General features: G+C 34.6%; 31 protein-coding genes and 1 long non-coding RNA gene across 45 annotated transcripts; 17 read left to right on the plus strand and 15 right to left on the minus strand.

Annotated features, from left to right (window-relative positions):
• The first annotated feature begins 1,823 nt into the window (after window positions 1–1,823).
• LOC108210488 (uncharacterized) lies at window positions 1,824–8,166 on the plus strand. The gene is made up of 9 exons (XM_017381804.2): window positions 1,824–2,254; window positions 2,887–2,981; window positions 3,687–3,766; window positions 4,720–4,761; window positions 4,836–4,963; window positions 5,721–5,901; window positions 6,177–6,355; window positions 7,277–7,501; window positions 7,591–8,166. Exons 1-9 carry the CDS (start codon window positions 1,869–1,871, stop codon window positions 7,886–7,888), a joined length of 1,614 nt encoding a protein of 537 aa, XP_017237293.1. The 5' UTR covers window positions 1,824–1,868; the 3' UTR covers window positions 7,889–8,166.
• Window positions 8,167–8,637: 471 nt separating this feature from the next.
• LOC108215320 (protein SGT1 homolog) lies at window positions 8,638–14,118 on the plus strand. Its single transcript, XM_017387769.2, has 10 exons — window positions 8,638–8,962; window positions 10,779–10,848; window positions 11,016–11,140; window positions 11,663–11,789; window positions 11,934–12,030; window positions 12,162–12,227; window positions 12,865–13,003; window positions 13,295–13,371; window positions 13,483–13,587; window positions 13,783–14,118. Exons 1-10 carry the CDS (start codon window positions 8,797–8,799, stop codon window positions 13,888–13,890), a joined length of 1,080 nt encoding a protein of 359 aa, XP_017243258.1. The 5' UTR covers window positions 8,638–8,796; the 3' UTR covers window positions 13,891–14,118.
• A 382-nt stretch (window positions 14,119–14,500) lies between these two features.
• On the plus strand, window positions 14,501–17,057 carry LOC108215321 (reticulon-like protein B1). The gene is made up of 5 exons (XM_017387771.2): window positions 14,501–14,837; window positions 15,771–15,951; window positions 16,032–16,173; window positions 16,437–16,506; window positions 16,604–17,057. Exons 1-5 carry the CDS (start codon window positions 14,636–14,638, stop codon window positions 16,771–16,773), a joined length of 765 nt encoding a protein of 254 aa, XP_017243260.1. The 5' UTR covers window positions 14,501–14,635; the 3' UTR covers window positions 16,774–17,057.
• Window positions 17,058–17,413: 356 nt separating this feature from the next.
• On the minus strand, window positions 17,414–23,917 carry LOC108214907 (uncharacterized). Its single transcript, XM_017387147.2, has 16 exons — window positions 23,514–23,917; window positions 22,663–22,784; window positions 22,462–22,550; window positions 22,346–22,381; window positions 22,131–22,215; window positions 21,995–22,037; window positions 21,814–21,911; window positions 21,039–21,103; window positions 20,438–20,934; window positions 20,257–20,344; window positions 20,009–20,146; window positions 19,202–19,767; window positions 18,486–18,621; window positions 18,338–18,406; window positions 18,118–18,243; window positions 17,414–17,892 (listed from the first exon to the last, which is right to left on the minus strand). Exons 1-16 carry the CDS (start codon window positions 23,717–23,719, stop codon window positions 17,779–17,781), a joined length of 2,478 nt encoding a protein of 825 aa, XP_017242636.1. The 5' UTR covers window positions 23,720–23,917; the 3' UTR covers window positions 17,414–17,778.
• A 10,988-nt stretch (window positions 23,918–34,905) lies between these two features.
• LOC108210801 (S-type anion channel SLAH2) lies at window positions 34,906–47,695 on the plus strand. Of its 2 annotated transcripts, none has more exons than XM_064090611.1 (6): window positions 34,906–35,044; window positions 35,963–36,133; window positions 37,373–37,870; window positions 37,967–38,737; window positions 38,873–38,904; window positions 47,220–47,695. In XM_064090611.1, exons 2-6 carry the CDS (start codon window positions 35,978–35,980, stop codon window positions 47,614–47,616), a joined length of 1,854 nt encoding a protein of 617 aa, XP_063946681.1. In that variant the 5' UTR covers window positions 34,906–35,044; window positions 35,963–35,977; the 3' UTR covers window positions 47,617–47,695. The 2 variants fall into 2 exon arrangements, with proteins under 2 accessions (XP_063946681.1, XP_017237706.1); XM_017382217.2 differs by lacking the exon at window positions 47,220–47,695 and adding an exon at window positions 39,001–39,831.
• A 3,825-nt stretch (window positions 47,696–51,520) lies between these two features.
• LOC108212046 (probable membrane-associated kinase regulator 6) lies at window positions 51,521–51,931 on the minus strand. Its single transcript, XM_017383777.2, has one exon. It carries the CDS (start codon window positions 51,929–51,931, stop codon window positions 51,521–51,523), a length of 411 nt encoding a protein of 136 aa, XP_017239266.2.
• Window positions 51,932–74,315: 22,384 nt separating this feature from the next.
• LOC108213571 (uncharacterized) lies at window positions 74,316–77,601 on the minus strand. Of its 6 annotated transcripts, none has more exons than XR_010289710.1 (7): window positions 77,169–77,601; window positions 76,916–77,032; window positions 76,582–76,681; window positions 76,169–76,361; window positions 75,749–75,854; window positions 75,073–75,176; window positions 74,316–74,833 (listed from the first exon to the last, which is right to left on the minus strand). It is a non-coding gene; the product is annotated as an uncharacterized LOC108213571 (long non-coding RNA). The 6 variants fall into 6 exon arrangements; XR_010289709.1 differs by having other exon boundaries at window positions 76,120–76,361; XR_010289707.1 differs by having other exon boundaries at window positions 76,062–76,361.
• Window positions 77,602–93,313: 15,712 nt separating this feature from the next.
• Window positions 93,314–93,937, minus strand: LOC108212047 (probable membrane-associated kinase regulator 6). Its single transcript, XM_017383778.1, has one exon. The coding sequence runs from the start codon at window positions 93,935–93,937 to the stop codon at window positions 93,314–93,316; it is 624 nt and encodes a 207-aa protein (XP_017239267.1).
• Window positions 93,938–95,380: 1,443 nt separating this feature from the next.
• LOC108212048 (S-type anion channel SLAH3-like) lies at window positions 95,381–95,743 on the plus strand. The gene has a single exon (XM_017383779.2). The coding sequence runs from the start codon at window positions 95,381–95,383 to the stop codon at window positions 95,741–95,743; it is 363 nt and encodes a 120-aa protein (XP_017239268.2).
• A 4,062-nt stretch (window positions 95,744–99,805) lies between these two features.
• LOC108212049 (probable membrane-associated kinase regulator 6) lies at window positions 99,806–100,261 on the minus strand. Its single transcript, XM_017383780.1, has one exon. It carries the CDS (start codon window positions 100,259–100,261, stop codon window positions 99,806–99,808), a length of 456 nt encoding a protein of 151 aa, XP_017239269.1.
• A 2,009-nt stretch (window positions 100,262–102,270) lies between these two features.
• On the plus strand, window positions 102,271–110,677 carry LOC108214976 (uncharacterized). 7 transcript variants are annotated; one of them, XM_064090435.1, is made up of 17 exons: window positions 102,271–102,360; window positions 103,186–103,235; window positions 103,338–103,742; window positions 103,820–103,941; window positions 104,181–104,323; window positions 104,399–104,592; window positions 105,282–105,340; window positions 105,481–105,575; window positions 105,989–106,091; window positions 106,891–106,985; window positions 107,089–107,151; window positions 108,204–108,279; window positions 108,379–108,487; window positions 108,588–108,698; window positions 108,906–108,966; window positions 109,891–109,999; window positions 110,195–110,677. In XM_064090435.1, exons 3-17 carry the CDS (start codon window positions 103,355–103,357, stop codon window positions 110,327–110,329), a joined length of 1,863 nt encoding a protein of 620 aa, XP_063946505.1. In that variant the 5' UTR covers window positions 102,271–102,360; window positions 103,186–103,235; window positions 103,338–103,354; the 3' UTR covers window positions 110,330–110,677. The 7 variants fall into 7 exon arrangements, with proteins under 7 accessions (XP_063946505.1, XP_063946510.1, XP_063946509.1 ...); XM_064090440.1 differs by having other exon boundaries at window positions 104,402–104,592; XM_064090439.1 differs by having other exon boundaries at window positions 102,276–102,360; window positions 103,343–103,742.
• Window positions 110,678–111,822: 1,145 nt separating this feature from the next.
• On the plus strand, window positions 111,823–113,819 carry LOC108212050 (benzoate carboxyl methyltransferase-like). Its single transcript, XM_017383783.2, has 4 exons — window positions 111,823–111,897; window positions 111,991–112,383; window positions 112,468–112,725; window positions 113,322–113,819. The coding sequence occupies exons 1-4, from the start codon at window positions 111,823–111,825 to the stop codon at window positions 113,676–113,678; spliced, it is 1,083 nt and encodes a 360-aa protein (XP_017239272.1). The 3' UTR covers window positions 113,679–113,819.
• Window positions 113,820–117,713: 3,894 nt separating this feature from the next.
• Window positions 117,714–119,095, plus strand: LOC108210852 (glucan endo-1,3-beta-glucosidase-like). The gene is made up of 2 exons (XM_017382289.2): window positions 117,714–117,859; window positions 118,068–119,095. Exons 1-2 carry the CDS (start codon window positions 117,778–117,780, stop codon window positions 119,093–119,095), a joined length of 1,110 nt encoding a protein of 369 aa, XP_017237778.1. The 5' UTR covers window positions 117,714–117,777.
• Window positions 119,096–119,206: 111 nt separating this feature from the next.
• On the minus strand, window positions 119,207–121,174 carry LOC108210851 (coniferyl alcohol acyltransferase). Its single transcript, XM_017382288.2, has 2 exons — window positions 120,681–121,174; window positions 119,207–120,301 (listed from the first exon to the last, which is right to left on the minus strand). The coding sequence occupies exons 1-2, from the start codon at window positions 121,089–121,091 to the stop codon at window positions 119,330–119,332; spliced, it is 1,383 nt and encodes a 460-aa protein (XP_017237777.1). The 5' UTR covers window positions 121,092–121,174; the 3' UTR covers window positions 119,207–119,329.
• Window positions 121,175–124,872: 3,698 nt separating this feature from the next.
• Window positions 124,873–126,614, minus strand: LOC108211170 (coniferyl alcohol acyltransferase). The gene is made up of 2 exons (XM_017382693.2): window positions 126,193–126,614; window positions 124,873–125,886 (listed from the first exon to the last, which is right to left on the minus strand). The coding sequence occupies exons 1-2, from the start codon at window positions 126,601–126,603 to the stop codon at window positions 124,927–124,929; spliced, it is 1,371 nt and encodes a 456-aa protein (XP_017238182.1). The 5' UTR covers window positions 126,604–126,614; the 3' UTR covers window positions 124,873–124,926.
• An 867-nt stretch (window positions 126,615–127,481) lies between these two features.
• On the minus strand, window positions 127,482–129,357 carry LOC108212051 (coniferyl alcohol acyltransferase). The gene is given in 4 exon segments (XM_064088597.1): window positions 127,482–127,986; window positions 127,988–128,403; window positions 128,963–129,167; window positions 129,245–129,357. Coding segments are annotated over 4 exon segments (1,239 nt in total).
• Window positions 129,358–130,347: 990 nt separating this feature from the next.
• On the minus strand, window positions 130,348–131,358 carry LOC108212052 (coniferyl alcohol acyltransferase). The gene is made up of 2 exons (XM_017383785.1): window positions 131,201–131,358; window positions 130,348–131,062 (listed from the first exon to the last, which is right to left on the minus strand). Exons 1-2 carry the CDS (start codon window positions 131,356–131,358, stop codon window positions 130,348–130,350), a joined length of 873 nt encoding a protein of 290 aa, XP_017239274.1.
• Window positions 131,359–131,633: 275 nt separating this feature from the next.
• Window positions 131,634–133,788, minus strand: LOC108211727 (coniferyl alcohol acyltransferase). The gene is made up of 2 exons (XM_017383404.2): window positions 133,340–133,788; window positions 131,634–133,156 (listed from the first exon to the last, which is right to left on the minus strand). Exons 1-2 carry the CDS (start codon window positions 133,745–133,747, stop codon window positions 132,176–132,178), a joined length of 1,389 nt encoding a protein of 462 aa, XP_017238893.1. The 5' UTR covers window positions 133,748–133,788; the 3' UTR covers window positions 131,634–132,175.
• A 3,709-nt stretch (window positions 133,789–137,497) lies between these two features.
• Window positions 137,498–141,078, plus strand: LOC108215162 (ubiquitin-conjugating enzyme E2 10). 2 transcript variants are annotated; one of them, XM_017387536.2, is made up of 5 exons: window positions 137,498–137,637; window positions 137,739–137,822; window positions 139,328–139,455; window positions 140,174–140,278; window positions 140,682–141,078. In XM_017387536.2, the coding sequence occupies exons 2-5, from the start codon at window positions 137,753–137,755 to the stop codon at window positions 140,823–140,825; spliced, it is 447 nt and encodes a 148-aa protein (XP_017243025.1). In that variant the 5' UTR covers window positions 137,498–137,637; window positions 137,739–137,752; the 3' UTR covers window positions 140,826–141,078. The 2 variants fall into 2 exon arrangements, with proteins under 2 accessions (XP_017243025.1, XP_017243026.1); XM_017387537.2 differs by having other exon boundaries at window positions 137,528–137,654.
• Window positions 141,079–142,031: 953 nt separating this feature from the next.
• On the plus strand, window positions 142,032–143,300 carry LOC108213796 (ethylene-responsive transcription factor CRF4). Its single transcript, XM_017385586.2, has one exon. The coding sequence runs from the start codon at window positions 142,302–142,304 to the stop codon at window positions 143,187–143,189; it is 888 nt and encodes a 295-aa protein (XP_017241075.1). The 5' UTR covers window positions 142,032–142,301; the 3' UTR covers window positions 143,190–143,300.
• A 382-nt stretch (window positions 143,301–143,682) lies between these two features.
• LOC108212053 (low affinity inorganic phosphate transporter 4) lies at window positions 143,683–145,526 on the minus strand. Its single transcript, XM_017383786.2, has one exon. It carries the CDS (start codon window positions 145,479–145,481, stop codon window positions 143,907–143,909), a length of 1,575 nt encoding a protein of 524 aa, XP_017239275.1. The 5' UTR covers window positions 145,482–145,526; the 3' UTR covers window positions 143,683–143,906.
• Window positions 145,527–147,126: 1,600 nt separating this feature from the next.
• LOC108212054 (uncharacterized) lies at window positions 147,127–148,122 on the plus strand. The gene is made up of 2 exons (XM_064088599.1): window positions 147,127–147,676; window positions 147,875–148,122. The coding sequence occupies exons 1-2, from the start codon at window positions 147,127–147,129 to the stop codon at window positions 148,120–148,122; spliced, it is 798 nt and encodes a 265-aa protein (XP_063944669.1).
• A 3,883-nt stretch (window positions 148,123–152,005) lies between these two features.
• LOC108214857 (abscisic acid receptor PYL3) lies at window positions 152,006–155,082 on the minus strand. Its single transcript, XM_017387075.2, has 3 exons — window positions 154,732–155,082; window positions 153,464–153,679; window positions 152,006–152,677 (listed from the first exon to the last, which is right to left on the minus strand). Exons 1-3 carry the CDS (start codon window positions 154,846–154,848, stop codon window positions 152,459–152,461), a joined length of 552 nt encoding a protein of 183 aa, XP_017242564.1. The 5' UTR covers window positions 154,849–155,082; the 3' UTR covers window positions 152,006–152,458.
• A 2,446-nt stretch (window positions 155,083–157,528) lies between these two features.
• Window positions 157,529–167,146, minus strand: LOC108214856 (probable protein phosphatase 2C 76). The gene is made up of 9 exons (XM_017387074.2): window positions 166,941–167,146; window positions 164,032–164,338; window positions 162,434–162,561; window positions 161,048–161,146; window positions 160,698–160,853; window positions 159,708–159,794; window positions 159,266–159,357; window positions 158,359–158,433; window positions 157,529–158,064 (listed from the first exon to the last, which is right to left on the minus strand). Exons 2-9 carry the CDS (start codon window positions 164,289–164,291, stop codon window positions 157,915–157,917), a joined length of 1,047 nt encoding a protein of 348 aa, XP_017242563.1. The 5' UTR covers window positions 164,292–164,338; window positions 166,941–167,146; the 3' UTR covers window positions 157,529–157,914.
• Window positions 167,147–170,227: 3,081 nt separating this feature from the next.
• LOC108211730 (thaumatin-like protein 1) lies at window positions 170,228–171,519 on the minus strand. The gene is made up of 2 exons (XM_017383407.2): window positions 171,307–171,519; window positions 170,228–171,155 (listed from the first exon to the last, which is right to left on the minus strand). The coding sequence occupies exons 1-2, from the start codon at window positions 171,356–171,358 to the stop codon at window positions 170,506–170,508; spliced, it is 702 nt and encodes a 233-aa protein (XP_017238896.1). The 5' UTR covers window positions 171,359–171,519; the 3' UTR covers window positions 170,228–170,505.
• A 3,270-nt stretch (window positions 171,520–174,789) lies between these two features.
• LOC108211726 (glucan endo-1,3-beta-glucosidase) lies at window positions 174,790–176,315 on the plus strand. Its single transcript, XM_017383401.2, has 2 exons — window positions 174,790–174,960; window positions 175,217–176,315. The coding sequence occupies exons 1-2, from the start codon at window positions 174,888–174,890 to the stop codon at window positions 176,173–176,175; spliced, it is 1,032 nt and encodes a 343-aa protein (XP_017238890.1). The 5' UTR covers window positions 174,790–174,887; the 3' UTR covers window positions 176,176–176,315.
• An 867-nt stretch (window positions 176,316–177,182) lies between these two features.
• On the plus strand, window positions 177,183–178,525 carry LOC108211792 (glucan endo-1,3-beta-glucosidase-like). Its single transcript, XM_017383476.2, has 2 exons — window positions 177,183–177,319; window positions 177,457–178,525. Exons 1-2 carry the CDS (start codon window positions 177,247–177,249, stop codon window positions 178,419–178,421), a joined length of 1,038 nt encoding a protein of 345 aa, XP_017238965.1. The 5' UTR covers window positions 177,183–177,246; the 3' UTR covers window positions 178,422–178,525.
• A 6,495-nt stretch (window positions 178,526–185,020) lies between these two features.
• LOC108211578 (glucan endo-1,3-beta-glucosidase-like) lies at window positions 185,021–186,750 on the plus strand. Its single transcript, XM_017383217.2, has 2 exons — window positions 185,021–185,150; window positions 185,600–186,750. The coding sequence occupies exons 1-2, from the start codon at window positions 185,030–185,032 to the stop codon at window positions 186,562–186,564; spliced, it is 1,086 nt and encodes a 361-aa protein (XP_017238706.2). The 5' UTR covers window positions 185,021–185,029; the 3' UTR covers window positions 186,565–186,750.
• Window positions 186,751–190,003: 3,253 nt separating this feature from the next.
• Window positions 190,004–191,698, plus strand: LOC108211445 (glucan endo-1,3-beta-glucosidase-like). Its single transcript, XM_017383050.2, has 2 exons — window positions 190,004–190,152; window positions 190,518–191,698. The coding sequence occupies exons 1-2, from the start codon at window positions 190,065–190,067 to the stop codon at window positions 191,471–191,473; spliced, it is 1,044 nt and encodes a 347-aa protein (XP_017238539.1). The 5' UTR covers window positions 190,004–190,064; the 3' UTR covers window positions 191,474–191,698.
• Window positions 191,699–192,639: 941 nt separating this feature from the next.
• On the plus strand, window positions 192,640–193,940 carry LOC108211710 (glucan endo-1,3-beta-glucosidase, acidic). Its single transcript, XM_017383382.2, has 2 exons — window positions 192,640–192,789; window positions 192,880–193,940. The coding sequence occupies exons 1-2, from the start codon at window positions 192,711–192,713 to the stop codon at window positions 193,884–193,886; spliced, it is 1,086 nt and encodes a 361-aa protein (XP_017238871.1). The 5' UTR covers window positions 192,640–192,710; the 3' UTR covers window positions 193,887–193,940.
• Window positions 193,941–203,536: 9,596 nt separating this feature from the next.
• LOC108212055 (putative F-box protein At1g47790) lies at window positions 203,537–204,865 on the plus strand. The gene has a single exon (XM_017383788.1). The coding sequence runs from the start codon at window positions 203,537–203,539 to the stop codon at window positions 204,863–204,865; it is 1,329 nt and encodes a 442-aa protein (XP_017239277.1).
• Window positions 204,866–205,242: 377 nt separating this feature from the next.
• On the minus strand, window positions 205,243–217,327 carry LOC108214500 (glutamate synthase 1 [NADH], chloroplastic). The gene is made up of 22 exons (XM_017386515.2): window positions 216,654–217,327; window positions 216,402–216,521; window positions 215,704–215,817; window positions 215,337–215,489; window positions 215,140–215,240; window positions 214,943–215,039; window positions 214,366–214,475; window positions 213,985–214,088; window positions 213,622–213,801; window positions 213,190–213,533; window positions 213,002–213,072; window positions 212,458–212,927; window positions 211,508–212,377; window positions 211,056–211,210; window positions 210,695–210,856; window positions 208,937–210,538; window positions 208,251–208,466; window positions 207,826–208,094; window positions 207,101–207,406; window positions 206,699–206,966; window positions 205,976–206,233; window positions 205,243–205,843 (listed from the first exon to the last, which is right to left on the minus strand). The coding sequence occupies exons 1-22, from the start codon at window positions 217,041–217,043 to the stop codon at window positions 205,577–205,579; spliced, it is 6,627 nt and encodes a 2,208-aa protein (XP_017242004.1). The 5' UTR covers window positions 217,044–217,327; the 3' UTR covers window positions 205,243–205,576.
• Between the last annotated feature and the right edge of the window lie 430 nt (window positions 217,328–217,757).

A 217,757-nucleotide genomic window follows, 5' to 3' on the forward strand; every position in this document is an offset into this window, starting at 1 on the left:
AAAAGGAAATGTTGTACATATAATAATAATAGGCTCTATAGATATAACTTAAAATAAAATTACAAAATTTACTCCATCCTCATAATCCCCATAATTACATAAATGGATAGTGATCTTATATTTATGACTAGAGATAATTATAACCATCGCTATGCATCACCCAGTTAATTAAAATTAAATAAATTTGGCGAAAATTAATAAAATTTGAATATAATATGTCTTGTTTTAAAATTATGTGTTCGAGCAGTAATTGTATTTTAAAATTCAAAATTGCTCCTTTTGCTCTCGAATGAGGATAATGACTATGGTTATTTCAAAATTAGCATTAGTTTTACACCCAATTTTATAATGAGATAATAATTAAGCAATTCAAAAATTATATTGAAATGTAATAACCTAGCAAACCAAATATCTTGACAGTTGATAAAGTTAAAATTTCGTAACAGCAATTTTAACAAAATATACATATAAGTCTCGATTCTTGTTAAAACTTTTGAAATAAAGAATGTAAATAAGAATGACGGGCACTCATTTCAATATTCTTGATTATCCGCATAAAAAAAAATTGAGAGTGGCCATATTTTTAGTACGACTATGATGACAAAACAATGTAGGTGAAAAAAATTGAGAGTGGCCAGATTTTTAGTACGACTATGATGACAAAACAATGTAGGTGCGTATAAAAATATGAGCATGAAAAAAAATTATTTTAATTTATACCATCAAACACCCAATATCTCAATAATCAAGATAAACAAATGAATTAAAGATAAAACTCAATAACAAGATGGTGTGATATAAATCTCCTGCATAAAATTATAGTTGCTTATAAACACATAAATATAAAATTACGGGTGTTGGCCCCTTCTTATCATAACTTCAAATAATAATGTCTTTATATTTTTTTTGAAAATGTTACACGTAGCATTTATCTCATTCTCATCAAATCCTATAACAACCTATAAAGAAAACACCTAAAAACCCAAAAAAAAAATTAATGGTGAATAAAATAACATTTTATCTCACCTTTAAACCCCAGTCCAATGCAACACATCACTGAGAACGCATCGTGCCGGGCTTATAATTTAACTTATGATGTACTCCCTCCGTCCCCTTTTACATGTCCATTTTACTTTTCGAGAAGTCAAATTGACCAATTTTTGACTAAACATTACAAAGTATCTACTTATTATTGTTAAAATCTGAAAGTTGCATATTAAAGTAGACTAAATATACTTTCTAATGGTATAATTTTTATTATTTTTCTCAATTATCTGATACGTGTAAAGTTCAGTCAAAATATAGTCAATTTGATTGGTCAAAAGTCAAAATGACTCATCTTTGACTATACATAAAAAATTATTTATTTATTATTTTTAAACATAAAAAATTATATCTTAAAATAAACTAGATATATTTTCTAATGATATTTTTTGTTTATTTTTTTCAATTATATAATACATATAAATCGCAGTCAAACTATAGTCGATTTGACTAGTTAAAAGTCAAATATGACATGTATTTTGGGACGGAAGGAGTATTCGTTATCCTTATAATTTATCCCTATATGATTTAGTTTTAAAGTGATATTTAAAACCATACTCCAGAATACAATGTTCAGCACATTTTAACTCCATGATCGGATTCTAACAAAACTACCCTTCTCATTTTAAAAAAATTAACTAAAACTAACAATTTCAATACTTTTTTTCCAAGTTACATCTTTAATCAATTTCGAAAAAATAAAAAAAGTACGAAATAAAAATACAGCCCCCCAGATTCTACATAAAAAAAACCTTTGTAAACCGTACAAAAATCATAACCAAAACGAATAAATACATCTGTAGTGCATATATTTATCCAAAAAAATGGCTCCCACTCCCCCCTCCACCACCGAGAACCACCACCCAATCCACCACTTATCTACCCTCATCTCCACCACCATCACCTCTCTGCTCCCCAAACCCACCAATAACCCGACCCATAACGCCCTTTTCCGACCCGTCTCCTCCTTCTTTGACCCGGCCCACGACGACCCATTACCTTCTTCGTCTTCTTCTGTGAAGAAGAAGAAGAGCATGGATTCGGGGTCGGGGTCGGGGTTTCCGTCGACGTTGAGGATAAGCGGGCTTAATTCGAACGGTAAGGGCGGTGGGCCCGCCTTTGTGGGGCAGGTGTTTAGTATGTGTGATCTTTCTGGGACTGGGCTTATGGCTGTTTCTACTCATTTTGATATACCCTTTATCTCCAAAAGGTCCTCTCTCTCTCTCTCTCTCTCTCTCTCTCTCTCCCCCTCTTTCTCACCTCCCTTTTTCTGTGTATGTGTGTATGGTTCTTGATTTTTTGTATTCTGTGGTTCTTGATTTTTTTGTATTGTGTGTTGCCAGGCTATTGAGTGTGTGTTTTAGTTTTTGAATAGTTTATGAGCTATTTTTTAATCCGATTTTAATTGTTAACAAGTACACATTTTCTTATTTGAAGATGAAATTAGTTGAAGTAACAAAAATTAACAATCATAGTTAAGACACTTGAAATCGGAGCAAGATGATTAGTAAGTACACATCTTGTGTGAAAATGAAATTAGTTGAAGTAACAATCATGGTTTAAGTCATTTGAAACTGGAGAAAGATGATTTTTATTTTTTATTTTTCCTTTCCATGTATATGGTTCTTACACATTTGCAGATTCCGTGAACTATTTTGTTTTCCCTTGATCTTAAAGGAAGTTGATTAGTTTTGGGTAATTCCTACATGTGAAGAGACCCTTGCATCAATTATACTAAAAAATATCTTCACATTTTTTATTCTGGGCTACCAGAGTTTGACAAGATACCAAATTATAGTTGCAAATAATAAATGACATTTGTGGTCTTTCTCTGGCTAACAGAACACCAGGGTGGCTTAAGAAGATGTTCGCTGCTGTTACAAAGAGTGAAAGGAATGGCCCGGTTTTCCGATTTTTCATGGATCTAGGTGATGCAGGTATGCTTGGACATTCATTATGTTGTTATATTTGCTTTATATTGCAACAAAAAGTAAACGCAAATGTTAGAATCTGATTAGTTTAATCATACAGGCGGTTGTTTTAAATTTCCAATACCCAAATGTTCTGAACACTGTGATGACAAATTTGACTGAACTATATCAATTAATTTTTTGCTTACTATTGACCTTGTGAACAATACGCCTATTATTTAAATATATCATTCATTTTAGAAAACTTGAAGGAGTTGTACATTTAATCTTAAAGTGTTTTTAAAGACATTTTGAAAGGTTATTACTTATTTCTGAGTGAATGCACCATCAATAAGTCCAGAGATAAAACTGAATAGATAACAAACACAATAACTTTCTTCCTCCTCCGGAATAATAGTTTTTAACTTCGTCAGCAGCACACGCACTTGTTGGACTAATGTTCTTGGTAACTTTATTTTGAAAAAAAAAAATTGATGTTAGGTATTTGATTACAGTAGAACTGCGTGATATGTAAATGATTTCGGCCTTTTTATTCCTTAGATGATTGGATATATATTAGAATTTCTGTTGTATTTTTATTAAAGAATCTTAGTCTTTAATTTGTTAATTGGCAGTGTATACATGTTCCTTTTATGAATATATGTGTGTTTTCATTGTTTAATCAGTTCTATCATCCCCTTTTATTCTAATGTCTACTTTTTATGTTTCTAGTTTCTTATGTAAAACAGCTCAATATTCCAAGTGGTGTTGTTGGAGCTTGTCGTCTTGATCTAGCATATGAGCATTTCAAGGTATGTTTTCTTTTAAATTTTCGTATGCAATATTAATAAGTTTGCATTAATTTCTTATCATTTTATTTCTATAAAACTCCTGTAACACCCCCCCCCCCCCCCCCCCCCCCCCCCAAAAAAAAAAAAAAACCCAGTTTCCTCCTCTTTTTAGGTCCCCTAATTTATGTTAACCTTTAATCCATCCCCAATTCCACCTTCACCATAATTTTTCTTTTTTGTTTTTGGTTCTCTAGTAATATGTCTATTACAGATTATTGATTTTCGATCTACTTGTTAGGAATCAAAAGTAAAGAGATTTTTTGCTCTCTGTCTGAGTTTTATTGAATTGATTTTTTACTTGAGGCAGTATAGTTTAGTTGGCATGAACTGTGGTACTTCTTCGACTCAATTTTTGCTTGATGTTTAGAAAATCTGCACAGCTTGAACTTTAACAAGTAACTGGTATTCTGTTTCATGCATTAGTTTTATCAGCACTTGTCCTGTATATTCTGTAGAAAATGCTTTTTCTTTGATTCCAAGTTTATAGACTCCCATTTCTCCATTAATCCATTATTTAATAAGTATATCCCACCTTCTCATAAAAACTTTCACCCTACTATCAGTATCACATTTGTAATATTTGGTCTAGCTATGACTCCCCCTTCGGGTTCTTACACTTGCCCAGTATCAGTATCATATTAATTTGTAATATTTGGTCTTGCTGTGACTACCCCAAATCTCAATAGTTGTCTTGTCTCCGTATGGAAAATACATTTTCCTAATCTGAATGATTACGTGGTGATTTTGTCTCGAGATAAGTAATTTTGATTTAATGGGATGCATGTTGTTGTGCGTAATTTAATTACCTTTTGACATCCTCCGAAGTTGATTTGGTTTTGACAATCTCAGCCTTCCCTTTTTTCCATTAATTTCATTTTATGCGAATAGATGACATTTTTCTTATTGATGTGCAGGAAAAGCCACATCTATTCCAATTTATTCCCAATGAGAAACAGGTAGAATCCTATTCTGCTTACTATACGCTTTTTAAGTTTAGCACCGCAATTCGTAATATATGCATCTGATGCAGGTCAAGGAAGCAAATAAGCTTCTTAAAACAATGCCTCAGAACGGCCAAAAAAGCAAAGTTGAGGGCGTTCCTGTTTTTAGTGCTGAAAACTTGGATATAGCAATAGCAACCACTGACGGTATTAAGTGGTATGTTCAGTTGCTGAATTTTGTGAAGTGATGTATAGGGGACCTATCACCTAAGTGAATTGGAATTTTTTTTTAATATAATTTATCTACTGTGATCTTAAATATCATATCTACGCATATGAATGTTAAAAGCATGACAATACCACAAACAAGTGTCAAATAGATAGTGTGCCACCAGCTACAAAAAGTCAATAGTACAATGGTAATATGGAGAATATTCAAAAACATTTGTACAATAAAGGGATATATATCTCATTTCAACAAGATTTCAAAGTGCAACAAGTACTATTTATAATTTTTAAGTTTCCCAGCTGACAAATAATCCTCAACTTAACTTATATATGCATCTGTAAAGAGACCAGTTCTCTTAAAACCTCAAGGTGTTGAGAGGGTGTATTCTAATATCCCCTCCCTCGAAAGCCCATTTTTGGTTGAGAATGATCACGGATGCCCATCTTTGGGGCATAAATTTGCCTTCGTGTCCTTGATAAATAATGAGAATATTGGGGGTCGCAGGGAGTTGAACTTGAGTCTCCCACGAGTTCTTATACCAATGTTAAGTAACTAGTTCTTCTAAAACCTCAAGGTGTTAGGATGAAGGCTTACCAGAATCATATTGTTTTCTAATATCCAGGAATTTAAAAATTATTATCCAATATTAAGTATTATGATGGCACAATTATAACATTAGGCCTATGCTCTCATCTCCTTTCAGTGCATCTAATATGTCATGTGTGAAAATTTTCATGTTTTCAAGGTATACTCCCTACTTCTTTGACAAGAACATGCTGGACAAAATTCTTGAAGAATCTGTAGATCAGCATTTTCATTCTTTAATTAAGACTCGGCATTCGAACCGTCGAAGAGATATTGTTGATGACAGTATGGCATCAGAAGTGTTCGAAGAGAATGCAGAGAGCATTTGGGAACCTCCAGAGGTACACGATCAGTCTGTTATAGTTCATGTGAATTCTAAACAACATTGTATAGAATATATTGGTGGCAGGTTTTGCAGATACCGACTTGAAAAAATGCCATTAAATATTTAGAAAGTTTTTATTTGCGAAAGAAAGCCTGCTAAGTGCTTGCTTAGTGAACCAGAAATCATTAATAAGATATGGATTATAAAAGGTCCTATTGGACAGCAAATCCAACTTATGAGCTATTTGTATGCTCTTATATGGTATTTGACTGCTGCACTTCTCTTTGGCAGATTCAGGAAGTAATGGATGAGATTGGTCCTGTTGATATTCCTTTGAGTGTCATATCAAAGGCCGCTGAAATTCAGCTGCTTTATAATGTTGACAAAGTACTCCTTGGGAACAGGTGGATGCGCAAAGCGACCGGAATTCAACCGAAATTTCCTTATCTGGTTGACTCATTTGAGAGGAGGTAACCCAAACATTCTCATTATGATGCATTCATGAAGACTCTGGAATTCATCTTTTTTGATGGCTTCATGTCGAATAATTTATCAATTTCTTATGAAGGTAAACACATGATGAAAGGGACAGAGTCCTTAGGTTACCTTGTTTCAAAACAAAGTAGGATGCTTATCATATTTGTCAATAAATTTTTATGAGGAGATATCCCCCATCCACAATTTGCTCTGAATGTTAAATCTGCAAAAATCAGATTACCACTTATGACAAAAGTATTGCATCAGAAATTATATTTTTCACGTTTAAGTTATTGCAGGTTTTTTATCCAAGCTAGGTGCTTTAGCATGATCTACTTCTCAGCTTATATTTAGACCAGATAACAATTGATAGAGATCCAAATCTTGAAAAGTGTTGATTTCTGTAGTAGATAATTTTGTTCTGTTTTCTCTTTTTTCTTTTGCTCTACTCTTTGACATATTGAACATTGTTTGCCTAAGGTAACTAATGACTGGTGCACAATTTTTTTTTTTTTTTTTTAACGTGATAAGTATTATCCTTAAAATTTTGCTTGGGCCAATCACCTGAATGGTCCATCTTATGATTTTAATTACCATAGCTAATTTTATCCAATTCACTTGAATACTTGAAAGTGGCATCAAAAAACTAGACTGAGTGCTTGGCGAAACATGTTGCAGGCAGGCACATCCCCTGTTAGCTTCTGATAAATGGAAGGTTTCTGTGAATTTTTTTTCATTTTTATCGTTTTAACAATTAAAGTCTTAGAGGCTCTCTTTTTCTCTGTCCATTAGTCCCACCATTATAATTAGAACCAGTCTTTTGTCCATAAAAATCCCTAGTTTAAGGTATAATATTAATCTGCAATAGCTCATGTTTTCACTTTTCTTAGCACTTGTTTTTAATGTGGTTGCAGGACTGAAGCTTCTTTTCTAAGAGCATCTGAATCATCCACTTCTATTGCTGATGCTGAATCAGAATTGAATGACCTCGAATACCTTAGTACCTCAAAAGCTGGACAAGAAGATAACTTACAAGTTTCACGTAGACAGCAACGTGATTTTCGATTTCCTTTTGGAGATTGGCTTACAAATCCATGGTTAGAGCCCTTAACAAAGGAACATCATAATCCAGATGAAAGGTGCTCCTACTTCTTAATCTCGATATAACGCTATAGTCTATACTTGCACACTTTCTGTGTTTTAAATCTTTAATGCTTTTATTCATCAGGACACAAAGGTCTTCCCCTGAACGCGAGAAAAAAGAATCTCAATCAAACGTATTGTTACCCAAAATTACTATGGTTGGTATTTCAACCGGTGAAGCTGGACAAATGAACAAGGCCGCTATGAAAAAGACAATGGATGATCTGACAAGAGAGTTGGAAGAGAGTGATCAGGGAAGTGTTAGTAGCAGTAATGATTATAAATACGATGATAGAGATCCACTGTTTGTCGCCAATGTGGGTGATTATTATTCCGGCATGTCAAAAGCTGGTTCAGCTAAATGGGTCCGCGGAATGCGATGAGGAAACCAAAATTTGTTTGCAAGGTTTAGGTGGTGAACAGTGAACACAACAAACTGATGTATACTGGTGAGGGTAAATCATGCAGCTTGATGTTAAAACAGGCTTCTATTATATCTTTTTTTGTTTGTTTTATACCTACATGTAATTTTAGCTGATTTTTTTTTCCCTGTACTTTAGGCTAAGTATGAATTTTATAACTTGAGACTATCTCAGTAGGATCTATAATGCACATGTATATTCTCATGCTTAATTTATAATACATCAAACTAATTCATATACTTAGACTATTCATACTAGACTAATTTCTGACAATTTGTATTATATCAATTGCTCTTTGGGTCATATAGATTTAAAGATCTGATTCAAGATTCTTTTGTTCACATGGCTGAACCGCTGAACAGCTATTTTGTTGAATAAAATACAAACGCAAGTTGCATCGATTTATAATACAGGAATATACATAATAAAACCGTAGAAGTTAAATTTTGGATATTCATTCTGTTTTATTAATTAATTAAACACAAATTATATCAATTTAATTTTTTAATAAGTTATTTATAAAATTAAAAAGATGATAATATTAATGTACAAGACGTTTCTTGATTTGATAGTATTTCTTCAAAAAATTGGGAGCTCGTTTCTTGTCAATAATGATAAAATTATGATCGTTATTAAAAAAAAACTCATAAGGTATATATTTTTTAAAAAAAGTTGTTAACCTTAAATGAAATAATTAAAAAAAAAGAAATAATTAAAAATGAGTAGAATAATAGCCAAAAATTAAGAATCAAGCTCAATCTCTGGGTATATATTGACAAATTACAGAAAATTATTATAGGCATCAAGGCCGAGTCTACTCCAAGTCGTCTTCTTCTCAAGCTTTTGCTTTCTGTATCTAGAACCTTCTAATGGCGTCGTGGTCGGATCTCGAGAGCAAGGCGAAAGAGGCGTTCATTGACGATCACTTCGAACTCTCCGTCGACCTCTACACACAAGCTCTCTCTCTCAATCCTAGTCATGCCGAACTCTTCGCTGATCGTGCTCAGGCCAACATTAAACTCAACAATTTCACTGGTAATCTCTCTCTCTCTCTCTCACTCTCTCTCTCTCTCTCTCCCCCTCTCCCTCTCCCTCTCTCTCTCTCTCTCTCTCTCTCTCTCTCTCTCTCCCTCTCTCTCCCTCCGTCCCTCTCTCTCTCTCTGCCACTTACAACTCATATATTTTGTATTTGTATGGTTACTTTTTAACTGTGAAATAAACTTGACTATGAACTTTTCTATATTCTCACGTGTTTTTTTTTTTTTTGTTTTGTGATTCAGGATTGTAATTTGTAAGTTTTGATGGAGTAACTTGTTTATGATTTAAATCGTATTTTGTGTGTGTGTGTGTGTATGATTATACTGGTCTGTAAGGTCTTAAAATTGAACGCGGATAGGGAATCATGAGAGATATTGACTAGAAATGAAACTCATGGACGCTACATAATTACAGTAATTCTCTGTGCAAGCAGAATGTGTGTCACGTGACAAGCATCATGTGTGTATTTTTGCAAATTGGGCAAACTGTCCAAACATTTAGGTAGTACATTCTCTTAGTGTGTATACAATGAAACAAAATAGGACCCATGTTTTGAAATTTCTTATTTTAGGTCTGATATTCGCCAAACTTGGGGAAAATAGACTCACTTGAATTAGGATAAGAACCTTTCCCACAATTTTGGCATATGTCGGAGGTATGGGGCGCAATAATATAGATGAAAGGTAATGTAATGGCATATGTATTGCTTGCCAGGTTCATGTTTAAATGTCCGTTTGGACAAAGATATGGTCACATTGACTAAATTTTGACTGCAAATCTAATATTATATTATCAATAAAGAGTATGAAATAATATTTTGTGCACAATCTACAATTATTATAAATTGTCAAACTATAATTCTTATTGTAAAAATAAGGTCAAAGTTTGGTTAATTTGACTAGACATATGTCTAATAGGATCCGTATGTATTGGAGAGGGGGAGTTTATGTGTGAGAAACACTATTAGAAATTGTGCCATGAACCTATAGACTTCATGATAACTTGTTTTGATAAAATCATGGGTGATATAGTTAGAGGTTATGGGGGCAAGATGGCTTTTATCCTCAGCAATACAGTTTCTAGATTTTCACTGATTCAAAGACAAGAAAAACAATACATGTGCAGTAGAGGTGAACCTTGCTTTGATTATGTTAGTAGTTATTGGAAGCAGTCTTTACGGTACTTGACAATGTAACAATGTAACCCATTCACAGTGGAAGATGGAGGGTTAGTGAATTGAGATTGCTGCTTTCGGGATTTACGACTGGATTTTACAAGTACAATGGTTTGAAAATAGTGGACACCTTGTTGCATTATAATGAGAAGGTGGCCATGCAATTTACGTATGGTGCTAGTACAATTTCATAACATCATCAAAAAGGAGGAATTCACACTTTGATTAGCATTTTAAAGGGTGTAAAAAGAAAGAGTTAATAGTTTTATAATAGCAAAATAGTATTAATGTACGGAAATACATCGTCTCTAATAAATAGCTTAATGATTCCAATATTATATCTTCTGGTGGATCATGATATTAGAGTATATATCAAAACTATTTTCCAGTGTCCCTAAGCCTCACCAATCCTCGCAGAAAATGTGGTGGTTGCCCCCCCCGCTCTCTCTCTCTCTCTCTCACACACACACACACACACACACACACACTCTCTCTGTGGGCTCTGAGTTAGTGCCCGACAGCGAGGGTACTCTTATCTACCTGCAGATAATTGAAACTAGCACGCTTTCTTTTGTTGGTGTATAACTGTATATGATATATAAGTTTCTTTTGTAAATATTGATGTGATTATATGGGCAGAGGCTGTTGCTGATGCAAACAGAGCTATTGAACTGGATCCAGCAATGGCCAAGGCATATTTACGTAAAGGGTGAGGATCTTCTTAACGTAAGCTTGTATATGTATATTGATTTACCTGCCCAAGTGTCCGAGAATGAGAACAAGTGTCTGTGTACATACAAAATTACAAATAGATTTATTAGTGTGGTAGTGATTAGAGACCTGAGTACTTTTTGTTCATTATATTCTTGCCTGCAGTACTGCTTGTATCAAACTTGAAGAATATCAGACTGCTAAGGCTGCCTTGGAAAAGGGTTCTTCTTTGGCATCGGGAGATTCAAGATTCATAAATCTTATCAATGAATGTAATGACAAAATTGCAGGTAATGTCATATTTAAAAGCTTATAGGTTGAGCATGCTAAAGTATTATTGGCCAAGTAATCTCAGGTCAATTAGGTTCCCTATCCAACTAATAAGAGACCACTTAGGACGTCATTTGTTTTTGGCACATTTATTCTAATATCTGATCCCTTTGTTTCTAAGCTTTTAAGATTAGTTCTGATCTATCACTTCACCCTTTTCTGTCTGAGGTCAAATTATAAATTCATATAAATTTCTTCGAAATTGTTTTTGTCAGTATTAAAGAGCACAACTTTGATCTTCCAATTATTTGTCATGTAGCATGCATTGGGATATACTATTGTAATTGGATATATTGCTTAGTGATTTAGTTGGCAGAGGTATAGTTTGAGTATTAAATTGATTATTTGGCTTAATAGCACATCTCAATATTATTTGCCCGGTTACAATGAGCTTACCAGACAATGTAATGAATATCATGGTCTTTCTGTGGATTTTGGATATGTTCACCAATTACCCTACTGATAGGATCTTATTTATCCAGAGGAAATTAGTGAACTAACTTCAATGGATAGTGTCACACATAAGACTGATGAACCAGCAAATTCTGAAGTGGATAATAGTCTATCTGATCAGGTTCCAGCAGTTGCTTTACCTAAACCAAGTTACAGGTACTGGTCAATCATTAAATTTATTAATTCAATGGTTTTGTATGCCAGTTTGGATTAGGAGAGGAAAAGCTTGCATGTTACGATTTACAACTGATTCTTTGATCTATGTCTTGCATGATGTTCAACGCAATTACCAATGGGCAGGCATGAATTCTATCAGAAACCAGATGAAGTGGTCGTGACTGTCTTTGCAAAGGGGTTACCCGCCGATAGTGTTACAATTGAATTTGGGGAACAAATAGTAAGTTCATAATATATTTGTATATGTGCTATCCAGTTATCATCTACATGTATTACTACTAATCAAACTCTTTAGTTTAGGAAATTAAGTTCAACTATCCTAATACTTGTATTTTGTGATTGCTTTTACAGCTAAGCGTTACCATTGAGAAACCCGGTGAGGATGCATTTGTATTTCAACCTCGTTTGTTTGGAAAGGTGATGCACAACTCTAATCATTAAGCTTTGTATTTGTTTGTGGAGTTGGTCGTCTATTATTTTTAATTAAAGATGAAGCGTTGAGATGACATTGGGGGTGGTTCTATAGATAGGGCAGACGCATAAGATAAAAACCTATTTCGATGGTCCTTCAGGTATCGTTATCTTAGGTAAATGATTAGAATGATTTAAAGATAGAGAAGAAACAATCACTAGCTAGAGAGGAAGCAAGCATCATGAAAAATCTGTGACCACAAGAAGTACAACATTCCATTTTAGTAACCCATAGTCCCCTACTACTTTTGTCGGCCTCTAATAAAACGGCTTGTACATACAATGGAGTTCAGCAGTATCTGGGACGGACCACCTTCAGAAGAAGGTCTGTCTTTTCCTTTACATATGAGAAGCGTGTGGTTTTGGCGGTTACAGGAAAGTTAAAGAAAATTGGGCAAGTGGCAACATTGCTGTTCTCTCATATATCATTATTTGTTATGGCTTTTGCTATGTGCAAAGGGAGTCTCCTTGGAGTTTGCTTTTTTTAATTTTTTATTTTAATATTATTATTAGCACATTTTTGCCACTTTTTAAATGCCATGATCTCCTTAGTTTTAACTTTATTGTTTATCTATTATTACAGATAGTACCTGCAAAGTGTAAGTATCAAGTACTATCTACGAAAATTGAAATTCGACTTGTTAAGGCGGACAACATACATTGGACGTCTCTTGAGTTCAGCAAGAGCACTTCTGTTGCTCGGGTGACAAATGTCTCATCAGGTTGGGATCTGACTTTTTTCATTTATTTAAAAGAAAAAATAGAGTAGGAAATTCAATCATGTAATTCACTAAATTTTGACTTGATGTATGGTGCATAGAAGGAATATCACCCCATTTGTATTGCAATGTCATTGTTACTACTGGGTTTTAACTTTTAAAGCATTACCAAGACACATTTTTGCATTGTTTTGAAAATTTCGAACTATTAAATTTTCGATTGCTCGAAATTTTCTGGTTTCCCCAAGTATTCTAATAATTTCTGGACATGTATATTTCCCGTCAATTATCAAGGCACTCAAAGACCTGCTTACCCTTCGTCAAAGCCAAAGAAAGACTGGGACAAGCTGGAAGCTCAAGTAAAAAAAGAGGTAGGCTTCCCAAGCTGGAGCTTATGTTGCTCTTCCTTCTGCAAACCTATCTGACAGGATGGTGAAATACAAATACAACGTGAATCTGAGTGTTACCTATGTACTGTACAGGAGAAAGAGGACAAACTTGATGGGGATGCGGCTTTGAACAAATTCTTCCGTGAAATATACCAAAGTGCTGATGAGGACACGCGAAGGGCAATGAGCAAATCTTTTGTAAGACAGCTTGCCATCATTTATAGTCTCCATAAAACCTTATGGTTCAATATTTTGATTATTAAGCTCCTTTAACTCTTGTCTTGGGAAGTGCTTTACTAGTATAGATATTTTATCTTCTGGAGGGATGCATACTACTTTTTTCATGCTTTATATATCTCTTGCAGCCAATAACTGTGTGTATTTCCTGTATAGGTTGAGTCAAATGGAACAGTACTCTCTACAGACTGGAAGGATGTTGGTTCAAAGAAAATTGAAGGAAGTCCGCCTGACGGGATGGAGATGAAGAAGTGGGAATATTAGTCATCAGTTTTCAGTTCTTCCAGAAACTTTTGGGTCCAAATTTTTTAGTTGCTTGATTGTGTTTGAGGTTATGGATCAATAATCTCAAAAGACATCTATTTTTTGAACATATCTCACATATCTGAGACTGCTTTAAAATGCCCGTGTAAATGCCATTGATGTCTCGCTTTTGTATTCTAGGAGGATTGCAAGTGAAAAGAGTCTTTTGCGAGAGTTTGGCTGGTTTAAGTGACTTTGTTTTGTTTGTTTACTAAAAGAACCTGATGAAAATTCTCTGATCTGGTAGTAAACAGACCTGAGCAGAGTATTTTGTCTGTTTGGCTCGGAGCTGGCTCATTTAGTTTGGATTCAACTTGAGTTCTGCTTATACTCTTCTAAGTTTGAGTTGGATAAAATTTGAGAGAAGACGAGAACAAGTGTATGGTGTAGGTATATGATTATTATGATGGTAGTGAACCTGATGAAAATTCTCTAATAAAATTCGTTTATATGATAATTTAAAGCTTCAATTTGATTCAGTATAAATATTACTTTTTAAAAGAATATTTCAGAACTCTACTCGGTGATCGAGTTATTTATCAGTTTTAAACACAAATCCCCCCGTCAAGTGTAACGTTTTCCGTATAGATTCCAGCTCCGTATATATCTCTATTCACACACAAGCCAATACTCTGTTTTCTCCATCTCTCCATTTCAAAAACACACAGAGCCCGCGAAAAAAGCGGAGATATTTTCGGGGAACGCGATGTTGGAGCGCGACGGCGAAGTGGATCCGAAGGGGGAGTCGGTGTTGGAGAATATAACGGAGAAGTTGCATGGAGACGATTCCTGCACGTCGGAATCGGATGATGATAAAAAGGAGTCGCCCATGGCGGCGGTGAAGAATAAAGTGTATCGCATTTTAGGGAGAGATAAGACTATTCATAAGGTCCTTGGTGGCGGCAAACGTATGTAATCTCTCTCTCTCTCTCTCTTGTTTAATTTGTGTATGTTTATGTGAGTGATTGATTATGTGAAGATCTAGGTGGATATGAGATGTTATGATTACGTTTTGCTATAAATTGTGCGTTTATGAATTCGTCTATCCTGTCTTGATATATATGGGTGTCAATGCAAATAAATGTGGGAGGGGGAGAGAGAGAGAGAGCCAGGGAGGGAGGGAGGGAGGGAGGGGGGGAGGGGGGGAGAGAGAGAGGGAGGGAGGGAGGGAGGGAGAGAGAGAGAGAGAGGGAGGGAGAGAGAGAGGGGGGGGACGGAGGGAGAGAGAGCTAGGGAGGGAGAGAGCCAGGGAGGGAGGGAGGGAGGGAGGGGGAGAGAGAGAGAGAGAGAGTTTGTGTGTGTTTTGATTGTTATGATCTTTTACAGAATCTTGATGGAATCTTGAGTTGAATTGATGTCTAAATTTATATTAATATTGATAAAGAAGGAAAGTTTGTTTGCCGTTATGATCTGAAGTTGAATCATGATATCAGATACTAGGAAAGTCTATGATGTAAATGGAAGCTCATTGCATCGTCTTTATGTATCTTTTATATTGGGGGAAAGAAACTGAATGCAATAGTTAGTATGCACATGCATATTTGAGTTCATTTTTGGATGAGCATAATCGTCGATGCATGATATATATGCTAGCCTTAATGCCATATTTGATGGTCCTATTTGTGTGTTAGCTACTAAAACTACTTTGAGTTTTTTTAGAAGCCTCGCATGTGATAATATGGCTTTGAGAGTTTTTGTTTTTTTTGCTAAATATATGGCCTTGAGAGTTTTGTAGTGTGCTTGTGTGCCATTAATTTTAATTTAAGATCTTACTTGTGCTAATCCTTTTTTCTGTCACCACTCATTGAGATACCATACCTTACGAATGATCCTTGTTACAGCTGCTGATATATTCTTGTGGAGAAACAAGAAGATTTCTTCTGGGATGCTTGGTTTTGCCACTGCTATTTGGGTGCTTTTTGAAATAATGGAATACCATTTGCTCACATTAGTATGTCATGTCATTATACTAGCTTTGGCAGCCCTTTTCCTGTGGTCAAATGCATCAACCTTTATCAGCAAGTATGCTATTTAATATTTTTCTCTATTTTGCTTAAATGATGCTATCAAGTACTCTTCACTGATGATTTTAATGGTATCAGGTCTCCACCTAAATACCCAGAACTTTTTCTTCCGGAGGAAGTTGTGTTGAGGGTAGCGGGTGCTCTTAGAATTGAAATCAATAGAGCTTTTGCAATCCTCCGTGATGTTGCAGCAGGGAAAGACCTAAAGAAGTTTCTTATGGTGTGTCTTACTCTTTTTTGTTGTATCATGAAATAAGAGTATTTATGTTGCCTACATGTTATGAATTGGATATTATTTACGAATATAATTGGTAAGAATGTGACTTAACAATTTCTGTTTAGAGTACCAAGTGCTTTTGTACAGGTGGTGGTGTTGGATTATATACATATAGTGATAAAATTTTATATTTCAAGTTAAAACCATATACTTGATAATGTGCTGCTGCCTGCTGGTTGACTGATAATTATTGTTTCACATCTCAGGTGATTGCAGTTTTATGGTTCTTTTCGATTCTTGGGAGTTGCTGGAATTTCCTGACCTTGTTCTACATATGTAAGTAAATTCTTTTCAATGTTTGTCGATAGAGCTGTACTTTAATGAATGGCGTCTTATGTACGTGTCATATGTTATTTCCTGTTGTTGTAATCAGCTTTTGTGATGCTGCACACCGTTCCTGTGCTTTATGAGAAGTACGAGGACGAGGTTGATGCTTTGGCAGAGAGAGCAGAAGCTGAAGTTAAGAAACACTATGCTGAGCTCAACGCTAAGGTTTTAAACAAGCTTCCTCGATTCCAATCAAAAGATAAAAAGGCTTTATAGAGGAGGCAGGCAGGTTCGCTAGGTTTTCTTTTTTTGATCAGCGGTAGCTATGGGGCTTAGACTGTTGTTGTGACTCCTTTCATATCTGGGACTTGGGATCCTGTTTTTCGTAGTTGGCTTGGGTAAGCATGAATATGGTGTTTTATGAGGTGGTCAGTGTTAGTTATTCAGCATTCATATGCAAGCATGCGAATTTTGACAGTTACATTATTACTATTATGACAAGTTTTGTGTTTGTTACTGATATGAATACTGAAACAAGGGTTTCTTGATTTTTGGCCTGATTTCTGTGAAATTGTATGTAACTAGACTTGTAATCTGCTTGAATTTCACCCGATTCGTGAAACTTGAACTTAAATTGTTTCTCAACAAACTTGAGTTCGAACAACATTAAATGTTTGATAAGATAAATGACTAAACTCACCTTTATTAGCAAAAAGTCGGACTCTGAATATCTTTAAACGAGACTTAATATTGAGGATTTCAGCTGAAACAATATCCTAGTTTCCAGTATGTTGAGGAAATGGAGAGCCGTCGGACAAATTTTTTTCCCCACCTGGAACTCAAATTTCGTTCTAAAGTGATTTTTAGCTATTTCTAAATACAGACTATACAATCCAGAAAATCGCACGAAGCAAACTTTGCAACAGCAGAAAGATTTTACTCCAAAATTTACAATGGCGTCTAATTTACACAACCAATATACAATAGTACTCAATCAAACTACTACCCTCTCCTACATTATGCTACTACACAGGTTAAGAATAAATTTCGCAAGTTTGCATATCCCAGCTTTCCGATAACCACATAATACATAATTTACATTACAACTCATTGCCATATGGTTTGTAGAATGGCCTAATGTACAATTCTCTATCAAGACCATGCATCAGAGTCGAGTTTCCCATCAGCCCTGGTTCGCTGTATGCATCCCCGATTTCCAGGAATGCCTTTGCTTAAGAAATGTCGATGCTTTTCGTGATATCGTCAACATCTCAGGAAAATTTAAAGGAAGTAAGTTAGTTGCTCCTTCTTTCTTGAACCTCCTTCTCCATACAAATCGTTCCATTGCTTTAGCTCGTTCATGATTGATCCTTCTGAAGCAAAGCTCGCAGCAACCTGCAATGTAAGAAATGCTCTTGTAGCGTTAACGTTTAGTCTGTTTGAATATTAACATTAGGATTTTTTAGTAGTTGCGGATGCATAATATTAAAAGGATATCTCATAAATTTTATAAGGTCTCGAGTGCAGAATTTGAATGGCAGAAGAAAGAATGCTGTAATTTTTAACCAATTAAATAGCATGCTCTTTCGACTACGGTAATACTAGAAAATTTGTAATTACCTGATTTTTTGCTTGTCTCATGTCTTCCATGTTTAGAGGCCTCAGAGTTATTACTCTTTCAGCTTCTTCCTTTTCTTCTGAAGCATCCTCTGAATTCTTCTCTTGTTCCGCTCTCCGTTTCTTTTCCTATAAATGCAGATAATTGGCAATAATTAGTATAAGGAGCATCAGAGCAAGCACTTACCAGAAAGAAAGAAGATGTTGGAGATTGAATCAGTACCAAATCCTTTTCTCTTTCTTGTTTTATCAGCTCCCTCACAGGTCGATATGCGGCTGTTGTACAAAAAATCTGTATTTGATAGTTAATCCCAAGTCTCTTATTTAGGTTCTAGAAATTTACTTCAATAGCAGTAGTAAATTACACAAACCTTAAGATCACTTCCACTATATCCTTCTGTCATCATCGCAAGCTCCTTAAAATCAAGCTCGTCCACCTTTTCTTTAGCCAAAAGCGTTCTCAGTATCTTTTCTCTGCTGTCAGCAGTTGGTAGACCAACCATGATTCTGTTCACAAAAAAATAAACAGCGTAAATCTAAAGGTTTAGAAATATATTTATATATCAGCAAGACTGCAACATAATTTTTGTCTGTTGTATTTATCTCACAAGCAGAGAACAGAGAATTTTTAATATGAGAGATGAAAGTTCATCAATTCCAGAACTATGAACAGTCATAGACACGAAATAATGTACAGCCATTCTGCCTAGAATATAGATCACTGTCGGTATTCACATATTGTCAGTAAAAACATTAAATATCTACTTGATTCATTGCTGCTGAAAATAACTTTAAACAAATATCTTTTTAGCTTCAGATGAAGAACAATAAAAGAAATTGGTTGAACAGAATTAAGCAAAAAGATCAGTACTTAAATTACTAAGAGCCGGTTATGCTTAGAGTAACGTTGAGAATGTCCTGATGGTTAGTGATTCGAAGATGATACAGAGTCTGACTAGTAAATAGAAGACTGGTGAAGAGCAGTAATAAGTCGGATACTTAAAACATATATTAATTAGGTAATTCTTCTGCATATATTGAAGTTTTTCTGGGTGACGTGATTGTGGGTAAAGATTATAACTTGTACCTTCGCTCAAATCGCCTAATAATTGCTTCATCAAGGTCAAATGGCCTGTTAGTAGCAGCGAGAACAAGAATGCGTTCGTTGGCTTTTGATAGAAGCCCGTCCCAATGTGTCATGAACTCGTTTTTAATTTTTCGCATAGCCTCATGCTCGCCAACTCTTGTTCGTTGTCCAAGCATGCTGTCAACTTCATCTACAAAAATAATAGTAGGAGAAACTTTTGCTGCGAGTGTAAAGAGAGCTCTGACATTCTTTTCATCTTCCCCAAACCATTTAGAAGTGATGGTTGACATTGATACATTGATAAAACTTGCTCCTGCTTCCCTGGCAATGGCCTTTGCCATCATAGTTTTTCCAGTACCAGGAGGCCCGAAGAGTAAAATGCCTCGACAAGGTTTGAGGAGTCCCCCGGTAAATAGGTCTGGTCTTCGGAGAGGAAGCATGACCAACTCCTGCAATGATTCCTTGGTTTCTTCCAAGGAACCAATATCCTCAAATGTCACCCCAATTTCATGTGCTGGAATCACCTCTGGTCTTATACGCTTCTCGAATTCATTATCAGGAACTTCCTGGGAACACATTGTTACAGATAATGTTAGGGATATATATGTTGTCAAATTATCTATTGTAATATAAACAAAATCGTGTTTTCATGTTTTGCTACACCGCGAACCTCTGTCAGATTTAGGAATCTTAGTAAGATTACATAATCATCCAAATGCAAATGCCGATACAACGTTCTATTATTAGAAAGTATAGTATTCAGCATCCTTATGTCCCTGTTCAGTTAAAATACATAGTTTGACTCACCGGCTTTGGCGGAGCAGGATTCTCGCTTTCCTTTTTTGGTGCAGGATTTGATTTGTCTACCTCAGTTTTAGTTTCAGTTGTTACAGTTTCCGACTTTGATTCAGGCTTTGTAGCAACAATTTCTTCTGCTGGAAGTGCCTAGGGTTTAAAAAAACAAGAGACCATGTGTAAGTGTTACATCTTCTCAGAAAGTCCATATAAATATCCAATGATTGTTTAAAAGGATACATAAATAAGTAAATAAATACCTTAGAAGCTTCAGCATTCGTCTCCAGCTTGAAATTATCCTTGTCGTTATTTTTCCCCTCCTGGAAGAAACTTAATCCATGTGACAAACTGTAGGGAAGCAAGGGTAGATTCAGGGATTAGTAGAAGTTGAAATCAAATAACAATTTAATTCTTTCCCCTTAAGGAAAAAGTTGTGTGTACCTCTTTGATGATATAATAAGCCTCCCATTCCGGTATTCTGGTACTTTATTATTCATCAAATGATAAGAGATTGCTGCTACCACAATTTCTTCGATGTAATTACCAAGAACAATTGCATCTGCTTGGCAGATTGTATTTAGGTCATCACATTCAAGATCATTTGCTGCAAGTACCTCAGCAATATGGTTTTTGTTATCCTGAGCCTGAATTGTCTTCAAGTCCTCTTCTAATTGGGTTTTCCAGCTTCGAAGACGACCCTCATCTTCAGGTGGCTTTATCTCGATAGTGTAAGGAAACAAATAAGTCAGTCGTTCATCAATTTCGCTGCTATCATCATCTGACTCCAACATCCTGGAACCAAGAAGTAAAACTGGTCCTGATAACTTCTTCAACATTTTATCGAACAAGTTGTATAGCCTTGGAGATTGGAGAAGCAGCTTCTCGACATCCCTGATGTACAGTACGACGGCCCTATTATTAGAGACAGAAACCAAAACCTGTGGTATAGTGAGTGACTGTTTGTCAGCAGCTTATGGAGTCGTGAAAGTTCCAACAGTTAAACTTAATTAAGACAGGCAAACAATACATATCTGAGATGTACCTTGTAAAGCGCCTGTAAGAAGACCTTTTCATCAAAAGACAAGGTACTAATGCGCTTTGAGGCACCTAGAATAAGTAATTAGAATCAAAGATCAGCAGAAAGCAATATTATGACCACACATTATGTAACATATGCGTCAAAAATTTAGGGGCAAGACTCTACACAATGTAGCTGTTTATATTTTCTTAGGTCAGCTCCCTAAAAGTTCAGAATTGTATGAACTGCTGGTATCTTCTGAAAAGACGTCATTGCTCAAATATTGTAGGTGACTAGGAGCATGAAGTCAAAACAAAGATAAAGCTCGAACAAGGAGTGGTGTTCAAACTTCAATAAGATGGCTTCAGGTATGTAGAACAATTTATAGATTAATCTTGAAATAAAGATACATCTTTACTAATCTCACAAGAATTAACTGAGACAAACTATATACCAGTGTACATCAGATTCAACTTTAATGCAGATCATACAAATTTCAGTACAGCGAGAAAAATTGTTTCCAGAATACTACTTTTTGTGAATGTACTCCAAAGTATGAGCTTGAATGAAGTAGATTATCGGACATGTTTGTAGATATAAAATTTAATTAGGTCTGCACTCGAATTAGAAGAAATGACTTTAGTCTCAGTTGTACTTATTCTAGCACACTATGGTTTCTTTCATGACGTATCGTTATTATATAGAATAGCAAACATAAAAATGTAGGTGTTACAGTTATACTCCTCATATTATCTTATCCACCAATAAAGTTTATCAAAACAAGGCTCTGAGCAACTACCTGGATTTGCAGAGGACTGGGAACTCAAGCTACTCAGATCTGAAGATATAGAAGCATTTCTACGATGCTTTGGAGGAGCTTGACTGCCTTCCATACTCCTGAAAAGTGAAGAACTTGAGTTTGATATCTTAAAAATATTATTAATGGTTTGAATATAAAATTATATACTAATTTAACATACTTCAGTCTGGTTTCCAGGCCACTGCTTTGCCTACTCAGTGATCCTGCAACAGAATTTTATCGATCAGATTAAATAATGCTGTTGGGGAAAGTGTTACTATGATCTTAAGCAAGTATGTGAATGATAAACATAGTACCTGCCGTTGGTGAAAGTCTTGAGATGGAGCCAAACAAGCTCGACATCTGCTCCAAAGCCACATCTGAGATAGACCTCTTGAGAGGCTGCAAAAAGTATAAATGTATGACGATTCAAAATGTAATCCACTTGACACAACACATCAACCTTACTGCTCTGTAGTGGTTGATAAAAACTTTGAAATGATGCAAAAGGTAAATGCAGGTAGGGGCTTACCGCTTCTTTCTTAGAACTGCCATACTTGCTTTGCATCTGTAAATTAATCCAATTACAAGATTAGCATTCAATCACATATCAAGAACTGGAAAAAACATAAGCGCTGTCATATTCACCTTCATAGAGAAGTCGGGCACATCCAACAACAATAACTTTGCTTCAAAGTAATGTGACAGAGCCTTTGCAAGCATTTGCTGGTAGAGTTCTTCAAAAGAAGTAACCAAGCAATGACACCAAATCAGGCAAAACTAAAGAAGATCATACAAATTCTTACTTCAATTAAAGGTACAACACGAATACGGATTAGGATCGTATACCAGCAGGCCCTGTGAGCAATATAGCTCTACTAGCAGGCGACAAATTTCTCGTGTGCCTAGAAACATCCAAGTGCTTAAGATGAACATAAGCTGCACTCGTTAGCAACATCCGTGTTCTCTCACTGTCATTATCATTAACAAAACAAGATCACAACAATGCCCTAGAATCAATCTTACATAAATTCCCCACAAATCCCTACGAAAATCGGTGATCTGGACCTCCTATTAAAGCTAAAAATATACAAACAGCTCTCCATCATAACAAATATATAAATCTCAAATAAACAAAAGTACACAATTAAAACATTTTGTCCAATTATTCGAAAATAGAATGGCATAATTTTCATCTGCTAAACTCAAAACACAGAGAAAGATTAATATCCATGATTCAATTCTCCCAACGGCCAACACATATATGTTAGAATACTATATGATCCTGATAAGCAATCCTCCTAGCACCAGTCCGACTCCCTGACACGAAGGCAAAGTTATTTCCCCGAAGATGGGCGCCCTGATCCACCCTCGATCCAAAAATAGGTTTCAGTGAAAGGAACGCTAGAATACTATATGGGCAAAGTTATGCTCCAAAAATGGGCGTCCTAATCCACCCTCGACCCAAAAATGAGCTTGCAAGTGAGGGGATATTAGAATACTATATGATTCTCTTAAGCTCTCCTCCTAACATCTCATCCTAACATCTTGAGACTTTGGAAAAATTTGTCACTTAATTCAAATCAAAAATCATCCCGAGAACGTATCTGAAGACGGTAAGATGTACACAGACCTTACATCTCGTAAAAAAACGAAAAAGGCAAAGGTGGTGGTGGTGATTGTATGAAAAGTAAGCATACCTAAGATAATAGGGGAAGTCCTCAAAGGTGACCGTGCTATCTTTCCCATCCTGCACAAGCCTAAGAAGCTCCATTTCAATCTGATCACCATTAACACCAGCAATGGGAGCATTCGAAGCTCCACTCCATCTCTGCCCCGATGCATATCCAAGTCCCACGCCGACCCCTACACTCAATGCAGATAGATACAGATGCTTCTGCTCCATCTCCTCCCCTGCAACCTCTCTGTATCTCTCTCTAAAAATCTAAAAATATATGAATGCAAGTGTTTTTTCGAGAGGTGAAGAGAAGGGGTTGGATTAGAGGATGGAGAGAAGTGAAATGTGGGAATGCTCCGAGAAAAACGGACAGGTTAAGAAGATTTTTTGGAACTACAATTATTGTTGTAGTAACTCTGTTTTCATCTGTCACTCCGTCTATTTATAGCGATAGTAGTGAAGTCGGAATTCGGAACTATTTGGTGGACCTATTTAAAATTTATCTGAAATTATTGGATTTTTTAGAAAATATGAAATTTGTAGTGAAATTGAAGTGTAATCGATAAATTGAGAAATTATATTTAGAAAATATTGATTGGAAATTTTAAATAAATCGGAAATACTTCGGAACACTGATGTATGGACATGGATTTGTTGTGTGTTTGATGAGTTAAGTTTGAGATGGTTTGGGTCTACGTGTCGTGGTCTTATTGGTGGATCATTGAATGTAAGAAATTGCACCTGTGATATCCTGACATTAGAGCATCTCCAGCAGCATCTTAGCCCATTCCTTAAATATAATATAAAATATTGGATCCTAGTGGCTTAAGATAATAATAGCTATTCTCAACTCCAACAATATTCCTTATATTCATTCCTTATATACTATTTTATTATTAAAAGTTACCATTATTGCAATAGGTGAAGAGAGAGAACATGTTTGTATTCAAAATTTATTATAAAATAAGATTTAGGAGAGGAGAGAGGTTACCTAAAGATAAGGCATGGATAGTGGATCTTAGTGATTTAGGGAATCACTAAGATACTGTTGGGGTGGATTATTTTCCTATATTCCTTATATTTTGGTTTAAGACTCCAAATAGGGAAGCTGCTGGAGTTGCTCTTAGCTACCTACTGACATGCACTCTGCTGAAATTAGAAATGTCAGTTTGTACCAAACCGATTGATACCCGATTCATACCGACCCGATTGGGTTTTATCGAACCCGAATACTTCAGTTCTGAATTCGGGTTTGAGTTTAATTTTTAAAATCAAACTATTTTCGGGTGGGGTTCGGATTTATGGCATACCGCTTCAAATCCGACCCGAAAACCACGCTAAAATGATGTTTAATTTTTTATGATAAAATGTGCTCATGCTCTGATTTTGATGATAAAATGATGTTTAATTTTTGATCTGAAATTTTAATTTTTTTTATCATATATATATTTATCAATTTAAGTTAAAATTGAACTTAAACTTGACTGATTCATTTGATAATACTCCCTCTGTCCCTCTCATTTGTTTACAGTTACTATTTTGGGATGTCCCTCTCATTTCTTTACATTACCATAAATAGTAAGTTTTTCTCATCATTACACCCACTATCTTCCCCCACTATCTCATATTTAACAATAAAAACTACTATTACACCCATTACTTTCCTCCACTATCTCAAATCTATTATTAAATATTGATAGGTCCCACCACTTTACCCACTTTTCATCTAACTTTACTCATTTTTCATACATCGTCTTGGTCTCCGTGTCCCCCTCCAATGTAAACAATTGAGGGGGACGGAGGGAGTAAATTTTACGATCTTAATTCTCAAGTTTGATTTTTGTTTTTTAAAGAATTCTCAGGTTTGATTTTAGTTCACTCAGCCAGCAAGATAAATCAATATATAGTCTCACCTCTGAATAACCAAGCATTTTTCCTCACTTTTTCTAATCTTTCTTTTCAATTCTCTTTTTAAACTTGGTTGTCAAGAATAGGCTAAAGCTCCTTTACAAAGGTTGGTGACTGTTACTTTCCTAATGGTCAATTTTGGTGAAGTGTCTTGTTGGGTTAGTTTAATTATGATTCTTAATAACTAGTCCAATTTTGGACAATTAGTTAGAGAAAGAGGAATATTGCATGATTGGGAATTGATTAATAAGAAATGATTAATGTTAATGGTATTTAGTTGAGTCATCAGGTTCCATGGTCCGAGGTTATTTATATAACCGATCAATCACGTATTTTCATATTTTTCTAAAGTTCAATTTTATAATTGATTTTATTTTTTAAAAAAAAGATTAAGGTGGTGTTTGGCTGACCACTGTAAGCCGACTTCTGGGTTTATAACTCGGTTTATAAGTTATAAGCACTTATTTGTACCGTAAAAAGTCAAGAAACACTTAAAAGAAGTTAGGATTATTAGTTTTTGTTTCAGGACTTCTGCTTACCAAACAGTTTCATCACTTATAAGTCTTAACTTGTTTCTGACTTCGACGTCACATTTTTATTTTAAGCAAAAAACACTTATTTTAAACTCATCCAAACAGCCCATATATATTTTAATATCTATTTAAGAATTATTATTTTTTTAAATAATTCATAAAATCTAATATACACCTTAAAATATATGTGGAGCAATGGAAACTATATAATTTTGAGTTTTAAAAACAAAACGCAAATAAGTTTGAGTTTTGAAGAAGACCTGCTCAAACGAGAGAATCGAAGGATCTTTCGATCTCAAAATCCAAATCACCAAACAATTTCTAAATTAAGTTGTGTACATTTGACCAAACCTCGGAAATCGAAACTAGGACAGAGCTGTGCCTGTGTGACTGTTTGTGACAACTTGGATGTGTAAACTGAAACCAACTGCAGAACACAAGTGACAAATATTTTATATGATAAACTTTAATGACAGAAATTAAACTCCTGATGCAGAGTAGATATGCGGAGTATTTAACCATATCTTAAACTATATTCTATTCTTATTACATGTACTCATACAGGTATGGTGGTTTGATATTGTTTTATATCTGAGGAGCTGCCCAACTGGCCAATTTGGCAAGGGTTTCCTCAATTACAGTTGGCAATCCATGTCAATATCCAACTCTACATTCCCCCGCTTATTAGGAAAAAAACAAACAAAATTTTTTAAAAAGTTTAATTTTATAAATTATATTAGAAAAAGTTTATATGAATAAAATTCAACAGTTTAAATATTTATTTAAAGAAGGAAAATTTTGTAATTTGTAATTATATATGTGAACACTTGGAGTTTACATCTAAAGTAAAGTTTGATCTCGGATTAAGTTACTGATAATTTTATTGCAATTTGCCCCTTTAGGATGGTGCAAATCCTTCTGGGAAGTGACAGAAACCAATAAAATTTTGAAGTAGAAATAATTTCCAATTCACCAAGATGTTTGTGTATCATTTAGTGTAAATTCTTCTTGTCTTGTCCGTATCAAACTCATAATATCTTCAACGTCACGAAATAAAAATTATTAGAAACTGAAATATAAAAAACAAAGTTTTATAACTTTCTTCTAAATTATGTAAAATTTTCATCAATAAAATTTTACATCTAAATAAAAAATAATTATTAGTGTGTGTTTGTATACAAAAAAAACGAAAATGAAATACATATATGAATTTTTTAAAAAGAAAATATAACCAAAAATTAGAAATTTCATTAGTTTCATGAATCACAGAAGTCGTCAATTCAAATTAGTTTTCACTTATTCTGTATTTTTACGATAATTTAGAGTTCAAATTTCATAAAAAGTAAATTAATTGAAAAAAAAAAGTGTGGTTAGATGGGCACCTAGTGCCAGCAGCAGTAGATCTTTAGGGAGATTGAAGAATCCACTAGAAAATCAAAATCTGGCATTTCATTGTCATGAATGAGTAGAAAGGTCCAAGAGCTAGAGTTTGAGTAACCTATCACAATCATGCTGGGGAGACCCTTCCTACTTACTGCTGCAACTTGTCTCTCCCATTCTGTCGAACAATTATTTATTTATTTATAAAAAGCCCATGTGCACTCATCAATCTCACCCGACCTCTATCATGCTCTCATCCTCACTCTTCACAATTTTCACCGGTGTAATTAAACAACCGTTGAAAGTGCTCTTGCTCTTGCTCTTGGGTGTCCGTACGTGGATTCGATCATTTCCGTGACAATATTGGGACCGTTGGAACGGCTAGGATGAGTTAACATATGGTGGGGTCAATTTTTTAAAAAAATAAAATTAAGAGGGGTCAGTAAAAAATTAAGGGGTCAATTTCAATTTTACAACCTAAAAATATGTATAATATTAAAAAAAAAATGTAAGGGGGTCAGTTGCCGCCCTTGCTCCTACTAAAATCCGCCTCTGCCTACAATGGTGTGCATGAACTTGAGTTTTGATTTTAGTTGATATAAATGCTTCATGCACAAAATTTGATATAAAATTTTCATAAAATAAAATGTGTTATATTATAATTGAAATGAGCCTGCATTCAAATAAAAAACACCAATTAAAATATTACATCTCAATTACTGTATAATTTATATAAATTTTGTATCCAATTTTATGTATATAACACTACTCTTTAGTTGATTCACATTTATTTATCAAATTTTATGTATCTCAATTAAATGTATTTTACTAAATTATACACAATCGGGCAAATTTCTTAAAATATTCATCGTTTAACTAGAAAAAGTTACTCTGGGGCCGTTTGGGTGAACTTAAAATAAGTGCTTGTTGTTTAAAATAAAAAAGTGAAGTAGAAGTTAGAAGCAAGTTAAGACTTATAAGTGATAAAAGTGTTTGAGAAATAAGTAGAAACCGTGAGACAAAAGTCAGTAATCGTAGCTTTTTTTAAGTACTTCTTGAATTCTTATACAAACGGTACAAATAAGTGTTTCTAACTTATAATTCAGAAGCCGGGCTTATAAACCCGTGCCAAACACCCACTCTGTATTTTTGGCCAAAGTCGGGCATAGAACTGCAATGAACCTGGTAATAGCACAAAACAGTAAGTTTGGTGAGCATCAAGCAGAGAATGCCGATGGGTAGTTTGATGCAAGTTTTGTAGGACTGGAGGAGCCAAAAGTAAAGAGAGGTCTAGTCAAAGTAGGTCAAAAGTAAAGCACCAAACAACAACTATTCTATATATAGACAAACAACGTCCCCTTTGGGCCAAACAGCAATTTTGGTACAGTTTCATGGTTTTATAAAAGTTGCGCCTTTAGGCACATGGAAAGTGGGAACCCAACAAGGCAGCAGCAAATTACAAGGTGCTGAATTCATTTTCTTTTCTTTGTTAGCCGTGCATGCGTGCCATTTTCAATTACTCTCTCCGCGTCATTTAACTATTTTCGGTTTTTCTAGTGTGTGCTCGTGGGCACATACTAAACGCGTAATTTAAGATGTTTGAGAGCTTTTGATTGGCTCTCATATGCTAATAATGGTGGTCACACACAAGACAAACCCAACTATTTTTATATAATTACACTTTTATATAATTACACGTATTTTAAGGTGTTAAAAAATCACATCTAAATATAATTATTCTTTATAAAATTTATTTTAAATAAGAGTTTAGAATCCAAACTTTTATTTGATCTAAGAATTAAATTTTCTATTGAGTATAAATATAATTTTTTTTATCTCAATATACGTGTAAAAAAAATCAAATATAGGTAATAAATTATGTGTAATCTACCAACAGATTTCCTATAAATCCGTAAAATTTCGACAAATATAGGCATTATTGACAAGGGGAATATTGTTGAAGTGCGACATTTTAAAAAATTATCTATAATTTTTATATTTGATATGTGTAATCACTTTTTATCTAAGCATTTTTCATGGTTAAACAATCTAAAACTCATCTGCAATTAAATGTTAATCGTTGGCATTATGCTAATAATAGTTTAGAGTCTGCATGTGTCAACATGCTTAACCAATCACATTCCACTATAAAAAAAATCATATTCCACTGGGGTCATAATTTTGTGGTTGTCGACTCCTTGATAATCAGATAATTAAACCATATTCCTCTGTAATGACAGTTAAGACACACTATTTAAGTTCCTGATATTCCAAGTGATTTTTATGTTTAAAAAATTCAAATATACAGTACTTATATGTTTTTTTTATAAATGTTGGATAAATTGATATTATTATTAAGACATCAAAAACAGGTCTTATTGTGTCAATCTCATCTTTCATATAACTATTTTCAACGATTTTTTACCAACCAAATGCTCACAAATTTGAATCTATCTGTCTGGGCTCGACTTGGGCATCTCAGGGAAAACAGGTTCAAAAATATATGGGTCACTAACAGAAAGGACGAAGCTGGAAATACGGCCCAAGGTCACATTGTTTCATATTTGGGAAAATAGATTTTTTTACCACTCAACTTATAATGTTTTTAGAAACTTACCATCCAACTAATTTTTTTTATTCTTTTAGTCACTAATGTTAGGTTTGGTTTGGTTTTTAGCCACCAGCTTAGGTTTGGATTTGATTACTAGCATCATGATAATTTTTTGTATCATCATTTATACATAGTGATAGTATCTAATATTTTGATGATGTGTCGTATGTTTATATCCTTATATATATAGCAATAGTAATATAAAATGAGCCGATGAAAAATTAAAATCAGGAATAATAGTAATTAGATTCTAAAAATTCAATAAATCATGAATATGAAATCAATGACTTCAAACAATTCACCCTCTCTCATAAGATAAAGTGTAATTGAGTGATATGACGCATCATCTTTCGATATTAAACTTTCAATGGACTAGCTCAGTTTAAGATCTTTCTTAAATTTATCTTCAAAAATTTTAATAACTTTATCTTATTACAATTTTCGAGATAAATAAATAGAGGAGAAAACTTAATTTTCAATGATTGTCCTCTATATATAATGCATCATTTTATATTATTATTACTCCATCCGTCCTTCTCATTAGTTTACAAATTTTCTCTAGTGCTTAGCATGTATTTAAGATTCTTATAAAACATAGTTTCATAACTTATTTTTGTGTGTAAAAATTCAAACGCTGAATTTTCATTCGGAAGAAAAAAATAAAGTTATATATGAAACTACATCTTTTAAAGGCTATATAATGCGTGTAAAATTCTTATCATCCAAGGTAAGCGACCTTGAAGACATAAAAAGTACTACATATAAAAATACAAACATATATCAAATCATCAAAATATTACCGACTACCACTATATTTTAATAATGATACACATAAAATGTAATGCTAATAATCAAATCTTAACCTAACTTCAGTGACAAAAAAAAGAGCTAAATCTAACACTAGTGAGTAAAATAAAAAAATTATAGTTCAGTGGTTAGTTTCTAAAAATGCAATAAGTTTAGTGACAAAAAAATTATCATAATTCTGGTAATCAAATCCAAACCTAAGTTGGTGGCTAAAAATAAAACCAAACCTAACATAAGTGACTAAAAGAATAAAAAAATTAGTTGGGTGGTAAATTTCTAAAAACACTATAAGTTGAGTGGCAAAAAAATCTATTTTCCCTTCATATTTAAAGTTTCGGTGTTCAATCTGTTCTTTAAAACATTACTAAAATTATTTGTGGGTCAGGCTGACCCAGCACAATAATTCGGCCCAGTTGGCTGACATTAGTTCCCTTGTCTTTCCTTTTTTTTTTTTTTTTTTTTTTTTTTACACGAGAAAGGAGAAACCAGAAATTGGAAGTAATTGATATAAATACAGAATTTATAGGAGATTTTTCTGATAAATAGAAGATTTTAAGTCGGGTATAAAGTAAACAAATTCTAAAAATTTATCATTTTTTAATAAATGGGAGATTTTTAGAACATTGTTCTCTCATGTAAAAAATTAATTTGATTTAAAATTTTAATTATTATATTAAATTAAATATTAGGTTCAAAAAGTTTTATTTAATAATTTTTTTAGAATTATATATATATATATATATATATATATATATTTAAATATGATTTTTTAATATTTTGAATACGTGTAAAGAATTAATGATAATGAAATTGGGATAGAAAAATGTAATTTAACTTCAATATTATCACAATGAAAAAGTTAAATTTAACATGTTATAACTTCCTTCTGTTTTTTGCAAATTTCTTTCTCTTTGAAATTTTCAACTAAAACTCGCTATGAATCCGGTTCACGGATAAAAGTTATGTTTAAACTTTAAACTCATTAAAATTTATAAAATAATATTTTTTTTTTTTAAGTGAGAAGGCAGATAAAAAATCTTCGCTGCTCGATCATTACACTGCTAGGGCAAAGAACGCGCTCTTGTAAAAACGTTTTAAAGGAAGAAATCAAATTATTCTCTCGTTTTTTTCTTGAAATAAACATGGTTAGGAGAGTTTTTGCCTGCTAGAATTCAACTCAAATTTTATTTTAATTCAAAATTATTTATTATATAATAATTAGTGAGAAGCTGATTTAAAAATTTGAATTAACCTACTGACTTGTACAAGTTGATATGATGTGCTTTATAAATTAACTTATTCTATTTTTATAATTTTTTGATAAAATCAATTTCAACAATACAATAATTAAATTATCATTTTTTAATAACTCATAAATAGTTGATATAAAATTAACTAAGTCTCTGTTATCCCTAAACTATTCCAAAAATACTTTAAAGATAATATGCAAGCGAAAATTAGGTAAAATTAGGTTGTTAAAATTCATGGCATCATGTAAAGTTGCAAATCTAGTCACAACCACTCTTGTTCTCCACCTTAAGCATGCTTGTACGATTTTGTACCTCTTTTTAAGTTTTTATTGTCTTTTATCACATCATTCGCATAACTACGAGAGAACTGATATTCGGATTCCCATTTTCCCAAAATTTATTAGAATGTTAAAATCTATACCATATTATAATAAATTAATATGGGTATATTCTGTCATCCAAATTTTTAGTTATATTTTTCGATTTGGTACTCTCCCTCTCAAAGTACAAGTCTAGAATACGTGGAGATCTATTACTCTTACATCATTAAATAGTTTTAAATACTAAAAGTACTCATTATAATTCATTATCATATAAAATCTTATAAAAAAAGTGTAATGATGTTAAAATAAAATTATAAATATCAAATTTTGAACATCCTTTTTTAACAAAACCCTCATATAACTTTTTTTTAACTCTAACGTAGCTAAATTTTCGTGTGAACGTATAATTAGTTGGTTGATATAATTTTATTGAAATTCAATCCATCAATACTAAAATATTAATAAAATAATATTAAAATTTAAATAATAAATTACGAATTTTATACCCGCCCGTGCACGGGTTAAAGGCTAGTATCATAAATTTTCCATTTAGTCATTTACAGCAAATTCAAGAATATAATTCTTGAAATGAATAATCACGAAAATATTGTGACAACAATTTTCATTGTCGAACCAGACCTGGAGTTCTGGACCCTATTCAAACTATCGCTATTCAGTTGGTAAGACCTGAAGCTTCCAGCTCAAAACAGCTAACACACCGATTTTAATTTTTCATTTCGAAATTTTAAACTGAGACTCTTGTTGTTGCACGTTACATATTTGAATATGTTTGTATAGTTGTCAGCTGTCTTTCATGATATTTATACCATTAAATTATTTACTCCGACGAGTTTATTACACAAAAAGATTTTGGCCGTAAAAATTATATTATTATGTATTTTCCGGAAACGTCATTTAGTTACTTATTAAATTATTTCTAAAATAGTACACACATGTTCATTTTCGAACCATTCATTAACATGTGGCAATGGTCAATTCATATAAATTTTGTGGGCTAGTAGGAGGCTTTGACCTTTTACATTTTAAATAATTAACATCGTCATGAATGTTGAATACGACGTCTACAGCAACCAAGTTATAATATTTACTCCCTCCGTCCCCCTCAATTGTTTACATTGGAGGGGGACACGGAGACCAAGACAATATATGAAAAATGAGTAAAGTTAGATGAAAAGTGGGTAAAGTGGTGGGACCTACCAATATTTAATAATTGATTTGAGATAGTGGAGGAAAGTAATGGGTGTAATAGTAATTTTTATTGTTAAATATGAAATAGTGGAGGTAGATAGTGGGTGTAATGATGCGAAAAACTTACTATTTATAGTAATGTAAAGAAATGAGAGGGACATCCCAAAATAGTAACTGTAAAGAAATGAGAGGGACAGAGGGAGTAGTTGATAACTACTCCTGTAATCCTGTTTGGTTTAAAATTATACAGCTTTAATTGTATTTAGTAAAATATTTCATTTCATTTTAAGTGTCATTTTTTGACTTGGCACAACTATTAAGATGTGCAATTATTAAGTTATACAATCATTAATATAAGTTTTATTTTCCAATTTTGTCCATCAACTATGAATAAATTTCAATGAGAGTTTCAAAAGTAGGGGAATTGAGGTAAAAAAAATACTTCACTTGTATTGAGAACGTAAGCAATTGTCTTGAAAATATAAATGTGACACTTAATTTGGAATTCAAACCTGATCAAAATACGACACTTAAAAAGGAATGGAGGGTTGATAAGTATGACTATCACTCGGACTTAAATAATGATTAGAAACATGATAATGATAAACAATTTATTTTAAAGTTCCAAGCACACCGAACTGACAGGAATAATAAATTTCCATTCAATATATATATTTTACTAATCTTATTTGTAAAACATGTTTTTTGAAGATTATATTGTTTCGTAGTTTTTGTTAATATATTGCATTTACAAGTAGCATTTTATTTTCTTCGAATCTAAAACCTTCAACAGATCATAGTTGTTCATCAGCGCTAAGCTGATAAGATTGGGTTTGAAGGAGTCACGAATCACGATAGTCACTCATATCTCGTAAATGGAAAATTAAATTTATTGGATTAATAAGAGTATTTTGAAAAATTTTGGGTAATGAATTTAATACACATCAAATTATGAACATAATATATAATATATAATCTAATAAAATATATTTTCGTTTTCCAAAGAAGAAAATAAGATAAATTTTTCGCAATCAAAATAACTAAATTCCTTCGTAACTTTCCTTCCGAAAACAGTATCTTTAATCAAGATCTCCAAAATATAATATAGGCAAGATAATGGCTGCGGCTTTGTCGCATTGCTACCAAAATTTTCAACTCATTTGTTGTGACAGCTCAAGTAGTTTTATTTTAAACAAATTCGATTTTAACGTATGCAATATTTAATACTATTTCAAAGAGCTGTACTACAGTACTAGAATTGTGGAACTAAGTAATTATTGTTAGTCAATTAAGATTTTTTAATGTCGTAACAAAGGAACATTAAATCAATCATTCTCTATAATGCAGCTGCATTATTTATGTCCTATGAACATGCATGTTTGTTTATGTATATATACAGCTTCTAGCTCCTCTTTCATCCGCAAATTTCGGGGAAGATACAACTCTCTCTCTCTCTCTCTCTAAATAGTCTAAACTCTTGTTTTGAGTTTAACAGCTTCTTGATCATCTCTGGGTTTTTCAGAGGCTTTAAGGTACGATCTGCGCTTAGCATTTAATTCTCTCCTTCCCTTTTTTCTTGTTCATTAAATCGGTATTTGTTTTTATTCGATCATAATAAACAAGTTACGTGTTACAGAGAAATGTATTATTAGTAAATAATTGTAATGCACCTACTTCTGTTTGTTTAGCTTGTCTTTTACAAACATAGCATGTGTTTATGTATGAAAGTTTGATAATAGATCCTTTGTCAAGGAAGGGGGAGCGGAAATGAGAATTTTGCTGATACTTTTTGAGAAATCCCATTTTTTGGATTGAAGAGTGGATCACTAACGCTCATTTTTCAGATAATTAATGTGTTCGTGTCCATATTATATTATGAGTATGGGTGACAAAGAGTCCGCCAAATCAGAATCTTGACACTATGTTGAAAATCAGTCCATCGAAACCCTAAAAATGTTAGAGAAAAGCCTAAATGTATGATATGCTATATTTGAACACATTTTCGGTTGTTTTGATTTTGTATGTTTTTTGTAATGAAGCAAGTTTATTTTCTCGAAAAAGAGAAAGAGAGGAAGCAAGTTCATGGCCTGAAGATAGAGAGCCTATAATTAATAACGAAGATTAGTGATTATTATTTTGGTGAAATCAAGAAATTGTGATGCGAAGATTGATATATTACACTTGAGATTCGTATTAAAATTTCTGTGAAGTATTAAGCTGATGGATAAAAGGACAATAGGCTAAATTTTATGGATAAGTACTTTTTTTGGATACATTGCATTTTGTCCTGGCGATAACTAATTCTTGTACTTATTTGATCATTCCCTCACATTCTGTGCTTTTCAAGATCTGTGAAGTAGATCATAGCGGAACATTCTCATTAAATTTATAGTGATAACATTTTGTTTGGTTATTGCAAGTGATTAGAATGAGAACGTGTTGATCTGCAGGATTAAAGTTGCGCCATGGAAGAGATCAGGCATCTGAGTCCGGAAAAGAAGGATTCTGCTGATCCACTTCCAGCACTCATCAGTTATGTGTCTACTCATGAACTGGAAGGCTTTGATAGTGTTAACAGAGACACTGAAATGGACACTCATACAGTCCGCCCCTCACTCGATGTAAGTGAATATTTCATTATATCAAGATTTGTATTTTTCTTAACTATACTGTATCACATGCCTTTTAAGTTCAATGGTGTAGGTTTAGATATTAGTGTTGATTATCATACTTATATTGCTGCATCAAATGGTCAAGATTTTCGCTCATAATCATGTCAGCTTGCTGGTTGCTACATGAATGTTCTTCAATAGATGCATTTGTATTAGCCTCTGTTGGCAGGTTTTCATCGACATGCCTTATGAAAACTTTGTACTCTGATCTGATAGTTAAGGAAGATGGTTAATGACTTATAGATATCTCAGTCATCGTTTTTCAATTTGATGATGCGTATCATACATATAACCAACAAGCTATAATCACTTGACTATTTTGCTTGTGTTTAGCTGCTGATCAAGTGATTTCTCTCTTGTAAGTAGAACCAGATTTTATTGTCTTATTTTTGTGCTCGCTTAGCTCTGTTAGGTCGGCTTCTGCAGTAGAAAATATCACTTTGATAAAATATAAGAAGACTTCGGGAAAACACAGTGATAGGCCACTGTATTAATGGTTACAGTCATTTCCTTATAATTTTCTGGATATTTTCGAACTCTCTGTCAATCTTATACAACTGCTCCAGTAATAAGCTTGTTCAACTAGGTGATATGCATGTGAGTTAAGTTGATTAAAACTGAAGGAATTTTGTTTGCTGAAGTCTAAATATTAAAGCTGAAAGTATAGAAGTGACAAAACCAATACTAATATATTCAGAATGCAGAATTAATATATTCAGAATGCAGGATTCTTTTGAAAAGAGTTCTTTAAGTAATGTTCAAACTTCAACTGCTGGTTATGTTTTCAAGTCATATACAGTTTATATTGGCATATATGCGAGGCCACCTGTTTTTTAAACTCAGCAATATTATAAACACATAAGATATAGAACATTTTTTCAACTCTGGATTTTATATTGCAACTCTATTGTTTCAAGAGGTCTTTCCGGTGAATTATTCCTAAACCCATGTTTATTTGTTACTTTTCGTTTTCGAGTTCTTGTAGACTTGTAGTGTACATGTCATTTAGACATTTACCAGCAGTCTCACCACTTTGTAGTGTTATGTAACTGTTATATCATTCCTCTTCTATCTACTATATGTGGAGCAACTATGTGGATAATGTAATACAGTTATTTTATCAACCTTATACCACTAGGGAATCACTGTATGTTGGATTAATTTTTTTTAAAATGTTTAATGTACTAGGAAACCAAGATTGATTCAGCTGAGATACAGAACTGTGATTTTTTGTGCCACCAGAGAACGCAATCTATTTCCATCAGCATGCCACCTTCTCCAATAGAAGACCACTTGGAGGGGAAGAAAAGAGTTCTCTTTAGAGATGATTGTGAATTAATTTCCAGCAGCGGTGTTTCACATTCTCCACTTTCTACTGATATACCAAAACTCAATCAGCCAATATTTCATTCCCAACCGATACCAAAAGGTTCTGTGTTAAATGTTGCACTTGCAAGTGGAAAATCTCCTGACCGCCCCCCTAAAAATCCCATGGGCAAGACTTTAGCAGATAAAAGATACAATTCTTTTAAAACATTCTCTGGGAAATTGGAAAGGCAATTATCAAGTTTGCGTGGAAGGGTTAATGAAACGGGATCAGACTTTCCACGAACAACTGAAATGGAGAATGTACCTGTGCACCGATACTTTGATGCCTTGGAAGGACCAGAGCTGGATACTCTTAGGGTATGTACTCTGATGACCATTATATTTTTTGTACTATTCTATTAATTTTGTTCTCATTCTTAGTTACAATTATCTGTACTATCATCAAACTTACAGCCTTCAGAGGAGATACTACTTCCAGAGGATAAACAGTGGCCATTTCTTCTTCGCTATCCTATCTCTTCATTTGGTTTATGCCTTGGTGTCAGCAGCCAAGCCATAATGTGGAAAAATTTGGCCACAAGTACTACAATGGGATTCCTTCATGTAAGCCAGAAAGTGAACATTGTTCTATGGTGCTTATCCATTGTTCTTTTTACCATAGTTGCTTTCACATATATTTTGAAGATTGTATTCTACTTTGAGGCTGTTCGTCGGGAGTACTATCATCCCATACGTGTCAACTTCTTCTTCGCTCCGTGGATAGCCTTATTGTTCTTAGCTCTAGGAGTTCCACCCTCTTTAACAAAAGACCTGCATGCGGCTCTGTGGTACGTCCTTATGACACCTATCTTAATCCTTGAGCTGAAGATATATGGACAGTGGATGTCAGGAGGACAGAGAAGACTTTCAAAGGTGGCAAATCCATCAAACCATCTTTCTGTTGTTGGCAATTTTGTGGGGGCACTACTCGGTGCAACAATGGGGCTAAAAGAAGGCCCGATCTTCTTTTTTGCTGTTGGACTGGCTCACTACACCGTCCTGTTTGTTACACTATACCAGAGGCTTCCAACCAATGAAACGCTCCCAAAGGAACTCCATCCCGTGTTCTTTCTTTTTGTTGCTGCACCTAGCGTTGCTTCAATGGCATGGGCAAGAATACAAGGATCATTCGATTTCGGGGCAAGGATTGCTTACTTCATAGCTCTGTTCCTTTATTTCTCATTGGTTAGTTCTCTTGCATATTTAAACCATGAACCTACATTTCAAGTTGATTGCAATTCCCTTTCAGTTTTTCAGTTGCTCAATTTTTTGTTAAATATTTGTTAGCTAATAGTCCCTCTCTCTGTTGTAATTCTACAGGCTGTTCGAGTTAATTTCTTCCGAGGATTCAGGTATTTATCTACTATACAGATTTTGTAATTTTTGTAAAGAGTCCTTAAAAATTTATATACCAGAGGTCTGAGCTTTATTTCCGTCATCATTTTTAGGTTTTCATTGGCTTGGTGGGCTTACACTTTCCCAATGACTGGTGCTGCAATTGCAACCCTTAGGTACTCACTTGAAGTCTCAAATGTTGTAACTAAATCACTGTCCATCTTGCTTTGTACCGTTGCAACATTCACAGTAACAGCCCTGCTCGTGACAACGATTTTCCATGCTTTTGTGCGATGGGACCTTTTCCCTAATGACATTGCAATTGCTATAAGTGACAAAAGGCCAAAAACAGTCCGAAAATGGTATCATCGTAGAAATGGTAGCACGGATATTAAAGACAGCGAACAGTACCTCAAGTTTACAGACTCAAATGGCAAAGATATTGAGGCTTCTCTAAAATCTTCAGGTTCAGGTGCCACTGAAGAAAATACCCATGTTTCAGCTTTTTAGAACAATTTCTCATCGCAATCCAATGCCCGAGAAGAAGGTAGTAGTTGACGTGATGGTCAAGTGTCTCTATGTATCGGCTATGTCATGGATTCACTTCTCGGAACTATCCAACTTCATGTGTGTAAAAAAAATAAGGGTAAGGCTTGGTGATCAGGACTTCTTCCCAATACGAAAGTCTTATGCACTGTGCATGGCCTAAGAGGAACTTGATCTACATTTGTTGAAGTTCCAGTGACATTGTTCTGCACAGCGTAAAGATTGAGAAGATGAATTTTTATGGTATTGTAGCAAGTTCCATCTTTTATCTATGTAGTAGAGTATAGTTTAGAACTTAAATATCAAGCTATGTATAATTAAACAAGGAGGTTGGAATCATGTTATTCATCTGAACATCTGGTTCAAATATTATGTTAGAGCTGTATTGCAAGTTGCTACCAGTATAGCATTCCAGATAAGTTGTGAACGCATGAACCTAGGTTCCAACTACATGAGCATAGTTTGTTTTAATAGAAGTCACGTGAATTTGTGCCATAAATTACAAATGACTATTCACTTTATCACAACTTCAATAATATTTCAGTGTAACTGAAATGATATGATTTTTCATCGTCCATCTATAAGAGTTTGGAGGATACTAATTTTTTTTTATAATTTAATAAAACTTAGTTAAATATTTCTTAAATTGCTAAGTGTGGTAGATATTTTATAAATGCTGCTAGATTGTCATAGTCGGGGGTTTGTTTTATTGTTTTGCTCACACCCGTTTAACTGGTGGTTACAACGGCGGCCGTGCCGGTCAGGAAGAGAACGCACCGGAATCGGGTCTCCGACGCGTCCAACGCGTAAGGCTGCACGCACGATGCAAATAAATCACCTCATAAAAGATTTTTAAACTCTTTTCTTCTGAGTTTTTATAAATATACTAGTTGATAAGCCGCGCGTTACGACGACCTATAAAAATTATATTAATAATTTAAATATGTAGAATAAAATAATTTTGCGGCAGTTTATAAATATTATATTAATGATTCAAAATTAATATTTGTAGAATAAAATTATTTTTATATTATAAACATCTCAATGCAATATCGATATTAATATTTAAAATTGCAAAATTGAGTTGTAATTAATGAGTGAAAAAATGAAGATAAATTTCTACATGTAATTAACGATTTAAAACACGACTAATTTTAATTTTACTTATATTTTTTGAAAAGTAATCATGTTCTTCACTAACATTGTCATTATCTTTTCCAAAAATACTTCTTAGACATATACACCCCCCCTGCATATAAAATACATACGACACTTTAAGATAAATGATTGATGACATCTATCCATATACATCGATTGGTCATAAAACAGACAGTAAGCTTGCAAGAACATAGGTGTGTAAAATTCTAAACGATATTGAGATGTAACTCCGTAACAAAAAATACATGAGAGTATATCCTTGTCATTAATACGAAAAATTCTAAACGATATTGAGATGTAACTCCGTAACAAAAAATACATGAGAGTATATCCTTGTCATTAATACGAGCATTAATCATGTTAGGATGTATGAACTTACATCCATGTAGGGGTATCTTAGTGACTCCTTCCTCATATTTCTTTAGAGAAACATCAATTTAAAGTCATGAGATAGCATTCTATAACTTTCCGTGTTTGCAAAAACTTTTATTTTTTTAATAATATATAAACAGCTGTCACTTAAAAGTTGCTTGAACCGAGCAAACATATATTGTGGAAGTACTGCATGAACAATATTTTTCTGTATATGTAGTATACCATATAAAAATTAACAGCAACAACAAACATGTCCGATGAACAAAATAAATATTATAAAAAAATAAGCAACAAACATATACCACTAACAGTTAATTTATTGACCTTTTCATCTATCAATATCCTGTCAAAACTATATTCTTCTCCCAAGTTTAGATTCATCGACTCCCACATCCGACAAACTCTTACTTTTATTAGCTAATCATCTCTATCGTCATTCAAATCATCTAAGCATAGTGTAACTAATTATTGCATTAGATGGAGAAGATAAATAAGCACAAAAAAATTGTTTATATTAAATATTATGATGTCTAACCTCAATTTATAGGGGTTGATTTTAGAAAGACACCGGTTTATCGAAAATATTTTCTGTTTTTGATATATGCTTTTTCTAAAAATATGGTCATAGTCTTGGAAAAAAAAGTAAGCCTTTTTCGGTATCAAAATTGAAAAGAAGTTCTAAATTCTGATTTGATATTTATTAAGGTAGGTAGCTTTCATTTTTGATATATTGAAAAAATAGTTTTGAAACTTTATTCTAATATATCCGAAACTAAAAAAGGGATTTTTTATTTTTGATATTTTTAAAATTAAAATCATAATGTGAAACTTTCTTCCAATAATTTTGATACTAAAAAAGTTAGGTAGATTTTACTTTTGATATTTGGAAAAAGGTAGTTCTAAAACTTATTTCCAATATATTCGAAACTAAAAAAAGATAGTATATATTTTTGATATTTTCTTCTAAAAATTCAAAAAATTAGAAAAATAGAACGGAGTTATATAAGATGCGCCACCTACACAATCCTCCTTTATCCTTATGTAAGTATATTGATGATTAATGATTGATTGATAATTTGAGATATTTCTAAAAAAATGTTTAAAACAGGACGGAGGGAATCTAACATCACTTCATTTTATTTTTTTTTATTTATCATTTCAAAGTGTTGCACTTGTATATTCATACGTTTCTCATTTTCTGAAAATATGGAAATAAATCCCGTATCATCAAATTATTTTAAACATAAAATAAAGAAAATAAAAATAAAGTGAATTTGACTTGTGTGTTCGTAATTATGAGCCATGTTCAAATTATTTTTGAGAAAGCTTTACCATACATGTTTAATAACTCAAAAGACGAGGAAGAAATGAATGTGGTAGGATTACTGAAAGTTGATATACCGAAAATTAGTGATAAATCTCTAGATTGGTCGAAGAAGTGACATTTCAATACTTAATGCAAAAACACATACATTTTATTTATAAGTTGTCATAATCTTAACATCCTCGACAAGAACCCCTTTTCAAAGATCTAGCTCTTTTAAGTTTTATCTCTGTACTAAACTGAACTCTTCAGAACTCATTGAAATATTATTTTGAGCCATTACGTATGGTCATGACTCAGAAATGGCTTGTAGTGTATGTCCTTGAAGTTGTGAGTTCCATTTTATATGCTAATACTGATCTATATTACACTGAGTTTGTTCATGAGTTATAAATCACATGAGCAGAAAAATACCAATACAATTCACATGCATATGTGCACAAATTATTTATGAATATTACTTTGATATCATAACTTCAACTGCACTTAAGTTGAGGATGGGAATGCTTTTTCTTGTCTGATTTATAAGAGTTTGGAGGATGCTAAATTTTAATTACAAAATAAATTAAAGCTTATTTAAAAATATGGTAAATTTGTGAGATATGATCCTTTTGTTTTTTTGTTTTACCTTTCACCTGAAGAAAGTAGACCGAGTTAAAGTATTTAATATTAGAATGAATAAGGTTAGGGGGAGTCATGTTCCACGTATAAAGATTTGACATAGAACCCTCAGAATTCTTACCGGTATTAGTTAGGATCTTCCAGTAGAACTGCACATAAAAAAAATGTCTTATTTATCTATATATTTAGATCTTGATCGTGAAAATCTATATAAAATATAGGGTTACGCTATTCTTCTTTCCTGGTTCTAGTTTTAGTAACTAATTATTCATTCTATTCTTGTATGTTTGTTTCAGCCTCAGGCACAAGTGACTGACGATGTTCTTAGTTTCTTTTTTCTGTTGTTTGAGCTTCAACATAATCACCTATTCACCTGTTTATTAAACCAACAAGATTATAACGGAAAGTTCAACTAATAATACAAATATAACCAACAAGATTATAACGGAAAGTTCAACTAATAATACAAATATACAATGACCATCATAAATATATTAGACATTATAAAGTACTAACATACCAACTGTTCTTTTGCAATGGAGAACGGCTTCATATATAGAACTCTCGGCATCACAGGATCTCCGTCAATTATCACTTGAGTTTGCAACCCTTACTTGCGGAGATGTTGAAGCTGAACAATGCCAATTTCTTTCTCCATGCAGTCTTGCTGTAAAAGTTCCAACTCTTGAGCCAAATCTCCGCTCTCGGACTCTCTGGCAAAGTGGCTTAAGAAAATCCAAGTACTTCAAGAATATCTGCTTTGATAATTTTCGACACTTCTTTAATGATGAACCACGAGTCCTGCTACCTGAATCCGAGACTGAGTGCAACTTTTTTGAGGAATTGGAAGCGGAAGCACAAGATGGAGTTGGATCAGAAGCATCATATGCATCTGCCTTCACTTGGTTTACAAAAACAGGCACTATATATGAAGCCATTCAAAATCAGCTCATCGGCATCAACATAGGAGCCTCTGATATAGGAAAATCAAAATCCTGTGACACTTTAAAGAGTCTCTTCGAGGAAGATAACTGCGGGTCCATTTCCATGAATGAATTAGCTTCATCATATGCATCCAGTGAATCTCCGAAGGAGCATCCTGGGTTTTCATAGGAGGTATTCATGTTTGCTAAGGGAGAGAAATCAAACTATAACTATAACACATGAGAGAAAAAATCCAACTGCAAACTACAATGATTAGATCTGCACCACCAACTTATACTAGGAGATAATCGATCCACTCACAAATCTAAAAGCCGTCTGAAACCGAATAAGAATGAAAATCGAAAGTTTCGGTGATATAAATCTAAAAAACTTTGCCCAAAGAGAGAGATTTATTAGGAAAATCAATGAAACAATCAAGAACAACCAAAGAACAAGCAATTAAATGAAAGAGGAAAATCGGTGGAAGCCTGTCAGAATGAGAAAAGAGGGAGGCGATTAGAGAGAAGAAAGAAAAAAAAGGCAGTTTTATATCAATAGACTTGTTAACAATTGATACACCTCGGAAAATTTAAATTTTAACAGGATATTTCTAGGACACTTGCTGTCGCATACCGGTTTGAATTCGTAAATGTTGTAGCAATCATGTTGCACTGAGTTTGCTCATGAGTTATAAATCACATGAGCAGAAAAATACTAATACAAATCACATGCATGTGTGCACAAATTACTGATGAATATCACCTTGATATCGTAACTTCAACTGCACTTAAGTTGAAGATGGGAAACTTGTCTGATTCATTATAAGAGTTTGGAGGATGCTAAATTTTTATAAGAGTTTGGAGGATGCTAAATTTTCATTATATAAATGCTATTTTTTGTTATATTTTGTGATACAAAAAAGTAGTTTCGTTGGTTATTAGATTTATCAAGGAGTTAAATTAAGCCAACGGAAATGACATAAATAACATTGATGTATATCATGACATATCATCAAATTTAAAAGTAGACTTTATATAACAAAAAAATAAACAAGAATATGGTAAATAAAGTACGAGAACAACACTTCATCTTGCAACTCCTTTACAGTTTCTCAGAAAATAATAGAAGTGTGGCTATTTTCCCGGTTGTTTCTTCTTTCTCTTGTTTCAGCTTCTAACATAATCAATTAGTCACCTGTTTATTAAACCAGTAAAGTTATAATGGGAAAGTTAACTGATAAAACAATGACTATGATAAGTAACAATCGATCTGTAACTATTATATTAAAGGTTATAAAGTATAACATACCAATTGTTCTTTTGCAATGGAGAACGGCTTCATATATACAACTCTTGGAATCACAGGATCTTCGCCAGTTATCACTTGAGTTTGCAACCCTTACTCGCGGAGATGTTGAAGTTGAACAATCCCAGTTTCTTTCTCCATGCAGTCTTGCTGTGAAAGTTCCAACTCTAGAGCCTGATCTCCGCTCTCGGACTCTCTGGCAAAGTGGCTTAAGAAAATCCAAATACTTCAAGAATATCTGCTTGGATAATTTTTTACACTTCTTTAATGATGAACTACGAGTCCTGTTACCTGAATCCGAGACTGAGTGCAACTTTTTTGAGGAAGAGGAAGCGGAAGAGCTGGATCATCACAAGCATCTGCCTTCACTTGGTTTACAAAAACAGGCACTATGAAGCCATTCAAAATCAGCTCACCGGCAACAAGGCCCATAGGAGCCTCTGATATAGGGAAATCAAAATCCTGTGAGACTTTAAAGAGTCTCTTGGAGGAAGATAACTGTGGATCCATTTCTATGAATGAAGCTTCATCATATGCATCCAGTGAATCTCCGAAGGAGCGTCCTGGGCTTTCAAAGGAGGTATTCATGTTTGCTAACCAACTATAAGAAAAGCTCTCAATAGACAGATTTTGGTATGTTTCCATGCCTAGCTATAACTCTTATATTTAAGCACGGATTAGATAGTGAGGGCAAGAGTTTCTAAAGTTCAAAAACAGAGGTGGGTAAAAAGAACAAGGAAATGCATTTCTTTGAGATTCATATCTCTGTTTCTTATACAAGTATCAGTTGTATTATGCATTGCTATCACCATCTTCTCCTCACAATCATGCATGTGGTTGCATGAATACTGACAATTGCGATAAATAATTGACAAGAAAATAAAAAGGAAAACATAAGGGTCCTCTAATGTATTGTTACATCTTCAGACTCAGTTTCCTTTTCCTATTTGTTAAACATGAATAAGCGAAAGAAGATAGGCCCCTTCGGCCCTTCCCACTTAGATTACGATATATAATAGCAAAAGCCTGAAATAAGAGGATCAGAATAAGCTCATGCACGTTTATGAACCATCAAAACACTTTCAAGACATAAGAAGGTTGATAATCAGAATAAAGGCCTTTGTTTGAAGTACTTTTCGTCTTCTGAACTATCTAGAAGATGTTGATCCTGCTTTGTTTGCTTTTGTTGTCATCTTCTAATATTCTTTGTTCTCTATCATTCAATTTGAACGTGGAGACAAGATGTTGATTCTGCATTCTTTGCTTTCTTGTCAACTTCTGATATTCTTATGCTCTATCATTTAATTTTGATGTGAACGCGCATTTGCTTACTTACATTGCTACATGGTTGAGTACTTCTATAGTACATCTCAGGCCACTCTCAGAAGCTAAAATCTAAAACGAAATCTAACAAAGAGATATGGAACTATTGCTTGGTAAAGAGACTTCAGGCAATTACATCCACTAGCTGTGTTAGTGATGGCATTTTGAAATCTACTCAAATATATTCTGAAAGAAGGCTCATCACATTCATTCTTAAGTTAACTACTCTATCTTTTGAATCTGAAGAAGCTAAAGTCGAAGACATTGGTCCCATTGTTGTCTGAGAAAGATATGGACATCAGTGTAGGTTTCAGGAGCAGACACCATAGCCACCAAAACAGGAAAATGACTAAGAATCAAATGGTCCTTCCTGGCGTCCCCTCAAAGACAAAAACAATGATAGAGTGATTTAATTATTTTAACCCCGTATTTAAACCTCATTATAAAATACTAGCTCATATTAGTTTTTGGTTTAATTTTTTTTATACTTTTTAACATTGATTAACATCATTTGTGAGTATATTATGATATATTTAAATTACAAAAAAATATACTACACAGATTTTCTAGCTCAATTTCTGAAATATTTGCTAGCTAATAGTCCCTCTCTCTGTTGTAATTCTGCGGGCTGTTCGAGTTAATTTCTTTCGAGGATTCAGGTATTTATCTACTATACAGATTCGGTAATTTTTGTAAAGAGTCCTTAAAAATTTATACACCAGAGGTCTGAGCTTTATTTCCATCATCATTTTATAGGTTTTCATTGGCTTGGTGGGCCTACACTTTCCCAATGACTGGTGCTGCAATTGCAACCCTTAGGTACTCACTTGAAGTCTCAAATTTTGCAACTAAATCACTGTCCATCTTGCTTTGTACCGTTGCAACATTTACAGTGACAGCCCTGCTTGTGACAACAATTTTCCATGCTTTTGTGCAATGGGACCTCTTCCCTAATGACACTGCAATTGCTACAAGTGACAAAAGGCCAAAAACAGTCCGAAAATGGTATCATCGTAGAAATGGTAGCACGGATATTAAAGACAGCGAACAGTACCTCAAGTTTACAGACTCGAATGGCAAAGATATTGAGGCTTCTCTAAAATCTTCAGGTTCAGGTGCCAGTGAGGAAAATACCCATGTTTCAGCTTTTTAGAACAATTTCTCATCGCAATCCAATGCCCGAGAAGAAAGTAGTAGTTGACGTGATGGTCAAGTGTCTCTATGTATCGGCTATGTCATGGATTCACTTCTCAGAACTATCCAACTTCATGTGTGTTAAAAAAATAAGGGTAAGGCTTGGTGATCAGGACTTCTCCCCAATACGAAAGTCTTATGCACTGTGCATGGCCTAAGAGGAACTTGATCTGCATTTGTTGAAGTTCCAGTGACATTGTTCTGCACAGCGTAAAGATTGAGAAGATGGATTTTTATGCTTAGGTATTGTAGCAAGTTCCATCTTTTATCTATGTAGAAGACTATAGTTCAGAACTTAAATATCAAGCTATGTATAATTAAACAAGGAGGTTGAAATTGTTCATTTGAACATCTGGTTCAGATATCATGTTAAAGAGCTGTATTGCAAGTTGCTACCATTGTAGCATTCCACAGATAAGTTGTGAACATATCCTAGGTTCCAACTACATGAGCATAGTTTTTTTAATAGAAGTCACATGCATTTATGCCATAAATTACAAATGACTATTCATTTTATCAAAACTTCAATAATATTTCAGTGCAACTGACGTGATATGGTTTTTCATCGTCCATCTATAAGAGTTTGGAGGATACTAATTTTTTTTTATAATTTGATAAAACCATGTTAAATATTTTTTAAATTGCTTGAGTGTAGTAGATATTTTGTAAATGCTGCTGGATCACAGGTTAACGGTTAGTATCGATTTGAAGACAATCGTGAGTCTCATATTCGGGGGTTTGTTCTATTGTTTCGCTCACACCGGTTTAACTGGGGGCTCCAACCGTCGTGCCGGGCTGAGAGCACAATCCGGAATCAGGTCTAAGCGTGCGCGCATGATGCAAACGGAATGAAATATGATAATGACCTTATAAAAGATTTCTAAACGTTCTTTTCTTGTGCAAGTATTTATAAATATATACTAGCTGAGAAGCCGCGCGTTACGGCGGCATATAAAAATTATATTAATGATTTAAAATTATTATATGTAGAATAAATAATTTTGTGGCAGTTTATAAATATTATATTAATGATTCAAAATTAATATTTATAGAATAAAATTAATTTTATATTATAAACATCTCCATGCAATATCGATATTAATATTTGAAGTTGCAAAATTGAACTATAATTCATTGGTGAAAAAATGAAAATAAATTTCTGCATGTAATTAACGATTTAAAACACGACGAATCTTAATTTTATTTGTATTTTTTGAAAAGTAATCATGTTCTTCACTAACATTGTCATTAACTTTTCCAAAAATACTTTTTCGACATATACACCACCCCAGCATATAAAAAACATACGACACTTTAACAGAACTGATCGATGATAAGGTAGTTTTAAAATTTATTAATAGAACGGAACTATATGAGAGGCACCACTTACACGCCCCTCGCTTCTCCTTGTATATGGATGATTGATTGATGGGAAAATAGATTTTTTTGCCACCCAACTTATTATTTGTTTAGAAACTTATCCCTGAACTATAATTTTTTTCTTTTTTGCCACTAATGTTTGGTTCGGATTTTTTTTTGTCACTAACGTTAGATTCGGATTTGATTATTAACACTGTGTTATTCTTTTTAGATTTAATTGCATTTGGCACCCCTTTGATTTCAGCATGTTGCACATTGCACCTAATAGTTTTGGAATAAATACTATGCATTCCCTTACTTTTAACCCGTAGACACTTTGCACCCTTTCCGTTATCTTCTGCCGTTACCGTTAACTTATGAAACTATATTTATAAAAAGTGGGAACCTTAAAATACGTGACAAGTAGTGGCAAAGAACTATAAAGTCAAGTAATACTATATTTCTGTGGAGTCTTAAAATAATTTATAAAACTAAATTTTTTAGGTTCTTAAAATGCATATTAAACTCTCGTACTTCAAGGTAAACTAGCTAGGGGACATATAGATGACTGTATATAATGTTATAGACACATATCATATCACCATAATATTGCACACTACCACTATGTTTTTATATGCTAAAAAAAATAACATATTGTTAATAATCAAATTAAAACATAACGTTAGTGACAAAAAAAATCCAACATTTTTTTAAGGAAAAAAAAACCAACATTAAATTTTATTCAGAAAAAAAAAATTTGAAATTTTTTGGAGTCTCAAAATGCGTGTCCAACTCTCATCCTCCAAAGTAAACTACCTAGGACACTACATATAAAGATATAGACACATATCAGATCGTCATTATATTGCAGACGAACACTATATTTTAATAATGCTAAAAAAATTACATAGTGTTAATAATCAAGTCCGAACCTAACGTTAGTGACAAAAAAAAGTCCGAACCTAACATTAGTGACAAAAAAGAGAAAAAATATAGTTCAGTGGTAGGTTTCTAAACAAATAATAAGTTGGGTGGCAAAAAAATCTATTTTCCCTTGATTGATTGATTATATATATATATATTCCATCCCTATTTAGCCGATTATTTTGAACTAATTTGAGATTTTTCTAAAAAAAGTTTAAAACAGGACTGAGGGAATCTAACATCACTCCATTTTAATTTTTTTTTTTTTTTGATCTATCATTTCAAAGTGTTGCATTTGTATATTCATACGTTTCTCATTTTCTGAAATATGGGTATAAATCTCGGATCATCAAATTATTTTAAGCATAAAATAAAGAAAATAAAAATAAAGTGAATTTGACTTGTGTGTTCGTTACGAGCCATGTTCAAATTATTTTTGAGAAAGCTTTACCATACATGTTTAATAACTCAAAAGACGAGGAAGAATTGAATGTGGTAGGATTATTGAAAGTTAATATACGGAAAATTAGTGATAAAACTTTAGATTGGTGGAAGTTACATTTCAATACTTAATTCACTAAAACACACACAATTTATTTATAAGTTGTCATAATCTTAACATCCTCGACAAGAATCCCTTTTCAAAGATCTAGCTCTTTCAAGTTTTATATCTGTACTAAACTGAACTATTGAGAACTCATTGAAATATTATTTTGAGCATTACTGATGGTTTGGTCATGACTCAGAAATGGCTTGTAGTGTATGTCCTTGAAGTTGACTCAGAAATGGCTTGTAGTGTATGTCCTTGAAGTTGTGAGTTCCATTTTTTATATGCTAATACTGATCTATGTTACACTGAGTTTGCTCATGAGTTATAAGTCACATGAGCAGAAAAATACCAATACAAATCACATGCATATGTGCACAAATTATTAATGAATATTACTTTGATATTATAACTTAAATTGCACTTAAGTTGAGGATGGGAATGCTTTTTCTTGTCTGATTTATAAGAGTTTGGAGGATGCTAAATTTTAATTACAAAATAAATTAAAGCTTATTTAGAAATATGGTAAATTTGTGAGATATAATCTTTTTGTTTTTTTTGTACCTTTGACCGAAGAAACTAGTTAAGTTACTTCTTACATTTATTAAGCGAGTTAAAGTATTTAATATTAGAATGAATAAGGATAGGGGTATCTTACATGTGTAAACTTGTAAGTTATGCAAATTGAAATGGCTGAGAATGAAATTATGTAATGAACATACTACACCATGCCTTTTGTAACGATTTACAGTTTCTCAAAATTAAAAAGTTAAAATAATTCCACATTCCTAAATATATATATCAGAGGTTATTAGGTACTAACATACCAACTGTTCTTTTGCAATGGAGAACGGCTTCATATATAGAACTCTCGGAATCACAGGATCTCCGCCAATTATCACATGAGTTTGCAACCCTTACTTGCGGAGATGTTGAAGTTGAACAATCCCAGTTTCTTTCTCCATGCAGTCTTGCTGTAAAAGTTCCAACTCTAGAGCCTGATCTCCGCTCTCGGACTCTCTGGCAAAGTGGCTTAAGAAAATGCAAGTACCTCAAGAATATCTGCTTGGATAATTTTGGATAATTTTCGACACTTCTTTAATGATGAACCACGAGTCCTGTTACCTGATTCCGAGACTGAATGCAACTTTTTTGAGGAAGAGGAAGCGGAAGCACAAGATGGAGCTGGATCATCAGAAGCATCATATGCATCTGTCTTCACTTGGTTTACAAAAGCAGGCACTATGAAGCCATTCAAAATCAGCTCATCGGCATCAACAAGGCCCATAGGAGCCTCTGATATAGTAAAATCAAAATCCTGTGAGACTTTAAAGAGTCTCTTGGAGGAAGATAACTGTGGGTCCATTTCTATGAATGAAGCTTCATCATATGCATCAAGTGAATCTCCGAAGGAGCGTCCTGGGCTTTCATAGGATGTATTCATGTTTGCTAACCAACTATAAGAAAAGCTCTCAATAGACAGAGTTTGGTATGTTTCCATGCTAGCTATAAAGTTCAGAAGCAGAGGTGGGTAAAAAGAACAAGGAAATGCATTTTTTTGAGATTCGTATTCCTATTTCTTATACAAGTATCAGCGGTATTATGCATTGCTATCACCATCTTCTCCTCGCAATCCTGCATGTGTGCACAATGAATATTATTTTTGATATCATAACTTTCATTCATGATTCAACATTGTCTTTTTTCATGACCTATATATCCCCGGAAGCCCATGTGTTGAAATAATTGATAAATATGAATCACATGAATTAATTTAAAATCACACGTGTTTCTGCTTAAATTACAAATGAGCTAGAATTGCATCCATACTTCTATTTCAACTAAGTGAAAGATGAGATGATTTTTCTTCGATGGTCGTTATAAGGTTTTGGATGATGCTAAATTTAATATTCAAATAATGCAAAATATTGTCACAAGTCAAATGGCGAGTCGTCAATTTCTTCAAATTTTTTATATTCATTGAAACATAGAAATATTAATTACGTGTAAGGAGATACAAGTTTAATTTATATATAAACAATTAATTAATTTTTTTTCTAACTGTTATACAAATTAATCTCGGAATATATATCTATTTTACAAAAATTAATATTAACTAAGATAACAATTGATACACCTTTTTTCAAGTGAAGGAAATAATTTAATAAATAACAGCTATACGGCATTTACAAAAATAATCAAGTCGAACAAAAATATCATTGATTAACACGACTGTGTTCGGGCCCAAGATGAGATAAATAAACGATGTTGAAATTCACGATATGGTACATTTATAGATACTTACTTTGTGTTCACCATTTTTTCCAAAAAATTCGTTTGAGCTATAACCATAGATGCAATTTTTGGAAGACTTTTATCGATAAATCCAAACTGACTCTCACAAAAAAAAAAGGAGAGAAAAAACACACACTCTCACCAGGGAAAATCACCATAACTATAACACATGAGAGAAAAAATCCAACTACAAACTAAAATGATTAGATCTGCACCACGAACTTACACTAGGAGATAATCGATCCACTCACAAATCTAAAAGCCGTCTGAAAGCGAATAAGAACAAAAATCGAAAGTTTCGGTGATATAAATCTAAAAAACTTTACCTAAAGAGAGAGATTTATTAGGAAAATCATTGAAACAATCAAAAAATGAGAAAAAAGGGAGACGGCTGGAGAGAAGAAAGAAAGAAAAAACAGTTTTATATCAATAGACTTGTTAACAATTGATACACCTCGGTAAATTTTAACAGGATATTTCTAGGACACTTGCTGTCGCGTACCGGTTTGAATTCGTAACTGTTGTAGCAATCATGTTGGTCTGAGCACTTGGTTGAAATATTATGTTGGCCATATTACTACATCAATATAAGAGTCTACTGATCTATATTATTAACACTGAGTTTGCTCATGAGTTATAAATCACATGAGCAGAAAAATACTAATACAAATCACATTACTGATGAATATCACCTTGATATCGTAACTTCAACTGCACTTAGTTGAAGATGGGAAACTTGTCTGATTCATTATAAGAGTTTGGAGGATGCTAAATTTTCATTATATAAATGCTATTTTTTGTTATATTTTGTAATACAAGAAAGTAGTTTCGTTGGTTATTAAATTTACGGTTATTAAGGAGTTAAATTAAGCCAACGGAAATGACATAAATAACATTGATGTATATCATGACATATCATGAAATTTAAAAGTAGACTTTATATAACAAGAAAATAAACAAGAATATGGTAAATAAAGTAAGAGAACAAGACTTCATCTTGCAACTCCTTTACAGTTTCTCAGAAAATAATAGAAGTGTGGCTATTTTTCCGGTTGTTTCTTCTTTCTCTTGTTTCAGCTTCTAACATAATCAATTAGTCACCTGTTTATTAAACCAGTAAAGTTATAACGGGAAAGTTAACTGATAAAACCATGATAAGTAACAATCGATCTGTAACTAATTATATCAGAGGTTATAAAGTATAACATACCAATTGTTCTTTTGCAATGGAGAACGGCTTCATATATAGAACTCTCGGAATCACAGGATCTCCGCCAATTATCACTTGAGTTTGCAACCCTTACTCGCGGAGATGTTGAAGTTGAACAATCCCAGTTTCTTTCTCCATGCAGTCCTGCTGTAAAAGTTCCAACTCTAGAGCCTGATCTCCGGTCTCTGACTCTCTGGCAAAGTGGCTTAAAAAAATCCAAATACTTCAAGAATATCTGCTTGGATAATTTTTTACACTTCTTTAATGATGAACTACGAGTCCTGTTACCTGAATCCGAGACTGAGTGCAACTTTTTTGAGGAAGAGGAAGCGGAAGAGCTGGATCATCACAAGCATCTGCCTTCACTTGGTTTACAAAAACAGGCACTATGAAGCCATTCAAAATCAGCTCACCGGCATCAACAAGGACTGATGTGCTCGAAAAGAGATTTTAAAAATAATCGCAAGCGCACGATCACCGTTTTAATATTTATGATTCGATCCACAGAGATTAAAATTATTTTTCGCTACCTATTATTAACCTAGGCGAATTAGAACATTTAATTAGTGAGAATTGGTTTAAGAATTTAATCTAGAAATATTTACTACTTCTAAAAAAAAAACAATTAAACTAATTAATAATGACGTAATGATTTTACCTACTAAATTAATCTACCAATGATGACTTATCCAACAAAGTAAAAACAAAACTCGGAAAAGGGCTGCCAAACAGACTTGACTCGGCCAAATGATTATGAAACTACCAGCAGAAACTATACCCATGTACACTCAGCAGAAATCGATTTAAAATTAAAACTTAAACAAAAATAAAGCACAACTAACACATGACTACGGCAAAACGCACACCACTGCTCTGAATCAAATCAACTAAAACCAGCCTCAACAATTTAACTTAACGTAATGAATTCAACAAAACAGCAGAGAATAAACGACGCAGCCAAAACATAAGACACACCCAGCCATTAACTCGATACTCCGATAAGAAAACAGAGACAAACCAACAACGAAATTGCAGCAGCAAAACAGGGGAAAACGACGCAGCATATGACTCGACTATGGACTCAACAGCGAAAAACGACTCGGCAAAGATCAACTGACCCACTCGACAGTGGACTCGAAATAGAGAAAACCCAGCAAAAACAGAACTGAAACCGCAGCAGCAAACTCGCAGACAAAACTAACCCAACAAAAGAAAGAAATACGCAGTACTAACTACTCAGCAACACAGACTTGAATCAACCGAGTCACAAACTCGGCACAACTGACTCAGTACATACCCACGCAGCAGAGAACAGGGGAAACGCAGCAACTAATACAAAAACGATACTCAACTTCAGCCATCAGAATCTAAATCGCAAAACAAACTCAGACTCGGGCAATACTGCACAGCAACGAGACAAACTCGTCTAATCGACTCAGTAAGAAACGGAAAAAGCAATATTCATAACTCAAAACCAGAACTCGGAAAACCGGACTCGGCGACTCGTAGGTGAACAGGAAACGAAAGAACTCAGTGAAATAACTCTACTCGACAAAAGTAAAACTCGATTTAAAGATTAGTGATTGTGGGGTTTGTTAAAACGAAACAGAGGATATGAATGTTTTTAACGAAACAGGGGAATGAGTGTTTGTTTTGCTTAAAAACAAAGTTCAGCATAATTAACTAAATGGATAAAAAGAAAGTAAAATAAAAGAACTGCTGATTGTTTTATGCGAGTAATATAAACTGTCGAATTAACTTATAATTATATGGTAATCCAACCCCCCACACAAATTATCTTTTGTGCTAGAGTTTAAATTTCTTCCAAAAATTAAAACTAACAATTGAAAGATCTACACTAATCACAAGCTCAATGATTCTTCCTTTCCCAAAAGCCCTTAAGCATATATGGTGGTACTAAGAATCATGTCACTTGAAGAACATAAATTAAAAAGACAATATAAGATTAAACTAAAAGAGATTTGCATAGAAATTAAAAAGTGTATACAAGCTTGGAAAGGAAATTGGGGCTAGAAAATGTAAATCTATCTAAGATGCTAACTATAGAAATGACTAGGTAGAAAAGGTGAGTAGGTGGCTAGGTTGCTAGGTTACTAGGTAGGTTGATGATTACAAGTAAAGAGAAGGGGGTATTTATAACTAAAGAATTAGGGTTTGGGGGTAGGGTGGCTCAATCTTGACCATCCATGTGCCTTGTGTGTTGGGAAGATTGTGGCCCTCCATGTGTCCCTTACTTGCCAATTCCTTTTTTTCTTCTTTTCCTTTTCTTTTTCTTCTTTTTCTTGCATTTTCTCTTCTTTCTTTATTTATATACAATTTCCTGAAATAAAATAAATAAGCGATTAATACTACGAAAATAAACAAAAAAATAGGCACTTAAATATGCAAAAATATGGACTAATCAAACTTCCCCATACCTATCTTTTGCTCGTCCTCGAGTAAAAATCAAAAGAAAAGAAATAAACTAAGAAAACTAAATGCAATTCCTAGGCTCCTTTTCGTAGGCGTGACGGGTGATTTTAGGTTCACCAACCCGTTAAACTCGTAGACGATCTCTACAAAAACTCGTAGACGATCTCTACAAGAGGAGTTTTGTCTCTTAAGGGTTTACAGAAGATATACCCATAAAATCTGCGAGACATTCTAGCAAGTGTCTACTCGACTCTACTCTAATTTCGTTGGTGTTAACGAAAGGCGTTTTTTTAGGAAAATACGACTAAGACTCCTCTACTAATAATCAAGATACAGTTGTCTCTAATCTACTTGCATCGACACAAAAGTTTACTAGAAATCCAAGGAGTGTAAGTAATTTAAGGCCTTTGATGGATCCTAATTGTCTAAGAACACTTTCTCTTTTTCAACCAATTTTGAACTGACCCAATCTCTATCGAAACAAATATCTAGCCAAACTTCACAAACTCTTATTCTTCTTTTTTTTTTCCTTTTTTTTTTTTTTTGCATTGACTTTATTTTGTCCGTTTTCTTAGGCAAACAATGTTACCCATGTAGCGAGCTTTAGGTCAGTGACTCCCAAACCAAACGGTCTTAGGGCACTAGGTTTTGAAATCCCCCTACGGACTTAATTGCTCGAGTAACAAAGGCCACAAAACGAGACTAGCCAATCTACTTTTGCCCATTTATCTAAAGATTTTATCTATAAAGAACAATGGGTATTGAAGTAGTTATTCTTTTTCTTTTTCTATCTTTTTTTTTTCTTTTCTCTTTTTTTTTTTAATTCGCAAAGGTTCGATTCGACATTGTTTCAACATGTGGGTTCTCTCTCAGGTATCGAATAATATCACTAGACAATCTCTCCATCAAAGGTCTTGTGCAAAGTGTGTGCCATCTTGGAATTACGAGTACAAATCGGTCGATACAAGTTTTAAAAAGACAACCTTACTCAACTACGTTCAAATTATCTAAAAGACACTACATATATATACTTTTCGAAAACATGTAAAACACCAACTACTCCTAAAGTTCGAGTGAGGGAAAGACAACTTAGCTAAAAAGTATCTCTATTTTTGGAATTTTCTAATATTTTCATTTTTTAGGGTTTTTTCATTTTTTAAGAAATACACTAAAGCCCTCCCCATACCTAAATCATGCATTGTCCTCAATGTATGCAAAAGAGAGAATTGAAATGAGAGAGTAAAGAGGAAAAATACCTGAATAGGAGATGAAGGGATTTTTATTAACGAACGAAACACTAACACGACCCACACACTCACACACTTCCTTCCCCATACCTGAACTTGACGAGGGAAGGTTCGAAGAAGGAACCACTTCAACCAATTCCGGAAGGGAAGATGGGAGGAAACTTCGAGAAAGAGTCAAAATGTGTATGAAAATTTTTATGTACAAAGACTTTCTCTAGCATGTGACCATCGTTTACCCATATATGACAAGTATCACTAATGTTCTTCCTAAACCAACTTAATGCTTCTTTATTATCAAGCAAATTAGAGACTATGCAATTTTGGTCATAGGATAAATCACTAGGAACGATGTAAGAAACGGTGTCATCTTTTCCTAAGGCGCTATATGAATGATGGAACAATGAGTCAAATGTCGGTGATTCACCTACATGACTCTCTAAATCGGGCCTAGGGTTCACACTAACAATCTCGGGTGGAGTTTCCCATTTTGAACAAATGTCGTTCAATTCACCTAATAACTCCTCCGAGGTCAAATCTTTCAAAGACTCATGATACGCTCTATTATCCTCGTGGTTGACTTTGAAATCTTCACCGAGAAGAGACTCAATCTCACTATCCTCAAAGCTAGACCATGTGACAAACTTGTTGACCACATTGACCCCTATAGGTTGCTCATAAAGCTCATTGGGTTCTTTTCCTACGTTGAAAATGTTTAAATCAATGGTCATGTTTCCAAATGTGAGCTTCATAGAACCATTCCTACAATTGGTTAAGGCATTGGATGTAGCAAGAAAAGGTCGTCCTAAAATGATAGGAATTTGGTTCTTAGGATTCGAGACGGGTTGAGTCTCGAGAACAACAAAGTCAACGGGAAAGATAAAATCACCGATTTTGATCAACACGTCCTCAATAATCCCCTTTGGCATTTTTATAGAACGATCGGCAAGTTGAAGGGTCATATTGGTGGTCTTGAGATCCCCTAAACCTAGGGCTTGGTAGACCGAGAAAGGAAGAAGATTCACACTCGCTCCTAAATCAAGTAAAGCTTTGTCTACAAATTTATCGCCTATGACACAAGAAATTGTAGGACAACCGGGGTCCTTATATTTCACGGGAATTTGATTAGAGAGAATCGAGCTAACTTGTGAGGTCAAAAAGGCTTTCTTTGGAACATGCGTGGTTTTCTTATGAGTACACAAATCTTTTAGACACTTGGCATAAGAAGGAACTTGTTGAATGGCATCTAAAAGAGGAATGTTTATCTTGACTTGTTTAAAAACCTCTAGGATTTGTTCCATTTGGGCCGATTGTTTAGGAGGAATGAGTCTTTGTGGGTAAGGAACCCTTGGCTTGTAAACTTCTTCGTTGGGCCTTTGAGAGATGGGCCCAGGACTAGGTTCACTCATAGACTCACGGACTCTAGAACATTCGGTTTTGTCATGATTAGTGCTAGACAAAGAAGGATTTGTTTTAGGAATCGACTCCTCATTAACGTTATCACCAACTTTGTTATCCACTTGATTTCCCGACCTTAGAGAGATAATCGCATTAACATTCTCGTGGGGTCTTTGATTGAGAGGAAATTTCGGATTGACCTCGGGTTGACTCGGCAACTTGTTCTTTTCTCGCTCACATAACGCGCTAGCTAATTGACTCAATTGGGCCTCTAACTTAGAAACAGCTTGCACATTAGAATGCAAAATTTGCCTATCTTGGGTTAGGGTTGTCATGAAGGTTTGTTGTGATTGAGTCAAATTAGTTTGCGATTTCACTAAGGCTTCCAAACTCTTTTCTAATGAATTAAGGCTGTTAGGTCCTATAAATTCACTATATAATCTGATATAGCTATCACAATCTGTAACACAGTAAGACAATATAAGAGATTGAAAGCAGTAAACTCTTATATTCACAAAGCTTGAATGGTTACAAAAACTCTCTCAGTGATTTATATTGTATCACTAAGAGCTGCTAGGGTTCTTAACAATATACTCGATAACTCAACTCATATAGAGTAACCCTAATCTGTGTTTATATAGACACAGTTACAAAATCAATCTCTGATTTGATATCCTATAAATCAGCTAATAAATCTATCAATCAAAGATTGCTCCAGTTTTCTGTTTAGTTTCCATAGTCAGCAAATCACTCCTCAGCTTCTATCCTTCCTTGAAGTATATCCGCTTCTGAGCTCTTTCCACGTGTAAACTCTGTCGAGTCTTGACTATGTAAACTCTGATCAGACTTTATCAAACTCTGTCAGACTTTATCAAACTCTGTCAGACTTTACTAGACTCTGATCAGCTTCCATATTAAACTCTGATGATTCCTGTTCTAAAACAAACCTTAAGAACATCAGTAATCATCAATTATATCTAACAATCTCCCCCAACTTGTGCATGAATAAATTATGTGCAAGTTAACAGATAATTGATGATGTCAAAACATTTAAGTCAAATGCAACAGAGTTTAACTATATAACAGAAAACTTTTAAAACTTACAGATACTTTATTCCTTAGCTGCATAGACACCATTTGCTGTCTTTAGATACTCTCTGAGGAGTTCTTTTTCAGCATCATCAAGCACTGTAATCATTTGTCTCTTGATCTCTCTCAACTCTGGATCTGAAACTCCAGTTTGATAAATTGCAGCTCTGAGATCATAGATCTTGTTCTTCTTCAAGTCTCTATCCAGCCTGATATTGTAAGCTTTATTAGACTCTTCATTAAATGCAAGAGTTCTAATTCCACCTATTGTTTCAATTTTTGCTGAATTTTTCTTCATCTCCACCAGCTGTCCTTTATGATTGAGATATTTAGGAATGAAAGGTCCAGCATTTTTATTTCCTGTAATCCCCATCTTTCTTCTGATTTGATCTTTCAGCAGGTTGGAGATGTGTTGTCCTGACTTGTTCTTTACTTGAAATATGTATGATACATATCTCAATTCTTCCCAGTGTTTAGCATATAGATCTGCTTCAAGCACTCTAAACACTGTTCCATCAGACATGAAGTAGATAAGGATATTATCTCCTCTGTCATTCTTTACCAACTGGACTGAATCAAGTTTGTCCATTTTGTCTTGCAATACCCCAGTCTTGGGAGCACAGAGAGATGAGGGGTCATCTGGTCTTGATCCTATACTCTGATCAAATTTTTCATATTTGGATCCCAGCCCTCCTTTATCTCTTCCTGCCTTTTGATGAGAAAATGGTTTAATTGAGCCTTTTTCAAAACTTATTTCAGTCATCAGAGTAGGTTTTGCAAATCCAGCCAGTGGTGTAGTTGTTGGTTTGAACACAGCTTGAGCTTTGTCAGAGACTGTGTCTTTCTTTGCTTCTTTATTGACTTGAGCTGTGTCAGAGGTCAATCTTTCTTTTTGAGGTTCTGCAACATGAGCTCTGTCAGAGATTGCAGCTTCTGTTTTCTTTTCCTTCACAACTTGATCCTTGTCAGAGGTTGTAGATTTCTTCTTTTCCCAGCCTCTCTCCAGATGTTCATCTACTTTGCTTTTACCCTTGGAGGTGTATTCATCTTCAGAGTATACCTTCTTGATTGGTAAACTCTGATCAGCAACAGTAGCTTCTTTGATCAGTATCCCTTTTTCTTTTGGTCTGGCAGTTGATTTTGCAGGCTTTTGGATTTTTCCTGACTTTATTGCTTCAGCATGTTCTTTCTTTAGTTCTTCTTCTTCTGCAGCAATCAACTCCAAATCCAAATTTGCTTCTGGATTTTCTTTTTCAAAAACCAATCTAGCAAGCTCTTCATCAGTCATGGGTTTGTCTGATCCAGTCACTGGTCTTTGATTAGATCCAGATGTGATGTTGTGAGTTGGACCAGACTTTGTGCTTTGCTTAGATGATTTCTGACTGTCAGAGTTTGAAACTCTTCCACCAGTCCCTGCTTGAAATCTCTTGTGCTTTGTAAAATCATCAGCATCATCATCATCATCCTTTTTCTTCCTTTTCAGAGATTGAGTAGTAGACTTGCATTTGACTTGAGCTACTCTCTCCCCCTTTTTGACATCATCCTCATCAGGAATCAGAATGGATGTGATCAGAGAAAGTGAAGTTTGGATAGCTTCAAGCTGTTTGGACATCTTTTCTTGATTGGATTCAATCAAGGTCATCCTTTGGTTAAGAGATTCATTTGTAGTGACCAGCTTCTGTACACTTTCTTTCATAGGATTGAAGGTCCTTTTCTTTTCCAGGTCATTTGTCTCCTTGACCTTTGCCACCTCAGTTCTTAGACTATCTATAGATTTAGATGTCTGGTCATGAGCAGGATGAAATGTCTTCAGATATAGAATTGTGCCCTTGAGGCTTGACATAACATCAGAGTTTGTAATCTTCTTCTCTGCCATAGCTAAGAACTCTTCAGCTTTAGGTGTTTCCAAGGAGTGCTGGTGACTCAACCAGAGTTTATCCCAGACTTCATTTGGTGGATCAACCTGAAGATCCCTTGGGAGTGGCTCAGAGGCTGTATTCAGAGTTTGTAGCCTTGCATTGAACTGGCTAGTAGACTCCCATTTCTGTTGTGTCAAAGGGATTTCAGCATTGTCATCCTTGTCAGTATCTGAACTGGTATCATCCTCAGTATCAGAGTTTGCTTTTTCATCTGCAGGAACAGGATCTGCAACTTTCTCCACATTATCCTGAGCAGATTTTCCTTTATCTTCAGACTGTGACTTGATGGGCTCTTCACCAGTCTGAGCAAGAGTTTGTAAGGCTTCCACAGCTACTTTGTCAGTTTCATCAACTACATCAGACCTGTAGTTCTCTGGAGCTGTATCATGAACAATGGCATCCTCTGGAATTTTCATTGGAGATTGAGGAATTTGACCATGATCAGATAGTGGAGTTTGACAATCAGACTGAGTTGCTCCAGCTTCAGCAGTAACTGGTTCATCACACCTGATCTCTTCATCTACTGCAGATTTGCATCTCCATTCGTAATGTATGCAGGATGTTCCGGCAAGTTGAGTGCCTGACGAACAGTTGCTGGAGTAACTGCATACTCCTCCCCGTCATAGGAAAACACAATTGATGGTGATCCATCTGCACCACCATTGTCATATGTACCCGACCTCCAAAAGCTGATGATTTGGCTTCCTGAAAGTCTTGCAGGAGCGGTGAGAGCTGTACCGATGACACTCTGTGCCAAGAATCGCTGAAAGGGATGATAATCCCTTGGAGCTTCCGCAGTGTCAAGAATGGCTGCATAGTTATTTGGAACAAATTCAACACCTGCCAAGATAAAAGCTGTAGTGGCCATTAGATCAGAGATTATGAGAAGAAGATGTTTGAGGAAGTGTGTAGATGAAGATTTGAATTTGCAGAGAACAAAGTGTAAGAGTGTTGGTTAGAAAGTGAAAGTAGAGAGTAAGTGTAAAATTGAATAATAAAATCTGATCTGAAAAACTCTTCAGATTTTGTTGAACTGAGTACGCATGGGCTTTTTATTCAATTAGACACCTGTCAAAATGTAACTGGTAGATGAATGTTAGTGGGATAGAGAAACGAGCGTAATCATCATGAGTGCAGTAAAACATGCGCAGTAATAAATGCTGATTACACGTTCTCCTATTAAAAAGTTGTGCATGTAAACCCACTAATAATACATCCGTTTGAAACATATTCTCTTCACATTCTCTGAATATTTGAAATAAAAATCAAGATCAAATCTCTCGACTTTTAAACTCTGAGATTTAAGTCAAAGAAAATAAATTTCTGCAAACCTCAGAATAAAGACATAATTTTCAGAATATTCATCAATAAATCAGAGTTTGTTCTAAAATCCATAGCTCAATAATGTGCCTGTGAAATGAGTGTGTGGTCATGTTAAATCAGAGAATATAAAATTTCACAATTTCGTAATTATAAGGTAGACAAAAATAATTTATGCAAACTCTCAAAATTTAGACTGAGACATACTCTGATGATTCAGATAAAATAATATAACCCCTTTTTTTTTTTTTTTTTTTTTTTTTTTTTTTTTTTCTTCAAGGACGCTTTTCAGTGTAAGTGAGGCACGACCTTTAAATATACTATTGCATTAGTATTTCTCCAGTAATCAGAGATTGTGACTGGTCACCATAGATTATAAAATCTTAGCAATTACTTAATACCAGCAAATGTTTGGGTCTTCCCAGTCACTGTCATATTAACATCTAAGATCTCAAAGGAGTACCATGCTTATTTTTCAGGGGGGGTTTTGGCTCAGGTAACAAAAACATCAGAGTTTATAATCACTGTCTAGTATATGAGAGAAAATTTAAATTAATCAGTCTCACTTATAATTAAGATATGTGAAGTAGTAGAGTCTCAATGATATCAACATGCATAGTGAACTAATGTAGCACAACATTGAGATCAGGATTGAGGAACTTAGCTGAGATTCATGATTACTCATTCAGAACATGCTTCATGATATCTTCATAGGTGATTTGTCTCAGGGAAGATAAAAATGAGATCATTTATCAAGATTCAGAGAATGTTATCAGAGAATGTTATCAGAGTAAAACAATCAGAGTATATCATCAGAGTTTATCAATCAGAGTATATCATGGCAGATGTGTGAGTAATACATATGGTAAATTTGACAATTTAAATTTTAAAGATCTAACCAATATGTTTACTCAGTTCCTGATATCATTCCTAGCTCATTCACCAGCCTAGTAAAAGTTGCTTCACTTAATGGCTTGGTGAAGATGTCTGCTAGCTGCTGTTCAGTAGGAACAAAGTGAAGTTCAATGGTTCCTTCCTCCACATGCTCCCTTATAAAATGATATCTTATACTGATGTGCTTTGTCAGAGAATGTTGAACTGGATTTCCTGTCATAGCAATAGCACTTTGGTTATCACAATAAATAGGAATTTTAGAGAAGGATAACCCATAGTCCAACAGCTGATTCTTCATCCAAAGAATTTGAGCACAACAGCTGCCTGCAGCAATATACTCTGATTCTGCTGTTGATGTTGAGATGGACTTCTGCTTCTTACTGTACCAAGAAACTAGTCTTCCACCCAGAAATTGACAACTCCCACTTGTGCTTTTCCTGTCAATTTTGCAACCTGCAAAATCTGCATCAGAGTATCCAGTAAGACTAAAATCTGATTCTCTAGGGTACCATAGTCCCAATGATGTGGTTCCCTTGAGATATCTGAATATCCTTTTTACTGCAATCAGATGAGGTTCTCTTGGATCTGCCTGAAATCTTGCACATAGACATGTGGCATACATAATGTCTGGTCTACTTGCAGTCAGATAAAGCAATGATCCAATCATTCCTCTGTAGTTTGTGATATCTACTGATGCACCAGTATCTTTGTCTAGTTTTGTTGCTGTTGCCATGGGAGTAGTTGCAGCAGAACTGTCTTGCATACCAAATTTCTTTAAAAGATTTCTGGTATACTTGGCTTGATTTATAAAAATCCCATCTTCAGTCTGTTCAACTTGTAAACCCAGAAAATAACTGAGTTCCCCCATCATGCTCATTTGGTACCTGGACTGCATGAGCTTGGCAAATCTTTGACAGAGTTTAGCATTAGTGGAGCCAAAAATAATGTCATCAACATAGATTTGAACTAAAAGCAGATCATTGCCATGATTCAAATAAAACAGAGTTTTATCTATGGTACCTCTAGTGAATCCACTTTCAAGAAGAAATTGAGCTAGAGTTTCATACCATGCCCTTGGAGCCTGCTTTAGTCCATAAAGTGCTTTGTCCAACCTGTAGACATAGTCTGGATGTTTTGGATCCACAAAACCTGGAGGTTGTTCAACATATACCTCTTCATCCAGTTTCCCATTTAGAAAAGCACTTTTGACATCCATCTGAAATACTTTGAATTTCTTGTGTGCAGCATAGGCCAGAAAGATTCTAATTGCCTCCAGTCTTGCAACTGGAGCAAATGTCTCATCATAATCAATACCTTCCTGTTGTGAATACCCTTTTGCCACAAGCCTTGCTTTATTCCTTGTAATGACACCCTCGCTGTCAGTTTTGTTTCTAAACACCCATTTTGCACCAACTATTGATCTGTCTTTAGGTCTTGGTACTAGGGTCCAGACTTTATTTCTCTCAAATTCATTTAACTCTTCTTGCATTGCTTGAATCCAATCAGGATCTTGAAGAGCTTCCTCCACCTTTTTGGGTTCTGTTTGTGACAGAAAGCAATGATGTAAACATTCATTTGCTGTAGCTGTCCTTGTTTGCACACCTGCTTCTGGATTTCCAATTATTAAATCAGGTGTGTGAGACTTTGTCCACTTCCTTGCATGTGGAAGTTGACCATTTTCATCATTGGATCCTCCCCCTTGATCCATGCTCTCTTGATTCTGTTGATTATTCTCTGTAGCTCCCCCTGCATTTGTGCTATCAGAGTTTGAATCAGTATTCTCTGATGAGTTTGAGTCAGCATTCTCTGAGGAATCTTGGGTAGAGTCTGAAATATTCTGATGCTCCCCCTCAGCAAGTGCTTCATCATCATCAACTTGTAAATTTTCATCAGAGTTTGCTGTATCTTGTTCACAGTCAGAGTTTGACTGTTCATCAGAGTTTATCGAATCAGAGAATATTTCTTCATTTTCAAAATGCAGTTTTTCATGATCATCCATATCTGTTAAACCCATGATTTTCTTGTCATCAAATGACACATGTATGGATTCCATGATCACCTTGGTTCTTAGATTGTAGACTCTGAAGGCCTTTGTTATCAGAGGATAACCTACAAAGATGCCTTCATCAGCTTTTAAATCAAACTTGGTAAGCTGTTCTGGATGAGTCTTCAAGACAAAGCATTTGCACCCAAATATATGAAAATACTTCAGATTTGGCTTCTTTTTCTTCACCATCTCATATGGGGTCTTGCCATGCTTATTAATCAAGGTTGCATTTTGAGTGAAACAAGCTGTTTGAACAGCTTCTGCCCAGAAATAAGTAGGCAATTTAGCCTCATCAAGCATAGTTCTGGCAGCTTCTACAAGAGTTCTGTTTTTCCTTTCAACTACACCATTTTGCTGTGGTGTACCAGGTGCAGAGAACTGTTGCACTACACCTCTTTCCTTGCAGAACTCTTCCATTGTTGAATTTCTAAACTCTGTTCCATTATCACTTCTAATAATCTTCACTTTGTCTTCAGATCCATGATCCAGTTGTGTCACATGATCCATCAGATGCAAGGCTGTTTCATCTTTAGAGTGAAGAAAATATACCCAAGTGTATCTAGTATACTCATCAACAATGACAAGAGCATATTTCTTCCTTGCAATTGATGGTACATTGACTGGTCCAAATAGATCAACATGTAGAAGATGATATGGTTTGTTTATTGAGAATTCAGTCTTACTCTTGAAAGATGTCTTTCTCTGCTTGGCTTTTTGACATGAGTCACACAATCCATCAGATGTCAGTAGTGATTCAGGAAGTCCTCTCACAAGCTTTTTCTTTATAAGCTCATTTATCGAATTGAAATTTAGATGTGAAAGCTTCTTGTGCCACTTCCAACTTTCTTCTGCAGAGATCCTTGTAGACAAGCAAATTGCTTTTCCTTCAGAGTTTGTAGGCAAGTGGATTTCATAAATATTCCCATGTCTGTGAGCAATCACTGCCACTTTGCCTGTTGACTTGCTTACAATCTCACTGTGTTCTTCATAGAAATCAACATGATATCCTCTGTCACAGATTTGACTGACAGAGAGTAAATTGTGTTTTAGCCCTTGAACAAGAGCTACATTAGATATGATGACATTTCCAAGATTGATGTTGCCATATCCCAGAGTCCTTCCTATGTTGCCATCTCCATAAGAAACACTTGGGCCAGCCTTCTCCACAAACTCTGACAGCAGGGCCTTATTTCCAGTCATGTGTCCTGAACATCCACTGTCCAAGACTAGAATATTCTTCCTGTTGCCCTGCAATCACAAAGACCACTAATTGTTAGTTTTAAGGACCCAGACTTGCTTGGATCCCTTGGCCTTATTAAGTTTGTTAGCTTTTGCAGCGGTATTATTATCAGAGTTTGAGCTAACAGACTTTGCAACAGAGTTTGTACTAGAAACAGATTTTGTACTTGCAGAGCTTTTATTAAACTTCTTCAAAGAAGGTTTCAATTGATAATAATCATAATACAAACTATGATATTCTTTGCAAGTATAAATAGAATGCCATAAACTACCACAATGAAAACATGGATCTTGTGGTTTATATCTAATACTACTTTTTCTAACTCCAGACTTTGTAGGTAAAGAGTTAATGTCCTTGTTCTTCCTGCAAAAATTAGCAAGATGATTAGTATTACCACAGTTATGGCATGTCTTCCTAGGTGCATTTGGAACAGGCATGTAGTTGTTACTCTTGTCTATGCCAATTTTGCCATTTCTATTTTTCCTAGGCTCCTTGTTTCTGTCATCAGACTTTACCTCTTTAAGCTTATGTTTAAGCTGTTTCTGAGTCATCAGTCCTATGTTAACCTGTTTGGGTTTTTCAGATTTTAAATTGTTGTTAATCTCTGATTTTGGTCTACATTGTTTAGTCTTAGAGGATTCAACAACAAATTTAACAGGTTTAACCTTAGGTTTTTGAGTTTTAACAAACTCTGTTTTTGATGACTCAGCTTCTGAGTTATCAGTGTAACCTAGTCCTTTCTTCCAGTTTCCACTACCTAAGATATCCTGAGTAGTTTTGCCTGAATTAGTCCATGTTTTAATAATTTCCCTTTCCTTAGCAAGTTCTGATTGAAGAGATGCATACCTCTTTAATAATTCATCTTTGATAATGACAGCATCATCTCTTTCTTTCTGAACTTCCAACATTTGAACTAATTCTTTTTCAAGATAATCATTTCTTTTCTTTACACTTAGAGTTTCAGATTTTAATCTTTCATTTTCTAAAGTCTGATCTCTAAAGCTTGTATGCAAAGTTTTAAGAAACAATCTTAACTCAGTTATATCTTCAGTATCAAAGGCAAGAGTAGAATGAGGTACCTTAGCAGGAGATTCAGAGTTGTTGTCAGTGTTTGCCATCAGAGCATAATTGACTTCTTCTTCTGAATCAGATGTATCTGTCCAGTTTCCTTTCTTGGTGAAAAAGGCTTTTTCTTTTTCCTTCTTGGCCTTCTTGCATTCAGATGCAAAGTGTCCCTTTTCACCACAGTTGAAACAGGTATACTTGTCAGCTTTTCCAGCTTTTCCTTCTTTGCCCTCATTCTTCTTAAAGTTCTTCTTGTCATAAACTCTGTCAGAGTTTCTGTCTTTTCTTGAAAAACTTTTGCCTTTGTTGAACTTTTTGTAGGCCAACTTCTTGAAGCTTTTCACCATCAATGCTGCTAACTGCATCATCTCATCATCACTTTCTTCAGAGTCTGAGGGAACATCAGAGTTTGAGTCATCAGAGTTTGATGACTCAATGTCAGACTTTGTGATATGAGCTTTTCCTTTGCTCTTAGCAGCTTCCTCTTGAACTTTCAGAGCAACAGACTTTGATTTTCCTCCATGACGTTTGCTCCTTTGCTCCATTTCAAGTTCATGGGTCTTCAATCTTCCATAAACATCATCAAGAGACATTTCTCCAAGATCAAGATTGTCTCTAATTGTGGTGACTTTCAAATCCCATTTTTCAGGAAGAGCCAGAAGGAATTTGAGATTTGAGTCTTCAAGATCATATTCCTTGTCCACCAGAGATAAGTCATTCAGCAGTTTGACAAATCTGTCATACAGATCTGTCAGAGACTCACCAGATTTTGAGTCAAAGTGCTCATACTCCTGTGTAAGGATTGTTTTTCTGTTTTTCTTAATGGCCTGAGTTCCTTGACATCTGGTTTCCAGAGCATCCCAGATTTGTTTAGCAGTTTTGCACCCAATTACCCTATTAGACATTGCATTGTCAAGAGCACTGTGCAAAAGGTGTTTCACCTTTGAGTCTTTACTAATTGACAGGATGTCCTCAGGGGTATAATCTTTCTTTTCTTTTGGGACCATCTTCTGAGGTTCATCAGCAAGCCCAACAGAGAGCTTGGTGGGCATATGTGGTCCATCAAAGATCCTGTCAAGATATTCTGGATCAACAGAGTCTAAGAATATTATCATTCTCTCTTTCCAGACTGGATATTCAGATGCCTTAAGGATTGGAACTCTAAAGGATGAAGCTTGTGATTTTTCAGACATGATTGTGTTTAAGATCTCACTGTAGTATTCTTAACAGAGCTGGCTCTGATACCACTTGTTAGGTCCTATAAATTCACTATATAATCTGATATAGCTATCACAATCTGTAACACAGTAAGACAATATAAGAGATTGAAAGCAATAAACTCTTATATTCACAAAGCTTGAATGGTTACAAAAACTCTCTCAGTGATTTATATTGTATCACTAAGAGCTGCTAGGGTTCTTAACAATATACTCGATAACTCAACTCATATAGAGTAACCCTAATCTGTGTTTATATAGACACAGTTACAAAATCAATCTCTGATTTGATATCCTATAAATCAGCTAATAAATCTATCAATCAAAGATTGCTCCAGTTTTCTGTTTAGTTTCCATAGTCAGCAAATCACTCCTCAGCTTCTATCCTTCCTTGAAGTATATCCGCTTCTGAGCTCTTTCCACGTGTAAACTCTGTCGAGTCTTGACTATGTAAACTCTGATCAGACTTTATCAAACTCTGTCAGACTTTATCAAACTCTGTCAGACTTTACTAGACTCTGATCAGCTTCCATATTAAACTCTGATGATTCCTGTTCTAAAACAAACCTTAAGAACATCAGTAATCATCAATTATATCTAACAAAGGCGTTTATCCGAATCATTAAAACCGGGAGGATTCAAAGGTGTTTGAATTGGGTTAGAAAATGAGTTCAGACTTTGGGTTGGGCAAGAGTTTGGGTTGGGCCTTTGAAAATTTGTTTGAGGAGTTTGAAAAGAAGTTGGGCCTTGATTTTGAAAAATTTGACCTTGGGTCCATGAGAAATTTGGGTGATTTCTCCACCCGGGATTATATGCAAACGCATCATTCCTAGGATTTTGAAACATCGCATTTACTTGTTCAAGTTCATGCGAAGGTTGGGTTCCGGGATTTTGAAAATTGTAATTAGGGAGCATCGACATTTGTGGGGGAGATTTACAAGTTTCTAACGCTTCAAGTCTCCTAGTTAGGGTGGCTAGTTTGGCATCGGTTGCCACATTGTTTCCTATTGAATGCAAACCCCTAGCAATAGACGACTGAATTGACTTTTTGGGCTCCCTAGTTGACTCCCACATCATAGTCTTTTCCGCTAAATCCTCGAAAAATTCCCACCCTTGGTCCTCATCTTTTTCCATGAATTTACCTTGGCACATAGACTCTAATAACGCGGTGGTTTGACTATCTAAGGCCTCGTACACAATCTTACAAAGTCTCCATTTCTCTATTCCATGGTGAGGGCATTGTGATAAAAGATTTTTGAAACGGTCAAAGAAAATCCAAAAAGACTCATTTTCCTTTTGATGAAATTGATTTATTTCATTTGTAATTCGAGTAGTCTTATGATTTGGAAAATACTTTTTAAGAAACACCACAACGAACCCCTCCCACGTGGAAATATAATTAACGGGAAGACTATATAACCATTTTTTCGCATTCTCCTTAAGCGCAAAATTAATGAGCCTAAGTCTAATCGAATCTTCCGTTAATTGGTGGAGCTTTTGGAGGGAACAAACTTCTTCGAACTCTTGAATGAAAAGATAAGGATCCTCACCCTCACTCCCGGTAAATTTAGGTAACATGCTAATGTGGTGAGCTTTGATTTCAAAATTGTTCCCATTTACGGGAGGAAGGGTGATGCACGAAGGTTGACTTGAACGAGATGGATAACAACGATCCTTGAGTGAAAGGGCCATGTTTACTATCGGTTCTAGAACTTCTAGGGTTTCGGAATCCGAAGAGGACGAGGGAATCTCGATTATAGGTCTTACTAATCTAGATGACTCGTTCCTAACCCAAGTAGTTCGCATAAACTAGATAGTAAACACGTAGCAAGTAAGTGCGAAAAATTAAAACACACAAAAGAAAGGGTGTAAAAGAGAAAGAAAAACCTAAATCTAGGGTTCCTTAAAAAGAATTGAACTAGACCTTGCTCCTAACTTTAAGGACCACCAAAAACTCGATAAATCCAAAATTATTCGGACCGGTTTGGCCAGTTTGGAGCAGGCATTGCCAAGAGGCCAATCTCCGCGCTTAGACACCAAACCTTAATCGGCCAGGTAAGCTTTCGCTTGTCCTTAGACACCGAAAAGTCGGAATAATTAAAGATTAACTCGTTCTTTAGGTACCTTCCTAATTGAGCGCGAATTCCTAGGGGCTAACGTCTAATTCAATTTTATTAAAAGGCTAAGGAATGCAAAATGAAGAAATTAGTTGTTGTGGGCCAAGGAAAGAGTGATGAAATCCCTTCCCTTATCTTATGAGTGGTTTTGCCCTTAAGATTTATTTAAAATGATGCACCACACAACGAGATAATTAAAGCGATAAACAACTATGGATGCTCTAAACTACGTGTTTTAATCTAGAGAAAAGAAAGAAATTAACGCACCTTAGGGTCCTCCAGCGATCACCACAATTAAAGGTACGAAAATTTAAAAACAAAAATTAAAATCTAAATGATGTGCCCTAAGTGTAAAAATGCATGATGCAACACATATTTAATTCTAACTACTATTTTTGGATTTTAAATTTTAAATTTGTTTGTGTTTTTTTTAATTTTCAAATTTGTTTGTGATTTTCTAAATAAAAACGAAAAATAAGAGTGGAGAGATACGGGCTACCAAAGCAAGCTTCCAAATCCGTGCAAAATTTGTTCACTTTACTCCATTATTCCCGAATATTCCTCCTCGAAATAAAAACAAAAATAGTGAGAAACAAACTAATCCGAAAGATTAAAAATAAAGGAGCGAAAAATTAATTTTAATCCCCGGCAGCGGCGCCAAAAACTTGATGTGCTCGAAAAGAGATTTTAAAAATAATCGCAAGCGCACGATCACCGTTTTAATATTTATGATTCGATCCACAGAGATTAAAATTATTTTTCGCTACCTATTATTAACCTAGGCGAATTAGAACATTTAATTAGTGAGAATTGGTTTAAGAATTTAATCTAGAAATATTTACTACTAAAAAAAAAAACAATTAAACTAATTAATAATGACGTAATGATTTTACCTACTAAATTAATCTACCAATGATGACTTATCCAACAAAGTAAAAACAAAACTCGGAAAAGGGCTGCCAAACAGACTTGACTCGGCCAAATGATTATGAAACTACCAGCAGAAACTATACCCATGTACACTCAGCAGAAATCGATTTAAAATTAAAACTTAAACAAAAATAAAGCACAACTAACACATGACTACGGCAAAACGCACACCACTGCTCTGAATCAAATCAACTAAAACCAGCCTCAACAATTTAACTTAACGTAATGAATTCAACAAAACAGCAGAGAATAAACGACGCAGCCAAAACATAAGACACACCCAGCCATTAACTCGATACTCCGATAAGAAAACAGAGACAAACCAACAACGAAATTGCAGCAGCAAAACAGGGGAAAACGACGCAGCATATGACTCGACTATGGACTCAACAGCGAAAAACGACTCGGCAAAGATCAACTGACCCACTCGACAGTGGACTCGAAATAGAGAAAACCCAGCAAAAACAGAACTGAAACCGCAGCAGCAAACTCGCAGACAAAACTAACCCAACAAAAGAAAGAAATACGCAGTACTAACTACTCAGCAACACAGACTTGAATCAACCGAGTCACAAACTCGGCACAACTGACTCAGTACATACCCACGCAGCAGAGAACAGGGGAAACGCAGCAACTAATACAAAAACGATACTCAACTTCAGCCATCAGAATCTAAATCGCAAAACAAACTCAGACTCGGGCAATACTGCACAGCAACGAGACAAACTCGTCTAATCGACTCAGTAAGAAACGGAAAAAGCAATATTCATAACTCAAAACCAGAACTCGGAAAACCGGACTCGGCGACTCGTAGGTGAACAGGAAACGAAAGAACTCAGTGAAATAACTCTACTCGACAAAAGTAAAACTCGATTTAAAGATTAGTGATTGTGGGGTTTGTTAAAACGAAACAGAGGATATGAATGTTTTCACTAGTACAAACTGGACTTTCTGCGTCGGTCAAATAACCCCTAAGGCGTCGGTTAAGTGGCGTAGCAAATGTAGGAGACGCTATAGGTATAGGCCTATAGCGTCGGTTAAATTGATGACGCTAATGGTTGATTTTTAGCGTCGGTAGTCAGTAATGCCGACGCTATTGGTCTACCAATTGCGTCGGTTCTCAGAAACGCCGACGCTATTGGTCTGACCATTTGCGTCGGTTCTGTAAAACGCCGACGCTCTTGGTCTACCTACTGCGTCGGTTCTGGAAAACGCCGACGCTGTTGGTCTACCTATTGCGTCGGTTCTGGAAAACACCGACGCCAAATCCTGACCAATTGCGTCGGCTGTCTGAATAACCGACGCCTAAAGTATATTTTTTTTAAAAATATATATTATTTTTATTTTCGTGTGAACATCTAGCAATTCAACATCGTCATAAGAATAACCTCAAGTTACATAAGAAAAATGGACCATAAATTTGATCTCATTAATAAAAAAAAATACAAAAGTATTATGAAAGTTTAATACATAAGAATATGCATCTAGCGTAATATTTCAATACATGAAAACTTCAACTGATATATTTGATACATCAGACTAGACTAGCTGTAATATTTCAACTAAAATGAATACTTTCTGGCTTCGCAAGATAGATGTGCAAGGTCACCTTAGTCTAGTCTGATGTCTACTGCTTTGTACGTTGTACCTTTGTACCTGCAGTCCACAGTCCACACTGTAAAGCTACATTGTTAACAAGTAGCAACTATAATTTTAATAACCAAATACATAAGTTGTAACTTTAGTAGTTAGCAAGGATATATATCTGTGTACAAGTTCTGAAGACCGTGGATGCAAACCAACTGTGAAGCCTCAAACACCCGCAGTTCTTGTTTCTCGCACGGAATGGCAAGTTCAATGACAAAGACTACGTATAGAAGTAGGTATAACATATAATTAATTTGCATTACATATACACCCAAGTCCACCTGAAATTGGATAAGAGACAAACACAAGGGATTAAAACAGTTAAAAGATAAGCATGCCGGATGCCTCCCAAATTACTGGTTAGCAAAATGGGAAAAACATGTCAGCAAAATATTATATTAGATGGCTCCATATATTACTCACGTTCCAGGGAAATCATATATCAAAATATGTAATACAAGTTTTAGATATATACTGTATAAAACATTCAATGGAACCTAAAAGAAAAGCGTGAAAATACCTTCACATCAAGTACTGGAGCTAGCAAGATCGAAGTCCACGGTATAATCATATTCAATGGTCGAAATAACGGAAGCCACAAATTTCAAGAATATGAATAGGTACCTAAAAACAATACATGAAACTGATTCAAAACAATCTAAAAAGCAAGTCAACAGATACAAAACAATAAACTTAGTGGGTTTGCATAAATTTCACTCAGTGACACTGGAACAAAAATATTTAACATCTACACTATTAGTTCTGTGTTTGGATAGAAGTACAATACTTGAATATCAGCCAGTGATTTTGACTTTGTAAAAGCTGCTAGAACACTAACCTAATGTTTACTTCTTCACAGAATTCAAAAGCTCAAATCTCCGCATTCAAATTGTATATTAAATTGTCTCAAGGTCTTACTACATTGTATCTATACTGCAGGCGTTCATGTTAGCAACATAGCTTTTGCAGTCATGTTTTAAGAGCCAAAATTGGAAAATGACTTGCAAAAAAGATGTGAAAATGGAGCAAGTTTTTTCTATTTCAGTGCAACCAGTTACAGAATTCAAAACATATAAAAAAAATGTTATATGAACTAACATGTAAGATAAAAGGAATTAGGCCTTCCTAGAGTAAAAACAAGTCAGCCACCATATATAAAATTCATGATAATGCACTAGCAAGTTAAGAAGAATTACCATTTGGATCAGCATTTTCAGCTATTTGAAGGGCATCTGAGCTGGCAAGATAAGAGTTATATCAATACAAGTCCCCGCCATTTGATGTCGTACCAATTCAACACACCTGCTTTTCATTTAATAATATAAACCTCGGTTATAATGACAGGACAAGCTCCAGCAGTAGGAACAACAATCAAAATAGCTTTAGTTCCAACAGATTTAAAACCAATTTTCTCCAGGTACAACCTCTTAAAGAAGCTGTGCCATAGAAGTATACAAACTGTGAGATAAATGACCGCGTTGTGGTCCTTGAAGAAAATTTCAGCCTTACATGAGTATTAATTCTGTCCAGTTAGAGGAGGAAAAAGAAATTTTGGTATAGCGTATACCAGCACTGGTAATTGAAGCTGCTCTCTGTGAAATAAACTATTCCATTACCCTGGTCAATGTCCAAAACCTTAGCAAAATAGAACAGAACGTTTCCATGTAAGCATCTGCAATATAGAGATCTTCTATTCTTTCATTAAACCGTGAGCCCAATGGACGTCCACAAATGTGCTCTTTTTCTTCGTGATCATATAATCCTTGACAGCCATCTCTGCTAAATGCACAAGTACCTCAGCTATCAAACCTGTTTACATCTTGCAAGTCAACTAACTACTCTCATACATAGTAACTCTGAATTGTTTTGGACACAGGTTTCTCGGTGATACTTATACTAATAGGACACTATTCTACCAAGTTCTTCACTATATAAATTGCAAGTAATTTAAGTTAACATAGGCATGCTCAAGATCATAGCAGAAGAATAAGTATATTTACATCAAGCACTACCACTACAAGGAACTCACAACATCAGTGCCAATATGAAGTCAAATGATTGATCAATGGCCTTTATATGATCTTAATTTCCCCAGTCCAGCTCTGCAACGTTGATAGAACCTACAGGAACTAAAGAATACGTTTTCACTAATTGTAAACAGTGATGACACCACATATATTGATTAACTTTTTGAAACGAATCCCAGCACTATATTTAAAGTATGAATTAACACAGTTACAGTAGACATAAAAGGAAGACCTAAACAGTGAAATACAACGAAATCAGAAGTAGACTAATTTTCAAAGTCGAGCATCAGATGAATACTGAAAACTAAACTTAGATGCCAGAAACATGCATGCTACCTGTATCCGGATTTTTTTGCATAATCCGGAAAGTGTTGGGCTCAACATTTCTCATTAGCAAGGGCAAAACCTCAGTTTGATCTGTAGAAATTACATCACATCCCAACAGCGACATGCCTGTGAAGGTAGATATAAGTCAGACTAAGTACTATCCAATGCACTCAAGAAAACATAACTATAAAGTACAATATACTACTATAATCACATCACTATAAATTCCACACTGAGATGAAATATCTTGAACGGAACTCACCAAATCCAGCGGCAGCAACCGCCGTGCCGCCTCCAATTGCCAATCAACCCCACAGCTCCAACTCCGTATACAAACACCAATCAAAACGCACACACACCATCGACACCCAAATCACAGTATACAATACATACACACGCAACTCAGCCACCGCTCGACTAAATCACCACCACCTACAATCCCTCCGTCTCTCACCGACAACGGCGTCGCCGCCGATAACTCGAACTCATCAGACACAACCGACAACAATCGTATATATATACACATACATATAATTACACACATAACTCAGCTTGAATTACGGATGAATTAATCTCATAAAAATCAATGGGAAGTGTGAGAAACCCTAGCCTTTCCTTGCCCCCAAATCGCACCGCCTCTGCTGCTGCAAACCGATGTTCTGTTTTTGTGTGTTTTTCATTTATTGATTAATTTATTTTTTTTTTGAAACATCATGTTTATTAATTGTTAAAATTCTATTTATATTTATATGTAAGTAGTTGAACACACACGTAGTCACGTACCCAGAGCTGCTTTCCCATTTCTTTTTATTTAGGGGGTGTTTGAAAGTTAGAGGTTTGGAGTAAAATTAGAGGTTTTGGGTGTTTTAGAGGTTTGACTATTTCAATCCGCTAATGTTAGTGTTTGGTATTTAGCGGATTGAAATAGAGGTTTGGGATAAAAAAAGCTAATTTGAGGAGCTTTTTGGGTTAGCGGTTTGGGTATGTGACACAAAAAGCTTATCAAACAGCTATTTACCAAACAGTTTTACAAAAAACCGTTAATTCAATCCGCTATTCAAAACATTTATTTAAATCAGCTAGTCAAAACATCAAATTCAATCCGCTAACTGCTAATTACCAAACAGGGCCTAAGCCCCGATAGCAATACTACGTGTACACTACACAATTGCTACCTCTAACAGCTAACCGCTAACTGCTAATTACCAAACAGGGCATAAGCCCCGATAGCAATACTACGTGTACACTACACAATTGCTACCTCACTGCATTCTTTTAAAACTAAAAGAATAAATTTATGAAAATTTATTTATATGTAAAAATATCCACCCCAATTTAAAAATAAAAATTATTTCCATCAAAACAAAATTCGGGGTTCAAAAATCTGTTTTCAAATCTAAAAATAAACTTTCTAATATTTTCAAAAAAAAAGAAATAAATAAATCCCAAATAGCTCATATTTGCAAAAATAATATTTTATAAAAGCTTTTTTTATTTTCACAAATGAAGCTCAAAATCATTTTTTAATTGTAAATAATTAAAATAATTATAAAAATATCAAAATTTGAATAACTTAGTGATTAAAATCATATAAACTTTTAGGCTTAAATAAAATAAAATTTTTATTTGAAAATCAAAAGAATATTTTGATTTCTCAAAAAGAATATAATAAATTCAAATTCTAAACTATCCGCTCGAACAGAAAATAAATGATTAAAATTGTACAACTAACATGTAATACAATTAAATCAAATAATCATATAATAGCAGCAACTCGCGAAATTGTTTTTGAAAATCCAACAAATTGGAATAATATATAAAATTTCATTCATCTTATTTTCGAAAATTAATAATAAATAAATAAATAATCGCTGAAAATTCTGAATCGTTACATTTATATATCATAAAATTTGAATTTTAAAATTATATTATATATAATAGAATATTGAATTTATATAAAAATATATTTTTAAATTATAATATATATTTTTTTAATTAAATTTAATTATAAGATTATATATTTAATAATAAATATTTCGAATTCTTGGTTATATATTATATGATATAATTTCAAACATAATATTAAAAATATATTATACATATAATCATATCAAAGTATAGTTATAAAATTATATTATTCTATAATATAATATAATTTTAAATAAATATAACATCTAAAGCGTCGTCATTCTCTTGACCGATGCTAGAAGTGAACCTACAGCATCGGCATTCTTGTGACCGACGCTACAAGTGAACCTATAGCGTCGGCATTCTGCCGGCCGACGCTACAAGTGAACCTATAGCGTCGGCATTATCCCGACCGACGCTACAAGTGAACCTATAGCGTCGGCATTCTCCCGACCGACGCTACAAGTGAACCTATAGCGTCGGCATTCTCTTGACCGACGCTACAAGTGAACCTATAGCGTCGGCGTTTTGCCCGACCGACGCATAAAAGTATCTACAGCGTCGGTTCTGTCTTTAACCGACGCTAAAAGGGCGACGCAGAAAGTCATTTTTGTACTAGTGTTTTAACGAAACAGGGGAATGAGTGTTTGTTTTGCTTAAAAACAAAGTTCAGCATAATTAACTAAATGGATAAAAAGAAAGTAAAATAAAAGAACTGCTGATTGTTTTATGCGAGTAATATAAACTGCCGAATTAACTTATAATTATATGGTAATCCAACCCCCCACACAAATTATCTTTTGTGCTAGAGTTTAAATTTCTTCCAAAAATTAAAACTAACAATTGAAAGATCTACACTAATCACAAGCTCAATGATTCTTCCTTTCCCAAAAGCCCTTAAGCATATATGGTGGTACTAAGAATCATGTCACTTGAAGAACATAAATTAAAAAGACAATATAAGATTAAACTAAAAGAGATTTGCATAGAAATTAAAAAGTGTATACAAGCTTGGAAAGGAAATTGGGGCTAGAAAATGTAAATCTATCTAAGATGCTAACTATAGAAATGACTAGGTAGAAAAGGTGAGTAGGTGGCTAGGTTGCTAGGTTACTAGGTAGGTTGGTGATTACAAGTAAAGAGAAGGGGGTATTTATAACTAAAGAATTAGGGTTTGGGGGTAGGGTGGCTCAATCTTGACCATCCATGTGCCTTGTGTGTTGGGAAGATTGTGGCCCTCCATGTGTCCCTTACTTACCAATTCCTTTTTTTCTTCTTTTCCTTTTCTTTTTCTTCTTTTTCTTGCATTTTCTCTTCTTTCTTTATTTATATACAATTTCCTGAAATAAAATAAATAAGCGATTAATACTACGAAAATAAACAAAAAAATAGGCACTTAAATATGCAAAAATATGGACTAATCAAGGACCATAGGAGCCTCTGATATAGGGAAATCAAAATCCTGTGAGACTTTAAAGAGTCTCTTGGAGGAAGATAACTGTGGATCCATTTCTATGAATGAAGCTTCATCATATGCATCCAGTGAATCTCCGAAGGAGCGTCCTGGGCTTTCAAAGGAGGTATTCATGTTTGCTAACCAATTATAAGAAAAGCTCTCAATAGACAGATTTTGGTATGTTTCCATGCCTAGCTATAACTCTTATATTTAAGCACGGATTAGATAGTGAGGGCAAGAGTTTCTAAAGTTCAAAAACAGAGGTGGGTAAAAAGAACAAGGAAATGCATTTCTTTGAGATTCATATCTCTGTTTCTTATACAAGTATCAGTTGTATTATGCATTGCTATCACCATCTTCTCCTCACAATCATGCATGTGGTTGCATGAATACTGACAATTGCGATAAATAATTGACAAGAAAATGAAAAGGAAAACATAAGGGTCCTCTAATGTATTGTTACATCTTCAGACTCAGTTTCCTTTTCCTATTTGTTAAACATGAATAAGCGAAAGAAGATAGGCCCCTTCGGCCCTTCCCACTTAGATTACGATATATAATAGCAAAAGCCTGAAATAAGAGGATCAGAATAAGCTCATGCACGTTTATGAACCATCAAAACACTTTCAAGACATAAGAAGGTTGATAATCAGAATAAAGGCCTTTGTTTGAAGTACTTTTCGTCTTCTGAACTATCTAGAAGATGTTGATCCTGCTTTGTTTGCTTTTGTTGTCATCTTCTAATATTCTTTGTTCTCTGTCATTCAATTTGAACGTGGAGACAAGATGTTGATTCTGCATTCTTTGCTTTCTTGTCAACTTCTGATATTCTTATGCTCTATCATTTAATTTTGATGTGAACGCGCATTTGCTTACTTACATTGCTACATGGTTGAGTACTTCTATAGTACATCTCAGGCCACTCTCAGAACCTAAAATCTAAAACGAAATCTAACAAAGAGATATGGAACTATTGCTTGGTAAAGAGACTTCAGGCAATTACATCCACTAGCTGTGTTAGTGATGGCATTTTGAAATCTACTCAAATATATTCTGAAAGAAGGCTCATCACATTCATTCTTAAGTTAACTACTATATCTTTTGAATCTGAAGAAGCTAAAGTCGAAGACATTGGTCCCATTGTTGTCTGAGAAAGATATGGACATCAGTGTAGGTTTCAGGAGCAGACACCATAGCCACCAAAACAGGAAAATGACTAAGAATCAAATGGTCCTTCCTGGCGTCCCCACAAAGACAAAAACAATGATAGAGTGATTTAATTATTTTAACCCCGTATTTAAGCCTCATTATAAAATACTAGCTCATATTAGTTTTTGGTTTAATTTTTTTTATACTTTTTAACATTGATTAACATCATTTGTGAGTATATTATGATATATTTAAATTACAAAAAAATATACTACTGTTATAAAATAATATATGCAGAGAGATAGTTGAGAGAGCTAGACAAGAGATAAAGAAGTAGATATTATTGTGTGTGTTTTCTATATGGTTACACAAATATCCTTTATATAGGATTACAAAATGTGAGTTACATGTAAACCAATGGACTAGCTAGTGAAAAGCCAAAAGTCTAGCTAGTGAAAAGCCAAAGGACATCCACATAATTATATTATTTATAACACTCCCCCTTGGATGTCCGTCAAATGAAATAATGTCTTGTTATAGCCTTCCTGAAAAACCCCTTGGGAGAAAAACCAAGTGAAGGAACAAAAACATTAGTTTCATAATGTGCACGTGATGCTGCCTCGTTAAAACCTTTCCAGGAAAACCCAGTGGGAAAAACCATGGATAAGGGAAAAAGAGTGCAGCGTGCATTTGCTCCCCCTCATGATTATATAAAATAATATCTCTGAGTTGATGAGTTCCTTTGTTCTAGAACATCTCAAATATAAATGTTAAAAGTGCCTTCATTGAGTTGTGTAGCTATCATCATAAGCAGTTAGTGGAGCTTTCATATATATTGTTGGTGGAGTTCCCATCGTAATCTTGTCATGCTACACTGTTTTTCCAGCTTTGGCCATCTTAGATTGCCCAAGTCAAAATAGTGTGATAAGAAGTTCCTGCAACAACTCATTTTATACCAAAAGAAAAAAATCTAATATAATTTATTCAATATTGATCCACAGTTGAAATGAGGACTTTGCTCCTGCAAAATAAACTTAAAAACCTTATGAGATAGATTTGTGGAGATTGAATAAACTTTCAGAATTCACACGCCTTTAGAGCGAGCAATTACTACTTATGTACGGTACTCCAGGACCGAGATTTTTTTTTCCTTTCAAATGTCCACAAAGTTCACTGTACTACATTTATAATCCTTCTGGGATTCACATATAACAAAATACATTCAGGAGTATATTCTTCTTTCAGTAGATATAACACGAAATATTTTATCACAAAAAGTAACATTGATCTAATTTAATTATGAGGTGCAACTCATTTCAATGTCAACTAGAAACACATTCTAGTTTCCATTTGCTCTGGCCAGAGACTTTATAAGTTGTCACCTATATTTTGATATACAATGATAACATGTCTGCTAGTCCAAATCCATTTTTCATTCTGAGGAGGATATCTCGAGAGCTTGTTATACTGCTTCTGGCAGTTAAGTTTCTTTCAGGACAATCATGGTCAAGTGGGCATATAAGACTTAAATCAAGTCATCACATATAATGAGATTATTTGGCAATCAAATAATAGTATCCACCACAAGATACTTTTTCTCTTCATGACCAATACAAGGTCATCATACAATTATCTGAGTTTCACATTCATAACTATTTGTTGAAACTTCATTTCGTTTTCACACAAAAATCATTCATATCCCACTGACTTGACACCTTTAGGTGTGTTAACTGCAGTTTCAAATATTTCTCCATTTTTAAGAGATAATGATTCATAGGGTGCACTACTTTCACAACTTCAGGTGTGAGAGGACTACTGGTCCAAATAATTTTTCTTTATAATTGCCTCAATTATATCCTTTCGCCAATTTTGTCAATATTTTCTAACAGATCCTGCTTCATGATCCTCATTATTATCAATAACCTCAAGTTCTATAAATATCATCGACGTCGATTCGATTTATGGTTCCACTTCATTCTGGACAAGGCATAATATATCAAGATCTCTAAATTTTTCATTACTTTTATTTTCTCTAATTTGTCATGTCTATAATCTCTTCTGGAGATCCTTCAATGCCATGTCTATAATCTCTTCTGGAGATCCTTCAAAAATTATTGATTCTCAATCTAGCCATCATCAATTATTGCTCCTTTTCAATTTTTTTTCTTTTCTGTATAAGATATATCGAACCAACTTGCCTATCACGCTTCAGGCGTTCTTTAGACATAGTAGTATCTTCTGCGACATTTATATCATAGGAGCATATGTAGCCGGTGTTTGCGACGTAGTCATTATTTTCAGGTCATCAAAATGAATTATCTTATGAACTTCTGGTTCATTTTCATATATTGAGGATCGAGATGAGGCAATGATAATTCATTCTTATATATCTATGTTCACCGGCTATTTATTTTCTCCCCCTGATTTTGGGAAAACAAACTCATTAAATCAAGTCATAACAAATACATATTGATGATTCCAATGCACTCATATGTAATATATATTCAATGGTGGAATCGATCTTACTATTGTGGTGGAATTTCTATGATGACCAAATAATTTGTTTACGCGGGGGGGGGGGGGGGATATGAAAACTTTTTTATATGATGCGAATCAATATATAATTAATACAAAACAATTTTTATGGAAAAGATAATATTCATTGTGAGATTCACCAGCATTATATAAGCACATATTATAAATAATGAATCTCGCATAATTCAGGCTGCGAGTTGATAAAAACTCGGTATATAATTATATTTTTCAAAAAATATCTCACTGTTCAATAAAGGGAGAATTATAACTCATATCATATCTTCATCTATTCATTCTCAAAGATGAAAAATCACAACTATATTTATGCTGGTGATCAAGTTTGTCTTATAAGCAAATAACATATGCACCATTGAGAAGAAGAATCTACAGGTTCTTGACAAAAGTCCATATAAAATATCAATTACTATTCGCACCTTTATTAAATTGAGATGGCTTAGCTAGTCAGGCCAAATTGTAAACTTATAAGTAAACTTCTGGTTTACTTCAAAATCAATTTCAATTATGCTTATTATAAACTAGTGGATCAAAATCTTTCTCCACGTTACTTTTAGTGCACTGAATGAAATTTAATATTTGAAGGCCCTCGATATCTCAATGCAATAAATTATATAAATTTCATTCTTCAATCTTCTTGGGAGAGTATAATTGCATTAATACTATACATGCTCTTCTAGAGTAAAATGTACTTGAGAGAGTAGATAAAAATATACATGCTCTTCGAGAGCCTTATTCATGCTCTTCAGGAGCCTTATACTTTCTCTTCCCAAGTCTTATATTAATGAGACATCCTATATAATCCCCCCTTTGGATGACTCATTTTAGATATAAAGTATTGATACTTGTCATCTTTATATCAATCGAGAGAAATATTTCTTACACATAATAAGAATATGACTTAAAGTATTTGTAATGTCAAGACCATACAGGCATGGTTCATATCTTTTGAATTTCTAATATTGTCACATTATGGTATGATATCATTTGTGGGCAACACATAATTCTTTTATCAATAATTCAAATTTAGTAAAGCACAATTAGTCATGATATCAAGTCATGATTTTAACAACCCAATTTCATAATACTGTGTCTACGGGACACAATATAATACTTATTCAATTAAAATCTATTATATCCAAATATTATACTATAGAACCATCCTTCATAAATATTATATCATTTAGGATAAACTCATAAATTGAATATTATACTACTATATCATTTTTCTGGGATGTAATCAAGTGTTTAAACATATTATATATACTATGTTGACATCCTTCATCTTCAAAAATCAAACATATAAAAAATGTGTGATAAAAGATAAACTAATTTTATTATATAGAGACAACTTCTGGTTGTTATTTCGTGCAACTTCTGGTTGCAATTATATACTCAATCTATTAAAAACAACGTCAAATAGGTGTTGTAGATAATATCAACATCATTTAGCTCAAGTGAGATAAAAAAAAATCACTTTTATCAACACTAATTTTAAATCAACTATAAATTTAAGGCAAGTAGTGATATTAACATTCTATCAATTATCAAGAATTTCACATGGAGATCACATAATATCACTTATTTGAAACATGCATATGTGATATACTTTAATATGTGAGCAAGACATAGTGTGTGCCCATAAGCCATCTCTTTCAAACCATGATGTATAAAGTTTTGACTATCTCAAAATTTGGGGTGTCCTCGAAGTAGAAAGATTAAATATGGACAAGTAAAGATCTGTGTAGCATATATTAATCTGAGATACATAGACAAACACTAGTGGTGAGGTCATACATGATGTACATAGATAAGAATGATATGAAACTTTTATCTCTCTCATAGAAAAATTAGCTAAGTCATTAATTAGGATTACTACCAATATAAACTCATATGAAATAGATAAATGACTTGAGAAAAATTCATTTTTTTTAGAATAGAATGGAGCACATGTGACTCATGACTTTTTAAAGATTAGAGAAACTTACTATCTATTAATCATGTGCAGTTTTTGGATTAGAGAGTCACTAATAAATCATGATTTTTCTTTTTGTGGATTCATTTTGAATAAATTGATCACATGTACACAAATAAATTGATCATATATCCTATTTGTCAAATTAAAATAATGTAGTGTACGAGAAAGAAAACGCAAGTGAGAATCATCACATGAATTCTACACATATTTAAGAGTGACATAAAATCTATATTAATCCACCACCGAAGGTATTCATCAAAATTATATATAATAATCAATGAAAATATAATATGGTAGAAAAAAAACAACATGATTTTCATTAGTAAAAACAAGAATCTCACAAATATTCAAATTCCAAGAGAGCCGAGAATAGAGATCCAAAATATTTCATCCAATTTCAAAAGGGTCCAAATAGTGAAGTCCAAAAAATCCAAAGTAATTTACTCAAATCCAAAAGTACGTATTCAATACAATTCACTCAAATCCAAAAATATCCAAATAATGTGTTTAAATCCATAAGAGACTAAAGCATATCCATATAAGTCCATACTAACTCCAAAAACTATAAACATCCACATATCCAAAATCGATTATTCCAAAAACAAATCCGAAAGCAAACTTAAAAACATGTAAACATATAAAATGATTCCATTTATGTATACTTGGATGAACTCACTACTTACATGTATCATCAAGATTAATACTACCTAGTTTAAGTTTTAGAAAATTAAGAGACTATTCTAAAATATATAAAATCTCTCAATTTTAACGTACAACTAATTTAGTATAATTTTAGAAGAAAAAAAATGGTGAAGGGAGGCTTACCTTAAAATCTTACGATTTGATGACAATTCATTTGAATTCAAGATTCCTTACTTCAAGAATGTCTTTGAAAAACCACTAATCCGGAAGAACAACAAACTTCTCGTAGCAAGAAAAATCTTCATCCATCCTCTTGAATATCAAGTACAAGAATTTGTGAACAAAGCAAGGGAGTAGTCTTACAAACAAAACAAAAGAGCGAGCCATACAACATACAACAAAATGAAAAAAGCAGATCATGCTGATAACGTGTTATAAAATAATATATGCAGAGAGATAGTTGAGAGAGCTAGACAAGAGATAAAGAAGTAGATATTATTGTGTGTGTTTTCTATATGGTTACACAAATATCCTTTATATAGGATTACAAAATGTGAGTTACATGTAAACCAATGGACTAGCTAGTGAAAAGCCAAAAGTCTAGCTAGTGAAAAGCCAAAGGACATCCACATAATTATATTATTTATAACAACTACACAGATTTTCTAGCTCAATTTGTGAAATATTTGCTAGCTAATAGTCCCTCTCTCTGTTGTAATTCTGCGGGCTGTTCGAGTTAATTTCTTTCGAGGATTCAGGTATTTATCTACTATACAGATTCGGTAATTTTTGTAAAGAGTCCTTAAAAATTTATACACCAGAGGTCTGAGCTTTATTTCCATCATCATTTTATAGGTTTTCATTGGCTTGGTGGGCCTACACTTTCCCAATGACTGGTGCTGCAATTGCAACCCTTAGGTACTCACTTGAAGTCTCAAATTTTGCAACTAAATCACTGTCCATCTTGCTTTGTACCGTTGCCACATTCACAGTGACAGCCCTGCTTGTGACAACAATTTTCCATGCTTTTGTGCGATGGGACCTCTTCCCTAATGACACTGCAATTGCTACAAGTGACAAAAGGCCAAAAACAGTCCGAAAATGGTATCATCGTAGAAATGGTAGCACGGATATTAAAGACAGCGAACAGTACCTCAAGTTTACAGACTCGAATGGCAAAGATATTGAGGCTTCTCTAAAATCTTCAGGTTCAGGTGCCAGTGAGGAAAATACCCATGTTTCAGCTTTTTAGAACAATTTCTCATCGCAATCCAATGCCCGAGAAGAAAGTAGTAGTTGACGTGATGGTCAAGTGTCTCTATGTATCGGCTATGTCATGGATTCACTTCTCGGAACTATCCAACTTCATGTGTGTAAAAAAAATAAGGGTAAGGCTTGGTGATCAGGACTTCTCCCCAATACGAAAGTCTTATGCACTGTGCATGGCCTAAGAGGAACTTGATCTGCATTTCTTGAAGTTCCAGTGACATTGTTCTGCACAGCGTAAAGATTGAGAAGATGGATTTTTATGCTTAGGTATTGTAGCAAGTTCCATCTTTTATCTATGTAGAAGAGTATAGTTCAGAACTTAAATATCAAGCTATGTATAATTAAACAAGGAGGTTGAAATTGTTCATTTGAACATCTGGTTCAGATATCATGTTAAAGAGCTGTATTGCAAGTTGCTACAATTGTAGCATTCCACAGATAAGTTGTGAACATATCCTAGGTTCCAACTACATGAGCATAGTTTTTTTAATAGAAGTCACATGCATTTATGCCATAAATTACAAATGACTATTCATTTTATCATAACTTCAATAATATTTCAGTGTAACTGACGTGATATGATTTTTCATCGTCCATCTATAAGAGTTTGGAGGATACTAATTTTTTTTTATAATTTGATAAAACTTAGTTAAATATTTTTTAAATTGCTTAAGTGTAGTAGATATTTTGTAAATGCTGCTGGATCACAGGTTAACAGTTAGTATCGATTTGAAGACAATCGTGAGTGTCATATTCGGGGATTTGTTCTATTGTTTCGCTCACACCGGTTTAACTGGTGGTTCCAACGGCCGTGCCGGTCAGAGAGCACAATCCGGAATCAGGTCTAAGCGTGCGCGCATGATGCAAACGGAATGAAATATGATAATGACCTTATAAAAGATTTCTAAACGTTCTTTTCTTGTGTAAGTATTTATAAATATATACTAGTTGAGAAGCAGCGCGTTACGGTGGCATATTAAAATTATATTAATGATTTAAAATTATTATATGTAGAATAAATAATTTTGTGGCAGTTTATAAATATTATATTAATGATTCAAAATTAATATTTATAGAATAAAATTAATTTTATATTATAAACATCTCCATGCAATATCGATATTAATATTTGAAGTTGCAAAATTGAACTATAATTCATTGGTGAAAAAATAAAAATAAATTTCTACATGTAATTAACGATTTAAAACACGACGAATCTTAATTTTATTTGTATTTTTTGAAAAGTAATCATGTTCTTCACTAACATTGTCATTAACTTTTCCAAAAATACTTTTTCGACATATACACCACCCCAACATATAAAAAACATACGACACTTTAACAGAACTGATCGATGATAAGGTAGTTTTAAAATTTATTTCCAATATGTCTGAAACTAAAAAAAGGTAGTTTTTATTTTTAATATTTTTCATCCAAAATTTTTTGAAAATTAGAAATAGAACGGAATTATATGAAAGGCACCACTTACACGCCCCTCACTTCTCCTTGTATATGGATGATTGATTGATTGATTATATATATATTCCATCCCTATTTAGCCGATTATTTTGAACTAATTTGAGATTTTTCTAAAAAAAGTTTAAAACAGGACTGAGGGAATCTAACATCACTCCATTTTAATTTTTTTTTTTGATCTATCATTTCAAAGTGTTGCATTTGTATATTCATACGTTTCTCATTTTCTGAAATATGGGTATAAATCTCGGATCATCAAATTATTTTAAGCATAAAATAAAGAAAATAAAAATAAAGTGAATTTGACTTGTGTGTTCGTAACGAGCCATGTTCAAATTATTTTTGAGAAAGCTTTACCATACATGTTTAATAACTCAAAAGACGAGGAAGAATTGAATGTGGTAGGATTATTGAAAGTTAATATACGGAAAATTAGTGATAAAACTTTAGATTGGTCGAAGTTACATTTCAATACTTAATTCACTAAAACACACACAATTTATTTATAAGTTGTCATAATCTTAACATCCTCGACAAGAATCCCTTTTCAAAGATCTAGCTCTTTCAAGTTTTATCTATGTACTAAACTAAACTCTTGAGAGCTCATTGAAATATTATTTTGAGCATTACTGATGGTTTGGTCATGACTCAGAAATGGCTTGTAGTGTATGTCCTTGAAGTTGAATCAGAAATGGCTTGTAGTGTATGTCCTTGAAGTTGTGAGTTCCATTTTATATGCTAATACTGATCTATGTTACACTGAGTTTGCTCATGAGTTATAAGTCACATGAGCAGAAAAATACCAATACAAATCACATGCATATGTGCACAAATTATTAATGAATATTACTTTGATATTATAACTTAAATTGCACTTAAGTGAGGATGGGAATGCTTTTTCTTGTCTGATTTATAAGAGTTTGGAGGATGCTAAATTTTAATTACAAAATAAATTAAAGCTTATTTAAAAATATGGTAAATTTGTGAGATATAATCTTTTTGTTTTTTTTTTACCTTTGACCGAAGAAAGTAGTTAAGTTACTTCTTACATTTATTAAGCGAGGTAAAGTATTTAATATTAGAATGAATAAGGATAGGGGTATCTTACATGTGTAAACTTGTAAGTTATGCAAATTGAAATGGCTGAGAATGAAATTATGTAATGAACATACTACACCATGCCTTTTGTAACGATTTACAGTTTCTCAAAATTAAAAAGTTAAAATAATTCCACATTCCTAAATATATATATCAGAGGTTATTAGGTACTAACATACCAACTGTTCTTTTGCAATGGAGAACGACTTCATATATAGAACTCTCGGAATCACAGGATCTCCGCCAATTATCACATGAGTTTGCAACCCTTACTTGCGGAGATGTTGAAGTTGAACAATCCCAGTTTCTTTCTCCATGCAGTCTTGCTGTAAAAGTTCCAACTCTAGAGCCTGATCTCCGCTCTCGGACTCTCTGGCAAAGTGGCTTAAGAAAATGCAAGTACCTCAAGAATATCTGCTTGGATAATTTTCGACACTTCTTTAATGATGAACCACGAGTCCTGTTACCTGAATCCGAGACTGAATGCAACTTTTTTGAGGAAGAGGAAGCACAAGATGGAGCTGGATCATCAGAAGCATCATATGTATCTGTCTTCACTTGGTTTACAAAAGCAGGCACTATGAAGCCATTCAAAATCAGCTCATCGGCATGCCCATAGGAGCCTCTGATATAGGAAAATCAAAATCCTGGGACACTTTAAAAAGTCTCTTCGAGGAAGATAACTGCGCGTCCATTTCCATGAATAAATGAATTAGCTTCATTATATGCATCCCGTGAATCTCCCAAGGAGCGTCCTGGGCTTTCAGAGGATGTATTCATGTTTGCTAACCAACTATAAGAAAAGCTCTCAATAGACAGAGTTTGGTATGTTTCCATGCTAGCTATAAAGTTCAGAAGCAGAGGTGGGTAAAAAGAACAAGGAAATGCATTTCTTTGAGATTCATATCCCTATTTCTTATACAAGTATCAGCGGTATTATGCATTGCTATCACCATCTTCTCCTCGCAATCATGTGTGCACAATGAATATTATTTTTGATATCATAACTTTCATTCAACATTGTCTTTTCTCATGAGCTATAAATCCCCGGAAACCCATGTGTTGAAATAATTGATAAATATGAATCACATGAATGAATTTAAAATCACACGTGTTTCTGCATAAATTACAAATGAGCTAGAATTGCATCCATACTTCTATTTCAACCAAGTGAAAGATGAGATGATTTTTCTTCGATGGCCGTTATAAGGTTTTGGATGATGCTAAATTTAATATTCAAATAATGCAAAATATTTTCACAAGTCAAATGGCGAGTCGTCAATTTCTTCAATTTTTTATATTCATTGAAACATAGAAATATTAATTACGTGTAATGAGATACAAGTTTAATTTATATATAAACAATTAATCTATTTTTTTCTAACTGTTATACAAATTAATCTCGGAATATATATATCTATTTTACAAAAATTAATATTAACTAAGATAACAATTGATACACCTTTTTTAAGATAAGGAAATAATTTAATAAATAACAGCTATACAGCATCTACAAATATGATCGAGTCGAACAAAAATATAATAGATTAACACGCCTGTCTTCAGACCCAAGATAGATAAATAAACGATGTTGAAATTCACGATATGGTACATTTATAGATACTTGCTTTGCGTTCACCATCTTTTTCAAAAAAATTCATTTGAGCTATAACCACAAATGCAATTCTCGGAAGACTTCTAGATAAAGCCAAACCGACTCTCACAAAAGGAAAAGGAGAGAAAAAGCACACACTCTCTCACCAGAGAGAGAAATCAAACTATAACCATAACACATGAGAGAAAAAATCCAACTTCAAACTAAAATGATTAGATCTACACCACGAACTTACACTAGGAGATGATCGATCCACTCACAAATCTAAAAAGCGTCCGAAAGTGAATAAGAACGAAAATCGAAAGTTTCGGTGATATAAATCTAAAAAATTTTGCCAAAAGAGAGAGATTTATTAAGAAAATCAATGAAACAATCAAGAACAACTAAAGAAGAAGCAATTAAATGAAAGGGGAAAATCGGTGAAAGCCCTGTCAGAATGAGAAAAGAGGGAGGTGGCTACAGAGAAGAAAGAAAAAAAAGGCAGTTTTATATGAATAGACTTGTTAACAATTGATACACCTCGAAAAATTTAAATTTTAACAGGACATTTCTAGGACACTTGCTGTCGCATACCGGTTTGAATTCGTAAATGTTGTAGCAATCATGTTGGTCTGAGCACTTGGTTGAAATATTATGTTGGCCATATTACTACATCAATATAAGAGTCTACTGATCTATATTAACACTGAGTTTGCTCATGAGTTATAAATCACATGAGCAGAAAAATACTAATAGAAAACACATGCATGTGTGCACAAATTACTGATGAATATCACCTTGAGATCGTAACTTCAACTGCACTTAAGTTGAAGATGGGAATGCTTTTTCTTGTCTGATTTATAAGAGTTTGGAGGATGCTAAATTTTAATTACAAAATAAATAAAAGCTTATTTAAAAATATGGTAAATTTGTCAGATATAATCTTTTGTTAGTTAAGTTACTTCTTACATTTATCAAGTGAGTTAAAGTATTTAATATTAGAATGAATAAGGCTAGTGTATCGTACATGTGTAAACTTAAAAGATAGCCAAATTGTAATGGCTGCGACGTGACGATCTTCTTAGTTTCTTCTTTCTCTGTTTGAGCTTCAACATAATCATCTATTCACCTGTTTATTAAACCAGCAAGATTATAACGGAAAGTTCAACTAATAATACAATGACCATCATAAATATATCAGAGGTTACTAACATACCAACTGTTCTTTTGCAATGGAGAACGACTTCATATATAAAACTCTCGGAGTCACAGGATCTCCGCCAATTATCACTTGAGTTTGCAACCCTTACTCGCGGAGATGTTGAAGCTGAACAATCCCAGTTTCTTTCTCCATGCAGTCTCCCAGTTTCTTTCTCCATGCAGTCTTGCTGTAAAAGTTCCAACTCTAGAGCCTCTCTGGCAAAGTGGCTTAAAAAGATCCAAATACTTCAAGAATATCTGCCTTGATAATTTTCGACACTTCTTTAATGATGAACAACGAGTCCTGTTACCTGAATCCGAGACTGAGCGCAACTTTTTTGAGGAAGAGGAAGCGGAAGCAGAAGATGGAATGGGATCCTTAGAAGCATCATATGCATCTGCCTTCACTTGGTTTACAAAAACAGGCACTATGAAGCCATTCAAAATCAGCTTATCGGCATCAACAAGACCCATAGGAGCCTCTGTCATAGGAAAATCAAAATCCTCTGGCATAGGAAAATCAAAATCCTGCGAAACTTTAAAGAGTCTCTTGGAGGAAGATAACTGTGGGTCCATTTCTATGAATGAGGCTTTATCATATGCATCAAGTGAATCTCCGAAGGAGCGTCCTGGGCTTTGAAAGGATGTATTCATGTTTGCTAACCAACTATATGAAAAGCTCTCAATAGACGGAGTTTGGTATGTTTCCATTCTAGGTATAAACCACGGATTAGATAGTCGAGTGCAAGAGTTTCTAAAGTTCAGAAACAGAGGTTGGTGAAGAGAACAAGGAATTGCATTTCTTTGAGTTTCATATCCCTATTTCTTATACAAGTATCAGTGGTATATTATGCATTGCTATCACCATCTTCTCCTAACAATCATGCAGGTGGTTGCATGAATACTGACAATCGCAATAAATAATTGACAAGAAAATGAAAAGGAAAACAGAAGGGTCCTCTAATGTATTGTTACATCTTCAGACTCAGTTTCCTTTTCATACCTGCCTAAGAAAAATAAGCGAAACAAGATAAGCCCTTGGCCCTTCCCACTTGGATTACGATATACAATAGCAAAAGCCTGAAATAAGAGGAAAAGATTAAGCTCATGCACGTTTATGAACCATCAAAACACTTTCAAGACATAAGAAGGTTGATAATCAGAATAAAGGCCTTTGTTTGAAGTACTTTTCGTCTTCCGAACTATCCAGACAGGATGTTGATTCTGCTTTGTTTGCTTTTGTTGTCATCTTCTAATATTCTTTGTTCTCTATCATTCAATTTGAACGTGGAGACAAGATGTTGATTCTGCATTCTTTGCTTTCTTGTCAACTTCTGATATTCTTATGCTCTATCATTTAATTTTGATGTGAACGCGCATTTGCTTACTTACATTGGTACATGGTTGCGTACTTCTATACATCTTAGGCCACTCTCAGAACCAAATCTTAAACGAAATCTAACAAAGACATATGGAACTATTGCTTGGTAAAGAGACTTCAGGCAATTACATCCACCAGCTGTGTTAGTGATGGCATTTTGAAATCTACTCAAATATATTCTGAAAGAAGGCTCATCACATTCATTCTTAAGTTAACTATCTTTTGAATCTGAAGAAGCTAAAGTAGAAGACATTGGTCCCAATGTTGTTGGAGAAAGATATGGACATCAGTGTAGATTTCAGGAGCAGACACCATAGCCACCAGAACAGGAAAATGACTAAGAATCAAATGGTCCTTCCTGGTGTCCCCTCAAAGACAAAAACAATGATAGAGGGATTTAATTATTTTAACCCCGTATTTAAGCCTCATTATAAAATACTAGCTCATATTAGTTTTTGGTTTAATTTTTTTTAGAATTTTTAACTTTGATTAACATCATTTGTGAGTATATTATGATTAAATTACAAAAAAATATACTACACAGATTTTCTAGCTCAATTTGTGAAATATTTGCTAGCTAATAGTCCCTCTCTCTGTTGTAATTCTGCGGGCTGTTCGAGTTAATTTCTTTCGAGGATTCAGGTATTTATCTACTATACAGATTCTGTAATTTTTGTAAAGAGTCCTTAAAAATTTATACACCAGAGGTCTGAGCTTTATTTCCATCATCATTTTATAGGTTTTCATTGGCTTGGTGGGCCTACACTTTCCCAATGACTGGTGCTGCAATTGCAACCCTTAGGTACTCACTTGAAGTCTCAAATTTTGCAACTAAATCACTGTCCATCCTGCTTTGTACCGTTGCAACAATCACAGTGACAGCCCTGCTCGGGACAATGATTTTCCATGCTTTTGTGCGATGGAACCTTTTCCCTAATGACATCGCAATTGCTATAAGTGACAAAAGGCCAAAAACAGTCCGAAAATGGTATCATCGTAGAAATGGCAGCACGGATATTAAAGACAGCGAACAGTACCTCAAGTTTACAGACTCAAATGGGAAAGATATCGAGGCTTCTCTAAAATCTTCAGGTTCAGGTGCCAAGGAGGAAAATACCCATGTATCAGCTTTTTAGAACAATATCTCATTGCATTGCAATGCCCGAGAAGAAGGTAGTAGTTGACGTGATGGTCAAGTGTCTCTATGTATCGGCTATGTCATGGATTCACTTTACGGAACTATTCAACTCCATGTGTATGAAAAAATAAGGGTAAGGCTTGGTGATCAAGAATTCTCGATGCGAAAGCCTTATGCACTGTGCATGGCCTAAGAGGAACTTGATCTACATTTGTTGAAGTTCCGGTGACATTGTTCTGCACAGCGTAAAGATTGAGAAGATGAATTTTTATGGTATTGTAGCAAGTTCCATCTTTTATCTATGTAGTAGAGTATAGTTCAGAACTTAAATATCAAGCTATGTATAATTAAACAAGGAGGTTGAAATTATTCATTTGAACATCTGGTTCAAATATTATGTTAAAGAGCTGCACTGCAAGTTGCTACCATTATAGCATTCCACAGATAAGTTGTGAACATATCCTAGGTTCCAACTACATGAGCATAGTTTTTTTAATAAAAGTCACATGCATTTATGCCATAAATTACAAATGACTATTCATTTTATCATAACTTCAATAATATTTCAGTGTAACTGACATGATATGATATGATTTTTCATCGTCCATCTATAAGAGTTTGGAGGATACTAATTTTTTTATATAATTTAATAAAACCTAGTTAAATATTTTTTAAATTGCTTACATATTTTGTAAATGCTGCTGGATCACAGGTTAACTGTTAGCATCAATTTGAAGACAATCGTGATTTCGTGAGTGTCATACTCGGGGTTTGTTCTATTGTTTCGCTCACACCGGTTTAACTGGTGGTTGCAACGGCCGTGCCGGTCAGAGAGAGCACAATCCGGAATCAGGTCTCCATTCGGCTGGGCGTAAGCGTGCACGCACGATGCAAAGAAGTATTTCAACATATATGTAAAGAATGAAATACGATAATGACCTCATAAAAGATTTTTAAACGTTCTTTTTTTATAAATATACTAGTTGAGAATCCGCGCGTTACGACGGCTTATAAAAATTATATTAATAATTTAATATTAATATATGTAGAATAAAATAATTTTGCGGCATTTTATAATATTATATTAATGATTCAAAATTAATATTTGAAGAATGGAATTAATTTTATATTATAAACATCTCGATGCAATATCGACACTAATATTTAAAATTGCAAAATTAAACTATAATTCATGAGTGAAAAAATAAAAATAAATTTCTACATGTAATTAACGATTTAAAACACGACGAATATTAATATTACTTGTATTTTTAAAAAGTAATTATGTTCTTCACTAATATTGTTATTAACTTTTCCAAAACTACTTCTTAGACATATACACCACCCGGCACATAAAAACACATGACACTTTAACAGAACTGATTGATGACATCTATCCATATACATCGATTGACCAATAAAACAGACAGTAAACTTGCAAAAACATAAGTGTGTAAAATTCTAAAAGGTATTGAGATGTAACTCCGTAATAGAAAATAGCTGAGAGTATATCCTTGTCATTAATATGAGCATTAATAATGTCAGAACCTATGAACTTAAATCTATGTAGGGGTATCATAATCACTCCTTCCTCATATTTCTTTGGAGAAACATCAATTTAAATTCATGCAAGTGGCGGTCCATAACTTTTCGTGTTTGCAAAAACTTTATTTTTTTAATACTGTATAAACAGCTGTCACTTAAAAGTTGCTTGAATCGAGCAAACATATATCGTGGAAGTATTGCATGAATAATATTTTCTTGTATATGTAGTAAATCATATAAAAATTAACAGCAATAACAAACACGTCCGATGAACAAAATAAATATTATAAAAGAATAACCAACAAACATATAGCACTGACAGCTAATTTATTGAATTTTCATCTATCAAAATCATGTTAAGACTATATTCTTCTCCCATGTTTAGATTTATTGACTCACACATCCGACAGCCAATCATCTCTATCGTTATTCAAAACATCTAGCATAGTGTAACTCATTATTACATTAGATGGAGAAGATAAATAGGCACAAAAAAATTGTTTATGTTAAATATTGTGATGTCTAACCTCAATTTATAGGGGTTGATTTGAGAATGATCGGTTTATCAATTTTTTTTGTTTTTTTTTGATATACACTTTTTCCAAAAACAAGGCCATAGCCTTGGAAGAAAAGTAAGCCTTTTTCGGTATCGAAATAATTGAAAAGAAGTTCTAAATTCTAATTTGATATTTATTAAGATAGGTAGCTTTCATTTTTGATATATTGAAAAGGTAGTTTTGAAACTTTCTTCTAATATATCCGAAAATAAAAAAGGGATTTTTTTATTTTTGATATATTTAAAATTAAAACCATAATCCGAAACTTTTTTTCAATAATTTTGATACTAAAAAAGGTAGGTTGATTTTACTTTTGATATTTTGAAAAAGGGAGTTTTAAAACTTATTTCCAATATATCTGAAACTAAAAAGAAGGTGATATTTATTTTTGATATTTTTCTTCCAAAAATTTTAGAAAATTAGAAAAATAAAACGGAGTTATATGAGAGGCGCCACCTACACGACCTTCGCTTGTTCTTTACGTAAGTATATTGATATTGATTATATAGACATCCCTATTTAGTCGCAAATAATAGAGGGTCCTATTGTTTTAAACATCCCTGCTTAGTCGATTATTTTGAACTAATTTGAGATTTTTCTAAAAAAATGTTTAATACTGGACGGAGGGAATCTAACATCACTTCATTCTAATTTTTTTTGATTTATCATTTCAAAGTGTTGCACTTGTATATTCATACGTTTCTCATTTTCTGAAAATATGGGTATAAATCCCTATCATCAAATTATTTTAAACATAAAATAAAGTGAATTTGACTTGTGTGTTCGTGATGAGCCATGTTCAAATTATTTTTGAGAAAGCTTTACCATACATGTTTAATAACTCAAAAGACGAGGAAGAATTGAATGTGGTAGGATTATTGAAAGTTAAGATACGGAAAATTAGTGATAAAACTTTAGATTGGTCGAAGAAGTTACATTTTAATACCAGTAAAACACATACATTTTATTTATAAGTTGTCATAATCTTAACATCCTCGACAAGAACCCCTTTTCAAAGATCTAGCTCTTTTAAGTTTTATCTCTGTACTAAACTGAACTCTTCAGAACTCATTGAAATATTATTTTGAGCATTACTGATGGTTTGGTCATGACTCAGAAATGGCTTGTAGTGTATGTCCTTGAAGTTGTGAGTTCCATTTTATATGCTAATACTGATCTATATTACATTGAGTTTGCTCATGAGTTATAAATCACATGAGCAGAAAAATACCAATACAAATCACATGCATATGTGCACAAATTATTAATGAATATTACTTTGATATCATAACTTCAACTGCACTTAAGTTGAGGATGGGAATGTTTTTTCTTGTCTGATTTATAAGAGTTTAGAGGATGCTAAATTTTAATTACAAAATAAATTAAAGCTTATTTAAAAATATGGTAAATTTATGAGATATAATCTTTTTGTTTTTTTGTTTTACCTTTCACCTGAAGAAAGTAGTTAAGTTACTTCTTACATTTATTAACCGAGTTAAAGTATTTAATATTAAAATGAATAAGGTTAGGGGGAGTCATGTTCCACGTATAAAGATTTGAATTGTTACCGGTATTAGTTAGGGTCTTCCAGCAGAACTGCACATAGAAAAAAAATATTTTATTTATCTATATATTTAGATCTTGATCCTGAAAATCTATATAAAATATAAGGTTACGCTATTCATTCTACTCTTGTGGTTTGTTTCAGCCTCAGGCACAAGTGACTGACGATGTTCTTAGTTTCTTTTTTCTGTTGTTTGAGCTCCAACATAATCACCTATTCACCTGTTTATTAAACCAACAAGATTATAACGGAAAGTTCAACTAATAATACAAATATACAATGACCATCGTAAATATATTAGACATTATAAAGTACCAACATACCAACTGTTCTTTTGCAATGGAGAACGGCTTCATATATATAACTCTCGGCATCACAGGATCTCCGCCAATTATCACTTGAGTTTGCAACCCTTACTTGCGCAGATGTTGAAGCTGAACAAGGCCAATTCTTCTCCATGCAGTCTTGCTGTAAAAGTTCCAACTCTTGAGCCAAATCTCCGCTCTCGGACTCTCTGGCAAAGTGGCTTAAGAAAATCCAAATACTTCAAGAATATCTGCTTTGATAATTTTCGACACTTCTTTAATGATGAACTACGAGTCCTGTTACCTGAATCCGAGACTGAGTGCAACTTTTTTGAGGAAGAGGAAGCGGAAGCACAAGATGGAGCCGGATCATCAGAAGCATCATATGCATCCGCCTTCACTTGATTTACAAAAACAGGCACTATCAAGCCATTCAAAATGAGCTCATCGGCATGAACAAGGCCCATAGGGGCCTCTGATATAGGAAAATCAAAATCCTGTGAAACTTTAAAGAGTCTCTTGGAGGAAGATAACTGCGGGTCCATTTCTATGAATGAAGCTTCATCATATGCATCAAGTGAATCTCCAAAGGAGCGTCCTGGGCTTTCATTGGAGGTATTATGTTTGCTAACCAACTATAAGAAAAGCTCTCAATAGACAGAGTTTGGTATGTTTCCATGCCAGCTATAAAGTTCAGAAACAGAGGTGGGTAAAAAGAACAAGGAAATGCATTTCTTTGAGATTCATATCCCTATTTCTTATACAAGTATAGCAGTATTATGAATTGCTATCACCATCTTCTCCTCGCAATCATGCATGTGGTTGCATGAATACTGACAATCGCAATAAATAATTGACAAGAAAATGAAAAGGAAAACAGAAGGGTCCTCTAATGTATTGTTACATCTTCAGACTCAGTTTCCTTTTAATACTTACCTAAGAAAAATAAGCGAAACAAGATAAGCCCTTGGCCCTTCCCACTTGGATTACGATATACAATAGCAAAAGTTTGAAATAAGAGGAAAAGATTAAGCTCATGCACGTTTATAAACTATCAGACCACTCTCAAGACATAAGAAGGTTGATAATCAGAATAAAGGCCTTTGTTTGAAGTACTTTTCGTCTTCTGAACTATCTAGACAAGATGTTGATCCTGCTTTGTTTGCTTTTGTTGTCATCTTCTAATATTCTTTGTTCTCTATCATTCAATTTGAACGTGGAGACAAGATGTTGATTCAGCATTCTTTGCTTTCTTGTCAACTTCTGATATTCTTATGCTCTATCATTTAGAGGGTGTTTGCCTGGGCTTAAGGCTTTAAGCCATCTCTGGTTTTAAGCTGAAAAATGTCTGTTTGTGTAATAAGTCAGAAGCCAGTTTAAAGTCAGAAATTTTTTTGAACTTTTGTTTGATAAAAATAAATCCTAAATCATAAGTTACTCATAAATCACTTTTATTTTTATTATTATATTTTTAATAACTCATAAGTCATTCATAAGCCGAAATTACCCAAACAGACATTTTAAGCTATCAGCTTATCAGATAAATCACGTTAAGTCACAAGCCACGTTAAGTCATAAGCCATAAGCTCAGCCAAACGGGCTCTTAATTTTGATGTGAATGCGCATTTGCTTACTTACATTGGTACATGGTTGCGTACTTCTATACATCTTAGGCCACTCTCAGAACCTAAAATCTAAAACGAAATCTAACAAAGAGATATGGAACTATTGCTTGGTAAAGAGACTTCAGGCAATTACATCCACCAGCTGTGTTAGTGATGGCATTTTGAAATCTACTCAAATATATTCTGAAAGAAGGCTCATCACATTCATTCTTAAGTTAACTATCTTTTGAATCTGAAGAAGCTAAAGTAGAAGACATTGGTCCCAATGTTGTTGGAGAAAGATATGGACATCAGTGTAGATTTCAGGAGCAGACACCATAGCCACCAGAACAAGAAAATGACTAAGAATCAAATGGTCCTTCCTGGTGTCCCCTCAAAGACAAAAACAATGATAGAGGGATTTAATTATTTTAACCCCGTATTTAAGTCTCATTATAAAATACTAGCTCATATTAGTTTTTGGTTTAATTTTTTTTATAATTTTTAACATTGATTAACATTATTTGTGAGTTTATTATAATATATTTAGTTTACAAAAATATACTTGTATTATATATTAAATACTAATATATTATAAAACATAAAATTATAATTTAAAAATTATATGTTATTAATATTTTAAATTATTATAAATAAAATATATCATTTAATTACAGGTAAAGAAAAAATTGTGATATTTTCAAACAATTATCTATATTAATATTTTATTGTTGATATGTCAAATCACTTTTAAGTTAAGGATTTTTTTTCCCTTTTAACTTAGTGAAATTATTAACTTTATAGATATCAAATTATCACTTACATGCTAAAGTTTTTTTTATGAAAGAAAGTAAATAGGTCAAACAAAATTAACAGCAAGGGAAAAGTATAACAAAATCAAAAAAGCCGTTTGGACCCACTTAATAGTTAATTCTTTATTACTTTAATCACAGTCTTGCTAATTACTTCAAGAGACGTTAAATGACAAAATCACCTTGTTTCCCAAAATCAAATTCTATAGGAGCATCACTTTGTATGAGGTTTAATCTTTTCCTCACTCTTGTTTTGATTTCAGATGTTGATTCTTAGTGCTATATACATATATCTCACATATATATGCAATCTAATTGAGCTACAGGTTCTAGTACTTTCTAAACCCTAGAGCATTTATGTTTCCTCGTTTAATTTGATTTCGTGCATCGCTGCTTAGTTCTAGCTTTTGAGTTTCGAATTATTTAATTGATGTATAGTGTATTCGTTTCTAATTTCCCGCTAATCGTATTTTGTTCAAGTGATTCGAGTAAGTAATGTGCTGTACAAAAAAAAATAAAGAAATTGCAAGTGCATCTAAGTCAATGCCATGAGTTGCTCTCGCGTTATATTGTGGATAATTGATACTACTTTAGTAATCGAAGAGGTATAGAGATAATTGGTTAGTCTTGGGAGGTATTTGATTTGATTTAAGTCTGTGGATAATTTCCTGCATTTTGGACGTTTAGTTTGCATGATGGATTTTAGGTTGTGAAAAATTTGTTTTAAAGTACGATAGTTCCAATATGTTGTGATGTTTATCCCCTTTCTTTATCTTTGTTTGATTTAAACATATGAGAATTGTCTTTGAATTGACCGGAATCTTTTTTGTTATGTATTCATAGCTTGTGAAGTTTTCCATCTTTTTTCCTATTGTGTATGTTGGTATTACATATTAGTCATTCATTTCTAGCAGTCCTATTGGGAAAAACACAAGAATTTTTGTAGCACGTATTGGGAAATTGATGTCTTATAGCAAGGAATATGAAATTGAGTTCTATTTTTGGTGATTTGTATAGTTTTTGACTGGGATAGTGTTGTGTACGTCTGTACAGGAGAAAAGAACTGAAGGATGAAATGAACTAAAGCGTTTTGTTCTTAATTGGTTAGTTGTTAATGTTATTTTTTGGGTATAGCTGATCATCTGTATACAAGTGGATATGTATATATTGTATGTACATTGTTTTTGACATGCCTCTTCTTGTAGGTTAGGAGTTAAGACAAATGGATAATATGCAGTATGCTGAAGAGTTAGTGAGAGAGTATCTTGTCTTTAGAGGGTTTACAAGTACTCTGCAGACTTTTGAGAAAGAGTTGAGCACTGATATTGGCAAAGGATTTCAAGTGGATAAGATATTAGATTTGATATTTTCGGTTTATATTCCTAAATTTCAGGTGGAGAACTTGATTGGTCTGCTAAGATTCTTCAAGCAGTGCTTTTCTTCTTTTGAAGCAGTCCTAACTACTGCATTGGCAAAGATAGAGGTCTCTATTTTGAAGTATTACATCATCCATGCCGTACAATTCGGAAGAACTGATAAAGTTGTAGAGTTTTTTGAATTGAACGGTAATGACTTGTTGCAGAGTAATGAGGACTGGACTTCGTGGTTTGGTGGGTCTTTTCTGCCTTGTTTTGGTGCATTCATGTATTATCTTTTTTAGCTAACACGAGTAAGAATTGTATTGCAGCCATCCCTTATCTTAAGAACCCAAGCTCCGATCCCAGCTTTCACATATATTTTTCAAAGGAGTGGTTTGACGCCTTGCATCTTTCTGTCAGGAACTTCTTGTGTGAGATATTTAATGGCACTCATATCCTTTGCATAGCTTACAACATACTTTTTCCATTCATTATTGTTCTCATAGAGAGTTAAGGGGATTTGGACTGGTACTTGATGTATAAGATCTCTTAGTAACAACAATCTCCAAATTATCAGAAGCTGTTATTAGGCAGCTGTAGTTTCTGTCACTAGATCTATTGCTAGATGGAATTTTTTGTTTTCGGTTAATTACTTAATTGTATTTGTACCAAATTTTCCTTAGCTAATCACGCATTCCAGCTTTGTTGAGGATCAGTTCTGAAAGAAATACTGTTAAAAGTTTAAAAAATAATATCAAGCATCTTAATCTCAAACTGTCAGAACTTCAAGCGTTGCTTGAGGAAAAAGAAACTCGGTTATCATCTTCACTGAGGTATTGCTTCCCTCACTGAATTTTTCTTAGAAAAGCGAAATATTGTTCAACTGCATTGTAATTGTCATAATACAGCAGGACACTAACGACCAAGGAAGTAAATGTGGATGAAGATGTCACTTCACCATCTATAAGTGGTCAAGAAGCTTATACGCCGGATTCTCTGGATGCTGGTGGAAATGAGTTTAATCAGGATATAGATGTTCAGAAGTCAAGCAGTGCTCATGGTTCAGGCTTGAGAACTAGTGATGTTGGTTATGGCGGGGAGGGTAAGTACTGATGGTATTACTTTCCCTGTTATTCTATTTATTGCTTGAACAATACACAGGTATATAATCTATTTACTATCTATAATATGCTTGGGTGATGTTATCTAGTAGGTAGCTGAAAACAATTGCCTCTGTCTGCCCTGAGTATAATGTCCTTATATTTTGGAATATCCTCGAAATCCTTGACACTTGTATTAAACCAAAGCAGCACTAGTAGTCGTGTTACTAATAATTTGATAGAGTCAAGACGCCGGTCAATATTCCTTCGTATTGAATTATGCCACCTCATCCCTTATGCATTACATAAATATAGTTTGGGTTTAGTGTTGTTGGACGTTGTGTGTAGAAATGCTTTACTCTATAGTTTTTATTGTTATGTTCAATTCCATAAATTTTAATACTAACACACATGCTTCCACCGGGGCCTGAACCCTGGACCTCTTATTACCAATAGAAAAGGGGTATCCCCTATGCTATGCCTTGCAGATAGTTGTGTGTACCTAAAACATGTATGCATACGTACTTTACATGAATTGGATATATCTTGTTCTAATTGGTGGATACTATCTCGATACAGATGTTATAAAGTATAAATTTTCATTTAGCTGGGAAAGAAGTATATAAAACTGTGTGATCTTATTTGCTTTAATACTATTTTTTTTATTATATAACTTGATTGCGCATAACAGATTTTGAGAAAGAAATACATCGAGAAGAAGATTTTCCAGAGGTGAAAGTGGTGTTTCAGGTGTAGTTACATCAACAATCCCATGTTACCAGTTTAATGGATTACTACATTACGTCTTTTATTTATGGTCCATACCGTCTTTATGCAAATTACCTCCTTGTAATTGCTTTACTGGATTCGGTGTGGTTGTCTACTTGTAGGAGACTTTCCTAGGTCACACAAGTCCCATTAGTCGATGCCGCTTTTCTGCATCTGGAGACAACATTGCAAGTGCTTCCATAGATGGCACAGTCAGGTTTGCACGTGAACAACACACTTACTATCTATTCATAAACAAAAAAGTAACGTAAATTTTCTCATAACTCTAAACTACCTAACAATTAGATATTTGGTTGGGAGTGCGAGGAGAGAGGAAATGAAAAAAAATACCTTTGTTGCTTGAAGATGATATATTCTTATTGGGATACCACTGACCTGTATAGGACATAATTCTGTACTTATCAAACTGCTCATTTACTCTTATAATTATTATCATCTTGGAATATGGTTTAATTGTTTGTATTCAGTGTTCCCTGAAGTTTGGTTTACATGGTTACTAGTTTAGAACTTATATATTCTTGGCTGGACAGTAACTAATGAGAACTTTTTTTCCAATATAACACATTTCCTTCATGTTATGGTGAATTTTGTGAATTATTTTTTTTATAGGATTTGGACATATGACTCAGCAACGCCAGTATCAAGAAGTGCAACCATTTATTGTGGGGCAGAGATCATGTCACTTGAATGGGATTGTAAATCTGACCGCTTGGTACGTAAACTGTTATCCTACATGGTTTTCTATCTCTTATAATCGAAGTGTCTCAGCTAAAGCCTATATGAGTTGCCATTTTTTGTTTATGGTCTCTTTTATACAGAAAAGTAATTATTTTAAAAAAGTGGGAAAAAAAAAAAGCAAAAGTAATTTTTTTTTACTCAATGATTTTCTTTCTTTTCGACTTCACTCAGTTTGCCCTGAGTTGCAATAAATTTTTAGGATTGTTTTCTGAAGTTTTTGTCTCTTTTAGTTAACCTCTCTATGATTCTTTAGCCTTCTGGTTGTTCTAATTTACATCTGAATAACAAATTCTTGTTTATGCCATAAATTAATCAAGTGCCAATAAATTAGATTTCAGTATATTTTACCATAATATAGTTTTAACCACCAAATTTGACTTTCATAAACAGCAGAACAGAGTCTAACCTGTTACAGCCAATTCATCCTGGTTACATCCATAGCATAGGTCTTATAATTGGTTTCTGTTATAATGAGGTCCAGCTTCTCCACAGTAACTTTATTTTTTCACATGTATCTTTACCTTGTATACATTGATTTGGTTAATATACTTGTGTACTATATTTAGAAGTCCTATTGTGGCCGCCTTGCCTATATGCATATCATGTTACTGGAAGAACTATATAGATACCTTTTGAAATTGCGGCTTAGATGAAATAGAATGTTACTGTTATAACTTATTATATTGGATTAAATATATAATATATGTCTACACATGTGTTCTACTGAAAAGCAAATAGTAATTATTGCATATTTTTCTTTATTTTGACAAAAGCTTTTAATAGGCACTGCTGATGGGGGCATCAAAGCATGGAATGCTGATGCAAAAAGAGTTGTTTGTGATCTTAGTACGACTGCAGCATACCCAAGGTTTATTGTTATCTTTAAAGTGCACTTGAGAAATAAAATCATGCTAATATATCTGTTACCTTTTCTTTTTATATTCTTATTCCCTGGGATTTATGTGATGCAGTGTTGTGGACTTGAAGTGCAGTCCTGTTGAACCAATTTTTGTCTCTGCAGCAGCATCCAGAGGGTACAGTTCTGGTAGTTTTGTGCATACATGCTATGATTCTTTAAGTGCTGTGAAGTTTGTGTTTGAGTGAGAATGCACGAGCCATTGGCACTCTTCACTTCCTGTTTTTTTGTTCATCAAACATGATGCACGTCTTGTACATTATTCTTTTATTTATAAAATTTTACATCCTCTTTTGCAAGTATGTTGATGTATATTAATTTTTCTTTATATGATAGTGAAACTAAGATGATATTCCAAGGGCTTTTAAGTGAAATTACAGCTTTTAAATCTATACATTTGCCTGCTTATATAGCGGCAACAACCAAATTTATTTCTAAAATCTCCTAAAAGTTATTGGCCTATATACTTGTTCTTCATATGTTTGTTTTTGTCGTGGCTTTCCTTTCTAACAGTCTACTCTTTTCCCACCCCACTGAACTTTAGACATTTGTCAGATAGATGATTAAAATCTCCCTGAAAATGTTTCCTTTTTCCCTTTTGGTGGGGGAAATTGCCTAAAAGAGTTATGGACTTGGCCTAGTTCACGTAAAATACATGTATTGAATTAGAATATTATAACTTCTACCTGTGAATGTCTCTGTACACATCATTTTGTATTTCTTGCTCTTCAATAGTTTTCTTTCAGTAAAAATGGGCTTCCTTCTATACTTCCGATATATTCACATTGGTAATCTATACTCATGACAAATTTTACCATAGTAATGATGATAGGTGATTTGCGTAGAACTAGAAGAAGCTGCAGGAGACCTTGTTTGATGGTTTGGATGATTTTGACTATTCCTTCACGGATTAAGCTATTAGTCAATAGTCCCGTATTATATCTCATGGCCACCTGTTCAAGTGAAGATAACATAATAAACACCCATTCTAAGTGCCAAAGCGTTTTTTTTACATGCCTATAAGGTTAAATAAGGCAAGGATTTGATCATTTGAGAACCTACGGAGCCAGTGATGTGAAACCATACAAAGTCGCCATATCGCCAAGTGTTGTTTTTTTGTGCCAATAGATCGTTTCAATTATGTGATGCAGTACCTCATATTCCTTGCAGGCAGGGCACAGATACTATTTCAAAATTGGGATGTGCATCATTGACTGTTTGGAACATGAGGACTTGGAAGGCCATGGTATGTCAAGTGTTTAATGTTTTCCTAAGAAATTATATATCTATATGACATGTCTTTTAGACTGACAAATGTGTCTTCAACTTGCTCTATTTGTTGAAGACAGTCCTGCCTCTTGGTGAAGATCCACCAGCAATTACTTCATTATGCTTTAACCACAATGGGAAGATCTTAGCAGCTGCTGCAAGTGATGGAATGATTCATATGTTTGGTATCCTTTTAGATTTGTTTCAATTAAGGTAGTTGTTATTCATATTCTGCACAGAATCTTTTGTACTTGCACCCAAGTGCATGCCCTTAGCTAGGCTAAGATATGTCTGCTGGTTTGCAAATTACCGGATGGCCAGCTCATGATTCTGCTATAAGCTCTGTTCTTTTTGGGCCTGACGAAACTAGCATATTTAGCCTGGGATTAGATGGCAAGGAAAGTGCTTTGATTCTGGATTGAAGTTTACTTAAGTTTCAGACAAAAAAATGAGACAAGTTTTTCGGTGTTTCTTTTTTAATTGTCTTCTGCCTGATGTATTATGTGTGTATATGCTTGGAAATATTTTATATGGGTATTTGCTTAACAGTTGAGTTTTAAAATCAAGTTATTTCAAAGCAACTAAACTGGGATTTTTTTATTCAGATATATGAATGGAGCTTGCAAAGTCCTGGTAAAGTTCTTTGGTCAAGAAATTGCAACAGGTACCTAATTTGGTTACTATATTTGGTGTTTCAATTCTATGTTTAAATTCATGAATTCTAAAGCATTGAGTTAGCATTTGTGTTTCAAAGTCAAACTTCTACCTATTGGACTGTTTAGAGCTTCATAAATCCACTCAGTATGATATGTTTCTCTCCTTTGAGTCATGTTATTCAATCATTACTCACAATGCAGAGAGAAAAATTTGGAATTCCTTCAAGTTGCATTCTAATTTTACCTGCAGGCAAATAAGTGATATTGTTTCATTAAGCAGCATGTCAAATTTAGTTATACAGTGCTCTTCTTTTGCATTATATGTAATTTAAAAATATGTCTGGAGCTGAATTAGTGTCAAATGATGGTTTATCAGCGACTTTTCCAGATCATGAAAAAGACAAACTGTTTTATTCTTATTACTATATTAACTTGATAGACCATAAATTCAGCAATATAGGTCAGAATATCAAATCAAAATTATAATTAGAAATAGACCTACTTTTGTGTTAAATTGGTCGACAAATCTACTACATGCCTAAAATAGGTCAGTTCAGCTTTATGCAAGGTTGACCCAGTGATTATGATAGTGTACAATATATGCATGCAACTTAATACTAATATTTTATTTCCAGATAAGATAAGCAGAAGACTGTTACTAATTATTTCAATATATAAGCTTGTATCATCTTAAGTTATATCTTATTGGACACTATCACTATTTAGTAAAAATGGTATCTGTATAATTCTACTTGTGTGATTAAATTGTTTACATATTTGGCATGACCAATACATAGTTTTAGCCTTTTTATGTTTACTACAATATTAAATCATTAATGACTATTACAATTCTCAACCCTACTTGTGATACCTTTGGAATATAAATCACTTTACAGAAGAAACTCTGCCGACTGCTTTGTTTCATTATATAGGTTTTGTAACCCCCAAAATTCAGTACAACCTAGACATGAAATGGCTCTGGATGCTAATGGGAGAAGGCTTTTGGTGACATCTGGTTCAGTTAGAGCACCGATATATCAGGTAAATTCTCGCTGTTATTTGTCTCATTATATAGGTCCTGTAACCCCTACAACTCAGTAACTCACTACACAGCCTCTCGCCATATATTGGTCACGTATCGCTTGCCATAATGTAGTTTAGCATTCAAGATTATAACCACACAGCCAACCTTTTGTTTGGTGGGTCATAACAGCAAATTTGCCTCTTGATCCACAGGTTCGCGCTTATATGAATGGGCTGAGAACTCTTCCTCATAGTGCGGCGATAACCACTGTAGATTGGCACCCAACCTTGCCTATCTTTTTGACGGGGTCAGCCGATAATTCAGTACGAGTCACATCTATATCATAATGGCTTCTATTCCCAGTATTAGTAGGTTTACCTTCTATTGGTTGTCAGCTTCCGGTTTGCATAGGAAATCATCTCAATGTAATACCAGTAGTTTAAAAATGATGGAATTAGTAATTCACACGGTCATGTTACGTTTCTTGAATTTTCAAATGTTCACAAAACTATAGAAGTCATATAACAATCCAAAGAGCTTCATTTTATAGAACAGGAAGGTTTAGGTGGTTGGAAGAAGAAAGCTTACCTTGAAAGAAAACATATATTAATGTCTTTTTCTTGTACGAGGAATTCATTGGAATTTTATATTTCATATGGTCTTCTCCTATCTATAACAAATCTGTTTTACATGCATGTTCCAGAGTATCAAAACCTGTATATTGTGGTTTCTATCTGTTCAGCAGTGTTTTTTTAATTGTGAAATAGGACGTAAGTTTACCTCTGCTTATAGTTTCTGCTGTTCAGATGAAGGAGCTTATTTGGATATCAGCAGAGAAGTTAAAAAAAAAAAAAAAAAAAAAAACCTGTGACATTCACATCCGCTAAATGTCATTTTGGGACATGGTGCTTTTTGGGGCATCTTTTAGGTTGTCTGTTGTAGATATCAACTTAGTAGACTGCTGTGCATATGTTAGGATGTTTTTTGAAGTTGTGTTAAAATTGTTATAGTGAAAGGACTTTAGTGTTGGGTATAAGCACAATTGCAAAATGATGGCTACTAGAATCCTTCGGCCTAGGTTTGAAGCTTGATATGAATATGATATGCTCTACATCGGGGACTTGCTGCGAAGGTTCGATATTCTGCTAAAATTTGGAGCCATTTGCTGCAAAATAGATAAATTTTGATCTGTGATGCAATCAAGGTGTTTTTCCCCACGCATGTTTATATTCCAGTCTTTTTGTCCGATCATAAAATGTGACTTTTCTTAAAAAAAAAAAAAATGTGACTTTTGAAATCAAGTTTTTTATGGCGGCAAATAAACAGAGTTAAACATTACTCGAGCTCGGCTGTTAAACGCTGGATTATGTTTGTTTACTAAAAGAACATGATCTGAAAATCAGTTCGGTTCATAAAAAAAATTGAGCTGAGTCTTTTGCCTGTTCGACTCGAGATCCGTTTGTTTAGTCCGACATTAGCTCTGTCCTTCTAATTTTCTTACGGTTTTTTTACTGCTTGGTAGACATTTTAATGTATATATAAAATATATTTCTATAATCTATTTTTAATTTTTTTATATATGTATTAAAATTTTGTTCAAAATTTTTTAAAAAAAATAATTTGTGAAAGCAAGAGCCAAATCCCCGTTTCAATGAAACAACCTTCGGAACAGATGGAGTAATATCATGCGTAGATGGTAGATGGCACTCCACGTCATTATACAAGCCAATTCTGTAATGTTTCATGTGCACCTAAACTTGTGATGTTTCTATCCGCATATTTATAACTTATAAGTAGCATTGTTTGATAAAGAAAAGGCTACTGGAAAAAGAAGTGATAAATGGATCTAGTTAATGTTTTACGCATGAATCCTGCTAATAGCAGATGTAGCTATGCCAAGAGCTCCATCCTTCAGGTCTCTTCCCATACATTTAAAGATTAATTCAAATATATATATATAGTTCTTACCATTTTGTGCTCTGCAGAAAAATGTGATGTTGCAGTCTAGAAAAGTTTCACAAGACAAGACACCATCGAGAGCTATGGCACCCACGGGTTCGCGGAATGCTTTAAGCTAGCTGATTTGGGTTGCTCTTCGGGACCTAACTCCTTGTTGTTCGTAAAAAATATTGTCGACATTGTCCATGCAGTGTGCCTGAAGAAAAATGTGAAAACGCCTGATGAGTTTCAAGTGTTTCTAAATGATCTCCCGAATAATGATTTTAATGCACTTTTGAAATTGACACCAGAGTTTAGTTCAATGCTTGAGAATGAGAAAGGTCTTGACAAGAATGTGAAGTGTTTTATATCAGGAGTGGCGGGTTCTTTCTACACAAGACTCTTTCCAAGTAAAAGCCTTCATTTTGTTCATTCTTCAAGTAGCCTGCACTGGCTCTCTCAGGTACTCATATTATCCTATATATCATAAAATTCGAATTTATAAAGTTGCATTTTGTTATGGTGTACACTAACAACTGAAGTTCAGGTTCCCGCAAATTTGCTGGATTCTAACAAAGGGAATATCTACATGGCAAAATCAAGCCCTCGAAGTGTTTATGAAGCATACTATTACCAATTTGAAAAGGACTTCACAGAATTTTTGCGTTTGAGATCTGAGGAAATGATTTCCAATGGCCGGATGGTACTGACACTCCCCGGAAGGAGCAGTGCAGATCATACCATCAAAGAATGTTTTTATATATTCAAATTACTAGGGAACTCACTTCTGGACATGTCTGCTGAGGTATGATGAACAATGATAAAGTGTCAACTACTATTCTAAACCAATGCTAGTTAGTTAAATGTAAGTCCCGGAGCCTGCTTGTGATTCTGACTTGTGTTTTTGAGTCGAGCTAACTTAAAGTCAGAAATAAGTCAGAAATTAAAACCAGAGTTAGTTTGAAGTACTTTATTGAGTGACTTAGTTTTTTTAACTTTTTTTAATATAAAAGTTACCTATAAATCATAAGTTAATCATAAATTAATTTTTTTATTGTTACATTTTTAATAACCAATGAGTCATTAAAATGACTCAAACAGACATTTTAAGTTCACAAGTTATCCCACTGGGGATCGTTTGGCCAACCATATTAGTGTAGAAGTACATAAAATTTTATTTTTTCTGAAATAAACCTTTAGTTTTCTGTCAAATAACAAATGTAAAATAATTCTTTAACATTTATATTCAAAAAAATTATTAAAAGAATACATTTTAAGCAAAAATAAAGGCTTATTTTGGTCATGACTTATTTGTCAAACACCACCAAATTACACTAAATCATAAGTAACTATTTTAAACTCAACAAAACGCATCCTAGTAACGTTTGTTTGTTTTTAAAGGGTATACTTCATGAGGAAGACATTACTTCATTCAATCTACCTCTTTACACCCCATGCACCGATGAGTTGGAGGCAATAATTGAATCTGAGGGTTCTTTTAGTCTTGATAGATTCGAAACATCTGAAGTTAACTGGGACATGCGTGAAGAAGATGAAATCATGAAGTCTGGGGAGAGCAGTGACAAGCTTATTGCTAAGACAATGCGAGCCATAACAGAGTCGATGCTTGCTAGTCATTTTGGTGATACTTTCATAGAAGAGATATTTGAGAGGTATGCAATGCTGGTGGCTGAGCATCTCTCCATGGTGAAAACGGCCTACCTATTTAACATTGTTGTCTCCTTGATTAGGAAATGAGAAGTTTTAGTTATCATTATTGTGAAATCTAGTATTCTTGTAGTAGTTTATTTACTTCGCGCAAAAAACTTAGTTAAAACAAGGTGTACTTTGGATATTTTGGTTTACTTAGTTGTCATAAAATTTATGATATACAGTACTTGTGAAGTTCGGAAACCTATGTTTAATATTTCCTTCCAAGAAAAGCTTTTCTGCATTTTATTCCGATTGTTTGTAAAATGTACTTATAAGTTAATTTTCAACTTATAAATCAGAATTTGAGAAGTTGACAATCCTATTTTTTTTCTTTTTTGAGTGTCTTATTTTTATTTTTAAAATTTGATTTTACAAATACGTAAAGGACCACCTTAAAAGATACTTTTTTATTATATTAATAATTTTAATATTCAATAAATTGTAAATACCAAAAATTCTATTTACAAATAAAATAAAAAGTAGTTCTCATTCATAACTATTTTTTCATTCATAAATAATAGACATTTCTTTTTTTTTGACAAACATGGCTTATAGCCTTACAAATGAGTATCTGTTCTAAGATATTCTCGACATGAGCCAGGGTCGAACCCAAGACCTGGGACGACAGAGGATAAGCCCTTAACCACTAGGCTTTTCTTTTAAATTACTTCAAATAGCCCTTTCTATGTCGTCTTAGAGCATCTCCAACCATCTAAAGCTCTTGGCTAAAAGATGAGTTGGCTTACTTAAAATAAAAAAATTTAGCCAACAGCTCCAAAAACTCAACTCCAACCATGCTCACCTGTTGTGTATAAATTTAGCCAACCTCCTATGGATGGCTAAATTTGTCGAACCTCTACAGGTCTGTAAGAAAATCTGTAGGAAGATTGTACATCATTTATTACCATATTGAACTGATATATTCTATTTTAACAATTTAAAATATTAATAACATACTATTTTTAAATTATAGCCAACCAATATAGCCAGTACTATTGAAACAAAATGTCTTACAGGTTCAGCAAATTTTACATAATGTCTTACAGGTCCAATTTAGCCAACGATTATAGCCAACGCCGTTGGAGATGCTCTTACCATCTTATTTTTATAATTAAATTGTCGCTCTCTTACCATCTTATTTCATGTTAATCTTGTTTATACACCATCTCAAATTGGGATTTGTAAGGGCGGCACAGGCTCGATTAAATTATTTGACCAATTTAGAACCCGTGTATAGCCCGCTGGCACGAGGTACAAAAGTAGGGCAGGAATTTAGAACCGTTAAAATTAACAAACCTCGTTTTCTCCTCGTCCTTTAATTTGCAATCGCATTCATGGCGCCTTATGTTTGTCTGTACTTGTGAGTTCAGTTGCAGACATTGTGATTGCAACATTAAGGGAAACGACGACATAGAGAGAAAGGCAACATTTATTCTTGTGATTGCCACAAATCGCATTCATGGCGCCTTATGGTGTGCTCATGACACATGCTAAGCCCAAAACTTGATATATTTGGAAGATTTTGATGGGAGTGGTTAATATATTTGCAAGGGGGTCCATCATTATAAGATATGAGAGTCAATCAAAATCTTTTAAACTTATCAAATTCTGCGCTTAGCATGTGTCTATGATCACACACTAGAAAAACCGTTTCCGGAAACACTCTCATATTTCCATAGCGGTACTTTACAAGAAACAGGAGTTTTATGGATCGCATAATTCCGATCGACCTTTTCCCTGGCTGAAAATCGAAAACGGTCAGTCACCTAGGCACGACAGAATAAATGAAATCAATATACTTATACAATGGAGAAGCGAGGGACGTGTATGTGACGCCTCTCGCATCGCTCCGTTCTATTTTTCTAATTTTCTGAAATTTTTAGATGAAAAATATCGAAATTAGAACTAACTTTTTTAGTTTTGGGTATATTAGAAACAAGTGTCAGAATCTGATTTTGTTACAAATTATTTATGGAATATAATAGCTTGAAAATTTTAATCTGATTTTGTTTCAGATTATTTAATTATGGGAAGGAGTAGCACACAAGTCTCTCTACACCTATAAATACCCCTACATATTGTATGATTTTGCATCATCTAAACGCAACCTTCTTTCTCAATAGCACAACCCTACCTCTCTCTGGTGATAATTCTCTTGCTCGATTTCTAACTCGGTGGTGCCGTTCTTCTGCAACGATAAGTGAATGCTGTTTATACAGTATTAGAAAAATAAAGGTTGTTGCAAGCAAAGAGCAAAGGTAGTTATAGACCGCTATGTGGGAGTCGACAAATCCAAACATGGGAAAAGAATATAGTCTTGACATATATTGATGGATAATATCAATAAATTAACTATTAGCGATGTATGTTTGTTGGTTATTCTTTTATAATATTTGTTTTGTTTATCGGACATGTTTGTTGTTAATTTTTATATGATTTACTTTGTATACGAGAAAAAATTATTCATGCATTATCCGCCTGCTCCGTTCAAGCGACTTTTAAATGAATGTTTATACAGTATTAAAAAATAAAGGTTGTTACAAGCAAGGGTAGTTATACACCACTATCTCACGGATTTAAGTTAGATGTTTTTGTGCACAATCAATCCAAAAAAATTGGAGGAAGGTGACGATGTAAGACATGATTACTTTTCAAAAAATAAACGCAAATAAAATTAAGATTCGTCGTACTTTAATTGTTAATTGTATGTATAAATTTATTTTCATTTTTTCACCATGAATTATAGTCCAGTTTTGCAATTTTATATATTATTATTGGTATCACATCAACATTTTAATAATATAAAATTTATTTTATTCGACAAATATTGATTTTGAATCATTAATATACTTTTATAGCAGCCACAAAATTATTTTATTCTACAAATATTAATATCAAATCATTAAAATAATTTTTATAGGCCGCCGCAACGCGCGGCTTCTCAACTAGTTGCAGATAAAAAACAAACAAATAAACGTAACCGGGATATCCCGCTTATTCCAGTGCATGGGAGGGTAGAATCCTCGCAAAAGAAATTATGTGCAACATTTCTTACTGATATAAATTAGCTAGTGTAGAACTTATGTATCAGAGTTCAATTCAGGAGAATAAATTCAGCAATGGGCTATTGGAAATACATAGGTGATCATGAAAATGTTGGTAAAATAACAAATAGGCAAGACATGCAATTTTCTTACAAATGAGAATTAGTAGAAGAAACTACAGTTGATTAATTTTGTTGTTAATTATATTTGTACAACATTTCCTTAGCTACTAAAGCGTTGCCAGAGGAAAAACAAACTCGGTTTTCATCTTCAATGAGGCTATGCCTTCGTAGGGCCGTAAACGAGACGAGCCGTATCGAACACCGTCAGGTTCGGTTCGACCTCGACTCAAAAGTTCGGGGCTCGAGTTTGAGTTCGACCGAGCCTTTAATTTCAAGTTCGAAGCTCGGCTCGTAAATAGTTCGATAGGCTCGAGTTCGGCTCGAAAGCTCGAATCGAGTCACCAAATATTGACAAAAACTCAAAATGTGATCGGTTCAACTTGAGTTCGATTCGATTAAATATATAAATTATAAATAAAATATTAAATATATTTGTAAAAATATATTTATAATAAAAAAAATTAAAAAATAATAAAGGCTCGATAAAGCTCGCGAACCTTACGAGCCGAGTAATTTGAAGCTCGAGCTCGGCTCGGTAAAACATTCAAATAGCTCGAGCTCGAGCTAGGCTCGATTATTGCCAAATCAAATTCGAATATTTTCCGAGCCGAACTCGAGTAGCTCACGAATAACTTAGTTTGTTTCCTCACTATTTTTGATCCGGCCCCATCTAAAAGTAATAATTTCTGGCTCCGCCGCTACCTCACTGTAGGTCTTATAACGTGAAGAGGCCACGCAACAGAAGCTTGCATCATACTAATAATGTGAAGCCTCCACGTAGTACAAGATTTTCAAAACCATCATAAACTCCTGATATCACGAAAACAAACATGATATATGCATGCATGCAGCGTGCTTCCAAATGTTTATAATGTCTACAGTCATCTCTGCAATTCTATCTTGATCCACTTTTGTTCAGCCTCTATAAGTATCACTTGATTGTATCTGCATATTCATATCGAATCTAAAGTAATATATATGCTTTCCTCTTGCGATATGCGCTGCACGGTGCTCCTCCTCCTCCTCTGCCTGTTATTCGCCTGCCTGCACGCTGCTTCAGGTAGACAGACACTACACAAACAGACATTTTTCAATTTAAAGTCGAAAATGACTTAAAGCCCGGGTTTTAAGCCCAGACAAACAGGCTCTAAGTCACGTTAAGTCATAAGTAATAATTTTAAACTCAGTCAAACGGGCTCATAATTACTTAATTGGTACTAATTACACCTTGTTTTAATATATGATGCAACTGTTTTTGTACAATGCAGCAACTCAGCAAGCCAATGGACAACAATCTGCAGAAGTGAACAGAGCAGGTCTGTGCTATGGAATTTTTGCTGGCGATCTACCATCGCCTCAAGAAGCCGTGGCTCTCATCAAATCTATCGGAGCAGGGAGAGTTAGACTCTATGGTCCTGATCAAAATGTTCTCCAGGCGCTGAGAAACACTAGCCTTGAAGTCGTTCTCGGTGTCCCTGACTGGCAGATCCCAAGCCTCGGTTCCAGCCAAGAGTATGCCAACCAATGGATCGAAGAAAACATCAAGAACTTCCAAGACATAAATTTCAGGTATGTTGTTGTTGGAAATAAAATGCCTTCAGAAAACCAAGATAGCGTCGCCTTTCTCCCCAAAGCCTTGCAGAACATTCAAAACGCAGTTTCTTCATCCGGACTAAAGAACCAAATCAAAGTCTCCTCTGCTTTTGATCATTCAGTTATTCTCAACCAAATTCACCCACCATCAAAAGCTGAATTCAATGAAAAATACCCTATTGGTGACATAATCCAATTTCTAAAGAACAATAATGCACCATTTCTAGTAAACATGCACCCATACTACAGCTATGCATTCAACAAACCCGAAATTCCTCCAGAATTGAACAAAGATGGCCAGACCTCTGGTGACAAGCGCCTCCAATACGCAATCTTCAGATCACCCTCAGTTGTGGTTCAAGATGGTCGATTAAGGTACAAAAATGTGTTTGACGCGATGGTTGATGCTGTGTACTCTGCATTGGAGAAGGCCGGTGCTTCTGCACTGGATGTCGTCGTCTCAGAGACAGGGTGGCCTACTGCTGAAGGACCTGGAGCTACTGCATATAATGCAAAGATATATAACAACAACTTAATTAAGCGAATCAAGAGCAAGGGAACACCAAAAAGACCAAAGAAGCCTGTTGAAACTTATATATACAACTTGTTTGATGAAAATCAAAGGAGCGGAGTTGATAAGCACTGGGGGATATTTGATCAGGCCAATAAACAAGCCAAGTACCCCATTAATTTTGCTTCTTAGTATCAGTATATGTCGATCTTTACTATCAATAAAATCCGCAGATGTATGAGTATGACTCTGCAATCCATCTTTACTATCAATAAAATCCGCAGATTTATGACTCTGCAATAGTTTGTTTTAAATAATTAAGGATTAATGCTTAAAAAACACCACTTTATTTTTGTACAATTTGTGTTCAATTGCTATTTAAACACTGATTCAAACTCTTTAAGAAGGCTAGCTGTAGATATAGAATTAGTAAACAAAAGGTCTAAAGATATGAGGAGCCTCTTTCTCAACAAAATCCAGGTGCCTCTGGAAAAGATGCATATACACAATCCAGTCACCATCATCTGTAGCACTGGGCATTGGCATAACATAACCAGTAGTGCCTCCCCAAGGAAAATGGTAGGACCCGAAAGACGGCCGCCCCCACCCAAAGTCCATTTTCGACACAGGAAAGCGCTGTCCTGAGGAGACCACCACAGCCACCTCCTCAGTGTCACTTGGCAGGCATGAATAAATCCTGCACATTGCTGGCTGAGGCCGGTGATTCTCCACCCAATCGACGAGTCCCCTGAAATGCTCCTCTGTCACCGCGCTCTCCACGCATGCATGCACTAAATTTGCAATTTCAGAAAGTGGCAGTGACTTGAGTTCACCAACACTAGCATCACCATAAGGGACTGATAGTACATTTCCAAAGTAATTATCCATCGATGCGGATTTGCTTAAACAATTTCTTCCATTGACTACAATTCCTAGTTTGCATCTTTTCTTGTCTTCTTTCGCGGCTTGTGCTAGTAATTTCCATAACAAGGCACTAAACGACTCGAATTTGGTCCGTTTGAGGCCTGATTGAGCCTGCAGGAGCTTAATTTGTTCCGCGCTGATCTGGTAAATGCGGCTCTGGAGATGGCACGATGGTGGCCCCTCTGCGGCATTGGACGCTATATCTTTGATGAGCATGTACATGTTGTCGATGGCGGGGTCATGGCGGCCGGGCTCACGGGGAACGATGAGTGAGCGACGGTAAGATGGGATAAATTTGTTGATTAAACTTTCGTCTGGGGAGAGTAATGGTTCGATACTATTATCAGCCCTGGAGTAGTTTGATCTTGTCATATCTGCCCATGCAAGTAGAAACTTGTTGATTGAATGAGCGTCAGCTACTCGATGATCAAAGCTGCAGCCGATCACTACACCACCGTGGCGCATTTCTGTCACCTTCAACGATTAATGTTCCGATTAATCAGAAAAATGACGATATTAAATATATTGAATACGAACACCCTATGTTTGACCTAAGTTAAAAAAAGTATTTGTTTCTTATAAATGAAAAGTTAATTAAGTCAATTTTCAATTTCTCAAATTCTGACTTATAAGTCGGAAATTGACTTATAAATTTCTTACGCAAGCGGTACGAGATATTTATGATTTATAATTTCAGAAGCTGAGTTTAAAAACCTGGCCACTTTAATAAGAGCATGCAAGGACACGTAGAAAATACTATTTGGTGATAAAATAATAAATCATCGATAAAAATCTTCCATTATGTTTTAGAAATCCGAGTAGAAACTTACGACGAATTTAAATATCTAGATACCTGTATGGAAATAACTCCATGTTTTTTTATAGGAACAAACTTGGCATCTACAGACTCATCAGGATTATAAAGATCAAGCTCTCGAAGCTCCACATCCGCGAAAGCCTCAACAAAATCGACACCGCGATTATTGCAGAGCATCTCAGGCTCTCCTTCACTATTCTGCACCACTTCTCCCGCAAGCACCGGAAAACACACCAATGCTTGACCCAGCCCTTTCTTCACCATGCTCATCATCACCTCATTATTTTTCCCACCATCATCGTAACAGAAAAAAATTCCCACGTCCAAAGGTGGCAGCAGCAGGTCCAGATTCGACATCGCGAGCCGGTGCTCGGTCACCGGAAGTACTGCTGCCACCACCTCCGTCGTCTTCACCACCACCGCAACTCCGCCTTCGAGAGAACCCATGTATTTAATTTGGACAAATTTAATTTAATTAAGAAGCCCTGAAGAAGGTCATTTATAGTCCAAGTATGTGGAGATATTTGACTACGTACACATGCAGGGGATGAACGATGAGATAATATTAAAGTCCGTAGAAATTATATTAATTAATCTCCCACCAACCACATACTTCCACCACCAACTACAACTCGTTACAATTTTCTTCGTTTTTGGGCTCCGTTCACCAACATTTTGAAATGTCATAACAAAATTAAATCAGGTGGAGACTGTTTGCCTCGGCTTAAAACCGGATTTTAAGTTATTTCTGACTTTAAGCTGAAAAATGTCTGTTTATATAACAAATTAAAAGTCAGCTTAAGGTCAGAAATAAGTTAGAAGCTGACTAAAAGGCAGAAGTTAGTTTGAGGTACTTTTCACAGTGACTATTTTTTTTAACTTCTTTTTGATAAAAATTACATCTAAGTCATAAATTACTCATAAATCATTTTTATTTCTATTATTATATTTTTAATAACTCATAAGTTATTAATAAGTCAAAATTACTCAGACAGACATTTTAAACCCTGAGTTTATCAAATAAGTCACGTTAAGTCATAAGTCACGTTAAGTCATACTAAGTCATAGGCTCAGCCAAACGGACTCTAAATATCAAGTATTTTAAATGTAAAAATTCGAAGAAATCATTTCATTCAAATTGATTTTCGGAAGTAGTTTAGTATAAGTTGACCCCGATTTCGCCTCTACTTTTAAGTTCTAAAAATGTGTTTATATAATTAAATAAGTATTTTATGAGTGAAAAACTATATAAACTTTTTAATTTATGAGGCTAAACAAACGGGCCTCTGTCGATCGAGACGGGGGCTGCCGCTGCCATATGCACCACCTTTTTTTTGAATCATCAAGGGTCACCAACCTTTTTATAAGTACAGCGTTATCTCGTAAAATAATTATACAGAACAGTTTTTCGTGTTACTCCACAGTTTACACACCGCTGCCCATTTATGACCCGTTCACGGGTTAAATAGATGTTTCAAATTTATTATTTATTAAAAATATAATATTTGTCTACATAATTATTTTAAAAAATTCTTATTTAAATTATTTTATCTAGATATAATTATTTCTATGCATTAATATTTGATCTTCTTTTAAATTTTAATATGATAAAAAATTAATAAAATTATTCGTAAATTAAATTACATTTGTTTTAAAAATTAAACTAATCAGATAATTTTGTTGTGAGATAATCGTGGGTGTTGGCCCTCGTTATCACTATATTCATCAATAACGCCCTAAATATCAACATCCGAAAAAAAGACCCCAAATATCATTTATTAACATTACATCGTGTAGCGTTTTAAATCCAAAACAAAAACGCAACATCGTCTGGCGTTCTGTTAGGGTAACAGAACGCTAGTCTATGTAGCGTATTGTTAGGTTAACCCTAACATAACGCTACATCGTATAGCGTTTTTCTCGGTTAAAACCAACAAAACGTTACGTTTTTTCTCAAATTAATAAAAAGTTGAACAACAAATGCACATCCATAGCTGTGTCGAGTGTAGTTCATATTTGGGGAGAGTGATCCAGGAGTGTCGTATCCTTCCTGCAAATTTATCTTGCAATAACGTAAAGTTTAGATTTGTCAAACGACCTGCGAACAAAGTCGCACATTTTCTAGCACGACACAATTGTTCCATAATTGATCGTATTTGGAGAGTGGAAGATGTCCACAGTCCACTTGATTTTCATTATGTGTTGTCGAACGATTTGAGCCGTTAATAAATCTTGACATTTACTGGAAAAAAAAACTATGGGGCCGTTTGGGCGAGCTTAAAAGAAGTGACTTCTAGCTTAAACTAGAGAAGTGGAGCAGAAGTGAGAAATAAATAAGTGAATAAAGTGTTTGGAAAAGAAGCAGAAGCTGTGAGAGAGAAGTTAGGATTCTCAGCTTCTTAAAAGTGCTTCTGCTTCTTTACACAAACGGGTCAAGAAAAGCAGAAGTCAGAAGCAGCTTCTGCTTCTGGTAAACAAACAGGGCCATATATAGTACAAAAGAAACCAGCAAACTAACTTAGCTATATTACAGAGTTTCTACATGTCTGCATGAACCCCATACAAGGAGGCAGTAGCCACTAGCCAGTAAGGCAGTAACATCAAAATAGGCGAGACAGCCAAATGAAATGAACAACACATGTTGCTAATTGCCAAGATAAGTACTGCTGTTTTGGTTAGGGTTGTAACTTAGAAGCCAAACAGTTATAGATGTCGGCTTGTCAAACAGCCATTAAAATAAACCGGCATCGTCTCTCTTCGTACCGTCTGTGAAATTAAGTGTGGAACAAATTCAGAACAATTCTTATACGGATTGCGGGTGTCAAAGACACGTGGCATGACATTTATATTTGAAAATTTTGAGATTCTTATACGGTACTAGATGTTGGTATCCATAAATTAAGGTGTTAAAAATGATATGTGTAAAAAGAAAATTAAAAAATTAAAAATAATATATTAGATTATGCGGCAAAGTTAACACTTTTGAAGTGTCTACTGAAGTTGCTCTTATAAATCACATCTAGTTTTAATGGATTTTACAAGACCAGTTCAACTTCAACTTGTAGCTGAACAATTGATTGATTTTATAGTCAATTGTAGGTTTTATTTAGTTGGAAAATTGCTGAATTATTGCAGTGAGTCTCGGACTAATGAGTCCTTGTCCTCGATAGTTGAAAATTCTGATGGTTGATACTTGTCCTCAAGAAGTATTAATGGTTTTATGTGACTAGTTCAACCTATAGCTGAATAATTGATCCATTTTATGGTCCTGTACAAGAACAGTTGGTTTTGTTTGCTCAGAAAATCGTTGAATTATTGTGGTGAGACTTCGACTAATGAGTCCTCGACATCATAGTTTAAATGCTTTCAAACGGCGGTGAAAGCAAGTAATTTGAATCGTTGAATTATTGTAGTGAGACTTCGACTAATGAGTACTATGGTGCCTCTTTTTCCGCAAAATCTAAGTGCTTTCCCAAAGGATGCATCCAATCTCCATCATCTGTAGCACTGGGCATTGGTATGATATAACCAGTAGTTCCTCCCCTCAATAGAGTCAAATCGTTCCCTTGGTTGTTGATCTCTATTCTCTGCTTGTGCACTCGAATGACTGATATGAGTGTTAAATATTTATCATATTCAACAAAATACTTCCCTGGAACAATAAAATGTAACTCAGTTTCATGAATCTCTGAACTAGGAGCTCAAAAAATTTTAAAAACAAACGAAGCCGTCCAACATTGTTCCCTTGGTTGTTGATCTCTGCTTGTTTTCTTTAAGACGTCTCGTGGTTCTGCCTCGAGTGCATATAAGTTTTTCTTACATGTCGTCCCGGCGTCCCCTGATAAAACAGTCCTGCTAAATTGGTTTCTTGTGATTTTTATTTATATATGGTCAGTGAAACGCCTGAGGGCATGCCTTCGAGTAACCTGACAGTTATAAAAAGTGTTGAGAACCAGTCCATCTAAAATCTTAAGGTTTTAGATGCAATATTGTTAACAATGCTTTCTCTCCGCCTTTGTGTATATGGTGCAGATGAGCAGATCAGATGTGTGTCAAGACAGAGAAGTCGCGACAATGGACAGAATGACATGAACATAATTTTTAAACTAGCATTCATTTTTCAGATGATTCGTTTCTAAATAGGCCATCACCTATTTCTAATTTGTAGCTTTTTTCAAGTAAATAGAAAGTAGTATATCTTATTCATGACATACTTCTGGGATTGTGATACAAAAGAAGATCAGATCAGATCGGATCACCAATGTTTCATTTTCCTGTAAGATCAAAGTTTAGATGCTTTCAAAGGGCCAGTAAAAGCAAATGGTTCAAAGATATGAGGTGCCTCTTTCTCCACAAAATCTAAGTGCTTTTCGGAAAGATGCATGTAAACAATCCAATCACCATCCTCTGTAGCACTAGGCAGCGGCATAACATAGCCAGTAGTTCCTTCCCAAGGGAAAAATACAGACATAACTGAGGGGTGCCCCCAGCCAAAGTCCATTTTGTGGACCGGAAAATGCTGGCCGGAGGAGACGACCACAGCCACCTCCTCCGTGTCACTTGGTAGGAATGAAAAAATCTTGTACATTGGTTGACGGGGACGGTGACACTCAATCCAATCAACAAGTCCCCTGAAATGCTCATTGTTTGCGGCGCACTCCACGCATGCATGCACCTTATCAGCAATTTCAGAAAGAGGCATTGATTTGAGTTCAACAACACTAGCATCACTATAGGGAGCTGACAGTACGTTTCCGAAGTAATTCTCCATGGATTTGTTCAAATAATCTCGTCCATCTACTACAATTCCCAATTTGCATCTTTTTTTGTCTTCTGTCGCCGCTTTTGCTAGTAACTTCCATAACAAGGCACTGAAGGCCTCGAATTTGGTTCTATTAGGTCCTGCTAGAGACTGGAGATGCTGGAGTTGGCAAGCATTGATCTTGTATATACGGCTTTGGAGATGGAACACTGGTGGTGCTTGTGGGGAATCAACTGATGCATCTTCGACTAACATGTACATGTTGTTCAAGGCAGGATCAGGGTGGATTGGATTTCGAGGTTCAAGGAGTGAACGGCAATAGTCTGGAGAGGATACTGACGCGATTTTATAATCCTTTGAGTGGTTGGATCTAGTCATATCTGCCCATGCAACTAGAAATTTGGTGATTGAGTGAGCATCAGCAACGCGATGATCAAAGCTGCAGCCTATCACTAAGCCGCCACATTTCATCTCTGTCACCTGATCATTCATTGTCAGAGAACTGATAAGTAAATAGTAAATATAATCAAAGAAGGGAATCCTAGTCAGAGAAATTCAGTTTTGGACTTTGGAGAGTTGTTAATTAACATGGTGTCAGAGCGAGGGAGCTAAGGGATCTCTATTCAAGTCCTATCCCCTGCCCTCAATTGAATTAAATCGTTCCCTTGATTTTTTATCTCTGTTTCTAGACGACTGATATGATAGTTAATATATCCAATTATAGACTTATTCTAACGTCCTAGGATTTTGGAAGAATTGGTTACTTGATAACACATATGTACGCACCTGTACTGACAGAACTCCGCGTTTTTTAACAGGAAAAAAGTTAGCATAGACAGAAACATCCAGTTTGTGGAGATTAAGACGTCGGAGTTCCCTATCTGCAATTGCCTGGACAAAATCCACACCGCGATTGTTGCAAAGTATCTCAGGCTCGCCTTCATTATTAAGAACTACTTCTCCAGCAAGCGAATAGAATGAGACCAGTACCTGACTCAACCCTTTCTTCATCATGCGTATCATCATCTCAGTTTTCAAACTTCCCGCATCATAGAAGAACAAAACTCCAACGTCGAAAGGTGGGAACAGCAGGTCCAAATTCGACATAGGCAGCCGGTGCACTCTAAGCGGCGCAAAAGGCGCCACCACCTCCATGCTCTTCACTACCACAACAACTCCTCTCTCGCATGAATCCATGGTGACAATTACTTAGCTAACTATTTGATAAAAGACTCTATATATAGCTATTTGGTATCACAATCACTGGACTTGCTCTAAAGAGGCCATAATTTGATCTTTTCAGGCACAAGAAATTGGAAAATTTGATCAGTTTTTCTTCGTAATTGGGCTAACTTATGAAGAATTCGCCATTATTTGAAACACAAAATCATGTGTACAGAAAAACTGCAACATAAACGTGATCTACAAAATACATCTTATAGGCATTTAATTATTGACACATGAGCTATCCAACGATTTTTTTCTGCTGATAGTATACCCTGATATACGAATGTCAGGAACCCAACCCTATGATTTAATCCACTTAAGAGCAACTCCAATGGGGGTGTCAAAAAGAGTGCCAAAGTGCCATGTGACATGACGTGGCATGGCACTCTTATTGGCTCTTCATTGGAGTGGAAGGGGTGCCAAGTAAAGTTGCCAACTTTTGGCACCCTCCTAAAGTGGAAAGAAGTGTGTATATCACCCTAAAGCATATAATTCCCTATCTTTTTATACTTATATTTGTTTTATATTATACAATTTATGTGGCAACTTTGGTTGCCAACCATTGGAGCAAATTTTTATATAAGAGTTGCCAAAAGTACAAATAAAGAGAGAGAAGATAAAATAATAGTAGTTTTGATGATGTGTCATTTTAAGCAACCTTAGTTAGCACCTCCATTGGAGATGCTCTAACGAGACAGAACAAACCCCCTGCTCCCCGGTCCATGTGCAGGTCAAGATGTGAATCGAGACAGAGAAGTTGCGACACTCAAAACATAATTTAACATAAATTTTTAATCTGAATGATCTATTCCTCAATCAGCATCACCCTGTTTATTTTCATATAGTATTTATAGCTTAGACGCTTCTCTAAATTTTTTCAGAGGGCTGAAATTAAACGGTTTGAAGATATGAGGCGCCTCTTTCTCCAGAAAATCCAAGTGTTTTTCGAAAAGATGCATGGACACGATCCAATCCCCATTATTCCCAGCGCTGCGCATTGGCATCACTAATCCAGTGGTGCTGCTCCAGGGAGAAAGGAAGGACACAAACGAAGGGCAACCCCACCCGAAGTTCAACTTAGAGATGGGGAAACGCTGGCCCGAAGATATCACCACAGCCACGTCCTCTGTTTCACTTGGATGGAATGAAAAAATCTCGTACATTGCTCTACAAGGACGGTGACTCTCAACCGAATCAACAAGTCCCCTGAAATCATTCGATGCGCTCTCCACGCATTTACGCACTTTATCTGCAGTTTCGGAAAGCGGCATTGATTTGAGTTCACCAGCGCTCGCATCACTAAACGGAATTGACAAAACATTTCCGAAATAATTGTCCATGGATTTATGGTCTAAAAAATTTCGTCCATTGACTACAATTCCGAAATAACAAGGCACTAAAGGACTCGAATTTGGTTCGACCAGGTCCTGCCAGAGACTGGAGAAGCTCAATTTGGCAAGCACTGATCTTGTAAATGCGGCTTTGGAGATGGACTAATGGTGGTGCCTGTGGGGAATCAGATGATGCGGCTTCGAATAACACGTACTTGTTGTGCATGGCTAAATCAGGACGGATGGGCTTTCGAGGGAGGAGGAATGAAGAAAGATATTCCGGGGAGGGTAGTGATGATGCCATTTTATTGTCACCGCAGTGGTTGGATCTAGTCATGTTTGCCCATGCAGCTATAAAATTGCTGACTGAGTGACCGTCAGCTACTCTGTGATCAAAGGTGCAGCCGATCACCAATCCGCCGCACCTCATCTCTGTCACCTGGATTATTCAGATTAGACATTCCAGGATATTGGCTAAATAAAATATATCCGTTGAAAATTACATATCTGCTCAAGTGAAAAGGCAACAGGGCGAATACGGAAAAATCTCTAGAAAATTTCACTAGCAATTTCTCCAAAAACAATTTCCAAAATTTCTAGAGATTTTTTGTAAAGATTATCCTGGTAAATTTTCCCTGAAAATTTTCCGTAAAATCAATTTTTTAAATAAAAATCTAATACATTAAAAAATTAATTTTAAAATTTACAACATTTTTAGCACAAATAAACTGATTCTTTCTGGTAAACAAGAAACTCCCGGAATAAGATGAGCAGTACCCAATAAAGTTTTAACAAGGCACATACCTGAAGTGTATAGTTCTAAATTCCACTAAAATCAGGTGCTTGGAAATATTTTTTAGCTAAATCCTTATATTTTAACCCTTTAGCTTTATACAAATCTTATTTTCTAACAGTATTATCATACCAAATGATCAATTTTTCTGAAACCTTATAAATTTATTCTTACAGAGATCATTAATTATACCGTAACCACATACCTGTACTGAAAGGACACCACGTGTTTTCACAGGAAAAAACTTCGGATAGACAGCAACATCTAGTTTGTAGAGATCAAGATGCTGGAGATTCACATCAGCAATGGCCTGCACAAAATCCACCCCACGATTGTTGCACAGTATTTCAGGTCCGCCCTGATCATGGAAAACCACTTCTCCAGCAAGCGAATAAAAAGAACAACAGTACCTGACTCAACCCTTTCTTCACCAAGCTTATCATCATGCTTTGATGCTTATCATACAAGAATAAAATCCCATTGTCACAAAGTGGCACCAGCAGGTCCAAATTCAACATGGGCAGCCGCTGCACCGTAAGTGGCGAGAAAGGTGCCACCACCTCCGTCGTCTTCACCACCACCTCGACTCCTCTTTGGCATGAATCCATCGTCACAATTTTTAGCTAATTGTTTGATGAAATAATCCTAGTTGTTGTTGTTTATATACAAGCTCTACTGAAGCCAGTAGCCAGTCTTCACAAATCACACGTGTATAGTGAGTAATTAGTGAGTGAGGTCTATTATATAAAAAATATTAATATAAGTGTGAATTTTTAGATGCAATAATACATATTATCTTTTAATTTTGAACTAATTAGAATTATCTTTGATTCAGATATTTTATTTTAATAAATTATGTATCACTAATATTATTGGTCTTTTTGGCTAACTTTTTTCATGAACTAAGTGTTTATTTTGTAAAAAAAGTACTCACTTATATTTTATCTTTGAATAAATCAGTATTCGGAGTGTTTAATTTTTTTCATTTTTTAAAATTTATTTATTTAAACAAAGTGCATTTTTTCAAAAACAAATATTATTCTCAGTCCCTCTCATTTTCTTATAATTTATTTATATTACTTGACACATATTCTAAATTACATATAAAATTTATTTTTAAAATTTTTCATTTTTATATAAAATTTATTTAAAAAAGTTAAAATAATTTCTGATTACATGCAGCCTGTCCGCCAAGGTATAATGTAATTATCCAAACTTCGCTTCCTGTCCGTTCGTTACATTTTTCATCTTAATTGGGCTAAGGTTTATATCACTATCATTTAAGGTTGAAGGTCAAGTCTAGTTCAATTAGTACAGATAAACTGCAAAATACAGGTGATCCACAATTATGTTTATGGTACTAGAATTATTCAATTATTATCCGCAAATTATCTGCAAATACAGATATTCGATTATTGGGACATGATGATCACAAGTTCATTTTTATTCATAAATCACAAGTTCATAACTGAGTAACGAAAGCTTTATTATTCAAAATAAGTGGAAGACTAGGAGTAAAAGCTCAGTCAGTATTTAACTGATCCTTTTCTCAATCAGCCATCACCCAGTTTTATTTTCAGAAGTAATTATTTATAGCTTAGATTCTCCTCTAAATTTTTCCAGAGGGCTTAAACGAAACGGTTTGAAGAAATGAGGCGCCTCTTTCTCCAGAAAATCCAAGTGTTTTTCGAAAAGATGCATGAACACAACCCAATCCCCGTTATTCGTAGGGCTGGGCATTGGCATGACGAATCCCGTGTTGCCTCTCCAAGGAGAAAGAAAGGACACAAACGAGGGGTGACCCCAACCAAAGTTCAATTTAGAGACCGGAAAAAGCTGGCCCGATGAGATGACCACAGCCACGTGCTCTGTGTCACTTGGATGGAATGAAAAAATCGCGGACATTGCTCTACAAGGACGGTGAGTTTCAATCCAATCGACGAGTCCCCTGAAATGCTCCTCATTTGCTGCGCTCTCCACGCATGCACGCACTTTATCTGCGGTTTCAGAAAGAGGCATTGATTTAAGTTCACCAACACTAGCATTAATATACGGAACTGACAACACATTTCCAAAGTAATTGTTCGTGGATTTGCCAATAAAATTTCGTCCATTGACTACAATTCCCAGTTTGCATCTTTTTTCGTCTTCTGTGGCGGCTTTTGCTAGTAACTTCCATAACAAGGCACTCAAGGACTCGAATTTGGTTCGACCAGGTCCTGCTAGAGATTGGAGATGCTGGATTTGGCGAGCACTGATCTTGTAAATGCGGCTTTGGAGATGGACTAATGGTGGTGCACTGGTGCTTGTGGGGAATCAGATGATGCAGCTTCGAATAAAACATAGTTGTTGTCAATGGTAGCATCAGGGTGGCTGATATTTCGAGGATGGAGGAGTGAACGGAGATAGTCAGGGGAGGATACTGATGCGATTTTATCATCACCGCAGTGTTTGGATCTGGTCATATAAGCCCATGCAACTAGGTGGCACCAAAAGGTCCAAATTCAACATGGGTAGCCGGTGCACTGTAAGTGGCACGAAAGGTGCCACCACCTCTGTCCTCTTCACTACCACCTCAACTCCTCTTTCGGATGAACCCATCGTAGCAATTTTTAGCCAACTACTTGAGAAACCAATCATATATATACATGATCTAATAAAGCTCTACTGAAGCCAGTCTTCTGTAGTACAAGTACGTGGAAAATTTGACACCCTTAAGCGCTCAATTATCAACAGATCACATTTTTCATCTCAATTGGGCTAAGGTATACAGGAATCACCATCATATGAGGTACAAGGTCATGTCAAACTCGATATTTCAACTGCAACATACGCGTGTCACGCGACAATTGAGGTTATGGTACTAGGATGATCCACCAGACATACATAATAGAGATATTCAATTATTGGTACATTATCAACACATACATGTCATAGATATTCAATTATTCATACATGATCATGGTCGTACATATAGTTGTTGGATAGGCAGGTTTTGGTATTATTACTATTGAAATTACCATCTAAAATTCATCTGCAGAACTTGTGAATGGAACTGATCATGTAATAGAAATAGGTTTCTGACTAGTTACATCTGTCTTCTCTTCACCGCTTAAACAATTTTATGCGCTACTCAGATTGCAGAAATTTATACAACAAATGTGGGCTCTGTATCAGGGAGTTCCACGCGTTCACTTGCAGTTCTCAGATGATGCTGAAGAGACCTTTTGTGATGCATTTTTATTGTTACATTTACAGGCCGGTGCTCATTCATTTATGTTTTGAACCGGTCTGCATCCATTTGTCTATGAAATTGTAGAATTTTACTAAGATTCATATAGCCATGAATATATTGAGATTAAAAGGGGAGGCTGATTAGATTGTGAATTAAGTATTGTGTTGTTCTTGGTGTGTCAGATCAAAGTTTAGACACTTTCAAAGGGCTAATGAAAGCAAATGGCGTGAAGATACGAGGCGCCTCTTTCTCCAAAAAATCTAAGTGCTTTTCAGTAAGATGCATGTACACAATCCAATCGCCATCATCTGTAGCACTGGGCATTGGCATGACAAATCCAGTGGTGTCGCCCCAAGGGAAAAGGAAGGACCCGAATGAGGGGCGGCCCCAACCAAAGTCCATTTTGGTGACCGAAAAATTCTTGCCTGAGGAGACTAGGACAGCCAGCTCCTCTGTGTCACTAGGCAGGAATGAAAAAATCTTGCACATTGCTTGAAAAGGACGGTGATTCTCAACCCAATCGACGAGCCCCCTAAAATGCTCTCCATTTGATGCGCTCTCCACACATGCATGCACTTCATCTGCAATTTCAGAAAGAGGCATTGATCTGAGCTCACCAACACTAGCATCAATATACGGAACTGATAATACGTTTCCAAAGTAATTCTCCAGGGATTTATGGTTTACAGATGCAGAATTTCTGAAATAATCTCGTCCATTGACTACAATTCCCAGTTTGCACCTTTTTTGGTCTTCTTCACTGGCTTTTGCTAGTAACTTCCATAACAAGGCAGTGAAGTACTCGAATTTGGTTCGTTTGTGTCCTGCTAGAGATTGGAGATGAGAAATTAGGCGGGCCTTGATCCTGTATATGCGGCTTTGGAGATGGAACAATGGTGGTGGCTGTGGTAAATTAGACGATGCAGCTTTGACAAGCATGTAAAAGTTGTCAATGACAGCAACAGGGTGGCCAGGGTTCCGCGGATGGAGGAGTGAATGGCAATAGTCAGGGGAGGATACTAATGCCATACTTTTACCCCCAGAGAGGTTGGATCTAGTCATATCAGCCCATGCGACGAGAAATTTGTTGATTGAGTAAGCATCAGCTACGCGATGATCAAAGCTGCAGCCTATCACTAATCCCCCACACTTCATCTCTGTCACCTGATCATTCAATGATTTAATTAGTAGCTGATAAAATGATTAATAAATTAGATCAGAAAAGAACTAGCTAGCCACTCTATTTTTTGCCGCAAATACCTCCAGGCCGGTCCAAGGGTACCTCCAAATACCACAAGGTTTTGGTAGATTTGGTTACTTAACATGGTACTCGAGACTCTCTCTTACCTGTACCGAAAGAACACCCTGTTTTTTAACAGGAACAAAGTTTGCATAGACCCCATCTGGTTTGTACAGATCAAGATGCTGGACTTCGACATCTGCAGAAGCCTGGAGAAAATCCACACCGCGGTTGTTGCAGAGTATCTCAGATTCTCCTTCATGATTGATCACCACTTCACCAGCAAGCGAATAGAACGACACTAGTACTTGACTCAACCCATTCTTTACCATGCTTATCATCATCTCATTTTTCATGCCTACCTCAATATTATAGCAGAACAAAATTCCAACGTCGAAAGGTGGCAACAGCAGGTCCAAATTCGACAAGGCCAGACGGTGCTCAGGAAGTGGCAACAATGCTGCCACCACTTCTACTCTGTTCACCACCACAACTCCTTTCTGGCATGATCCCATCGCGACAATTTCTTAGTTAAGTATTCGAAAAAAGATCTCTCTGTTGCAGTTGTATTATGCTCTACTAAAGCCAGTCTTTTATAGTCCACTTTTCATTGGAAATTTACTCAATTGTTATCATGCAATTCTTTGAAACTTTTGTGCTACTTCATTTGTCACATTTGCTTCTTAATTGCGCTAGCTGACGCATGAAGGACTCGTCATGTCGTGTTCGTCATTGTTTATGAACATAATTACAGCAGATGAACTGCAAAATACACGTGAATCGTGATACACAAGTGAGTTCGTGGTAGCAGAGTGATACAGTACACATATTATTGGTGCATGATCGTATTCATAAATGTAATTGTCTCAACATTTCTGTTCTGTCATAAATGTAATTGTCTCAACATTTCTGTTCTGAATGAGAACATTTGCAACTGTACTTTGAGCATTGCATGGAGTCGAACCCGAACCAATCTCCCGTGAAACTACATTCTGATACCATGTTAACTGATCTTATATCATCTCCCGGGAGCCCATAACTTGTAGTGCTATCCTAGTTTTATTATACAACGAGGACCAGTTACTGTAGTCTGCACCTTGCTAGTTGCTAAATGCTAACTGTGTCAACGTTTAGGTCACTTATTGGATGCAAACTAGGTAAAAAGTTAAGGTAATTTAGGCCACCATAACAAAAACTGGTGCAAGTGGACAAGTGGTATTCATTCATGCTTAGAGATGGGAAGACAAACAGAAAAAATTGCAAAGTAAAACTCGAGCTTGGTATGTTATGTTATGAGCTCGTCAAAAACGTTCAGTTAGTAAACCAGCTCTAGCTGAGCTTTTTAATCTGTTGGGCTTTATCTAGACCAGTTTAACATAGATCAATTAGAATTGTTTAACTCGACTTGCTCAGATAAAATTTTAACATGTTATATATAACAAATTAGGACTTCTTTCAATATGATCTAAATCACAATTTTTTTGCAAAAATATGATCAGTCTTGTTTTCGACTGTTTTCAAACTAGCGATGCAATCATATAAATTTTGCCCATATTTTTAAACTTTTTTTTAAGAGTATGGGTATTTTTGTAAATTTTTGGATAAATTATCATTAATATTTTTTCTATTATTTTTTTAACAGAATACTTTATATATTATTATAATCTAAAACCGTAATTTTAGAGAAAATGACTATTTAATTTGAGATCAACTACATACTGTAAATGTATTTAACTGGGAGTATAAGTTAAATTTTACTAATTTTGGTTAAGTGAAAAATATATTTATACAATTTGCAGTAACTTGACTCGGTTCATGCTCTTCAATTGTTCACAAAATATATTTTTAGACTTGTTTATTGTCAAATCCATATTGAATGCAGGTTTGACTTTTTACACCTAACTTTGGGTGTTTTGATCATATAATAAATATTAATATTTTTGTAATATTTTTCTAAATTAAAATATAACATAAATATTTTTATTTAGAAAAAGAAAAAGAAAATTTAAAAAATATAAATTATAAACACGTGGTCAAACCTCCTAAAATTATGGGTAAAAATTTTTTATAATGGACCGGAGTATTATTTTTGGTTGGATGAGAAATCTGATACGACTTATTTCGAAAGAAGTTAGCCTATACAGTATACAGGTCTGTTAGTTAGTATTTTAATTTATGTTAGGTTTTTAATTTTATGAAGGGGGTTTTGAAATTACACCATTCTTAAGCGGAAGTGGTTTTGAAATTTTGGAATACCTTTCCTCTTATAGCAGGAGATTGTATATTAAATTATATAAATGTAATTTTTTTTATATTTTTATTCAGAAAATAAATAATGAACTTATATTATTTTTTTTCATTTTTAAAATATGTGCATAAAATTAAAATGACTTCTAACTTATGACAAAAAAAATTACACTCTCTGGCCTATTCCAACTTTTGACTTTTTTACACGTATTTTACGGTGTTCGGAAAATCACATCCAATCATATTTATTCTTTATGAAACTTATATCAAATAAAAAATTTAGAATCTATTTGATATGATAATTGAATATTTTTAATATAAATATTATTTTTTTATATCTTAATACATGTATCAAAAAATCAAACAAAGAAAGAACAGACGAGTACTCCCTGGTGGCTAGCGCATGCACATGGTTTTCGAAACTGAGTTAATTTTCAGATCCAAAATCCAGCCGTTTCTGTGAAATAAAGAATGTAGTCACTAGTCAGGCTGTAGACAGGGGATGTCAGTGTTTTCAACCCAAAAAGATCATCACGATAAGCAAGAAGCGTAAACACAGATCAAGTAATAATAACACTAAACAAATAGTAACTCATCATCCAGTGGTGCAACAAGTCAAAAAATGGTAGTTTCCACTTTCCATTACCTATCCAAGAGGCACAACCTGCTTATCCACTTGCACCAACTTGTGTGTAAATTCTTCTTATAAAATGCACTTTGAATAACTCGAAGCTTTCTTTCTTTACTTCTTATGTCCACACGCAACTAGACCAATCAACCGGTCTCCACCGTCGCCGTAAGATTTTATCGGATTGATAAATGAGCATCTGAAAACGTAAACTTTATTTTGGGTCAGAACAGTGCTAAGTGTACAAAATTATATACATAAATTTGTACATAATGAGATGGCAGTGAACTTTAATTGGTGTTATTGATATAAATACAGGGACCATTTCAATTAAAACCATTATTATGTACAAAATTTTATACACAATTACGTACACCAAGCATTTTACTTTAACTTAATGTATTTCTTTAACTATATAAAAGAGAAATCACAAAATTTGAAAAATATACCGGATACTACGAATTTTTTGTGCATGTATATACTCCATTTGTCTCGTACCTGCACAAAAAATTCTTCGTATCAAAGTATTTCAAATCACAAAAATTGAAAAATATACTCCATTTGTCTCATACATTGTTTATCTAGAACTTAACACGTATTTTAAAATTTCTACAAAATATATTATTATATCTATACATTATTCGGAAAAAAAATCTTTTGGATTATAATTTAATGTTTAAGAATTTATAATTTTTTATATAAAACTATATTATATATATATCTATTGTGTAATCCAGTTTATAATTTGGATTGCTAAATTTTTTTGGGTCATTCACTTAATTTTAAAATTTAATTTCATAAAAATATATGATCAAAAAATAATTTACTCAACTGACAAATATTAATTTTGCTTAAAAATATCTTATTTAAAAATAATAATTACTTTATTTTAAGATAAGCTAAACACATAGTAAAATTATAATTTATTACAACTATGGGGCCGTTTGGCTGAGCTTAAAATAAGTGCTTCTTGCTTAAAATAAAAAAGTGAAGTAGAAGTTAGAAGTTAGTTAAGACTTATAAGTGATTAAAGTGTTTGGCAAAAAAGTAGAAGTCATGAAACAAAAGCTAGGAATCGTAGCTTTTTTTAAGTGCTTCTCGACTTTTTACACAAACGGTACGAATAAGTGCTTCCAACTTAAAAGTCCAGAAGCGGGGCTTTTTGAGCCCCGCCAAACACCCACTATGTTTAGTGGAATATAATATTTTTAAATAATTTATAGTTTGATTTTCTTCTACTACATTAAAGCAAAGTAATAATCAACGAGTAGCACAAAGTAGAATACTAGTCAATCAACTACTAGAATCTAACATAAAGATAAAGTCACTGGATCCAGCTACATTCCCCTCCAAACGACGCCGTTCCCCCGAACATTTCTCCAATAATTTGTCACTTTCGTGGAATATGATATTCCATGGCCCCACAGAATAAAAATAATAAAAGACCTCCACTGCAACCTCAAAACCACGCTACTCTCATCATTTTTCTTACATCTTCTCTTCATTACAGCAACCAGTTCCACTTTTCTTGTAATAATCTCAACTGGGTTTGTCTCTGTTTAAGCTTATGTTGGGTGGTTTTGTGTGTAGATGGATCTGGGCTTATGTGTTGTGTTGAAATTTATGTGCAGGTGAGTAGGTGAGCATGGCTTCTAAGAGGATTTTGAAGGAGCTTAAGGATCTTCAGAAGGATCCTCCTACTTCTTGTAGCGCTGGTATTTCCCTTTTTTGTTTTGTGTTTTTTTTTTGGGTTTCGGTTTTGATTCGGTTACAGAAGTTTAAATACTTGGATTAAATTTTAGAGTCTCGACCTCTATGTTAAAGAAAATGTTATTTGAAGTGTGGGATATTTGTGCTAAGACACAAGTTACATTAGAATTTGTAATTATGACAGGGTAGAAGTAAAATAATATTTGGGTACAAAAATTGAATTTTATCCGAAAAATGGGCGCTTGGGTAATCCATCATCTGATACGGAAAATTTGGCTTTCGAGCCAGGGACTTGTTTACACATAAATATTGTATTGTACCTTGTTCTAGCACCTCAAGATTTTGCTGGAGTTGAGGCAACTTAAGATTTTAGTATGTTCGAAAATTTTAGAAGAGCCTTTCTTGCTTTAGTTTTGTTTAAATTAGTTATTCTGCTTGAATACAATAATTATTTACAATGACAAGATTGTATAGTCCCTTGTTAATTTTACAAATCTAAATGGAATCTTCCAGCTTTTGAATTCTTATCTTGTTAGTCCATAGTTTGTGCCTTTGGTTCTTGCTGTATAGACCTCCCAGTAAGATTAATATCTTGCCAATTTGTTTGGAACATGTGGTCAGTAGGATCCATGAGTGTCTTGAACTGTCGAATTGGGTATGAGGACAAAAAGTCGGGACAATCGCATAGGGGTACTGGCATGCAGTACAAACAAACTGTCTTCCTCTATGCCCCAAAGTTAACTTCATTGCATATACTGATATACATCATGTAGTGTTGTGTAACATCTGAGTTGCGTATCCTTGCCAAGAATTCAAAAACTAGAATCAGAAAGAGGTGTGACGGATGATAAATCAACTTCTTAGCCAAATGGTCAACTTTTAAGGCATAGCTAATTTAACTTGTGTATGGGTCTTCAGTGCAGCACATGAAATTTTTTACAAGATTAAACTGGCTCAAGTTTTAGTGCTCCGTTTTAACTCTTGAATTGAACCCATCTTCATATTTGCGTTATGTTTCTCTCATTTTCGCAGTATCATTTGATATGAGTTATAACTTTCAATAGTGTCCCAAGTTTGTAGTAGAATTTTATTCTTGTATTCATGTTGTCGAACCAAGCACTTAATACTTTTACTAAATGAATGTGCAGCACTTTCAACGTTGTACATTAGTAACTATGTACAGTGTTCCAGAGTCTACCTGGAACTGCCTAAATGATAACTGCTATTCTAGCGATATGAATTTGTCAGAAATATCCCTTAACCTCATAAATGTAGCCTTGTAAATTATGAAAAGCATGAAGTGTTGACAAAATTGTTCTCTGAATGAATGTACACTAGTTTACAATCTTTACATCCAACATATTTTTTGAGAAACCATATAAAAAGATTGTGTAGGGATCCCTCTGGCCTCTCCCAAGGAAATTAGGATTGCCTAGTTGAGTAACGGTTTTGAAAACACCGCTTTTTCATGACTTACATTGTTTCATGCTGTTGTTTTTCGTCATTGTAGGTCCTGTCGCTGAAGACATGTTTCACTGGCAAGCAACAATTATGGGCCCTCCAGATAGTCCATATGCTGGAGGGGTTTTTCTAGTTACTATACATTTTCCTCCAGACTATCCGTTTAAGCCACCAAAGGTGCATTGCTTCTTTTCCTCAGTATATGCTTGATAAGCACTTCTGAATCTTTTAAATCGATAGTTGCCACAGATAAATTCTTGTTTGTCTGATAGATGCTTAATTTTTTGTATATGCAAGCTTGGTGTCCACTTCTGGATCTTTCAAATGTATATTTGCAAGTTGCTACCATGGGCCTTATGTTTTTTTACCTTGTATGAGGTCCTAAATTTAACAGTGTCATAACTCATGTGTATATGAAAGAGATGAAATGAGGCAAATAGAAGTACCATATATGCATCATGTGCAATAAAATTGATTGGATCACTAACTAAAACCAAATCAAATGAACGCAGTGATCCTGTCGATTTGTATCAGTCACTCGAAAAAACTATTCTTCACATAATTTTTTTTTGGTCTTTATGACCTCAAAGTGTCTAGTTGCAGGATTAACATGGGTGTTTCTCGTGCATGTTTGTATCTGACTTGTTTCCTAGTTTGCGACTTACTACATCATATATTACCCCAGTTGGATTAGGTTTTAACCTATTAATTTATGCATCTGTCTTTTCTGTTTTTCAGTGTATTGGAATTTGATATACTGAAATTATATATCTTCTCACTTCGTGTATGTTGCTCACTCTGATCTTCTTGTGTCGTGTGTCATTACGCTGAAGGTATACTTGCATAATCAAAATTGTATATTGTTTTTGACGCAAGTTATGTTATATATTGACAGGTGGCATTTAGAACAAAGGTTTTTCACCCAAACATAAACAGCAATGGGAGCATATGCCTTGACATCTTGAAAGAACAATGGAGCCCTGCTCTGACCATTTCCAAGGTTATTGTTTTATGCTAACCGTAAAGTTGAAGAAAATATATCAATTAGAAATGCATGCTCACTACACATATTTGCTATACTATTCGTGGCTTGTTTCCTGGATAACTATGTTAGAAATTAGAAATTTTTAGCTGCTTGAATAATATGCACTTTGTATATGGTTAGTAGTATATTAATCCTTTTCATATAGACTTTAGTAATTAGATCATGCTCCCATAGCTAATTAAAGCCATATTTTCTGAAGATTTTTTTTTCACAAAAGGAGGCCTTGATGAAAACAATCTCTCTACTAAGACAAGGCATAAGATCTGCTTGCAAATTTCCTCCCTGCCTCCGAGTAGAATTGACTAGATGTCTAGTTAAATTTGGTTACTAACTTTCATCATCTTTGTTTTCCCTGAAGGTTTTGCTGTCAATATGCTCCTTGCTGACAGACCCAAATCCCGATGACCCGTTGGTGCCCGAGATAGCTCACATGTACAAGACAGACAGAAACAAGTATGAAACAACTGCAAGGAGCTGGACCCAGAAGTATGCAATGGGTTGAAGAAGCTACGGCATTTGTGATGGGATTGCCTTTCTCATACAAATAATTCAGTATTTCCATTCTTGTGTAAGACTTTGACATATCTGTAGACCATAAAGTATGCAATTCGAATTTGGTGTCTGATAAAAAAGAAACATTGATGTTGCTCTAAAGTTGCTTGCTTGTGTAATCTTATATTTGAACTGCACCAAGTCCTGCATTGCTTTTCCTCTTAATCAAGATAATGGGTATGTATATGAATGATTCATACTAACGGAGTTGTGTAGCTATTACAAATCTTTTTATTTTTATTTTTACTTGGCATCATCGCCCAAGTCATTATGACTTGTGGCTAAATAAAAAAAGTACTCTCCCGTCCATTTTTTTAGTGTTTGACCCGCGGTGTATATAAAATTTAAATTCATAATGTTTTCTTGAAAAATTCTTTTTAGAAAAGTTTAGATAATAATATTAATTCACAAAAAAAAAAATTCAAAATAATTTATCAAAATGGGTGTCGAATCCCATTCCCAATATATACAATTAAGGGGATGATTATACTTGAACAAATTAGAACTATGTATAATAATATTACACAAAAGAAACTGATAATATAAAAATAGGAAAATATAGTCCAGGCAAAATTCATTTTTATGAAAATAGTATTCAGAAATAGAACTTATTATTTATTATATTTCTTATTTTATCTAACATGACATAAAGGATCCAAAATATCAAGATTCTCCCAGAGAATATTTATATATTTCGGTGCAGCATCTATAGTACGATGTGTATACTAAGCCGTGCACCCACCAAACGGTCATTTGACATGCCGTTTTCACAATGATGAATGGATTTTAAATGGAAAAATCCGTTGAATTTGTGAGAACAAAATCATACGAATCTAAGCGGTCTCAAAAAATGCCAGGCACCTACCATTTCTTAAGTGTTCATTAATTAAATAATCACCCGAGTTTGTCAACCATGTTTAGAGCTGTTTTGTGAAAATCATGTTGGGTATTTAATATTTTAGGTAAATTAGAAACTTAACATGGTTTAGAGTGTCTTGAATTTTTTTTATTTATATTCGTAAAAAGTGTTGAAATAATATGTGATTTGTCATAAAAAATCATATTAAATTATTTGAAGAGTTAATTTCTATACATTTACTATAAAACAGTGAATTCAGAGTTGTAGCCTTTCCACCGTAACTGAAGCAGCCTCTTTAGTCTTTGACTCTATCAGTCTCTCTCTCGTCTTTATACGCCTCTCTCTCCCTCTCTCCCAGTCTCTCTCTGGTCTTTATATACGCCTCTCTCTCTCAAAGTCCGAGATAAAACACAAGAGCAACACTCCTTTCCTTATCAGTGATTGACTTGCTCCTCACGTTCCACTTTGTTCCCAGAGCATATCTTATAGAACATCAACAATTTAAACAACTACAAAACCAATATCTACTTTGTTACTTAATCATCTAGCTCCCTCACATCTCCACAGATGATGCATCCAAAAAAATTGATGAAGCCATCGAGTCGTAAGCCCAAGAAATTCTTGCACAAAATTGTGCGCGTCTCGGTCACAGATCCTGATGCTACTGATTCTTCAAGTGATGAGGAGGGCGGAAGTTTTCATAAGCCTAGGGTTAAGAAATATGTGAGAGAGATTATAGTCGAAGCCACCGGAGTGGTCTCCAGAAGAAAAGTGAAGGAGAACCTTAAGAGAGTGGCAGCTCCGGCTGGGAGAAAATTCCGGGGTGTCAGACGGAGGCCGTGGGGGAAATTTGCTGCGGAGATCAGAGATCCAGTGCAACGAGTGAGGTTATGGTTAGGGACTTTTGACACTGCAGAAGAGGCTGCTAGGGTTTATGATACAGCTGCTTTGAGAATTCGAGGTCCGGATGCCTTGACTAATTTTATCCATCCTACAGAAAAACCAGAGAATAAAATTCTTGATGAGATCTCGAATGTTGCTTCTCCAACATCAGTTTTGAGCCTGTTTGAAATGGAAGCAGAAGAGTACTCTAAACACGAAAATAATTACACAAGTCCGTGTCTGACAGTGGACAATTCGGACGTGGATCATATGTCTGAGTGTCAGTGTCGCGAGCCGTTTAGTTTTCCTAATGAGCCTATTTTCCCGAATGATGATTTTTCGAGCCAAGAATACGAGATTCCATCTCCGTTCCACGAGGCTTGTCTCAGATACGGGTTTTCATTTTATCAGAAAACGGGAATAGATGATTTTGATATTCCAATTCAACTAGAAGAGGCCGGAATCTATACTGACAAGGACGATTCGAGGATTCCATATGATCTGAAACTTGAAATTGGTTCACCATTGTCATCGGATGTTGGTGATTACTTTGAAGAGAATTTGTCAAGTTGATCTCTTGATAGTTATATATATTGTCTTTGTTTTGCCAGGTGATTGCAGTTTTACTGCTAATTTTGTGTACAGCCACCATTATATTCTGGCGCCATTAGTTTTTTCAATTAAACAGTGTGCATCTCAAATTACTGTTAAATATTTGCAAAATCATTAACGGCTATCTCTTTACGTGTCAGGATTTTTCAATATTTGACTTGTTGGCAATTGAAAATATATATCTTCTGACGAATTTGTTGTTATCGACTTGCTTATATTCAACCACCGCTCGAAAATGTATTAATTCGACTCAAAACAGTCTAAAGATTTTAGACTGAGCTGTTTTTTGACCAGCGATAAAAAATAATCGTCTTTCCTGTACGGGCCTAAGGGTGACCTCAGAGTGTAGCCCGAGTTTATAAAAAGTACCCCTAAAATTTGTCCTCAAATATTGTCTATCCCATGTAATTGTCCTCCTCAGGCCCATTATTGATACATATTTGATCATCTCAAATTCACGCAAATACAAAGTTACATTGCAGGCTCTTATTTATTCGAGACAAGAAAGAAGAAACAAATACAACCTTACCTACGTACGTACACACACAACAATCACCTCTCAAGCGAAAGACCGTGTATACAGTCCTTCAGCCATTTATTCATATCCCCTGTATAACATTACATCACTTAATTTGTAGTCTTATAAATGTCCCTCCCGGTCTTCGTACATGCACCGAGCTATATGGATTCCTTGACGTTATTATCAGGCGATTTATCTGCGGCCCCCGTGCCGTCGTCCTCACCGGAGATCTCTTCGAGGGACCTTCCCTTTGTCTCCGGCACAAAGAAGGTGAAGAAAAAGCCTAACAAGTTTGTAAAGGCCAGAAAGTACATTGCTCTCCTGATCTTCGGCACTGACCCATCCAAAGTGTAGTTCTGCACCACAAAAGCACTGAATATCGCCCCTGCCTTGCCTGACGCAGCGCTTATCGCGTGACACGTGGACCTCAGCCGAGTCGGGAACAGCTCTGCAGGCAGCACGAAAGTTGTGCTGTTAGGCCCGAAATTAGCAAAGAAGAAAGTGAGGCCATAGAGGGTTGCGAAAGTCCATTTATGCTCCTTATTCTTGAGGTAATCATATTTTATTCCAATGGTTAACATAAAAATTGTCATCATCATGAATCCCATCAATTGGATCTTGAATCTCCCCAATTTTTCGATGAAGAATACTGTAAACCAGTACCCGGGGAACGTCCCAACCAGGGCAATCACGAACATGGCTCGTGAGGTCTCAAACATCTCGCGAAGAGCACTGACATCAACGTCCTTGCTCGTAAGCCCCATCACAGGAAATATATCTTTTTGCGTCAAATTCTGGCTGTAAAACGCAATGTCTAGCAAAAACCAAGTTGTCGTAGTTCCAAGTAAATGAAAGCCATGTCTCCTCAGAAACTCAGCCGAAAACAAAGTATAACTATTCGCGGCCTTGTAGTCTGACAACTTATCCGGCTCTGCTTGGATCTCGATCTCAAGAACCCGTCCCATATCCGCGGCTGCCTGTTTAGCATTGCCCTCAATTATGGCCGTGTACCTCCCTGTCTCCGGCATCTTCATCCTCCAATAGTACGTCAGACCCGCGGGCACGGCCCCCATCATTAGTATAATCCTCCACACATAATCCCCCTGAGGCTGGGTGGACAAGACCGGATTATCAGCAAAATGCGGAGAATGGTCAAAATCAAGAAACAATTTCGAAACAATCATCGAAACAAGGCCTGCAAAAATAATCCCCATCCCCTGCATAGCGAACACCGCAGCTATAAACGCTCCACGTGTCTTCTTATTCGCGTACTCGGACATTATAGTAGCCGAGAGCGGATAATCACCTCCAATACCGAAACCGAGCCAAAACCGAAAGAAACATAGCGTCCCAATCACCGCATTCGCACTATAGCCGAACGAGAGCCCCGAGCAAAGCGCGCACACAACCATAAGAATCAACGTCACTCCGTACACTTTCTTTCGGCCTAGCTTGTCCCCGAGCCACCCGAAGAAGAGCTGGCCCGTTAGAGTTCCCACTAGCGCCACGCCAGTCACAAGATTATTGGTGTGGTGCGGGAGCTTCCCTGGCTTCCCAGTCGTTGGATCGTAATAATAAAGTCGGCCTAATAATTTCGACACTGTCGAAATGCAAAAAAGATCGTACGCATCGGTAAAAAATCCCATTCCGGCGATCACAATGGCCATGACATGGTACCATTGCGTTTTCGCATTGTCGAGAGCTGTGAGCACAGCGAGATTATTGTTAGCCATGCTAGCTAGCTTTAATTGTTTCGTAATTGTATGACTTGATCTTGCAAGGGCCGAGTTATGTGTTTATATAGACAGTAAAAAGACAATTTGATGAAAGTGATTTGGTTTTAAAATAGTGTTTGATGACGTTTTAAACTAGGGCTAAGCTTGTGTTTAACGGCCGGGTTGATAGACAATGATAGAAAAGTATCTAGGATATCCATTTATTCGTTTGAGTACTCGAGGACCGGATTAAACTTAATTTGGAGATTTAGAGTGTGCTTGTTGTTGTTGGGTCAGGTTTAAAACTATTTGTCATGAAAAATATCTTTTTGGGTGATAAATAAGTCAAAAATAATTTGTCAAAAAAAAAAGTCAAAAATAAACTGATTTAAATTTAAAAGTTAGTTTAAATTATTTTTTTAGTCTTAATAATTAAAACTTTTCTTTTGATAAAAGTTACTCATAAGTGATAAGTTATCCATGAATCACTTTTTTAATTAAACTCATAAAATATTAATAAATCAAAATTATTTAAACAAAATTGTTTAACTCCTAATTTATCTCATTAAATCATAGTAAGTCATAAATCATAATTTAAATATCAGTCAAGCAGGCTCTTATTCATCTGATTAAGCTAGCTGATTAAAAAGACAGCAAGAACCAAAACACGGAGAATAACCTCTGATAATTAAGTTAGCTGTCGTCTACTTAAATTTTGGCTCCGTGTGGTGGTTTGTGTATCATCTCGCATCGCAAGGACATATATTAACGTCAAATTTTGTTTTGTTTATTGATATAAAAAGTTTATTTATATTATAATGTATTTTCTTATTGCATATATTCCATGAAAATGAGATTCGAATATTTGAAAGAATAATATAAAAGTGATGAAAGAACTGGGCTTATTATGTTAGATTCAGGGCCGTGGCCCAACTCTAGTACTGCTTGGCACATGTCCCCTAAGAGCATCTCCAACGGAGATATGTAAACCTGTTAGCTAAAAGTGTGATTTTAGATGATTTGTTAAAAATTTGCTGAACCTGTAAGGTTTGTGCTTCAGCGGTATTAGCTATAATGGTTAGCTATATTTAAAATTCTGTTATTCTGTTATTTTCAAATTCTAATAATTATATTTTTCAAATAATAGTTATTTATTGTGAATGAATTTTATAAATAATTTTTTTATAAATTCAATAAAATAAATATTTTATATAAATATATTTTTTATTCTGACTAATTAAAATAATATTATTTAAGAATCTACTATTTTACTATTTTCAAATTTAACGGCTAAATTTACATATTGTATTTATGTATTGTAAAGAAAACTCAAAAAAAATTATTTTCTAAATTTAATCAAATGAAGTTTTTAACAAGAATATATGTTATTTAAATATTTAAATAATTTTATTTATAATGCAAATGATATATTTTTAAAATTAATTCATTCCCAAATATTATTTATTTGTTGTAAAAATAAGATAATTTTTAAAATTAAAACACTAATTTATAAATCTAAATTTTAGGTATCAGTAAGTGTATAAGGTGTAAATTTTACCCTAATTGAGAATTAAACACGCTTGGTAGAACACATAAACTCAAATCCAAATATCCAAAATACTCTTTTGTAATGGACAATACTACACAATTCATTCTTGATATAATGGATGCAGAAGAAGAAGAGCATCAAACAAGGATGAGAATGGGTGCGGCTTACATTTATAATCATCGTGAAAGAGCAAATTCTATCTCGTATCATGGTGGTTCCACAATGAATCATCGTGTGATTGATCGCAATAGAGAAGAAGGTCATGCTAGACTGTATCGTGATTATTTTTCTGATACACCTACATATACAGATACACAATTTCGTCGAAGATTTCGGATGCGTAGATCATTGTTTATGCGAATTGAAGAAGCAGTTACGGCTAATGATAATTATTTTACTCAACGAACTGATGCTGTGGGAGTTCGTGGCCTGTCTTCACTTCAAAAAGTGACAGCTGCACTTAGGATGCTTGCATATGGAACAGCAGCTGATGCAATTGATGATTATGTTCGAATTGGTGAGAGTACAGCCATAGAGAGTCTAAGAAGGTTTGTCAAATCAATTGTTGAAGTCTTCGGGACTGAATATCTGAGACGCCCAAATGCTGAAGATGTGTCTAGATTACTAGCAGAGAATGAACAACGAGGCTTTCCCGGAATGTTGGGTAGCATTGATTGTATGCATTGGAAGTGGAAGAATTGTCCAGCTGGCTGGCAAGGTATGTACACAGGTCATGTTCATGAACCAACTATTATATTAGAAGCTATAGCTTCGAAAGACTTGTGGATATGGCATGCTTTTTTCGGATTACCAGGGTCGTTGAATGATATTAATGTGTTAGATCGGTCTCATCTTTTTGAAGAATTGGCAGAAGGTCGCGGTCCTGAGGTGAGGTACACCATCAACGGACATGAATATAATATTGGTTATTATCTTGCTGATGGTATATATCCCTCTTGGCCAACTTTTGTCAAAACTATTTCAAAACCTCAAGGTAATAAAAAAAAATATTTTGCAAATGCACAAGAATCTGTTAGAAAGGATGTTGAAAGAGCATTTGGAGTGTTGCAATCTCGGTTTGCAATCTCACTACTCTATTTAGACAGCTAGTACCTGATTAGAAATTTAACTATATTGAGTCACTAAAAGATAATCAACAGGGCAGTGCTATTATGACCAAAAAAACAAACAGGGCAGTGCAAGTTGCCGAACCATAATCAAGTTAGCCATACTTACTGCCAATATTCACGCTTTCACCAGCCCACGAAATTTATCAGCAAGCAGTTAAAGGACAACTCGAAATTTAGAAAATCTTGGATATTAGCATGTGAATCCATTCACTAATTCATTACCAAAATCTCTAAAGCTTAAAACTAATTGCTATAACCAGTACAAGTAACATGTCAGTGGTTTATGTGATACGACAATGATATAGATATTTTCGGTTGTGTTTTCATTAGTTTGTATTTAATTAAGTATCCTGTTATCTAAATCTGCAGAATAGTTTTTAGCCATGTAGTCTATTTTTCACTGCAACCTAAAACAGTATTTGATATAGCTTGCCAAGTTTCTGAGATTAAGCAGTCCCTATTAATAATTTATCAGGATTTCTGCAATGTCTAATTTACTAGCTTGCAGTCGTATGACTTGATTGTATTTGTTGATAGCTGCTCACCATTATTATTCAGAGAATTCAGTGAAGTTTCTAATGAGCGCGTATAACTTACTTGTTGAATAGCCCGGAGTTTGTGTGAGCTACTCAGAAATTTAAAGGGATTAACTTTGTGATGTGTAAAGAGAGAGCAGTTAGAAGTTAAAAGCGTTAACTAACTGACCAAATACTAAAAGCCAATTACACACATATAAATTAAGGATAATAATCCCTCAGTGCATATATGGTTGAACTGCTAGTCTGAAAATCCAGGCTATATCAGCTAAAGCTGCTTATGCTAATAAACATATTGCAAGTGTTTTAAAGCTGGCAGAATTTCAGAAAAGTGTTTTAAAGTGTTTTATCACAAAGTACTCTACTAGAACTTCAGAAAATAAAAGAGAAGCCAAGTTGATGGTCTTGTTGTACAGTCAGTGCAATCAAATATGAGCCATAGAATGGTTAATGCAAGTGAATATAACAACAAGAATCAAGCTAGATGTAGTAAGACTGGCAAATCATAATTAGGATAAACTACATCTCAACCTCTTCCTTCGACTCTGGTTTATTTATCTATGTTAACATACAAAATGAACTCTGAGCAACTTCCATATTGTCAAAACCGATATATGATTGCAAGATATTTAATATCTAAATAAGAATCACGAATCCACTGGGAAGAATCACTTAAGTCAGGGAACATTTAGTAAAACCATAACATGAATGCCTGGTATCCAATTACTGAAACAAATCTAATCATACAACTAAAAGAAAATAGCCTGTATATATTATAAAAAATCAAAAGTTAGAATAACTACGACCACTGCTTTCATGTCTTTATCGATTAATCTTTACCGCATAACTAACAAGTAGATATATGTATCTACTGAAACACATAGTAATCTTTTAGAATTCCATAAGCACAAACAAAGCAGTTATATGATTAAAAATAGCCTCCAACCATTTAGCCAAAAAAATTGCCTCAAAAGAAAAGAGAATCTACCTTATCTTGCTCCGTCAATCCACTTTGATTCCTTCCACATATTTGATTGTAAAATCCAATAAATTTTGCGACTTTTTCCTTGATTACGCACCAGCGATTACACAATGAAGTGGCACTTCGATCACTTTCCAGCCCTTCTTTATTTCCCTCGTAATAGTTCCAAATCCGATTCCAATAACTTGTATGAGTCTGATTATTTCCTTGCACCGGATCCATACTAACATTGAGCCATGCAGAAATAAGCAACATATCCTCTTCAATTAAAAAATTCTTTGATCTTTTGCCTTTTTTCGACTTTGGAGCTTCTCTTTGAGGCTGAGACATAGGTGGAGGTTGTGACTGGAATTGTGGTGGCTGAGTATATATCATATCTTCCATTTCAGTAAATGAACCCTCATTAAGCAAAGATATAAACGATCCCTCCATTTCTAATTTCACAACAAAATCACAAGAACTAATTAAATTCTGAAAAATCCCCAAAATTACTAAAAACCTAATTGTATCTATACATACATGTATATACATATGAAGACTTCAAAAGGGATGACATAAAAGATAAAGAAATCAACACAAAGATAAGGAAATCAATAGTAATTGAAGATGAACTCGCCTGTTCCTGATGTAGCAGAGAGAGAAGCAGCAGCAGAGAGAAGAAGTGGGAGCGGGAGGGAAAAAAAAGAACAGCTCGGGCGGGAGCGGGAGGAGGAAGAAAAGAACAGCGCGGGAGATGATGTGTCAATTATAGATGCCGATTCTCACGTTCAGCAGAAGTAGCGTCTCTGTTGTGAATTGCTAAATTTTTAGCTAATAGATAAGACCGGTTGGAGCTGTACTTTTGATGGGTGGATAGCTATATTTTTGATTTTTTACTGCCACATCAGCTTTTTTACCTAACAGGAGCTCCCCCTTGGAGTTGCTCTAAAGGCCTAAAATCCTGAAAAGGTGAGGATTTTAACTTTAGCTTGCTACAGGTTTTCTTATAAAGAACTTTGAACAAATGAATGTGCTTAGATTTTCATGGATTACTAAAGATCAATGCAATTTTATGAAATCGGAAGTTATTTTTTTCATTTTGCAGCTTAAATTATGTGTAAAAATTAAAAAAATGGAAGAGGTTTAGATATATTAGAAATTTGATCAAGTAAATTATCTAATTTTAATGTTTGTAGTTAACAGATTGGACTCAAAAAATTAATCTTGAAAAACTTACTTTGGAGAAGTTTTTGAATTATAGGTTTGATATTTGTCTATATAAGACACAGAAAGTTTAAGTAAATAGTTATTTACCGAAAGCAGTATACTTAATAACTAATTCAAGTCATTAGTTAAATTAACTAGTCAAAACAACTAAGTCAATATGCTAATAATTAATTAATTTCAAAATAATTAATTTAATCCGTTAACAACTAACCACTAATTGTCAAATATTGCAAGTATATTTGAGATATATGATGCAATATGACTGCGTTCATTCCTCATTTTTATCATTTTGTTCTTAAGAATAAAACATTACATTTTATATCTTCATTTTTGAAAACTAGGAGCAAGACAAACCCTAGTTTTCTTTTTCTCCCTTCTCTCTAGCCGACTCCTCTTTTCATCTCCGACGGGGCTTCCATCGGTTTCCGGTGGAAAGCCCCAAATCTTTTCGTTTGATTGCTAGTTTTTGATTGTTCTTGCTTTTTCATTGAGTTTCTTAATAAATCTCCATCTTCGGGGAAAGTTTTCTTAGATCTATATCACCGAAACTTTCGATTTTCGTTCTTATCCTCTTCCAGAGGCCTTTTTGGATTTGTGAGTGGATCGATTATCTCCTAAGCCTCGTGGTGCAGATCTAATTGTTTTAGTTTGTTTTGATTATAGTTTGATTTCTCTCCCTGGTGAGAGTGTGTGATTTTTCTCTCCTTTTGTGAGAGTGGTTTGGATTCATAGATAAAGCCTTTCGGGAATTGCATTTGTGGTCGATAGCTCAAACGGAGTTTTTGGAAAAGATGGTGAACACAGATCTATACATGTACCATCGTCAATTTCAACATCGCTTATTTGTCTCATCTTGGGTACGAAGACAGGCATGTTAATTTTTTCTATGTTTGTTCGACTCGATCATTCTTGTAGATGCCGTATGGCCATTATTTATTAAATTATCTCCTTTTTTTTCAAAAAAAGAATAAAACATTTATTTCCCTCTCTTTTCACAATCTGTCGAGAACATAGTAAGATATAACAGTGCATTCGACAAATACCTCAGTGGTCCTCCCAGTCAAGTCTCCATATTGTTTCTAAATTGGGTAACTAAAAATTATCCTCAAGGAGTCAAGGTAAACTAATAGATACCAATGTCAGCCGACGATGATAGTTATTTTAATAAACTTATTAAAATCTCTGTAGTGATACAACGACGGTCTATAAATTAGCATTTTACATAATTCACCTTTGAGGACATCAGGAAGCTACAACTGGAACACCGAAATAAATCCTTTTCCAAGACATACTTACAGAGGGTGATATACCACCAGTGGCAAAACTTCACATCTGAGAGATATTTCTTTTGTACTTCTCGACAGAGACCTTTATTAAGCTGAGGTTGTTAAGCTACATTAAAGCAATCCAAACTAATTTCAAAACTGAGATATAGAACATCAGAAACCAGGGAAGAAAGAAGAGCACGAATTGTATGGGGTAGATGAAAGAGAATTGCTACCAGTCTGTCCCCCAATCCTGCCCAATAAAATTATGGAAACTTCAGAAAGTCCAGTATGTGCAACCTTCACCACATAGTTTTAGTAGCACATCTACATTCGATCAATGGGCTCAGTCCGGCCCTGCACTGCAAGTCGCTCAGATACTTCAGCAAGTGATTTCAGGTTGCATTTGATCAATGCTTCAACAAAGTAGCATGTCTCGTCTTTGGTGTTTCCTTCAGGCACATCTACGACAAAGGATTCAATAACTATGGTCCCTGGTCTACCTTCAATGATCTCTGGATGGACGGATAGAATTGAAGAATAGTTCTGTAAAAGAAAAGAAAAGTAGTACACTGTTAACTGTTAAGTAGCTAGATAGTATATAAGCAAATAACGAACCCAAGTACATAGAATCCCCTCATCCAGTTGACTACAAAAATTAACTTAGCCCCTTGCAAGGTCCACGTGTCTATAATTTGTAGTTCCTAATAATTACTGTATGTGCATACTTTCAGATGATTTGATTACTTGAACTAACATGTATTCAAATGCTAATAGCATGAAATGTTTGTGATCATGCAGATGCTGCAAGTTTGTCACAAGTGTGTCAGTTTGTTAAATGTGTGGATAGAGAGTATTAAATGGCTGAGACTTAAAGGATATCTTAACAGGTGAATCCAAGGAAATACTCCTAAAATTGGCAGTCTAGTGTAGTAGAAAAACTTAGAGGCTGAGGTTTTATTCCCACACATATTAAGACTTCAAAAGTATGCTAATACCTGTTTTGACTCGTACTGAAAACAAAAAACTGAAAAGTTGAAAACTGAAGCTACACAAAGAGCGATCATATCCGCAGAAATGAAATTGTCTAGTTGTCTCCCAGCTTCATGTGAAGAGAAAAATAAACCCCATCACTAGAAGCGTGACAGTCATAGACATTATTATGTTTTGGAGAAACTACTTGAGAATTTACGAGGATGTAGGAATGTGGAAAGAATATAGATCAGATTCCGCATGACTAAAAAATTACACATACAATCTTCATGTTTAGGGATTAACAAATAGAGTAAGAGATGAAAAAGGAAGGTAATTTGTAGAATGTAGTGCATATACCCTGAGCCTGTGGTCACCACCAACGATCCGGATGCTAAGAACGTGCTCGTTATCATCAAGAAGCTCCAACCTTTCAAAACTAGTGGTGGCAGGAAGGCCTGACTTTACATTAACTTCTCTTAGACTTCCAATCCCAAGATCTCCCTGCACAATGCACCTGCTAACAAAGGGCTTGTACTTCTGAGGTTGATCAAATCTCCTTACTAGTGACCACACCTATTATAAAGTATATGATTAAAACTTCAACAGTGAACAGCGACCAAAAAAAAAAAAGGACTTGAATATCTCAGCAAAACATGTCACCCACATACTGTATATCATGTCAGATATTCTTTTTTGTCCACGATTTATGATCTTGAATGTGCAAAACATAAACTTTTTTCTAAAATTCTTATCTTGATTCCAGATAACGGAATCAAGAAGGTATTAAGATCTTCACAGCACAGAGATGCCATATTCCCTTTTTTTTGTATGTTAGTTAGATGTAGATGCCTTTATCGTTCTCCTTGCTTCTTTTCCTGTTATTTGACATTTGACAATTATAAGCATCCTACTGCAATACTGGAAGATCTACAGGACATAGCATAGAAGATACCCCTCTCGTGTTGGTAACAAGAGGTGAAGGGTTAATTTAAGTCTCAAGATGACTGAAGGCATATGTGTAAGTACTTAAATTTCCGTAATTGACCACAACAACAAAAACGCGAATAAAAAAGAAGTAACTTTTAAAATGAAGAACATAACAGACGAGAATCATGAGATACCTACTTCAAATTGAAATTTATTACCAATTACAAGAATACCTTTTCTGAGCTTCCAGTAGAACGATAACAGAACCGGTTAACCTAATCCTTTTCTGGTGCTAATTATATTAATCTAAAACTTATCCCACATATATACAAACATAGTATGAGTAGGTTTCAATAGAGATACTCTAAGAACCGAAAACTTTGCACAACAAAAAGCAAAGTTTCCGCACTTTTCCGACATCAAGAATCTAAATACTTGCAAACCCTACACACACACACACACATTGCTAATTAACTTTATTCCTTCTTAATCTCCCCTATACATGTCAAATTAGCCAATAACCAATCCGAATCAAAATCGACAACAATAAAGTCAAACATCGAATCCCACATCACAGCCAATAAAATTATCCAAATTCAACAAAAAAACATCACCAAACAAATCAACAAAAACAAAACCACACCAATCAATTATCAAAACATCACAACATAAATTACTAAAAATTAAAAAAATATTACGAGATGAACCGGAGCTCTGATGTGCTTGATGAGCAGAGAAGTGCATTGATTCTCAGCAGCTGCGTGATTATGATGCCTTCTAATATACTCCTTCTCAGCTCCTACTAAATCTCCCATTTTTAACCTTGAATTTCAGCTCAAATAGTCTTTAAATCATCAATAGAGAGCTGGCTTTAATTACAGCAACACGAAGCTAAGTCAAATTGTTTGTACATGTGTAAGAATAGATGATTACATAGTAGTTTTGTGTGTGTTTATCTGTACTTTCCCTTTTCAGATCGTCTTATTACCGTGTGCCGATGTTCTTGTCCGTTCTGCGCTTGTGTCGTTTGTCCAAACTGCCCTCCTGAGGTAATGTTACCTTTTCATTTAGGGTTAATTATCAAATGAATAACTTATTCCAGCCCAATGTATCATTCGCATCACTGCGAAATTTTTGGTCTCACCTAAACCACTCAACAGACTAATGGTTGCATGGCGTTAAATCAAATTAAAAAAGACGTTAAAGTCAACTTTTTCCGTTAAGTTCAGGTGACATGGTGCTAACATAGATTGCAGGAATAAAATAAGTTCAAACTTAACAAATAAACTAAAAATAAACTAAAAGAAATTCCTACAAGTCATGTATAACGAATTCCTGAGGTATAGCTTTGTTCCAAGTTATGTTAGATGGCCTCCAGTTATTAGTCTAGAAGAGGCAATTCCTACAAGTCATGTCCGGCAAAAAGAAGATATTTTTAAAGATTGAGAGGATTTAGAAGAGGATGAGGATTCTGAGTAAGGTGATCAACAATCGCAGCAATCAAAGAGGAGTGTCAAATATAAAAAATGTGACAAAAGATTTTACATAATAAGCTAGAAAGTAGTATTAAGATTTTAGTTCACGTACAGGTCTAAAACCCCGGATACACTACACGCTTATGTTTACTGGGGAATGAAATGATGTTTACTGGAGAATGAAGTGAAGTGGAATATACAGTCAGCAGAAGTAGCCGTTACTTTTCCACCTCAGCTGCTCTCGTTAGTTTTTTTAATTTGATTTAACAGAATGCAACCACTAGTCTGTTGAGTGATTTAAGTGAGACCAAAAATTTCGCAGTGATGCAGATGATACATTGGGCTATAATAAGTGATCCATTTGATAATTAACTATTTTCATTTATAGTAAAAAAATCATCACCCAAGACAATCGAAAATAGTCAGTGATCAATAATTCAGGATTTATCCGGAATTCATTCGATAATTTTTAGTCAAATCAGAATTTAATCGATTTATAAGTAAAATGTCTTTGTTGGAAATTAATGAGAAATTTTAGAATACTAAAAAAATATTTATTTTATTTAATTCAGTTAAATTTTGATACATAATTATTTCTGAAATAGAATTCTATATTGACTTATTAAAAAACCCTTTTTACGTGTAGATTAAAAAAAGTTATCAATTTGACAAGATTATTCACCTGTCGATTATTTATTTGTTATTGAAATTTTATGATATCATCTGATTTCGATTGTGCACTCGGTCCAGTTTTATGTTGGTTTCATTTAAATGAAAATATCATTGCTAAAATCTCGATAAATTAAGCTTGGTGGGGGGAAAATAATTTTATAATTTTGTGTAAATTTGTTTTTTCTTTTTGACAAAATATCATAGGGCTTAAATTGACAAAAACAATGAAAAGAAGAAAAAACTAATGATTAAGGGATAAAAATGTAATAAAAGTGAAAGAAAGTGATAGAAATACCTAGAAATGGGGAATGAAAATATCTCGACTCGTGAAGTTTGTTATCCATCCCTATCCATTCATATGTAATACAAGCTTTGATATAGCCCGTGGTTTGTGTAATCGTTTAATTTGTATGTACATGAACCATTCATATGGTTCGTGCGTGTTGGACTTCAGAGGGCTTCACACACGCAGACGCACCACGTAATCTCGGATAATATCGGGTGAGGAAGAATCGAACCCAAGACGGAAGAATCGAGAATCGAAAAAATTGACAATACAGCATAAACTCCTTTCCTAATATAGTAGAAGACCACATTGCGATTTGAGTACCACTTTTACTATGAAAGATTATCGTATTGTTTATAAAATTTAAAAGTGGTGGAAAGGCGTTACAACTTTCCTTTCACCCCATTCTTTCTGCAGTGGAGAGGAACACAATAAATAAAGCGATCAAAGAGCCTGTTTGGGACGGGCAGGTCCCGACTTTAAGCCATTTTCAACCAATTGACTTAATATTAAAAATAAATTAAAAATTAACTTAAAAGTCATACGTTGATAGAAGCAACTTTTTTTTTTCTTACTAATTATCTTGATAAAAATTAATTTTTTCACTCAGATAACTAACTTATCAAATTTATTTTTATTATTATATTTATTAAATCATAAGGCATCTACAAGACTATAACACAAAATTACACAAGCGATTAAGCTACTTAACAAATCACTATAAGTCATAAGTCAAACAGGCTCAACCATTAGCTAAAGGCTCATCCATTAGCTAAACCATCATCACATTCACAAACACGAACATCGCAAAGTGAAGAAGCAAACCATAGTCCATAAATCTAACGTCACCAGTAGCATGAACATGTTCAACAGCCACTAAGGAGTTTACCACAGAATAATCTACAAGCCAACGAAGACTCTAATGGCGCAGCACGCCCTCTCTTCACCAAATTCTGGAAGTGTACTTCCACACTATTTTAACGGAAAGATACACTCCCGACTAAAATATATAACTTGCATCATATAAAAAAATTGCATAATCAGGCCGTGGTTGATGCAAGATGAAAGGAAAAGAATTTTATAAATTCGGACCAATGGGAAGATAAAAGCTACCTTTGCAGAGACAAAAGTTAACACGAGACTTTAAAAGGTTCAGCAAGATTAAAATGCAAGAAAAAGGACTTATGTCCATATGGCTGCGGTCATACCGCAATCCATACCAGTAAAATCTTTAATCCTATAGACTGAAAGCTATCAAAGAAACACTGCAATACAGAACACATACAAAGGTCTAGCCTAAACAGTCTATGTTCTCTGTTCCTTTGGTATAGGAAGAAAAAAAAAAGGAAAAAATAAATAGAATAAAAAAATGAAATCACAAACCACCAACCTCTTGCCCGACATGTCCCATAGATCCAACATGAACTGATACCACAGATTTTCATTCACTAGGGGTGAGATACCTCTGATTTCTCATGATTAAACTTCACAACAATACATGTGATGTTATCGGCGCTCCCTCGAGTAAAAGCAGTGTCAGTCAATTTCCGCGCCGCAGCCATGGGTTCTTCTTCGTTTATAGCAAGTGCCACAGCGTCCTGATAACACAAGTTAAGGTAACATATCATGCAGCAAGTATAGGAACTGGTTTAGTTTCTCTTACATTGCCGTAACCAAAATAACATCATGGCCAGGAGTTATGCTGTTTAATTGACTTCAGCTCCCAGTAAAAAGAAAATTCCTCTGTCACTAGTGTTTTATAGACAGCTGACTTCAAAGATAAAACCGGCTCTCAAGTAACAAGAACTTAACATAGATATAGTCTTTTTAGACATCTAATAGAGTACTATTAGTACGCAAAAGCATGTGTATCGTTTATTCATGTTACATACCTCATTAGGTACAACGTCCCACAGTCCATCACTGGCAAGCACGAGCAGTTCACAATCTTCATTAAGTACATGGTCCTATAGAGGAAATTGGTCAAGGCATTAATTAGTAATTGACTTCAGGGGTTCCAGGTAAAGAATGCAAGATTATCATTATGAACTCCATCTTTTCTAATTCAATAGGTAAGCAAACTAAATTAATTTATCCAAGTTTTTAAATATTCACAAGCAGCAAGTCCGTTTTGTGTCTGCACAAAGAGAAAGAAACTTCTTGTCGAAATGAATAAGCATGTAACAAACCAACAGTAATCAAAAACAATTCCAACCATGATACATTGCTACAGTAGAGGTGAGTTTCAGAGGAATGGAGGTGATCCCAAGTGGCTTTTGCATTTTATTTGTGTGTGCGGTCTTGCATGAAGAGACAATAGACATGTATTATGTTTCCTCCAAGCTTTTAGCATACCATATGCATCCAGACTATTCGTAACTTGTGGCTTTATAATATTGAAAATGAGATTAACTATTCAAATAACAATACAAAAGAGTTTCAGATGCAGCAATAATCTGAAGCTGGATGCATAAAATTTTCAAAGAGTTTCACATGCAACTGTGTATGTGTATTTGGAGGACAACCTGTAATATCTCAACAACTATATTAAATTTGTGTTTTAGTATTTGTAGCGGATATCATCCGTCCTCGCATCAAGAATCTTAAACAGAACATTAAGGAATGCTCGATTTGCCCTTATATTACCTTAATTAAGTAGACATTATAGAAAACAGGCAATTGCGGAAATGGATAAGACAAACAAGAAAAGAAATTGACAGGCCATTGCATATCCTGCGAACAGCTTAATAGCGATAGAAGATAGATATAGGCCAGTATGCATTAAGTTTTACGTTCTACCTGAATTTCAGGCTCTGCCACAACAAATGGCTTTAGCATACGATTACCAAACGCACGGGACATTGCTAAAACTCCTCCAACCCTCCAAGTTCCTGGTAGAATATCCAGAACTGTTACTACGACTCATAAATTCATAATATAATATAAAATTCATATTGCTGTTTCTCCCATATAAGTCCTTATCTGGGAGATAAATACTACCCCCAACCCCCCAAGCAAGCACACACAATAAAGATAAAATGAACCCCCTCAATTTTTATCCATACAAAAATATCGATTATATGGCATGTACCCATTCGGGAGCATGGACTAATATCAAGTCGTGGAGCATTTATGACAAGTAAAACATTCATAAAAAATTTCCTGATAAACAGTAACACCCCACTCGTTAGTCAGGGAGTATTGCAGCCCACTAAAGAGAAACAATCTAACAAATTCTTACCAGCCCACATTACAACACCGCCAGCATTCTCAATTCTCGTCCGCTCATCATCTCGGTTCGGCTTTTGGTCCTCAGAGAGAGGAATTGCTGCAACACATGAAATAGAAAGAATAAATAACTTATTTATCGAGGGACTATTTAGAAGTAATCTGATATTCTTCCTATGCCACCCTAAACCAAAATAATGCTAATAAACAATGCAAAAAACATCAGATAGCAGCCAGGTATGCTAAACCCGAGAGAAGATTTGAAACTGTTGATATACTTCACAAACTTAAGAGAGTAAAAGGACACTAAACATAACTTGCCTTTCATAGGTCCCCGAGAGAAGATTTGCAACCGTTGATAAACTTCACAAACTTAAGAGAGTAAAAGGACACTAAACATAACTTGCCTTTTATAGCCCCCATTAACACAGTAAAGATTCCTGATTTTGAAGATACTACCATCTACTCTTTCAAACTCAGTTCCATAAGCCATATATCCTTGTAAGCAAACAGGGTATTCTCCAAAATCTTACCGCTACTAAAATATTGTACATAACTAACAAACATAAAATGGCAAATTGACATAAATAACGAACTCAACTATTTTTGTCTACACAACTGCTAAGCTTTAAAAAAGCAGATTTTCTCCTCGCGGAATTATATTTCAGTTAAAATATTTGTTGCATGATAAAATCATAATGGAACCTAAAGAATAAAAAGTGCTCCACATAGATTGAAGTAAAACTGTAAAATTAAACACACATTCTGCGTCAATGAAGCTTATTTTTATATGATCAAACTACAATTTCTCCTCATATGTCAAAATCTCTAGTGCTTGATAATGCTATAATACCTAATTATCATTGCTGTTGCGAATTCATAAACACATTTTAACAGAATGTACTTTTCCATTTCTGTAAGCTTTGTGTTGAAATAAAAATCTTAAGCTCATAATCTATGATGCAAATGTCAAAAGGATGTATGTGTGTGTGTATTTAAGTACCTTTCCCAGCCTTTGATATAACTGTCCGTGAATCTCCAACGTTGGCAACATAGAGATGGTTTCCCACGAGAACTGCTGTTGATGCCGTTGATCCATCATCGCGAGAAGTATCCTCGGAATCCAGAAAGTCCTTATCAATCTGTTGATATGTTTGGCCTGGAAAATATAGTTTGTAAGGAGAACTATTTGCATACAACCAGACCATTTGGTCAAGACATTAATACAGAAAATGATGATATTGACTATATACCACAAGTAGGAGGAAGTAGCTAAGATTTCCACCAGTTACACACCAAAATTCAAGCATTGGTAATAATAAGTTAAATGCAATTTTACAAACTCAGGCTTACTTAAAGCTAATCTGGTGTTGCTGAGAAAATCTGGATGCTTCACAAGACTGTCAAACAGATTTTTTTTAAGAAACTCAGCAGCACGTGGACCTCCATGGCCTGTAATTGACAGTCACAACATGTTAAGATGAAGAGGAAAGAAACAAAGGAATTTCGATAATTATTTCAGTAAACGATGTGGAACCATCGGAGAGTACAGTTAGAAGCAGATCATATGAAACATGGGATGAAAAGTTTACTAAAGAAGCATATGAAACTATACTCCTCTAAATAGAGAGATAGCACTTGTTTTTTCACGTATTAAACCAAATGTAAGGTGCAAATCATGTCTCTGCTGACTAAAATGACATTAATTATCAATATAGGTGAATCTTATGTACCCTGCAGTGAAGTACTGTATCACTGACTATCTATACATTAATTCAAATCTTGGTGACACTAGCAAGTAGCTTCTATATATGTAATATATCAGAATAAAACTTAAATAACTCACAAAGGGACAGCTCGAGATCTTAAAATTATACAATCAGCAGAATCAACCTAATTTTTTAATCAAAAATATTACTTTCAAAAAGAACCAAGATTAACAATATTATAGAACAGGAATGTTGTCAGGTGTGAGCTGTAAAAATGGAAGATTCTTGTAACATTTTCTCTACATCATTTACTGAAGATGGTTCTGCATTTTCGAGGGGCCATACAAAGTACAAACCTAGACATTGTCCAAGCCCCATGCGTAACTTTTAGATAAATTTCAGATATCATGAAAATGTCCGGTATTGAGCCATTATCAATGCTCTCAATGCTCCATAATCAGGTACTTCACCACTTTACTCAGTAGCACTAAACTAAAACACTAGCACTAAAGTATCAGATAATCTGATCTACCCAGTAATAAAATCAATGTAAGGGGTAAAGCTAGCATCCAGAAGAGGACTATAAGTTATTTTACTACTGGCACTATAACAGTTGACACAATTAATGATGGTCCAATAAATTTACTTTAAATTAATTACAAATTAATTAGGTATCCCTTTATTATACCAATTTATTTGCTACACATGCTATTTTGGTATGTAACATGTTATGAAAGGTGAACAGTGAATCTAGCCGACTACAGTCAGCGGCTAATAGTGATAAGCAAGCAGCTACTTTTTCTTTTGTAGTTTGTAAATCTCATTCTAAGACATGCACTCATGATCTCTTAAAAAAATTACATGTGTTCAGTCCTGCACTCTAATACACTGTTATAATTTACAACTACTTCAAGAAAGTAAGTCTTTACTAGAAGTTGTACCCAAGGGAAACTAAATCTTCACAAACAACGGGTCCTGAGCAAAGAGATGCAGTTTAAATTGAATGAAGAGGATGATAAGAGAACCTGACCATCAAATATCCCAAAGAGACAAACTGTTGTTCCATCCATTTCAGAAATCTTGACATCATAGAAATCCTCCATAGATGCTCGCTTTCCTTTGAAACTTGAATACCCATAGCTCAGTTTTCCATCTTGGCTGTCATCAGCAATAAATTAGGTTAGACTCCTCCTAAATATAATAACCTACGCATTCATCACGTCAAAATAATAACAGAAGCCAATGACTTATATTTCTACGAGTATCGTCCGCACATTAACAATTTAATATAGACGTCATTTCATAAACGTGACAAGAAAGAGAAATTCTGTTTTGTTTCGAAAGTACAAAAATGCAGTCATTCGATGTAATAAATTTCAAGCACACGTGTCTTCCTCTGAAAGTAACTAGTAATAATAACTCAAGGAATTGAGATCCTCGACATCAGGAAGATTCTACAAAAAGTAAATAGGTGAAAATCCCAAATACATAAACGAAGCACATAAAGCGATAGTCATGTTCATGTTTGTAACTGTTTCCCGAATACATATCATTTTTTGTACTTTATATTCTAATACTAAGAAATGTGGCAGTACCTCAAATAACTGTAAACAGACACATTTTGAATATTTCGACATTATAGATACTCAAACAGTCAAACATTACATCAATGCTATAGTACTCAACGACCAAATTGTTAGAGAATCAATTATTCTTCTACAAATATTAGTCTCAATGCATACATGTAATTTTCAAAATCGCACAATACACATTCATATAAGGTAATTACAATTTTGTACATTTTATCTATGTAGATTGGGTACACCTTACGTATTTAACAAAAACTAATCACTTTTTAATTTGTTATTACTAGTTTTCACTATTTGCCTCTCTTCCTAGAAAAGCTAGTTATGGCTAACAACATATACATGTAGTTTTATTTGCATAATGCAAGACAACCCGATATTCTGCTATCACATACAAGGCACTTTCCAAAACAGAGAAGGTGCTCGAATTATGATAAAATTTCAATTATTCCCTTCATAATCTAAAAAAGCTGGCAAGCAATATTGCAATCGAAGTCATATATGGCTTACCTTTTCCATATTATGAGAGCATTCAAAGGTTTCAGATAAGAAATTACAACTGCCATTGCATCGTTTGTGTCAAACACATCTAAGCAGCAATTGTAATATTAAAGATGAGCCAATTAAGAATCAGAAACCTATTTCACAACTTTATATTTTCAGAAATCCAATCATACAATAGAAAAAATATTTAAAATAATAGTTTCAGTTATCTCCAGATTTTCCAATAAAAACAATATTTTCCATATATATCAATTGATTTGATTTTGTTGCAGTCAATACGTATTCTGCAGTTTATAAGACAACATACAGCAGATAGATGACTTAAGCCTCACCAAGCAAAGACCTATTCAAGCTATCATCCAATCTCAGAATGCAAAAAATCTACCCGTCCATAAGGAATTGACTAGGGTGTTTTTAAAAAAAACAAAACAAAAAACAAAAAAGTTGTGTCATTGTTCAGAAACAGCAAACTTATTGTCCAAACTATAAAAAAATAACTGAAGTTCATTAAATTGATCATGATCATAAACCCATTCACCTCTTCGAGCCTCCACTAGAGTAGCAACCATCTTCATCCTTTTCAGGTAAGAGGTTAGAAGCTGAACCCTTTGTAGAATCTGCACTTGTATCCACCATCATTTTTCTTATGCTAGTAAGGCTGCTATTCCACAAATATTCTGGACTTTTAGCTGTAATCAAATTCTTTGTAGCGAAGCTAAGCTGAGCTCTTGACCTACTTGTCCTCCCAATGTACCCAATTTGAAGAAGCACCGGCCCTATGCAACTGTGGCATACCATCTAACAGTACCACCTTCCCTTTAGATTCCCTAGCTTGCAAACTGGTACTGTTAATATGCCATAATAGAGTCAGCTATGAAATCCGTGACATCCAAACTAAAATAGTAATATCTTAAAGTAACAACCTTAAAATAAATGCCCATACTATCAAATCACATCACCAATACAAAGTAAAATAAATTTAGATGGATAATAAAAAATTTATTCCAATATATTGGAGCCTGAAAGTCGCTGACTTTTAAAAAATTTGGTTATGCCGCATCCATACAGATTCATTAGCCACTTAAGTCAGAACGAATAAATTAATCTCCATAACAATTACACTTACATTGTAACAACTACTATTGCAGTTACATACGGTGTACGGACAATAGAATTATCAATTACAGAAATTTGTGTCCACTAATAACATCAACTTTAAAATAAGGTAATATGATAGATTATGATAACTATACTAAGAATAGCAATTGAATACATGTTGGATTAAAATTGATTGAATAAAATAAGACCTAAAAATCTTTTTAAAAAGTATATATGTAAACCAATTAACTTAAAAGGAAGAGCTTGTAAAACATTAAATAGCTAAAAGTTCAAACTTTTCTCAAAAAATTAAAACTTCAGTTCTTTTAAGTATTAAGTCATGCGAAGAATGGAAAACAAAGATTAGTTTCTGTTATTTAATCTTCGTATCTAAAATGAATTTATTTATAATTTAAGACAAAATGTCATTATATGGAGTAAGTGAATTATTGAAAAATCATTTCCTTCTTCATTGTAGCTGATTGGTATGAGTGGTTGATCAATTTTTATGTTAGGTGGAGAGTATATTGAAGCAAGAATGGATAACTGGATCAATGAACAGTTAATAGTAGACATATAAATGTCTTAAACCTAATTAAACCTCATGGAGGGTATGATCTTTAATCTGATCTCTTAGAGCTACCAAAGACGCCAAATTAGAGCATAGCTGCTTTTCCTGTGGAGTTGAGAGATTCTGTTAGGAGTTTCAAGGTTAAGGTACATGGGTGGTCAGCGCATTTGTGATCTCGACTCTTTTGTCGGTTTGTTTATATTTCTTTACTTTTTTTTATTTTTGCATTTTTTCTCTTACTGTTTCGCATGCATGTTGTTATATTTTATCTTAGTACGTGCATGATATAATTGCTCTTATTGTCAAATATTTATATGTCTCTTTTGTGCTTCCAAAGGGGTGCTCTTCACACTACTCATACAACATGCCTCTTTACTACTTGTAGTAAAGAAAAGATTAGTGTGCACCTTACACTCTCTGACACACTCTATTGAGTAAAGGAGACGTCATAGACCATACCCTCTCTACATCTGCTATATCGACATACTGACATGCTTGGTACATGTGGTTTATATGTTTAATTTGGTTCATATGTTAAGTTTGGTTTAGAATTCTTGTTTCTCTATATAAGGACATGTAGTAAAAGAAGGTTCTCTATGGTTGAGTCGCCGCCATGGTTCTAAAAATCTTAGATTAGACCGATCAATCCTTACAAGGTATTCTAATATTACATTTCTAAAATCTGATTTATTGCTATATATTCTATCAGACTGGTTTGTTAAACTAATATATGACCACCTTAAATTTAGGAGAACTAGTGACTTGTATCAGTGTTAACAGAGGTCTCTAGTTGGATTTTGATCCACTCTTCGACCCAAAGGCGAGACATGATATATTTTATAACAATTTGGTAGACATATAACACCATCTCCAACAGTAGAATGCCCTCAACCTAATATAGTCTAGCTAGGTCAAGGTGGCATCTATGTGGCAATTTTAGAGGATATGTGAAAATTCCTGCCCTCCAACCTTAGCAGAAAATATAGCAAACCGAACCAAGAAAATCATATATAAACTCTTAGCTAAAATTATACGTATTATGATAGCCAAGGATTTGAGATTTTAGCATTGGAGATGCTCTAATAATGTTTTAATTTGATGTCATTTATTATAAGACTTATTTTATATTGAAGGCATATTGGTTGATAAATAACTAATAGAATAGAACCTGGTAATTAAAGATTAATTTATTATTGTAATACTTCCGATTAATTGCACATAAGTTCAGAGTTATTGACCCCATAATTTTGCAATTTTTTTTTGTAAATAATAATTTGATTTTTAAATTTTGTGTAAAAAAGAATGTAAAAGTTAATGTATAGCATTGCAAAAAAAAAAATAGTGTCAATACAACTCTAGTCATGTGCTCCCTCCGTTTTGAAATATAGCTTGCTTCACTTTTTGACACACATTTCTAAGTCTTTGACCGTATAGTCAAAATCATTATTTAAAAAAAATTATTTCGAATTACAATATTAATCATATATTTTTTATTCATAAAAAAATTAAAAATAATAATTTTAACTATAAGGTCAAAGAAACTGTATTGCAAACACTTCAACATCATATTAAAACACAACATACTAAACAAATTACAAGAACTAAAATCACACAATGCACAAAAATCATCAAACTAATCACAAAATCATAAAAACAACAAGCATTTAATTCAACAAGATCAACACAAACAAATAAACATGAACACACATTAATATCGAAATTTTTAATCAAAATCAACAAAACCGAACGAAATAAAAGACGAAAAATCGAGGAATTACAGCGGATCGATCTGCGAGAAGCTCCGGAACCAGCTGCGAAGTAGATAGAGTTTCTCTCTCTAGATGAAGGATCTGGTGAATCCTAGAGAGAGAGAGCTGCGAACAAAAGAAAAGAGCGAAAAGAGTTGTTTGTGTGTATAATGTATGTATAGCTCGCCAAGGGAAGTGCACGAGTGAAGTGAAACTGATATGATGAAAGCGACGTTGGGCTTTTGTATACGTGGCTTTCTTATATTCTTCATGAAATATACGTGGCATTCAAAATAAAAAGAAATTTAAGGTGTATGTGGGGACGGTGTTTTATGATTTTGCGATTTCTTTTTTTTTTTTTTCATTTTTCCTTTCATAAATAGGTCCTTATAATTAGTGAATATTTTAATTATGATATATAAATAATATTTTTTATATATATATTAGTGATTTTGCGATTTCTTGTTTTACATTTTAATCAAAATTATTATTAAAGTACTTGAATAGAATCATCATGTAAAAATTAACTTAGGGGTCATTTGTTAAATCTGAATCATAATTTCTGAATGAACGAGAATTCTGGATGAATAATATTCTGAATGGTAGGATTATAGTTCATTTGTTAAATTTAATATCAATTTTCTGGATGGCTAAATTTATTTAAAGAATGAAATTTCAAATTTACTAATTCTTTTAATAATAAAATAATTCAATTGTTTAACAAGAATTTATAATATAAACAATTATATGAACTCTTTATATATTTATATGAGATTAATGATTTATATGTATATTATTACTCTTTCCGTCCCATTTTAACTGCTTTTGAATTTTTTACATGTATTTTAAGGTTTTAAAAAATCACATCTAAACATAATTATTTTTTATAAAATTTATATCAAATAAAAGTTTAGAATCTAAACTTTTATTTGATATACGAATTGAATTTTTTTGTTAAGTGTAGGTATTTTTTTCCACCTCAATATACGTGTCGAAAAATCAAAAATCTTTTTAAATGGGACAAATGAAATAATATTTGTTAATAAATTAGAAATTTGACTTGAAACATTTTATTTAACATTAAACTTGTTTTAAAAAAAAAATTCAATGCATGTCAATACATACGCAGATGCTGTACAACTGTGCCGATTCTGCCGAACCATTCAGCCAAGTTTCGAAGCCGCTGTCGTACAGCGACTTTTTTTGCTCGTCCAGATTTCAAGGGTGTACAACAAATAGTATGAACGGTTCAAAAGGAATGGTTCAGTTCATTTTCTCTCATACACCCATTAACAAATGAGCCCTTAGTCAATGAATTTAATCTAACCCTAGAATGTAAGTATATAATTAAAAAGTTTATCAACTTTAATTTTATATATTTAAGATATATAAGCAGTGTTGTAAAAAACGGGAATCGAACTTAATCCGTGAAATTATGGAACAAGGATTAATCGGGAGTTAATTGAGTTGACCGGGGATTAATCGGATTGATCGGTGATTAATCGAAGATTTAATCAGTTCGGCGAGTTACGAAACAAGGATTAATCGATGATTAATCATGACTTTTAGAACAGATTATATAAGTAATTAACGAACCCAGATGAACTAGGTGATGAGAGTTGTTTATAGGCTACCAGATTCAAATATTAATGACCTTTAACGTATGCATTCGGCCCAAGATGAAAATCGAAAACCATTCCAAGGTTAACTGAAACTAAAAAGCATATAAAGAAGGCATAACGATTAACTGTTTGGAAACATTGGGCCTTAAAAAGCCCATGGCTTGTGAGATCTTGAAGGAGCATGATAGCATTTAGCACATTGTTTTCGTTAAAATTTAATTCAATATAACTTTTTAAAATCACAGTGTTGCAAACGAATAAAATTGAGCCGATTTGAGTTTTTCAACTAAGTGAAAATGATGTCGAGGATTGGCTCGTTTATTAACGAGCCGAATACGAATTTGCTCGCAAATAATTGGAATTGAGGTGAGTTGAACTCAATTGAGTTGTCCATAAATAATTTGTATATAAATTTTATCTAGTTATTCCTCATCCTCAAAATATAATTCATGATCTTCTAGGTTATATTCATATCAATGTCATATTATCATAATAACTCTACACTTACTTATACTCAAGACTCACTAATAGTTATAATGTATTTTTAACTCGATCGATTAATATCAATCCATAAAATATAATTAATAATTATACAATTACATTCAAATTCAACATCGAACTATGATAATAATCATTAAACTTACGCTTGCATGTCCTCATTTCATCTCTTATGTCAAGGCTTTTATGATAGTGGTTTGAATTCGAGCTTATCTCGAAATAAACCTCAAACCGAACACAACTGTAAATTTTTTTGACTTAAATTAATTTATGAACCGAAGTGATTTTTAGTATTCCCTCTATTTTGGAATATAAGTCGTTTGACTTTTTGACACACACTTCTAAATTATCTGACCGAATAGTTAAAATCATTATTTTTAAAAAAAAATTTGAATAAAAATATATAATTTATATTATAATTTAGAAAAAGAAAATTCTAAAAATAATAATTTTAACTAAGTGATCAAAAAATTTTAAAATGTGTGATAAAATATTTTTGAACATCGTTGTTTTTCCTTTTTTTTAAAGAAATTTATGAACATCGTTAATAGTGCAAAATTTGCACTGCAAATAGACGCTGATAAACAGGAATTCTGACGTCATCTTACCATCTGTAACAAAACCGGAGCCTCATGGGACCCGATTTCTGTTCACTTCGCACATGTGCATCCTCCTTTCCCACTTGGAACTTAAGTCCATTTTATTCAAGTGCATGAACGACCAACGATATTTTGTAATGTCAGTGCAACATCAACACAGAAAACACAGTGAACTCGGTTGACACATGATGCACGAGGCAATGCACGCAAAGGGGTTGATATTTTGGGTACAATATCATCTTCAATCTAATCCTGGAGGCTGCTTGGTCTCCCTACAAAGTCCTCGAAAGCTGACCACTTATAAATCATTTTCTATGCTCTTTTCATCCCGGTATACATTAGGGACGGGTATGCAGCACGAATTTTAATACTTCAATAAAATATAATTATGGAACATATTATTAGGAATTTCCTTTTCTGTATAAAAATATAACCTTTATATTTTTATACAGAAAAGGAAATTTTGAAAATAAATTATAGAATTATATTTCATAAGTCTTAAAATGCGTGTCGATACAATTGAGTGAGACAAATGGGTAGCTAGTTGGGACCAAAATTTCGACCTGGTTTAAATAACTTTAAAATAATAACTTATGACTTGTGACAAGTGCTCGGTTTAAATTGTATATTTGAGCAGCAACTCATGACGGGTACCGAATACATAAGAAATCATTGATCTTTGATTCGAATACATATAAAACAAGAGACAAAAACAAAAAACCAACCTAGTACATCACCTTATTGTTGCAGATATTGTAAACACATCTACTTATTGAGCTCTTCTATCTTATTGCACACACCCTGCGTAGCAACTAAACGAACGCAATTATTCCAAATGCAGGCCAAACGTGTCAATTTCCATCGAAGAATCGATCTTCAAGGACAGAATGTGACTTTGTAATTAGGTCCAGTAGGGCAAGTGAAGGTACTAGTTTTATCATCATAGGCATAACTATAAGCCTGAGGACACTTCTGCTCGAAAAAATTCGAGTACTTCGAATGCTGGCACACCGTGGGACTGTTGTACTCACCAGTACAGCAATCCTGCGGCGTGTTAAAAGCGGTGCATGCGCTCCTGCATCCGATGGCATGGCCATTTTGGTTATACACCGCCAGCTCTGCGGGGCATTCGGCATTTATGTCGACTCCGCAGCTTGTTGATGGACATTGAGCTTCGGGGACTATGCTGACAGGTAAGTTGAAGCCATCGACATTGCTTACGTCGTAGAAGTCCTTGCCTCCGTCGCCATTTAATGTGAATTCGACGAGAGTTACGGGGAGATTTCCACCAGCGCCAGCGCAAGGTCCGCCCCCTTTACCACACTCTCCTGTGAGGCACACGTCGGTGCAGAAGGTTCGGGCCCAAATTCTGCCGGACCATGGAGGGGGAATTTCGATGTTGTGTTCGGCTTGTGAGGCGAGTTCGAACCCGGTGGTTGAGGGCTGTGATCCTGCGCCGGTTAGTGCAGCGGGCCAGATTGTGTAAGGACAGGCGTTTTTGATTATGAATGTGGCTGATTCGGCACCTGAAATTCGGATCATTGAGCTAATTAGAATATAATAGACCGAAAATATTAGAAAAAAAATTCGTGAATGTAGATACGTTTAAATAAATTTTAACTAAATTCGACCTGAAATTTTCGGTCAAATTTACCCGTTTTTTAGTAGTGAACTTACCGAGCAACAGAATTGCAGCTACTGAGAGAGCAAAGAGAGTGTGGAGTGCCATGTTAGTGGTTTAGGTTTGATGATGTTATATTTTGAGAGATGGAAGGATGAATGTGAAAATGAAGAGGGACAAAGTGGTTTATATAGGCCTTAAAATTGGATGTTGCAAGTGGTTGCCAAATTTAGGGCTAGAGCAAGGATCTTAAGACATGTATCTACAGCTTGCAATCTTGAGCAACAAACTGTGTCAAATTATTATTAACAATTACAAGTCTTACAACTTGTTTACACGGTCCCATATACAAATTTTGTAACACACAAACAAGAAGCCGTCAGGAGAAGATAGTCCTGTAATGATTTCTACCAATCTTGATATCGAAAGAGAAAGGAAGAAAATGTGTCATCTAGAACCTAACCCTACGCTACAAAGATATTGAGCCTGTTTGACTGATGTTAAAACTGTGAGTTATGACTTAAACTAATTTAATATGATTAGCTGGGAATTTAAAGTATTTATTTACATAATTTCGACTTATTAATAAATTATGGGTTATTAAAAACTTAATAATAAAAATAAAGTGATTTATGATAACTTTTATCAAATAAAAAGTTTAAAAAAATTAAGCCAGTGAAAAAAGTAGCTCGAACAAACTACTAGCTTTAAGTCAATTTCTGACTTATTATACAAGCATATATTTTTCAGTTTAAAATCAGAAACAGTTTTCATCCCGGACAAAGAAGCTCATTATGCGAACATTTTCATCCTCTTGTCGCTTTGACCTTCCATAGAAAACCCCTAACCCTACACTATCATTGTTAGCATTGTTAAACCCTACAAAGACTCAAAGATATATACTATCTAGTCTTTTCAAATACAACACACATGACACATGTACTGCATGTATCATATGTAAAATTGTTTGGAAAGTTCTTGGCCTTTCATGCAACTTGTCATTGCATAGTTTTTCTCATCAACATTAAACTATTAAGATTGTTTGAATGAAATAGTATGTACAGAGCACAAGTGAATCCAAATAATCGGGTCCCAAATTTTCGATCATCCACAATTCTATAATACAAGGACGACAGATAACGGATTTCCACGTTTTGAATCGAAATTCTGGAAAAATTTGTCCCGGCGGCTTAGACTTTTAACTAATTAACTGCCAATTGGAGGGACGAGGTTTTCAAGTAAGTTGTACTAAGCAGAAGAATCGACTCATTTCAGACAGATGACGGATTGAAAAGATAGTTTGTACTTGATCAGACTACGTACGTATATGGGAATTTTGCGGTTCAGAAGACAGAAAACCGAAGCTAGTCAGGGACTACTTTTCGAACAATACACTTGCATAATTTTGATTTAGCCCAATCAAAAGTTTTTTATATTTTTCATAATCTTTAAATATGTGTTTTTTACGTCCAATATGCATGCGTTATTACCTGCAGCACTGATCAATTCAAGTCTCGGAACAAAGATCGAGAAGAGAAGAGTTGTCTTGAATATAAACAATGAACTTAGGTACTGTTTGAGGTTGCTGTTGCAGACAGCAACAATAGCTTTTTTGCTGAAAAGCAGGTGAAAAACTGTTTGGTAAATCTAAAAGTAGCTTTTTCGAACAGCATCTTTCAGCTGAAAAGCTGTTGTTAGAAAAAGCAGGTCCTCTCATGCTTTTGGAAAAAGCTGCTTTTCAGCTTTTGCATAATGCTGTTATAGATTTCATTATAAAACCTCACCAAAAACATTATTTTTTTTATATTATAACTCAAAATAAGTAAATATCAAAAAATTACCAAACAATTATCTGATTTCTATAACAACATTTATTTTACCAGCACTTTTTCTGATAGAACAATTTTTAACAGCAGTCCCAAACAGACTCTTAGTACGAGATGTTTTGATAGTAGCCAAAAACAACTACTTGCAGTTTTTAGGGCTCGGTTCGATATTCCGCGGACAACAAGAGACCTACTACATTAGGGTCAGCTCCTCATGTTATTAAGACAGTCCCAAACAGACTCTTAGTACGAGATGTTTTGATAGTAGCCAAAAACAACTACTTGCAGTTTTATGGGCTCGGTTCGATATTCCGCGGAAAACAAAAGACCTACTACATTAGGGTCAGCTCCTCATGTTATTAAGACAGTCCCAAACAGACTCTTAGTACGAGATGTTTTGATAGTAGCCAAAAACAACTACTTGCAGTTTTATGGGCTCGGTTCGATATTCCGCGGACAACAAGAGACCTACTACATTAGGGTCAGCTCCTCATGTTATTAAGACAGTCCCAAACAGACTCTTAGTACGAGATGTTTTGATAGTAGCCAAAAACAACTACTTGCAGTTTTATGGGCTCGGTTCGATATTCCGCGGACAACAAAAGACCTACTACATTAGGGTCAGCTCCTCATGTTATTAAGACAGTCCCAAACAGACTCTTAGTACGAGATGTTTTGATAGTAGCCAAAAACAACTACTTGCAGTTTTATGGGCTCGGTTCGATATTCCGCGGACAACAAGAGACCTACTACATTAGGGTCAGCTCCTCATGTTATTAAGACATTCCTCTCCGGCTCTCCCCTTCTTCTCTATATGTTGGCATGTTGCTCTGCGTCACTAACTAAACCTTATCCACACGTTTATACAGTACTGATAAGTTATCGTTAGCATTTTGAAGCTTCTCGGCTGCTATAGATACTATTCTCCGAGTAAAACAAGCGAGGCGGCTGAAAACTATTTATACTTCTCGACTGGCAGCTTAGTATGTAGCCGTAGTTAACCACGTGTTAATGGTTAAACATAACGATTTATCTTTTCCTGAGTTTCGCGTGTCGTGTCAACGTTGCGAGTTATCAAGTCTCTTGAAAATAATCTACAAAAATTCCGAAAATTATTATTTTCCTTCTTATACACCTAGCTGTCCCAGGCATACCCCAAACGCAAATGAGGTTTTTTCAGAATTTGTGAGTGACCTATTACAAAATTCTATAATGAAATATATGAATCTCGGTAACTGAATTTCACGTTTTGAAACAATCTTTCTGATAAATATGTCTCAAACGGCATAGACTATGACTATATATACAAAATTGCAGACTCGAGTGGATCTAAAATCTCAAAGTGTTAAAAGAGAGATTTCAAATTGATCTTATGTTATATTTCAACAGTTTTAAGTAGGTTGTACTAGCTAGAAATTTTGACTCATCTAGACAACGATGGTTTGGAATTTGGATTGAATTAAACTACTAATCCGAACTTTGGTAGTTAGATGATGGATGCATAAGCAAATCAGAGACTAATTTTCTAGACAGTGACTACGACGACTCCAGTAGTGATGACGACAAAAATATAAGATGAGTTGGAAGATATTGGCATTCGGTTAGACTAATATTTTGTCAGAGATTTTTGATCAGCGGTAGTGTCATATATACACATTTAAGAATCAAGTCTTTGACTATGTACAGAATGCCGCCAGCTTGTAGCTGGGGACTTCATCATCCTATATAAGTGTAGTAAGATTGCACGAATCTAATACACGAAACATTTGAAGTTCGACAATTAGATACATAATTCTTCGAATAACTTCTCGATGACTGCACTCAAGTATATGCAAGCTATAGTGCTGCTTCTGGGGATTTTGGTGCCTGCCCTTAAGACAACAGGTTCAGTTCTCTCTTTTAATCACACTAGTCCTCGATTCCTTTTTGTGTCTGATAAGATTCGTACCCTCGACTTCCAATAAAGGGAGCGAGGGAGACACCATCTGACCAAAAGGTTACTATACAAAATAAAGGTTACCGATTAATTTAGTTTGTCATACAGGGCATAGGTATTATCGCTTAAAATGTGATTATACGCGAATATTATATTGTCGTCGTATATAGGAATATTAACTATTTGGTTCATTTTAATGTGTAGGAGCACAATCCATAGGTGTGTGCTATGGAAGAAACGGGGATAATTTGCCCTCTCAGCAGGCAACAATCGATCTGTGCAAAGCCAATCGAATCGGAAAAATGAGACTCTACCATCCGGATCAAGCCGCACTCCAAGCTCTTAGAGGAACAGATATAGAGGTCATTCTTGACGTGCCTAATCCGGACCTGCAATCCCTCCAGGATCCTGCAGCAGCAAAAACATGGGTTCAGAATAATATTCAGAGTTACACGCCAGGAGTGAACTTTCGTTACATTGCTGTGGGAAACGAAGTTGATCCTAGCACCGGTAATTCCCAGTATGTTAACTATGTCCTTCCAGCCATGCGGAATGTGCATGATGCTATTGTAGCAGCAGGATTACAGGATCAAATTAAGGTCTCAACCGCGACTTACTCGGGTATCACAAGTGGATTTCCTCCCTCAAAGGGCGAATTCCATGATAATGCAAAGGGCTTCATTGAACCAATCATTCAGTTTTTAGCACAAAACAATTTGCCATTGCTCGCGAATATTTACCCTTATTTTAGCTACCTTGGAACGCCTCAGGGCAATCTTGACTATGCTCTGTTTAGGTCACAGAGTCCAGTTGTATCAGATGATGGTAACCGTCAATACTGGCATCTTTTTGACGCGTTGTTGGATACTATTTACTCGGGTGTTGAGAAAGCTGGTGGCCCTAACGTCGAGATCATTGTATCAGAGAGTGGATGGCCTTCTGCAGGTGATCGAGAGGCAAGTGTAGAAAATGCACGGACTTATTACCAGAATTTGATTAGTCATGCGAAGAAAAATGGGACGCCAAAGAGACCAGACAAACTAGTTCAAGTTTTCCTGTTCGCAATGTATGATGAAAACCAGAAAGGAGGGGCTGAGACTGAGAAACATTTTGGGATCTTCGATCCCACGAGTCAGCAGTCCAAATACCAACTCAGTTTTTAAGCTATGATCTTGATCAAATGTCATGTCGTAAAATATATGTAATTCACATTACTTTCCAGCAGTTACCAGATCAAAAATAAAGTCAGGGCATAAGACCAAAGAATAGTAATAAAATCTTATACTGTTAATTGTTCGTGCAATTTATCGTCTCTGTCTACATTACAAGTCTATGAACATCTTTACGAATTGCCGATCTTATTTCCAGTCTCCAGCCTTCTTTTAACTGATAAAATGCTTAATCTTGATAAGTACTTATATTAGGGGCTGCAAATGTTAATTGACGACTGTAATCAGGCAATCAGCCTGCCAGCCATTATCACAAAACCTTAAGGACACGGTAACTCTTCCTCGACGCCCAATCATGTTTCTGAAATTTTTCTTTGTGGTACTGATTTTGAGCACTGACTTTGTAATGGCTCGTTGGTTGCTGAGTTATTCCACTCATGTCCTTTTCTATATGCATTTGACTGCAGGTCCTCCACTTATTTTCCTCAAGAGAATTTGTTCAAAGAAGAAAATTTTCCATGCCTAAGCTAGAGAAACTAACTGCTGGAACTTTATGGATATCATTGAAGCAATGACCTGGGTTTAGTAGAGATTTAAATTTCAGCTTAGGCTGTAGTCTTGCTGAACTTCAAAATTTTATCGAATTCTTTTTAAATCTCTTATTTATCAGTTAAAAATACCGTCATCTTAATTAATCTTATTCAAGATTTGCAAGATCTGCAAATTTGAATGGATTCAAGCATAAGGTTAAAAAATGACACCGAAAAATTGAAAATAGAGCCGTCTGCTGAACTTATGAATGAGACTCTGAATCTAGCTAGCTAGACTCCGGATGTTAGACCATGGAAAATAAGCAAACCTAGTGTACTACTTCTGCTGAAAACGACCACAATCACTCCGATGTAAGTACAACGACAACGACACCCTATAGGATGCGTTTGAACAACAATATGGCAACTGGATGCAGAATTAGTTGACTCATAATGTCGCAAGTCTTTCAGTGTCTGAGGGACTTCTATATAAGTGTAGTAAGATTGTAAGAATTAATACAAGCATTTGCTCTCAATGTCTGAACTAAGTTTTATTCAATCTATGTTTCTGTTTATTGGGATCTTCATGCTTGCGTTTAAGACATCAGGTTAAGTTCTTTCCCTTGCCACAGAATGTATACTTTGTCTTCTATTTGGATATGGTGAATAAATTAATTTCTGGACAAATTAATGTTGATGAAATTTTCAGAAAGTACTAATCAGTTGCATGCATTTTAATTTACAGGAGCGCAATCTGTAGGTGTGTGTTATGGGAGAAATGGAAATAATTTACCGAATGAACAGGCAACGGTTAATTTGTTCAGGGCCAATGGTATTGGAAGAATGAGACTTTACGATCCAGTTCAGTCAGCACTTCAAGCTCTTGGAGGATCAAACATAGAACTCATGCTTGACGTCCCAAACCCGCAGCTTCAATCACTTCAAACTGCTGCTGGAGCAAGTACTTGGGTTCGGAATAATATTCAAAATTACTTGCCAGGAGTTAATTTTCGTTACATTGCTGTCGGAAATGAAGTTGATCCTAACAATGGTGGTACTTCCGAGTACGTTAATCTTGTCCTCCCCGCGATGAGAAATATACATAACGCAATTGTAGCAGCAGGACTACAAAATCAAATTAAGGTTTCCACCGCAACATACTCAGGTCTCACCAGTGGATTTCCTCCGTCACAAGGTGCTTTCCGAGACAATGTACAAGGGTTCATTGTGCCAATCATTCAGTTTTTAGCCCAAAACAATTTGCCACTGCTAGCAAACATTTACCCTTATTTCAGCTACCTGGGGACTCCACAGGGTGATCTTCAGTATGCATTGTTTACAGCACCGAACGTGGTGGTGACAGATCCGGTTGGTAATCGTCAGTACAGGAACCTTTTCGATGCATTGTTGGATACTTTGTATTCGGCTGTTGAGAAATCAGGAGGTCCAAACATCGAGATCGTTGTTTCGGAGAGTGGCTGGCCTTCTTCTGGTGGTACTGAGGCAAGTGTACAAAATGCAGGAACTTATTACAGGAATTTGATCAATCACGTTAAAGGAAATGGGACGCCAAAGAGACAGGGGAGACCTATTGAAACTTACTTGTTTGCTATGTATGATGAAAACCTCAAGGGAGGGGCAGAGACTGAGAAACATTTTGGGCTTTTCAATCCCACAAATCAGCAGCCAAAATACCAACTCAGTTTTTGAGCTATAATACTAACAAATGTAATGCAATAAATAATAAGGCCCAATTTGCCTGTATGGACAAAATAAAGAACAAGAAATGTTAAGGATCTTTCATGTTTGGATCAGTTTGTTTACAGCAAACAATATGTATGCTCTATAAAGGTAAAATTGTAACATGCAAAATAGTCCAATGGTTGCATCCATGCAAGAGGTATAAAATTTTCATACTTAGGCTGTGTTCACTTCATGGAATGGAATGAGGGGAGAATGGAATGAAAAATTATATAAAAGTTTTAAGGAGAAAGAAGAAAGTATGAGATAATAGTGACAAAATATGAATGTAGTTAATTTTTTTGTGAGAAAGATTGTGAAGAAACATGATGTTCAAATGGAATGAGCATTCCTTCCAAAACATGTGGGTTAGAGTTATAGTTAAAATAGTAAGGTTGGAATGATTGAAGGAATGAAAATTATATACATTTTCTTTGATCAACACCATTTTAGAGTATAAAATTCATTTCATTCTCCCTCCATTCCATTCACTCCAAGTGAACACAACCTTAATGTTTTTCATAATCAAGTCTAAAAATTAAGTTGGCGTCTCAATAACTCCAATAGAGTGCTAACAAGTACGTCATTTAAGGTGGCGTTGATACCCCTCTTGACGGTCCTTGTTAGAGTTGCGCCTAGGGAATCCTTTCCCGCAGTACCCATGTTGTTGTTCACGTTTCCCAGTCTACCCACATTCATTCAATCTTTCCTTAACTACCCATCTTTTGCACTGTACGCTTGGAAATGTGTAGAAAACCTGGCCCACAACCTATTCTTTATATTAAACATGTTGCGCTGTACACATAAGTTCGCACAAAAATGCAACTAAATCACTGTGGTTTAACAATTTTAATTTCATTTGGACTTGTAAGTTTTGATATATAAAGTATGGATGATTCCTTCGGCTATTTATTAAAACCCTGCATTGTTTTTGTTTTATCCGCCGGTTTAGAGCCACCAAATTGGTGGGTTTCTATTTTTTTTAAACCTCATAATACGTTAAATATCATAACAATTTCAATCATTTCATTTTTTTTATATATATTTTCTAATTTATCTTTCAATTTTTATATATTTATATCATTAGAAGTATTATAAATTATATATTAATAAATACTTTATAAATAATTACAATATGACCAATTTATATTTATAAATTAATAAAGTAAATAATTTAAATACTTTTTCTGAGTTATCAAATCAACTATTTACAATTGAAACAGATTCTTATCTATAATTTGAGTAGAGACGATGAATTTAGCCCTTTACATGATTCAGAAATTGAAACAGATTATGAGGATATTGATTATGATGGTGATTCTGATTCGACAGATACTGATAATGATGAAGAAGAGGAAGAATATGTGCCTACTACACCATGGTTTACAGAAGAAACCACTTCTAACAAGTTTGCTAATAGTTCAGGTGCTTCTTGTGGGAGATGCGGTCAAGAAGGTCACACAAGACGCAGTCGCCGTTGCCCACAACATGGACAATAATTTTAAGATTAATATGTTGTTGTATTTTAATTGTCAAGTTTAATTTTACCTAAAAGTTGCTATCATGTAATATTTATAATTATTGGATAATTAAGTTTAATATTGGATTTTCATTTATTTACATGTTCAAATAAATATTAGTTAATAATTTATAATTATTATGACCAATTAAGTAAAAGTAGAATCAATTTAATAAAAATTAAAAACTTAGGTACCTATATGTAAAATGTATGTGTGCAAGTTTTTTGATTCATCACTTTTGTCCCCACAACTTGTAAGTGGGGTCCATTTAACCATTTAATTAAGTGTGGAATATGCAAAAGGTGGGTAGTTTGGGATAAATTGAAGGGGGCTGGGTAGATTGGGAAAAGGGAATGGGAAATGGGGCATTCAGGGAAGGGACTCTGCGCCCAGGGACTGCAACTGACGAGCGTAATCAGTCTGTCATGCAAACACATTGGCACTATCAAAACCCTAACTACACGGCAACTGTTCATCGGACCTACTCATGTAGCTTCACACATTTTCTTGAGTGGCACCAACTTTGAGCACTCTCTAATGGCTTCTTGAATAATACCACTAATGAGATGTCCTTGTCTAGCTATATGCATAATACCACTAATGAGATGTCCTTGTCTAGCTATATGCATATAACTACAAGTCCTCCACTGCAATTTCTCAGGCGGCCTGTTATTGAAGAACGTATGTTACATGCATGTTTAACAGAAATTGTTTCTTTTCTGTAATAAGCTTTCATGAAGTTTTCGGAAATTCGAAACTTTAATCTTCTCAAATATAAATTTTGAGAATTTGACCAATTATACAAAAGAAAAATCTAAGAAATGTGTACTCTGTTTATTAATAAGCGAGGATTAATAGAAGAATTCCCAAACCCCGAACATAAAAAGTATCAAATAATAAATTACTAAAATTTGCTATTATTTTATAATTCTTTTTATTTAATCGTAATAATCATTATATTATTATAATAAGTCTTACTTGACGAGGATTTTGTAATGTAATGGTTGTCCTCACAATAGAAATATTACATCGGCAAAAAAATTATTTATTTTATTTTTAAAAGGCAAATATTTAATTTCATCACGAATATAAAATTCCTATCATATTTCAAAATTCAAACAAATAAAAAATTTAATTGATATTATCAAACAAATCTATATTAATAAAAACTTTAATTCTAACCCCTGTCCAACGCAAGTTTTGAGTATATATGAAGAATGTTTTGGTAACACTTGCATGAAAAATGTAAACTCGGCCCAAAATGAAGCCGCTATCGGATTTCGGAACAAGATTTTTCCATCCAGAAAATATTGTCTTTTTAAAAATTCTTTTCACAACTAGACAGTTATCTTCAAATCTAAGCAGTTTTTAACTAATGAATTGAACTACCAATTTAACTATCCCCACCCACTGTAATAGGGCGTCAAAAGTCTCATGTAATGGCTTTTATTCATCAATCAAGGTTAGATATTACTTTGCATACAAAGCTAAGTTTTGACAAACTGAAATCCACATAACCACAGTTCAAATATAGTTTCATGGCAGATGATACTAAAGCAAATTGATATAATAGACTGTTGTCCTCTTTACAGCTTCATTCCTAGAGGCGGATCTTGATAAGAGCAAGAGAATTTTAAATTTTTGTCCTTAATTTTAGTGACATAATGTCGTGAAACGGTAAAATATTACATAATATGAATATTAATTTTTTGTTTTCTATGTTACTCCCTCCGTTCCTTTATATTAGTCGCTTTGACTTTTTGCACGTATTTTGAGATGCTATATATATATATATATATATATATATATATATATATCTACACATTATTTTTTAATATTTTTTCCTGAATAAAAATATAAATGTTAAACTTTTATTCAGAAAAAAAAAATTTAAAAAATAATATGCAGAAGTATGTTTTTTGTACACCTCAAATCACATGTACAAAGTCAAAGCGACTAATATTTAGGAACGGAGGGAGTATCATTTTGGTATTCTGATCAAAGTGTATATGATTTATTTATGTTGTGCAACGGTAAAGATTCATATAATATGAATATTATTTTTTTTCCTGTATTTATTACAATTAATCCAGTTATGTAACCTCGTCCAGTTACCATCCGTTTGCATCACATACAAGTCGATCAAGAATCCAGTTGAATTTTTGTTGGGAATTTCAACCAAAACTGTAACAGAATCTTTCATGTTCAGAAGATGACAAAATCTTTCGTCGATGCCTTTTGAATACCTAAATCTCTAAAGCAATCCGCGTGGACTGACCCTAGCAATAACTCGAAGCTTTCCTAGCTCCTTATCCTTCCATATCCAATACGGATACCCTTTAACTACACATTTACAATTCCTACCCACTACGGGCGAAAAGGAAACGGCCATGCCTCAATCCATTTATAAATGTCAATTCTAGAACCACCCTGCAAAACTCGGACAATGCATATAATCCTGTAGTTGTAGGCCTCAGAATCATAAGTCAATCCAACTAGTTTTGCTAATTTTATTTTCCATTAGGCTTCAGCTCAATTAAATTGACAGAAATTAATTCTGATTTGATTTCGGATTAATTGCTTGGTTTAAATTAATTCGTTTTGATTACGAATTTAATTTTTAACCGCATGAATTAAATTAACGCGTTTAATTAATTACGAAGAGTAGCGCACAAGTTTTTCAGAACCTTCGAGCGTCTATATAAATACAATATTATTGAGTCATTAGGGTTATTAACACACTGTTATCAACACACTGTTTAATAGTAAGATTGTATGAATTAATACAATAAGCACTTTCTTTCAATGTCTAAACTAAGTTTTATTCGATCTTTGTTTCTGTTTATTGTGATCCTCGTCCTTGCCTTTAGAGGGCATCAGGTTTAGTTCTTTCCCTTGCAACAGAATTTATAATTTAACTTCTATTTGGATATGGTGAATAAATTAATTTTTGGAATAAGTAAATTAAATGCGGATGAAATTTTTGGAAACTACTAATCACTTGCATGCATTTTAATTCACAGGAGCACAATCTGTAGGTGTGTGTTATGGGAGAAACGGAAATAATTTACCTAATGAATAGGCAACAGTTAATTTGTTCAGGGTCAATGGTATCGGAAGAATGAGGCTTTACAATCCAGTTCAGCACTTCAAGCTGACGTTTCAAACCCGCAGCTTCAATCACGTCAAACTGCTGCCGGAGCAAGTACCTGGATTCGAGATAATATTCAAAATTACTTACCAGGTTTGCGGTCCGAAATGAAGTTGATCCTAACAATGGGGGTACTTCCCGGTATGTTAATGTTGTCCTTCCCGCGATGAGAAATATACATAATGCAATCGTACGTAAGAGTAGGACTGCAAAATCAAATTAATGTTTCCACCGCGACATATTCAGGTCTCATCAGTGGATCCCCTCCGTCACAAGGTGCTTTCGGGGATAATGTAAAAGGGTTCATTTTGCCAATCATTTAGTATTACATAATGATCAGGATTTTATTTTATAATTCATTTAATTTAATAATAATTATCTTTTTAATAATTATTATTATATTATTATAATAAGTCTTACATATTGATTAAGATTTTGTAATGTTGTCCTCATAATAAAAATATTAAATCGTTAAAAGAGTTATTTATTTTATTTTTGAAACTCAAACATGTAATTTATGAAACAAATCTATAAAATTCTTATCATATTTAAAAATTTAAATAGATAAGAAGTTCAATTGATATTGTTAGGAAAATCTATATTAAAAAAATTCTAATTCTGATTTGAGTATATGTGAAGAATGTGTTGGTATATATACTTGCATGAAAAATGTAAACTCCAACCAAAATGAAATCGTTGTAACTGCTTGAGGCGGAACAAGATTGTCAAAAATAATTGATAATGATTAAGTTTAAATTAAATAAAATTACTTAATTTAGAAAAAATTTATATTAATATGTCAAACAATTATTAAAATAACTATTATTACTAAACCTACGAACACTCCAAACTAACGTCATACATAACAACGTTTAAAACAATAATAAAATAAAAAATTTAAATTTTACTTAATACAAAGACCAATTGGTGCTAAAAAAAAATTCATCCTCTTAAAAATTATAAAATAACATAATAATTTTATTAAAATAAAACATATGATTTTGAAATACGTCCATATTAACATATTTTTTTGAATAATTTTATAAAACTATTTAAAAATTGAATTGAGATCAGAGATTAATATATAAAATATTTTCTATCTAAACAATAATTATTTAAACAAATATATTAAAGAGATATAATATAATTAAACAAAAATATACTATAATTCTAATAAATATTGCGGGTCTCAAAACTCAGAAGCCCTGTCCGGGTCTTCGAGCACTTTATGATCATTTGAGAGTAAATACGACTAAATCGATGGCTGGATCCCGATGTTCTTTTACCAGATTTTTCTTTTCATTATGACACCCTTTCGCTATTAACCTCAAATCATTTTATATATACCCATCTCAAATCAATTTTTTTCTAACGAAATTGAATTTTTCATTTATTATACGTATGAAACGAATCGTTAATATTGACATCATTCGAGTTGAACCGACTTGGTCCTCATCATTTGCCCAATACCTGCATGTTTTGATCGATCAAAAGTACAGAAGTCTTTATTTTCACGATATTTCTCAACTGACATGGACCTTTTCGAACAAATTTTTGTTAGCCGTCTTGCCGTTCGAAACTTCAAGTTCAAATTACCAGAAGGATTGACTCTTTCGGGTACAGAAATGATAGTCTGTACTAATATGAATCAGACTCTGAATCTGAATGGAGTTGGAACCATGAAAAATAAGCAAACAATTTTCAAGAAAACGACCACGACGACTGTGATGTGTGTGTGGGTGCGCGCGTGTGACGATTATGGTCATGGCACTCGGTTTGGAAAAAATGGTCATCGGATGCATTAATAAGGGATTATATGGAATTATTTGCATTTTTTAGTTGACTTGCGTGTTGCAGGTCTTCCAATATCGAGCAGAACTTCGACTATATAAGTGTGGTAAGATTGTATGAATTATTACACACAGCTTTTGAATTATACTACCGTAATGTACAAGATGTCTAAGCTAAGTTTTATGCAGTTTGTATTTCTGTTTATTGGGATCTTCGTGCTTGCCTTCAAGACACCAGGTTTAGTTCTCTCTTTCTCCAACATGATCCGTCACCTGTTAGAGTACATCAACATGGACATTTGGTTCATGATTAATGAGCCTCGTTAATAGGAATCAAAACCTCAAACCCATATGTTAGTGTTTGGATTAGCCATTTTGTGGAATGGAATGTGAACTCCATTTCCACTTAATACCTCTCGATCCCATTCTCGATTCCCATTCTCATCTACCATTCAAAAGCCCCCAGTATTGTTGCACCCAAGATATTTATCCGTCTTTCCGACCAACTTGTGTTATATTTCAATCAGTTATGGTGGTCGTTTATATTCTGATCGTTATGATTTCTTTTCTATTAGTTTATTTTTTAGCGAGTAAAGTGTTGCATATATATTTTGAATAATACGGATATTGGTTAATTAGTAAGAAGAGTGTTCCTATACTTATCGATTGATGCATTTTAATTTACAGGAGCACAGTCTATAGGTGTGTGTTATGGGAGAAACGGAAATAATTTACCGAATGCACAAGCGACAATAAATTTGTTCAGGGCCAATGGTATCGGAAGAATGAGGCTTTACGATCCAGTTCAGCCAGTACTTCAAGCTCTCAGAGGATCGAATATAGAGCTCATTCTTGACGTACCAAACACGCAGCTTCGATCCCTTCAAAATCCTGCTGCAGCAAGAACTTGGGTTCGAGATAATGTTCAAAATTACATTCCAGGAGTTAGATTTCGTTACATTGCTGTTGGAAACGAAGTTGATCCTAACAATGGTGGTACTTCGCAGTATGTTAATCTTGTCCTTCCCGCGATGAGAAATATACATGATGCAATCGTGGCAGCAGGACTGCAGAATCAAATTAAGGTTTCCACCGCGACATATTCAGGTCTCACCAGTGGATTTCCTCCGTCACAAGGTGCTTTTCGGGATAATGTAAAAGGGTTCATTGAGCCGATCATTCGGTTTTTAGCCCAAAACAATTTGCCACTGCTAGCAAACATATACCCTTATTTCAGCTACCTAGGGACTCCACAGGGTGATCTTCAGTATGCTCTTTTTACAGCACCAAATGTGGTCGTGACAGATTCGGTTGGTAATCGTCAGTACAGGAACCTATTTGATGCCTTGTTGGATACTTTGTATTCGGCTGTTGAGAGATCAGGAGGTCCGAACATCGAGATCGTCGTTTCGGAGAGTGGATGGCCTTCTTCAGGTGGTACTGAGGCAAGTGCACAAAATGCAGGAACTTATTACAGGAATTTGATCAATCACGTTAGACAAAATGGGACGCCAAAGAGACAGGGGAGACCTATAGAAACTTACTTGTTTGCTATGTATGATGAAAACCTCAAGGGAGGAGCAGAGACTGAGAAACATTTTGGCCTTTTCAACCCCACAAATCAGCAGCCAAAATACCAACTTAGGTTCTGAGCTATAATTTTAAAATTTTTTATGTACTAAACAATAAGGCCCAAATGGCCATTATGGAGAAAATAAAAAAACAAGAAATGTATCATGTTTGGGATCAGTTTGTTTGCAAGCTGCTCCATAAGAGCATCTTCAACAATGATATATGTATGTTTTTATCATCATATATGAGAAAAGAATTTCCTATAATGTTATTCAATTGTTTTAGTTATGAAATTTGTATTGATTACGGATGTGAAGACACTTGTTTTTTTATATATTTATTCACCTTTTACACTTGATACATGATCAGAAATATGTTAATTATATTTTTTAAATTTGTTTCAAAAATTATTTACCCATATATCTGAAAAGTTAGTTGCTAGCAAATATTTATCCATATTTTAGCCACTTAGGAGCTCCTCAGAAAAATCTTCAATATGCACTGTTTACATCACCAAATGTGCTTGTAACAGATCCGTTTGGTAATCGTCCATACTGGAACCTTTTTGATGCATTGTTAGATACTATCTATTCGGCTGTTGAGAGATCAGGATGTCCGAATGTCGAGATTATTGTGTCGGAGAGTGGATGGCCTTCTTCAGGTGATGTATATGCAAGTGCAGAAAATGCAGGAACTTATACTCGGAATTTGATCAATCAGTACGTCAAAAGAAATGGGACACCAAAGAGACCAGGCGATCCAAGTATCTGTCTTGTAATAAAGGAATAAGGCCCATTATCAAGGATATGGACTAGGTAACCAATACAGTCATGTTAATATCAGTGCTAAGAATATGTCTGGGATACTTTATCTTGTATAATAAAGGAATAAGGCCCATTATGAAGGATATGGACCAGGTAATGTGATAAGAATACATGCAAAACATGCATGAAAAACATGCAAGAACATCTGCTCACTTGCATAATTGCATTCAAGATAAGTAAAACCTGAATCCTAAAACCCGAGAAATTTTACTTTATTCATTCAGGTTACCAATACTTCCAATAACAAAGGCTATCTTCCCTGATCTAAAACCCTGTTCGAGAAGGCCTATCGCTGGTTCGTTCTATTGTCTCGCTCCAACTCCAGTTTTTCAGCCGGGGGCGAAGCTACATAGGGGCCACAACGGGCCATGCCCATGCCCCCCCTAAAGTTCCCATAATGTTATAATTTGTGTAAAATAATTTTGAAAAAATTATATTTTATCTACATATTTATATAAATATAAAAATTTGGCCCCCCTAAAAAAATATTTGTTCGCTCCAAAAAAATATTTAATATTATAAAATAAAGTTTTAATTCTCTAATTCATGTATTAGACCAAATTTAAAAATAAAAATAAACAAAAATATGAATATACATACAATTATACTATTTTTTTAAAAAATGTAGAATGTAATATGTGATAAAGTTAAATGTCAATATGGTTCTTTTAAAAAAATAAGAATCTTTGGTGAAGGTCTGAGAAACTTATACCCCACTTCTCATTATCGTAATATAGAGTAAGTCCTGGTGTATTATCAGTTTTTTTAATTAATATTAATATTAATATTAATATTGATTTTACTCGTCGTCAATTCAAATTTCATCATCAAGTAACATTTTTACTTGTTTAAACTGTAACTTGTCATCTTCTAAATAAGCATAATGTTGTTTTTGTAAGGTTAATAGGCATAATATGTAGTTTTTGAGGTATTGTTAAAATTTTACTTGCTTCTATTCATAATATAATTTCATTTAATGTGTATTAATTGCTAATTAAAAATTACTGTATAAGTTAGAGTTATTATGATGAGTTTCCCGATAATTTTATACTTATTTATATATTTAAAGATAAATAGTTAAATATTTCAGTTGACACAATTATATATTTGATATCTTGATTTATAAGAACGCAAAGTTGTACTAGTATTTTTGTATTTATAGAAATTTTTTGGCCCCCCTTATAGATGTTTGCTGGTTTCGTCCCTGTTTTATTGTGTAGTTTAGATTATAGCACAAATTCAGGATATATAATATTAGCTATACCCTACTACATGACCAAGGAAACTCGTGGTTAGTAGTTCTCCACAAAACATTCAACTTCTTTGAGTTTAAACCTTCCACTTGCATGCATCCCTCCCATTGGACACGCACAAGTTCCGGTCCTTCGCAGTACCAACCTTTTTGTCAATACCTCGTAGCAGGAACTGGCCTGATCAGTTTATTACTTGGTTGCCGCTTCTTAGTCTCCCTAATATAAGCTGAATAAGAACATTAGAAGAGTACAAAACTCTTTGAGCATCTCTGATGGGCATTTTAAACAAATTCTTAATTCTAAATTTAAAGAGCAAATCAAGAATTAGTGCTCCAATGAGCTTTTGGAAGCTCTTAATTTTTTATTTATAATATAATATTAATCTCCCTCCAATTTTTCATCTGTCATTTATATAAAATAAATATAAAACGGGAATATTGAGTAGTATTTGAGTTTTTACATTTTCCAATGTATTAATTTACTAGAAATTACATTTTATATTATTATTGAAGAAATGATTTAGGAACACCATTGGAGACTAAAATAACGACATTTACGTGTCATTATTTGAAAATATGTAAAATTCATAGTACTTTCAATAAATATAGACAATCCTGTTTGTTAGTCACAGTTATACATTAGATTATTCTGAGTACACGCACTCCCCATATTAGGTTTCATGAACAAACTATTTCTAAAAATAATAAATACTATTAATAATAAGTTTCTTTCTTGGTTCCGCTCTTAATGAATAGGAAAAAGATTCCGTATCATAATTTGTAAAATTGATGATCTAAATATCACATCTTCAAAAGATGATCCCAAATATCACAATAAAATGTATGTGATGTTAGGGTTCTTCAATTGGAATGCTCCATGATGTAAATTTTTAGCGTATATTTTTATATGAGTGTATTTTATTTGGGTTTTCAAAAAGATGGTCAAACTAACGTTATTTAATATTATATAATCTAGCGTTATTATTCTAGGGGTTTCTAATTGTTTTTTCTACCTCTTCATTTCAGTAGAAAAAGGTATAAACACGACAAATATAGCATTTATGTGTTCTTCAAAAAAATTAAAATTATTAAATAATATAATATTTAAGATCATATTTTCAAGAAATTATATTTGAGATCTAATGAGGCAACACCCTATGGAATATGTATAGCTAGTCTCGACCATGGAAAATAAGCAAATCAGACATACTACTTTTCAAAGAAAACGACCACGTAAAATGACCGACTCCCATATATTACGACAACACTTATGGAACGCGTTCGGAAAGAACTGGTCACCGAACGTATACATTACTTTTATGTATTGGTCTCTAGGATTTTAACGGATTATTGGAAATTGCATGCTCCTCAGGGAATTATGTGCTCTTTTACTTGACTTCATTTGCAAGTCTTTTGGACTTGCGACTATATAAGTGTACTAACATTGCATGAATTAGTACACCAAGCATTTCAAGCTCTACGTACCTTTCTATAAACTTTTATAATGTACAACTTTTCGATGTCGAAGCCAAGGTTTTCGCAATCTGTATGTCTGGTTATAGGGATCTTCATGCTTGCCTTTCAGACACCAGGTCTAGTTCTCTCCGTTTCTCGAACACATAGGCGGATCTTAGAAGGGGCAAGATGGGGCAACTGACCCCCTTAAATTTTTTTTAATATTATTCATATTTTTAGGTTGTAAAATTGAATTTGACCCTCTTAATTTTTTTGTGACCCCTTTTAATTTTTTTTACAAAAAAAGTTGACCCCCTTAATTTTATAGTCAGATCCGCCACTGCTCGAACACGTCAAGTTGTACTCTTTATACGACATCTGGCTATAGTGATCGGTTATATTCAATTATTATGAACGTATAATGCCTAGTCAACAGGCCCGCACTCTTTTTTTTATTTTTGCTATTGTGAAATGCTAACACTTGCTGTATTTTGATATCCAGGAGCGCAATCTGTAGGTGTTTGCTATGGGAGAGATGGAGATAATTTACCGAATGAACAGCGAACAATTGATTTGTTCAGGGACAATGGTATCGGAAGAATGAGACTTTACGAACCAGTTCCTGCAGCACTTCAAGCTCTCAGAGGATCAAACATAGAAGTCATTCTTGGCGTACAAAACCCGCAGCTTCAATCCCTTCAAACTGCTGAAGGAGCAAGTGCCTGGGTTCGAGACAATGTTCAAAATTACATGCCAGGAGTTAAATTTCGTTACATTGCTGTCGGAAACGAAGTTGATCCTAATAGTGGTAATGCCCCGTTTGTTGGTCTTCTCCTTCCCGCTATAAAAAATGTGCATCAAGCAATTGTAGACGCGGGGCTGCAGGATCAAATCAAGGTTTCCACCGCGACATACTCAGCTGTCGTCCAAGGATTTCCTCCTTCACAGGGCTCATTCAAGAATAAAGACTTCATGGAGCCGATCATTCAGTTTTTAGCACAAAATAATCTGCCGTTGCTAGCAAATATTTACCCTTATTTTAGCAACCTATATAATTCTAAAAAAGATCTTCCATACGCTCTCTTTACAGCACCGAATGTGGTTGTGACAGATCCGGTTGAGAATCGCGAATACAGGAACCTTTTTGATGCATTGTTGGATACAATGTATTCGGCTGTTGAGAGTTCGGGAGGTCAGAACATCGAGATTGTCGTGTCAGAGAGTGGCTGGCCTTCGTCAGATGGTGCAGATGCAACTCCGCAAAATGCAGAAACGTACTATAAAAATTTGATTGAGCACGTTAAAGGAAACGGGACGCCAAAGAGACAGGGGAAAGCTATTGAAACTTATCTGTTTGCAATGTACGATGAAAACCTCAAGGGAGGAGACGCGACTGAGAAATTTTTTGGCCTTTTCAACCCCGAAAATCAGCAGCCCAAATACCAACTCAGTTTTTGAGCTATCAATTTTAATAAGTGTCGTATAATAAAAGACAATGCTGTATTTGGCAGTCTGGATAAGATAAATAAGGTATCATGTAAGGTGTTCAGGATGGAGTTTTTTGTTTGGATCACTTGTTTGTAGTGAAACGTCATATACACGAATAATTAAATGTTACGATGTTATTAACTTAGTTTGCATTTGACAACATGTAATGATAAACTTCGTTTCAGTTTTATTTTATCGAAAGCATGGTTAATGACATGGACTGAATACAAGTGAATATGACTGAACAAGTGAATCTGTTTCAAGGACTCCAAACTAATCTGGACTTTCCGATAACCTGTGGTTATAGATTCTACGGAAATTTCAACTTTCTGGGCAAATTTCTCCATGTTCGGTACTCGCTCGCTCTGTTTTCAAATACTTGACGCTTGATTTTTTGGCACATAATTTTAAGAGTTTTGACTGCATATCTAAAATTATTATTTTTAAAATTTTCGTTTTTTGGATAAAAGAGTCAAATTTATACTTTAATTCACAAAAAAAAATTAAAAATTTTACTCTAATTATGCAGTCAATGCATTTAAAAATATGTTTACAAAAGTCAAGTATTTGAAAACAGAAGATGTATACAAGTTATTTGACTTTTTACGCACATATTTATTAGGTTTGATCACATATCTGAAATTTGAATTTTATACAAAAAAAAAATTCTCAATAAAAATATTTATATTACATTTTTATTCAAAAAAATTATAAAAATTGTAATTTTTATTATATGATCGAAGCATCTAAAATTACATATCAGGTTCCAGGTGGAAGTCTTGTTCGATAGTCTGGTTTTCTATCGCTTGGTATTGTAATTTCCTCTTTTATAATGGAATTTTTGATCGATTTATCAAAAAAAAAAAAGGGACTCATTCAGACACAGAAATGATAGTTTGTACTAGTATGAATGACACTATGGTCTCTGGTCCATGAATCTAGTTCGATTAGACCATGGAAAATAAGCAAACAACGACAGTGACTCATTCATGTCGACAACTCTTAGGAAAGAACTGGTCTTTGCTCATTGGACGTATGCACCACTCTTATGTCTTGGTCTCCGGGGCTTTAACCAAGTACTGGACTTATTTGCATTTTGAGTTGACTTCATGTTGCAAGTCTTTCAACTCTCCACAAGACTTGCTGCTATATAATTGTAATAACATTGTATGAAATAATACACCAAGCATTCTTAAAAACTTTCATAATGTTCAATTTTTTGATATCTAAACTCACTTTATTGCAGCTGTTGTTTCTGATTATAGGGATTGTTTTTAAGAACACAGGTATAGTTCTCTATCTTTCGACGTCGATTATATTGCGATATTTTGAATGATTTTTTTGTAAAATACTAACGCTAGGTACATATTGTGCAGGACCGCTATCTTTGCGTGTTTGGTATGACAGAGATGGAAATAATTTGCCGATTGAAGAGCGGACAGTATATGTGTTTAAGGCCAAAGGTATTCGAAGAATGACAGTTTATGATCCGGTTCCGCCAGCACTTGAAGCACTTAGCGGATCAAATATAGAGATTATTGTTGGAGTACCGAATCTGCAGCTGCAATCTCTTCAGACTGCTGCTGGAGCAAGAACCTGGGTTCGAGATAATATTCAGAATTACATGCCAGGAGTTAGGTTTCGTTATATTGCTGTCGGAAATGAAGTTGATCCTAACAATCCTGATACTTCCGAATATGTTGGTCTTGTCCTTCCCGCGATGAAAAATGTGCATGATGCAATTGTGGCAGCAGGGCTGCAAAATCAAATTAAGGTTTCCACCGCGACATACTTGGCTGTCACCAGTGGTTCTCCTCCGTCACAGGGTTCGTTTAAAGAGAACGCGAAAGAGTTCATGGAGCCAATTATTCGGTTTTTAGCCCAAAACAATCTGCCGTTGCTGGCAAATATTTATCCGTATCTTAGGCACCTAGGAACTCCTCAGGGTGATCCTCGGTATTCTCAGTTGACAGAACGCGATGTGGTTCTAAAAGATCCGGTTGATGATCGTCTATACAAGAACCTATTCGAAGCATTGTTGGATACTTTGTATTCGGCTGTTGAGAGGTCAGGAGGTCGTAACATCGAGATTGTGGTGTCAGAGAGTGGATGGCCTTCTTCGGGTGATTTAGATGCAAGTCCGCAAAATGCAGAAACTCATTTGAGGAATTTGATGAAACAAGATCGAACAAAGGGGACACCAAAGAGACCGGGGAAACCTGTAGAAACTTACTTGTTTGCAATGCTTCGCGAAAACCTTCATGGAGGATCAGAGACTGAGAGACATCTTGACCTATATTTAGCAAAAAAAGAGAAAGAAAGGAAATTGGGCATTAAAACCCCAATCAAGAACCCAATTTTCAACTCATTTTTCTTATTATAAATGTTGTATAATAAAAACAAGGCTAAATACGAAGGTTTAGAACCAAAAATAAACTCTGAGTTTCCGTGAGAAAGAGTCTGTCATGACACTCTGTTAATCAGTCCAGTAAGAAACTGTATGAAACTATAATCAAGTGAATATTCAAACGTTCAATATGTGATTCATTCGGAACACGGATACAGAAATGATAGTCTCTACGGGCCATGAATTTAGATAGCCAACTCTGGCTCCCAGACCATGGAAAGTAAGCATGCCATTTCAAGAAAACGACGTCGATGACTCTGATGGATATATGACGACTGGTCGACAACACTTATGGGACGCCTTTGAAAAAAAAAGGGTCATCGGATGCATAAATTTTATGGGAAATAGTATTGCTAGCAAATAATTACCTTTGGAAACTTACTTGTCTGAATTATCAACTCGGCTTTCTTATTATAAATGTTGTATGATAAAAGAAGTCTAAGAGGGTGTTTGGTTCATGATTAATGAGTCCGGTTAACGGGAATCAGAACCTCAATCTCATGCATGGGTGTTTGGATTAGTTATTTGGTGATATGGAATGGGAACCTCAATCCTCTTAGGTTGTTAAATCATACCCTTCCCACCCCTTAGGGTCTCCATATCATTCCCATTCCTGTTAACCCCCATTCTCATACCCTCCATTCTCATTCCCGATTCTCATTCTCAACCTTAATCCAAACGGCCTCTAAATATGTATGTTCTAGCACGTATAAATGATAGTACTAATCTAATGATGTTATCGACTAATTGCATTTGTGAAATTCAGCTCCTTCTATAGGAGTATAAATGTCACGCAGGCCGCAGCCTTAGATATCCTGAGATACCAAAGAGCCCAGGAAACCTATAGAAACTTACTTGTTCCAATGACGAATAATATCAAGAACGGAAAAGGACTGAGAAACACTTTAGGTTCTTCCATCCGACTATTGAGTGGTATCAAACCAAGTACCACATCGAAGAGATAAGAGATATCATGAATATAAGCAGTCACTTAACTCCCTTGACATGAGACTTAATTCCATAAGAAGCTGTAAGATTCTTCAATCCTGTCATGATTCGGACATATTATGTGATGCTCCATCCTTTTTTTTTGTCGGGGTGATGCTCCATACTAAAATCCACAAAAAAGAAATTAAAAATTTAAATGATAGCAATGAAGTATGTGGAAGATTTATTTCTTTTGTTTTACAATTCCATTTCAGCCACATATTTTTAATTCATTATCTGCTCATGTCATTTTCTGAAGAAGCATGACTACTTCTGCAGTACTAATCACCGTGCTACGGATACTAATCTTATCTATGAGCTACTGCAAAGTTGCAGGCTCTGATCTTTCATCTTGCGGAAATCTACATGATATTAGGCGCCTGTTTTACCTTCCACGGGATGACCAGAATTGCTTTGGCCACGAGCTTTCTTGCCAAATAATTACGCAATTTTATATTTGCGTAGTATGTCCTTTGTCGAGGACATAAATTACGACGAGTATTCAGTCCTAATTGTTGATCGAGGTAGGGGTGTGCACGGGTCGGTTCGGCTCGGTTTCTACCTAAAACCGTTACCGAACCGTGTATTTCGGTTCGGTTCGGTTTTTAGGTAGAAACCGTAACCGAACCGTTTCAAACGGTTTTTTTCGGTTCGGTTAACCGTTGGTCGGTTTCGATTTTTTCCGGTTTTTATATGATTAAAAACTACTATACAAATTTAATACTTTTATTAATTTTTGAAAAATATTTATATACTTATTATATCAATTTCTCTTACTAAAATATATAATTAATATATTGTTGCACATATATATATATAATATGTTATATATAATAATATATAATAAATGTTGTATTTTTATTATATATTATATAAACGGTTTGGTTTTTTGGTTCAAACTACTATACAAATTTAATACTTTATTAATTTTAGAAAAATATTTATATACTTATTATATCAATTTCTCTTACTAAAATATATAATTAATATATTGTAGCACATATATATTTAATATGTTATATATAATAATAAATGTTATATTTTTATTATATATTATATAAATGGTTCGGTTTTTCGGTTCGGTTTTAGGGGTAAAACCGTAACCGTTACCAAACCGTTATATCGGTTCGGTTCGGTTACGGTTTTTTTCGGTTTTTGTCGGTTACGGTTTTTTTCGGTTTGATTTTTCGGTTTTTCGGCTCGGTTTCGGTTTTCCGGTTTTTTTTGCTCACCCCTAGATCGAGGAGTTAAGAAGAATGGGTTATTCATCATCTCTTCCGCTTTTTCTTGTACTTTGGTATGTCCAAACGAAAGAAGTATTCTGCTCCGTCCCTCGTTTTGAAATATACTAGTTGAGAAGCCGCGCGTTGCGGTGACCTATAAAAATTATATTAATGATTCAATATTAATATTTGTAGAATGCAATAATTTTGTGGCTGTCTATAAAAAATATATTAAAAATCTTAATATTATAAAATTTTTGATGTAATACCAATACTAATATATAAAATTGCAAAATTGGACTATAATTCATGGTGAAAAAATGAATATAAATTTCTACATGTTATTAACAATTTAAAGTACGACGAATCATAATTTTATTTGTGTTTTTTTAAAAAGTAATCATGTTGTTACATCGTCACATTTCTCTAAAGTTTTTGGATTGATTGTGCACAAAAACATCTAACTTAAATCCGTGAGATATCGGTCTATAACTACTTTTTATTTTTTAATATTGTATGAACAATTTTCACTTAAAAGTTGCTTGAACGGAGCAAACAGATAATGCATGAATAATATTTTCCTGTGTACAAAGTAAAATCATATAAAAATTAACAATAACATCACTAATTTGTCGACTCCCACATAGCGGTCTTTAACTACCTTTGCTTGCAACAACCTTTATTTTTTTAATACCGTATAAACAACCTTCACTTATCGTTGTGGAAGAATGGCACCACCGAGTTAGAAAAGAAATCGAGCTAGAGAACTATCACCTACCTGTCTGAGGTAGGGTTGTGGTATTGAGAGAGAGTAGGTTGTGTTTAGATGATCTGAAACCCTAGAACCTATAGGGGTATTTATAGGTGCAGAGAGACTTGTGTGCTACTCTTCCCATAATTAAATAATCTGAAACAAAATCAGATTAAAACTTTCAAGCTGCTATATTCCATAAATAATCTAAAACAAAATCAGATTCTGAAACTTGCTTATAATATATCCGAAACTAAAAAAGGTAGTTCTAATTTTTGATATTTTACATCCGAAAATTTCAAAAAATTAGAAAATTAGAAAAATAGAACGGAGCGATGTGAGAGGCGCCACCTACACGCCCCTCGCTTCTCCTTTATATAGAAACAAAATCAGATTATAACTTTCAAGAATTAGAAAAATAGAACGGAGCGATGTGAGAGGCGCCACCTACACGCCCCTTGCTTCTCCTTTATATAGAAACAAAATCAGATTAAAACTTTCAAGCTATTATATTCCATAAATAATCTGAAACAAAATCAGATTCTGAAATTTGCTTCTAATATATCCGAAACTAAAAAAGGTAGTTCTAATTTTTGATATTTTTCATCCCAAAATTTCAGAAAATTAGAAAAATAGAACCGAGAGCGGTCTACCTTTGCTTGCAACAACTTTTATTTTTTTTAATATCGTATAAACAGCTTCACTTATCATTGGAGCAGAAGAACGGCACCACCGAGTTAGAAATCGAGGAAGAGAACTATCACCAGAGAGAGAGATAGGGTTGTGGTATTGAGAGGGAAGGTTGTGTTTAGATAGGGGTATTTATAGGTGCAAAGAGACTTGTGTGCTACTCTTTCCCATAATTAAATAATCTGAAACAAAATCAGATTAAAACTTTCAAGCTGTTATATTCCATAAATAATCTAAAATAATTCCATAAATAATCTAAAACAAAATCAGATTCCGAAACTTGTTTCTAATATATCCGAAACTAAAAAAGGTAGTTCTAATTTATAATATTTTTCATTCGAAAATTCCAGAAAATTAGAAAAATAGAACGGAGCGATGTGAGAGGCGCCACCTACAAGCCCCTCGCTTCTCCTTTATATAAGTATATTGATTTGATTTTTTGGTACACATTTATAATTCTTTTGACCGCATAGTTAAAATTATTATTTTTTTAAAAAAATTCTGAATTATAATATTAATGATATTTTTGTATTCAAAAAATAATAATTTTAAAAATAATAATTTTAAATATGTGGTCAAAGACTTAAAAGTGTGTATCAAAAAGTCAAACGACTTATATTTTAAAACAGAGGGAGTAATTCATAATTCGGTTTTTCTATGGTGTGCCCATAGGCACATGTTAAGCACCAAATTTCATGTATTTAACTTATTTTGATTACTTCCTACTTATTAATAATGGTGGACCTCCTGTATATACAAAAACTAGTGAAAAAGCCGCGCTTCGCGGCGGCGTTATGAATTTTTTATAAATTTAGACAAAATATTGTTTTAGCTACTTTCCCGTCAAACATAATACTAATAAAAAAATATTATTATTTAGGTAAAAATTAATTTGGGCCGTCCTCCCCTTAAACACAATACTAATAAATAATCTTTTTTTATAAATTTTGATACGAAATATTATTATAATTCCATAAAAATTATTTTCAGTCGTGTTCCCGTTAAACATATCTTCAATATATTATATATTATCGAAAATAAGAATTGTATATATTACTTTACATAACTTAAATATAAATTGTATTTTATCTATTATTATTAGTTTGAATAAATATAATCCTATTTCTTTTAGAATTACTAAATAAGAAAAGAATTGTATCATCGTTAGAATTCTATAAGAAACACTATTGTATCATCTTTAGAATTTAATAAGAAATACCAAATAAGAAAAGAACTGTATCATCTTTAGAATTAAATAAGAAAAGAATTGTATTAATTTTAGAATTCTTGGACCTGATTTTTTGAATTATAATTATCTTTTCTCTCCGAAATTCAAAAAAATTTAGAAGACTGAATCGAACAATTCTAGAGACGCTCGCATCCTCCTTTATATATATATATTGATGATTCCACCAGTCAAATTTAGCGCTTAACATGTGCTCATGGGCACATATTAGTCAAACCCTTCCTAATTAACCCCTCCCTTTCGATCATAAACATATAAACAATATTATTGTTAGCAGTTGTTCAATATTCATTATGAAAAGACAGAAAACTAGACTTCAATAATATAAGATCTTTTATGAGATGATAAAAAAACAAAATCATGCAAACTATATCCAAAATAAATAATATCACATTACTGTGGAATTTGATTGTTTAGCTGATTTAACAAAATACTACTAATAAAATTGTTAATATCTAACAGGATACTCATATCTTCTTGTATTCAAAACAAATTTTCAATATGGTATTTCAGTTAACCCACACGGCCACACCCTACCACCTCTACATTCTCCTCACGAAATCGAGCTATGCATCGAATCAGAGAATGCGATAGATCTTTACCAACAGTGGCATTAACTCAGAAGTCAGAGGAGATAAGTCGTTATAATTATGGGCCAACAATTTCCTTTTATGGCCAGGAAGCCCCCTGTCAAGAGAAAGCGGGGAAGACAGATACATAGGGATGGGCATCAGGCCCCTTCGGATCGGGGATTGCTATACCCGGCCCTGATCCCCGAATCCAAACTCAATCTCCATCCCCGGCCCGATCTCCATCGGGGATTATTTTTCCATCCCATCCCCGGCCCGATCGGGATTCGGGGATACCCGCGGTGATTCGGGGATTTTTAATTTAAGCTAAAATTTCTATTTAAATACTTAAATTCATAACTACGATTAGTTTCTAATATATCTAATTAATACCTAATCATTTTAATAAACAGATCTTCAATGATTTGATTATAACCTTTTTAGTTTTAAGACTTGTATTAATAGAAATAAATATTAAAATTTATTTCAATAAATTTAATTATATTAAAGAGGTATATAAACATGTTAATAAATGATTATAATATATATGTATATACTTATATTATATATAATATATAATATAATAATCGGGTCGACAATCGGGGAAAATCGGGTCGGGGTTTGGGGATCGGGCGGGGGAATGTGAAAAACCGTACTCGACCCGATCCCAGATTTTTTTTCAAAGTCATCCCCGTTCCCCGATCCGTACCCGAAAAATCCTCGAATCCCCGCACCATTCGGGGCGGGGATCGGGTCGGGATCGGGCGGGTCGGGATTAATGCCCATCCCTACAGATACACTGCTCTCATTTAGGCTGGTAATTTCGATTTTCGGGTCAGGTTGACAATTGCGGGTCAAAAATTTTACCCAACTCGAATACGACCTGAAATTTTAATGGGTCAGAATACCCAACCCGAACCCGACTCATACTACCCGCAAGTAACCCGAACCCGACCCAAAAATTAATATTTATTAATAAATATATTTTTGAAATAATAAATAAATAATATTTTAATTCAAATAAATTTATTTTAATTAAATTAAATAATTTATTATTAAATTTAACTAATAAATATTATAAATATATATAATATATAATATTTGTATTACATATTAATTTTCAGCTAATCTCGGGTAACTCATCTGAATTCTCAGACCAACTCCGCTGCCTACAACCACCGGCGTGGCGGTGAAATCATTACTTTAGTCTCAATCACTCTCCTACGTCAGGCTTTTCCTATTTAATCAAAGACCCTGCAAAAGTTTTAAAAAATAATTATTTCCAGTACATAAGCAACGCTACTTGGCACTTGCTCCTAGGGCTGTAAATCGATACGGACTATCCGGTGTCTCGGCTCATATCCGGCTTGAAAATATGATACATGTCTCATATTCGTTTTGAAAACGATCCAAATCTGGCGGAAAAATTAAGCCCGTATAATATATGATCCCGGATACGAGCACACCTATACCCGCTCAGATCCGGGCTCATATAACTTTTCATAATATGATCCTACCCGAATAACCGAATATGATCCGCGGTTCATATTCGATTCAAACTTATATACATATTATATTTTAACACCATCATATTTGCAAGTAAATAGTTATCATTTTATAAAATTTTAATATCTTATTTAAGTTTATATCTTCATAAAATATGATTTATTTAATGTGATCATACTTATTATCTTCATATATATTTAATAAATGATATATATCAATATATAACTATAAGTTTTAATTTAAAATTATTATACTTTATAATATTATGTTTACTTAGACTAATGATAGTTATTTGAACAAATGAAATAATAATGATACTTAGTGTTAGTGGATCATATCCGGCTCATATTCGATGGATCATAAACTACCCGGTTAAAAAATAGAAAATACGATACTGGATCATATCCGGTTCAGATCCGAATCTCAAATACCCGGGATCGGTTTAGATCCGAATAAAACGATCCCGGACCCAAATCTGGACAAACTAAAAATAATATGATCCGGTACTTGAGCAGAGGGGTACCCGGGATCACCCGGATCATTTTACAGCCCTACTTGCTCCTATATTTACACGAGTAAGCTTAATTACTTGGAGCAACGTTTTTTCATCAAAGTATATTTTAATAATTTCTCAATTTTCTTTCACTTTTTCTTATATTAAAAATTAAAACAAAACGCTCACGATTAATTATATCAAAAATTGTTTCTTTTCGGCTGTGTCCCTAATAACATATTTTCAAAAAATCAAACTAACCAAAACACTCATGTATATTCGTACAATATTATTAAAACCAAGACATTAAAAATTTGATCAGTCGATATTTGGGCTACATGGCCTATTTATATAATCAATTATCCTTTTTAACTAAAAATATAATTTTTTTGGGGTATTCTTATAAATACTCAGTTCTAAAAAAAATTGTAAAAATATTATATCTTTTTCAAATATTTTGTAAATACACCAAAATTTTGAAAATATTTGAAAACTACTTTATGCAATCAGTTGCAATCACATGCATGCAACTATAATTGCAAACCATGATAGGTCAGTTAACTGAATTGCATATACTTGCATTTAGCTCATGCAGACCGTATTTTTGCAAATATTTTCTAAAAAGTTATCAATTTTACAAATATTTTCAAAATATAATAAAATCGCAAAAAAACTTACATAAGTGATATTTTTGGTAAAATCCCAATCTTTTTTATATTTCTCAACTAAAAAAACTCAATTTTCTAAAAAAAATATTGGACAACATAACAACTACCCTTTTTAGCTAAAACAAATTATCTTTTTCAGAATCCTAACTAAAAAATCAATTTTCTAAAAATAATAAATGCAACATCTCTTCAAAAAAAATATTATTATATATAATTATTAATATACAACATATGATATGTTTCGACTAAATACATTAATGTTATTTTTAATTAATTAATGTTACCACTTTAAAACTAATATTATAAATCTATACCATCTACTTATACTACACTATACTATATATTATTATTTTATTATTCTTATTCTATTAAAACTGATTTATTAACAATTTTATTGGTCGGTCCAGTTTTATCAGTCGGTCGGTATTTTTCTACGGGTTTTCTTAATATATAAAATAGAGAGTTTATCAAAAATATCAATTTTTCTAAAAGAAATTACGATTTTATTATTTCTGAAAAATTTTACAAAAATACTAACATTTTAAAAAATATATGCAAAAATACGGACTGTAATTAAATGCAACCAAATGCAATTTCATTTAATTGGCGCCGCAGTGGTTGCAAATATGGTTGCATGTAGTTGCAACGAGTTGCCTACAGTATTTTTGCAAATATTTTTAAAAATTTGGTATTTTTACAAAATATTTAAAAAGATGTGATATTTTTGCAAAAACAATTTTGGATTTAGGTATTTATGAGAAAACCTCTATAAAATATTATAATAAACCTTTTTGTTATCAATTAAGCCTTAAATATTCGATCAGTATGATCGGTTTATATTTTAATTAAATCTAATTTAAATGATAAAATTACAAATGTTATAAATCACCTGTAAATGATACGGGTTACCAGCTGAACCCCCTTCGGGAATCGAATATTTTGATTAGTTGCAATTAGTTACTGATTAAAGATCAATTTTTTTTTTTTTGCCACAGATTAAAGATCGATTTTAGCTTTTAAAATAATAAAATATAGATACTCATCATCTTTGATCAATAACTAATTGCAACTACCAACTAATCAAAATATGAATACACTGAGAACATAGAAAAATTTCTACTGACTCGTATAAAACCTAGATAACTTTTATCACTTGTTTTTCATGTCCACCAAAAAATCTGTTTACTCTTGTATTTAAACATATTTCTTATATTTATTTCTTGTTTTTCACTTCTTATTAGTTGAGCGCAGGCATTCTTAATCTCATTTTGGCAAGGTTGGAAGAAAAAAAACATCCAGTAAACAGTAAACACAGAGAGAGATATTCAACCAAAAGTCCGTTCAAGGGAGTTTTCAATGCTTGGCATTGGTCACCCCCGACCTAACTACATCTACATATTTACATACATGTACCCTGCATGGCTGCATGTGAAATTTATACTCATCCTTTTATAAACCGAAAAGCTCTGTCAAAGAGAAAGGAGGAATCAGAAATGGTATACTTCTTAAACTACACTCGGCTGCTTGCAGTGCCGCCCGTGAGACCTATTCCGACGCTTTCGAAAGATCTAATTATCGAGATTCTCATTCGAGTTCCCGTGAAATCATTAGTACAATCCCAGTTAGTCTGCAAGGCCTGGTTATCGCTAATTAATCACCCTGCTTTCGTCAAATCTCAGCTCCGTCACGCACTAAGCACCCAACCTCATGTCATTTCCCCCAAAGTCATTAAGCACGAGACTTTTTCACTCCTAGATGTCGATTCTCGTCAAATTGTGGCTCATCTTAAGTTCCCACGCCCCCGAGGCGAGGTTACTTCTGTAACCATTGTTGGCTCTGCTAATGGCATTGTCTGTGTTGCTGTTCAATTCAAAACGACTTTTCCTGTAAGGATAACCGATATTTATCTTTGGAATCCTGCTATGAGGCAATCCAAACTCCTTCCGTCGTTGTTTGATTATGAAAGCGCTGATATCTTGTCTTTGAGAGCTTTAGGGTTCGGTTATGATGAGGTGGATCATGATTTCAAGGTTGTTGTTTTTGGAGTGTTGTTTCCTCTTGGTACATGTTATGCAGTTTATTCGGATTATCGGAATGCTTGGAGACACATAAGTCTACCTGAGCCTATCCGTGCTATCCGTGCGGGGACTTTTGATGTATGTGTTAATGGTTTCCTTTGTGGTATGAGAAATAAGTATGTTATGATGAGTTTTGATCTGAACCAGGAGGTTCTGAATTGTGCCATTAAGTTCCCTGTTATGAATCTTGCTCATGCTCAGCATTTCCGCAATTGTGCTGCTAAGCTCCCTGTTATTAATGATGACAATGATCATGATTATGAACTAGATGGTGAGATAACTCATGTTATCGCGTTTAATAACTCTGTTGCTGTTGTTATGCTGATGGAGTCAAACAAGAAGATCAACTTCTGGACATTGGATGATGGCACTACGTGCCTTCGAGGTCGTGGACTCGAGGCATCATGGACGCCAATGCTTAGCATTGTGCTAACCATTCCGGCATCGCTGATCTATGGTTACTTCAGCAATGGGAATCTCCAATTAGCAGTAGTAATGAATGATGTTAAAATGTTGGTTTCGTGTAATGCCGATAAGAAAGAGGCCAGGATTGCGCCCCTTTCGGTTAAAATGGCTGATGATCTTCACAATCGTGTAATTTTCAAGTATACGGAGAGCCTAGTTTCACTTCAAGGATTCACAGACATGTCAGCTAAAACTACAAATGTTGGGAAGTATAGCAAACCGCTGCTTGTTCTGGTATCTTTGTGCTGCCTTCTATTTTTCAATCTTTCATTCTCATGATTGTAACAGATGGGTCCACGTCCACATACGTTTAGCGGCAAAAAAAAGCTGGATAGCTTCAGTATTATTCGACGAAAAAATACCTCACCCTAATTTCTTTTGCTTCCCCCACTATTTTTTCCGTTGAATGTATGCTACTATCGTTTGTATACCGGCTCCCTGTAATAGATAATCGTAATGTACTATCTATTTCAATCAACTATGTAACTTATATATTTTGTTTATATTTTTCTCTTGCATTTTTTTTCATTCTTGCCTTGTATAGTACAAACAGGCAATTCTGTATTATATAAAACTTGCTTAAAGCACAATGGCAAACAGAGATTTCTAACATTGCTTAAATCGTTCGAAAATACTTTTCTAAGGTTATACTGAAATAACATAAGAACAGCTGCTGAATTGTACTCGAGATGAGCAAAACATTAAACCTAAATTTTTTTACATAATGTCAGGTGGACGATTAACCACCACTTCGGGCAAGAAAGATAAGCAAAGAGATTACAAAACCAGAAGGATCTGTTAATACCGCAATTACAAAGGATATTAACGCCTTCCCTCAGTCGAAACCTATATCCACAATCAAGTAACATCCTTCCAGAATAAAACTTAAGCTTCTTGAAGCCTCCTCTTGGTATATCTATCATGCATATCTGGAAAGTCATAAAAGAAAAGAAGGGAAAAAAATATTTCGTCATTACCATCTACTTGTTGCTATCTTGCTGTTGTTTTTGATGTTTCCTTGTCCATCTTGACATTCCCTTGTCTATCTGAACTGACATCGTTTTTCTTCTTGAGGAGGTACTTATCGACTTGAGAAGCAGCTTGCCGACCTTCTGAAATGGCCCATACCACTAAAGATTGACCACGTCGACAATCACCAGCAGCAAATACCCCGTCTATGTTAGTTGAGAAACGACCATATTCTGCTTTGAAGTTCGATCTATTGTCTCGCTCCAACTCCAGTTTTTCGGCTATCGTCTAATTAAAATAATTTATCAAATTTAAGATATATAATAATGAAAGTAAATTATATGGCAAGAAAATTGCAACTATACTAAATTTATCGTGTTGCTACAAGTATTGTATAGATAGTCATAGCAGGATACTAACCGATTCAGGACCAAGGAAACCCATAGCTAGTAATACTAAATCAGCCTCAATGATCTCCTCAGAACCTTCAACTTCTTTGAATTGAAACCTGCCACTTGCATCCTTCTCCCATTGTACACGCACAAGTTCCAGTCCTTTCACAACCCCGTCCTCATTTCCAATAAACCTCTTAGTCAATACCTCGTAGGATCTGGGGTCTTTACCAAACTTGGTTGCTGCTTCCTGATGTCCATAATCTACACGGAATATACGAGGCCACTGCAACAATTTGAAAGTTAAAGACATCAATGACTTCTACTAAGAATAAAATTTATATGAATTATTTTTGTTAGCAAGATATTGTATGCTACAGTAGACTAGCTGCTGCATGTTACGTTGTCACCTCATTCTACAGACCTATATTAAGTGAAACTGTAATATGATTCTACAATCATATACTAACAAAATTAAGGTAACCATATCGAATGCGACCTTAGTTTTTCGGTTCTTGTTATACATGTCTATTTATTCCATCAAACAAGGTTCGTTTAGCATGTCTGTTGTAACTCAGTAAGCATAACAAATCATAAATACAGGTATATCCTTTTCTGTTGTTAATAAAAAGGAAGTGTACAGAGCATTACCAGATGGCCTTAAAGCTTTTATAGTGAGAAATGCAGCATGATTCACCACACAGGAGTATCAAGAAACCAAAGTATAAAATAACTAAGGGGAAAGACGAACCTGTGGCCAGGGATTACCCGGTGCCCTTGTTCTTGGAGGCTCAGGAAGAAGCTCCAGATTTAAAATGCTAGTGCACCCATGTCGTATAGATGTCCCTATGCAATCTGTTCCAGTGTCACCTCCACCAATTACCACAATTTTCTTGTCTTTGGCTGAGATGTAGTTTCCATCCTCAAGATTGCTATCCAGCAAGCTTTTAGTATTGGCATGAAGAAACTCCATTGCAAAATGGACTCCTGATAATTCCCTTCCAGGAACAGGAAGGTCCCTGCAAAAATTTGAATACTGCTGTTGACACCATTTCTAATAGAGATAGTTGAGAGAAGACATTTCTAATTTTTAGCCAATACTTCTATCATAAACATATAGATAACACGCAGACAATAAGAGCTTAAAGCATACCTCGGCTTTGTCGCTCCTACAGCTAGAATTATAGCATCATTCTCCTCACGAAGTCGAGCTAGAGAATAAGACGGATCTTTACCAACAGTGGCATTAACGACAAAGGTCACTCCTTCTTTCTCCATAAGGTCAACCCGCCTTTGAACAACCTCGACTTTATCCGTCTTCATGTTAGGGACACCATACATCATAAGTCCTCCAACCCGATCGGAACGCTCAAAGACAGTCACCGAATGACCCATTCTATTTAGCTGATCAGCAGCTGCCAAACCAGAAGGCCCACTCCCAACAATAGCAACTCTTTTCCTGTATATGATCAAGTTTCTTAAAGCTTTTTAAACAACAGTATCCAATCCACAATGCATAGTAATTCAATGTAAGACATCGGTGAAATCCTAAAATTTGAACTGAAACTCAAACTTAGTATATCTTATTTGTGAAAAGTGAATTCTTAGATACATTAAGGTTGTAGTAGGGTATAAACACAATCATACCCAAATGTTATAAATGTGTATTACATATTGGATATTAATAGTCTACAATTTTGGTTATGTAAAAGTAAAATGGGGCTGCAATTAAAGGAGTACTCTCATCACATATAAAATCCTACGACTAGTAGTCTCAAAACACACACACACACCAAACACCACACACAGTTATATGATGCTTATAACTCAATCACTGGATTAAAGAGAACGAATAGGGAAGGAAGAAATATTACATACCCTGTCCTGGTGACTGGTGGCCGTGGCACCATCCACCCTTCCTCAAAGGCCTTGTCAATAATAGCGCACTCTATGCTCTTAATAGATACTGGGTTTTCAATGATACCGAGCACACAAGAACCTTCACATGGTGCTGGGCAAACTCGTCCAGTAAACTCAGGAAAGTTATTAGTCTCTAGAAGCCGATCGAGAGCTTCACGCCACCGATTTTGGTATACCAACTCATTGAATTCGGGTATTTTATTTCCAAGAGGACATCCAGAGTTCTCCTGAATATTTTTTGTTCCCATTGAGTAACATTTTAGTATATGGTTATACTAAATCTCAGATAATTAAAGAAGATAACTTTCAAGTTTTTTAGTCTGCATAGACCGGAAGAAATTTGTAGTATATACACATATAGGGAACTAAAGAAGTATTCTTACTTGATGACAGAAAGGTGTGCCACAGTCCATACAACGAGCAGACTGTGTATTAAGAAGTGGCCCAGGTTTAGTCTCTTCCATAACTTCTTTCCAGTCGCTCATCCGAACATTGGGATCCCTGTATGAAATGCCTGCACGCTCATAAGCAACAAAGCCTCTATGTTTAACAGCATCAGCTACCTGAGATGGTCTATCTGATACTTTGGCCTTCGGTTCCTGTGATTTCCAGTTTAAGCAAAGATCATACATATTAATATAAGCCACTATTTTGTTTTTGGAATCTTAGAAACATATGTATATAATACATAGTACTTTGGAACCAAAATACATAAACACGTCTCAAACATCTAAGGAGATCGGTAAGCCAAACCTAAATAAAGCTGCTCTTTGATTGTCTTTCTAATAATCTTTAGAGGTATTACCAAGATAACTTGGATCATTTTAATTGTTTAAAGAAGGCAATTTTATTAAATTTAATATATTTACATGCAGAAATGGTGGGCTGTTTTTCAAGGAAAGAAAATGGAACATTACTAAAAAGTAAAGGTATTTACCCATATACCTATATGCGCCTACATGAAGTGAACAACAGTCACCCGTTGTAAATGCTTATTTACAGCTAATTCGACCCTAAATGAGCTTTTAAAGATGTTCTAAACTTGAAACTTGTATAAGAAGGTTGCTACCTCATTAGCTTCCCCATTCAAAAATGTTGCTGCCATTTTCTTTAGCTTTCCAAAGGCATCTTTTTTAGCTAGCTCTGCCTCTTCTTGCTGCTGAGTTTCTCTAGAAACCTTTTCCGCAGCATTCTTTGCAATTTCCTCCTTCTTAAGACTTGCAAGTACTCGTTTGTAATCCCTTGGAAAGACCTTAATAAATGAAGGTAAGAGGTTATCAAAGTTCGCAAGAACTTCTTTGGCTAGATGGCTGCCTGTATGCCGCTGATGTTGCTGTATCATCATCCTAAGAGTTGTGATATCATCTTCTTCTTCAACTTTATCAAGATCGACCAATTCAGCGTTGCATCGAGATCGAAATTTGGTATCCCCATCAAAAACATAAGCAATACCACCACTCATGCCAGCTGCGAAATTCCTCCCAGTTTTCCCAAGAACAACAACAGTCCCACCAGTCATATACTCACAACCATGATCACCAACACCTTCTACAACTGCTTTAGCACCAGAATTACGTACACAAAATCTTTCAGCAGCCATTCCATTAAAGTAAGCTTCTCCATTTGTTGCGCCATAGAGAGCCACATTTCCAATTACAATGTTTGCTTTTGGGTCAAAGTTGCTTCCTTTAGAAGGGTAAACAACAATTTTGCCACCAGACAATCCTTTCCCAACATAGTCATTGCTATCGCCCTCTAGCTCTAGCGTGATTCCAGAACAGAGAAAAGCTCCAAGGCTCTGGCCTCCACTTCCATTGAGTTTGACGTGGATAGTATCTGCAGGAAGACCTACATTGTGGTAGCGTTTAGTCACTTCATGACTTAGCATTGTTCCAACTGCACGATCTCTATTGCAGATAGGTGTTTCCATGTATACTGGAAGACCTTTTGACAAAGCAGGTTTGGACAATGATATTAATTTTTTATCCAGAACCATGTCTAGGCCATGGTCTTGTTTCTCTACGCAATACTGTGCAGCCTCTGGACGAATGTCAGCTGCTGGTCTAAGTAATAGAGAAAGATCTATATTCTTAAGTTTCTCATTGTTCTTCATCAGTTCTTTGTCCATTTCAAGCATGTCTGCGCGGCCAACCATTTCATTAATTGTTCTGAATCCAAGCTGAGACATAACTTCCCTCACTTCTTCTGCTAGCATAAAGAAGAAATTAATGACATGTTCAGGTTCCCCAGCAAATTTTTCTCTAAGAACTGGATCTTGAGTAGCAATGCCAACTGGGCAAGTGTTTTTGTGGCACTTCCTCATCATGATGCACCCAAGAGTTATAAGAGGAGCAGTGCTAAAACCAAATTCCTCCGCGCCAAGAAGTGCAGCAATGGCCACATCTCTTCCAGTTTTTAGTTGACCATCTGTCTGAAGAACTGTTCGACCACGGAGATCATTAGCGACAAGAGTTTGGTGGGTCTCTGCAAGACCAAGTTCCCAAGGAAGCCCCGCACTCTTGATACCAGTCCATCGAGAAGCCCCTGTACCTCCATCATGACCAGAGATTAATACATGATCAGCATGCCCCTTTACAACACCACTAGCAATTACACCAACACCTGCTTCAGAAACCAATTTCACACTCACTCTAGCCGCTGGATTAGCATTCTGCATAACAATCAAATAAACCATATCAACATACATAAAGATACTCAGAGATTACATACAATTAACACTGAATTAGGAAAATACTTTTAACAGTATAAAACATCTAATTTACAAAAAGGGCATAATTTTATAATGAAATCAAAGTAGTACACTAACCTTTAAATCATAAATCAGTTGAGCCAGATCTTCGATAGAATAGATGTCATGATGGGGAGGAGGGCTTATTAATCCCACCCCTGCAGTAGAATTTCGAGTAACTGCAATGTCGCCGATAACCTTGTGGCCAGGAAGTTCACCTCCTTCACCAGGCTTTGCTCCCTGTGACAAGCCAATCCAAAGTTAGAACAAAATGCATCTCACATGTAATAAAAAATACTCAGTCCAGACTTGCAATGATATGTTGGGTTCAAGTGAAGAGGCACAATACCTCTAACAAAGAGATAAACTATAATTGAACGTATTTATCCATTAACATATATGTAAAAGATTATATTACGCTGTATAAGTTAAATTATACCTGAGCCATTTTTATCTGAAGCTCATCAGCATTTGTTAGGTAATAACTTGAAACACCAAATCTTCCGCTAGCAACCTGCTTGATTGCACTCCTCCTAGGATTCATCGAACCATCTGAAAGTGGCTCCATACGAGACGGGTTTTCACCACCCTCACCTAAAAGATTACATAATGTAAGTACTGGAAGATTACATGAAGCAAAGACTTAAAGTTGGTGGAATAGCTGCACCATGGAAAGTCTACAACATGATCAACAATAATTAAATATTAACCAATAAATTAAAACTAATTAAAGAGGAAGCATGAAAGAACATTCTAAAAGCATAAGCCCGTATTAATGGTTAGAAAGTGTTCAACAAGCACGCAAACTTTTACTTCAGTGTTAGGAACTTGACCGTTTCCTAATAGTAATTGTCATGATTACAGAAGTAACAAGTTCCATAGGCAACAAACCTGTGTTTGATTTCCCTCCAATCTTATTCATTGCCATAGCAAGGGTTGTGTGAGCCTCCAGTGAAATGGATCCATAACTCATGGCTCCGGTACAGAACCTTTTCACAATTTCACTGGCTGGCTCAACTTCCTCTAAAGGTATCTTCACTGCCGCCTCTTTGAATTTTAGAAGTCCCCGCAAGTTACAAGATTTATTCAGTTCCTGTATGCGCTTAGAATACTCCTTGTAGGCAGCCACACTATTTACTCTGGCTGCCTCCTGCAACTTTGATATTGCAAGAGGGTCATTTAGATGAATCTCACCACCTTTCCTCCAGTGGTAATCACCTGGATTAGGGAGTGCAACAGCCTCAGCACTTGTTGGATGTAATGCACGTGAGGGAAATGCAAGATCATGCAAATGAAGAGCATCATGAGCAAGTGCCTCAAATGTTGCACCCTCCACTCTGCTGGGAGTTCCAGCAAAGCACCTTTCCATTACATCTGAAGATAGACCAACAGCCTCAAAAATCTGAGCACCCTTGTATGAGGCCAAGGTCGATATTCCCATTTTAGCAAGAACTTTCATCATGCCGTACTGACTTGCTTCGTAGTACTTATTGACCAGCTCCTCCTTTGAGTGAAATTCACCATTTGATTTAGGTGGGATCTTGCCATCAACTTGAAGTCTCCAAATGGCCTCTACAGCCAGATATGGGCAGATAGCATCTGCACCAAAGCCAACCAGTGTACAGAAATGGTGCACCTCCCTGGGCTCAGCAGACTCCACAATTAATGCAATGCGAGTGCGCTCATGTTTTTTAACTAAATGCTGATGGACAGCACCAACAGCCAATAGGGAGCTAACGGCAACTCGCTTTGATGAAAATCCTGCAAATTCAACAAGTTAACACATTCTGACAAAGGTAATTTACATTCTGTACTTCCTCTAAGATAAAGGAATATGTTACCTCGGTCAGAAAGCACCAGAATCTTATAACCTCTCTTGATTGCATCATTTGCTTCTGAACAGATCCTATCTAATGTCTCCTCCAATCCATTTCTGCCTTGTTCCTTCGAATAGGTGATATCTACAACTTTGCTGCGCCAACCTCTGTAGTTCATTTTCTTAATTGCTTGCATTTCTTCAATCGATAGAAGGGGTCCTTGCAAAGACAGACGGTGACACTGTTTCTCAGTGGTCTCTGTCAGATCCCCTTCTGGACCAATCATGCACTCCATAGATGTAACTATCTTCTCGCGAATAGGATCAATTGGAGGATTTGTAACCTGAGCAAACATTTGCTTAAAATACTCAAAAGTAAGTTTTTCTCTGTTAGACATCACAGCCAAGGGAGTATCATTCCCCATCGAGCCAAGAGCTTCAACACCATCCTTTGCCATGGGTAGCAGTAGCATCTCCAATGATTCGACCGTGTAACTGCAAAAAAATACAAGTCGAATTTATTTCAAAAACCAGGAGAGTAGACCGCAGATTAAAAAGGAGATACATACCCAAATGCCCTAAGGGGAGCCAGTAAACCATGCATTCCCATATTTTCCAGATTGTCATCATTAGTAGATGCCTACAAGGACAACAGTGAAAGCCACTTACAATTTTTCAAAAAACATGAGTTCATAAATTTACAGAAGAAAAAGAATGGGGATAATGAAGATGAAATAAAGATTTCTCTAATCCTTACTTGCAAGACTCCTTCTATGGTTGGAGACACCCTATCAGACTCGCCAACAGATTCAACAATGTCCTTAAGAGTTATCTTTTGCCTTTCAAGCCACTTTCCATAAGGTCGTGCTAATGAGTACTGCTTTTTTAAAGCTTCGTCATCTACGACAACATGCTTTTTAAAATCCACAAGAAGCATCATTCCAGGATTCAGTCTTCCTTTCCTGGACACGTCTTCTGGTGGGATATCTACCACACCAACCTCACTTGCCATTATAACTCGCCCGCTGTGAGTAACGTAAAAGCGACCAGGCCGTAATCCATTTCGGTCCAAGGTAGCTCCAAGATAATGACCATCAGTAACTGCAAGTGATTACTATAAGTCAGCACAAACAGTAAACATAGCAACAAGATACTTATATGTAATATCAATATTATCTAAGCCTCTTACATGATATTAGTGCCGGACCATCCCAGGGTTCCATGAGGGCTGAAAAGTATTCATACAAAGCCTTTCGTTCAGGATCCATATTTTCATCATTCTGCCAGGCTTCAGGAATCATCATCATTATAGCTTCTGGGAGGCTTCTGCCTGCTCGAATTAAAAGCTCAAGGACAGCATCGAAAGATCCTGCGATGCAGAAACAATGTCAAGAAACAATAAGAATAAAAAGGACTTTTCAACTGTATCCTGTTCCAATATGCAGCTTGAGGTGCAACTTTGCCCTTTTATATGGTTTACTGTGTTGTAGGAGAGAGATTTTGTAGAGTACTAAAACGAGTTAACCTGTAGAAAATTTAAACACGTCCTAACCAGAATCAGATGAGCTTGGATCCACAACTGGTAGAAGTTTCTTCATCTCATTTTTGGACAACTGAAGCTCCTCGCACTTCAGGAAACCTTCTCGAGCCTTCATCCTGAACAAATTACAGATACAGATACTGTTCATGTATGTACTTTAGAGTATAAAAATAAATCTTCAGCTCATCACTAAATTAAGAGGCCATAAAATAGAGGTACATAAGCCTCATTTAGAAACCATGATCATTTTAACATACTAACACAAAACACTGTTTTCATTAAACATATAATTTATATTATATATGTGCTCAATGAAATGAACCATTATACTTCATTTAAGCTTTTTAAATTACATTGCTGAATACATATAAAATCGGTCTCAAAAAGAGTTACCAATTGACATTTCCCCGGAGTGTGTTGATTTCTCCATTATGCCCTAAAACACGCATGGGCTGAGCACGGTCCCAGCTTGGAAATGTATTTGTTGAAAACCGTGAATGAACCTGAGTAATTGTAAATAAGCAACTTTACTCTGATAAACATAATATAAAAATGAAAATAACTTGTCTCCCGAGACATTGTGTTTGGCGAACTACATTTATATTTTACTCTGCTGGCATTATAAATACTGTGAACACTCTTCTACATAATGCAAGACAATTACTTTCCACCACTCAGTGTTAAACTTTGCTTCGTCTAGAACTGACCACTTACAACGTTGCTGCAAGATTCTGGAAACATTATTTACTTTAATGGAGGTACCTTACCAACTCAGCCAAAGAATAAATCCGGCATCCAAATTCATATTTCAAGGGGGTGGAAGAACTTAAGAGTTCATTCATACATCAGAAATGCCTCAGAAGTCAGACCTGAACCTTGCATTTCTTCAGTTTGCAGGTTGGTCCTATGCTGTTCGTTGGTGAAGTATGCAGTCAGTAGCAAAAATAGAGTGAATGGAAAAAATATTTACCATGGCCATGTAGCTCGTAAACCTTTGATTGCCAAGATCTGCATAATAGTATTCCTTCAACTGATCGGGCTTCAGCTGACCTTTGTACACAATGGTTCTGCAAAATAAAGACAGAACAATGAGGCAGAACTCCAACCATTGAGATGCGGCAATACCAAATTTAATTGCATTATTAATTAGGTGTTCTGAAAGCACACCTTGAGGATAGAGAACATATATAAAAGTCCTTCATGCTGCCATTTTGGAGATTTAACGCAGCCCGTATAGCTACCATTGATACTCTCCGTAATGTGTACAACTGTGTGGGTAAAATAAGCACAAGATATTATACACTCTCATTTCATTAAATTAAAATTCATAATCACAATTACGTAGAACAATGTAAATAAACTACCTGTTGCTCAAAAACAGCCTCAGATTTGGGTGTAGGAGTAAGAAACACTTGTTCAATGACAGGTTCCGTTTGTATAGCAGACGGACCCAATCCAGAGTTATCTGTTGGGACACGGCGCCAACCAAGAATAGTATGCCCAAGTGACTCAGCAACCTATGGAGACAACATGGAATTAAGACAACCCAAATCAACAAAGCATGCCAGCAGCCACTATAGGCAAGTAATCTCAAGCTGAAATTCACTTTTCAACATTACAAAACAATATATTCTAGGATTTTACTAGATTCTCCTGGATACAACAAGTTCATTAAAAAAACAGCTATATTTAACAATTCCACTACAAAAACAATAGCAGTAAAGGCAATACCTTACTAAAAACGGTTTTGCTTTGTTCCCTTCTACTTTCAGACGTAGGCAAGAAAAACATGCCGACAGCATATTTCTCAGGTGGTGGCAGCTCAATGCCGATATCTTTAACAACCTGATACAAAGTAAAGGAATCAAATCCAGAGTCACCCTTACATAATCAATAAAATAGCTCATTACCAACTTCCATCAACTGAAAAACAACATCATTGCAACAAAAAACAAAAAGATGACCAAACAACCCCTTTTAATATTTAACGTGTTTTAAATTACACCACATCCTAGTGACATAGATCACTTACAGAAATCCCCGGAAAATCAGGACAGCACATATACAAATACATGAACCACAGTTAAATATATACACAAACAATCAGCACACACACAATATAAACTAAAGAAAGCTGATGGAAAACTGCAGTAGATTCCTAAAAACAAACAAAAAAAAGGAGAAACCATACATAAAATATGCAAAAGTTCTACGCAGTACCAATCATGCACACTGGAGCACTATATATGTTCTACAAGTACCATATATGTTCCGCAGGAAGACCATATTAAGTTTATATATTATACCTGATCATGTTTCTACGTACTCCAAGACGATTAGTACTCCGTAGAACTTAACTCTATACGCAAACATGGATACTGCAAATACTACATAGCATAGCCTCAAAACAGACAAACAGAAAGATATACCTCCTTGTAGAATTCATGAGGAAGATCAACAAGAATTCCAGCTCCATCACCAGTGTTCTCTTCGCATCCACACGCGCCTCGATGTGTCATGCGTATCAACATCTCTATTGCATCAGTTACCTAGGCACATATTTAGTCCAATCCATCACTCATTAAACTCTCCATAAAACACACATAAAGCATGCATGCACAAACATACATAAACACGAAAATTAAACAATTTTTAAATTATTTTTTTATATTTATTTTTACCATTTTACGGCTACTTTGGCCAGACAGCTCAGCAATAAAGCCGACCCCACAAGAGTCCTTATCAAAAGAAGCATCATACAACCCTAATGGCTTCTCAGGCACTTGAGACATTGATGACCTCACTTCCACCACTTTGAGCTTCGGATCTTTTCCGGGTCCGTCAGTCTGCCACACATGGGCCCTTTCTTGACCCGACCCGCGAAAAAATCTCCTCCCATAAAACCTGGTTCTCTCCAAGCCCAGCCCACAGGCTGGTGGGCTAACATTAGTTTTGACACCAGCATGCTTTAAAACACTGAGTTGGGGATTCAAAACAGGCTTAATCTTGGCGATACAGCCGAGATTATGGATGCTTCTTGGTTGAACAATGGAATTGGGAGCAATTGCCATTGTGTTGATCAAAAAGACTGGATTTTTATTGAAAATCTTGGTTCTTGGGAGTGTGGAAATGATTAATTCTGATCTGGGGTGGGTAAAGATTGGATTTTTTGTTGGGTTTGGGTGAATTTTGCTGTTGGAGAAATGTTTAGAATGTGCAGATAAAATTTAATGATTATCTGATAAGAACAGACAACAGAAACTGAAAACTGAAAGCGGAGAGAGAGAGGGAGAGAGAGAGATTGATTTGGGGAGAGAGAGGGAGGTTTTTCTGCGATTGCTATAGATGCATACTCTCACACGACGTTGTATTTATAGGAAAATAATATTTATCGTCATCCCATCAGCCAATTTATTACTCCCTCCGTCCCTTTTTATCTGTCCATTTTGGAAAAAAAAACACATACCAAGGAATAATTGATTGTATGAATTTTTTCATTAAATACCTCTAATTAATATCTTGAAAATGGTGGAATACCCCTACTTTATGTCTTGAAAACATGAATTCAACCAAGTTTTAAATAAGTCAAGTCTTGAAAATTGAAATTATGGAGATATATTTGAAAAACTATCATTAAATTCGTTTTGAAAGTATAAATGGACAGATAAATAGGGACAAATTTTTACTTACAAAGTGGACAGATAAATAGGGACGGAGGGAGTATATCGGTCCCTTCCAAAAATTTTCTGAATCTTTATATTCGAATAAAGCATGAAGATTGAAAA

Source organism: Daucus carota, chromosome 3, assembly GCF_001625215.2.
Source record: "Daucus carota subsp. sativus chromosome 3, DH1 v3.0, whole genome shotgun sequence".
Taxonomy (NCBI): Eukaryota; Viridiplantae; Streptophyta; class Magnoliopsida; order Apiales; family Apiaceae; genus Daucus; species Daucus carota.

Bases quoted from the DNA above. Each gene is read 5' to 3' on its own strand.
- LOC108210488 (XM_017381804.2), top strand. From the start codon at position 1,869: ATGGCTCCCACTCCCCCCTCCACCACCGAGAACCACCACCCAATCCAC. The intron at 2,255-2,886 runs GTCCTCTCTCTC...TCTGGCTAACAG, and splicing joins ATACCCTTTATCTCCAAAAG to AACACCAGGGTGGCTTAAGA. The intron at 5,902-6,176 runs GTACACGATCAG...TCTCTTTGGCAG, and splicing joins GCATTTGGGAACCTCCAGAG to ATTCAGGAAGTAATGGATGA.
- LOC108215320 (XM_017387769.2), top strand. From the start codon at position 8,797: ATGGCGTCGTGGTCGGATCTCGAGAGCAAGGCGAAAGAGGCGTTCATT. The intron at 8,963-10,778 runs GTAATCTCTCTC...TTATATGGGCAG, and splicing joins TAAACTCAACAATTTCACTG to AGGCTGTTGCTGATGCAAAC. The intron at 12,031-12,161 runs GTAAGTTCATAA...TTGCTTTTACAG, and splicing joins TTGAATTTGGGGAACAAATA to CTAAGCGTTACCATTGAGAA.
- LOC108215321 (XM_017387771.2), top strand. From the start codon at position 14,636: ATGTTGGAGCGCGACGGCGAAGTGGATCCGAAGGGGGAGTCGGTGTTG. The intron at 16,174-16,436 runs GTGTGTCTTACT...TTCACATCTCAG, and splicing joins ACCTAAAGAAGTTTCTTATG to GTGATTGCAGTTTTATGGTT. The intron at 16,507-16,603 runs GTAAGTAAATTC...TGTTGTAATCAG, and splicing joins CCTGACCTTGTTCTACATAT to CTTTTGTGATGCTGCACACC.
- LOC108214907 (XM_017387147.2), bottom strand. From the start codon at position 23,719: ATGGAGCAGAAGCATCTGTATCTATCTGCATTGAGTGTAGGGGTCGGC. The intron at 22,785-23,513 runs GTATGCTTACTT...TGATAATGACAG, and splicing joins GACTTCCCCTATTATCTTAG to TGAGAGAACACGGATGTTGC. The intron at 18,244-18,337 runs GTACTGATTCAA...CTGCATTTATAG, and splicing joins AAGAAAGAGAAAAGGATTTG to GAAAAGAAACGGAGAGCGGA.
- LOC108210801 (XM_064090611.1), top strand. From the start codon at position 35,978: ATGGAAGAGATCAGGCATCTGAGTCCGGAAAAGAAGGATTCTGCTGAT. The intron at 36,134-37,372 runs GTAAGTGAATAT...TTAATGTACTAG, and splicing joins CAGTCCGCCCCTCACTCGAT to GAAACCAAGATTGATTCAGC. The intron at 37,871-37,966 runs GTATGTACTCTG...TCAAACTTACAG, and splicing joins CAGAGCTGGATACTCTTAGG to CCTTCAGAGGAGATACTACT.
- LOC108212046 (XM_017383777.2), bottom strand. From the start codon at position 51,931: ATGAATACATCCTATGAAAGCCCAGGACGCTCCTTCGGAGATTCACTT.
- LOC108212047 (XM_017383778.1), bottom strand. From the start codon at position 93,937: ATGGAAACATACCAAACTCCGTCTATTGAGAGCTTTTCATATAGTTGG.
- LOC108212048 (XM_017383779.2), top strand. From the start codon at position 95,381: ATGACTGGTGCTGCAATTGCAACCCTTAGGTACTCACTTGAAGTCTCA.
- LOC108212049 (XM_017383780.1), bottom strand. From the start codon at position 100,261: ATGGACCCGCAGTTATCTTCCTCCAAGAGACTCTTTAAAGTTTCACAG.
- LOC108214976 (XM_064090435.1), top strand. From the start codon at position 103,355: ATGGATAATATGCAGTATGCTGAAGAGTTAGTGAGAGAGTATCTTGTC. The intron at 104,593-105,281 runs GTAAGTACTGAT...TGCGCATAACAG, and splicing joins TGTTGGTTATGGCGGGGAGG to ATTTTGAGAAAGAAATACAT. The intron at 108,280-108,378 runs GTATGTCAAGTG...TATTTGTTGAAG, and splicing joins TGAGGACTTGGAAGGCCATG to ACAGTCCTGCCTCTTGGTGA.
- LOC108212050 (XM_017383783.2), top strand. From the start codon at position 111,823: ATGGATCTAGTTAATGTTTTACGCATGAATCCTGCTAATAGCAGATGT. The intron at 112,384-112,467 runs GTACTCATATTA...ACTGAAGTTCAG, and splicing joins GCCTGCACTGGCTCTCTCAG to GTTCCCGCAAATTTGCTGGA. The intron at 112,726-113,321 runs GTATGATGAACA...TTGTTTTTAAAG, and splicing joins TTCTGGACATGTCTGCTGAG to GGTATACTTCATGAGGAAGA.
- LOC108210852 (XM_017382289.2), top strand. From the start codon at position 117,778: ATGCTTTCCTCTTGCGATATGCGCTGCACGGTGCTCCTCCTCCTCCTC. The intron at 117,860-118,067 runs GTAGACAGACAC...TGTACAATGCAG, and splicing joins CTGCCTGCACGCTGCTTCAG to CAACTCAGCAAGCCAATGGA.
- LOC108210851 (XM_017382288.2), bottom strand. From the start codon at position 121,091: ATGGGTTCTCTCGAAGGCGGAGTTGCGGTGGTGGTGAAGACGACGGAG. The intron at 120,302-120,680 runs GTATCTAGATAT...TAATCGTTGAAG, and splicing joins ATGGAGTTATTTCCATACAG to GTGACAGAAATGCGCCACGG.
- LOC108211170 (XM_017382693.2), bottom strand. From the start codon at position 126,603: ATGGATTCATGCGAGAGAGGAGTTGTTGTGGTAGTGAAGAGCATGGAG. The intron at 125,887-126,192 runs GTGCGTACATAT...ATGAATGATCAG, and splicing joins GCGGAGTTCTGTCAGTACAG to GTGACAGAGATGAAATGTGG.
- LOC108212052 (XM_017383785.1), bottom strand. From the start codon at position 131,358: ATGGGTTCATCCGAAAGAGGAGTTGAGGTGGTAGTGAAGAGGACAGAG. The intron at 131,063-131,200 runs GTGATGATAAAA...ATTCCCCACAAG, and splicing joins GACCAGATCCAAACACTGCG to CACCAGTGCACCACCATTAG.
- LOC108211727 (XM_017383404.2), bottom strand. From the start codon at position 133,747: ATGGGATCATGCCAGAAAGGAGTTGTGGTGGTGAACAGAGTAGAAGTG. The intron at 133,157-133,339 runs GTAAGAGAGAGT...TTGAATGATCAG, and splicing joins AGGGTGTTCTTTCGGTACAG to GTGACAGAGATGAAGTGTGG.
- LOC108215162 (XM_017387536.2), top strand. From the start codon at position 137,753: ATGGCTTCTAAGAGGATTTTGAAGGAGCTTAAGGATCTTCAGAAGGAT. The intron at 137,823-139,327 runs GTATTTCCCTTT...TCGTCATTGTAG, and splicing joins TCCTACTTCTTGTAGCGCTG to GTCCTGTCGCTGAAGACATG. The intron at 140,279-140,681 runs GTTATTGTTTTA...TTTTCCCTGAAG, and splicing joins CTGCTCTGACCATTTCCAAG to GTTTTGCTGTCAATATGCTC.
- LOC108213796 (XM_017385586.2), top strand. From the start codon at position 142,302: ATGATGCATCCAAAAAAATTGATGAAGCCATCGAGTCGTAAGCCCAAG.
- LOC108212053 (XM_017383786.2), bottom strand. From the start codon at position 145,481: ATGGCTAACAATAATCTCGCTGTGCTCACAGCTCTCGACAATGCGAAA.
- LOC108212054 (XM_064088599.1), top strand. From the start codon at position 147,127: ATGGATGCAGAAGAAGAAGAGCATCAAACAAGGATGAGAATGGGTGCG. The intron at 147,677-147,874 runs GTAGCATTGATT...ATCTTTTTGAAG, and splicing joins AGGCTTTCCCGGAATGTTGG to AATTGGCAGAAGGTCGCGGT.
- LOC108214857 (XM_017387075.2), bottom strand. From the start codon at position 154,848: ATGGGAGATTTAGTAGGAGCTGAGAAGGAGTATATTAGAAGGCATCAT. The intron at 153,680-154,731 runs GTAATATTTTTT...ACTTTATAATAG, and splicing joins TCAGAGCTCCGGTTCATCTC to GTGTGGTCACTAGTAAGGAG. The intron at 152,678-153,463 runs GTATATGCACTA...TTTCTTTTACAG, and splicing joins GTGGTGACCACAGGCTCAGG to AACTATTCTTCAATTCTATC.
- LOC108214856 (XM_017387074.2), bottom strand. From the start codon at position 164,291: ATGGTATGCCACAGTTGCATAGGGCCGGTGCTTCTTCAAATTGGGTAC. The intron at 159,358-159,707 runs GTAAGAATTTGT...ATATTCTACCAG, and splicing joins CGGTGTTGTAATGTGGGCTG to GAACTTGGAGGGTTGGAGGA. The intron at 158,065-158,358 runs GTATGTAACATG...TTGTGTTATCAG, and splicing joins GGGACGTTGTACCTAATGAG to GACGCTGTGGCACTTGCTAT.
- LOC108211730 (XM_017383407.2), bottom strand. From the start codon at position 171,358: ATGGCACTCCACACTCTCTTTGCTCTCTCAGTAGCTGCAATTCTGTTG. The intron at 171,156-171,306 runs GTAAGTTCACTA...TCCGAATTTCAG, and splicing joins AGCTGCAATTCTGTTGCTCG to GTGCCGAATCAGCCACATTC.
- LOC108211726 (XM_017383401.2), top strand. From the start codon at position 174,888: ATGACTGCACTCAAGTATATGCAAGCTATAGTGCTGCTTCTGGGGATT. The intron at 174,961-175,216 runs GTTCAGTTCTCT...TTTAATGTGTAG, and splicing joins GCCTGCCCTTAAGACAACAG to GAGCACAATCCATAGGTGTG.
- LOC108211792 (XM_017383476.2), top strand. From the start codon at position 177,247: ATGTCTGAACTAAGTTTTATTCAATCTATGTTTCTGTTTATTGGGATC. The intron at 177,320-177,456 runs GTTAAGTTCTTT...TTTAATTTACAG, and splicing joins GCTTGCGTTTAAGACATCAG to GAGCGCAATCTGTAGGTGTG.
- LOC108211578 (XM_017383217.2), top strand. From the start codon at position 185,030: ATGAATTATTACACACAGCTTTTGAATTATACTACCGTAATGTACAAG. The intron at 185,151-185,599 runs GTTTAGTTCTCT...TTTAATTTACAG, and splicing joins GCTTGCCTTCAAGACACCAG to GAGCACAGTCTATAGGTGTG.
- LOC108211445 (XM_017383050.2), top strand. From the start codon at position 190,065: ATGTACAACTTTTCGATGTCGAAGCCAAGGTTTTCGCAATCTGTATGT. The intron at 190,153-190,517 runs GTCTAGTTCTCT...TTTGATATCCAG, and splicing joins GCTTGCCTTTCAGACACCAG to GAGCGCAATCTGTAGGTGTT.
- LOC108211710 (XM_017383382.2), top strand. From the start codon at position 192,711: ATGTTCAATTTTTTGATATCTAAACTCACTTTATTGCAGCTGTTGTTT. The intron at 192,790-192,879 runs GTATAGTTCTCT...CATATTGTGCAG, and splicing joins GATTGTTTTTAAGAACACAG to GACCGCTATCTTTGCGTGTT.
- LOC108212055 (XM_017383788.1), top strand. From the start codon at position 203,537: ATGGTATACTTCTTAAACTACACTCGGCTGCTTGCAGTGCCGCCCGTG.
- LOC108214500 (XM_017386515.2), bottom strand. From the start codon at position 217,043: ATGGCAATTGCTCCCAATTCCATTGTTCAACCAAGAAGCATCCATAAT. The intron at 215,241-215,336 runs GTAGTTTATTTA...TTACCCACACAG, and splicing joins AGGCTGTTTTTGAGCAACAG to TTGTACACATTACGGAGAGT. The intron at 213,802-213,984 runs GTTAGGACGTGT...TCTGCATCGCAG, and splicing joins TCCAAGCTCATCTGATTCTG to GATCTTTCGATGCTGTCCTT.